Source organism: Accipiter gentilis, chromosome 21, assembly GCF_929443795.1.
Source record: "Accipiter gentilis chromosome 21, bAccGen1.1, whole genome shotgun sequence".
Taxonomy (NCBI): domain Eukaryota; kingdom Metazoa; phylum Chordata; class Aves; order Accipitriformes; family Accipitridae; genus Astur; species Astur gentilis.
In genome coordinates this window covers 11,265,893-11,523,512 of record NC_064900.1, presented here as the reverse complement: position 1 = coordinate 11,523,512, position 257,620 = coordinate 11,265,893, and the positions used below count along the sequence as shown (strand labels likewise).

General features: G+C 41.5%; 6 protein-coding genes across 26 annotated transcripts; 5 read left to right on the top strand and 1 right to left on the bottom strand.

Annotated features, from left to right (window-relative positions):
* The first annotated feature begins 66,527 nt into the window (after positions 1 to 66,527).
* Positions 66,528 to 75,630, top strand: SH2D1B (SH2 domain containing 1B). The gene is made up of 4 exons (XM_049824315.1): positions 66,528 to 66,742; positions 70,273 to 70,336; positions 72,854 to 73,022; positions 75,497 to 75,630. Exons 1-4 carry the CDS (start codon positions 66,609 to 66,611, stop codon positions 75,532 to 75,534), a joined length of 405 nt encoding a protein of 134 aa, XP_049680272.1. The 5' UTR covers positions 66,528 to 66,608; the 3' UTR covers positions 75,535 to 75,630.
* A 3,056-nt stretch (positions 75,631 to 78,686) lies between these two features.
* On the top strand, positions 78,687 to 110,168 carry CIP2A (cellular inhibitor of PP2A). 2 transcript variants are annotated; one of them, XM_049824274.1, is made up of 21 exons: positions 78,687 to 79,481; positions 81,111 to 81,258; positions 82,594 to 82,706; positions 84,260 to 84,354; positions 84,977 to 85,073; positions 85,824 to 85,946; positions 86,103 to 86,248; positions 86,921 to 86,996; positions 88,088 to 88,315; positions 88,818 to 88,977; positions 89,830 to 89,971; positions 90,762 to 90,861; positions 91,733 to 91,851; positions 97,404 to 97,587; positions 100,345 to 100,419; positions 100,503 to 100,613; positions 101,985 to 102,181; positions 103,851 to 103,964; positions 105,825 to 105,907; positions 106,441 to 106,580; positions 107,679 to 110,168. In XM_049824274.1, exons 1-21 carry the CDS (start codon positions 79,380 to 79,382, stop codon positions 107,847 to 107,849), a joined length of 2,724 nt encoding a protein of 907 aa, XP_049680231.1. In that variant the 5' UTR covers positions 78,687 to 79,379; the 3' UTR covers positions 107,850 to 110,168. The 2 variants fall into 2 exon arrangements, with proteins under 2 accessions (XP_049680231.1, XP_049680233.1); XM_049824276.1 differs by lacking the exon at positions 85,824 to 85,946 and having other exon boundaries at positions 78,688 to 79,481.
* Positions 110,169 to 129,637: 19,469 nt separating this feature from the next.
* On the top strand, positions 129,638 to 178,633 carry MYH15 (myosin heavy chain 15). The gene is made up of 43 exons (XM_049824316.1): positions 129,638 to 129,742; positions 132,626 to 132,771; positions 133,862 to 133,965; positions 134,498 to 134,641; positions 136,375 to 136,531; positions 137,962 to 137,989; positions 138,869 to 138,962; positions 140,357 to 140,377; positions 140,969 to 141,061; positions 142,383 to 142,446; positions 142,541 to 142,639; positions 144,571 to 144,674; positions 145,109 to 145,247; positions 145,840 to 145,958; positions 147,030 to 147,179; positions 148,188 to 148,358; positions 149,404 to 149,583; positions 150,870 to 151,002; positions 152,845 to 152,912; positions 154,348 to 154,435; positions 154,666 to 154,783; positions 155,077 to 155,200; positions 155,885 to 156,021; positions 156,398 to 156,653; positions 157,087 to 157,329; positions 157,950 to 158,126; positions 158,653 to 158,798; positions 159,390 to 159,480; positions 160,455 to 160,844; positions 161,836 to 161,962; positions 163,085 to 163,203; positions 163,686 to 163,882; positions 164,899 to 165,248; positions 165,824 to 165,948; positions 168,263 to 168,378; positions 170,388 to 170,580; positions 171,261 to 171,464; positions 172,473 to 172,598; positions 174,002 to 174,172; positions 174,688 to 174,792; positions 175,934 to 176,029; positions 176,514 to 176,651; positions 178,540 to 178,633. Exons 2-43 carry the CDS (start codon positions 132,681 to 132,683, stop codon positions 178,555 to 178,557), a joined length of 5,814 nt encoding a protein of 1,937 aa, XP_049680273.1. The 5' UTR covers positions 129,638 to 129,742; positions 132,626 to 132,680; the 3' UTR covers positions 178,558 to 178,633.
* On the bottom strand, positions 177,839 to 192,031 carry HHLA2 (HERV-H LTR-associating 2). Of its 5 annotated transcripts, none has more exons than XM_049824287.1 (7): positions 191,673 to 192,029; positions 187,517 to 187,613; positions 186,035 to 186,355; positions 185,295 to 185,555; positions 183,557 to 183,847; positions 180,855 to 180,940; positions 177,839 to 179,541 (listed from the first exon to the last, which is right to left on the bottom strand). In XM_049824287.1, exons 2-7 carry the CDS (start codon positions 187,578 to 187,580, stop codon positions 179,512 to 179,514), a joined length of 1,053 nt encoding a protein of 350 aa, XP_049680244.1. In that variant the 5' UTR covers positions 187,581 to 187,613; positions 191,673 to 192,029; the 3' UTR covers positions 177,839 to 179,511. The 5 variants fall into 5 exon arrangements, with proteins under 5 accessions (XP_049680244.1, XP_049680240.1, XP_049680239.1 ...); XM_049824283.1 differs by lacking the exon at positions 177,839 to 179,541 and adding an exon at positions 190,671 to 191,228 and having other exon boundaries at positions 180,477 to 180,940; positions 191,673 to 192,031; XM_049824282.1 differs by lacking the exon at positions 177,839 to 179,541 and having other exon boundaries at positions 180,477 to 180,940; positions 191,673 to 192,031.
* Positions 192,032 to 192,337: 306 nt separating this feature from the next.
* On the top strand, positions 192,338 to 226,217 carry IFT57 (intraflagellar transport 57). 7 transcript variants are annotated; one of them, XR_007509095.1, is made up of 14 exons: positions 192,338 to 192,558; positions 194,829 to 194,991; positions 196,170 to 196,288; positions 197,232 to 197,322; positions 200,596 to 200,664; positions 201,219 to 201,341; positions 205,668 to 205,739; positions 206,337 to 206,468; positions 207,408 to 207,470; positions 209,281 to 209,347; positions 210,596 to 210,759; positions 218,363 to 219,088; positions 220,077 to 220,398; positions 226,136 to 226,217. XR_007509095.1 is itself a non-coding variant. In XM_049824999.1 (12 exons), the coding sequence occupies exons 1-12, from the start codon at positions 192,344 to 192,346 to the stop codon at positions 220,098 to 220,100; spliced, it is 1,302 nt and encodes a 433-aa protein (XP_049680956.1). In that variant the 5' UTR covers positions 192,338 to 192,343; the 3' UTR covers positions 220,101 to 221,152. The 7 variants fall into 7 exon arrangements, 2 of the variants coding, with proteins under 2 accessions (XP_049680956.1, XP_049680955.1); XR_007509096.1 differs by having other exon boundaries at positions 226,139 to 226,214; XR_007509097.1 differs by lacking the exon at positions 226,136 to 226,217 and adding an exon at positions 220,608 to 221,152.
* Positions 226,218 to 228,026: 1,809 nt separating this feature from the next.
* On the top strand, positions 228,027 to 254,329 carry CD47 (CD47 molecule). 10 transcript variants are annotated; one of them, XR_007509100.1, is made up of 13 exons: positions 228,409 to 228,549; positions 232,268 to 232,618; positions 233,982 to 234,029; positions 236,836 to 236,925; positions 240,184 to 240,285; positions 240,671 to 240,763; positions 241,316 to 241,411; positions 243,195 to 243,287; positions 244,731 to 244,762; positions 247,034 to 247,058; positions 247,737 to 247,764; positions 248,889 to 249,053; positions 250,382 to 250,472. XR_007509100.1 is itself a non-coding variant. In XM_049825003.1 (12 exons), exons 1-11 carry the CDS (start codon positions 228,504 to 228,506, stop codon positions 247,760 to 247,762), a joined length of 1,002 nt encoding a protein of 333 aa, XP_049680960.1. In that variant the 5' UTR covers positions 228,409 to 228,503; the 3' UTR covers positions 247,763 to 247,764; positions 250,382 to 252,790. The 10 variants fall into 10 exon arrangements, 8 of the variants coding, with proteins under 8 accessions (XP_049680966.1, XP_049680960.1, XP_049680965.1 ...); XM_049825003.1 differs by lacking the exon at positions 248,889 to 249,053 and having other exon boundaries at positions 250,382 to 252,790; XR_007509099.1 differs by lacking the exons at positions 247,034 to 247,058; positions 247,737 to 247,764; positions 248,889 to 249,053; positions 250,382 to 250,472 and adding exons at positions 252,903 to 253,226; positions 253,984 to 254,329.
* The last annotated feature ends 3,291 nt before the right edge of the window (positions 254,330 to 257,620 follow it).

Here is a 257,620-nt window from a genome sequence, read left to right as displayed (position 1 = left end):
ACTCCATCTGGATGATGTTTTTACTTTTCTGATTTTAGGGATGGGGTTACTTGTCTCCTCTTAGTATATTTTACACTGCTATAAACTAAAGGTACTCTATTCACAAAACAAAATATGCGCAAACAAAAGACTTTCTAAAGACATAGTTAACTGTGCTTTTTCTCCTTTTTAAATCTATTTACAACTTTCTCCACAAACAAAGACAAGACATGGAAATAAATAGACTTTTGGTCACTTGTTCTTGGGTTTTCTCATTTCAGGGTTCATTATACTGTTATTGGAGGGGGGTGAGAGGGAAGAAGCAAAAAAAAAAAAAAGGAAAAACAAACAAACAAAAAAAACCAAACAAAAGTCCCCAAAATATTCCAGTCTTTCCTGGATGAATTTCTGTGATTCAATGTTACTGCACCTCACAGGAGTAGACATAATCATGCACTTACCTTTGGAGAAAAGGGCCAGATTTAACAATTCAGGGCTAGAAATAGATGTTTATCCTCCTAACAGCGTAACAATAGGTAGCAGAAGTACTAAGTTTTGTTCCTTCTTGTTCTAACGTATTTTGTTTAGAGAATCCTTCACAAAGGATAATGGGAAGATATCATACTTCTACCAGTTTTTCCTACTGAAAAGGAACATGAGGTGGGGAATATAGATAGCTGTCTTGCTGGACACGCCATCTATGGTATCAACACATCATTCACAGAAGCAGATTAACTACTTTGGTCGCTACCATATTTATATGATGATCTGGAGCATGAGATGGTTTCTTTCCTGTTGTTTCTGTCCGCAAATTTGTCAAAGATGAGATAAAGTTAGCTTTTTTTACCCCTCCTCTCCAATTAAATGGTGAAATAAATAATATTCTGTACTAATGACCCTTGGAAAAAGAAACCCATTAAGAGACTGATGAATGTTAAATTAGCATTAAAGATGCTTCCACCTGTGTGAGTTTTAAGACAGGCTTAATTCTCCGGGAAGGATTCCTTAAACTGCAATTAATTAGTGCACAACTAATTGCTTTGTAAGATAGCAACTTCATACTTCAGAAGGAAGCAGCACATTGTAAAATAAGAAGCCTTCAGCACAGTAAATATTTTAAGCACAAAACTAATGCCAATGCTTAGTCTTCATTAACAAACCTTCATTAATGAAGGTTTAAGCTGTTGATGATGACTCATCATCATTATTATTAATAATATGACTTCAGAACCCTGAGCAAGCTTCTTGGAAGACTGGTAATCTACCATAGTGTGTTTTTACTGCTCCTTTTTTTTTTTACAAATTTATAATACTGAGAAGATAAGCCTTACCTGGTTTTGTTGTTTCTAGGAATACTCCCCAAGGCTTTATCCAACAAGAAATCAAGTTACGTTGGCAGACCTTGGATGCTCTTTTGTTTTGGACCTGGCAGTATGAGTCTATCTGTAGAGTTGCTGTCAATCTTAAAGGTCTCCAGTCTTTTTTCTTTTTTTATCTGCTTTCTTACAAACAGGAAATGTGGTTCAGGCTTTTACAACCTCACTAGCAAACTGATGGTCTCCTTCAGTGTTTGCCTCCAAGAGAGGAATAAAATATTTATGTGTGCACTCGCATTTATTATCCATCTGCCTTGCCACAGAAAAGCATGTGCAGGACTATTAGTTTCATTTTATGTGATACAAGCCTACTTTTTTAATATTCATATGAGACCTATACTCCGAGTCTTCCTGTTTGTGATGTTATGTTGAATTCAACAAAAGTATTTAGATCCATCTTAAACTAAATTACAGAACTATTTTACCTAGGAGTGCTATTTGACTCTTTATCTCTTGACATTTCTAAACCAAGCCTGAAAGTCCATCGCTGAGAGAGGCTACAGTTTAGCTGAAACAAGATTCAGAGGCACAATGCAGAAATTATACTACTGCCAGCTCTGGAAAGTCAGGCTAGGATATCGTAATATGCTTCCTCCATTCTTTCAAATCTATGAATCTGGGCCCACAATCCAAAACAGTAGTGGAAAGAGAGGCTAAACCAGTATATAGCATACTGTGTGTATTTGTCTTTGAAATTTAATGAAACATGCCTATGTTTGGGTAGAGAAGCCATTTTATTCTCAGAATCAGAGTAGCTTCTTCCAGAGGAAGCTTTCACTCTGAGCACTGTCAAAGAAGCTTTTTGTTAACTTCTGAGGTTTGGGCTTTTTTTTTTTTTTTTTTTTTTTTTTTTTGCAGAGCACATGGTTTTATTTCAAATTATGCATGCTGTAGAAGCAGGAAGGGTTTCTTAAGAGAAAAAGAGAATCACATGACTACGTTTGTCTTTTTGGAATGCATACATTGAAATAGCCCTCATTGTCCATTTATACACATACATGCTAAGGAGCAATATAAAACATTGCTCTTCAAGAAAGGTTCTTATGTGAGAAAATGTCCTTCGCAGTATATGTTTATTTGGGATGTTATTACTTTGGAATATCATTTTTATATTAAATGCCTTAGATCAATATTTAAGAAATAATTTACTGGATTAGCATCTTATTTGAGCATGAAGGAGCAGGTTAGTCTTGATTAATATAACATGCCCTTCCGTTTGAGTCCAAAGGTGATGTAGGCTCTTAACTACTCAGAGCTTTATCATAATGAAATGAGTTGGTGAGGAGAAATGAATATAAAAATACTAAAAATGTGGGAATTCTTACACTTTATACTGTTTTCAAGGTTGTAACTATCGTGATGAAAAATTGCATGAAAAATGACACTATTTTAAAGTGGACGTAACTTTGGCATTTGCCAGCAACTGAATTTAGACACCCCGCTCATAAATATGGGTAGAATCAAAATTTCTTGTGAGACCAAAAAGCATGGGTCCATCACATTTCACTGAGAACCAGGATATAGAACCAGACCTCCTCTCGGTAAGTGATGCATTCTACAATCTGTCGTTTAACCTGTGGCTTTAAGCAGGGAAGTAATCCAGTTTTGTGAAGTGGAGACTGCAATTCATGTTTGAAAGTAAAGGGTTTGTCACGAGCCTAGGGACCAGGCTCGACCAGTTATAATAACCGGATTTAGCGGTTCCATGTTGTAGGATCAAGTGGACAGAAGAGTCCCGGGGCCATCTGATGAGAGTATGCATCTCAAGAGGAGGCCTCTTGTTAAGAAAAAAGATCCTGAGCTGAGAAAGAAGCTGCAGAGAGTGGGAGATATGCGTTGTAAAAATGGAGACAGTTGCTTAGTTTCTCAGCTAAGAGCACGAGGAGTAAATCTGAGATCTGCAGAGGATTCAGAATGAAATGCTTATCAGCCTGAACAAGAAGCTTACAAGGAATAAACTCCTTTGGAGATAATTAGGGGCATAATGGAAAGGTGAACACTGAGAATGCAGCAGGGGATTTCTGGGTTTGTAGTCCTGGTGGTATATTAATAAACCTGCCCTCCAAGAGCAAATCATTGTTGTACAGTGTCAGCTTTGACTGGCTGAAGAAGCAAAGTCTATTAGATTGGACACGAGCTTGGTATGCTATTTTGGGCAGCCTGCAACAGACTGAAAGCTCTGTTAGATAGCAAGAAATTATTTGCTGCAAGTAGTCTGCTTAAAGTGCTGTTATTCGGGATAATAAAGACAAGGACAAATCGTGCCTAGTTTTAAAAAGACAGGACATAAGGTAACGCTACTCCATCCGCATTTATTGTGTACAAAGACATTTCCTCTTCTTTTGAAAGTTCCCAAGCTATAAAGTGCTGGGTGCATATTCTGGGAAAGTATCTCTGACTGCTTAGCCACTTATGTGATCTTTGGTAAACATATGCTGCTGGTGTCCAAGATAAGAATCTATGTCAAGAGGACATCTGACTTGGCTGGGAATAGCTCTTGCTATTTAAGTTCTTGGAGAAGGTAAATGGAGTACTATTAAATACTGATGTGCACAGATGTATATGAAGGACTAAGTCAGTGCTCAAATGGAGTCAAACAGTACTGTTTGGCAGAAGACTTGGATGATCAAGTGAAACTGACTGAGAGATCGCTTGAGAAAGTAAAAAAAGAGCTTCTACAGTAGTATTTTGTTAGTTGTTTTAGGGAAAGACAAGCAGAAGCATCCTAAAGTAGGCAGGAAAGGCAACTCTACATCGGGAAGGGAAGCCATACTTAGAAAGGGAGAGGTCGACCTTGAATTTCTTTCTTTGGGCTTAGCTGACTCTTCATAAGCTTGATATTAGTGTTGGGGAAAAAAAAAGTTTTTGCCTTGAAAATACATGGTGCTCTCTACAGAACGGAATAGTTAGAAAGCCTGGAAGTGCCTGTGTTAAGTACTCATGTTCTAGAAGACAGTAACTCACATTTACCATGAAGTTACTTCAACCTGTATGTTTACGCATCAGTGGTATATGTGAAATTGGAAGGTTTACACTCATTTTTTAAGGAAGCAGATATGTGTTAGCAGCCAAACATGATATTTATATCTAATGTCTGTGATTAGATAGCAGACTGTTGCCACTGAGCATGGAGCTAAGGCAGCGGCTGACCAAGGAAAAGTAGTAATATTGCCGAGACCCCAACAGAGGAGGTCAGCAAGTTTCCAGAAGCAAGACCATTGCTAGAATTTTTATATTTAAAGTGCTTTTCTGGTTCTGGATGAACCATGGCAGGATGGAGCATTTTACTGTTGCTTCTTAAAAAGGTAACAATAACGTAGCAGTTCCCAGCAGTCCCTGCCAAGCCTGGAATTTGCTGTGTATGACTGGAAACCTCAAGGGAAAAGAATTTTCAGCCTTATTGACCTGAAAGTCACTTCAGAGTGTGTACCTTCCCTTTCCTCCACCCTAAGAAATTGAAAAGCCCTCTTGAATCCTTCCTTTTTGTATTCAAAGAAGAAAGTCTTTGCTATGCCGCTAAAAGAAGACGTCTGGGGACTGTGTTAACTGTTTCTTAGAAAATCAGTATTAAAACTAAATATTACATTTTTCCAGACTAGTTGGAGAAAGTGCAAATTTAACAGGCAGCTGGCGCAAGGCTGTAATGCATTTGACTTGATAAATCTGCATCTCTTATTTACTTAAGAAGTCTTTTAGTTCAGTACATTTTGCCACGTATATACGTTACCAGCAAGTTGTACTTTTCTAAGACCGCAGAATGCATGTTTTTCTAGCTTCCTGAACATGAAGTAAATTATAGAGCTGACAACAGAATGAGGCCTCAAATGCCTACTTTCTCTACCACTACTCAAAGTAACCTTCTTTGAAAAATTATGTCATTTTCAGTGCTAAGTGGTGTAGTGGAAACCCCCTTGCAAAGAATGAAAGAGAGATTGTTTGTAGTAAAAGTCTTGAAAAGTGTAGGTATTCCTGCAAGATGTAAGTGATGTTTCTGTTTGAAGTGGGAATATATTTTTAATAATGAATCTTCTAGGATTTGCTGGGGAAAGTAACTTCAGCAGAAATGCTTTGAGGGGAGCTTATGCTGAAGTGGAGTCTGCTCTGCTTCTGATCTCACAAACATATTGGAGAAGTAGAACTGTTCTTTTAAGCTTAGCATATGGCTCTTTGCTTAGATTGCAGGTGCAGACCTGGTGCTCCTTGTGTAGCGAACATAAACGAGCAACAACGCTACAGAAGAGAGGTTGGCCTAAAACAGCTGCCAGAAAGAGTGAGGCCTTTCAAACCAGCCTCAAAAGCTGCGGAGACCTCTTCGGACTCTTACAGTGAATTTTGTACTTAATGGTAAAATTAAAAAACCAATCAGTGTCATTTGTGCGTTGTAGACAAAGTCATGAATTTCATTGTTATACGTAAACCAGTTTAAGCGCAATGCTATCTCATTAACTGCCCCTGAAATTAGGGCTCCTATTACAAGCAGTACCATAGGTTTCCTGTGGGGAAACCACAGGGTTTTTTTCTGAATGCTACAAAACCTTGTTATCAAGGACTGTAAAGAGAAAACTTCTTATCTTGGTAATTCTGCACTGTCAAAATTTCCATTGAAAGCTAACACTGCACACTTGTGCAGCGTTGGGTGGGGTTTTTTGTCTCGGGCGCTGTGAGATAGCTGAGCAGTGTCTGCATGACTAGCAGAGAGAAAACAAACAGATGGCACTTCATCCAAAACCTGCAGAAGTGTGGCCTTTCCATTAACTTCAGTGGATTTTATTTTCTGTTCAGATGCTGTATCCTGAGAGAGATGTAATCTCTAGTGATATTTCTTTCAATAGCCACAAGAAGAATTAATTTCCTCTTAAAGTTGCTGTAATCCATTTAGCCGGTTTTAGGATTTTTGTAATTCCCCCTTGACACAATTATACAAAGAGTGTGGGCAAGTATTTTCCCCTGGGCAGCCAAAGAGCTGATCCTGCAACTGTTCCTCATGTGAGATACCCTGGTGAAGCCAGCGGGCCCCACTCTGTGCTTGGTAGTGAGCTTGTAACTCTACCAACTTTGACCAAAGTGCAAGAAGAATTTGCGAGCAAGATAGTGTCCCTAAAATACTGAGTTTATGCTTTTAAAAGTTACTTGGGGCTGCCCCGAGCATGTCCCTGTGGCTCAGTTGAAGCTAGTGTGGAAAATCCAAACTCATGTGTATGTATGTGGCCTGGAGCCTTGGGGAGCATCTCGCCAAAGTCCCTTCCTACAGTGCTAAGGCTGAGCCAATAAACCTGACTCCTCAACTGTGCTCATCGCTAAAGTCGTTAAGCTGATTACAGTTCTGCAGTGCGTCCTTTAACCGGCTTAGCCTTCATAGTGGACTTTCTCATCCATTGCTTCTGGCTTAAGTGTTTGGCTAAGAGAACGTCAGAAGCTTGTGCTCTGTTGCAATGAGTTTAAACTTGCTCTGCTTTGAGTGAAGTATTCCCAGACACAATTCTGAATGAAAACAACCCTTGCTTTGAGCAAAACAACACCTGCGCTCTATCATTGCAGCTAATGAATTGTCATAACCCAGGCTGAAGAAAATTAACTCTATCCCAGCCATAACGAGCACATGGCCTAAAGTGACTCAGTTGCCAGAGGGCAGCAGGAAAACCACAGCCCTGGGAGTCGAGGAATGTGTTCATGCACGTGTCTGCAAAGTCAGAAACAGTGATGAGGAGATAAAAAAATGCATGAGCCTGCCTCAACTTAGTCTGTGATTGTGTATATTTACCAATAAGCCAAGACATGGCTGCAGTGCAGCTGAATGACCGCTTATATCTAATTAGCGGGCATGTAGGTTAAGATGAAGATTTGAAATAATGACTGTGAAGCTAAACCTTGAAAAGTGGTCAGTGATGCATTGGAGTACTGAATTTGAACTGAATCGCTCAACTCCTGAACCTTTCAGCTTAACAGTGTTGTGGTTGCATCTCTATTTAAAGAAATATCTGGTAAGCAGATAAAAGTGCTTGTCTCGCCACATTCATGGCTGTTAAAACATTGTTTTCTTACTGCTTCCTGTTCAGCAGCACATTTGGGCACAGCAAAGTGTGTGCTAGTTTCCTTGTAGTATAAACTGTTGGTGGCTTGTTAGCATTTGCAGAAAGTAAGAGCACAGGTGCACGGAAAATGGCTGTCTTGTCCCACAAAATGTTGTAAGGCTATAAAGTGATTGTTCTACATTGACATGCGTATTTTGGCATTTCTCAGAGGCCAAAGCAAGTACTATATAAGTTGAAGGTGTTTTCTTTGGACATGAGAGTCTTGGATTAAAGTTTCTGCATGGAGAAGACAGGACGTGGACTTGAACTTCTGTCTCCACGGGATAGCTGAAAAATGCAGCCATGGACCCTGTTAGGTGTTGTGGGTGACCTTACTTCGTCACGCACAAATGCTGCACCCTCAATGGGAGAAAGAAAGTTTCCCCAACAGAAGTGTCATGACACGTTTCACTCAGCTCCCTGGCTAACAAGCCCACGTTCTCTCAGAAATATGGCATTGCTGAAAAACTGATCAGCTCTAAGCAAGCTCTGTTGTTGCTACTTCAAATTGATAAAATAGCAGAATAATCCCATGACTTTGAGTTTTGCTTTGTTTCTAATCTAGGCTATTATGGTCTTCCTATTCATGTCCTGTGCTTAATAACTCTTATTTTGAGTCTGACTACGTAAGAAAGGGTGTTTTTCTCTTTTATGAAAATATGCTACTGAGGAGTATTTTTTGTCTTTTTTTGTGTGTGTACAGCTCCCACTTCCATAGTTGATGCTTAGGAAAGCGTCATTCTATGTGCTATTACTTGTACCAATAAATTCTTGCTATGTTGCTTAGTCAGTACTTCATTTGTAGCACTGTCCAGGGATGCAGAAGTATTTGTATGAGTGGCTTTTCTCCTTTTATAATCTAAAGAAAAAAAATTACATAGTATTTAAAGATGATAGGCAATTGCTTGATTTGGTCGCTATTTAGAAATTTCTGTTCAGATGCTGATTTAACTGATGAATAAAAACACACATCCCTCTACATCACCATGGATGTACGTGTGCGTGTAGGTTCAGCTCTCTGTGTCAGATATGACCGGGGGGAGCAAAGACATTGTGACTGGGGTGGAAGTTGAATGACACCAAAGCAGCCAGCAGTGCTACCCCTCCGTGCAAGCACTGCAAAAATAGATGGCATTTCTGTCTTTAAAACGGTCGTTTTAGCAGAAAGTGTGCTATAACTAAGTAGCTTGTAGAATACTCCTTAGGCCATGCTCTGCAGCTGCTGAAAATAAAAGTTTCTCTAAATGGAGTTCAGAAACTCGATAGCTTTCCTTTCAAGCAGAGGAGGCAGGTAGAGCAAGCTGTTTTCCAACCTTATCTACAGCTCCCTAACAGAGAGGTTGCATATCACGAAGTAGTATAGGGGGGTAGAGAGGTATAGGGAGGTGGATTATATGCTGTACCCACATCTCAGTGGGGGGAAGAAAAAAAAGTACCAGCACCCCTGAAGCTTGAAAAGGAAGTGAGGCAAGCAAGGGAATGGTGTTAGTGTTACTATTTGATTTTTGTGAACTGAGCTTTATTTTCTTCTCAGTACCTAACTAAATGCATGCTTAAAACTGTTCATCTCTGCTGTGAGCCAAGCATCCTGGATAAAGCATCGGCTTTATACCTCACTCTACCCTTTACTTGAAGTGGAACTTTATTTTAGGAGCTAAAGCGCCATGCTAAAACGGAGAGAAGAGTGTAAATTATTTTCTGTTGTTCTTGGAAACAATTCTCCGTTTTAGCTGAACAGTTACAACCTGGGTATTACATCTACTTGGGCAGAAAAAAATTGTGGTAAGGGCTGACCATTCTGGTTTGTGGCTTTCTCCTGCTGAATGCTTTTATTCTGTGTTTGAAATGTACACGTCATAGCTTTACATCGTGGGACAGTTCACAGAGGGTCATTTAACCACACAGAGATGGCAGGTTCTGATGTGCTTTGTACCAGTTTTCCTGGAGTTGTGCTACAATTCAGTAGCAGTGTCAAAACTGTGGAACGCAAAGAAAAGCTGGAATTTTCTTCATATGTACATAAGACTGCTTTTCTTTTAACCATTATTAACTTCCAGTATACATCAAAAGTTTGCACAGGTGACGCTGTCGAACAAACTGCAGTATTGACATGCAAAACTTGGAGTTTCTTTCTCCATAGCTAGAGGCTAAGGAGGTTCTTTTAAAGAAACTGTTGATAGGGGTTTTTTTTAGTTGAGAGAAAAAAGCTCTGACTGAGGCCATTTCTAGCTCACAAAGGTTTCTATTTCACTGGTTAAACATGTGTAACTGGATGCATGATTCATACGCTAATGTTGTGACTTGATGCTAATTTTTTCCCTGCTATCATATAATGGAATTCTGTATTTTAATGTGCCCATCCACTCAGCTTAGGCAATGCTGAAATCCAGACGCAAGCTATAGAGAAATGAATCTGTACTGAAGTGCTTTTTAAGGCTTGATATGAAAGACTTCTTACAGGCCTGTCTATCCTTGAAACATATCAGAACACTTTACAAAGTGAAATCAATAAATGCCGTGCATCACACAGCATGATCATACACCCAAAATTGAATTGCAGTCAGTTCTGATACAGAATGCACCTCTTACCCAGCAGCAGCTCTGTGAGATTGTTTAAAGCCATGATGGAAGCATGCCATCAAATGAGAAATGCAGGCTGGCTTCTCCTGAGGTAGTAACACACGATTTCCTCCATACACTGGAGTAATTTTTTCTCTTTGTGCAAATAGATCTATGGTACATATGCAGAGTCTTGGCTCTGAATTTCCCCTGAGCATTACTATATTTGCATGTTCAGACCGCCAATGACTTGCTGAAAGCACTAATTCACCTCTAATTTAACACAGGAGAAATCTGGAGATTGAATTTAAAGCTAAATGTGTCCAGGTTTTCAGGAAGGGCATTATACTACTATTTCTAAAATTCCCGGAGCGAGGGACTTTCTACCTTACCTGGCAGGCTTGTGTTTTATAACATGACTTACGTACCAACTCAGTAATATTTCCCTGTGGTTGTAAAGAACCTGACAAAGTAACTACAAAATACTGCTTGGACTTCTCACTTTGATGCCAGTGTTTTTAAAGATGTCGTATTGAAGATTTAGATGGTTAAATTTTAAGTCTGGAGAAGAAAAGGAGGGGAGCAGAGCGCTATTATAAGGAAAGTCACTAACGTGTGGCTAGCAGCACTTTTACAGTACTATTCTTTTATGTCTCCGCTTTCCCAAGATGACGACTGCTGCTTTGACCACCCTGGGCCTGAGGTGGGTGAGGGACTCCTGCCCTGGACTGCACGGTGAGTAGTTTGCTATGGGCAAGCTCCATTTTGAGGAATGTCTTTCCTGACACGTCCTGCCTCCCTAGCTGCGGCGCGGGGCCGGAGTGCCTCTCCTGCACTGATTCACGAGATAAAGCTCTAATGACATTGAAGCGTGGGATGGGAGGCAATTGGGCAAGGTTGTCTTACCCCGTGTGAGAGACCTGACAGCACGAACAGGAGAAAGAGCAGAGGCTTGTCTGCATGCGGGAGCCTTTAGCCGCATGTCACCGATGTCTCCTAGTCGGAGGCGGAGGGGAGGGCGTGCAAATCTTTAAAACTTGGAAAAAGCTGGCCGAGTAGTGAGATGTCACCTATGCAATTAGCACTTCTTATAACGAACTAGTTTCTTCCACCGTCAGAGAGTTCCTATATTACCGTACTGCAGGGTTATTTTGTACAGATCAGCCGTATCCCTCCCTCCCCTCGCCAGCACGCTGAGGCTGCCAGTTAATTGGCAGCTGCCTCGCTGTAGCTCAGAGATGAAGATGTTTGTTATCCTGGAGTGGGATCGATAACTGTGCTGCTTTACATCCGATGTCTGTAATTTCTGGCAAGCATTAGGACTTTTCTGCTGTCTTAACCCAAACTACAATTTGATTAGAGGATTTTAAAGTGGTCAATATATCCTGTGTGAAGACTTTCTTATGATGATAAGCTGAGCAGCCAGAACTTCAGATCCCTCCAGCAGACATCTGTGTTAATTTGGAAAGCTTTTGGAGCTCCTTCCTTTCAGGCCAGGTCTGTTCGCTTTTGTTACCATCTTTCTGCCTTTAAGCACAGAACAAGTCCCGTGCCCTCAGCAGGAGCCAGAGTCTTTTTCCCAGCGCCAGTGAATTGTCGCATCCTCCTTTGTTTCCATTTCCTCCTCCCACCTCTGTTCAAAGGGTGGCTTGTCTTCAGAGAGCAGAGCACGGAGTGAAAACGGACCAATATATATGTACGGTAAACGTCAGGTCAAGATACATAATTCAGTGTACCGCAGCAGGGCGGCGTTTCTGAGACAGGTTGTTAAGGTATAGAAAGGGATTTTCTGGGCTATCAGACACATGGCTTCTGTTGGGAGAAAAGTACTGGGGTTCGTGTTGCTTCATTAGGATGACAAACAAAAAAGCAGAGTGCACTGAGTGCCAAAGCCATATTTATCTTCGTACCATATTCAGCACCTTCTTAAGGTGAATGTTCTAGCTCAGAAAGAAACTGTGAAAATGCGGACCGAGGCAGTGAGTTCCTAGGTCTCTGTACATGCTTTTCAGCAGCACCTTCTGAAGTTGTATTCCTTTACTCTCAGGAAATTCCTCAGGTTATGGATGCTTGAGTTTAACAATGAACCTGTTACACCAAAGGTTGAATGGGACCATGGGTCTTGGAGGAAAGGGCAACTGGGTAACACCGCAGGGAAAAGAGAGGCAAGATTTAAGTTGAGGAAGAGGTAAGGAATAAAGACAGAGATGTGTGAGAAAGACATAGAGCAGAAGTGAAATCATTTCAGTAAAGGACAGATAACAAAGGTTCCCATGATGTGGGCCATGCTTCTTTAAAGTAGCCAGAGGCACCGAGCCTTGGATGGTGGTGCTAACCGTCCTTGAAATCTTTGGGAGGCCTGCTGCAAGAGCAAAACCCAGTCCTTGCTTATGGACTCTGCAGGTTGGTAGTAGGTAATGGACGTATAAACCTTACCCTTTTATGTGGGGAAAAAACATTGAATCTTGTCGCTTGAGAAAGAGACTCCTGTTCCAGCTACCCGCTTCTCCCCTTCACCTGCTCTGGGGAAATACTCCACCTCCTGCCCAGGGCACAGAGCCGGCTCTGTGCACAAGGGCAAAAGACTAGCAGCCGACAAAAACCAGAAGCTCTTCTAGGTTTACAAAGGGAGCAGCTGTGGAGGAGCTAATTCTTGAGGAAGTCTTAGTTCCCTCCACGTGATTCATTGTGGGTAACTATCACTGCCAGAGATGAACGGACTCAATCTCAGGCCTCTGAAGAATAACACCCTGACCAGGTTTGTTATGGAATTAAGGCAGCAGTAAATGTAACAGGTACCTCCTTAGGTATTGGGGATGATTCTAGGGGTGGTTGTTTGTTTGTTTGTTTGTTTGTTTTCCCTCTGGTGGGAAAGCTGATTGACAAGCACTGCAGTGTATTGCTACCTCAGCGGTGTCGGTGCCACTGTTTGTGGTTTGTGGTCTTACCATTATTGTCATGGGCTGGATGCATTTTGTGGTATAGGTTAATTCCTTTTTAATAAATCCAGGTCACTTCATACGACACATTGTCTTTACAGCAACTGCTAGTGCCAGACTCAGTAGGAAGCCATGAAAAAAATGAATGCCAGTCGTGGAAGGCCATAGACTTAAAAGGCAACTAGGAAAGGACAAAGAGTCCTGCACGGTACTGCATCATTTATAGCACTTTTATGTAAGCATGCCAACTTCCTTGATTTATGTGTGTGTATATTTGGACTTATTTTCCTCCTATTATCCCAGAAGTTGATTCTGTTTCATCATGCCTCTGAGGCTATTTAAAGACTGCGTGATAGTCCATCACCTGCCTGAGTTACGGGGAGTACACTGGAACAAATGCCCAGATGCTCCATTTCCAGAGGACAAGGGCATCTGTGCCTGCCTCTGGAGATGAGGACAGCTGGTTTTGTCCATCTACTGGCTGGACCATGGATGCCTCTGTTCAGGAGAGCAGAAAAGGGGCTGGTGTTCATGAGGGTTTCCCTGGATGTGCCCTCCTTCATTCTGCACTTGAAAATTTTATCTGAATGTGACGGTTTGGTGTATTTGAGATTCTGGTAGCCTAACAGGAGTGAGTGGTGCTACAGAAGCATGAGGAGTGGGTTTGATGTGTCTCCGATGTGTCAAATTTATATGGTGGCTCTAAACACTGTGCACCCACAAGCACCGTGTTTGGGTTTTGTCAGACGTGGTGTCACTCTGCCACTCAGCGCACTCCTGCCAGGACAACCGTGGACAGAAGGATGGTAAGATGACTTCAGCAGTGCTTACAAAGGAAGGATCACATTAGTATTTACTGAGTGGTAGCCTTCCAGAGAGGCATAGAACTCCTACATGTTCTCTGACTCCTTTGGCTATTTACCATGACAGATTAATCTAAAGTTCCTGGTTGAACCCATTGAGTGCTAATATGATTATTGTCCAGCCACTTTAGAGGGAAGAAGGTCTGGCAATTTAAGGAGATGGAGAGGCATGTGGAAAAAGCACTTAGAGATTTCACCCCCTGGGCATGAAAGCACTGTTTCTCCGAAGTAACCTGCAATAGAATATAAAGAGCACCATCTACTGATGCAGAAGAAAATGAACCATTTGTATAGAAAGGCTTTTTTTAAAAATTTTCCTTCTTAGTCAAGATGTTGGCGGCTTTCTGAATACAGGCCTTAATCTGGATTTTGGTTGTCAGTAGCAAGATGTTTTAACTACTGACTCCCCTTTGCTAATGCTGCTGATAGGGAAGACGGTGTGTTTTATCCACACGTGGTCTGTTCTGTCCCTCAGCAATCCCAGCAAAGAAGGGGCCTCGCTAGCACCCTCGATACGCATAGATATGCCCGCTGAATATATCAGCTGCCTGCCCAATCCTTACTGTCATGGCAGTTTCTTTCAGTATCAGCGTAGAAAAGCACGTCAAGATTCCACAGACTGTCATGGTCTCTTTCCAACGCCAGCTCCCCTCAGCCTCCCGGCTGAAAGCTGAGTGATTTGTGACAACCTCACCCGACAGCTTTATGTGCTCCATGCTGGGAACGTTCCACAAACTTCAGGGACTTCATACTGACGTAGTTTGTTGTACGTGGGAGTGTGCCATGAGGGTCCTCTTGCTGTCAGCTCCTAGGCAGCTCGCGCTGTGTTCACCTTAGAAATCTGGCATCGTCTTAAAATGAGGAAAGTCTTTCTAGAGTATTCATCGCCTCTCTGGATCTCCGTCAGCCTGACCTGCCCCCCCTCTCCTACAGAGGACTATCTGTATTTTCAATCTGATGTCCTCATCACTGACTGGTTTTCTACCATCAGGGCCTCTTGTTCAGTGCCGGAATGGGCATGAAGTTGAATCATTCAGAATCCCTAAATTAGTGAATTTAAGTTTGCCTTAAGTGAGCTCTGACAGGAAGATGAGACCTTCACAGATACCTGGCTCTCTCACGTTGTAATCACCCTATCCTGTTCCTGCCTGATGATATATGAAGAAGGAGCATGGCCTTTCTTCTTGTTTTACAGAAAGAAGCACAAGGCTGCTTCTTTTGTAGTACACCAGCACCACTTAGTGCTGAGATGTTCCAGCGGTCACTAACAGAAAAATAAGTTTATACATGATGGCACTGAATTCCTAAGAGGAGTCCAAGTTCATGAGGCTTTATGTTATAGGTAAGTTTGTGGGAGCACCTATTTTTGGTTCTGTCTTTGCTCTCTCTTCCCTCCCCGGACTCACTTTATAGAGCTTGCAGCATCTTTTCCTACTGTAGCAGTACCTCTGTCAGGTTTGCATCTTATGCACTGGAATCTAGGGTACAACTTATTTCTTGGGCCACCCCTTGCCAGTCAATTCCAAAACTACAGATCCAGCAACTGTTGCTGTTATAAATTTTAAGATCCTGGGTGTTCTCCATCTCTAAGTTTCTGTGACCTCTAATGGATACAGACAGATTGAATAAAGTCAGAACATAAACAAGGGAGACAGAATCTTAGACTGGTTATTCTGGTTGGTGCAAAAACCCAAAAGGGAAATTCTGGATAGTGAAGCGCTACCAGCTTGTGGGGTTTTTCGGCTCCATTTCTCAGCTAGTTTAGTAAGAGGGATTTTCTTCTTACAAACCTTGTTTTACAGAAACAGAACAATCTGCTGGGTTCAGTTTGGTGCAGATTATTAGAGAGAGGAACTAGGATTTGTTTGTTTGTTTTCCTGCTTATATCTATTATGTCTAAACTGGAGAAAAAAAAACCCAGATCTAGAACCACAGTAACATCAAGCATCTCCTTTCCTAGGAGGAAAAGGGACAAGCAAAGCTATTCTGAACCATTCAGCTATTCCGAACATGTTCTTCCCGATGTCAGGGGAATGTAAGACTTGAATGAAACTACTGCTGCCTTACCTTGCTCTGCCTCATAAACAAACACGAGCAAAAGGAAATGTGTGAGATTTTATGCATCATAAGCTTATACCAGCTGATATTTCTGGCACCTTACGTATTTAAATATGACCATTTGAATACAAGCTCAAGATGTTTCGTAGCTAATTATTTCCTTCATTGTCGCAGATAGCATTTAGTGGTTACTTTTTGATGAAGTGCAGACCAGATAACGCCTGCTTGCAAACAGTAGTCCTTAAAGCAAGACTGGAAGAGTGCACGCAGGCCATCCGAGCAGAGCTCTCCTACTTAATAATAGGGAGTGGAAACGGTTGTTTGTGGTTCTAAACGTTCGGGCGATGTCCAGATATTTTTGACTGCAATTTTCTGAGTGCAAATAATCTTCATCGTCCTCTCCAAAACGCTCCTTGCCCTGGTACCTGTACGTAGTAGAAAACAGCAGAATACAGAGGTGGCAGCTGCAGAAAGATAGCAAGATCTCTGGGGTCAGGGCATAGGGGAAGTGGAGACACCTCTCATTTAACGTGCAGAGCAGTCATGCATCAGCGAGGGACTAGGGCCTAAATACTTTCAGCTAGTATGAAGATCTATCAAGCTGATGAAAGCACTGCCTCTCTTTATTTCAGTGTGAAAGGAAGGATGTTCAAAAAAATACTTAATATCTTATTATGGAACAGCCTTTATGCTTATATAATTCTATCTTTAGATCTGTTTTTGACTATCATCATACCCTTTGTTTTTCATCCAAGAGTGGGGAAGTGTGGAGATACAACTGCGTAAAGTTTCTAAGTTTGTCACAGTTATCTGACAAATATCTGCGAAAGCCCGCCAGACAAAGGCATCATTTGTTTGCTCTATGCTCTATTTAGGCCATTATCTTATTTCATTGTAAGACTGCTGCAACTTCCTTTTCACATAGCAAGTGAATTGAAACAAGACTTTGTTGCTTCTTTTTTCTATGCTGAATAATTTCGTTGGTGTAACAGTTTTGTCCGGTAAAGAAAATCAACTGGAGAATTGGTGAGAGATCCCATAGCTAGAAAAGTTCAACATTTCACAACAAAATGTATTTAGGACTAAAACTGCTCTCTAGATTGGATAGAAGAGCTTGTGGTCTCTATTGGTTTTTGCAATGAGTAATGCAGCTTTTTTTACAGTTGCATGCTGAGTGGCAGGAAATAATGTTATCATTTAATTTTAAAAACTGTTTCATTATCCTAAAATGTGAGTAGGTTAAAAAAAAAAAAAAAAGTGTTTGGGGACTTTTGCTTTGTGTTTGAACTTTGTATCTCTTCCTTCAGGTCTGTAGCTCAGGCAGGTCTTGCAGCAGAGATTACGCTTTAGGCACAGCAGTGTGAAATAGTCTATTTCGTGACACTTTTCTTTTGGTAGAATTCGGGGGTTTGTTCTTGAACTTCAAAGAAAGATTTAACCTGGAAGATAGAACTCTCTAACACAGTAAAGCCAATCAGAAATACGAAAGCGTTCTAGCTGTGTATTTGTCTTTTGCTCCATGCCAATGAGTCCACAAGACTTGAAATTTTGTCTTGAAACTTGACTTTTCTCTAGAAAATACTTTTCTTGTGTTAAAATTCTAGTCCTGGGAAGTTTGGGGAACAAGTAGGATAGTGAGACTTGATGAGTTGTCTTGGTTTTGATGTTGGTTGTTTGCTTAGTAGTAATTCTAATACTTTTATGGAAATTTTCAACTGTATCTGAGGCGAAAAAAGCCATCTAGATAAAATGAGCCCTGTCTCAACGAATTCCTGGTTGCTGCCACACACGAAGTTTGTGGAAGACTGATTCTTTGGTCGGATCCCTGCGCTGCCTGTGCAGGCACAAAGGTGGGAGGGGGAACGGCGGGGGCCCTGGCAGGCGAAGCAGAGATGCAATCTCTGCATCCGAAGTCAGCAGCTGAACACCAGCAGCATGGGGAGGGGGGCAGGTCCCCGGTGCCTGTCCATGTTTTGCATGAACACTGGTACCTTAGTTAGCCTGTGTAACGCACGGGGCATTCAACAGCTGCCAGCTGTGGGGACACAGCCTCGACCTCTGCCTCGTGTGTCCCCCGTGGGGACGGTTTGACCTTCCCGCGGGGGCCTGAACTCCTCTGACAGCCCCAGGCAGAGCCCTGTGGCCGTGTCCAGGGCAGGCTGGCCAGCACGGGTGCTGCAGGGGACACAAGGGTGCTCTGCCTGGGACCGGTCACGGGTGCCCTGCAGCCGGTTCTCGCTCTCGCAGGTCCACCACAACGTTTGGTGGAGCGCAGAGGCAGCAACAGCTCATCTCCTGGCTGGCAGAGCCAGAGCAGAGCCATTTGCATCTCATGTCTAGCACTAATGACCTTTATAGGTGTGTGTACCCATGATGATGCCATTCTTTTGTAATGTCACATTTCGTGCTTGCCAATTTTATATTTATCCAGTGACTATCTGAAAGGCAATCTGCACCTTTTTCTGTTTGATTAACTTGTGAGCCTAGGAGGCTCACAATTGGAGTTGGTAACAACATTTACTGTAAGAGTTTTCCACTAAAAGGTGTCTTCAAATAAGATCTAAAATTTTCATTAAAGATTATTTTGATGTTTCATTTTGGAAAAGCTTGAGCAAGTACTTCTTGAAAGCTCCCCTGTTTCAGCATATTTCACCGTATATTTCTTCCCTTAACAACTGTGGATAAATACTACTTACTTTTCAGAATCTCATTTCAAATGGTTGACTTTTTGTCCCCTTCGGGGTCAATGCTTTTTGAAACCTTGAACTTCTTCAAAGAACAAAGTGTATTGTAACTACAACTAGTCAGACTAATGTGCCTTGACAGTGCTTAGGGCAATGGAAACCCTCATTTCAGTGGCACCCTCTAGCTGCTACTGCAACAATTGCATAATCCATTTTTCGCAAAAGGAGTTGGGAAGAAAGGAAGCCAAATGCTCTTTGTATTTATTACTTGGAGTGGGTCTGCAGGGGAAAATGAGAACACTAAATGCAACAAGGACTGAAGAGACAGGAGGCTGTGAAATGAAAATAATACATAAATGTAAGGGAAGTGGAAAAATATGTGGCAAGGAGAAGTAATTAGGGCAACAAAAGCTATACAGACAAACAGTGAATAGCACTGAAGTTATCTGGATGAAAGGGGACACTTCTATAAAAAAAGGCAGCCCAAAAGTAAAGGGAAAGAGGGATTTTTATCACTATTGAAATGAGGTGTGAAGAGATGTAGGGAAAGAGAAGTGTGGCGAATTGATTAGGAAAAGAAGGTGGGTGGAGGAAGAAAAAGAAAATCTTCTGTTGGTGCTTTAAGCAGGTTTGGGCAAGCTTTCCAGGGGCTGGAATATTTCTGTCCCTTACCTGTAGCAAGCAACTAGCACGTACTGTAGCTGGTTAGCACCTGCTGAGACGTTAAGTGACTTGCTGAAGACTTCAGTGAACTGCTGTCTGCTGCCTCCTCGCTGGCCAAAATGCTTCCTGCCTCTGCTTGGTAATATTTCTCAACAAGCCTGAGAGCACCCTAGTGGAAAATGCTTTTATTAGGGCATTAAGTAACGTGCCTAGCGGTCAGCTTCCAGAAAACGGCTCTGGGACTCTCAGTGGGCAAGAACGGTGTCTCAGAAATCGCAAAGGGATTTGTGAGGCCGGATGCTCTGCAACATGCTGAACGCAGCTAGGCAATTTAGAGGACTTAGATAATGGTGAAGAAGATAAATGCCAAAGGTATGAGAAAAGGTCATTGACCTTTCATGATACGCAACCCTTGGTAGCAGCGCTGCTGCTTAGCGAATAATCTAGTTTCTTCATCTCAGTTGTCTGACTGGCTGATAAGCCCATTTAAACCTTCGCAATTCAAGCTGATACAATTCACCATACCCTCGTCAAATCTTAATTCAGTCCTCTACTCCTGTCCTCTATTTCAGCTCCGTTAGAAACAGGTGAGGCTAAAGCCTATATTTAAGTTTCCTGCACAAATTAAAGGCTAGCTAACCATACTGTGCAGACTCCTTCTAGCAGGAGCTAAGCAGCCCGTTTGATAGCAAAAGCAGTGTGTGGCTGGCAATGTCGTGCCCTGGAAAATTAATTTCCTCCTGAGGGTCTTGGCAGCATGGTTCCGATGGCGACAGGCCCCACAGTAACACCTCTCAGCCAGTATCTTGCACCTTAGCCTTTCTCCTTTTAATTCCTGAGAGTAATTTACGTCAGGGAAGAGAGTGAGAAATCAGCTCCCTTTTGAGGGTCAGGAAGAAAACAACTGTAAGAGCTCCGAGTAAAGCAAGCTCAAACTCATTAACCAGGAGCTGCACAAAAGATTTAAGGAGTTGCTCGGTGGGCGCATAAACCAGCTGCTGGAGGAGATATCGGCAACATCCATACAGAGAAGGGTTACCATGGCAATTCTGGGCTAAAAAAAGGGACCCAATTCAAAAGTCCTTCACTACTGGAGGTTGTGAGAACAATCTGTGAATCCTGCTTCCTCCTTTCACCCACGCTGTCATTTTGAATGACAAGTTGTAATGAAGAAGTAAACTGGCTTGTGGTGAACAGAGCAGGCTCCAGGAGGACTGGTGACATGATGCTCTTTGCCTGGATGGCTTGAGCAGGGCATAGCAGGGCAAACGAATGTCCCTTCAGTGAGCTGTTTTGAACCCAGAAAAGGTGGGCTGTGGTCCGTGGAAATACCACATATTAGGGCGGGTATTATAATTTCAGCTGAACTCTGCCATTATAAGCTCTTGTCATTTGGTCAGTGCTGGCAACCCAGGGCCTAACTATTCCTAAAATAGTTCTGTGTATTCTTGTAGCTACGGTTCTGGCTCTGCTTTGCTTGGCTCTAGCATTTTCTTCATTACTGTGCTACTGTAAGAGGGAGCATGAAGAGCAAACTTGCTTTTACCATCAAGTGATCTGGAAACGGAGTTGCATTTGGAGAATGCTTGGGTTTACTTCTAGAGTTTGCTTGAAGCCTACACGTGCATGGAAAAGGAGAGGGGTGTGGGGATTTGTGCATAAAAATCACACGAATACTAAAATCTAGTGTTAAAAATGACAGTACTAGGTAAATTCTGGGTATCGTGCAAATCTGTTACGCAAGCAGTGACAGAGCTTGGAAATTCTCTGGCTGAAGGAAACGGCTGGTTTACCTAATCTTCTTCCTTTCTGCTTTGTAAGAAATATTTCCCTTATAACTGGAAACTTAAGTAGGTTACACAACCTGTTTCTTCCTGTGTCTTCTTTTATTCCTCCTCATGCAAGGCTGTCCAAAGAAGAACTGAAAACCTGGATGGCTTCTCGGTATGTGCATATCCATATATGTTTTGAATATCTAGCTTTTGTAAGCTTCTTCAACACAGGACTAATTTAAAAACTAGCTTACAAACTAACTTACAGACAGAAATTATCTTACAAGCCAGCCAAGTAGGTATGTGGTTTGGGGTTTCTTTTTTTTCTCACTTCAGGCAAAACCACTGCAAATTGGAGAATGCCAGTGTGCTGAGAACAACTGTGAGAGAGACTTGGGTTTTATGATCATCTGGCTTCAAAATGTTTTAAGAAAAAAATCCTATTTTAATACTCTTGCCTACATTCTAAGCTTTGGTGCAAAACAGCTTTATTTCAAAGTTTTACTTACCTTGGGCTAAAAGTTATTAAGGTTTTCAGGAAGCTTCCTTAGACTGAAAAACAACACAAAGATTTTCCTCTTACTTACCTAAATTTTTTTGTTTACCTAAAACCTTGAGTTTTCTGAAAGTCTCCCTATCTTAAATCATAGACTTATAGAATTGTTTGGGTTGGAAGGGACCCTTAAAGGTCATCTAGTCCAAGCCTCCTTGAATGAGCAGGGACATAGTCAACCAGACCAGGTTGCTCAGAGCCCCACACAACCTGGCCTTGAGTGTTTCCAGGGATGGGGCATCCACCACCACCTTTCTGGGCAACCTGTTCCAGTGTTTCACTATGACAGAGTGTAGTAAAATGCAGTTCCATGCAGAGCTATCTTTTCAGTAGGTTGCTCATGCTAGCAACACAAGGTTGTTTTACCTGTTAACTTCAAATCTTTACGCATACAAGGGAGACATAACTTCTGTTTCATTGTAGGGATAGAAATTAAACAGATCTGTAAAAATTGTCTTGTCTCTGTCTATTAGCTGTGTTAATGCTAGATGTCGTGCAGTGCGTTCTAGGCTGTCATGACTCCTGGTCAAGTGACTGAGAAACAAGCATTGCTCTGTGACATCCAAGAGCAAACCCATGTGGAAGATGATAGTATGGAGTACAGTCCATGGCATGGAATACGCAAGGTAGTTCCCTTGAGCCCAGGTAAGTATACGCTTTCCTGACTACTTTTACAAATGCTGGCTAATATGAAACTAACAGGAATTTCAGGAGCTGGTAGTTATTTCTGGGGCTAGTGAATAACAACACATTATTTTAACAGAAGGGGAAAGAAAAAGCAGTGATTTATGGTGTTCAGTGACTATTGCATACTAATGGATTGTCCTGCAAGGAGCTATGAGGCTGGTCCATAACCACTGAATTTTCCTCTTGCGTTTTTAGCTATCTCTAAGAGTAGTAATACCTTCATAGTGGTACTATGTATTGTTTAAGTCAAACAGAAAAGAACATAGCATCTAATCAAAAGCATTAATGAGTGGAGGCATACTGAAAGCAAACATCCAGCTAGTATTTGACTTGAATGGTAGGTCTAAAAAAATATGCTGCTGTGAGAAGCACCCACTGGACCAACTGGGTGGTCGATGCAGCATGCAAACAGTATTTGCACCCTTACTGCTTGAGGAGTTCAGCTTGGGATTTCATTATTTTGATAGAAAAAAAAAAGAACTGTTGATGGCTTGTTAAGATAATTATCTTAGAGCACTTAAAAGGAAAGGCAACTTTTTTTTGTTGAGGCCAAAGTACAAAAACCACCTTGAAATCTACAAAATACTTCTAAGGAGGTCAACATTTGGAATAAAATAACTAGTCCCTTTACATCCATAAGACTTGGGGATTGCCTTAATTCCAGGAAACTGAAGTACCATGTTGGCTCTGAGTCTGGCTTGCAAGTTGCTATACCAAAGTGAATTCTAAGGCTCTCAAGAAAAAACGAGTGAGGCTTATGTTACTTGTATGCAGTGCTAAATCAGTAGGTTTTTTGATATAAAATGCACTATGTCTGCAATTTTCCTGGCAAGGTACAGGAAGAATAGGAGGAGAACGTAATTATTTTTTTAGTTCAAGGTCATTCGTCTTTCACTCTTGGTACTCAGACTTCTAATATTCATGTCCATGTATATCAAGAAATCTCTTGATGGTTGTGAATGTGATCTAGCAGATGGAGATTTTCTTTGAAGCTGGAAAGAACATAAAGGAATCATTAAGTTATTTAATGCATTATTTTGTACTTGCAGTGATAAAGGTACATCTTAAAAGACTTGGAGTTAGATTTTCTTGTAACTAAGTTATTACATCTAAAGTTTAGGCAAGGATGTTAAGGTTTGTGGGATGCCAGAAGGAGGAGTGCTGTTTCTAAAGCTAGATGCTGTACATAAGCAACCACCAGTATGACATTGCTTGCCAAACATTACTGCAAAAACATGAAAATAGGAATAAAGGACAACATTTTTATATATTCTAAATATTGCACAGTCTACCCATGTGACTATTTTGCACTTAAAGTCTTCTGGACTAATATATATTTGCATATATACATATGTATAGATGTATATATACATACGCAAGTATACACACGTGCATTTCTTTACATTCCAGTTCTCAGTGTCAGGCTCCCAGAGTAATTCAGCTGTTTACATGCACAGCTACTATAATATTTATGTAAAATCTTGTCACTATTACAATTTATTGCTTTTTCTGGCCAGTAGACTCCTTTCTCTGAGGGCAGAAAGCATCCTGGAGGAGGAACTCTGTTTATCTGTGATTGCAAAGTCTCAGACACACAGTAGGCAGAGCTGAATATGAACTGATAATAGATAAGTCTTTTGTGTGTTCTGTCCCTCTACTAAATAAAGGGTTTGGACTCATGGAGATCATAGACAATATCTATTAAGCTATTTTCAAGTGATCGTCTTTTGGGAAAGCATTAAGCCGAAGTATCTTTTAGTTACCTTTGTCTTCTTCAGCAGCACAGCTACCTAGCCTGTAAGTGGTACCTTTCTTTCCCCCTCATGTTTAAACATTTCCTAAAGTTTGAATATACTAATGTCTAAACCTGTTCATCTAAGTTGCTGTTCCCTCTCCAGCACTTAGAATGCAAATGCTGTGAAATAGTGTTGCGTTAGAAAGTGCTAATTAGCTCAACATGAAACCCTAAAATTAAGACAGTGTACATAGGTTATCTCCATCAGCCTACTAGATTTTTCCTAATAATTTTCTCATTCATTTAGAAATACATTTTCTAGTGTCTCATGGCTATTGAATGAGTCCTACAATAGTTAAATAATATGAAAAGACTGAATGCTTTGCAGAGCTCTAAGTGGCCACTTTAAGTTATTTAAATGTTATAGCTGCTTAGATAATATCTTCTGATAATGAAACAACTTTAAGCACTTTGAAAGCTCATCTTTCTTCCTTTTGAATATAAAAGGAGATCAAAACACAGTATTTATTGGGAACACAGTAAAAGCTTAAATTATGGAAAGTTCCTGCCTTCCATTAATATACCAGAGAGTGCAACAGACTCAGAGGGGAGCATGCTGAGCTTTGTAGTTGCCAGTGAGACCCTCCCTGGAAGTGATAGGAAGGAAAGGGTGATTCAGAACCGTTCTGAGTAGTCTTACGTCAAAAGGGAATTTGTTCCCTGATTTTCACCATCAGCGGTCAATAGGAAACATTCCCGTTTGGGTATTTTAGGATTTGAGATGGACTCGGAACTTTTCAACCATTTTCCTAAAGCTGTCTTAAAACACTATTTCATGTTTTGGTGGAACATTAGAATAACAGGGTTAACAAGAGAAAGTTAAGTCAGAGAGAAACTTGAGGCAACGTATCTTTCGGCAGCTTAGGGTTAAGTGTTTATAATGATAAACTGCCTGAACTTTCTTCCAGTTTCCCTGTTTCCAGATGAGAATAACACTGCAAAACAGTTTTGTCACACTGAAGTTTTAAGACACAACTGGTAGCATACTGCCTTTGCATTTAGGTAACAAGGACAGCAAGAGAGAACGCAGCACGATGTCCGGCATGAACATTTCTGGGGTGTCTCTTTGTTCAGATTATCAGGATTTTGGCAAAGCAACAGGACAGGAAATGTGACAAATTCAGAAGAAAAGAAGGGACCTGTAGCAAGAACTGGAGCAATACAGAGTTTGAGTTAATTCATCATATCTGGCATTGCTTGCAGCTGGTCACCTCCGTGCATTCAATCAAATTTTCCTTAATTTACACCTGGGAGATGCATGTAAGAGATACTTAAAAACACTTCAGAACAAAAAAAAGCAGCTGCTGCTTAGTAATATTTGACTTGTTTTCTTTAGATCAGCAAAGTCTTGTTGAGTTCTACCAAGAGGGTTCAGAAATACTTTGTTGAAGACTCTTTGCTTTGTCTCAACCTTTATTTTTCAGACTGTTTTGGGACAAAGTAGGGAACGTGCATTTTGTCGTGGCTCAGAACAGCTGTTGCAGGTGCCGTGCCTCTGAATTTGTGGGGTCTTACGTTGGCTATGTGTACTGGTTTTGGCTGGGAGAGAGTTAATTTTTTTTCATAGTAGCTAGCATGGGGCTATGTTTTGGATTTGTGTTGAAAACAGTGTTGATAGCACAGGGATGTTTTAGTTCTCGCTGAACAGCGCTTACACAGCCCCAAGGCCTTTTCTGCTTCTCACCCCACCCCACCGGCGAGGAGGCTGGGGGGGCACAAGATGTTGGGAGGGGACACAGCCGGGACAGCTGACCCCGACTGACCAAAGGGATATTCCAGACCATAGGACGTCATGCTCAAGCGTATAAAGCTGGGGGAAGGAGAAGGAAAGGGGGGACATTCAGAGCTAACGGCATTTGTCTTCCCAAGTCACCGTTAGGCGTGCTGAAGCCCTGCTTTCCTGGAGATGGCTGAACACCTGCCTGCCCATGGGAAGCGGTGAATGAATTCCTTGTTTTGCTTGCTTGCGTGCATGGCTTTTGCTTTACCTATTAAACTGTCTTTATCTCAGCCCACAAGTTTTCTCGCTTTTACTCTTCTGATTCTCTCCTCCGTCCCACTGCGGGGGGGAATGAGTGAGCGGCTGCGTGGTGCTTAGTTCCCAACTGGGGTTAAAGCACAACGTTATGGCATGCAAAAGGAATTGCTCAGGAAATTAAGCTACATGTGTCCATATGCAAAAAGCCATTGCTCAAATTTAATTGGGTAGGATTACAAGCCAAAAATGGCCTTCATTAGCATAATGCTATTTTCAGGATACTGTTAGGGATTAGGAGTTTCTCTAGAGAACATGAAGACCACATTTATCAACAGAAAGCAACAGCAATTCTCACTTCAAGAAAAACTTCTGATTTACATAACTAGCCTTGACTCATGATGCAGGTTTTATAAATGACTTTGTCAATCTAAAAGATGCTTGCTATTCAAATTATGAAGCCCCTGTGAGTACAGGCCCATTACTCTGAATAGAGAGGCCATAAAAACATCAGTAGCTCTGACATAAAACTGATGTATTATGTAATAATATTTCACGTAGAACCTGGAGCATCATTTATCAGCTATGTCTGTAGCTGGGTTTTGTACAGGTTACGAATGAAACCCTGAATGCTTCAGTCACATCACAGATGTTAATAAAATGGCATAATAGAGAGGCTGAGCAAGATGGATTCAGGATGTAATGACTCTTTCAAGCCAGATGCTCCCAAAGATTAGTGGAGGAGGATGGATGGGAACCTCTACCTTAGAATGGCACTGAGCATCTTCCTGCCAACAGCAAATCGAGCTATCTGCTGTGGGAGCTGCTGAAATACATAGGTAAAAGGGAGGTTTCTTATCTAACTGCCAGCTTGCATAATTCAGATCATTCTAGCAGCTTTGACGTTACACTAGTTGCTGTTCTTGACCATTAAATTTCCCTACGTGTACATCATAATTAAACTGGGAAAGCGAGAAGTTAAAATCCAGCAGAATGCACATTTGGAAGGAAAGGTGAAACAGGGCAGAGAACAGGGTAGGAAGGAAAGGGTGAAAGAGACAGGACTCAGAAAAGCCCAAGGAGGATAAATGTAAAGCTAAAAAGCAAACCAATCCATATAACTGAAAGATGCTCTTTTTCTGTTACAATAATCCATGTATGTATCAACAGATTCAGTGACTTAGTAAAGAGTTAAGCCTTCTCGACCACAACCTGGAGCTGGAGCTCCTCCGATCAAGCACTTGAGATTTAGTTTCATTTTTTTAAGAGCTCTTGGCACGTGTGCAGCGTGGGAGCAACGCTTCTTCCTGATAGCACTGACTTGTGTCGTGTGTATGTAGTTAAGTACGACAGTAACAGACTCCTGCTCACAGCAGGTCAAGCCTATTTATTTGCTAGCCAGTGTGAAGGCCAACTGAAGCCTGGCTACTCTGCTTTGTATCTGAAAGCAGCTGAGACAAAATCAAAGTAAGAAATGCCTCCTGTGAAGCGCACCTGCCCTTGTCTTTATGTCTCTTTAAATATTCCACTCCCTGCTCCTTCTTCTTCTCCAAATGCTTTGCTCGGGGAAGGGGTGAAGGCTTTCACAGGTATCCGTTACGGCAGTACGTCCTTACCTAGAACAATATCTTAAATCTGTTGTCGTTTAGATCGCATTCAGACATAGGAACATCAGCCAGGCTGTAACAGGATTGTTAGATAATATATCTTAAATTTCTTGAGGCGGTTGTGCAGATGGATCTATGGGTTCCTGTGCTGGTATGCTTCTAATTAACTAGAATGCAGTGGGGTTTCTTAATATTTCACTATTCAACTTGTTAGAAACTATTTATTCTTAGAATAAAGGGAAGTAGCTACATAAACCGCACAATTCTTGCAAATGTATCGGGTTCATTTTGAATTGCTGCTGAGATACAATGATAAATCTTACCTGATGTTTTTGCCACTATCTTTCTAAGGAGAAAACCAGTTTTACCAGGAACGTAAAAGAGCATATGGTTTCATTACTTCTCACGTTGAAATCTGAGATTATAGTTAATCCTGTGCTTTTCAGATTTATGCTTTTGATTCCCACAGGACACAAATCTGCTCCTGAAAGCTTTTCTCTCCTGCCTCTCTCATCTAGATTCCCACATGCTGTTTTTCAAGGTGACATGCTGCTCTTCAAACATAGGAGGAGGTGGGGAAGGAAGAGAGGGGACAAATTATTCCATTATAAATCGGTACCAAATGAAATAAGACTCTAAAACGTTACAAAGAAAACATTTAATCCCCCAAAGTATTACAGGAGCAGTGCATCCCCACCTTCTGCATCCCCCTAATCCTATTAGATAACGCTAGGAATAAGCAGCTGGCACAATAACAAATGCCAAAGAAATGCTTTTGAACTGCTTGAAAGTATGAGCAAAAAAACTTGAGATGGATGGAAAGCACTGGGAGCGTGACAAGAAGCTGGGAGTATACAGTCTCTAGTCTTCTTCGTAATGGCCACCACTGAAATGTGTCCAATTTAGACCTGGGAAGATTCTCCCAATGGTATTAAATCCAGTGGAGACTTTATGATCTGTGTATTGTCTTGCATGAAAGTTTTTATGAATTTCTGCTTTCTTTCAGTATTTCGATGATGTTTCTTTCTCAGCTAAATGAAGAAAAGTATTTATTGGGGCTCGGCAATTTGAATACGTTTTCAAGTAATACGATTATCTCTTTTAGTGTCTGCTGTAATGCACTAGGCAAGAACAAGGAGGTGATGAGGTGCTGCTGTTACCTGGTGCCCCTGTTCCTTGGAACGCCCTTTGCAGCAGAATGCTCTGGTGAGTGTCCTGGTAATTGCTGGGTGTTTGTTGTTTTTCTTCTTTTACTCTGATGCTTCTCCATTCATGAAGTTCAAAGTATTTGCATAGCTGTCATTTCTGCCTCTGATTCCACACAGGAGACTGAGGCAGAGAAGAGAGGAATGAATTGCACTCAGGGAGACAATGTTAATGCAGAAATACAGTTTGCTTTCATCCCATCTTTTTTTCTGCCTAGTGAATAGTTTCTGTCCTCCCCTCCTCCAGTGGAACAGGGTTAGTCACTCTCTAACAAAGGGAAGCGTGTTGAGGCTGTAAAATATTCCTTTCAGATGCAAACTATAAAAAGCTGCCTAGGTATCTACCCACAAACCAGTGAACCTATACTTTTAAATCACACCTGTATTAACACAGATTTTTCAAAATAAAGTTAGTTTGTAACGTAACTGAACTTTTGAAAAGTCAGATGTGACTGAAGATCTCCTACTTCCTTATTCCACCCTAGCGATATGGATAAAAACAGGTGCTTCAAAAATTTCTTAATAGGGTCCTTTTTTTTAAAGGTGAGTTAAGACCTTGGATGAGGTGTTTTGGTTTTTTTCACCCCCTCATCCTCTTCACGTAAGGAGAAAATTCAACTCGAACAGAATCTTGTTGCTCATAAAATGTCACTCTGTTACTTAGGACATACAAGACTTTAAAGCAAAACAAATACCTGTGCACTAACTAACATTGCTGTTACTATGACAGATGTACAGGTTGCTACAATTGTAATGCAGATGACAAACTTATCATCTGATGTCTTAGAAGAGGCTTGTGATATGTCTTCTACTCCTAAATAGAAAGTAGCATGACTTTAAAACTGGGTTCCAGTGCAGGTAACTTTCGGCACACTTCCCTAAAATTAGGTCAAGGTATGCCTCCACCTACAAGCAGAGCCCAAATTCAGGAGCTAGGGAGGAATGAGGAGGAAGGGTGAAGAGGTTTCATTGTGAAAAATCAGACCCACAGATTGCAAAGGAGGTGAAAATGCACACTTGTGACAAGAATGTTATAAAAAAAATCAATGTCTTTAAATAGCAAGTCCTTTTTGTTTCAGAGCACCTTGTTAAAGTTGGATAGTACTAAACAGGAAAGACGTTTTTCAGGACACCTCTGCAAACTTTAAGCCAAAAGCTGTATGTATGCAATCATTGTTTGCTGATTGCATGGCATAAGTGTGGCAAGGAATATAGGATTTCATTTCCAACATGTAAACTCTTGCTACTTTGATAAATGAGAAGTCACTTTCAGTGAACCGATATGTGAAATACATGATTTGTCCGCCACTTTGCTGCCGCCAAGATTTCTAGCAGCTGCAGGACTTTCACCTGCTATAAACCCATGACTAGAGGACACCTTTGTGCCAAAACGAGAGCTATGTATAGGACTGTAAGGAAACTTGTGAATTATTCATGGTCACACTGGGTCTCAGCCTGTGGATAAGCACAGGATTTCAGTATCCGTGGCTACTGTTGCAGGTTTGAAGATTTAAGATTATGGTGAATTTAACTTTTACTCATCGGCTGCCAAATTATTGCATTTTTTTTTTCTTTTGTGCAAGAACCCCACGTTTTAGCTATATATTGGGGAAAAGGGCTTGTAAATGGAAGTTAGCAAAATCCTACTGTATACGTACGTATGTTCCATTGCTGCTTGCTTCCAGGTATGGAGGTGGTATTAAGAATGCTGCCTGGCATGCGCAGAGTCCCCTATCCCTTGGCTGGAGATTCTTTACTTCCAACAAGGCTACGCCATTCGGAAGATTGCCTTCAAACTTGTATTTCCCGTCATATTCAGAGCTGATGCCTTTCGTTCCAGCCTGTGTGTGCTCAGATGACAAGGTTAGTTTCTTCCGGGTGGTGTTTAGGAGCTGCGTGTTCCAGTAGACTTCAAATTCAGCCTCAGACAGAGACTTGAAATCAAATGTACGAGCAAGTAGTGCTGAGGTACTATATTTAACACAGGCTGTGCTGGGAAATTGCTTTGTTGTCATACAGTTGGTAGAAATAGAAAGCACACAGATCACTTAAAACATTTGTGTTTGTTGTTCTGCTCCTTTTCTAGCTCTCCAGTTAACGTTTCAAAATTAGTCCTAGGTTTTCGTGGTAGGTTAAATAATCGTTCACATCCTGGTGTAATCCCTTACTAGTGTTACTGTACAATGGCTTAAAAATAGCCTCCATTATAAGCCTAGAGCATCTGTTAGGATTGTGAAAGCAGCGCTGTTAATACTGTATAGCACTTGTCTGCCATACAACCTTGGAGTGGGGAGGGGCTCAAGAGTTGCCCAACTGTTGTCCTGCAACACCTAGTCTAACATCACTGGTTCTTGGGGAGGTGGGCGGGAGAATCCTGTTCAGTTTGTAATTCGCACAACTTATTCATTTTGTAAAAACAGAGGTTTTGAGGGGAGCCCACATAAACTAAGGCTCTCACAACTAAAAATGGTCTTAAATTAGCATTTATTAAGCACAAGAGCTGGATACCCAAAGTCCCTTCCTATGCTTCATCCACTAAAGAAAGATTGTGCAATTTCTCTTTTTATAGAGCCAAGTGCGGTAGTACTCATTGTCGTTTGTGCTACGTGAAGTCGGAAGTACTTCACAGCAGCCAAAATACCCCCAAAAGTCAGCACACCTTTGTGCTCCTAAGGCTCTGGTGCATTTCTCAAAAATGTTAAATTCAGATTCAGCTGCTCACATGTTATAGCCAGAAACTGTCCTATCCACATTGGTTTCTTGATTCAAGAAAACTGTGCCTTTTCTGCACTTTTTTAGTGAAAAATAGCTAAAGATTTCTTCACCAGAAGTTGAGAGCCTACAGAACTGTCTGAGATGTGACTAATTCAGGTATCTCGAGAAAACACGCAACCATGGAAAGGGATGAAAATAACTCTTTTTGTAAGTTTCTCTGTAATAATCACTGCAATGAGCAAAAGGGGATTTTTAGGTTAGGACCGTGGTAAGCAGCTGGTTGTGTGTGGAACAGACCTAAGAGCATATTAATATTTCTGCAGAACAGGTATAATTCAGATTACTCTTTTAATGTTCATAGCCAGAACAATCACCACATTCTTGTGCAAGAGCCATTGAAGAGGTAGGTGGAGAAAAGATGGAGCATTTTGGCTAACTCATGAGAACTGAGGTTTAAAAGTAAACTCCTGCTTTTGTAATCAAGATGGGTATATTTCCTAAGAGGAAAACAAGATTTCTTTCTTCTTCCCTTTTTTAATCAGTACACGTCTCAAAAAAATGGGCATAATAATTAACCCGAAAGCTTTATGGAATAACAAATGTAAACTTTTATCATATAATATTTAATTACAAGTGTCATGCTTCCATTTTTTTTAATTGCCTTTTATTTATAAGGTTTTGCAGATCACTTTAACGGCTTTTCAATTATTTTTGAATTAATTGGTTTTGGTTTCCATGCTCCCTTATTATGGATGTCTGCAAATTACTTAGTGGATGAGTGAGGAGGAGTGTTGCAGAAGGTTCTGCTTCCATTTCTTTTTCTGAAAAACAAACTGGTGAAATGGAGTCAAGCGTTCAGCATAAATTAAAAGCTCATACACATGGAATTTGAAAAGTAGTTTGTAACTATAATTTTAGCTGTTATGATAGAACTGAATTGATGCCCTAGAAACAATATACTTGGTGAGTACTTGAAGTTTATAGAAATTGCCTTGCTGCCAGGGAATGGCTTGAAGTATAGGGGCTTCAGATCTAGCCCAAGAATCCCACCTAGCTCCTGGACTCTCATGGTTAAATCGGAATGTGTTTTATTCTCAGTATTAGGAAGAAACCAACCAACCAACCAAAAACCAACACAAAGTGTACTAAGTGTAAATGGAATTTTAAAAAGATTTGAGACAAAAAGTCAGATAGAGGTAAACTGCCATCATTTGCCCCAACTCTAAAAGGGCTTCCCAGAAAAGGGATGGCCTGTCATAGCAGCAAGAATACAGTATGCAGTTACACAGTAGAAGTTGCTTGTGATGCCACATTGCCTTTTGAACTGCTAAATGAAGTTTTAGACTACTGAAGTGCTGTGTCTGAAGACAGACAATATTTGATGTTCCAAGAGCTGATAAACATTTCCTGTGACCCATAAAACTGTGGGTTTTCTCTGATGTTGCAAACAGCCTGTAAAAAAAAAAAAAAAGCCATCATTTATTTTTCTAGATGGTGAGAAGGAATCAGCATCCCACCGGTAATCTGTGAACCATTTACTTCGATTATTTCTGGTGTTTGGCTTCCTCCATTGCACTGCACTAGTCCTACATGGAATAACAATGCTCTCCTGAACTAGGGAACAGTAAATGGCAGGTGGGAAGGGGTAGCTGTTCAACACTGCAAAATGTGTATGAAAATGATCAAAATTTTTGGAAGTCATTAAGGTTTTCTGAAATAGCTGAAGGTTCACTAAGCAGAATCACAAGCCACAACCAGTGACCTGAAGGAGGCACTCTTACGTACAAATAGATTTTAATAACTATCTGTTCTACTTCAGAGGCAGATGGACCAAAAGCCAAGCTGATTATAATTAGTCTCCCAAGGCAACAAGAAGTCTTATTTTGGCATGTGAAACTATGGAAGGGTTAACAAACTTCAGATTTCTCTTACAAAACTGAATGTTTGGTCATGAACATGAGCTTTTTGCATAAAACTGGGACAATTGCAGGTGCCCATGAAGAATTCTGGAAGTTCAAATGTGCCTCATCCTCAGAACGTAAAATGTATCAATATTGCAGTTGTTTTCATAAAGAAATGCCAGTCTTTCCTATTATAAACAAATTTTTTTTATTTTTTTTTTATTTTTTTTTATCTCAGGTCTGGAAATGGAGAAAGCACAGACTCCTAGCAGTATAACAAGAAAAATGTGAAGATTCCCTGAAGACTGAAATACAGAGTCTCAGAATAAGTTTGCGGTCATAAAAAGTGTTGTTGAAAACTAAGGTTTTTAAGAGAGCAAGGCTAATGCAGAGATTCTTTCAAATTCAGATGAGATCAATTTGCTGTAATTTTGTATGCATATTAAGTAGTAAGACAATTTGAGCAGGGGGAGGAGGAGGTAGGAGCAAGTGAAACATTCGGTTGAAGACTAATGCAGCCCACGTTTCACTAAATCAAGGAGAAAAAGGAGTGAGCTGGTATGGACTTTGAGCATTGCCTGCCTACAACAGATAGGCCAGCTGCTCAGGAGAAGCCTTTTGTGTTTCGTGCTTTGCCTATGGTACTTTAATATAAATTGCCATGAAAGTATGACTTAATGACTAGAAATGGGGTCTGTCCCTGAAATCTGAAAGTGATGGAGATGGTTCAGAGCCACGGCAGGAGCTGCTGTTCAGACTAAGACAGACAGATTGCAGACCATGCATGAAGCAGGTTACCTCCTGTCCTGGTTTCGGCTGGGATAGAGTTAACTGTCTTCCTAGTAGCTGGTACAGTGCTATGTTTTGGGTTCAGTATGCGAAGAATGTTGATAACACACTGATGTTTTCAGTTGTTGCTCAGTATTTTTTAGACTATAGTCAAGGATTTTTCAGCTTCTCATGCCCAGCCAGGGCACAAGAAGTTGGCACAGGACACAACCAGGGCAGCTGACCCAAACTGGCCAACGGTGTATTCCATACCATGGGACGTCACATCTAGTTTAGGAACTGGGAAGTGGGGGGGGGGGAATCGCGGCTCGGGGATTGGCGGGGTGTCGGTCTGTGGGTGGTGAGCAATTGCCCTGCGCATCATTTGTACATTCCAATCCTTTTATTACTACTGTTGTCATTTTATTAGTGTTATCATTATCATTATTAGTTTCTTCTTTTCTGTTCTGTTAAACCGTTCTTAACCCAGGAGTTTTACTTCTTTTTTCCCGATTTTCTCCCCCATCCCACTAGATGGGGGCGGGGGGAGTGAGTGAGTGGCTGCGTGGTGCTTAGTTGCTGGCTGGGGTTAAACCATGACACCTCCCAAGTCCTACAGTTTTATACACAAGGACTCTGTTTGGTCTGTTTTCACTGCAGTATCCAGGTCTTTAAAGTACATGTATAGATGTGATGTTCTTACGATGCAGAGAATAGCCAGCATCTCTGTTTTACAGATAAAAACGAAAATGCAGAATAGTTCTCTGCTTACTCTGACACTAATGAATACCTTCAGAGCCTAAGTTCAACCCTGCTATGCCTCCTACCTCAAACAGCAGCACCTCTGAGTGTGTGAGAAGGTGTGGGGGGGGTTGATTTTAGATTTTTCGGGAAATATGGCAGAAATTTCAGACCTTAATAGGGTCGGTGAGATACGACGGTATGTTTTGAGGACTGCGGTCTTGAATTAGAGTATTACCTGAATGTATATCCTGTGTGCAAAGACACACATGATACCTAGCGTGTGTCCTCTAGTGCAGTCCCCTGGGGATTTGATGTAATAGGTGTGTCCTGGCAGCAGTGACTCCCTTGGAGCATGATAACTTCTATTAAATTTAACTAAAGCCTGGTTAATTAAAAATGACAGAGAGAGGCTCGTAAACATCTCCTGTGTGACAGCATAGCAGCTAGTTCACAGAAGTGGGAGATTTGCAGCTGGAGGGACAGAAGTTGTCTTGCACTTTTACAGGTCGTTGCACTACAGCCTCGGTGGTCTGCGTGATGCACGCTTCACCTGGCATGCTGCATCTCGCCTGCCACGTCATGCTGGCCTGCTGCTGGGCCAGAGAAATGCAGCGTGGCCACCTAAACCAGTGATCGAGAAACTTCAATGAAAAGGCCAAACCGCTGTAAAGCCTGGAAGACCCTGCTCCACTGGGAAACGAGAGTTGCTCCTGCAGGACTGTGGTACTGTCCGTCATCTGTAAGGGACCTTTGGGAGCCACAACCCTCAAAACGGACTGTAAGGTAGAGCTGTCATATGAACTGCAGAGATTTGGGACAGACCTCTCTGGCTTCCTAAAGAACAAAGATTTCTTTCAGTTGGGGAGCCCTCAGGTTTGGTAAATTATACCCTGCATGTCTTGGCTCTTCTTTAGCTTATCTCCCTCCCTCTTTATAGAGTTGTTAAGGTTATGGTGTGCGGAAGAAAGGGCCTGGCTGTATGTGATTTAGATCCCATTAGCAAGCTATTTGCTTAGTGTCATCTGATCTGTCACTCCTAATCTGACATTCACCCCTACCGGGCAAAGCAAAGCAAATGGCTAGTAGCTCTTGTATTGGTACTGCTATCAGCTCCTGAGACTAAACGCAGGATTATTCTAGCCTCTTTGTGTTTTGTTGACTGTTGCTTGGGCTAATGTTAGCATAGGACACCAGAAGGAAACACTACTGACTCCGTTTGAGCCCTGCTAAATAAGCATGGTTATTCCAATCTTGGTAAGTATATCGGACACAAACTTCAGTGGTCAGTGCTGAAGGCCTTTTATGTGTTATGGCCTGTGCTGGGCCGTTCCATCAATGTAGATGTCGTGGTTTAACCCCAGCTGCTCACTCACTTCCTCTGGCACCCAGTGGGATGGGGGAGAAAATCAGAAAAAGAAGTAAAACTCGTGGGTTGAGATAAGAACCGTTTAATAGAACAGAAAAGAAGAAACTAATAATGATAATGATAACACTAATAAAATGACAATAAGAGGATTGGAATATACAAGTGATGCACAATGCAATTGCTTACCACCTGCTGACCGATGCCCAGTTAGTCCTGGAGCAGCGATCCCCCTGCCCCCACTCCTCCCAGTTTATATACTGGGCATGATGTCCCATGGTATGGAATACCCCTTTGGCCATTTTGGGTCAGCTGCCCTGGTTGTGTCCCATCCCAACTCCTTGTGCCCCTCCAGCTTTCTCACTGACTGGGCATCAGAAGCTGAAAAATCCTTGACTTTAGACTAAACATTACTTAGCAACAACTGCAAACATCAGTGTGTTATCAACATTCTTCTCATACCTAACTCAAAAACATAGCACTGTACCAGCTACTAGGAAGACAACTCTATCCCAGCTGAAACCAGGACAGCAGACTAGTGAAGGAAAATAAATACCTACTGTTTAGTTCTCTCCATCCTCAGAGAGGAAAACTCTGCCTAAACTAGGTGGTATGAAATCCTCTTCCACAGAGTAAGATTTTTTTAGTTAGGAAGTTAACTACTATGAAGGCTTCGAGGTAGCATCTTGTTGATTATCTCTTAGAAGCAGCAGGATTTTAAAAAGTTCATTTTCTGGCTAGCATGCACTTCTTGGCTAAAAGAAAGCATGCCTGGAACCAAGCAGTGTGCACCCTGTTACATCTCACTGCTTCATTACATCTTAATTCCTGTCTTTCCCCACCAACTCCAAGATATTTCGGACTGCTTCACCAAACAGCTTTAGCTTTTTTTCTCACTAGCAAACCGTTCTCATGCCTAGGAAAACATGAAAGAGAAAATTGGCAGCTGAGGTGACAAGTCATTGCAAAAGCAAGATAAATGAATTCACTGAAACCCTAATCATGTTTCAGTAAATGAGCAGGAGAAAGGTTTAAGCGTGCCCATGGTAAGTTAACCCCATTTATCCATTGTTATCTCTTGCCAAAATGCCTAGATCCCCCTTAACTGAGGGAAGGGGGGCAAAGGGAAGAACAGGAGATGTAAGGTTCTGGTGGATGGAAATGTTAAGTGTTCCCTTTGCTAAGGCCATCCTTTCCCAACTTGTCTTGCTGAGAGACTGGAAGACCTTCAGAGCCTTTTCTCCAACATATGTGCTTTTCCACTTGGGACTCATGATGGCCGCCTCACTCAGTACAGGAACCTGTCTCTGTGGCAGCCAATTTAAGAGGAGCCAGACATCCTTGTTAATGACACAATTCAGTCAAGCTACCTCTGGCTGGAAGGAAATTCTAGACAGGGTAGGCTGGGCTGTGCAGGGGTTTTGGGGTATCTCTGCAAAAACTGCAGGGACTAAGAGTCCAATTTATACCTGCTCTAATTACACCTCTACTCTTTCCTGCCTAAAATCTTGCTTGATCTCTTCCCACCTGTCCTAATTGATTAATTTCTCTTTTGCACTCCTGCAAAAGCCCAGAAGAGAAAAGGAAAAGGTAGTGTGTAAGCAGTAGAGACCCTCAGAGGATGTAAGTGATGGCAAAGTTATTGGAAAATTGAAGGACAGCCTGGACCAGACAGATCTCTCCTATTTAGTAGCCTAACTGCAGAATCTCTGAATAATGCTGTTATACTACAGCTGAATACAAAAGTATATCCTAGCTCCCACTGAGACACAGAAGACCACAGACAGTGTTTGTTCTGATAGAAATGGCTCTGCAAATAGTTGCACATGTGAAAACACACCACTGAGGTAGCTGTAAATATGCTTTTTGCCTTCCAAGTTGAGCCATGAAAAGCACTTAAGATTAAGGCCCTTCCTAGACTGTAGCCATGGGGATTGATTTGCTATTTATTGAATCTCATGGATCTAGAGATAGGCTGTTTGTGGGGAATGCACTTGCTCTGGCTGCAGAGAAGGTGATGCACGAGCCTGGCCACATCAAGGTCTTGCTTTTAGCCCCATGTCTTTCATGTGACAGAAACCTAAAATCCTTTTCTCTTTGGGTCACTGACCATTTCTGTCACTACCATACTAGAAAAGTCTAAAGCAGGATGGACAGGTTCCTACCCGCTATGGCACTCTTTGCAGTTTTAAAGCTGTGAGTACCAGAAGAAGAAAGTATATATATTTTTGAATCAATAGTGAAATGAATTCTGTCATAGTTCTATAACCATATCAAACCTGTAACAGATGCTCTTATCAAACAAATGGCTATATCTTGTTTTGTCGAGTAAAAGAAGATCTCTGACGATGCTAGCTCTGTAGAGATCACTGAAAATGAAATAAAAGTTCAAGCTGGAAAGAACAGTATCCAGCTGCATGTAAAAGCAATTTTCTCTCTGGGGTTCTTGTTCTAAAACGTAAAATCCCACTTTCTCTATGTATGTTCCCTAGTGGCGAAACATGCAATATACAGTCTGAAATTCTAAACTGCTTACTTTCTTAGACTAAATTGTTACACTTTTCAGCCTGTAACGGCCTTAACAGTGATATTGCCATAAATATCAGTACAAATATTAAGGACAATGGAAATAAGCCCTGTGTGATGTAATCCTGCAGGTTTTTTGCATTTTGGTCATCATTCAGCAAAGTGCTTAGTATCATATATTTAGTCTTACATGCATGTATTGAACTCAGCAGGGGTATTTGCATAGTTAAAGGTAAGGATGCATTTAGGCACTCTACTGAGTTAGATTTACAGCAGTTCTCACCTGTCAAGATCCTGTGCACTGTCAATAATGTAGCAGGTTTTGCAAGACAGAAACACTGACATAGCACTGGAAAGCACTGCTTTACTCTTCAGAAACCACCAAAGTAACTACCTACATATAACCACAGTTCAGTTAGCAGCATTCCTCCCAGGCTATAAATATGTACTTAACAGACAGAGGACTGTTTATGTACAGAACCGTGCAATGCAACTAACTACTTAAATTCTCAGTCTTGAATGTTGTTCCAATAGAGATTCATTTCAAAAGAAAGACTACTACCTACTGAAATCCACCTAGTGGAGAGAACAGAGAGAATTATTCTAAATAAATGCAGAAGTATGATCAGATTTGGACCAGTTTATTGAGAGCTGGATTAACAGATCACTGTTACCTAAATGAGGATGTCCCCACCACCAGCCTGCCCCACCTAAATCTTGATAGATTTTCTTCTGTTAGCATGTCACTACTAATCACTGCATTTCTCTTAAAGAATTCGTTCTGTCCTTTGTGAATCAGTAAAGTTTGTTTCTAGATCTTTTATTCTTGACTTGCACACAATTCACAGCAAAATATTTTCTTTGTTCTAAAGTTGTTCTCTTTTTCAAAAAAGTGAAAGGGAAAACTGTTTTCAGACAAAACATCAGGCAAGTCTTTAATCAACTACTATATCAGGTTTGGGGGGGGGGCGTTAAATGTTGTTTAGCTTTGATATTTTTTTATATGATAGATCCAACGAAAAATCAAGTCTTTTCAGTCAGTCTATTATTCTCAAAGTTTAAATATACCACATTGAACAGGAGCATTCAACTAGCCTAATGACTCCTGCTAATAAAAAAATGCACTTGTGATATAAGAATCCTGAAAATCTTCCCTTTCACTGAAAAAAATGCCCAAATATTCTTAAAGAAGAAAAGCATGCAAGTTTGCTCCTGACCATTAGTAATATATAAAAAAAGCACTAATAATACTTTGTTCTTGATTAGAATCAACATAACAATGATCAAGTAAAAGTTCAGGCAGTGCCAACAGCTAAAAAAAAATATTTGTAACAAATATATCAGGACCATATCTTCACACTGTACATGCAAGCTCTTCCAACAAGTTTTAATTACAAAAATGTAAAACAATGCAAAGACAGCATGAGAATACATTGCTTTGCTGTGGCTGCCAAGTTAGACAAGTGGTACCTCTCATACAAATACGAAATGGAACTTAACTTTTTTCCTCAACTCTGTTGGTAATGCAGAAAGTATACAATTCAGTCACTTATGCAGGGCTTCTCAGTGGAAAGAAAAAAAGGTGTTAACCATAGAGGAAATGTAAAGCTAGACCATTCTTACAGATGCTGGTAGGGGAGGGCAGAGATGGGAGGACTGTAATGAACAACAGCAGAGCAATGAAATAAGCCCATGGACATCATCAGTCTGTAAGTAAATAGTTTTAAAATAACCTTTAGCCTTAGGGAGATCATGTTTCATTTAGACATTGAATGAGCCAGCTGAATCAGCGAGTCCTTCTCTCAGGGGTTGCCATTTATTCCTGCCTGATGTTGAACTCTTGTTACGGGCTGCAAGCAATGAAAATTACTCATCAAAATTTGTGGGTTTTAAAATGCTTGCACTGGGGTGATAAACTTCAGTGAGCTATATTTGATGCTTCTTGGAATAAGGAAATAATGAATGATACAGTGGTAATGGTATTGGTATTTTATGAACCTCTCTGACTTGATCACAACTCGCCTAGCAATTCTGTCCTTCCCGTTGAAATAAGATTGCATGGTCTAGTATGTAACCAAATGCTGTTCTCTGACTGTTTGCTTGTGGGGGTTTTTTTGGTGGGGGTTTTTTTTGAAGAGCTCAGCTAACAGGTCATCAGCCATTTGTTTCCAGGTTTCAGCAATCCAGAAGGGTCACCTGTAAGCAGCATCCTTGCAATGGAACTGTTGGCATGGCTGCAGTAAGAATATTGCCTGGTCCAAAGGATAATGCTGATGGAGGAGGACACCCTGTACTAGTGTTAAACACATGGAAAACTCCCTAGTTCAGTGGATCACACACAACCTTTTGCAATCAATACAAGTTAAGAAGACAAGAACTCTAAGTGCTAATCATCTAACCCTCACTGCTCTAACCCCAGTCACTGCTTATTTGTGGGAACCAGTTCCCTCTGAAAATTGAAATGCTTGGAATTACAGTGGATTCGTAACAAAAAAAATGACACGCTTACCAAAGGTAAGGGATTCCAATCTCCAATTTCATCAATGCTGTACGATGTCTCTTTTGGACCTCTTGTTCCTCCTTGGAAAATAAGTTTTTAAATCTGAGTTGTAAAAAGTTTTCCTCATAAGGAGTATTGAGGGACATTTTACTTCTGTAGCCCAGCTCTGAGTTGACTTAGCATTTATGGCAGATTCTTTGAGGGTTTAATCCTCTGTGTTTTGGCAATAATTGTAAAGGTTGTCACAGAGAGTCTCAAACCAGGGAATAGAGTCCAGATGGTTCCGCTTTATTGAGGATATTTTAATGTTGGGCTTGTCTATGCTGAATTGAGGTCACGCAATTAGTTGTGTATATAAACTGCTTCAGTGGCATCTGCGTGCCTAAGGACAAAGACGTAGTACAATGAAGTGTTAAATTGTTAGGGAACTCTTTGTAATGTAAGGGGCTACTTAATACCTTCTGTGTCATCAAGCTCTTCCTTCAACCGATGCATATGTATGAAGCATAAGCAAAGGTTTAGGTTTACTCCTGAGCGGTCCCAGGAATCCGATGGTTTAGGACTTCCATTCCAAAAGCAAAAATATGGGATGATTCCAAGCTATGCATGGACATGTACCTGCCTGTCCTTTTTAGCCCATCCCCCAATGTCGGCCTGCGTTATTTTTTGTAATATAATTGAACATGCTTTATTAAAAAGCAAGGATAAGGTGTGTAAAGATTTTTAGAACCCTTAACTATTGTGTGATTTGTACAAATGATTTTCTGCCGTTTTGCTCTATCCGAACTGGAATTTCTTTCTGGGGTCAAGGCTTGTCTGTAATAGGCAGCTTGGCAGGCTACATGATGAGTAAATTATGCATATCAGACCAGAAAGCACCAGTTCTTCCTTACTGATCTGGAGCACATAATCATAGTCAACCTATGAAGTCATTCTGGGCAACTGTGGAAAGTTTAGGACACCAATGGGGAATATATTTCTGAAGTTGGCAGAAAAGGATTCTTGGGAAAGCGTCATGCTAAAACACTGATACAAAGAAGAAATCTTTTGAAAAGCACTGGCTTTGTGCCCCAAGCATGTCAGAGAAATTTCCATGAAGTAGCTGTGCCTGCTTTTCCAATCGTTGTTTTGCATGGCAAGATGGCCTTTGTGTAACACCTGTAAGGGCTGAATTTATTAACCAGCAAGGCTGGCTGAAGGCTTTTGTTTTGTCTCAAAGCACCTAGTGGTGGTACAATTATAGTATTCAAGACTGACACCTGGAGTTATTTTGACCTTGGTGTCATAAGTCAGTTATGTGTGGTAATGCAACTGTAAGTACAAAGAACATATCTGAAAGGCTGGGTAGGGGTACAGAGGTCAAAGGCATTATGAATGGACCCATTGACCATATCACAAAGTCACCTTAAAATGTGTAATAATGCTTAGCTTGAGAAATTGGGGAACAGCCCCAATTTCAGCTCCTTATTTTCAATCACGTGCTGTTGAATCCTGTGCCTGCAAAACAATGAGTGCTAAATATTTTGCTCAAAGTGGTTTAAGAATAACTCTCCAGTTACTTTAGCCAGTATCCTCAGTTCTATGCATAAGTTTGCACTTCTCTAAGGAAATACTGTCATTGCTTGAAAGAGATCCTTCTATTTCTTACAAAACAGAGCTCGATTTGACACTTGAGACTGAAGTTCTCTCTGCACACAAAAAAGTTGTGGTTTTGTCCCCTGAATACCCTATATAACGCACCCAGATATGCTGCAAACTGAACATCCCCTTTAAAGGGAGCCGTTGATTTTTGTCCCTACTGCAATTAGAAACAATACTGTTCTCCAGTTTCTATAATTTGGCTCCACAGTAAATATTCTCCAGAAATAATGATTTATAATTAAGGACTACAAAATGTATGGGATTGATTACCCTATAGGTGGCACTCAATTGTAGTTGTCTATATCAGGCTTAAAAGTATGAAAGATTAAATGTAAAGTAATAATTACCTTGTTACTGCAGAAAACTACTGAGATGAAGTGCTTTGGAGGCTGAGTCCCTTCATTTATGCCAGTTTTGCACCATTATTTTAATCCCACAGATCACATCCTGACTTGCAATGGAATAAAAGAAAAATTGAATCCCCCTCTCCATTTAGCAGCGACTAACATTATGACTGGGTGTCTGTATTGGCAAAGATCTAATGCCTAAATTAGATTGCCAAATTTAGCAACCACAAGACCTTTCCTCTCTTTACTGACACAACTGAAGGTGGCATTTCCTTTGCAAGCGATTGAAGTAACAGGCCAGAAAGCAAGCAGTATCTGCCTGCTACTTTAGCTGTGTTCCACATGGCAGCACGCAATCAGAAGAAACCTTTTCTGACTGTTCCCTCTTTAAGAGCAGCATATAATGTTTGATCAGATACGATCCCCCTGTGTTTCTGCAAATCTCAGAAGTCTTGAAGTAAAGGCCAGGAACTGATACAAGCCCTTTCAAGAGGAAAACAATCAGGTATTGGGAAGCGGGTGTTACCTGTGTCTCATTATACCTTTATACTTCTATACCGGGGTGCAAAATAGTTGCTCTGAGCTAAGCTTTGAAAACAGAAAGAAAAATCTTCCATGCAAATGACAGGTCACCCATAACAGAAGGTTAAAATAAAAATTTACACTTGTCCATAGGCTGGGACCATCCCATCCTTACAGTACAGAAGCCTTAAATATCCAGCTCAAGGATGGTAAGGTCTCAGTGAAGAAAGCGATGGCCAGGTGTGGCACCAGCTTCAGAAGTACACGGGAAAGCAAGTTTGGCAGTTGCCTGCTTTCAGGCTCCAATTTGGCGATGCAGCATTGCCCCGCAGAACATCAGGCTTACTTCAGGGTCCCTGCAATGGAGTTGCCAACAACCAAACTACCATGCAAACACTTCCTAGGACAGGACTTTGCAGGGGCTGTGGCCCTTCTGCTTCCTCAGAAACTGGCTGGATCTGGGGAGAGAGGAGGAGAGAAGGAAAAGCGAGCAGGTGGGAAGCACTGTATGCAGAGCTCTGTTCCCTGCAGGTAGGAGACTGGGTGACAGCTGTTAGTCCCCCTCGCTTTTCCAGTCCTGCCTTCCTCATCCCAGAGCAGTGCCTCAGACGCTAACCTGCCTTCGGGGAGGAGAAAACATGGCTTTTCTTTTGGGACCCTCGCTGGCTGCCCCTACTGCCCCAGCCCATCGGCGCATCGTGCCTCCTCCCAGCCTCTCCCTTCTGCAGGAGCAGGTACTGCAACCCCTGCCTTGTTTGTCCCCTTCCTGCCTTCCAGCAGGCCACCAGAGCGTTGTTTCCCCATCACTTACACCCTCTTACACCTTCCCAAGTCAAGCTGGGGATGGCTTCTCTCATTGCTCCCTCAGTTGGAGCATATTTTCCTTCCTTGACGCTGACTGCAGGCTCCCGGTGATCTGGGGCCGCGTGCTTGGCTGCGCTCCCAGTCGCACGGAGCTGCCTGAGCTGCTCACCCCATCCCTGTCACCCTGCTCCTCGGCTCACCCCATCCCTCTCACCCTGCTCCTCAGGCCCTCTGCATCACCAGTCCGGCACAGCGTGTGCAGGGGATGGAGGTCCGAGGTTGGTGCTTGGTCTGGACTGGGAGCCCAGTCCTCCCCCCACGCCTGCCCTGGGGAGGCCCCGGCCGAGGCCTCACTGCCGTAGGTGACCACTGAACCGCCAAGGATGAAACACCCTGCGGAGAAATTGAGCGTATACAGGCGGGGAAGTGATGTAGGCCTTGCTGTTGTCCGTCGGTCTGGAATGGAACAGTGTTTCTCGTTTGGGGGCTTGGGGGTTTACTGGCTGGATGCTACAGTGTGTGCCTTACGGTTAGTTTTGCTGAATGTGCAAATGAGTGACAAGCTAGCTGACTGGAATTTGTGCACACAGCCAACTGTTTAATGAAGGTTATAATATTTTTTTTCTTTACTTTTTAGAAAGGCAAGGTAAGATCTCTGGATTTTCCCAAGCCACAGTAAGACAGAACTGCAAGAAAGGCTTCTCACAAGCTCTGATCACTCAGTCTCATCTAACTTAAGAGACTGCTGGTGGCTTGGGAAATTGATTACTGAGATCCCAAGTAAGCACAGTTAATTAAACCTCTGCCCTGACAAAATGAACCGTGGTCTAGTTCCTTTCAAAAGTGAAAGGATTATTCCTATATCCTACCCAGGGGTTACACTTGGGTTGTGGCTACCGCATCTGATAGCGTTAGGCTGCATCAAGGAGCAGGCAGGACTCTTGTAACCAGTTGGGAGCATGCACATTCAGCGCAGGACACATCGAGTTTTGGTAAGCCACGTGTGATCTGGATGTGGGCTTCGGCAGACTGAGGTTCACACTTGTCAACTCCTTTGCACTCTAGTATTACATCAAATGCAACCATGCTTGCTCTATGGCGAGACTAAAAAGTACATTTAAGGAACAAAATGTCAGACAGCACTAAGCCAGCTAACAGCAGTGAGCTAATAGAAAAGTCATTATCACAACAATTTCAAGTGGTACTAGAGAGCAGAGCTCCAATTTCAAAAAGCTGGACTTGCACAAGCACGTTCTGATCCCCTTTTATGCTGTGATGTGAGAAACATCACTATGCTAACAGCTTGGGTGTTTTGTTTTGGTTTTTTCAAATGAACAAATCTAAAATCTATATGAAAGTAAACAAGCAAAGGCAAGCCTTGTTTCTTCTGTGAACACCTGCAAAAGAGACAAAAAAACGATTGCTGTAAAATGAAGCACAAGACACAAAATGCATCAGAAGCACATGAATAACATCAAGGAAGCTGAAGCAGCTGCTGGAGGTGCAGTAAAAGACATTAGTGATTCAATAACAATCATCAAAATAAACAGTCCGTAAATTTGTACTAGCACAGAACCTCTTGCAGATAAACTAGGAGACGCATGGACAGAAAAAGAACCTAGAACTATAGCTAAGACTCTCAGGGCATGGTAAATAGGCTGGACTCCAAGAGAAGCTGTTGCCTTTCAGTAACTACTTGCACTCAACTAACCCCATCACATTATAAGCAAAGAAAGGAAAAATGAAATTCAAGTAAAAGCCGGGGAAAGTTCCAAGTTAAAATGCTGAAATCTTGTAACGAGTTCTTTGATTTTTGAAGTTTTACATGGCTCCAGCAAAGCCTGGGCCTGTGAAGAGTGTTCTGACAAAATACAATAAAATGCGGGGGTTTCCCTTTGGAAAAAAATTAATAAGTTGAATTAATTTATAGCAAATGTTCAGTTGTAACAAATCTCAATAACTTGAATTATCAGAAAAGAGAGGAAAATATTCAGGGCCCGTGTTCAGAAGTGTGGGAGTGCTTAATTAGATGGCTGCGACAAACATTACCAGTTCTCCACTGCCAGCTAGGAGGGATTACCGTACCGCTATCTAAATGATCACAACTGGTACACAAGGGCTGCTCTCTGTGTAAACTCCCACAGTCCCGTTTTGCATCTAGGAAGCTAACATGACTTTTCCAGGACAAAGTGCAAAGAGACATGATTCATAACATCAGGTAGATATCAGAGAAGCTTCCCAAAGAAGGTATTCAACGGTTTCCTCATCTCCATGCCTGGGCTGTATGATGGGGCAGGTGTTCTGGGAGCAGAGTGCCAAGATAACTCAACCCTGTGATGTCTGCCAAAAAACATACGTCGACAGCGTAAGAACAAAGCTGCCACTCGCCGCTTCTCCAGGCTCCAGGTCCTCAGCATACAGGCAAGGCACACTGTTTGTTATGCCACATTGAAGATGGCAGCATACCAGGTGGTACAGCTGATACAACCCAAAACAGCTCTGCTTAGCAGCGTGCTTACCAAAAATTGACTGCTAGCAAGGACCCTAGTTAAACCAGCTGATCCAGAATTAATCCTGAAAAAAAGCTGACTGTAACCAGTGCAAGCTCAAAAACATGGCATAACTTTTCTGTGATGCAAGTTCCCATTAAACTCCTCCCCAGATTTTCTAATTATTCCTTCATTTATTTCCCCAGGAAAGTTACAGCGTAACCATAACTAAGGTCTCTGTTTATGCTGGAGTTTTTATTCTATCATTACTTAACTGAAGAATACTTACATCAGTTTTCCTTTATTTAACTGGAGAATATTTTTCAATAATTGCTTAACAACAAGTTCAAGCAAAGTTTCTTTAACCAAACAGAAGAAAATCACGGTGCAAATCTGGACATTTGCAAAATGGAATCTCCAGCAGGAAAAGGCTAAAAGCTGATATAATTTACTGTGAAGCAGGGCAACGGTTAAAACATTGCTTCTCAGAGCAAAGTTCTGAAATATTCAAATCATAAATCTTGAAACAAAATAATATTTTGAAATCTTTGAACTGAAACAAAATGGTTTATGTTGATTTATTTTTTTTTTCCAGTCAGAATCATTGAAGTGAAACAAAATCTGAAGACTTTTAAATAAGTGGTATGGGATCAAAATCCGGACCCCTTTAAATAGGTGGGTTTGGATCAAAATCTGAACTTCATGGCACAGATATATTAGAAATAAGGCTTTTTTTCCCCCAAATCTTTCTCAATACAACTTTTATCTTTCATGATGACCTTTTACATTTTCCACTGAGTTGGAAGCCGGGTTCGTGAATTGTCTTTGAATGTTGCTTCTGTTCCCTAGATAAAATATACTTCCTATCTTAGCAGAGAACAAGCTTGGGTTTTATTTTCTGTAATGTAGCAACAAGCCAAATGTGAATTTGTGTTCTGGAATCAGGAGTGTTAAATTTCAGCCCTAATGCTGACATTAAATCTGTAAGTAAATGGCATTTAAGAACAAGAAGCAGGTAGACCTTACTGGCAATTCATTTGTCGTAGCTTTCTGGTATGATATAGCTTATTAAAACCAATGAATCTTAAGATTTCCGAGGAGCACAGTGTAAGCTGATAAATGAGAGGCAGAATTATTGAAGTGCCATTTTTTTTACCATAATGTGCATCATCAGTTTCTTTATTCTTGTCTTTGAACGAAGAGGTGGGAAAGGGAGCTGGGACCAAAAGCTGCAACTGCTGTTCCATTAATAAAAAGTGCTTTCACTTTTGTTTTTCTCTGGACATGGACAGTAGGAAGGTGGTATTCATTTTGCAAAATATTAACTATATTACTTCAGATTATCTTCTCATTTAATTTAAATTTGTAGCTAGGCGTAGGTTAGAACACGGTCTCATTGACACTGAGGCAAGAAGCAGGTATAAACTGATTTATTGCTGTAATTCTATGCCTGCCTTGGTCTGTTTCCATAAGTCATATGGCAGCTGAATTGCACATAATGCCTAGGTGTTGGAGAGGATTTTTGATCTTCAAAACTCAATTGGTTATAATCAGTAAGTCCACCATCCTGCTGCTTGTATAGCAGCAGATTTACACAAAAAAATCACTTGTTGATCTAAAACATTCCTCCCTAGGCTGTTCGGTGCCATTTCTCAAGCCAGCCAGCAGTGCACACTGTACCAGCATCAACTGGAGCCTGATCGTTTTCAGCTGGCAGCACAGGACAGCAAATAGCCATCACCCCTCTCCTGCCTTGCACTGGCACCAGGTATCCGTAACACAAGTTTGCATCAAGGAACGTTCAAGCCCACTTCTGAGGACAGGGCACTGATTGGGTCTTCTCTTTGTGGAGACATCTGCTAAGGCTCCTTGTTGCTGTGAAAATTGTCATTGTAGCAGTCCAAAATAGGTGATTAATCTTGGCGGAAGATTAGAGATCTTAGAAGAATTCAATGTAGGACTTGAAAAGCAGCTTTGCTGGGCTGTTCCATCACTGTTGGGACTCTGTGTGCATGCGTATGCACACAGCCCAAAGCCGGTGAAACTTCGCTTTCTGCACAAAAGGAGTGAGAATGGGAACCCCGCTGGGTGATATTCTCCTGCTTCTACGATGTGTGTGTGCACATATGCAGATATCACCACATCATCTGACAGTCAGCTAAAGTCAAGGGGCTTGCTTTTAAAAAATATTGTTTCTGCTTATGTGGTTTAAAGCTTTTTATGTTTCCTCTCTTAATCTATCAGGACTTTACTAATTATATCTTACAGTTGGTGTGTCTCATTTTCCCACTGAAATCTGAAACACAAAATTATGAGTTGGCGGTGTTTATTTACAATATTTGTATGGATTATCTTTACACTCTAAGGGTCTCTGGTGCCTTTTGGGTATTGTAAAGAAATTAGCTACATGGAGAGGTTTGTCTAGGATGTAATGGAATTCAGCTGTGATCATTATTTCTCCTAGTCCTCTTACCGTTTTTGTTGATGAGTGTGCTAAGAAATCATTATCACAAAGGCTGAACACAATCTGCATCTAATCTTTGGATGACAGAAACTGAACAAACTGACTGCCTCAGGTGTAGCACTATGGGCTTAGGCTTCTCCTTGCTTTCATAGCAGTGAAATCATCTTTGTGCAAATTGGAAACCTTTGACTTGAAGTTAGGAAAGATGCACAGCTTTGCAGCCCAGCAGTGAGTGGCAGAACAACTAAGGACTCTTTGGTATGTGACCACAAAGAATTTTGTCATTTTTACTTGATAACTTTATTCCTACTGTTGTGTTTTCTTTATAATATTTGTCTGTGTCTCCTGTTGAAGCATAGCGTGCTCGCTGAATAATAACACATACCACTATTTTAAAGTATTTATTACAAATGAGAGAGGATTATATAATGCACTGGTCTTCTCAGTGGGTTGGAACAGATTAAGCTTCTTTGTAGAAAATTGTGTTCTTCTTTCATCCTAATTCTGTAACATTCTTAGAGCTGATATCCAACTGCAGCCCAAACACACAGAAAAATTATCAAAAACGCTAAGTCTGATCTTTCATCATGACAGCTATCACACTGCTTTCCATAAAGAAAATAACATTAGAGGCTTTTATCAACATAAATCAGGAGATGACTAAATACCGGTCTCTCTGATAATATAGAAGATCCCCGTGATCTTGAATCTGCTTTTGGTTTGTGCATCACCCACCACCTACACTAGTGTTTCTGCAAGTAGCAATTCCGAATAGTAATGTAGATTGGAAAGTTGATTCATATTTTAACACTTTTAAGAGATGTTCATTTCCATTCTGGAAGCAGAAACAATATTATCTCTACTGATTTAAGAGCTTGGTTAATATATGTCTCCATGCCTTTAGCAAGATGATGGGTAGCAGTGAATTCACTAACACTGATTGATCACACAGATACCCAGCAGTTGTGAACAGCCTTCAGTTAAGTGTTTCTAATCATACATAACAAACTGGCTATAGATACTACATCCTAAGAGTACAGGACTGAACGGTAGTCAAATGAGTCCCTAACTAGCTAATTCACTTTACTTAGGAAAGAACATGTAACAGTACCCAGCTGGTTGTATTTGCAGTATTAATTGTGAACTAACCGAAGAGGATATCTTGTGAAGCACAAGCTCATGTTGTGACCCAAGAAGTAAATAAGCACTATAAATACAGCTATTATTACAGGTCTGATATATAAAGAACTGGAAGCTACTCACTTGCCAGCTGTGAATTCTTACCCAACTGGCAATGCAAACACTTTTTTAATAGGGTTGTTCATTTTAGAGTAATCATTTATAGAGAGAGTCACAGTGCCATCTAGGGAGCACATACAGATTTTGAGCGGCTTGCAGATCTGATTTTAGAGGAACAGAGAAGTCTTTGTTGTCATACTTATGTTTAATACATTACTCCTTGAGAACACGCCTTTTCACTGAAACAATGGCTTGCTTTGTGGTTATTATTATTCATTTTTGAACATGGGCCTATCACTTGCCTTTGTGGTTTTGGGTTTTTTTGAAACCTGATCTTAAATATGAAAATGCAAAGATGACTAGGGACTAGTGGAAGCAGGCTTAAACAAAACTAACCTGACATCAAGCCTAACCTCTGAAGTATTCGCAACCTCAACTGCAGCTGTGGTGTTATACGCCAGAAGGCACTATGCACTTGCAAGATAATCCTTGTGAACTTCCAAGCTAATGCAGGTGGCATATGCTTTCCCTTGCTGTATTTATCGGGATGGGGGATAAGGCTCAGGTAGGAAGTACATTGCATTTCCAGTCTTCCTGGTAAGAGTTGTGTTGGGAAGCCTGTCTCTTTGGTGCTGGCTAACACGCTGTTTTCAAGCACGCGGCTTCACAGCTATCACAAGGAAGGGAATGCTGCAGGCACAGCAGGGCAAGTAGCTGGGGAGCGCTACTTCTGCTCCGCTCCGTAGTCTGGGGGGAACAAAATCTTGGCAAAAGCCACTTACCAGAAGGACCATGGTAAACAATCTGGGGTGAGCAATGGAGAGAAGTAACACATTTTAGTTTTTTTCATTAAACCCAGAAGATTTAATTTATGTCCTGTCATGACAGGGAGCCAGTCTGAATTCTCCTGAAACCTGAAGCGTGAGCGGAGATCTGCCCCTGTAACCAATCACGGGCAGCTGTGTCTGACAGTTTGGGATTCAGGTGGCCCCAGGGTGAAGATCCAGCATCAGGAGCTGGGTGGCAGGGCTCTGTAGATCTTCTATGGCCATAGTTTGTGTAATTCAGTCAGGCATCCAAAATCGGTTGGGTTATGTCTCTTGTCTCAGTAGAGAAGATACAAACATTTCATTTAGTCCCCAAAAGGGCGCTCAGGACCCACAGAGGTGTTGTTATTTGTGCTTACACTTTATATTCTTGGTGCTTGGAAGGAGAAGGGAGAAGAAGGTTTGGTGGTCTGGGAGGCTTTATAGATTATTTAGGGAAGCCCAGCATTTCCACTGTACTGGCAATCCCACACTCAGCCCTTCTCAGTGTCTGTAAAACTATTTCAAAACCGAGGTGACAGCTACCCCCGACCCTGCCAATTTGTTACTTTACACTAGATGCTTGAATACACGTGTCTTCTTTGCATACCATGCAAGCTTAAAATCTTCTTTTTTTTCCCCTTTTAAAGTGTTGCAGATGGAGTCATGCACTTCACTCGCAAGAGAGAAGCAGCCATATATTTTATTGATATAAGACAGTGAGTTAACAAAGTTCGCTGGTAAATGTGACAGTGATTTAACAAGAATTGATGGCAATGTACACTTGAGTATTGACTGCATAGAGGACAGTGTCAGACAAAACTGTCAGGGAGACCCTCCTGTTGGGTTGCGGGGTTCAGAAAGGACCCCCTTGCATTCTAAACCCCTTCTCAGAGGGGAGTTTTGGTGCAGCTGGATCCAGACTTAGTCCCAGACTTGGCCAACTGTTTATGGCTAAAGGATCATATATGCGCAATCAATCCTTTATATCACTTAGCTAAGATTTCAAAGTTTCAGCACTCTCATTCCCAATTTGCTTACCGAGTATCTGACACCATAAGGATTTTTTCAACCTCGAGGAGTAACCTTGAGAGGCATCCCTGCTCAAGGGCAGATCCTGGCGTGCAGCGCACTGCCATGCAGGAGAGCTCAACGTGCCCTGGGCTGTCCACTATTTATGGAGTAAGATGATTGATGGACTTATAGTCATATTTGCATACCAGCCATATTTCTGTTAGTGCATGCTCAACTAGCCCTCAGCTGTTGTATTATCTGTCTCCCCAGAGTCCAAGGTAAGCCACATGCAGCCATTACGGCCGCCACTGGTGGCTATTGCTTAAGCAGACAGGGACAGGGCAGGGGAGAACACCATCACATAAACAGAGTGTAAATGGAGATTGGGTGTCTGAACGATAACAATAAAATACTGTGTAGGTTGAAGTAAAATCACTGGTGGGCCTATCTGGACTCTCCTGCCTCCCAAAAGTATCTCCCTACCTCTTCTTGAAGAAATTGCTCTTCATCCGGCAGAAGGAGACCCTGCTTTTTGTTGCTCTGGGGATGAGCATGTGTTTAGCTACCATATCCTGATCTCACTATGTTGTTTTTGTCTCACGAAAGGGTTTTTTCTGTTCTGGAAGTGAAGGCAGAACAGTGTGAGGAGCTTGATGGCTACTACCACAGCCAACCCAGGATTACCCTACTGGAAGAAGAGCAATTGTGCATATCTGCATCCAGGGTCTTCCAGGTGATCACTACACAGAGTAAGTCTCAACCCTTCCTGAGACAGCTGATAGAGTCTCTACTGGAGGCAGCTACGAATTTGGAGCCAAAGGACGCCCTTGATAAAGGGCACACCACTGCTTTTTGCTCACACAGTTGCTGTGCAGCCCATGGGGCAGCCCTCCTCCTCCTGCACCACCACAATGATGTCTTTGAAGAAACCAGGACAACCCCATGCTGAGGTGGGTGTGCAAACACTGCCTTGCTGCCTTCTGTCCCTGTTCTTTGACACGTAAGAATTTTCTTTTTTTTCTTCACCTTGTACAACAGTGGAATCGATCCATGAAAATGGGACATATTAAAATCTGGGGGCTGGCCTCAGCATCCTGTTGCAGTCCTCAATCCAGAAAGTAAAGTCAAAGCAAAAGGGATGCAGTGTATTTGGGGTTATCAGTCACCACTGGACACAGGGTGCCATGTACCTGTCAGCCTGACTCTTTCCCATGCTGACAAAGAAGAGCCTTCCTTGGGTTTGGGGTTTTTTTAACTCAGCTGAGCGAAATGTAAAAAGAGGAAAGAAAATGACAGCATGTCCCAGTCAAAAATATTAATGCAAGGGAGACCTGAGGAAGTCTCTTGAGCTCAGTCTCGATGACAGATCCCATTCCTTCATACCCCTTCATAGGGCTAGTCTTAGAATGGCAGAAAAAAACCCTCTCTGCCTTTCTTTAGATAGATTTATAGACAGATGTGTATTGCTTAATTATAATAAACTAATACAGGCAGGAGATCTCTTTGTTTTGTTGTTTTATACCAGTTACCTTGTTGGTTCCTTCTTAGTTTCTATACATAATTTAGTCATGGTTTAAAACAAATAATTGGACAAATTCTGTAACATTATCCAGAAATCCATTTTCTTTCCCACTATGAAAGGAATGTCTCGCTTGTTTTGGGGGGTCTAAATTTTAACGGTTGAGTACCTGTCTACTGCCAAAGTCTACCTGCTGTTTGCCCAATATTAAATGTAACCATTACATATTTGTCTGTAACAAGCAAAGTGATATGTTATTTTATGAAAGTTTTTGAGGAAACGTACAGAGCGCCTTTCATTTGACAGGGCAATTTGTTCAATCACTTCAGTGTGACAAATCAGCATGACAGACCTTCTGTATTTTTCAGCAGTCGAGAAATAACTCCAAGGTAAAACAAAATGCCCAGCGTGTAGTCAAGAGCAAAGGCTGCGGAGCAGAGGGGTCTAATTGGCGTCTCTCAGAGGGTGCACAAGAAACTGGATCTACCTGATAGTTTGCTGATAGCTCTGTTAAAAATGGCCTTTTAGTTTGAGTGTAATAATCTCCAAATTTGCAAGGAAGCCTGTGGGTAAAACCTGGTTTTGCTGTAAATCCAGATGTTCCACTTGTACGGTTTTACAGTCATGTTCAGGGCTTTCTTGGTGAGCTCGGGGACAGGTTGGCACCCATGGCTGGGACTAGGCAGGTCCCGTTGGGACCAGGCTTTCCTGCTGGGCCTCAACTGAAAGTAGATCCCAGGTCCAGGTTGCTCTCCCCTGGGGGCACCCCGGGCCCCACAAAGCCACGCCAGCTACTCCATGGGGGGCTGCGCTTGGGGCCCTTGCAGTTTGTAACTGAAGAGTTTCTGCATTGCATTTTCTTTCTTGTGATCCTAATTACAGTTACAGAGCATCTGGGGGTTTATGCATTTATGTTAAGTGGTGTCTTATAGCAAGTTTTTTCTTCACAGGTGAGAAATAAAGTCTTTTTGAATTCATATCCAAACAGATGTCTTCTCTAGATCACAGAAGGAAGGCAGTGAGCTGCAAGTAGGAAGGACTCAACAAAACAGTGAGGGCTTGCCACGCTTATACTACCAAGTATGTCAGGTTGACAAGCTAAGAGCCGAGACACTCGGAAAATTGCTTAGTGAGGTTTACTTTGCTACTTTTTAATGGAGCACATCTGTGTACATAGATTTATAACAGTCTTTATGTGATCGCATATTCTTATCCTTCTCTCCTCTACAGGAGTTAAGTGAGCTTTGTTGATAAACGCCCAGATTTCCAAAGAAAAATTGAAGTGTTCATGCCACTAATTTTCATTCCTGCTTCCTTCTTCATGATTAATTTAACCAGCGCAGTGGAGTTATTTTCAGAGGCACCACAAGTCAGAGAATCATTTCACACAGCTTTCATGCTGTGAGATGGAGCATTTGGGTTTGAATATGAATTTGATAGTAGCAACAGTACCAGTGGGAAGCTTTATCTGCCAAAGGGAGTCAAAATGAAACAGAACTGAGAACTCCATCAGCAAGTTAGTCAGTTATAGCTGTGCTCCCATAGTTCAAGTCTTATCTTTGTCGCCTCTTAATCAAGCGACAGAAAAAGTGTTTCTGCCTGGCTCAGCACTTCAAATCCAAGCATGCTGTAAAAACATAAAGCCCTTGATAATCACTGGCCTCTACTAATTTGTGTCAAAAATAACAGAGGCTCGCTAACTAGTCTGGGGATCTAGAAGAGCTAATTTTGGCTGAAGAGCTAAACGGTAATCTAGTTTCCTAAATCTTAATCTAATTCTTTGCAAAGTAATGAGAACTAGTAGAAGACCAGGAGAATGTTTCTTACTGAGACAGGGAGGTGCCCCGCAGGTAAATAGTAAGCTGCCAACATGATGCTCTTAGGCTCTGAAATCCACAGAACAGGTGGGAATTCTCACATGGCCTCCACTCAGGTCACTTTTAGAAACTGTCCTGGAAAAAGAGAAGTTTCTCTGCTCAAATACAGCTGTGCTGGAGAAAATCAAAACTAGCCATGTGGATTTGATCAGAGAAGCTGAAACAGTGCAGGGAAACCATATTGCAGAACAGTTCATGGGTTATGGTTACATGAAAGTCATAGTTCTAGCACTTCTTACTGCTCTAATAAATCACTCGTATGATCAATGTTTGCTCACATGTCTTTAAACAAAATAAGGTTAAATAGTCTTTAGATATTTTCCCCTTTATGTTATTCTCTTCAGCCTTTGATTGTTTTTAAGGGAAATCGGATTTTGTCTCTCTCACTCACCTCTTTTTGTGTCTATGTTCCCTTCCTTTCCCTTTTCTGGTGGCTTGCCTCCATCTTTCCCTTACCTGTGGCTTACCTCATCCACTGACCTGTTGCATGATTGTAAATGTCTTTGAGGCATCTGTCACTCTTCCCATGGTCTTAATGTCCCCCACTTTAAGGACTCCTCCCAGGATCTCACTTATGCTTCCTATTGCATCCTGCTCATTCTGTGCCACTTTTGTCTATCTCTGTCCCTTCTATCCTGTGATTTGCTCTGTTGTGATTTGCGCTCTCCTCAAGGGATTCCCTTTGCCTCTTTCTGGCTTTTCTTTGAGGAATCCCAGCAGATTCTGACTGAGATCTTTCTCCTGCTTCTTTTTGCTGCAGTCACAAATGTGTCCACGAGTTGTTAACAACTCGCTGGCAGACCCTCATATGTTAAACACCTCTGTCTAAGTTAACTGATGCATTCTCTGGAACCTCTGACTCCCAAGCCAGCCCTCCTCACAACCGTTCCTCCCCTTATTTTCTCCACCACAGAGCACAACAAAATGGACACAAAGCTGAATGTCAACTTCAGTGGGGCATCTCTGGGCTCCTACATTCAGTCTTCATCTGAACTTTACCGATTCTGTCTAGCAACCCCAGGACATGTCCTTTCCTACTCATCTTCATAGATGAGGTTCTTGTCCTAGCTGTTCTTCCACAGTTTTTATGCTTTCTTGTACAAAAACGGTATCCACTTTTGTACAAAGAAGTGTATTTCCTAGACTTTCTTTTTCTACATATCTGCTTAGTGACCTTTGTTGGATGTGGGATATAGAAATGGGTTTTGGTTCAAACCAGGTGGGCAGTCTTAATGCTGTCTTTGCTTTTGATATGCTCCACAAATTCTGCTTTAAACAGTTCTCCTAGCCTATTCTTTTGACCCCATTATTTCTATGCCTATGACTTAAACTCCCATTTGAGTTTTAGCCTAGTTGATACTCTCAAGTATAAGCCCCTGTATGGGGATTCATGTCTGTCTGCCTTGCTTGAAGACATGGATTCAAGTCCAGGCTCTATATGAACTTGTCTTGTAAACTCTTGAGAGTTTGGACCATCATTTTGTCCTGTGCATGCACTGCATCATGTACTTGGAGAGCCTAGTTCTCTGATCACCACTCTATAGTGTTGCCTCAACAATCAGTAAAGGAATAGCAATATGTGAAGGAAGTTTGGTAGTTGAAAGATAATAATTAAATGGTAGCATCAAAGTGGTTCAGAAAATTATGCAAGAGTCCTCTGAAGTTTGCATGTTGTCATCCTGTTTGTTTTTCCTGAGAATATGCAGTGCCTAATTACTACAGGAAAAAGTGTTGTTTTCAAGATTACACAAAGATGAGAAACCAGCAGCACTAGGACAAGTCACTCTTCCAAAGTGGCAAGATGTACTTGTCAGGTACACAGCGCTCCAGACAGGACAGTGGCAACTGAGTGACCAGGAAAATATTAGTCAGGGTAAAAAGATCTATTAGTAAGAGTAAATGGAGAAGGTAAAAAAGATGTCACTGTTGATACGACTCTAGATGTGAAGGACAGAACACCCTTGTCAGAGTCTTGCTGTCAAATAGTAAGAAAAAAGCTACAAAAGAAAGTTTTATAGTGAAGTTATATTTGATGTAGTATGCAGCAGAAGTATAGAAGTGTGATTAAGTGTAAGTGGGTTTTGTCATCTCCCACAGCTTTATTTGCACATTTCTTAACAGGAAGGCAGTACTTTGGGGACATTGTGATGTGAACTGACTTCTTACTGCATTTAACGAACTGTTTTATGTGATATGCGAGACCAATGACGTTTTAGGAGCTGAATCTTCAGGGTGTATAACAGTTAACATGAATCAGGACTGTCAAACTCAGGGAGGGAGCTGCTTTTGTGAAAATGAAACCAAAGAATGTGCTTTCTAGGTCTTGAAGACCATGTTATCATAGTAGTGTAGACTTGTTACAAGAAAGTCTAAGTGTACTTCTTACAAAGATCTGTGCCGTTTAGGATGGATTGAATGAACTTCGAGTAAATAATTTCCTTGGTGGAACTGGTGTTTCACTGAAGTCTGTAGAAGAATTTTGGTGGCATCTAGCACCTGGAATGTGTTTCCAGTCAGGCTGAATTGTTCTTCTGCATTTGCATAGCAGCTGAAGAGCTCCAGTGCCAGTGGGATTCCACATCGCTCAAGCATCTGTTCCCCCCTGGCTGGCCAAAGCCTTTCAGGAGGCACCAAGGTCTCTTTGAGGGGCTGATTTATGCCACCAGCTTCTTCAGTTTAAAGACACTGAAAACTCTTATGTCAATGAAAACCTTTTTTTCTTCCCCATCTCTCGTTTTTTTTCTGATTTTTTTTTTTTTTTTTTTTTTCAAAAAAGTACATTAACTTAAATACAAAAATCAGAAATATAAGCTCAGGGAGTGACTGAATATGGATCACTGAGAACCCTGACAACAGGGTTGCCAGTGAGAAGGAAAATGTTATTTTGTGACTCTATCTTGCAAGTAAATTTTTAAGCAAAATTCTAGATAATTTCAAGAACAAAACCCACTACTTACACATACTCATGTATTTTATAGATATATAACCTTTTAAATTGTTTTGTTCTATGACTTTTTAATTCTAATTTTAGCACAGAGAAGTTTTCATTTTGAAGGACCATTTTTCAATTTACCTGTATTTTAAAAAACAGACAATATGTTAAGGGATTTATATATCAGGCTTTTCCTCCTAGGTTTACATTTGAATAGAAAGCTAATGGCAGAGTTCTGGAGCCTTTGGGAATTATTCTGGCACTGCACAGACAAGTCTAGCAGCAATCCATAAGTAATAGACACACTAGTTAAATTTTCTTCATGTATTTACATCGTAAAGATTTTTCTTTTGGTCTAAAGTAGATCTTGCCATCAACAAATATCACAAACAAACTTTGTACCCAGGTACAATACATTGCAAAAGTACAGACTGGTGTAGATATCATGCTACGGTTGTGAATTTTGCAAAATTAAATGTAATTTTTTACTGTAACAGTACTTCTTGCAAAAACCTTCATTGGTTCAGTTTGTACAGTAAACCACGGTATTATGTCTGCCTAGCGTCATAGCCCAATGAGAACTCAAATTTTCAGGAGACTTAGCTAGAGCTCAGCTTGCTTTCTGTTTTCTTGTCTTTTTTGCTATCTGGTCAAACAACAATTGACACTTCAGTTTCCTGCTTTATTCACAACAGCTGTCAACCACACTGGTTTTGCTTCTAGCTGCTTTTGACTACAGCTATCAATCTAACCCTGGTCTCCCACATCCCCCCAGATTATTCACTGAACATTTAACTCTCAATGTTGTCAAGCAACCTGGCTCTTCCTCAGGTTTCCTATCCTTACAAGAGGCACTATCAAGAGCTTTGCTGTGTTAAAGCTGCAGCCAGGAGAGGTTGTAGAACCAGAGCTCCAAATGTGATTGGCAATGAGGCTATGAATCACTATGAAAAGGCCCCTCTAAGTTTTACGCCAACAGAAGGAAAAACTGGAAACGGATAAAGGCGGCGGTATGGCAGAAAACAAATTAGATATATGGTCAACCAGGAGCTCGCACTGCTGTCAAATCGTTGCAGGTCTTGTTTCTGTAACAGCTGTTCTGCATAAGGAAGAGTACCTAACTATCCTGGTCTTCGAACCAAAACATTTTGTTCAATTATAGGCAACAAATTTATAGAAGTAGTAGCCAAAGTGGTGTGAGAGAAAAACAGAGAGAACAATTGCAAGAAAATGTAGCTTGTGGGAAAAGACTGAAGGAAGTGGTTGCGTTTAGTTCAGTAAACACAAGACTGACTAAAGGATATAAGTTTTCTGAGGTATCAAGACTTTCAGAAAGTGATAATCTAGCTTTTTGTTTTTCCATGTAGGGGTGGAAGCAGGCCAAGAGGCAGTGTCTCAGGAAAAAGAACTTTGCGTATTCCCCTTTCTCTGACATCTGAAAGGTTAGTTAGTCACTGCAGGAGGCTATCCTAGGAACTGTGAAATCTCCTCCAGTGGATGAGGAGAAAAGTAAAATGATCTTGAGAGCAGATTTACAACAGCCACAGCTTGGTTTGGTGTAGCTAAGTTTTGAGTGATAATGCGCAGAGGCTTACCCTGGCATGGCCGCCTCAACCGCTTGAGCCGCGCTACCTTGGGGCATCACTGCCGTTCTACCTTCCCAGGCTGCTCATCACAAACTGCACATAACTTGGAGCAGTTCTCGGTCTTTTTTTCCTCTGAAATGAAAAGCCCTTCTTGTCACAAACTGTCCACAACATGAATTAGAGTGGCTTCAAACTCTGTCACCACTATGAGCACAGCCAAAGTGAGAAATAAGACCAGGCTCACCCACTGTGGTTTTTACGAGATGGGGTTACAGCAGCTTACAGGAAAGAGAACGTCTTCCAGTTCTCTTCTGTACAAATGAGAGCCTCTCAGACATCAGGCAGTCTAGAAATTTCTGTCGGTGAACTGTGGCGAAGAAACCCAGATGGTGTTCTCTCTCTGCATCCCCCTGGCCCATAAACTGAAATATACACAGATTTCATCACAGTTAATACCATCAGCTCATATTTCTGACAGCTCCTCAGACTCAGCTGAGACAGCAGCCTGGGTATGCAGGTTTGTGTAAAACCAAAAATACTTGCTAAATTCATTAAGCCAGAAATGCTTGTTAAGAAATGCTTGCCCAGAGTTTACATCTAAATTTGGCCCATAGAGATATATTGTTATGTGACCCCAACAGACACGGTAAAGATTCAATGCTGTGTGATGCAAGTCGTGGTGAGACTCATGGCACAGCTCTGTGGTGGCTGACAAGGACATCTCCCATGGCCTTCCAGGTATTACACAGCACCCATCAGCAGGTATCCCAGGCTGTGATCTGTGAGTCCTATTCTTTCCCAGAGCCTTGCGGTTTTGCCCTGGACTAGCCCACCAGTGCCAGAGCAAAGCATATATATGTATTTGTATGCATACAAGACACAACGTGGAGTTCCTGTGTCTGGTCATTGAATCGTGTTTGTGGTTTAGTGACAGACCAGACTGTATTTGCAGCCTCTCTCATCTTTCTTCCTCCCAGACCTCTTTCTCTGGTGTATTTGTATGATTTCTGCTTTTAAACCAAGCTCCTATTCTCAGCTCCGCTTAAATACAACGGATAGATAAGTAAGGTAAGGTAAAAAGATCACATTAATTCCTGGGTGCCCTCTTCTACCAAACACTGTTAGGGAGCTGTGGAAAATGTATTGCCTTGATGTATCCTTTAAATTCTTAACTCTGCCAAAACCATGCTTGCATCGTGCACAGTGAACCCAGGAAGGTTTTCTGTGTCTGAAGTTTCTGTTTTACGGGTAGAACTTCCGCCTGGGAATATCACTTCTTTGTTTGAATAAAGGATTGGAAACCTTAAAAGGAAGCAAAAATCCACCTCTGCACAACTCCTCCCTCTTCATCTCATGATGCTTTCCAAGGGGAGAGATTTTTAAAACAATGATCTTAGATTAACTAGAGCAAAGCTCTAATCTTGCCATGTCAAACACATCATTGCCCCTGCCTCCAGCTGACAGAAGTACATCAGGTATGGGACCGCGGTTGTGAACAAATGGAGCGCGTTGCACAAAGTAGACCGCCTGACTAGTGGCACAAGACATTTCTTACCTTTCTAACAGGAATTTACCATGATGGTTAGAAAATTTGAGTTGTTGCTGAAGTTTTAACAAAGCTAGTTATGCAGTTGCACACCACTAAGAATGTCCGTGGTCCCAGGTTCTGACTCAGGGCTGTGGTTGATGGGACAGAAGCAGAAGGAGCTGGAGTTTCTTTTTCTCCTGGAAAGCACCACAGAATTGTTTCTAAAGAGGAATGGAGACAATACTTGTTTTTGTAGTAAGGAATTGCTGGATAGGTGCATAAATATAGTGAGGAAAGCAAACCTTCCTCAGCAGAGAAAACTGTTGAGCCCGTTGCACTTTCTCTTGAAATGAACCTGTTCATTTCACCTTCATTTTTCTGCATCCAGAGCAGAAACTAATTCTTTAAGAAGCAGGTAAAGGGGTTTGCTTCCTTATACACAAAAGTAGCCATTCATCACCCTCTAGTATTGCTTGAGATGCTGCAGTTATTCTGACTGACCTTTATCTGCCACTCCAAAAGGTCATGGGTCTGCCCATGCCAGTCCAGTGTCACACCTTCCAGCCCTGCGCAGCTATCAGATGTCTTAGGATATCTGCTATGGCACTAGGCACCCTTTTAGGCACCCAAATCCACACTCTCAGAGAATTTTAGAGGTGATTCAGTTCAGTGGTTTTCAGACTCAGAAACTAGGAAAACTGAGCAGAACATCATCCATAGTAGTATCCAGAGTGGAGTATCAAGCTCAAAAATTGTCATTTTCACCAGTGTAAGTACCATTGCTCTGATACTACGTGAGCTCAGTAACTGCCCAGACCTTGAAATAAGTGAGGAGGTTACCTGTATCAGTGATCATGGCTGATAGTATCTTTCACTACATTCAGTTATTTATTACCAAATTTACTAGTCTTTGGTGTCTATTCCAGCCCCTTTTACTTATGCTAAGGCCTTCTCCCAATTCTAACCCTTCCACTGTCCTTGTTTCATTTTCTTTAAAAGCTTTTTCTATTTGGCGTACTGAATTATTTTATCACAGGCTAACTCCTTCCTCCCCTTAACGTGAGTTTTTCCTTTTGAAATCCTCTTTCTCAGTATTCTCAAGCTCCTGTCCATTTGCCCCTTCGGTTTTTTAGTCCTGCAAATATTACACAAATGAATATTTTTCCATTAATTTTCTAATAATCTTTAGCCGTTATACCACAACAGTATTAGCCCTTCCCTCAACTGTAGCTCCTGATTACTATTCCAAAATTTCTCATCCCACTGAGCCTCTTGAAATTGTTGCAAGGTCTCTGATAAAGTCACTATCATTCGAGTCCCTTGATTTAAATTCTGCATAATGCCCCAAATCCACTTAAGCATTTTTTCACTTTTTTTGAGGTCCATTGCTTCTTCCCTTTCAATGTTTTATCAGTATCCTTCTCCCCTTGCTTGACGCCCTTTGCCTGGGTCTCAGTGTCGTCTCAAACCTCACCACATCTTTCCCAGAGCTCATTCAAGGCTTCTGAAGAACATTGGTGAAACAGAAGTGTGCTGACTTAAGGAACGGCGCCAATGCTGCATCTGCCATTGGCAGGAAAAGGAAAAGGCTGGGCAAGAACAAACTTGCTGCTCCTGGTGTTGCCTGAGGAGGAAGAAGGTGGTCAAGGCTGTGGATGGTGACTGCTGCTGAAAGGAGCTCCCAGCCCCCATTTCTCCTCAAGCACTTTCTCCTTCTCAAGGCTTTTTGTCATCAGAGAAGCACTTTACTAAGCGGTCAGTGGGCAACGTGTGGCTGCCATTTCCCTTTAAGTAACTTCTAGATTCAGATCTGCAAGATCTACTGAAATGACTGTCTTCTGCTTCTGCACCTAGCTAACGGGGTCTGTAGGGAAAATTGTGAAGAACGTGTAGTCATTACCTTCCTGAAAGAGGAATTTGCAGTCGTTTCCTACCTGCTTTCCTTTCAGCGCAGAGGAGAGAGAACCTGCCTGAAGCAGGGCAGCGCTGAGCAGCTGCTGCTCTTCCTTTGCAGAGCTGAGCTTCGGGAAGAGCCATTCACCTCGATACCTCACAGAAAGCTTTTGTTTACAAGATGTGTAGAAAAAAGCACCAAAGAGTTTGAACCCGTAGGAAAATACAGGTGTATTTGACAACAAGAACCTTTGCCACATGCTCTTAAGGATACTTGCAAGGCAAGGGAGGGTATTTCAAGGGATGGTATTTTCCCCCCACTCTTACTATCCCCTTGGGGATGGGGACTTGTTTTATTGGCAATCTGTGGTCACTGCAGTACAGACCTCAGCTTTAATTTCACCTTGGACTTGCCATTTCTAGGTTTCTCTCTTAAGGGAATCTCTTTTTCTAATGCCTTAATTTTCTTTGACACAAAGCCGTACCTTTTTGCTTTACTCCTGAACTCACTAATATGCCATCTGGAAATGCTCTTAGTGTCATGCATGATTAACTTGCACACTAATGTTAATATAAGATTTTTGTGTGTATAAAGTTGTCAGAGTAAGAAACATGAAAGTAAAAGCTGCACATACAACATTGCTGTCCTTGCTTAGCTTACCAGCATTCGGTTAGTATTTACCTTGTTTTTTCTACAGGATGTTTTTCCCACTCTGTGGTCAAGATGCCAGCAGTCACTGTATCTCACACTTTGTTAAAACTCTTGTGTAGTTCTACAGCTTATTTTGATGAGCTCTGTTTAAATCTCTGCCAATTCTTTTCTGGAGCTTTCCATGGCTTCATGACTGAGGCTGATCAGGACATCACAAACAATCTTTTTTTTCCTCAAATTCACCTATTAATTTTGAACAAAAAAGACAAGAGTTCCTATAGATAATTTCCTCCTCCTCTACGCAGTCCTGACTTACTCCTGTAGCACAGCCCAATCTATGGCTTTAGTGAGGCAGGTGACACACAGAAAAATAATAGTCATATAATTGACCATCCCCACCATCACACCTGATCCTTTATCATACTCCATTTGCACAAAGAGGGGAGAACTGAGGTTTCGCCAGTGTAACTCTGGCATATCCCAACTGTCGAGTACTTGCCATCACAAGTCTCTTGGAGTTTGGTGAAATGGGAGAGGATTTGTGAAAAAGAAGGGGGAAATATCAGAATGTCATCTTTTGGCATTCCCTTGTCTTCTGTGTGGATCATCAGCAAGGTGGATCCTGGAATTGAGCCACACAGGTCCAATGTCACCAGTACTAATGGGGTAAGCGGCAGTAGTGGTGGCAGGTGTTACCACCTTGAACTGAAATTGGAGGGGTCACTGCCTCGGGGCAAGGGGATCACTGGCATGGCTTAGCAACAGGGAAATCATGACACATCACGAGGACTTCATAGTTCAGAAAGAGTTGGCCCCAGGTGTCAGAGCTGGGAGGTAAATGTGGAAACAGCACGTTTTGAAATCAGGAAGACCCTTGCCAGTGCCAACACCCGTGTATCTGGACTCCGTTTTGATCTCAAGACCGGGCTGTATTACAGGGGTCCCAGATCCTTCTCCCCTCCTTTGAGGACATTGTCTCTCCTGCCATTCTTGTCATCTGAATCACTGCTTCCCCCACATCTTTATGTCCTCCCTCAATCTGCTCTTCCTCACAAACACTGCCCAGCCTAGTTCTTGTCTCCTGCTTCTCCAGGTCTCTGTGCTCCTCCCCTAGTCCTTGGCTTCCAGCAGGGAAAGTACAAAAAGCCTGGGAGAGCATCTCCAGTGGAGCTGGACAGCATTTCCTTCCATCAGGGAGCAGCAGTTCTACATGTGGTTGTACCCTTTCCTTCTTGCACTGACAGCAGCTTCCCAGGGGTGGCAAAAGGCACTGTCTGAATCCCTTCTCCTTCCTGCAATATTTCCTAAATCATGGCACAGACACAGCAGAACTTCTCGATAAAATAGCTATACTTTAAAAATAAGAAAGAAAGAAAGAATGATCTGTTTTGAAAAATCTCATTCTCAAATATTACTAACTTTCACCAAAACTTGAAAAGTCAATTAAAAAAAAGGGGGGGTGGGGGGGGGAGAAGGAAAAAAAACCCCACCACAACAAAAACCAAACAACTGTCTTAGAAGGGAAGTGTGGCAAGGAAAGGAATCAAACCAAGCAGCATTTTTCAAAATGATGAGCAAGAACTCTATTTGCAGGGGTTTGAGCCACTTTAAACACAGAAGTTAACTTGAAATTATAACTAAACTTAGGTGTCAGCTTAGCTATTGCATAGGTTGGAAGGTGTGATACACAACTCAAAGGTCTGCTGATATAATGTGACAAAGACTCTTCCCTTCTGATGTGGACTGTGACCAGTGTAGACAAACAATTTTCCATTTCCTGCCTTCACTGCATTCATGAGCACAGGCTGGTCACCACCTTCACTACGGACAGGTCAGCAATAACAACACAGTTGAACTCGTGTATGGACTTAGCACCTCCAATTTCAGTTGTCTGCAGACAGCTGCATTTGGAATAAGTCTTCTTTTAACGCCAGGCTTCTGACTTTCTCTGGAATTGCTTCGAAAGGTGAGAGACCTTGCTTTCTTTTGTCCATGGAGTTCCCATTTTTTCATGGAAAGATAACAAGAAGAACCTGTGAAGAACTGCTGAGCAAGAATGGAAAGAACGGTAGCTATTTAATACGAGAGAGTGAAAGCGTGGAAGGAGCCTTGTGTCTCTGTGTTTTGTAAGTACTCTAATACTATTTTTTTAACAAGTTTTCAGATAGATCCAAAGACAAGCGTTCATCTTGTCTAACATTAATAGTTGTTCCCTAGTATTAACAGGCTCCAAGAGTGTGTGTCTATGTATTCAAGTAATGCTGGTTGCCTTAGGCTTCCTTTATAGTGAGCGGTGAGAGGGTGGCATTTGCAAAAGGCATTATATACAATAGAGAATAGATGAACTGTAATCTGCCAATGCTGGTCTCTCTCTGCAGACAATAAAGGGAGTCCAGAGAAAATAGTTTAGCCTGCCAAAAACATGGTAAGTACCTTACTCAAAGTTACTGCCTCTATAATGATGAGTAAATAGCATTTTAGCACTGCTGAGACACTGAAAAGTCTCATGGTAGGTTGCAAAACAAGTCCTTCTTCATAGACTTTCTATCTGATGAAAGCTTAGCCTTGTGCTTCAAAGGAATGTTCTCTGATGTAGGAACATAGGCTGAGACAGAAAGCTATAATGCCCTCTTTGAATTCATATGACAAGTCCATGAACAAGACGGGCATAGAAAATTGCTACTTCTAGTCCTTAACTTGAATTTCTACAATTAAAATTTTACTATTTTCTTTTCCTGTAGGGAATAGCACTTTTATTTCTTTTTCAAGAAGCCTGTTTTACACTTTTCATATATAATTGATCTGTTCCTAATGCATTCAAAGTTTATAAATTAGTAACTCTGAGTTTTTCTTTGTTTGACCCTATGAGGCTTTCCACTCTGCTTGAGGATGTGTTTGAGTGTGACATGAAAACATTTTAACTCCACATCTAATTAATTCAAAAATATCAGAAAATGTTTTTATCGATAATCAAAATGCATTTCTTTTGAAACAAATCAAAGGAGAAGGGAGAAAAAGGGAGAGGGAAATGGAGTACTATGGGGTTGGTAGGTAGAAGAAAGGAGGTCTGTGAAATGACAGAGTAAGGAGAAGACAAATGGCAAGCGCTGCACAAACTGCCTTCAGGGAGAGAGCTGCAGGAACCTGCTTTTGGTATGCTGTGGAGGTGCGGGCAGGGCAGGGAGCATGGGAGGGAAAGGGTGTCCATACCCTGTCAGAAGGGACAAATGGGGATCCTGGCACAGAGGAAGAATGACAATATTAGTCCCTTACATGGGAAGATGGCCATTGAGATCTCATGTGGTGGAAGTAGATGAGAAAATAAAGGTCTACTTAGGTGTGCGCAATGAGTTTGAACTACTTCTGTAACAGAGGGCGCTTCTACAGGGTACATTGTGGGCAGATGCAAGCTCATGTAAAGTTTAAGCTCAGTGCCACACTAACACAGTTGCTTTCCCTTTTTCTTTTTCTTTTTTAATTTTAAGGGCAAAGCAGATCTACCTTGTGATAGCTTGCAGACATGCTTTTGTCTGTCGACAGTGTTCTGGGCAGGCATATGAAAAAGCATGTGACTTCCAGCTAGCCTCTGTGGGTTTTTGGTGTTAAAAACTGTTAAAACCTTCAGTGTTTAGTGTGCTTGACTTTAACTCATGCATTAACAAGTGTAATAGTTAAACTGTAGGGGTGGCAGCAATGATATAAGAGACACTGGCTTGTAGAGGTGAAAGCAAGGGTTGTCTTCCAATAACAAATGGGACAGTAATAGTGTATTGGCTCAGAATTGCCTCAGAGAGTGGACTGTCTGTCAGGGGTTGACTAGGCAGAGGAAAGCTGTCCTAAAACTGGAAGCAATCAACACTGAAACTCTCAGCACTATTTCAAGACAAGTTTTGGATTAGAATTGCAGCTTAAAACATTGCTTAGCACCTAACATGGTTGATGCACAAACTGATGCACACCTCTCAAATTAGCTAATCCATGGGCAGATACTGTAGACTGGTACATGATCACATCTGGAATACGTGAAGGTACAGACAGCTCAAGGGGTCATTGTGTGGGGCAGCGTGGGGGAATAACAGTATGAATTTGTGGTGCTGCAATTACTTGAAGGCTCCCACAAGGAAGGCAGATTACATGAAAATCATTCTGCAAATTCACGCTCCTGTGTATGCCGTGGCAACCTCCTCGCCTGTTCTCTTCTTCAGGGAAATGCCAGCAGATCTCACGCAAAAGGTGACTGCAAGTTTTCTGCAAATCATTCTTTACCACTACTTAGCTTAATATGGTTTTCTTTCTCTCCCTCTCTCCCTTCACATCCTTCCCAACTTCCATCAATATGACGGAAGACATTGGCAAAGACAGTCTTTCAGAGCATCACTCCAAGCCAGTGTGCTTGTTTTCATACAGCACTGCAGTCTTGTGCCATAACCCAGGCGAATCTCTCCTCCTTGTTCTCAGCTGTAGATCAGCCTTTTGAAAGGTCACTTCTTCTCTTGTGGATGTGATAATTACTTGGAGGCCAGCCCATTTTCTCCTAGAGTATGACTTCAGGGAAAGAAGGGCACCTCGCTTTTGCCTTTGTAGCTATTTAGGTCTTCCTTATAGCTCCATTTTTGAAGGACAGGTGGATATTAGCACTGTATTTCCATTGTGAAAAGGTGGTCTAATCAGTGGTCCAACACGGTGTAAAGTCTGAGAGTTGACCAGGCCATGGCTCCCCTTCCCCTCACTGCTGACGGAGATACTGCAGTTCTTGATGGCATGTGTGCCAGCCCTTTTCTTGCGGTTTATTCTCATGTTGACATATGCATAAAGGGGTTTCTAGTGCCACAAAGCAATTCTCCTGGTGGTGAGCAAGGAGTTAGGCACCCCACGGAAGAGAGGACTCATCTCTTACATGGCACCTGCAGTGGAATTCTAGGGTCTATTTTGTGTTTTACTGCCTCAGAACAAGTCATACAAATTCTTAGTGACATCCAGCCCTTTCTGGATGTATTGAAGCATTTTCACTGCTTTGGCTTACCAGAACTATTTTATTGTAGCTGTAGTAGGAAATGCACCTAAGAAGCTGGAGGAAAGCTCGGGCAGTTAGTTGATGTGGAGATGGGCTAGCTGGACATGCTTTAACAAGATCTATGCTAAGCAAAGTGCAGTGACTACAGACTGAACACAGCACTCAGCTACATTTACTGTATGTGGCCTAACTCTGCAGGGCAGAAAAAAGTGTCATAAATTTGGTGCAAAATCAAACTGATCTGCACAGCGATGTACAGGGGGGCAGATCTGAATTGACAGGGCATGATAAAGTAATATTTTGATTTCTGAGGCTTAATAAAACAACATGCATGACTAATTTTGGCTAACAGACAGTTAAACATATGACTTAGAGAACTACCAGTATTTTGAAAGCTCTGATATATGAATCAAATGGAAAAGTAAGTGCGCATATCTATATATGATGCTATTTAACATCAGGCATTCCTTTAGATTTGTTTCTTTGTTTTTCATCTTTCATTGTATTGCAGTTTACTTTAAGATACAAGCAAACAAACAAAACCAGAAGCTGGCTGGCAAGATCAGCTGTAGCAGTCTAAGCAAGTTGCAGTGGTCTGACAGTTGATAAAAAGCATAATGTGTACAACAATGTTTTTCACAGCTTTGAAAACCTCATCTACACTTACCGTATCTTCAGGGAACACCAAGGATATTTCAGAATACAGGTGAGTAATTCTCATTTCATCTGTAAAGATTGCACTAAAGAACATTGTCCTGATTAAAAAAAATTAATATACATGAACACATTACCTTAGAAAATATTTCCAAGTTTGCTTTCTTCTCTACTCAATTCTTGACCTTTTAATGTTATGCTTATTATTACATATGTGTGGGGAGAGATTTGATGTCTCTCAATCGCGGCACATATGAGCTCAGTAGCTATTATCTTTGTAGAATTCCCTTATAACCTAAGTGGATCTGTTATTTGTTGACCAGCTGCTTTCCAATTTGACCATTTCTTTTTGATAGCATTAAAGAAAAATCTATCACTTTTGTTACTTGTTCTTGTTCCTAATTAGCTTTTTCTATTTGAAAGCTCTGCCATTGCACCCAGCATCTTGTAGGGATTTGGAATAGTGCAATGATCTTTTTGATTTAAAGAGACCTATCTATAATTCTGTGTGATTCTGAGGTACCTGAAGTGATGACCCCAGATAATGCTGCTCATTGCTTGAACAAGCGTAAGAACAGACTGCATGAATCAAATCCCTAGGCAAGATGAGAGGACACATAGAAAGCTGGCTCACTCTGCTTGTAGTAGGGCAACCAACAGGACTGCCAGCAATTAAGTAGTATTTAAGTGGAATGAGGAACTCACTCCATGAAGGACACACCACGCTCTCATATGCTGGTAATTTCTTGCTTATTAGTGGTTTGGACTGAGTATGAAAGGCACAATTTCCCATGAAGAAGAATGGTTTGTTGACAAAAAATAATCTATTTTGGACTATAGCCACTCTACTGGCATTTGCTGTCATGCCTATCAGCAGATAATAACTCAAACACTTTTAGGTTTTTCAAACCCAATTTTCCTTACAAGGTTTTGCCAAGAATGTGAAAGAAGAGTTCTGTACTTCAGATTTTTAAGTCAGATTGTTTTGGCTTACTAAATTAATAGACTGAAATAATATATTGATGGTGGAGGGGAGATTGTTTGGGTTTTTATAAGGGCCAGATTCAGCCATGAACTTTCTAGAGTGCGGTAGGTTGACCCCGACCAGCAGCTAAGCACCCACACAGCTGCTCACTCCCTCCCCGGCTTAACAGGACAGGGTAGGGGGAAAAGAACATAAAGAGCAAAAATGAGGAAACTCCTGGATCAAGATAAAAGACAGTTAAATAGGTGAAGCAAAGTTGTGCATGCAAGCAAAGCAAAGAAGGAGTCTAGTCACCACTTTCCATCGGGAGGCAGATGTTTAGCCACCTCCTGGAAAGCAGGGCCTCAGCACACGTAACGGTTATACATGAGAAGACAAATGCCATAACCATGAACACCCCTACTTTCCCCGAGCTTTTATTGCGGAGCACAGCGTCACACGGGATGGGATAGCCCTTCGGTCAATTCAGGTCCACCGTCCTGCTGTGTGCCCTCCCAGCCTCTTGTGCACCCCCAGCCTATGCGCTGGGGGAGCAGAGTGCGAAAAAGGAACAACCTCGAGGCTGTGCGAGCACCGTTCAGCAACAGCCAAAACGCGGGTGTGTTATCAACACTGGTTTAGTCACAAATTCGAAACGCAGCACTACACGGGCTACTATGAAGAATGTTAATTCCATCCCAGCCAGACCCAGTACACAGAGGCAGTGGCATGCAGTTCATACAGAGCTGAAAGGAAGATAAAGGATGTGGATAAACAAAGAAAATAAAGACATGTTTCTTTGGTAGATAGCAAATTAAGTGACACCAAAGATCCATTCATTTTTAATGACTAGTAGTAGGACCCTCACTGTGATTCGAGCTGATTAATGTGCTTACTGTCTGTCACTGTCCTGAAGTCACCAGCACTGCAAAGTTTCTGTACAGATCACGGCGGGGCTGTGCCGCGGAAGCAGTTCAGTCCAGCTGTATGAACCCACACGTTAAAAAGCAGTTTGTGAGAATGCTGTTCCCCTGCTTAGGAGTGCCCTCCTCTGTGTTTGGCCTCAGGGGTCTCCAAAGCAAGTCACAAAGCTGGACAAATAATAAATTCCTGCCTAAAAGTGTAAGCTGGTGCTGGGGACTTTCATATGGATCGTCAGACATGTCCGCTGCCTCTGCACATGTCCTTTGCTTGACAATGCTGATATTTTGTAAAACGGCTGCTTGTCACATAGTTGTTTAAATACAACATTTTAAATGAGAACTAAATAGGTTGCCCCTAAACTTGTGCTCTAAGACCAGAGGGAAGTCTGTAATGCTGTCACTCTTTGACACTCTGTTGTAGTGGTTTTCTGCAGTAAACATCTGAGCCAATATTCTGATGTTCTTTTTTCAGAAAAAGATGGTGAGGGAGGTTACAGTTAATGCCATAACCACACCACCAAACAAGTGCTCCTAGTGTCTTAAGGATAGTACAATATCCTGTCACCAATTCTGTTTACAAAACAGCTCTTTGGTAAACAAGACACACCCTATTGTTCCTTTCATTTAGGGGACTCTATGTGAAAGGCAGTTGCAAATAAATTTTATTTTCCTTTCCTTGCAGACTTCTGAAGGTGTTCCAGCCAAGATCTTCAGAACATTAAAGGACCTAATATACAATTATCACAAGCCAGACCAAGGACTAATAACCAAACTCCGCTACCCAGTAAAGAAACAAAAGGCCTCACAAAGAAGCCAGAGTTTCAAGTCAGGAAAGAACGAAATTTATGATGGTGAGAAACTTAGCTCTGTCTTTGTGGGGTTTTCTTAAGATGACTGTATTGACAGGTTTGTGGTGAAGTTGCTATGTGTCCTGTGAGACCAACTCACACAAACAGAAGTTCAACATCTTTCCTTCTCTTATGTTCACTGGAAAACAGTTATTCCCAGCTCACAGGTTACACACCCGCATCCACTACAAATTAACAAGTTAAAGTTGCAAGAGATACAGAAGGCAAAGCATGATGTTGCCCACAGCTCGCTCCTGCATGGGTGTTGATGCTTCTGGGCAAGGGAAGGCTGAGGACTAGTTTTACCCAATGTGGTTCTACGAAGCTGCCAGGCCCCTGCACTTCACTGGGAGTTGAGGCTGTCCTTTACCTTCATTGTCCAAGTTGAAAGCTATTTTTATATCAAAATCTAACTCAGTTGGTTTTGAGATGCTGGGGAAGCCAGCCAGCTTCTGGTTTGTTGTCATTTGTATTAAAACATGACTAATTTTTTAAGTTAGTAAGTTGAAAATAAGAAGCATATAGCCTTGCGCTCAGGATCACAGCTTTGGGACCAGAGAGTTCAGTCTCTGGTCGTTCTTCTGCTAATTTATGCTCACAAGTCCCAGGAATAAAATAAGGATAAGAGGTTTCTACCTGATAAATATTATGCAAAAGGATACAATAAAGATGGAGGTTTTCACAAAGTGGTAGACCATGTTTTATAGTCCCATGTCATCTTTACCTCCTTGTTTTGGGGAGGATGAACAGAGGTACTACTGGCGACTTGCCAGCATCCCTCACACATTTTTGAAAGCTATTCTTCATGTTACTGCTGTGCAATGCTCAGCTGCAGTACCTATCAGGTCACAGGCTGCAAAATAACCTTGAAACTCTTCTAGGTCCTCTGACTAAGCACAAGGAGAGCCACAGTGAGAGCACATGTGAGCAAGGGAAATCCTTTAATTAAGTACAGTTATCATAAAGGAAGAAAATCTTGGAGTATCCAATCTTATGTGTGATTTATATCTCATGACTAACGCTAGCTCAAATGCAGCCGCGTGGGCCACCTCTCTGTGCTGCAGTCATACCTCCTGTCAGTACGACAGATCCTGGTTTTTTGCACACAACAACAGTGCAACAGCTCTGGCGCTCCCTGTGTCAAGCAAACAGGATAGGAAACGGTGAGCTCTCCCCACCACTGCATGCACTAAGCTGCATTTTTAGGGGCCAGCGCAGCAACAACCTCGCTGCAAGAAATAGTAGCAAAGAGACATTTCCAGTGTCTCCAACATTACGTTATCACTAAGGCAGATATGCCACATTTGCTCTAAAAATGTTTTTGTGGTATCTTGTCATTGCTGCTCCAGGGAGATGGAAAATACTGCAGTAGCATAGATATATTTTTAGGAAGAATCAAGTCTAATACATATTTTATTGCCTGGTCCTGCAACATGAACTTTTCTAGAAGATGCACAATGTCCTGGTTTGGACTCACAGGGAGGAAAACAAACCCTTTCATTTCACTATCAAAATGTTTGTGGTTGTCCATAAAACTGGAGGCTTTTAGAAATAATCAAATTACTTTGGAATTGTTGCTGTTCAATTTTAATTTAAATTTCACTTATACAGCATTCAAAACTTCCACCTCAGGCTTGCTTTATTACATGCTCATAGGGGGAGCTTAGGTTAATGTCATGATGCATATATCTCCAAAATGAAGGCACCACGTAAAACACCACAGTGCTTCCTAAAGCAAGCACCATACTTTTCTGGCCCAGTCCCTTGTGTTGCACTGGCAGCTGGCTTTGCAGCACATATAGGACTGAGCGCTCCAGTGTGACCAGTGGAACACCTCAAGGGACTGGGGTCACAATACTGGCTGTTGGACATTTCTGGACATTGTTTTCTAGCCTAGGAAGAGCTTGTCTGAGGGTGACTGCTTGACGACACCAGTAGGTTTCCATAGTGGAGACCGAGTTCCAAGCATTCAATATCAGCCTTTCCCCAGCTTCTCAAAAAACATCGTAATTCTGACAAGGTGTAAGAGAGAAAGGGCTTTTTCAGGCTCTCCTCCCTTAGTTGGGAGGAGAGCTTCTCTGCTGGGTATTTAGAGAAGAAAGGGTGTGTTATGCTATAGTCATAGCTACCTCTGCTATTGATCTGATTTACTAAGTATGGATATTTCTGATGTTTGACTGTTCCTCGGGAAGAAGGGGTCTCACGTGGATACAACTGTTTCATAACAGAGCTTGCTGGCTCAGAAAAGACAATGCAGGCTCTGCCTCCACATGGGCTCTTGGAGGACCCAGTCCATAGGACATGGGGCCTAAACATTGGCCCTGTAATAGGAGAGAGACTATTAAGAAACTAAATTAGTTACTGGTACCTGCCCAGCAACAGAGCCACAGGCCATCCTGCTTACCATGGGCTTTCAGAGGAGCCATTTGCAATGACATCTTTTTTTTCTTTTTTTTTTTTTATTGATTTCTTTACAGAAATTGATGACAGTGATTACGTTGACGTCTTACCTTGAAGGATCTGCAACCTGACAATTTGGGAAGCTGCTGTTTCAGGTTGTGCCACAATGTGCCACAGCACAATGGATCAGCTGGGGAGACCTGCCAGCTGGGCATTCTCTGCTGTGGGTCTGTACCTCTGGAATTAGTCTTCTCCTTTTGCAGAACATCAGAGCAGCTGTATGTTCTCCTAGTAGATCCAGTACAAGCTACTATATATATTTGTTTAGCAATAAAAGAATTATTTTTTTTAACACACACATGCACAAATATACATACCTATGGCAGGGAAGGGTATCTGTATGCATGTATGCATATTTTGTTTTTTTAGTCAGCATACTGTCCAATATGTCTAGTATTAATATGAACAATTTGTTAGAAAGCAGCAATATAAATACAACAAATGAATGTGCATAAAACAGTAGTTTATGGCAGAACTGATATGTGTTGATAAAAACCATACACAACAAAAATTCTATTGGCATCATATGAGGCATAAAACCCTCTAAAATCTGTTAAACCTCTAAACTCTTATTTTGTGCATGATTCATGTTATCTCATTGTTGGATAACTAGGTAGTATTTCAGCTTTAGTAGCAGTATCCTGTAGTTTGGAATAATCTAAATTAAAACAAAAAGGCTGTGTTAAATCCATGCCATAAATAATTAATCAGCAATATGAAAATGGTTTGAAATACTTTTAATATTGATGAGTGGTTCTGGTAGATTACAAGAGGAGTGCAAATTCTACATCCATGTCTGTATGAACACATTTAAGTTTTTTCGTAGGTACTGTACATATAAGAATGCTTACTACATTTCATTTGCTACTGCCATTAGCTCTGTATTACAATATGTATGGCTTTGGGTATTTTTTTTAATATAAGAATTTGCTTTAGTCTTACCCCTAATTTTAAATATTTAATACATACTTTTGTTCTGAAGGTGGCTGCAACTAGCAGCCAAAGCCGGAACTGGAACGTATGTCCTGATTTTCCTAGTCACTAGTACCAACTCCCTCTCCATTTGTGATCTTGAGGACGACATTTACATTGGTTGTGTGTTTGTTTAAGATCTTTCACAAATCATGTACGCATTTTAATGGATAATACTAGTTAGATTTCTTTCCATTATGTTTCCTTCACACCACTATTTATTAAAGGACTTTCAGACCTTTCAGTGCTTTGGACTTATGAATTTTAATAGTGCTAACAGGTTTTGGTGCCAGGCTCAACTGGTACTTTTAGGATGAAGGAGACAAAAAATAAGAATATTAATTAACTCTGGCATTGCCAAAAATATGTGTCCAAAAATCACAAATCGGAAAGAAAGTAGTTGTCCATGAAAGATGGTACTATTGGAGAGGAAAAAAAACAACCCTTGCTCTGTAGAACTGCATGCACTGGTGTGTCTCTTTATTTGCAGAACTCAGCAGCCTGATAGTTGGTTATCATGTATATCAGACTGAGCAGCTGCTGTGCTGAGACATCCCAATGCCAGCAGCCTGCTCTGTAACAGAGCACAACACTTCAGTTTTTCTGAAATGAGAGTCTCAGCAGTCCCCACACACACTCAGGCAGTAGCGCTGATGTTCAACCTCAGGAAAAAGCCAAGTGACAGAGGAATCCCAGGCCGTGCCTCATGACCCTGACTGGGTGACTCCTGATGGCTGAACAGACTATTTCTCACAGCTGATGGGGACAAGGGGCTGGGCTGTGGTGCTTTTTAGCTGGCAGTTGCTCCGGTTAAAGCACTGCAGTGCAGGCAGCCGTGCTTTAGAATCAGATTTACGGCACCGCGGCGGCTGCCACTCTGGATGCTGCATCTAGACCCGAGAGCGCATCCAAGCCCACGTTCCAGTCACTTCTCAGGCGCCACCTCCGAGGCAGTCAGCTGAAGCACAAAGCGCGTTGGAAGCACCAAGCGTTTAAAGGAGGAAGCAAGGACCTAGAGTGAAATGAAATCTACATTTCAATTTCAATTGAATTGAATTCAATATTCAGCTGTGCTTTACAGAAATGTATTCATTAACAGTATAAGAAAATGAGGCTAATATACATGTTCCTACACATCTTCGCAGGCCTAATGCATTAGGAAACAACCGCTGCATGGGTTCCAAAAAAGTATGTTCAAAAGCTTCACACACCAGCATCTACCTTTCAACATCCCAAAGCAGAGTATGTGTGCGCGTGTGGGCTGAGCAGTGAGGGGTCACATCCTGTTATCTGAAGGCTCGGAAGGGATAAGAACCAAATCTAAAACCACATTCGGGGTGCCACAAGCCCTGCCGCAGGCCCGCGAAGAAAGAATTACTCTTGCCACGCTACCCTTTCCATCCCAGCCTCTCTCCTGGGTGGGCGCGGGCCAGTCGTGAAATTTTGGTGACGCTGCGAGGCCCTGAACAGGACCCCAGCAGCAGCAGCAAGGGTCTTCTGCTCTGGGAGCAGAGGGAAATTTGCCGGAGGGGAAGCAGCAGGCAGGCAAGCGGCGAGGAAGGCGAGGGGCCGCGGGGGTCCTGCCCGGCTGTAGCTTGGAGGCGAGGGGGCAGGAGGGGCGGGGGAGGGGGAGGGGGCTGCGCGTCGGTGGGGCGGGCGCGCAGGGCGCGGGTGGGAGCGGTGGGGCGCGGGGCGGTGTGAGGCCTGTAGGGGTCGCTGTGCGCCGCCCGCCGGTGGGGATCTCCGTTGGACGAGCTGCCGGGTCGCGGGACGCTGGTCTAAGGGCCGCCAGTTCGATCCCCACCGCCACCCTCAGCCCGCCAAAGGTGCCCCGCACGCCTCGGTTTGTTGTCTCCCGGCATCGCCGCCGCCCCACCGGGGCTAGCACTGCACGGGCAGCTTTGGCTTTCCTCCTTTACGTGTCACCAGCCTGAGCCGGGAGGCTTTTTTGCCCTCTTTCTCCTTCCTCCCCTTCTCATGGGAGAGAGCATGGAGCCACGGGCAGGATGGGCGCCTGGCTGCTGGCCGGCCTCAGCCCCACACCAAAGGCATGGGAAAGGCTGACGTGGACAAGGAAGGCAGCAGCAAGGAAAAGCAGGGTTGTGGGCGCAGGTGGGAACCTGCGGCAGCTCCCATCCTGAGGCTGCCTTCCAGAGGTGCGGGAGCTGGGAGGCTCAGTACGCCCCAACCCCATACACCTCCTCTTAGGAAAAGTCCCGTTCCCCAACTATTGTACCAATCAGTCATTAACCTATGAAATGTAGGGACTGTTTTGAGAGAGTTTACGTCGTCATGCTACTGTTTTGGCTGGGATAGAGTTAATTTTTTTCATAGTAGCTAGCATGGGGCTATGTTTTGGATCTGTGTTGAAAACAGTGTTGATAGCACAGGGATGTTTTAGTTCTCACTGAGCAGTGCTTACACAGCGCCAAGGCCTTTTCTGCTTCTCACCCCACCCCACCAGTGAGCAGGCTGGGGGGGCACAAGAGGTTGGGAGGGGACACAGCTGGGACAGCTGACCCCAGGGATATAGATATCCAGACCGTATGACATCATGCTCAGCATATAAAGCTGGGGGAAGAAAGTCTCATTCCCTAACTTTCTGCATCACCTTGGCCGCAGGCCAGCCCTGGAGCCGGAGGCGCCCACCCAAGCAGCTGCACGCCCTCGATTTCCCTCACTTCTCCCTCAGGGAGCAAAACAGGAGCAGTCCCTGACCCCCCAGCCCCGACCCGCCAAGGCTCCGCCGGAGCTCCTCCCCACTCCCTCCCGCCTTCAAGCAAGATGGCGGCGGCTGCGTCTCCCGTCGTGCCCCGCGAGGTCGGCGGCCGCTCCCCTTCAGTGGATGCTGCCATCAAAATGGCGGCGGCGGCGGGAAATACGAGTGGGGTTTGTGGCTCGCGCGTCTGAGAGGGTGGCTGAGGCGCCATGGACGCCTTGGGCTGCATGAAGTCCCTGCTCCTGGCAGCCACGCAGTACCGGGCTGCCAAGACACCGTCCAATGCGGCGCTCCTGCAGCGCAGCCTGGAGGTGAGAGCAGCGCCGGTCCTGGCCCCCCCCCCCCCCCCGGGCCGCGGTGGGTGCGGGCGGCGCGGCCGGGAACTTGGGGATGGCTGCGGTGTCCCCTCGGGCTTCGGGGCACGGGTGGCTCTTCTCGGTCCCCGGCCTCGGCTGGCTCCTCTCCCCCATCATCGCTCTGGGCGGCCGCAGCGCCGGCTCTGGAGCCGCCGGGGCCTCTGCCGGCTCCCCCCGCCGTTTTCTGCAGGCGCCCCATGGCGCCGGCCGAGCCGGGCCCGCGGCCTGCCCGTGGCTCAGTGGCCGGAGACGGTGAAACTCGCCCGGTGACCGATTGCCGGGGGAGGTGGTGGTCCGGGGGGGCCGCCGGACAGAAGAAACGTTTCAGTTTTTAGCAATATCCCCGGACTATGGCTATGTCCTTTATTATAATGCCTTATGGCGGTTGTGTGTATTTACATATGTGTAGAGTATGTTCCTATGCACGTAGGTTAAACATATAGTGTGCCTTATGAGGGACTTCTGTTTTTTTCATATCCTCTAAATTCTGATCCCGAAAGATCATTTATTATCACAACTTAAAAATAGAGTTTGAATGATGAACTGGTCTTGTATCTGGAATTTGCTAATTTCATACAATATGTAATCAAAGGTGTTTGCTGCTAAGGGGTAGGCCTGTCCATTTCCCTGATCTCCACGTAGAGCCTTGTGTACAACGCTTGTGGTGGGCACGCTTGGTATGGTGAGCGATTGACACAATGACTGAATTGCGTAATCTGCAAGGTACCTTTTCAAATACAGATATTTTTTTTAATTGCTAAAATATTGATATAAGAGTTAGTATTCAGCTTAGCTTTCTTTTCTGTATCCATTGTAAAGAGGTATACAGGGAATATGCAAAAGCAACGTTATGTTGCTCTATTGTGCAAGTATAGCTTGTGTCTACCCGTATTGATGTGCAAGTGTATAATTTTCAGCACCTTATATAGGCTTCCTTAAACTTCCATTTTTTCACCTCAAGCACACAGTGCTCCCAAACCAGCACTACCTGTACTAGACTGCACTTCTTAAGCTTCCTGCAGAGTGGCACCTTTGGGTTCCTGTCCATGTCTTTTAGAAAGCTGGCTGTTGGGCTGAGCTGAAGGCTGATTGCTAAATGTCTGTGTGGAGCAATCTGATTGGTTGTTCTTTCAAAATAAATAAACCCTATCTTTTGTCTATGTTAAAACATAGGTAGGAAGAGTAACCTGTTGTTAATTCTGTTCTATGTGTGAAGAAACACTAAGTGTTGCTCTGCTACAGCTATGAGATTAAAAAGAACGCTGTTACTACGAATGCTGTCAGCAAGCAAACAAAAGAAGCCTCAATATGTTATAAATTAACACAACGTAAACTTGGTACTTTCCAAGAGTGAAGGGAGCACATCCACAGGAATGATAACCAGATTTTTTTCAAAAATTCTTTTTTTTTTTTTTTTTTTTTTTACAGCAAATGTGAATACAAATATCCTGTTAAGCGGCACTTACATTTTCGGTTTGTCAAATAGGCCAAAATCTATTTAATGCAACTCCGTGCTTTGACTTCTGTGTTAAATACTTTGTTGCAGTTGAGTAATTAAGGTTGGTTTTGTCCCTTTATCTCCAGGTTTTCTCTGGACTGAAGCTTACACAATTATTTGCTTCAAACCAGATTCTACCAAGTGAATGTCTCAGTTGCCTAATAGAACTCCTTGAGGATGCTGATATAAACCCATCTCTAACCTTGTCTGTGGTTACTTTGCTATCACAGCTAGGTAAGGTTTGCATCTGAAGTTTTTATCTTTGGTCTGGGAAAGGGAAGACAAGACAGGTGCTGATTCTGTGGCATTGGTGATGAACTTCTTGGAAAAAGCATAAGGTGTGAAAGATGAAGTGTTTTTCATTGTAGTGGAATGATTGGCTGAGCCACCTGACTGTATGTACAAGGCTAGATAAGATGTTAAATCACCATGAGAAGCAGATTTGAAGTCATCACTGTGAAAAGACAATGATCATGCTTGTCAGAATTTGTTTCCTCACTGGGTAGGGTGAGGAATTATTTTCTTGACCTTGATTTTTGGAGCTTGAAAAGACTACCTTTTTTAATGAAGTGAAGAAACCTGCCTAGGGGATGCAAAGATAGGGAGAAGCCATGTTGCATCAACAACTGTCACCACCTCAGCTTACCTTTCCCATGGCAGCATTCGCTGGGTGGCTGTTTGGGCTCTCCAATGGCCTGGGCCTGTGTGCATCAACTTTCCCATTTATAGAATAGGTTCTACTGCCTCTTACTTCTTTCTTGAGACGTGTTTGGTTTGGGGGTTGGATTTTTTGGGTGTTTGTGGTTTTTTCCATTTCACAGAAGTGGGATTTCATTGTCTAGGATGCTTAGTGCTCACCATAACCTACATATATAGGGAAGAATTATTACTTCGCTGCTTAGTTTCTCATCATGTATGAATAGTTTTTCAAGATTTGAGTCTTTTATGATGACCTTTTGTTTCTCCTCTCCAATGCTTGGAGTTTTTAGCCTCTTTGAGCTTCCTTTTAGGTTTTCGAAACAGTTACTGTAAAATTATGTTTATTGCTGGGGTTCTTGACTATCTTTTCCAGCCTGTTGGGTCTGGAAAATTTTACAAATTAGTCCTTCTCTAACTGATCTTTTACTTTACCTGTCATCGTTCTTTGCTACATCTTTTCCAAGACTGCCTAAGCGGAACTGGCTTTTTTAACATAACTATTGCTAGATAACCCTATCAAGTTACCAGTTTTAGTCTACTTGCCCACCTTAGCACAAAGCAAGAAACTGTGATAATTGATTTTTAACTTTAAAGCCTTTTAAGTGCAAGTTTCAAGATCTCAAACAGAAGGTAGGCCATTCCTTCAGTGTCTAAGCATCTTAAGGAAAAATATTAATGTTTCAATTACCTGTAAGTTCAGAAGTAAGATAGAGATGCAAGTGCATAGGAGCTGTGATTTATTTGTAGCTATTTGTGAAATATACGTGAAAAACTGGTCAAAAACTTTGGCTTCTGCTTAGATTGGTAGCTAATACAACAGTTGCTTTTGCTATTAGATAGGCTGTTTTGTTAATAATTCTTAAATTCTAGCTTTAGACAATGAGACTAGAGAAGCTCTTCAGAATACCTACAATCTGACCAGCGTGCTGGCAGGAGTGGTTCATCGAAGTTCTACGAATCTTAGCGACCCAGTCTTATTACAGGTAACAGGAACTAGTGCTTAATAATGTTTGGCTACTCTTACATAGTATACATTATACTGTAAGCATATAATAACTCTTTAAAAGCTCTATCTAAAATAACGTGTTGATGGAAAGTTGGTCTTAGCTGTATATTTTATTTGCTGTATGAGGCTAGTATGACAGGATTTTAACACTGCATGGAGTTCTCTGTATCCTCTCTTTAATCTTGCTTGTCCCTCTCACGTGCTCGAATTAAAAAAAACAAAAAAAACCCAAAACGAAAAACCCAAAACCTGTTTCTGAAATTATTTCAAGAAATCACTGCTTGAGAGCTTGGAAGGTTATTTTACAGTTGAGGTGTTTAATTGTTTCTCCTAATGTTCATAACAAAACCCTGGAGATTTTTGTCTCATCAATACTTTGACAGGTAATTGCGAAGGAGTGAAAGGAAAGCTGTGGCTGCCAGTTCTCATGGAAGGTTTGCAGGGCATGTATGCCTCCTTCCCTCTGGTCAGTGCTATCTGCCAGTGAATGCAAGGGGGCTGTGCTAAGAGAAGCTTACTTTTAGGAGCCAAGTGCAGACATTACTGTTTTTATGGGGTTTTTCAATTATTTTTTTTAAGTGAACATGTGACATCTCCCAGTCTGACTTCACCAATTTTAACCTGTCCTTTCTGTGCATTTAACAGTAAAGTTTTCTTTACATTTTAAAAATATGCACTGGTTTTCTTATATGTGGTTCTAAGCTTCCAGCAAATACTTGCTGGCTACCTGTGGTCACATCTCCTTCTGGAGAGAGAAAGCAGAAAATGAATTTGCTAGTAGTTCTGTTGCCCTTGAACTGTGGAAAAGCAGTCAAGCATCCAGTAAAGAAGACTTTTCTTATGGTTTGCATATTTCTCAAAGCGCTAGGAGTACCAGAAGACTTGGAGATCCAAGTGACTTGCCAGTCAGTGGGAGAGATTTTTGTGGTCACCAAATAGATCCAATTATATATGCCTTTAAGCTCTTACATCAGATATTTACATGGTGAGATTTTGTTTCAGCTGCTATCATATGCTGTGATTTTTGTCATGTTTGAGTATATTAACTTCACGTTAACTCGGTTATGTGCTGAAAGAATGCTGTATGAGGGACTTTACTACCACTAGATCTGTTGGCAGTCTTTACAGCAAACCTGTTTTCCTATAAACATACTTTCTGCAAGAGGTTGCAAAGTGCTTTTTTGGATTTTGAGACTTCTAGATCTTTCAATAGGACAAAGTCCCTATCTCACTGACAGAATGGAGAACTTGCTGATGAGGCAAAGGGGAGAACTGGATGGGCTAAAAAGGTAACTCCTCTGTCAAAACCTTATTAATCTGTTTGGGCTTTTAAGAAGTACATCAGTGTGGTAGGACATTACTCAATGTGCTTACAGCAGCTCGTGTAATTGTTGTGTTAACATTAGAGTCTGAAAATTAAGTTGTGGTGTCTTGTTATTTGTCCTTTCGGTTTCAGCTTTTGTAACTTGTAACGTTCTTCAGTCAGATGCTATAGGAAAGAGATAAGTGAATAGCTTTTTATTTCCTCAGAGTATTCAGTTGCTGCAGAGGCTAACCTACAATGTTCCAGTCTTTTGCGCTGGTGCCAACATCGATGAATTAGTTTCGTTTCTACTGCATCATGTGTAAGTGTGTACTTGGTTGTCTTTTCTTGTGGGAAATATCTAGTGAAGTTTTTAAACTTTCTGAAGGCCATTAGCATATTGCGCTAACCTAGTCTCCAGAGCGAGCTGTGCCATTTTTGCTCTGAAGTCAACAGGCGTTTTTCTTTGAAAACCGTGTTGTTACAGATTGTCAAATGTAGTGATTGTAGGACTTTGGGCGATTTAATAGTAATTGGCCTCTTAGCCCACCCCACTGGGAGCAGGGAGCTAACAAAGAGAAAAGCCAGGAGAAAATTCATGCTTGTCATTAGGAGCAGACTTGTTAGATTAATACAGATTTTGTGCAAGTGTCCTTGTAAGAGGTTTAATGACTATTAAAAGCACCTGCAATAAATGACCTTTGATGGCACTTGTCTCTGATACTGGGAGTTCTTTTCAGATGTACTCCATTAAAAACTGCCCATGCTGTGGGGATTGCAACCTGAATTTTGCTGTGCTTGGTGGAATGGTGTCTAATTAAAAAACAAGACCCCCGAAACAAAATAAGAAGTCACCCACCCCCTGCCCTACAATTTCTTGTAATTAAATTATGGATGCTTTAATAAAAACATCTTTATTTAAACTTTTGAACTTTTCTTTTAAGTCAATCCACTGAAGATGAGCTAACGATACCATGTTTAGGACTCCTGGCAAATCTCTGTCGTCACAACTTACCTATTCAAACTCAGATAAAATCTTTGGTAAGAACAGGAAGCTGGTTATTCTCTTTCCTTCTCTACATTTCTGTGTTGTTGCACTAGCTTGTGTTATACATTCAGTTTCTGCAACTGTTCTCTGCAAATGAAAGGTGAATTTAAAATTTGAGTGTTCTTCCTTACAAAAAACTAAATGTTGCTAACATATAAAGCCTTTAGTTGGATTTTTTGTAAGCTGATCTTGATGTCAGGTCGGGGCCCTTAAATCCTCAAATATGCATCCATATCTGAGCTACTCAGTTCCTGTCTCTTCATAAATCAGTGCAAACATAACTTATTTTTTAATGCAGAAATACAAATTCATCTACATGGCAGTGAATGGTGTACTGTTTACCTTGGAAGAGAGGTGGGGAGGAAAGGAGGAACTATTGTAAAATCCAATCTCTGAGCAGAGAACAGATGGGGGTCAGTTTTCAGTGGTTATTTTCTATTGGAGGCTTCAGCAAAATTACTTTCTCATCTTTCTTTAAAATTATGACGGAATTTCTTCCTCTTTTTTTTTCTTCATTTTTCCTTATACACGTTCAACAGAGAACTTAGTCATTGACATCAACACAGTATTGTGCAGTAAAACACTAAAATAGTTTTCCTAGAGAACTGTTATCATTCTAATATATTTTTTGTTTTATTTATTATTTGTATGGCTTACTTATAAATATGTATCACCTGTAAGTCTGGTGTTTTTATAGAACAGAATAAAATTTATAATGCCTATGTTTCTCCTTTTTGCTTTAGAATAATGTGAAGAGTTTCTATCGTACCTTAATAAGTTTCCTGGCCCATAGTAGTTTGACTATGGTTGTGTTTGCCCTTTCAGTATTATCAAGCCTTACTTTAAATGAAGAAGTAGGAGAAAAAGTAAGTGATACTTTTGAAGTCTGTTCTATTCTTAAATTGTGGATAAAACTAATAGTCACACTGGCCAAATGAAATTCTAATTCCAGCTAGTTTTAATAAGCAAGAGACCCAGCAAAGTAAGTATGTGCCCATACATAACTTTCTTCTTCCTTTCAGCTCTTTCATGCTCGAAATATTCATCAGACATTTCAGTTAATATTCAATATTGTTGTAAATGGAGATGGTACTCTAACAAGAAAATACTCTGTTGATCTACTCATGGATCTTCTGAAGAACCCCAAAGTTGCAGATTATCTTACCAGGTATGACTTCTCTTAAAAGTATAGGATATTTTTCTGAAGCTCTTATTCAGTTTCTTTGCTGTATGCTATTTGCATTCTGAACCAAGCATTGGAAGAAAATTCCCTAGATGCTTTTTGAATGTTACTACTTGATTATAACTGCTGCACCTGAAACTAAAGGATTTTTGTGTTACTAATTTCACACAGAAGCGTGAATCAAAATCTGTTTCTTCATTGTCATTTAGGAATATTTAATAGTGTGTTCAGTAAGTCTTTGTCTGGACAGTATCAGTAGTCAGACAACGTGATGAGTAGCCTGTATTATCTGGAAGTGGAATAGTATGGTTGAAGTTGTAATAATTTTACTGGAGGGCATTACAGAGTAGTTCTGTGGAGAGCTTGACTAGTGGTTCTGCAAATTCAGTTAGCAGAATTTATTTGCTGAATTTCAGTCTAAATCTAGCAGTAAAAATAGCTGGAGAATCTTGGCTTATTTTAAGCAATTTGCTTTCATTCTTAGAATATTTTTAAAGCTTAGTCTATTTTAAATAGAAATTACATTATCAAAACTATCCCTGTACTCAAAGTGTTTGGGGGTAAGAGGGAGAATAGAGCACTTGCATTCATCAGTGGGTATAAATGTCTGAGTGTGAAATTCCAATATTGTTTTTTTCTTCTCTATGTATGCTGTAGATATGAGCACTTTACCTCATGCCTTGGTCAAGTATTAGATCTTCTTCATGGAAGGGATCCTGATTCATCATTTAAGGTATTTATACTTTTTCAGCTTAAGAATAAGAGGGTAAAACTCCTAATCTAGTTCCACTTCTGTAGTCATATGTAGGTTCCTTGTGTACAAGGGCTCATAATGAAATACATTGTCTTCAGGACTCTTAAGTGACCTATGGTAATTCACCAAGTTTATGTTTTCTAGTTGTTCAAAAGGCTGTCAGGTTGAATTTGTAATGGTTGGGTTTTTCGCCAGAATACGTGCGTCTGCTTTCAGGCAACAGACATAAAGGCAAAAAGCCAGCATAAACGCCTCTTGTGCTTTGGCTAATAAGAAATTTGGGGGATGTACCAGAAATGCAGTGTGTACCCCACTTCACTGGCTAAAACTTGAATTAATACTACTCAGACATTGAACTGATGATCAGGCAACCATGATGCGAATTTCAAAGACTTAGGACTAAGTTCTGCCATGTTGGTTGAGCAAATTGATGCCACATTTGGTTAAAGAGTTAACCGTTACATTCAACTTTATCTCACTACAACCTTATGTAAATGAAGCATTGGCTATCTGTTGCTAAAGGCTAAAATATGAAATGTTGTGAAAATATTTGGGCTAAATACATCTGTGAAACAAATCTTAAGCTTTTTTTAATGAATGTGTTTCACATCATAGTAAATAATAAATGCTAGTGTTTCTGTGTATGTGATTTCTTGTTGTTTGTTGGTTTTATTTAGAAAGACATATTGACAAGGAGCTTTCCAGGGTGCTTTCCTCTGTGTGTGCATCCATTTGTGTCGCAGCATATTTTTCCTTCCATAGCTTTCTTCATTCTGACTTTATATGCATTTCTACTGCTTATTAGATCACTAGCCAACAGTCATGCTTTTTTTAAAAAAAAGGAGAAAGCAATACACTGAATACTGTCAGAAGCCTTCACCGGTCTAACGAACTGTGTTTCTGCTGCTGACTTGGCTTTAAGGAAAGAAAACTATTCTTTCGAAAACTTTAAGGTGCTAAAAGGAGTTGCATAGAACTTACATATCTCTTCAGACTTGTGCTATGGGCGTTGCAATTTCTGTACAAGTACTTGATTTAAAAGCATTTGAACTCTCATTCACTTCACGCAGATCTTGGAGTTGCTGCTTGCCTTCTGTTCTGTGATAGAACTGCGTCATACCCTGCGGCAGGCAATATTGGAACCATCTGGCCTGCCAGTGTCTGGAAATACCAGATTTGTGACTTGCTCAAAGACTTTTGAACCATCTGTTGCACTGGTGCACTTGTCAAACCAGCCATTGGAAGGCTCTGAAGACTGTTCAGTTCTAGCATTGCAACTATTCAAAGAGATTTTTGAGGTACCAAGACTGATAATTGAGTTTAAGAGCTTCTTAGCAGCTATATTTTTAATTTATTTTTTAAACAATTATTAGCATTTTACTTGAAAAATAGCATGCAAAAATATACCTGAAATAAAATATTGTTACTGTTCTAGAATTCCATGCTTTCTAACAAAACTTTTCTTTAAAAAACATGCTATATTTTAGAAATATCTCTGTGTTGAAAGTTAAGTGGAAGATGTGGTAGCTCATAAAGTCATGAGGTAGATACAAAGCTATCAAAGAATGGCTTTCTAGGACTTGTAGAAGTGAGGAAGTTTCTGCTGTTTCTGTGCTCTTTGTTAAACTTTGTTCTCTGTAATGATACTGATCAGCAGTCTTAAGACTCAGGTTTAAACCCGAAATAGCAAGAGGGTTGGAAATCTAGAAGACAGACTGGTGGAGGAAGGGGTAGAGTAGGCATAGCTTCCTTGTTCCGTAGTTTTATACATTGACATAAAATACAATGTTCCTATTACAGGATGTTATTAATAGTGGGAACAGTGCCTCAGCCGAACACTTTGTGGATCTTTTGCTGCCTGTTCTTCTTGATCATCTTCAGATGCCAGAACAGATTGTGGATGAGCTATTAGTGAAGAAAAAGTGTCAAAGAATAATCAAGGCTATTGATGTCCTGACAAATATCCTTTTTATGTGCCTATTGGCAGTTAATTTATTATTGCTCCACCGTGATGTGCTCTAAGATGTTAGAAGAAATGTCCATCTTGGATCACTTTAATAGCTTTTAGACAATAACTGCCCTAATTTTATTTAGGACTGTCCATCTTGAAAGACCTTAAGTAGCTTTCTAATTGCTGTGAAATTATTTTGTAATACAGTGGTGCAGGATAAAATGTGGTGGCTATTGAACAGTATAGAAGCACTTTGCAGATCAAAAATGAAGATGAGTGGTTTCTGTTGAAATTGTAAGGGGAGTTTGGCCATTTTCTTGATCAGTATAGTATTTTTCCCTAGCTAAGTCAAGTGCAGGTCCCAGTTAAATATGATAGAAATTTAGATCAGTGGAATGATACAGTTTTACACTCCTCTTGGATTCCTTAGTGTCCACAGTGTCATGTAGCAAGGAGGACATGACTGCAGGATGTAGTCCTTCTTATCTAAGCTGAATTCTGTGAAGTCTCACTTTGCTCCTCGATAACTTGTCCTTGTATTAGGGACTGATTGTTCACTGCCTTTTGTTCATAATTCTTCTTTATGCCACTTATTTTATAGTGGTTTCCCTTAGTTTCCAAGTTATTTAATTGGTCAAGTATTTTAATGTTTTAATGTTTTAATTGAAAAGTGAAGCTTTCTTGGTTTGTGAGTTAACCATGACTTAAGTAGTTTATGTAGTTGGGTTTTAAAAGCATTTTTGGAGGCACTTGTGCTTTGATACACTAACTTTTGTGTCCTTTATTATTGGAAAAAGTTGCCTTTTGGTGCCAGTAGCACCAAAGTGTAGGTATACTGAGTTTATTCTTAACTCAGTCTACTGCTCTGTAGAGATGAAATACTGAAAATGCATGCCTCAAAGGTACTGACTGCCAGCCAATGTACTTCTCTAATAGAACACCAATTTACCTATAGTGGGATTGATACTGGTTTTGGGACAAAAGCTGTGGACTCTAAAATGTGGTGAGCATATAAATTTTATCTAAAATCTAATTTAGCAAGACTTGTATGAGAGTTGTGATGTTTTTCCAATGGAAAGTATATTGTAGTTGAAAGTACCATTTAAATGCATGTAAATCAATACTGGTTTTAAATCAAACTTAGCATTTTTGTGGCAATAGAAAGTAATGTTGCTGGTCAGTTCAATAAGTAAAACCTAGCTTAAACATTCAGATATTGTTTTCAGCATAACCTGGAGATCCACTTATGTAGAACAGTGACCTTAAACCTCATGCAGTAGTTCAAACTTACCCAAGTTGAAGCTTACCAGAACTGCTTATGGCACCTCATTTTTCATTTTGATTTTATGAAAGAAGAGTTCAAAAATCACACATCAGTCTGGGAGGGAATTATTGCACTGAAAATGGAATATACATTCTTTCAGCTCAGTGTCATTAACCTGAATGTTGATATAACTAATAGTTATATAGCCAAAAACCAGTGAAATATAATGGAACCTACAATTAAACCCTCCTCACTTTCAACTTGAAAGTGATTTATTTATTTATTTTTTTGGTCTTCACTGTTGCCATCCTTGGCATGCTGGAGAAGCTCAGCAGCATGTCCAAGGAATTCAGTGATTTCTCTTGGTATTGGCATTGTTGCCTTACTAGACACATTTAATTTCTTTGTGGAGGTATTTATTAATTTTTTTAAAATTTACTGATTTTGTTTATCAGTGCTGATTTGACAAGCCTTTTTCTGCCAGGTTTTTTTCTCGCCCACTTTGCTTTTCTATTTTTATGTTTAAAAGCAAACTTGCTGCTGATACTATTTTGAAAACGCTTGATCTCATGAGCAGACTGAAGCAGGATGTACCTGGTATGGAGGTCAGCTTCTACAAAATCTTACAGGTATGACTTTAAAATGTCTTAAGAAACATATCTGTGAAGGATGGTGTCACTGCACTACCATAGCTTAGTTCTGAATGTTTTGGATGCTTGTCTCTGACGTGGTAAAACTTCTAGGGAAAATATAGCCCCCTGGACACAATTCTTAAAGGTTGTTTCATTGTTAGTTTTTCTAAAAGAGCAGTTTGCTCCAATCATTTATTTCAGTAATGCCTGTGAAATCGTACTTTGGCTGCCTAGTAAGTATTATCCTTTTAAGACTGCATTAGGACTGCAGTTTAAAGATGGCAAACTAGAAAAAAGTTATCACAACCATGTAATTATTTGTGAGGTTGGTTATTATTAGATATAGATGTCTAATTTGTGACTTTGCGTAGTCAAAACAGTTTCTGGTAACTATTAGTCATACCTTAACAATTTATTTTGTTGATTGAAAAGTAATCCAGACAGTCAAATACTTCATGCTGTTTTGGAGGGGTTTCTTTCAATAATGAGAATTATGTAATTTAATGGGTAGCAATCAAGAGTTTCACAGTCCTCAGGAAATCCTTATAAAACTTAAGCTTGTGACCCTTTATCATGGAAACCAAGCACTTGAAAACTTGAAGCAATTAAGCAGCTTCTTTACCTGTTGCATTGGCTTTAATGGGAAAACATGTTTCTAAATACTCCGAAGCATAAACTGTTTTTAAAATTTCTTCCATTGACTTCAGGCTCAGAAACTTAGAAGGGCAAACTTTAAGAAGGTAGCTTAAGTTTTGAATAAAACACTTCTGTGCTCACGTGCTTTGATAGTGTGATGGCTGGGTGGTTTGGGGTTTTTTTTGTTGTTGACTGTTATATCTTGTTTTGACAGAAGTAGTTTCTCTTTTAGGATCAACGCTTGATTATGCCTTTGACGTTTGCTTTAACATCAGACCACAGAGAGCAAGTCCAAGTGGGACTTAGAATACTGTTTGAGGCTGCACCCTTACCAGATTTTCCTGCCATAGTGTAAGTTTATTTTTGTGATTAGTCTAGTAGGATTTGACATTTTTATGGGCTTAGTGATATTCATGTTTCTTGGCATATTACTTTTGGTTCATCAGAGACAGAAACTTTAGGAAAAATTGGCTTCTTTCTTCTTTATCTGCACTTAAGAGACAGTAGTGATCTTGGAGGCCAGAGGAAGTAGTTCAAATGCTGATGATATTCAATTAATATCAGATCCTAGAAAGCATAGTAGTAACTGACTTCTGTCCTTCAGGGTTCTTTTTGTCTGAAGTCTGTGCTTGCAACTTACTAATTGGAGTGCATCTAATATTCTGACTGTCAGATTTCTCTCTCTACTGAACTTTGTCAGACACATCACTCTTCAGTTCCTAAAGCTTTGCTTACCCTTTTGCAGTAACTTCCAAGAAAGAACAGAATAGGATAAGACGTGGGCAGATGGTAGTTCAGGTAGTATCTAAGGTGGCCTAAATAGGGGAAAAAGTATTGAGAAACTATTTGATGGAGTCCTTATTTCTGCAGACATAATAAAATAGGAAAAACCATCACAGTCTTTGCAACCTAGAAAACCAATGTGACACTTCTTCCCTTTTTTGTTTTTAAAAAGCTCTGCTAACAAAATGGGAATTGTTTGAAAGGACTTCCAAATCAGATGCCTTTTTGGCATTTGAGCTGCTTTTCTCGCATGAAAGATTTGTAACATAACTAGTTTATATTGGAACAGTGACTGAACTACTACTTATACAGAGGGGGAAAAAAAGTAAAGGAAGATGACCTAACCAAATCATGGTTATCCCCACACCATAGGGAATCGTACTGTTTTTCTATCATAACCCCAAAACAGGCCAGTGATAAGAATACAGTAATAACAGTCTAAAACTGTGTTCATCCTGAAAACATCAGTGCTGTTTTTATAATTACCAAGTAGTACTACATATCAATAATATCAATATATCTAGTTAGCTTTAGACTTCAGGAGAGAAATGCAGGGGGGGTGCTGGGGGTAGGGTATGTTAAGTAGAGGAATGTCTGTAAAATCATCACAAACAGGTACAAAATAAATTTTGAAAGCTGAAGCACCAACCCAAATAGGGTTTCAGAAGAGGTATGCGGCTCTGGAGCTCTGAGGATACAGGGAGTGCTTGGGATCTCTTACTAAGACTGGGCCAGTAGGAGGTGGACTTCTAGCTGACAGCAGGTGTGCAGTTGCTGAGGATCTGTGGTGCCAAGTAAAGGAGCTGCAGGAGGTCAGCAGCTTGTGAGTATCAGAAATGATGAAAAGGAGATTGACCAGATCCTTCTTCAAGACCTTCAGGTTCAAGTGTCTGAGACTCCAGATGTACCAAAGGAGGGGCAGACAGAATCTATGCCTATTGGGTTGGGAAATGGAGACTTCTATGATGGCAATGGCTGGAAGCCATGGGGGCACAGGTGATACTCCCCTTGATTCCACCAGGGAGAGGGGAAGGGCTTGAGGAGAGAGAAGTGGACAATTGGTTGTGCAACCAGTGTCGGAAACAGTTTTGGTTTGGTTTCCATGACCATGAGACTCAGGATCAAGGTCTGGCTAACATGATGAGGAGACCTTTAAACTAAAAGTGACAAGGGAGGGGAAAAGATGACCAACAATCAAGTGAGGAAGTGGTAGACTGGGTTGGTGTCGTGGCTTAACCGCAGCCAGCAGCTAAACACCATGCAGCCATTCACTCACTTCCCCCACCAAGTGGGATGGGGGAGAGAATCGGGAGGGAAAAAAAAAAAAAGTAAAACTCATGGGTTGACATAAGAATGGTTTAATAGAACAGAAAAGAAGAAACTAAATACTGATAATAACACTAATAAAATGACAAGAATAATAATAATAATAATAATAAAAGGATTGGAATATACAAGTGATGCACAATGCGCTTGCTCACCACCTGCCAACTGATGCCTGGTTAGCCCACAAGCAGTGATTCCCCAACACACACCTCCCCCCAGTTTATACACTAGATGTGATGTCACATGGTATGGAATACCCCATTGGCCACTTTGGGTGAGGTATCCTGGCTGTGTCCCCTCCCAACTGCTTGGGCCCCTCCAGCCTTCTTGTTGGCTGGGCATCAGAAGCTGAAAAATCCTTGACTTTAGTCTAAACATTACTTAGCAACACCTGAAAACATCAGTGTTATTAACATTCTTCTCATACCTAACTCAAACATAGTACTATACTACCTACTAGGAAGACAATTAACTCTATCCCAGCTGAAACCAGGACAGTTGGAAAACAAAGGTTTTGGGTTTATGTGAACAGGAAGAACTGTACAATTACACACTAGAACTAAAGCTGGGTCACCCCAATGTGCACATAAATAAGAGATAGCCTACAGGATAGTATTGGGGGGGAAAAACCCTCATGCTCTTCCTGGGAGATCAGTGAGGTGGGGTGCCTCTCTGAAATGCCTGCAAAATAATGCACGCAGCATTTGAGAAGAAACAGGAGAAACTGGAAGTCTGCGTGCAGTTACAGGGCTATGGAATCACAGAGCTGTAGTGGGATGACTCACATGACTGGAGTGCTGCAATGGATGCATACAGAATCTTCAGGAATGATGAGCCAGAAGGGTGAGGAAGGAGAGTTGCCCTTTTTATGAGAGAGTAGAGGGAAGGCATGGAACTCTGCCTTGGGACAGATAAACCAGCTGAGAGTTTGAGTTCTGATTAGGAGGCAGACCAAAGTGGGCAACGTTTTAGTGGGTGTCTGCTGCAGACTGCCGGATCGGAAAAAAGTAGTAGATGAAGCCTTTAGACAACTGTAATAAGCCTCATGTTCACAGACTGTGGTCCTTGTAGGAGACTTTAGGCACCTTGGTTATCTGCTGAAGAGGTAACACAGTAGGGCACCAGCAATCCAGGAGGTTTCTGAAGCACTTTGATGAACATTTCCTAACACAGAGTATTGAAGAGCAGATGATAGAAGACATCCTGATGGACCTGATTGCTTACAAACAAGGAAGAACTGTTTGGGGATGTGAAGGTCAGTGACATCCTTGGTTGCAGTGACCATGAGATGGTGATGCTCAAGTTCCTGAGAGGAGGGAGCAGGGCAAAAAGTTGGAACACAACCCTGGACTTCAGGAGAGCAGATCTTGGTCTCTTTCACGATCTGCTTGGAAGAATCCCATGAGATATAGCCCCAGGGAGAAGAGGGGTCAAGAACAGCCGGTTGATTTTTGTTGTTGTTGTTGTTGATTATTTTTTTTCTCACCTTCTGCCCCATCCCCTTCACCCCTCCTCCCCAAAGGATCATTTTCTTCAAGGCCTTAATGGTCCATCCCATCCCAACAAGCAGAAAAATCAAACAAACACGGCAGGAGGCCTGCAAGGAGTGCTTGACAAAATTCAAATATAAAAAGGAAGCATGCAAGAGGTGGAAGCAGAAACAGATGACCTGGGAGGAAGATAGACAAAGTGTCCCAGTATACAGGGATGGGGTTAGAAAAGCCAGAGCTCACCTGGAGTTGAACCTGGTGACAGATGTGAAGGGCAACAGGAAAGCCTTCTACCAGTATGCCAGCAGCAAAAGACAGTGTGCCTTTCTGCTGAATGGGGCAGGGGAACTGGTGACAAAGGACATGGAAAAGTTTGATATACTCAATGTCATGTTCACCTTGGTCTTCACTGATATGATTTGCCTTTCGGAATCCTAGGTCTCTGAGAGCAATGGGAAAGTCTGGAGGAAGGAAGACTTGGCCTGCGTGGCAGAGGATCAGGTTATGGACCATTTAAACAAACTGAACATACAGAAGTCCATGACACCCGACAGGATGTACCCACGAGTGCTTAGTGAGTTGGCTGATGTCATTGCAAGGCCACCCCAGATTATCTTTGAAAAATCATGGTGACTGGGAGAGGTTCCTGAGGACTAGAAGAAAGCAAATATAACTTCTGTCTTCAAGAGTGGAAAAGATGGTCAATAGCACCCTAGACTGCATTAGGAAGAGTACTGCTGGGGCGTTGAAGGAGGTGGTCATTCCCCTCTGCTCAGCTGTGGCAAGACCACATCTGGAGTGGCGTGTCCAGGTCTGGGCTCCCCAGTACAAGAGATACAAACATACTAGAGTGAGTCTAGTGAAGGGCCATTAAGATATTTGAGGGATGAGTGTGTCTCATACAAGGTGAGACTGAGGGAACTGGGATTGTTTAGTTTTGAGAAGACTTGGCAGGGGATCTTATCAATGTGTATAAAAGTCTGATGGAAATGAACAAAGAAGATGGAGCCAGAGTCTTCTCAGTGGTATCCATTGACAGGACAAGAAGTAGGTACAAACTGAAATATAAGAAGAAAAAAAAAAAAAAAACTTTTTAATTTCTTTAAATGTATTAAAAAAAAAAAACCAGACAAACCCACTTTTACTATAAGGGGAATAAAACACTGGAAAAGGTTGCCAAGAGAAGTTGTGGAGTCTTCATCCTTTGAGACAGACAAAACTACTGGATGTAGTGCTGGGCAACCTGCTTAGAGCAGGGGAGTTGAACTAGATGATCTCTAGAGGTCCCTTTCAACCTCAACTATTCTATGATCACGTGATTTTGTGGATATAGGAAACATTTTTATAATGGCCAGTAAGAAATAGTGTAGCTGGAAGAATGATGGATCTGTACAATCCAATATGCCCAGAGTTGTACAATGGAATAACCAAACAACATGTGTATAAATGCAAGTTAAAAATAGGCTCTGTTCACTTAGGAATCAATTGAGACAGCACTTCAGTGAAGTGTTTGGTATAACTTAGTAGCTAAGGAATTTATCTAGAAGAAAAGATTTTTTGACTGGTGCCTCAGAAATCTGCTCTTTTCACTTACCATTCTCTCTGATTTGGAACATGTCATTAGTAGCTGCCTCAAAAATACCAACCTCAAGTAACATAGAGACACTGGAATATAGGTATTGTAATTACTTCTGTCTAAGCTTTTGTGTTCTCTTCCCTGTACAAATTTTATTAACCAATTGTACTTTTATCTACATACTTAAATTTTGGTGAAAACTTACAAAATGAAGTGTGTGGTACTCAATATAATATGTAAAATAGTATCACAGACAAGGAAAAGCTAAGGTTTATTGGTAGCACTCTGCCTTTTCATGATTCAATCTTCTTATTTTTACACTTAATACCTTCTCAATCTTCCTACTTACAGACAGTGGCCTAGTTAAGTTGAATGATGACATGTGAAATAACCTGTTTCTCAGGCTAATAAGGGACAGATGATCTGTTCTGCCCTTTTTGGTGTGATACTGCATTTCTTTCTAAAGGTTAGTCATGACAGGCTTTTCTTTTTTTCTTTTTTTCTTTTTTTCTTTTTTTTTTTTTTTTTCTTGCTTTCTGTATCTCCGGACAGTTTGGGCACATGTCTGATACTTCATCTTAATGTTGTGTGATAATACAAATGTGACTGTTCTGTAATCTGTTTCCAATGAGAGTGAAGTTGATCATGTTATGAAATTGTTCTTATCTTCAGTTCTTGCAATGGTATTTGTAGCAGGTTATTTCATTATAACCTTTATGTTTATATAGGCTTGGTGAAAGCATTGCGGCAAATAATGCTTACAGACAACAAGAAACAGAGCATGCATCAAAAAGAATCCAAATGCAGTCACCCATGACCAACATTACTTCAGTGAGGTCCTGTCCTTCAAGTGATGGATCCACAACTTCAAATATTCAGGAATTAATAAAAAAACTTCATTCTGGACTACAGGTTAGTAGAATTTATATACACTTGTTAAATATTTGACACTGTTTTCCGGGGGAGCGTGAGGGGGGCGGAAATTAAAATCCAAGTGTTAGGCTATAGCACACGTATCAGCTGAGTTCGGTTTAGATTCCTACCTATTTAGAATGTGTTCCTTTTATTGAGCTCCTGAGCAGAATTCAATAATAATTCTTTGTGCTACATCAGAAGCTGGGGTCCTTATTGAGATCCCTTTCTCCAGTGGGGTTGCCCACACTCTTCTGGTTGTCAGATGTGGAGACAGGTGTCAGATATAGTCACAACTGCTTAGACTTGCTGGGACGTTTACAAGGAGCCTCCACCCCCTGCTTCCTAAGATATAGCCTGTGATAAAATAGAGATCATATACTGCTTTAGAAGAGTATGGTGCATTTCTTATATGCCTAAACACGCATACGAACATTTTCCTTTTCTTGCCTGTAGCTGAATCTAGTATTTGTGGCCTTCTTGGAAAGGCACTGTTATTACTTCAGAAGAAAGTTTTTGCTTCCCTCTGCAGCAATATGCATTATGAATGAGACACTCAAACAGGCACCACATATAGCATGCTTCTTTGTGGGCCATGCTGTCAGATACTGGCTATATTTCCTCTTTCTTTTTTCTGTTCAAAGCAAGTTAGTTGCTTTGTAGCTGCTTTAGACTGAGTGATGGATCTGAGTGGTTGCTTCTATTTTCTTCTGGCTTAAAAGAACAGTATGCAGATTGGGAAAACAAACAGAATGTGCCTGATAACGGCTTGGTATCTGTATTAGTGGCATTGCCTCCAGCCTTAGCTTTGCAACGGTCCTCTCTTGGAACAGATAAGAATGGAACTCGGCAAGCTACCAGTTCCAGGCAGCTGCTAGCATAATAGTGAAAAAGGTCAAGTGAGTCTTCATTGGCTTACTTCGTACTCTGCCATGGGATGCTCCCATTGATCATACTTTTGAGGCTGCACGCAACAGTCTGTAGGTACATTGCTGTGTACATATCAATGTAAGTCAAAGCAGCCACAGGTGCCTAACAGCACTTGTGCAGCACCTTCCAGTAATGTGACAGATTGTAAAACTGCTTCAATTTTTGAGGGGAGAAATTGAGTGAATCTTTTCTTAGACCTTCTAATTAGTAGAAATTTCCTTTAAAAATGAATATACGCACTCACTTTAAAATATGCAGTACTTCATCTCTGTGTGTGTTCTGTATGTTATATGAAGCTCAAATGTGTGTTAAAACATAATTGAGTAAACACTTTTAATAGTATTACTGTACAGAGAGAGAGAAGGGAATTTACAGAAACTTTTCTTATAGTAGTAATATCTAAAAGGACATAGAGATTACAGGTTTGCAAGCAGGAAAAGAAACTACTTGTTTCCAACTTTAGGGACAGGAAAATGAGCTGAGAAATGGAGCCATGCAGGGGCAACTGTTAATATGCAAAGAAATTCTTACATAATGCTTCAAAATGGTGCAGAGATGGTAGCTTTTCTGTAGGTGTTCATTGTATGAACAGCTGGGATAGCTTGTACTTGGTAATGTATCAGCATTTATGAACAGCTGCTGAAAACTGCTGTTATAGTAGCACTGCCTAAGAAAAAATATCCTGAAATCCCCAAGTAGCATTCTCACTTGACTCAGGCATATATTTTAATAAACACTTAGGACTTGTACCATATATGGTAAATTTCCTCTACTAAGTCAGTGGATTAACATAGTAAGTTCTGTTCTGGATAGTATCCTTTCAGAACAACTTACCTGGGCCTTTTCTGATAATCTGTATGTTGAGAAGGCCATGGAGTATGAACAGAGATTTTTAGCCATATGTATTTTGTGCTGTTAATACTAGGGCAAATTACTTTAGGTGTCCTATGAGAGGACTGCTAATTCTCCAGCAAAGATTAGACCAAGGGGAACCATTTTAGAGTGGTGATGTTACCTTTTCATAGTGCTGGACTGATAGTCTTCTGCAGATGAATCCTATTCAGCCTAAGTAGTTCAATTATTCACAAGCTTTCCACAAAGAGTCAGGTGGATGCATTTGAGCAGTCTCAGACATAAGAACTCAAAAAGCTAGTGGACAAGTGGATTTCACAAAACTACTGCGCTCTTTAGGCCCACGTTACCTATCTAGGTGTCGTGGTTTAACCCCAGCCAGCAACTAAGCACCACGCAGCCGCTCACTCACTCCCCCCCATCCAGTGGGGTGGGGGAGAAAATCGGGAAAAAAAGAAGTAAAACTCCTGAGTTGAGATAAAAACCGTTTAATAGAACAGAAAAGAAGAAACTAATAATGATAACACTAATAAAATTACAACAGTAGTAATAAAAGGATTGGAATGTACAAATGATGCGCAGGGCAATTGCTCACCACCCGCCGACCGACACCCAGCTAGTCCTCGAGCAGCGATTTCCCCCCCACACTTCCCAGTTCCTAAACTAGATGGGACGTCCCATGGTATGGAATACACCATTGGCCAGTTTGGGTCAGCTGCCTTGGTTGTGTCCTGTGCCAACTTTCTGCAGCTTTCTCACTGGCTGGGCATGAGAAGCTGAAAAATCCTTGACTTTAGTCTAAACACTACTGAGCAACAACTGAAAACATCAGTGTTATCAACATTCCTTGCATACTGAACTCAAAACATAGCACTGTACCAGCTACTAGGAAGACAGTTAATTCTATCCCAGCTGAAACCAGGACATAAGTAAATACCAATTTACAGTAGCAGTAATTGGAAAACATTTCCACAGATGAAGGAGCCATTCACTGATATGAGGATATCTGACATAATGGATGTCTATGAGCAGAAGCTGTCAGCGTTAGCAGTGAGTACAACCTAATGTGTATGGGTACATTGCTGTATGTACATTCAGAAAATATTAATGAAAAATGTTCTTCCTATGTACAGTCTAAAGAAACTAGGCTGCAAGACCTTTTGGAAGCAAAGACATTAGCTCTGGCTCAGGCAGATAGGCTGATGGCTCAGTACCGATGTCAGAGAGCCCAGGCTGAGTCCGAGGTAAGTAGCAGGAGCTTCCTTCTGGGACTCTGAGGTGAGGCTGAGTAATAATTGTCTGGGTAGCTTTAACTGTGATTGCATGTGTAGAAACTATGCAGCTTAACTGTAAGGTATGCTTGCAAGTTAGGGCAGTCTTAATTTTTATCATAAACACCCTGTTTTCCTCTGGATTGTTCTTTAGAACAGTTTTCTTTTAATATCCTTTCCCCTATAGGAAGTCAACAGAACAAACCTACTGTACTGATTATCATTTGTTAATCATTAGTGTTAATTTAATGGTAGTAATCTTGAAAATTAATAAAGCCGCTTACTAGAATCCTATATAGAATTTGCTGGTATATGAAGAACTGTTTCCTGTTTGTGCCTTTTAATCACTTGTCAGAGATGAACTTTCAAATAAAGCTTGCTTCCATGGGGTATATATTTGAGGTGTTGTGTTTTAACCCCAGCCGGCAACTAAGCACCACACAGCCGCTCACTCACTTCCTCACAGTGGGATGGGGGAGAGAATCAGAAAGGTAAAAGCAAGAAAACTCATGGGCTGAAATAAAGACAGTTTAATAGGTAAAGCGAAAGCCACACCCACAAGCAAAGCAAAACAAGGAATTCATTCACTACTTCCCATCGGCAGCCAGGTGTTCAGCCATCTCCAGGGAAGCAGGTCTCCATCACGTGTAGTGGTGACTTGGGAAGACAAATGCCATCAGTCCAAACATCCCCCCCCGTTCATCCTTTCTTCCCCCAGCTTTATATGCTGGGCGTGACATCATATGGTCTGGAATACCCCTTTGGCCAGTTTGGGTCAGCTGTCCTGGCTGTATCCCCTCCCAACTGCTTGTGCCCCTCCAGCCTTCTTGCTGGCTGGGCATGAGAAGCTGAAAAATCCTTGACTTGGTCTAAACACTACTTGGCAACAACTGAAAACATCAGTGTGTTACCAACATTCTTCTCATACTGAACCCAAAACATAACACGATACCAGCTACTAGAAAGAAAAAAAACTCTACTCCAACCAAAACCATGGCAGGTGTGCATTGAAAACTCAGAATCATTTCAATTTTTAAAGGTTATAATAAAGATTGGGCTACAGATTACTAAATCCATAGCTAAAATGTATCACCTTTTACTTTATTCTTTCCTCTCCCCTCCCACTGTCTATAAAGGGATCTAAAGGAATTTAGTGAACAAATTAATTTGTAGTTAATACTAGGTGAGAGAAATCCTTTTCTTAATGTAGCTGCTGGCATTTTAGTGTTAGATTTATGGTCTCAAATATGCCTATTACAAAGTGACTTGTGAAACAGAATTGCTTGTAATTGTGGGTTGGTTGTTGTTTTTTTTTGTTGGTGGGGGGTGTCTTTCCACTCAAAGGCAAGAACTCTTGCTGCAGTGTTGAAGGATGCAGAACGAAAAAATGAAGAACTTAATGATTTGCTGAAAGCTCAGCAGGTAGAATCTGAAAGAGCACAGACTGATATTGAACAGCTCTTTCAACACAACAGAAAATTACAAACAGTTGCTGAAGAACATGAAATACTGAAAATATCCTCGGTCGATCTTCTTCAGAGGTAAGGCACGTAAGAGCTGTAAGCGAATACTTCGTATCCAAAGAGTGATGAAGCCCTTTACTGGGCTAAGCGCATTAGAAGGTCAACATTACATGCTACTTCATGTTTTTAAGTGAAAAATTCATTGTTTTTTTTCTTTCTTCTGTAAGCTTGTCAATGAGGTTAACTTAAGTCATTCAAGAAGTTAATATGTTAAATGGAGTGAGAACTAAAGTTGTAGATGTTGAAGGTCCAGTTCAGGAAATAGCATGAACTTTGTATTAAAGAGAGCATTGTTCTCTAACAAACAAAATTAATAATGCTTAGTTTCTATTAGTATTATAACATACTCTCAGCTTCTTTCTTTGATCTTATATGCTGTCTTGATGACATGCTATAAATAGTTTGGTGAAGCAGCTAATAACAGTATGTCTGCATCTTCTATCACTTCTGTAGCAAATTTGACTGAAATTAGGTTAAAGTGAGGTAGGGAGGAAGGAGGCACATTGTGTGTCCCAAATTATTTATAAGCATTATTTCTTTAGGATCTTAAGCTAAAAAAGGACATGAGGCACAAAAAGTATATAAAGTTAGAAACTCTTTATGAAAATATAATGTGCTTTGGAAGAAAAAGCTTTAAGAAGCTTTGGCTTTTCAACTCACATGAGCTGGTCTCGTCACTAGGTGTCAGCAAGGCAAAGAAGCTGATAAAATTGAGAGTGAGTTTCTTGCTTAATAATGGGAGCAGGCATTGTATTAGACAATTTTGAAGGCATATTGCTCCCAATAAGGGAGTCATTGAGGGAGGAAAAATGTATAAGACTTTTGTCCATTATGGGGTTTCTTGAGCAAGTAGCTAGTATAGTCGCTGTCGCAGTGCCTGCTTTTGTGCTTGAATTGTATGTAGCCGTACACTGTGAACATGTATTTGACTAATTTACATGAAAGAAAACAGCCTCAATCTAGTATTGAACAGTTGTAAACTCTCCAAAGAAGGAATAAAATAGATTTCTGATCCTTACAATGTGTTTATAAAGCAAAAACTTGCTTTCTAAGTGATCTGTGCACTTTAAATATACTGTTCCTTAAAGACAATCAGATAACTGACATCAGGGGAGAGAGTTTTCCTTTTGGTAGGAAAGTAGAAAAACATTTGCTTAGAGCATGAGATCTGCCTCAAACTTGTATTAAATGCACATTGCATTGTCTTCAATACATTCAGTCTTTAGTATCACGAGACAGCTGGAGATCATAGACTGACTCAAAGGGTCCCTTAAAAGGTGACTGCAAATAGCTAATTTATAACAGTTTGTGTATGATAAATTTATAAAGGCATCTGTATGTTCTGTCAGTTCCTAAGAGTTTTCTGCTGGAGAAAGGTTGTTTCCTGATCTTTAATAATTAAGGATATGTAAGGGATTCACTGAAGCTTGGCTTGGTTTCTTTGTTTGGGGGTTTTTTTCCTTTTTCTAAGTATGCTTATTTAAAAAACAAAACAACACCCAAACAAACAACAAACTACCACTCAACTGAACCGCCCTTCCCCACCCTGCCTGAAACACCTTGCTTTTAGCTTGAATGGGATGATTGCACAGATGATGTCAAGTATTTTTATTTGACAAACTATTAAAGTAAAAGCTCTTCAAAAGCACTTACACTCTTCAACCGTAACCCCCTAATTCATTTGTAGGTATGAAACAACTGAAAGACAATGTAAAGATCTACAGATTACATGCAATTCACTAAATAAACAAATGGAAGCAATGAAGAAACTAAATGAATCACTCAAGCAGCAGCATGACAGGTAAGTTCAATTTGGTCTTTTTAAAGCAAATAAAAGGTAAACACTAAAACTAAATAGCACTGTAGTCTCAATTTTTCAATTCTGCTTTAAGTAATGACTGAGAAGTAGAGTTAGAGGAAACAAAAGATCCTTCAGTGTTGCTTTATATGTGTATGTTAGATGAAAATCCATAGTTTGGTTTATTTTGCTCCTGTATTGGTTGGGGGCAGGGAGGAGTACCCACAGATTTCAGTGACAGGAGGAATTAAAAGGAGCAATGAAGACAACCCAATTCTTGGGTGCATTTAGTGGGGTGAGGAGGTATCTTTTTGGTTGTTGTTGAACTCTTAAATGCTGTTATTACCCAAAGTTTTTCACATATTCCCTTTTAGCCTGCAAGGTTTCTCTGTAATGTTATCAGATCAGAAAAAAAACCAAAACCACCCTACTAAACTAATAGATTTAAAGATTATATTAGAAATAGTGGTGGTTGCTCTTCTGTCTGTGGTATAAAACATCATTCCTCAACCAAAAAACTAGCATTACTTATGTCTTCTTGAGGACTAATTATTTTTTCCCTTTTGATGGCTTAAAATAGAGGTCTGATGTACCTTTCACCAACGTAACTAAGGGAATAGGGTTCCTCTTTGAGAAATTTTATTTAATGCTTAATTTTGCAGAAGATATCTTTAAAATATGCTCATAGGCAGGCCTTGTATTCAGTTTAGAAATAAAGTGCTATTCTTGGTTTGACTTGCAAAGTTCACTTCGTCCTTCCAGGCTCTTGCCTTGTGAGTAATCAGAGCAGTCCAAATCACTGCCTTGAGTTCTGATTCAAATGGAAACATTTTCATACTGATGCATTAGTTTGCTACCAAATAAATTTGGACACTTACTTTCACTGCTGCAAGATGCAGCTCAGTGTAGTTGGGGAGATATTCTGACAAAAGATGCCCCTTTTTAAAGGCAGGTCAGGGGAGCATTTATTATACAGATATTCTCGAACTGCCACGAATAAAATGGAGACCATGGAAATACACTACACCCCACCCCCCCCACCCCCCCTTGCTAGAGGCTGCAGCTTAGAAACTGGTAGATAGGAAGTGGGTAAACAAGTAAACAAGAGTGACAGCAGACGTCATCTAGGCAAGGCAAGTGGCAGATAGAATATGCCTTAGAAATTAGGCTAGCTACTAATGGAAAAAGTACATTACCTTCATAAAGTTCCCAGGTTACAGCTATAATGCTAGTAGATGACAATACCTATATATTAAATGATTGTGGAAACTAAATATTATCCTAACTAGTGAAGACTGATGCAGACCTGTATATGGGCTATGGTGATACCTTATGAAATGGTTGTTTTTGCTGAGTGACATCAGGAAGATGTTTAGAATGGTATTGGAAAATCTTTATGCATAAATGTGCTTGCATGGATAATAGCTGAAATAGGTTTTACAAATGGTATTGTCGATTCAGGAGCATACTAAGAGCTAAATCCCAGCATCCTTAATCACTAATGGCAGTGAATTTTGACTCGGGCTGAATGACAATTTCAGTTCTGTCATGGTATTTTGAATGCTTTGTGGCTGTAATCAAAAGCAATAGTTTCTGGTGTTTAAGCTCCAGTTATGAACCTTTTTAGTAGTTTCTACTGTGTCTCCATGATCAGAGAAGGGAAATTACTGTTTCATTGGGGGGGGGGGGGGGATAAAATCTGTCTATGCTCCCACCCTGCAAATTCATAAATTCATACATTTGATCATTTGAAGCTCCTGACAGCAATTGGAAATGATACAAAAATCATTCTAGCTTCTTAGGACAGAGAAATGGTGGCATATCTCACTTTGATCATCAAAATTTATTTCTCTGCAATTTTAGGACTGCTGCACAGTTGATAGAAACTGAGGATCACAGAAAAGAATTACAGCAACAGCTACAGGAGAGAGATGGCAAAATAGCAAGTAAGTCACTTACCTAAAGGTCACTGAACCTAAAGAACTAACTAGATTAACTAGGTGGTGGTGTTATGGGCTCTAGATAAGCAGATATATCTTATTAAGTAACTTATAAACCTTAAAGTTAGCCAGGGATATGCAATTTAACAGTTGAATGAAACAAATGCAGTTTTTTATTTTTTAGAAGGATACATAAACTTTATTTCCCAGACTACATGGACTTCACTGAATCTCTGTACAGCATCATATGTCCCTTTAGGATCTTCTTACAGCATGTCCATTAGAACTAGTTTCTGTAGGAATTGCAAATTACAAGAGCTTAATTTAACTCTTCCGCAAATGACTGGCAGCAACTACTAAAACTTAGCAGTAGGTGGCACTACGCAGTAATTCAATTATTAGCAGCCATGTTGAGTCAAAAAAAAAAAAACAAACCCAAAAACCACCACCACCACCAAACCCAAACTTGTTTCCCAGGCAATGCAGTATCTCTTTTCTAAGTTTGGCAACCCATCTTTTAATGTGTTCGTTTTCTTAAGCCTTGCAACAAAAAATAAAAGTTCTGGAAGAAAAACTGAAAGCTCAGCAGAAAGAAAAAACAGATATGGAACAAACTATAGATACTCTTAGAAAGGAATTAAGTAAAACGGAACAAACAAGGAAGGAACTGAGTATCAAGGTAAGGAATTATTTGCACCTGCATTCTAGAGACTGGAATTTCAGATACGTATTTAACTGATGGAGTTGGTAAATCAATATTTCAGTGGTAAAGTAGCTAAAGAAACTAGAACAATCTATGTAGTGGACAAGAACAAATTCTCTCAAATTTAATTGTATACCTTTTGAGTTTTGAGTGGGTGAGCTTGAATTTAAGAGAAAAGAAGTCAGGGTCAGATTCTAATGAGGCATGTTGTGTGAGTACATAATGTTTGGAAAAAAAAAAAAAAAAAAACAAAACAAACCTGTAGTACAATATTAAATAAGAGAATGTAGCCCATTCCTCTTCAGTAGTTTTAACTACTGTAAAATGTGGATTGGCTTGCTTTCTCCCCTTTCTTATGTGCTGAATTAAGGTATATATGCTACATGTGTGCTCCAAAATGCATCTGATTTTCTTCTTGATCTTTGAAATTCTAATAAAATATCTATTTTTATCGCTAAGAAAAATAGTATCTTTTTTCAAAAGAGATACCAGTTTGTCTATACCAGGTTAACAGCTCAATATTTAAAAAACCAAAATGAAATCCCCAAAACTTCAGTGCAGCCTATCTGTCCTTGCCTGTAGGTTAGGCTACCTGTAAACTCACAAGGCAGAGATTCATTTTACATGCAAACCGATCAGCAAACACAAAGTGTGCAGTCTGGCAAATGCATTCACTTTATTTACATTCCCTGGAAGCAAAGTCTAATCTCTCCAGGAAATATTATCCAGTATATAGTAAATATTTCCCTTGTTCATGGTAAATATTTACTGGTATAGGACTTGAAATGAAATGTAGATGGCTTAACTGTGAACAATTCTGCTGCTTAAATAGGACAATAACATGGGGGTTGGTGCTTTCCCATGATATCTAACATTTTGAAGTGTGGCAGTAGCTGTAATCATTCATGTGCACCAAATGTATAGCTGAGAAAGATATCTGAAACAAGCTTGTAATTTTAAAACTGCTTTTTAATTACTTGCTTAAATTCACCATCAGGCCACTCAGCTTTCACTGTTGTGTATGTTTTTCAGTTGACAATGGAGGAAACTGTAGTGTTTTGTTTGTTTGTGCAGGCATCTTCTCTGGAAGTTCAAAAATCCCAGTTGGAAGGACGCTTGGAAGAAAAAGAAGCGCTTGTAAAACTACAGAAGGAAGAATTGAACAAACACTCCAATATGATTGCAATGATTCACAGCCTAAGTGGTGGCAAGTTAAGTGCAGAAGCAGTGAACCTCAGTTTATAGGGCTCTGTTAAGATTTTAGTATTTTATACATATGTATGAATATATGTAAAGATTTTTAAACCTGAAGTTAGCATATGATCTGCCTCAAAAAAAACTATAATTTAAGTAGCCTAACTATCAATTGAGAAGAAAAAGTAGAAATTGTGGAAGCTTTGATCTGAAAAAAACTGAGCTGCTATATAGCAAATAGGTCTTCTGATGGTCTTGGTAGAAATATTATCATCTGTATTGGGAGCTGAATGCAACTTTTGCTGGTGACTAACCTTCCTAAATATATATAGGGAAATGTAAAGCAAAATAGGAGTCGCTGTCAACTTTTTTGTCTGTAAATTCTTCTACTGGCCATCTGGCAAGCAGCGTGCTTCATAGGTTAAGCACTTTTATGATGTAATCTTGTTAATTTTGACTCTTCTGAATACCATTATTATTTGTACAGTGTTGCTTCCTGATGTCTAAGGTATAAACATAAAAATAAAATGGATTATATCAATTAGAACATGTTACATTGAAAGCTGTATTTATCAGCGTATTGGTGCAAGTGCTTTGTGTAGTAAATATGTGGAGGCATTTCTAATTATGAGGAGATATGAATTTGAGCAAGTAGAATACCACATTTGAATGACTCTTCAGCAAGTAGCATCTGTTAGGGAAGGCATGCTAAAATAAAATATATGAATGTACAAATATTTCTTAAATACTAGATAATACTTTCCTAATCCTACAATGCTTCTCTTCATTCTTTGAAAAGATCTGCACGTTTTTGACAATCCTATCTGATGCATGCTAGCTGTTGTCAGCATTATCATTTTCTGCTGTACACCAACAGGGTTTCATATATTGCTCATACTATAACTGTTTAGATAATTTTGGTCTTTAAAAAAATGTACTTTCATATGAAAGACTAGTACAAGAATTTGATACACATTTTTGAGTGGCAGAACGCTTTCCTGTCCTTAGTTTACGTGACATGAATAACATGTCTTTTAGCAGTTGGCAGAACTATTTCATTAGTATCTGTATTTTGGCAGAACTGCCAGAATTTTGGGTGATCTAATATATATCTTTTTCTGTAGCATTACTGCCTTTATCTCATTTGTAATGGCTAGATTTTAAAATACCTGAGATTCTTTGTTTTTCAGTTGTGTAATAGATGTGTCTTACTGAATCTGTTGAACTTGCGTCTAAGGACAGCCTTGCACGTTCAGTTGCAATTTTCCAATTCATCTGATGTTGTATCTATTTTAACCTGTTGCTGAAATATAGTTTTCATGACCTAATCACAGGTAAGATTTATAGACGTTGTTCTGGTCTCTGTGAAGACCAGGGGAATAAAAAATAAATTGCTCTGTTTTCTGTGTTTTATGTATTCTGCTAAGTGAGGTAAATTACAGGGATGACTGCCAACTTTGTGCACAAAGCATGCAGTTTGGTTGCCTTTTTGCATAAAATGCAGTTATTAGTTAGGAAGGCCAAAAAAAAAAGAAAAAAAAAAAAAAGAATGTTATCAGAATTGCTGACGTGAGGGGTCTCATTAGAGTTTTGCAAACTCAATGGGGAAAGAAGGCTTCGTTAACCATCAGTTTTTACTTCAGTCTAATGGGTTAAGAAATTTGAGTGTCAAAGTAAGTTTGCAAACATGGTTTCATTTCTGTTTAAGTCTCTTGGTCATGGGGAAAGTGTAAGGAAATGGGTTTTTTGCTCCTTTTCTGGCAGAAACTGCTCATGTAAAGAAATTCAAGTAGGAAACGTCAAGTGTGTTACTAATTAAACTGATAAATGCTGGTCTGACTTTGTTTTAAAATGGTGGAATGGGAGGGCAAAAATGTCAAGCTGCTCACCAGAGTAAGGTCATGCAGCAATAAGGTTCATGTCCCCAGAAAATGGTAACCAAGTCTTTGGAGTTTACATGATAGAATCCACAGTAATAAGCACGGTGTATAAATATTGATTGGTTTTTTCCCCTGGAAAAACGTGCTGCTTCGGTGTGCTGTTCTAAGCCAAATGTTGCTGAGCTCTGTTGGGCTGCATAGCAAATGAATGTATGGACACATCAAGCTACTTTGTCAGTGTTTTTGTGTTCTTTCCTGGCAGTGCTTTTCCAATTGGTAATGAATAGTGGCTAATGGAACTAGGAAATAAATTGATGTCTGTTTAAAATTTTGTTCAAAATATATAGCTCTTTTCACTGTAGAAAAACCTGTGAATCTTTACACTTAATTCGTGCAGAGAAATAGCTGTGTTCTGGGGTTTTGCTTTTAGGCATCTTGATATTATCAGTGTTCAAAATAGTTCTGTAATAAAGTCCCTGTGCTGTTTTAATATTCTTGTTACGTGCTGTATCCAATATGCTGTTGGACTTTTTTTTCTTTCCCCACAGGCTCCCTCATTTAGTGCAGAGAGTAGCTGGCACCAGCACAACGAATAGCTCTTCAACAGAGTCGATTTTTAATTATCTGTGTTATGTCAGGTTGTCAATTGTCTGTTTTACAAGTGCAGAGACTCATGAGCTGTCTTAGTTCAGAGCAACCTCATGTCTCAATATTGGGCACTCCAGTACTTATCTGAAAGTAGCTGCCTTTTATTTATATAATCTGGAGAAAGTTTTCGATTCAGCGTGTGGTTCTGAATAGCGTTGTACATTATTACAATCCTGCTGTAAAAACAGTATTACTTTTTCCATAGTGTATATTTTCTGTGTTCTCTAGTTCATTGCTGGTGTACTTTCTGGGGACAATGAGATAGTAAGCAGTTTGGAGTTGATGCTTTTCAGTTCATAGTCTATTATGTGTTGTCTTCATCTTACCACTCCCCTTCTCTTTTGGTCTTAATTCTGCATTTTTTTGATCTTTTTCTATTTCCCTGCTAGTGGTTTATTTTAGGCTTTCACTTTCCCCCACTTCTCCATCTCTCCACCTCTCTTTCACCACTGACTCCAAGTGACAGTGCCTATCACTTGCTTTTCTCTGGTGAAGTCTGTCTTCTGTTGAAACTGGGAAGCTTTTCTCGTGTGCTGTTTGGATCTAGTAGTGGAGTCTTTCCCACCTCTGGGATAAAACAGGCTGTGGAATTGAACTCTGACTTTTGAATTAAGTGCAATTGATCATCCTTGCTTACACAGAAGATGGAACGTGAAGCTTTTCCTGAACCAATTCTCATGCTGTCATTGTCCTCCCCTATGCTTATCTCTGTTATAAACAAGGCAGAGCATTTTTTTATTTTTTTTTTTAATTAGTGTGGTCAAAATATCTATGCTGTGGTATTTGTGCTAGCATGTGCAACTTAATGTAGGCAAAAAACCCTTTCCTCCCAGGCTTTTGAAACTTTGGCTGGAATTTTCTTAACTTCAGGATGAAGTTAATATCCTGCACAAACGGTAGGACTTCTGAGCTTTACAAACTGAAAGCATGGCCTTGCTGTAGGAAGTGATCCTAAATGTAAGTGCTGGTAAGTAAGCCTGTTTAAAACAAGCAATATAATGAACAGCTGATACCATCTTTGACAGATTTTTCAGGAAGTATTTAGTACTGATTGTGAGTAGTAGGATTTATTTAGTGATGGTGTAAACAAAATATAAAATTCTGAGTAAAGAAGTCTAAAAACTACTTATGCTACAGATTCATCAGTGCCAAAAGTGTTAACTGCTGGTCAAGATTTACATCCTGTTTATGCTTACAAATTTCTTGATTCAGAGGTGTGTGTCGTTCTCCAGGAATTCTCTAGCAGTGCACTTTTCTCGAATAAATGCAGGCCAAAAATGAGACAAACTCCACTGAAACTGTGCCACGTAGCTTTTTAGGTTTGATTTAAGTGTTCTTAAGAAGATGTAAGGAGAGGTTCTCTGCTTCTTTTTCTTAGAGTTTATTGTTAGCAGCCAAAGATCAAGCATTTTTAGGCAAGTACTTCACAAAAAATGCTTTCAACCTTGCAAAGTTGGTTTATATATAAACTCCATGCATTCCCATCTGGTTACTTTTTGAAACCTTCAGATTTGTTCACTGAAGCAGACTTCCTTTCCAACTCTTTCTCACCAATTTCCCTTCTGCAGCGTGATGAAGTTGGGAACAGTCTGTTAGCTTTACATCCCCAGTGACACATTCGTATCTCTCTACCCCAGTCCAATCTAAATTGGCTACTTTCCTAGGAGTACATAGAAATGAGAAACAACTAGTTAGGCTGAATTATGCCACACTGAAAACTGTGTAGCTGTTGATGTAAACAATCTGGTAGTCCCAGACCATGCCTGGCAACCAGGGCAAGGTGCTTTCCAACCTCCTGAGTAGCAGTCTGGATTGTTCTGGTCACTGCTGGAAAAATTAGGCACCTTTATCAAAGAGGCCATCCATTTTAGAACAGAAGTAACAAGGTAGTATGGTCCTCATTTTTACGTCCAGTTTCTTTTTGAATCTGCTATGCCTGAGTTTCTCATAGTTGCAATATGTTGAACTCTTCCTAAGGAGCAACGTCATGTCCCTTCTGACATGTTGCCCTTTGACCTGGGATTAACTGATGGTCTTGGCTGAAAAGCTGGTGGTCAGCTGGAATATCTTGTCTTATTATGAATGATTCTTGTCAAGGGAGATCAGTAAGAAGAGCCAGCTAGATCCATCCATGTGTTTCATGCTCAGCATTAGTGTTGTGTATGTGATTAGAAACTCCATGTCTCCTCTTATGCCTGCATGGCTTTCGAACTGACCTATAAATGCAAGTTTGAGTCTAGGAGGTGGGGGTTGGGTTGGGTTATTCTTTGGTTGGTTGGTGGGGTTTTTATGGCTATTTGCTTTTGTCTGAAAACAGAAGCTTGGGAATTATGGGAGCCCTTACATACATTTATACCATTGATGTGTTTACAGTTTGTCTCCCTGACCCATTATTGTTGGGCTGTGTTGGGTTTTGAGCAAACATTGCAGCCACTTTACTCATAACAATAGATTTTTAAAAAAATATTTTTTTTGAGGATGTCTTTGGAAATGGAAATATACAAGTCTACTGGTATATCTCTATTAAAACTTTTGTGGTGTTTGCCCTGCTACCCCATCTTTTCAGGAGAATGTGTAAGAGCATCGCCGCATACTGCATTCTTCCTTCTGCCAGTATCTTCCCTTCTAAACAGAAAGTGTGTGGAGAAACCACTAAAAAGGGAAAACAATGTAACAAAACTAGTGGGGCAGCAGCTTTCTCCTTTAGCCTTATGTATTCTCAATGTTGACTGGGGAAGAAAACAAACAAAAAAGATAGTGTTGGGGGTAAGGCACCTGGCTGGGAGGAAAGAAATCTGGGTTCACCTACCACAGAACTTTAGCCTTGCAGTGCAGGCTCTGGCCTAGCTTGAAAAATGGACTGCATGGATAAAATTGGCCACAGTCTAGGCAAGAAGTCCTAATGGCAACAGGAAGTGTTCAACCTGGTTGTATCAAACATGCATAGTATTACACTTGTAAAACTGAATCCGAAGCTGTTAGGCTAATAGCTGAGCCTTTGCACAACCTTGAGGAAAGCAAATCATGAAAAAACTTTATTTAGTGTATGGGGCAGGAAGGAAGACGGTACAAAGCACCTTGAAGCATATCTGGGAATAATCTGAAGTATCTTTTCAGTCAGTACACAATCCCAGTCCTGAACACAGCATACTACGTGGGTGTGGGTGTGATACAAGCATCTGGGGCCCTTAAAGAAAGGAGAGACAAAACCAAGGACAACGTAATGTTACTCAGCAGCAGGCGTTGTAGCTCTTGTTGCTTAGATGGACTTTGAAAGCCCTGCTTGCTTTCAGGGCTTTAAAACATCTTTTCCTTCTAAAGCTCTGCATCAGAAATGAACTCTTCAGCGTTTGAGAAATGTGATGAAGGTGGCTTACGCATCCCTTATTGCAAAGTGGGAAGCCTAGGGAGACAGCCAGTGCAATTGGGTTTTTTTCTGTGAGACGTTCCCAGCACTGCTTATGCTCTGGGATAAGGAAAGGAGAGAGTGCAGGAAAAAGGGGAGATTGTGTCACCAGATCTTAAACAAATTGATAGGAGTGGAAAAATCCCAGATTTCCTTGGCTAAGCTACCGTAGTATAATAGTTGACTGCAGTTTTCTTTTAATGTGGTTGGCCTGTGATACAGAGTCTCTGTTCTAAGTCCAGACTGTGGGTTTGTCACTTAATACGTGCTGATTAAATTCTGTAGGATCCTGTTCCTTTGGGCCAAAGTATGTCTTTGAAAAGGTTATCTCTGCATGAGAACAAGCACCTCATACTGCTGGGATTTCCCACATAGCAGGGATGGCTAGCTCTTGATTTACCCATACATAGCTAAGCCTTCACATGAGAGAGCAAATACTGTATTAGTTAAATTTTTCTCAGAGTAACTGAGCTAACAATCTGGTTTAGGGTTTTGTGGTGTATTAAGTTATTAAAAACTAATTTTGTAAGTAAGCAGCTGTTGTTTTGGCTCAGTTTTACTTCAGAATAATCTATCTGGGTGTATTATTTGCTTATATTGATACTCAAGTGTTGCATTTCAGTTGTGTTTTACAGTACAGCCAGAATGTCCTATAACCTTTGAAGGAAATAGAAGGCTATTGTAATTTAAAAATCCAGAGGCTTCTGATAAGCCCCAGGCGAAAAAAAAATCCAGTGCTGCTCAGTTACAATATATTTTGTTTAATCTTGGTTGGAGGGTGGGGGCCATGGTCACAACCCATTTCTGCTTGCTTATGTCTTGTATCAAGTGCCTTAATTGTTTCCCTTTTTATCTTTTAAGGATAAAGCTTAGGAAAACATATTTGGGTTATTTTTATCATGTATCTAGCAATTGGAAGTGAGTCTAGTTTTAAAAGAAACCTTTAATTTTCTTACTTATATTCAGGATGAGGTGAACCAATACAACTTCTTTGTTGTGGCTTTTTAAGGCAGTGGGAAATCTCAGAGAGCTATTGTGTTCATTTCAGTATCATTTTAATGGTTTGCTTTAACACTGAAAAGCTCCTCGAATATGCTTCAAGGTATTGTGCTGTTGCCTTGCTTGTGTTCTGCAAAGACCAAGCAAATGCCTTTATGCCTTTCACTGGCAAGAGCAGAAGTCATTTTTATTGGAGGGGGGGGGGGGGGGGGGTTAATACGCAGGGGAACGGCATCTTCTCTGCGCGTGAGGCTGCTGTCACTCCTTCACCTGTTTAATGTCTGTGGCTGAAGTGCTGTATATTTTTAGGCATGGTGTGCTTAGAGAGCACAATCTTTGGGCTTGCTGATGCATGCTATCCTCCAAGGTGACTGTTCTCCCTCAGAGAGAGTTCCAGGCTACTCGCCTCTGTGGAGTGCCAGAATAGAGGTTGCTCCTGCCTCTCCCCGCATGAGCAAAACACGGCTGCGGCTTGTAACTGCTCAAACACGTGCTGCTGCTTAGACTGTGCTCGAACGCTTGTCTATGTCTGAAGAACCTTTGCCCGTATGTAGTTATTGAACAGATGAAGGTAAAATATCTAACGTATAGCCCTTCTCACTTATTCATTTCCATACCGTACTTATCATTACAGTATCTACATACAGTTACCTTCATGTTACCAACAGAGAATCAAGATGCAAATCGGGGTAAACTGCTAATTTGGGGCTCCTTGTGTGAGAAGTTGAAACCCTCTATTTGTTAGTACATAACACTTCATACATGCATGCACAGATGTGCTTTCTACAGCTCCCGAAAATGATTCTTGGCGGTTTTGGCTGCAGCCTTGGCATGCGGTACTTGCATGCGCTTCCACTCAGCATTTCCGTGCAAATCAGGGGGTTTCAACCTAGTTACACAGAAAATAAAACCAGTTATGGTGGTTGCCTATCTAAAAGTTGGTGTAAATGGCTTGCTTGCCATCACACAGGTACTTTGTGGTGAAGCCTTCTGGCATACTACTGCAGCAAGCAATTACCTGAGTCTTAAAATCTTCTTTCTTTTCCCACTTCTGACTCATACAGAAGGCAGCTTCTGCAACAGAGTGAAAAGGGACATGCAGACAGCAGTGTCTCCTTCACCACCTGACTTTGCCTTCCTCCCCACGCAGGCCTATCTCATGCAGAATGAGGCAGAGCCCCCAGGGGAAAAATAGCATCTAATCACATCACTGGAAGCAGAGCACTTACGCACGCAGGTGCTGGAGCGAGGTCGCACAGCCTCCAATTTTAGTTCTATTTCTGAAGCCTGGAGTACTCAAATGACATTTTTCCTTCCCCCCTTTCCCTCCTGCTCCCAAGCCTTGTTTATTATAAATCTAACTACTCAAGGCCTGATGATACTGTCATGTTTATTCATAAGCTGGTGAGAAGAAAGGATAGAAGCTAGACCTAAATTGCAGATACAATTTTATTAGCTTACCAAGTCTGCACACAAGGAGGATTGCTAGAGGGTGAAAAGCCTTTTGGCAAGTTCTGAGGTACAGTTCTCCAGGAGATAACTTCACTGTTTGGGGGGGGGGGGGTGATACTTGTTAAGCCTCCTCTATCTTAAAATCCTCTGGAGGTAAAAGTGATGTTTTATGTCAATAAGTCTCAGGTTAGAGGGAAAGTGTTTAAAATGTCAGTGTTTGAATTCTGTAAGAATTCTTCCGTTTCTCAGAACTTAAGGTAGAAAGTGATTACAGGAGAGATAGGATGAGTGGCACTAATCCTTGGGAAGTATTTTCCATTCATTGCAGTGTCAAAGTGTGATAAAAATTTTAGATCAGGTAGCTGAAGGTCTGGCATTAGTCTCTGTCTGTTGTTGAGTGATAACATTTTCCTGGATTTCTCCCAGACTCGTTAATCATCATCAGTCCCAGGCAAATCTAGCAAGGACGTGTGTTTGGGTGAGAACTCTGCTGGACTGAAGTATTAAACAATGACCATTCGTACCACTGATACAAACTGGTAATTTTTAGTTGGATAGTTACAATGATGCCTCACAACTTAGGGATAAGCTAAGGGATCCAGTGGGCTACTGATGCCAGCTGGGCTCTGGTAATTTCTGCACTTGTGCATAGCCGAAGGTAAAGTTAAGCTCAACAATTTACATCAAACCTGTTTTACTGCTGTCTAAAATAAGTTGCTTTCCACAGTTCATGCATACAGCCAGCTTTCCTTTCATTCAGTAAGGTACTGTGTAACAATTAAAAATATCAGAATAGCTTCGAACTTTTTCTTAGTCTCTACATATTATTCCTCTATGCAAAGGTCTGTGTAATCTCTTTAGTGCTTTCTGGGGAAGGAGGTGGGATTTTTCCCTTCTCCCAGAACAGGTCTGTAGTCTAAGCCACCATCTGAATCATTAATTTTATATATAAACACCATTACTTACTATAAAGAGCTCAACAACTAAAGTAGTACTTGCTGCATGTCCTTTGGGGGTAATCTTTGCTGCTTGGCTCAGGTCTTCACAGTACACATGTACTTCCTTCTTTGCAATGTTTTCATCTCCATAAAGGCGAAGAAAGGATGTGTTTATTTTTACCCATTTAGAAAGGGCTAAAGCTTAGATCAGATCTGGGACTTGAGTTTGGCACTCAGGTAGCAACACTTAACAAAGGCTGATGTAGGCAAGTGAAATTGGATTTTGTTATCTTGTGTTAAAGGCTCTGGCATGCTTGTATCTTTAAAACGTTAAAAGCTAAATGTCATCAGATTGAAGATTCTTTAGCAGGCACAATGCTAATGTGAATGCTAGCTACAAACCTATTTTGCTGTAAAACTCCATGAACTCAGTGAAAATGGTTTTCCAACACCTTAAAACTATTAATACCTTGACTGGGAAATTTGTTTGGAGGTATTACTGCACATCGATGTTGCATTTTTAATAACCCTGTTTCGCAAAGAGAATATTGGCTGGTTTATATAGACTCAAGTGAGTCGATAAGTGGGTAACAGATGCATGTGACGTGCTGGAAAACCACTTACAGAACAATAGCCAAGGTCACTCCGTGTCATTTCTGCAGCGTGTGGCAGAACTGCGGAGCCAGGTCTCCCTCACCTACTCTTCCAACCAGGAGAAATGTAAACTCCTCTTCAGACCCATGCATAAATAGATTGACTTCAGAAGAGAAGGAAGACTCAGTGGCAGGAGCTGGTTACTATGGCTATATGCATTACTCGCTCTAAATGGAGAAATCAAGCCAACAATCGCTGTATACATTAACTATATTTGTATATGAAGGAAGCTCATTGCCAGCAGCTGCGTGAAGGTGTCGTGCTGAAAATCCAACTTTGTTCGTGCCAGTCAAGGACTTAGTGACTTTCATGCATTGAAAGCAGTGCATACTGAAAGCAGTAAAACTTCTGCACTGTGGGATCGGGTCCTTTGTCCTCCTTAAGCCCTTGTTTTGCTCTATGCAAAAATGACCTCAGATTCCTCACCGCCGTGCCCCCAGAGATCATAGAACAGCCCAAGCTGGAAGGGACCTCAGAAGATCATCTGGTCCAACCTTTCGTGGGAAAGGGAGCCTAGATGAGATGATCTAGCACCTTGTCCAATTGCATCCTAAAGCCCTCCAGTGATGGGGGCTCTGCCATGTCCCTGGGGAGGTTGTTCCACTAAGGTGGAAACAGTATGTCATGATGCTGGCTTGGAAATTATGGAAGTGCGAGGTGGCCCAGGCTCTGGTGCACAGAACGTGACAAAAACAACTTCCACCCATGTTGGCTTCAGAGTCCAGCTTCTAGCCAGCTGCTAGCTTGTAGGACTGTCACCAGAGCCACTTTGTCAAATGGCATTGGAATTGATCGGTGAGGACAAAAGTAACTGTAGGCGGGGAGAGATCTACAGCGTCACCGCAGCCTTATTTTTGTTGGTTACAGATTTAAAAAAAAAAATGTTTTTCTTTCCTTTTTCAAGTTATCCACTGAAGCTAGTGTTTCTGTAGGGTACCTAGCAAATACAGTTCCCTTAATTTTTTGCAGGGGGCTGTCAGTGGCTGTCAGGGCTGGGTGTTGGTTTCCCCCTTCCTACAGTGCTGCACAAACAGGTAAGTGTTTGGTAGGTGAGGGGGATGAAGCTAAGGCTATTACCACCAAAGGCTCTGGCTTAAAGCTCTTGTTCCTGTCGCCAGTGCCCAGGTTTTCATACAAGTGCGAGCAGTGGACTTGGGTATTCTCGAGAGACAGTTTGTAGCTTGGAGCCCAAACTGATGGAGCACTTCTATTACCTGCTATCAGTTGTAGTTCCACTGTTAGGGCTGGGGGAGGTTTTTGCACGTAAAGTAGGGCCTGAATCTTTAATCTGAATGGAAAATAGAGCATATTTGCTGTAGATGTAAAGGCTTGCCTTTTGAAAATGGACTAGATTGTTGCAATCTGCAAATCTTTTAATTAGCCTGAGTTCAAATTAATTAAAAACTGTCATTTAAAGTATTAAGCGTTTGTGGGTTTTGCCGAGTTCTGAATGACCTTAATGGAATAAAACAGACACTTGGAACTTTCCAGATAATTAAAAATAATTGAAATAATCTGCCCACATGTATATGAAGAAATCAGCTAATAATTAAGCCAAGTTATTAGCTATGGCTGTATTTAATGTTACATATAGAGTACAGCCAGGCTAAAAAAATTCTTAAATAAGTCCACTGTGATCTCAGAGATAACACAACTTATTATCAGTCTTCTGCAGTGGCTGAAATGCCACTCTAATGGGGGAGAGGGCATGCATAAACTTTCACTGGTGGATTAACTGTTACTTAGCTTTAGTCTTTAAAGGTTAAATGGCTTAATGGTTGAGTGGCTTGTGTGTTTCCACTTGAAATGTCCCCCATACCACTGAAACCTTGCCTGCTGGTGGGAATGAGGGAGAACCACAGAGAACACCAGAAGTTTGGTGCTGGCAGGACTCAGAAAGTAGGTTCTTCACACCATTTCTTTGTATATGTTCTCCCTTTTTTTTTTTTTAGGAAAAAAAAAAAAAAAAAAAAAGCCCTAAGCCAGTTTTTTTAGTGCAAATTAAAAGCCAAACCTCTGAGTGGAATGGGCTGCTTTGTGAGGCTCCAGTCATGGAAAATAGGTGCAAGCCTCTTTAGAAGACTGACAACCACTGGTTGTCTTATGCTTCTCCAGTAGCTCTGCCCTTAAAATAGTGCTCTGCTCCTCCAGAAGGCCAGAAATCTGGTGCAGGAGCCCCAGCTGGTGCTCCTCGTTCAGTCTCCATGCAGTCATTTGAAACGGGAACTTCCTGAAGGGAGGAAAAGAAAAAAAGCCTGATAAAATGAATGAATGCTAGTGATTACTCATTCAATGAATTCAGAAAGGTGGAATCGGCTTTAAAAAAGCTTGCAGGAATACAAACACTCAGATGCCTTAGTCACAGTCTGCCCTCACTATACAGCAGCATTAAGACTTTTTGAACTCCCTAACTATATGTTTCTTATTTCAATTTAGTTGGATTTCTTTTTAGCTAATCTCGTAATTTCCTGGATCACTGATGCTTGGTTGGAGGTTAATGGCAGCATCGTTGTCTTGTTCCTAAGTGTAATTCTGTCCTTAATATGTATTTTTCTTCACGTTGAATACATAAATACTGGGCTGGATTTACTGAGCCTGGCTGATTGGAAATACTGTCGGTGCAGGAGGATGGTATATCCTCTGTGTATTTGCATTTTTAATACTAATGATCTGTTCTTATCATCAGTTTACGCAGAATTTTCAGCTTTTTCAGCTTTTCTTTTATTTAAGGGCCCTAATCCTTTATGGCTAGGAAGATACTCTCTTAGTAAGTGCTGGATTCCTTTTTTGGTATTTCCGATCTCTAAGGAAATTCTGATAGACATGGCAACTGCTGAACCTTGACAATGATGAATTATATGTCAGTTCTTAATACGTTTTGTCAGGTTGTAAAAACATCCAAGGTGATGTGTCCACCCTGCTGTTTCAACGAGGGGTTTGTTGTGGGGGAGGAAGGGGGCAACGTTGAAGACAGTAACGAAGGAAGGAAGAGCAAGTTTGAAACAATTTCTGCTAATTATTCTTTCTTGCCCATACGTGGTTGTCTTGGTTTGTAGATGCAGAGCCCCAAGCGATGAGCTCTCCTGGTGCTCTTCTGCCGTGCGCTTCCCCCAAGTCCAAAAAGAGAACGGTGTGGAGCGAGATTACGGGCTGGCTCCTAGATCACCTTGTCCTTAGGTGAGGGCAGGGAGAGAAAGGAGGTGATGCTAAGGAAAATTAAATTATATGAATAAGGTAAGGTGCGGCTGAACGGTTGTCTTTCGGCTTGCTCTTTGAACGCACGCCGCCGCGAGCAGCCGTGATGGGTGGCTGCGGTCCCGACGCCTGCCCTGGCGCACACGCGCTCTCCGCCATCAGCCCGTTGCTGCTCAGCTGGACAGTGGAAGTCGGACAGGAACCCCATCCAGTGAAAGAGCTCTGTGCAAAAATATCTTTCCTTTGCTAATACCTTTTCGCCTCTGGTTCTGATAACGGCGGTGGGAGACACTTAGTGGAAGTAGCTGGATTAAGGCGGGCATTGCTGACTCCCAGAGCTTGGCTGCTGTGAAGGGATTTGGACAGCCCTTTTTTCCATGTCATGACTTTATCAGTGATTTGGTGTCAGAGGTCTGGAGCTCAGCTCAGCGGAGCCCCGTGTGACAGGTCACACGTTGTTACTGCTAACAAACAGGCTGTGCTATGGGGAATAGGAAGAGAGTGGAAGATTTTGTTTCATTAGTCCTTTTGGAACCTCCTTTCCATAAGCTGTACAAAAGTGCTCATTCATACTTGGGTTTTTTTAATGCTCGTTAAAACACATCTTGAAACTGTAGTCTGAAAGAGCGTGTCCTTTCTGGTTACAAGAGTATTTGGGTGTTTTAGTTCTTTGAACTTTATTTGTACGCTGTGACCAAATCACTAAGACCTGTCTGCATTGCGTGGGCATGGGATAGAATTCTTGCCTAGCGTTGGACTCTGTCTTAATTGGCATCTGGTTTATTATTTCTGGGGAATGGATCTATATGTCTGCTTTCTGATTCTTTCTCTCATTCAGATAAATTCTACTGATTGGTCTCATACTCCAATTTGCATGTTTTTTTTACCCCAGGGCACAGACTCCCTGTGTGGCAATAGAAAACTAAGTAGTTCAGGTGTATTCAGGATAGTTTTCTGATTGCTGCCAGTAGCTAAAATTCAAGTCTGTGTGTCCAATGAAGAGTGAGCCAAATTTCCCTGAGCTGTAACTTGAAACATAATGGGCATTGCTATTATCTTTGAATGTATCTACCTATTCTGTTTTGAACACTAGTGCCACATAGTGCTATTGCTCCTTAAACTTTCAGTATCTAAAATCTGCCCCTCTCGTTCTTGATTCAGAATGAACTGGTTGGGCAAGAATGACTTGCCATTAGTTTTTACACAGGTAAGCTTCCTACTTTTTAAACCAAGTAAACATGAAAGAGACGACCCATCTGGTGAGAAGCCCGTCTTCCCATGGAGAAGAGTGGGACTTGCTCTGAGGGCACTGTCAAATTCTCACAGCCCTTGTGCCCGGTGGTTTTTCCTGGTCCAGCAAGCGTGATCACGAACAGACTGCGTAGTCCCTCTTCTTTGAAGGTAATCAGCTTTGTAACTCCACACAGAGAAAGCAGTGGGACTTAAGTGCCTTATTGTTTATATGGATGTAGCCCCTATTTTTGCCTCGATCAGCTTCCCTTTCCTAGAAAGGTGTTGTAATTTCTGTATCAGGGTGATTTTTTTTTTTTTTTTTTTCCTGAGGATGGATACATTGCAGATCTTGAATTATGAAGGTGTGTCAGTAATGGATGAATGTAAGTATCCAGACCATGCTAGCGATGCAATGGAAATCATCTCCACTTAAGTTCTGCAATCCCTCCTCTGCGGTTCTGGTGCACAACTGGGCGAGGATTGGAGGGGAGATTTTTCTGCTCTGGAAAATCCCTGTTCATCAGCTGCAGTACAACAAGAAGGACCAGAATTTCTGCCAGGACCAGTATATCTTGACCGGCAAGAGGCAGGATAATCAAACTTAAAAAATAAAGCTTCCTTTTATTTTTTTCCATAGCGTATTTTCATACCCCAAAATAGCCTATATTTTTGTCAAAGTTCTGTGTTAAATTTTGCAGCTAAGCCTTCTGCTGTAAATTTTGATTCTCTGAACAACATCGGTGATGATTTAAAAGAAAATTATATACATCTTTCTATAGCTATAGAAATAAAAATATTATTTTATTGCCCTGCAGGAGTTATTGTTAGGATTCCATTCTCTCCTCTAGCAGAGGCAAGGCAAAGGCACTGGACCTGCAGAACAGCATTTGGAAAGGTGAGATGAATAACCGTCTGCATCCACAGGGCAGTACAGCAATAGCTTTTCAATCAAGACTGTTCCAAAATGCTTTTTCGGTGAATAGGCTTGAATACCTGGAGCTGCTGGTGAGAAGTTTCCGTGGGATGGGCTGGATAGATCAAAACCTGAGGTTTTTCTGTCGAGTGAGTTTTGATGAAAATTTAACATATTACTCAACAGCTGGGCTGGTGGTCCTGTCAAATGAGCTGTTTGGCATTTTCATGCTGCTGAGCTACTGGTATTTAAAGTGAAGCTTCAGAGGCCCCCACTGAGGCAGGCACATTTTCCATTCTTGCTCGGTGTTTTTACAGCGATCTAGCTTTGCATCATCATACCAGAGGTGTTATTTCATTTCTTCTTACTCTTTCTTTTTTTTCAGACCATTTTGTGAGATCTAAAAATGTGGATGTGGCAGGTACTTTGGCTTTGCGCAATATGCTTTGTGTAAGCGTATAATTTTACCGTATGTTTTTCCCCATCTCCTTCATTTTTCCCCTATAAAGACAAAATGTTTATTTCAGTTACAAAACCAGACATTTAAAATCGATTCTGTTACAACAGGAATAGCTGCTGCTGGGGAGCCGGTGTGACTCTGAAGAGAGTTAATGCCTGTAACCTCACTGGAAATCTCAGCTGCTGTGGCAAAGGAGGTCCTCCTCCGCAAAGGCACTGCCCGGCCGGTCTCGGCGATGGTCTCTCGGTGGGTTTTGGTCTAGATACGTAGCATAGCCTATCTCCGAAGGGCTCTGTGGGTTTCTCTGGGTGGTCCTTCCTCACCGCGGCCTCCCCGACTTTCTCTCCTGTCTCTGCCCTCCCCAAAACCGTGCTGAAGCGGTGGGAGCGCGCAGCAGCCCAGCGTGCTGCAGCTCACCCCTGAACGATCTCGCCCCGCCGTCCCTTTTCAGAAATTAATCTGGGGTTAGGCACGACGTGCTCGTCCAGCAAAATAAAAACGCCCCGCGCAGAGAAGAGGCTGAGCCTCCACGGCAAAAGTTCGTTTTAGCTAGTATTGCGCTGTAAGCGTGGAGCATCGTAGCCGGCAGGGGAGAGGCTAGAAAATAAACATGTTTGCACATTTGTGAATCTCTATACATGTGTGTATATAGATGTTTAGATATACACACAGACATATAACTATACACATGCGTGTGTTTATATATATTTATATGCACACACCAGCCATTCTCTCCAGAGCGCTGCTGCTGGAGAGAGGGATGTCATGTCCATTTTTGGAGGTGTTTAAATTCGGCTGACAAGAAGCATCAAATCATTAGACCATGTGAGAAGCAGAGACTTGTGCTTTTTCGAGCTCATGGTAGAAAGTAATACCTCTGGAAATAGATTTTCTTTAAAAACTCGCCTTATTTTTTCAAGGAGCTTTGCCGACTGAGTTTCCTGGCGGAGGTGACCAGCTTGGCGTAGCTGTGCATGGAAAGAAACAGCATCTTGTCTTTGCTTTACAGAATGTAAATGCTGCAAAACTCACACAGTCTGCTTCCTGCAGCGCCTTCTTGCTATTTAGTGTCGTGCCAATCACATTGGGTTTATTCTGTCGGCGCTTGCAATGTTAATAAAGTATTCCCCCCGTGGCAATTATTTCACCAATTAAACTGCCACTGCATTTTTTAGTATAGTTTGCAGCTGGCATAAGGTAAACACAACATAGCAAACAATCCTTGACAGAAAGTCTAGTTATGGCTCAGAGTTACAGAAGCAAAAAATTGAAAAATCGTTTGCGTCTAAGAAGGCATGAATATTTTTCCTTTCTTTCCCCCTCATCTCCTCTGAAAAATAAACTTCCACGGCAGCAAAGCCAGGCGATCAGCAAGGTCTGTACCGACCTCTGCCCATACCTGAAAGGCAGGCTCTGAATCCTTGAAGCTGAAATGTAAAAAAGGCAAAGAAAGGCAGGTTGTCTTGCAGGAGCTTGGCACCGGCAGCTAGAATATGTTGTGTCTGAAGGCCTAGGAGTATTTTAGGGTAGTGCTGCCTATTGAAATGGAAATGTGGTTTTCAGGCTGCTTGAGCAGAGAGAGTGTATCCTAGTCACAGGCTGAAGTAGGGGTAATGAAGTACCCCCTGTCTTTGAAGCCAGATTGCGTAATACAAACCCTAGAGAGACATGTATGGATTTTTATCCCCCCCAAGGCTAAAATACTTCTGACTATTAGCTTCAGAAGGGCATAATAGAATTGGTGAATGGGCTATGGTAATTCTAATGACGTGCTGTGCAAAAAAAATGCATAGTTAATGAATACTGAAAAGATTAACCTGAACTACTTACATGCATTATTAGAGCTTTAACTCCCTCCCTTGCCCCAGTGGTTATGGATAATACAGAGCAGTTTAAGGTGGGGGAAAAGAACCTCAAGACTTGCTAATGGCAATTAGGGTATGTGAAAGTTGGGAAAAGGATGCGCAGCAATTCTGAAAACGTGCCATTACATACTCTCTGACCTGATGGGCAGGGTGGGATGCTCAAGATTGTTGGAGACTGAAAACTTTTTGCGGGTGGGTGTAGGAACGTCAGCTTTTAGAGAGGGAAGAGTGAGAAGGCGCATGACAAAAACCTTCTTTGCCTTCCCTGGTGCATCTCCAGAGCCAAAGGCCTGAGACCATTTGTTTAACTAGGCTCACTTTTTACTGTTTTCACCTCGCTATTTTTCTTAGGGCTGTGAGTCAGTTTGAGATTGATTTATCAGTGCTGTTAATCTGCTCTCAAAGCACTGTCAGTCTCGCTCCCAGAAGCTGAGCTCTCCCATTAAAACCCTGACCTATTTAAACGTTCTTAAGATACCATAATGATCAGATGTCAGCAGGGGAGAGGCAGCAATGACAGCTCTGAAATGTTTATTATCCTAGCCCGGGTTAGGAGGGGAGGGTGCTGATGCAGCCCGGAGCTTGGCGCTTGGCACGGGATGAGAGGAGCCAGCGCAGCCGAGGGACGGACGCTGCTCTGCGCTACCACGCTAATAAGATCGGCTACTCTCCTCTTGCGATTTCGTGGGTTAATTCTACGCCGTCACCGGCGATTTCAAGTTGTTCAAAGAGGGAAGAGGTATTCTGTTTCAGGGGTCTGCATACTGATAGCAATAGATCATGGATTTCAGTGGCTTAAAGGGCACTTAAAACATTTTTGGTGGCTTAGAAATTATTTCCCCGGGCATGTTTGCGTGAAAGCAGATGCTTTCCATAGAGAAATAATTTAAATTTCCTTTATGCTATCGCACCACACAGTAGCTATCGGCAAAGAATTAATTGGAGGAAAGTATTTAAAAGAGGCATGAACAGAAGCTCCATGGCGATACCTCTTCAGGTTGCAGACGCTTGCGTCCACTGCCTAGCGTGTGCACTGCGGCAGGGGGAGCACAAAGGCTTGCAGAAACCTGAAGATCTCCAGTTCTAACATTGTGAATCTAGCTGTCATAAACACACTTTAAATGTACTGTGTAGTGCCAGTTTTCTCATCCTTTAAAGACGTAGCAGAGTGCGAGTATTCTTAAAGCTAAGCTTCTCTCCCCCTCCAATTTCTCCTTGGGGCATCAACGGCTTGAAGAATTAAACTGTAATTCTTCACAAGAGAAAATACATCCACTCGTACAGAATAGGCCCGGATTTGCTGCTGGGTATGATGTTCACATTTTTCTTCCGCCAAAACTATTCCCATGTCAATGACCTTTCTCTTTCAAAGAGCATCTGACTAGATCATTCTGGCTCTTTCCCATTTGTCCTTTAAACAGAGACTGCAACAGCAGCAGGGACCAGTGACCAAAAAACCCTCCGAGGTAAATAATAGGTTCTCAATCTCTTTAGATGAGATCCCTCTCGCAGAGAGACAGTCTTTCTGCTTGCTTATGGAGCAGTCCAGAGGATCCTGACTCAGAAGACCCTTTCTCCAAACATCTGTATCTTGAACTACTGTCCTTCTATCTCATTGATCTTGCTTTTTCAGAGTGCCAGGTTATTACCGTGCACGTTTTATTAAGAGTAGTCTGAAGGCCAGCTTTCAACAAAACACAGTGGGCTGGTCGATCTTTTTTCCTAAGAAAATAGAGAGAGTTCATAACTGGGCTTTTACGGATCCCAGGTGCCAACTTTTCTATATAAGACTACAATATTGACACTATCTGTGTCTAGAGCTGATAAACCTTAATGCATTCCTTTCCAATATGTAATGTTATTAAAAATAGGTTAGTCACAAGGGCTTCTTATCAAAGTCCCTTGTTTCCCTAGAAACGGTGACCAGCATTAACCTTTCTAAAAGTAGCCTCTGCGAGAGACAAATGTCTTTGGTTGCCACCATTACAAATTTAATCTCAGGGAAATGTGCTGCAAATTCTGGTTCGTATTAAAAGAAAGCAAATAAACTCCAGAAAGGTGGGAATAACATGTGCAGTATCAATTCACATCAGGCTAGCAAGGAAAATAAACTGATCATGTTTGAACCAGTGCTGGGTGTGTCCCTTTCTAAGTGAGACAAGCATTGAAATTGCATTGGCATCAGCTACAGAAACAGTTGTTTGCAGCCCCAAAAAAGAAAAGGGAGGCGTGGGAGCAAGATTGTAGTGTTCATGCAGGACTGATGAAAGCTGAATATTTGCAGAACAGAAAAAACGTAAGCGATAACAGCATATTTGGAAAAAGATGCCTCCTTCTAAGCAAAGTAGGTGGCAACAGGAATATTGTGTTTAGAAGTAAAGCTACTGGCAATGTGAGAGAGGAGCAGGAGGCAGAGAACATCAGTTCTACCTGATGGTTATACCCTCGTGGCATGAAATAATCGTATTCTCAGTCTTCACAGCAGATTAACAGCATCCATAAACCTTGGTGATGCACGCAATTTACCTTGTCCCAAATTACACGATCAGGATTGGCTGCTTGAGCTTTACACGATCACTCACTGTTCAAAGCAGCTGAGATCACTAGCTCTATTTTCTTTTTCACCAGATATAAAGCAAAAAGGTGATGAGTTCGATCCGACATCAACATACATCCGTGCTGCGGGGCACCGAGCCCCTCTAAAGCAGCAGGCTGGGAGGGGTGGGAAGCGATTCTGGTTTGTGGAAACGAGCGAGAAGAGTGCGACAGCCGGTCGAGTGCTGGAGCGTGACACGCACCGCTTGTTTCCAGCTCAAGCGCGGGCTCCTGTCACGGATGTATCCAGACCAGGGCTGAAAGCTTCACCCCTAGATTTAGCAGAGGCCCCTCTTCTCAACTTCAGTCTGCCTGGAGGTGGGCATGTCTCTAGCAGAGCAGTAGTGATTCTTTGCCTCTTGGTTGCATTCCCCAAATGCTAAAAATACCAGGTTACTAAAGCACTCAGATCCTCAGACCTGCCACACCAATCTCCTGTCTTTGAGTCTATCGCTTCCATAAATTCCTCTGTTTCTTACAAACCAACGTTGCCTGTGCAACCTGTCACTGTCCAGTCATTAGGACAACAGCTTTAAAAATAGCAGGCTCGGTATGCAAACGTTTTTCTTCTTGCCTGGGCACAAACCAAACCACTTGCTCTTGTGGCTATCTAAGAATTCAACAAAGCTGTGGATAAGCTCCCTCCCTGCTCCCTCTTCCTTCCTTGGAATAGAGTTTTCTAAAGCCCTAATACATTGTCTTCCCTTGTGTCCAACAAGCATTATCTGCAATATTTATTTTCCTTTGTGCTTTTATATTCAGTTTATGCTAAAACCAAAGGAAACCTATGTATCTGCCCATGCTGGTAAAAGCAAATCAATCTGGATGTGTCAGTTGCTTTGCTATTTATGGGTTGAAGTGAAATGAGACCTGAGTTACTTATGGTGCTTGTTTTACAGGAAAAATGAGTGTACAATAAGAAGGCCAGACATTGCCTAAACTTGGTCTCATAAATGAGTTTTCCTGAAGCAAAGCATTCACTAAAATTGATGCCTACTTTGTTCATTATCTGTGATTCACTTTTCAGGCAGAATCAATATATTCTTAAATTTCTTCGCTGTCTTGCCTTGTTCATAAACTGGGGAATACTCGTGTATCCCAAACCTTAGCCTATAGGCTTGGATTTTAAACCTCTGGGGTTTAAAATCCCCCTGAGAAGGGGATTTAAAGCTCTTGACTGGAATGTGAGAACTCACATCCTAGCTTTGTTGCTCGATGGCAGTTTGGCTCACGTAACCAAATTCCCTTTATAATCTCCTGTCCCTCGTGCAAGAAGTTTTGATTTTCATATTCTAGGTGAGTTATGCCTGAATAGTCTTAGTTTCCACCTCCCCCACCCCCCCCAAGCCCATGGTCGTTAAGTTCCGAGGCACTTGGAAAAGCAATACTTGCCCCTGTGAAAACACAGAAGCAGGAAAAGCTTCTTCCATGAAGTCATGAAGCAAGAATGGTGTGGCGAGGGGCAGGCGACCAGGAGCGTGCCGCTCCCCACTGACATTCCTGCCCCCCCCCCTCCCCTTCGCCGGGGCACAGCCACACGTGTCCCCTCCTCGGGCATTGTCTCCTCACCCGGGATCCGGCGGACAAATATAGGCATGGAGGAAAACTGCTGATGCCTTTAAACAGTTATCACCAGTGACCTTGGGATAGGGACATATAAAGTCTGGACCAAGTGGAGTCGTGACACTTTCTGTGTGCTCTCCAGGGTGAGTACCAACCTCTCTCACTTTTAAATGCGGGTAGCCAGTCGTGCTCTAACACTGTACCGTGGTTTTGATGGGACTAAGGTTTTCACGTGGCTTAAGATTTTAGCAGTAATATCGCTAAACATATAGCCTGTGTTAGTCATCCTAGGGTGCTGCTCGACTGCTAGCATGGCAAATACATGTTTCTTCTCTAACATCAGCGCACTCATTTAGACGGCTAGAATAACCACTTTGGAAAGTTGTCAGGTCCCTTGTAATTCTGCGTCTGGGTGGACTGATTAGCCACTACTTGCAAGTCATATTTTCTGTATTCTCTATCATCTGCGAGAGGTGGTGGCATATGCAGTTTGCAGTTTTAAGCAGCTCGTTGGTCCAAGGAGTTCTTTAATCCAACCTGAGTTACAACCCTTGGAGAATTTACGGGGTTCCCTTTCAAGGACAGGCGATGCCTGCTCTCGTTACTATTGCAGACCAGCCGTTAACACTACAGCAGCTCTTCCAACAGCCCCAGCAAAGACAGACGAGGTCCCTCCTTTCCACGTCTGAACGCACCACCAAATTGTTGGGGTCCTGGGCATGCCACTTAACTTTGTGTAATAATATTGGCTTTCTACAGGGAGTAGGTGTTTTCAAGGATGTTCCAAAGTTCACGCACAAGGGCTGGCTCTTTTTGTTGTTAGCTAGAACAGACTGAAAGGAAAGCGAACACCTTCAGCTCTGCCTCGTCTTTCCTGACCATACTGCCCTTTAAAAATAATCCTACGACCATAAACTAAACAACATTTCCAATTTCTCGTATCTGGCGTCGAGTTCTCTGCAGCCACAAGGTGTGAGCTGCCTGGGCTGACCTCTGTTGTAACTCCAAGCACAAGAGATTGCTGAAGAAAAAGGGATTCTCTCCCAGCTGCTGTAGTGCTGCTTTATACCATAACGTGCTTGCCCTAGTGGTTTGCCCCGAATATATATGGAAAAAACCCCATAAGGGCTAAGAAGCTGATAGGTGAGTAACTGTCCCTAAGAGGTCTGCAAACGGAGCTCGGTTGCACAGAAGCGGTTTAGAGCACTTTAGTGCGTATTAGGACTTGTGAGAATCTGTCCAGACTCCTACAGATTAACACTGGAGTGGCTGCTCTGGCATTTGCACGTTTGATGTGAAATGACACTTACATGCTCTAACGCTGTTCTGTTTAAACGTATGAACTGATGTAACTTCATCGCTCCACCGGAGCTAAGACGCATTCCCCATGGGAAAGAGAGTTTGCCATGCTAGTTTTCAGTTGTGCCTCCAGTTGGGAGTTTTGCCCAGATGATGTTAAAATAATTGGCGATAGTTGTGCTTATGTAGGCCCTTAATCTTTAAAAAGGAAAAAAGTTAAGGCTAGTTCTGAGGAAGAAAGTTTTTGCTCTACAGCAACAAGACAGAAGGTCTCAAGCTTGTACTGCAGCAGCAGGAGAGGGCTGAATGTAAAACTTTTGGCAGCTCTCCTGTCTTAGGGCTTTACATTCCCCAGGAGGAATGTGTTGGAAAAAAAAACAACTGCCTTAGTTAATTAAGAGTTTTTATCCCTACCACGATTTTGTTAGAAAGAAATTGAATTAAATTTTAAAAGACTACAGTGTCTGTCTTGATAGGGCTCTTGAAAATTTATCCAGCTGCTCTGGATATCGCACAGTAAATAAAATAAGGGAAGCGGTAATATCTGAGGGTCACTTGTACAGCTTTGAATAGGAATCAAATGGTGTCTTGACTTTAAAGAAAAAAAATTTGGAATTCTTAAATCGCATGTGTGTGTCTACGCCTTTTAGCAGTGGAACTTCTTTTAGACATTATCTGGACAGCACCCTGAGTGTTTTACATGTCTGTGTGTGTAAGTATTTATACGTGTGTGTGTGTGTGTGTATAAAAAAACCCAAAAACATATCTGTACAATCACTTTAGAGAGTACATAACAATCAAATTAATTGCTTGGCAGTACAAACCCAGCAAATCAGTCTCACTTACATCCCTGTCTCCTGCCCTCTCTTTCATGATAAAAGGCTCCTAAACACCGTGGCCTTGTCATTTGAGAAAACAAGTGTAGGTATTAAGCTGGATTAATAGGATCCCATCAACCTAAAAACCCATGAAGCCGTTGCACCAATACTGCAGATACACTTGCCCTCTGGCATGCCTTGCTGCAGGGGGATACCCAAGCTGGTGAATTCGGAGGTACCAGCAACTTGAGAAGTTGCACCAGCGCAGGACGTCCCCGAGCGGTGTTAGTCCTGGGTGTTATAACACGCTAATTCCTGTGATCAGAGGAGCGTGCTGCAGGTAGCAGAGCTGTTTCCAGCTCCGGTGCTGGCTTTCTCCAGCACAAACGTACCTACCTGGAGCTGCACCAAGGGTGTAACGCGCTGCCTTGCAGCAGTTCTCGGTGTGCAGCAGTGAAGTTTTGCTCCATGACTCCCAGAAAACACCTGCCTGGGATGATGCTTGAGGAGCACAGCCCCAGGGAGATGTGCTGGAGAGCATATGCCTGCTCCAGGCAAATTTGAAAGGGGCCAGAAGAGGCCCCTGCTAAGTGGTTTTTAAAATCACAGCTTCGAGTGGCCCATTTTATCTCCTGCTCTTAAGCACCATTTGTGCCACAAAGAAGAGATTAAATTCTCCCGTGGAGATGACTGTGATCCATGTCGAGGTTTTGAACCACACAGGATCTGGCTGGCTTTAAATAAGCTGAGCCAGGGAAGGGTTTAACTAAGGGTGCGGCGTAGCCCCAAATCTGTTTTAGGTGTTTGCATTTCAAATTAATCATCCCTGTGATCACCCACCTGCCACATTGTGCCGAGTGTTTTGTATTGCCTCGAAATAGATTATTTCCCCCCCCCTTTCTTCGGTAGGCCAGGTCCCTTTCTTTTTCCTCTTTGAGCTGTGCCACCTTGAACCCTTGCCAAGATGATGGACATGTCGGAATTCGGGGAGGCTGCTCCCTTCCTCCGAAAGAGCGAGAAGGAGCTGATGATGGCCCAGACCGTTGCCTTCGACGGTGAGTCGCAGTACCCTTTATGCTGCCGGTGGCCGGTTAAGAGGGATAAGGGTTACATCCAAGTGCAGTTGCGGGAATGCAGAGCCAAGCAGGATGCAAAGCCTCTGTTGTCGTTGCTGTGCTGCTGCTCCTGTTCGGGGTAGCTGGTTCTACCAAGTTCTAGTTTCTTTCTTCTGCAAAGCCATTAAAACCCCCCAGGCAGTGCTAAATAGAAATAATCTATCAATTCATGGGAAGTAAGTAAGTAACTAGGTTTAGAAGCAAGGCGTATTAGTACTGCTCTCACTTCTTTGTCCGCTTGAAAGAAAAACACCACCCATTGACGTTCCTGTAACACGAGATTCTGCGGCCCGACTAGAAGTCTCGTTATGTTGTACCTGCACATCAGTTTGATTTGCAGGCTGTATGACAACCTGATGTTAGCTTTTAGTTTACCATAATTTATTTTTCATGAAATGGATTTGTATGAGCTCTGAAGTATAGTAGCAAATATAAATACACCAATAACGGCAGCGTTTTGCTATTCAGAATAGTAGCTGTAACTAAAGACCTATAGTCTAGTGCAGCTACTCCAAAATCTAAAAAGCTGCATACATCAGTCAATGTGAGTTATTAACATTGCTGTTTTTCAAGACAAACCTCAGAAGAATGTGCAGGAATAAGCTTAAATCTGATAGCTGGCAGGCAAATAATGTGGGCTGAATTCCATGCTCAGATCGCAATTTTCTCTGTGACTTCTCAGCAAACGCCTTAATTTAGGCTTGGATCTCAGTTCCTCCATCTGCACCCTGGTGATAATGATTATGGATTTCCCGTGGAGGCTGAGGCTTAGCCAGCATTTGTGAAATATTTTGACACCTTGTGTTGGAAGGATCTAGGGGAAGCCAAGGGGTAGTTTCAAAGGGGAGACATTTGGGAACCCTACGCCTTCTGCTTTGGCAGGCAGCTCCCCAGCACTGCCGATCCGCGGTGGTCCCAGAGGTTTTGCGTCGTTTCTGCGGGGAAGAAGTAGCCCGGCAATCTCGCGTGGTCGGGCACGGTGTCACTGTTTGACGAAGGCTGTGAACCCTCGGTCTCCTTAATTTCACAGGGAAGAAGAAATGTTGGGTTCCCGATGAAAAGAAGGCTTACGTGGAAGCTGAAATTACAGAAAGCAGCGGTGGCAAAGTGACTGTGGAGACAACAGATGGAAGGGTACAGCACTGGTTTTGTCTGATCCGTGCCTGACGAGGCCAGAGCAGCGAGCTCCAGAAATTACCTGTCCCGCTTTAAGTTCAGTTGCCTGTTTCACGAAACGGGCTGCGGATGGGAAGCCCCAGTAACTGATGCCATGTCAGAAGGACGCATGAAAAACCACCAAGGGAAAACCAGCAATGCGGTGGTGGGTAAGCGACCGCCAGCCGCCACGCAGCAGCGGGCGCTCTGTGAGCAGAGGTGTGCAACCAGCCGGTTCTGGTTTGGCCCCCCGAGGTAAAAGCCCAGGCTGTAGCTAAATCCCATGGCTCCTCTCGCGGCCATGCCACCACGCTCCTTACTTTTATCATCTCGGCCTTCCTCTCATTCTTCTGAGAGCTGTGAAAACAAATGGTGTTACGTACATAGGCTGGGTTTGAGCTGAAGGGCTTCCCCCTACAGGGGAAAAAAATACGTTCTCCTGTAAGGTGTGTGAAGCAACAGAAAATCCCAGTGGTTTCCAGTGTGTTGCTGTACGTATCTGTCTTTGCAGACCATGACTATAAAAGAAGACGACGTGCAGTCAATGAACCCTCCCAAATTTGACATGATCGAGGACATGGCTATGCTGACCCATCTGAACGAGGCGTCTGTGTTGTACAACCTGAGAAAGCGCTACAGCAACTGGATGATCTATGTAAGGGTCATTACAAGGTTATATTTAGAAATCTGTGTTTCAAGTGCAGATTTAATGTTTGAACATGTTGTGTTCTTCGTATTCAGTTTACAACTTTGATAAGTCACAAAACCGAGCGTCTCGCTTATCTTTTCAGGAAAGAAGTTGCTCAGAGTTGGCTTGTGTGAATACAGACAGACAAAACTGAATGAAAAAGATGGTGCCTACTTCTTTGGTTTTGCTTGCTTGCCTAGGAGATGGGGGTCATGGGACATATTTTCAGCCATCAAGGCATTGGGGGGACCTAGTTTATTTTTCCTCTCCTACTATTAATCCATGTCAATACCATCCATGGGGATTTCCTTGTTAAGAAACAATGCCTCAAGCTTAGAGCACACACGTCACTTCTTTTAAGTATGAGCCTTTCTATCTTTAGTTCAGTAATTTTATTCCCTTCATTTTCAGTGCTGACATCTGTCTTGTTTCACTCTGGCCTTTTCCCTTGCTCTGTGTCTTCCCCATGACATCATTAACATAATTTCTGTCAGCACCAGAACAGGCTTCAGTAGCATCTAATTTTTCGAGGCCAAACTTTTGCTCTCAGTTTGCATTCAACTGTGTCTGAAATCAGTCAGGGGAATTTACAGATTTTCTAGCCAAGCCCTGTTCTGATTTTTGGTGTTCATCAGAGGAGCGAATACAACTTCTTCCCATTTCAATTCTGATTGTTGAACATTTTCTGCATTTCTCTAACAACCGCTGTATGGACATGTATGGCCTAAAGCATAGCTTTGCTTGCAGATCAGTATAGGTAGATAATTAAATTTGTCGTCTTGCCTTAATCCATTTACTGGTTGGGGTTTTTTCTTTTCCTTGTAGAAAATAGGACTGAGGACTCATGCCAAGGCCATTCGGGAGCAGGTCCTAATGCTATTTTTAGGGGAAGACACCTAGACTTCACCTGAAACTTTAAGAATGTAATTGATCTCATTAATCTATGTGCACATAGTGTTTGTGCCCATATAATAACTGGGTTTCTTTGAAGATTTTTGCTTCAACCTGGACTAAGTACCTGAAAAGTTACCAGCTAACACCGATTCCCTGGGGTTACAACCAAAACCTCATTCTTCCTCAGAATGACCAGGCTCTAGCTAACTGATGTAGATAGAGTAAAGAGCCACTATAAAGATAGATTTTTACCAACTGTGTTTCTCCAAAAGCTGAAAAAAGCTCCACAGCTTTGGGGAATAACACTATGAAGTTACTTTCTCTTTGAACACCCACCAGAAATTGCCCCAAGGTGCTCACATCAAATTAATAATGGGAGATTGTTTCTCCTCCGAAGAATGGAGTTTGAACAGGAAAGCTGTAACTTTTATTTCCTTCGTAATGATTGTTTTCAAGAGGAAAAAACTCTCGTGGGGTAGCAATGCAGAAAATCAGACTTAGGTCTGTTTTCTGCTCCTTCATTTTGCTGAAAGGGCTGTTTCTGTTTCTGGTTGTCATCTTGAAAATACTTTTTCCCCTCCGGAAAACTTTTTAATATCTGAAGTTTTGATATCAGTTGTCAATTCGCTTATCAAAGTCACTTAGCAGGCCAGTAGCTTTAGAAATCGAGATCAACAGCTGAAATTCAAGTCAGAATTCAAACTCAGCTCAGAAGCTGGCAACACCAGATCCTGCTTGGTTGACTAAGGCTTTTTTTCTCATTCCTTGAGCAGTTTCTTTCACTCTTGTTTTGTGTTCCTCTCTAGACCTATTCCGGCTTATTCTGTGTGACTATAAATCCCTACAAGTGGTTGCCGGTATACAAGTCAGAGGTCGTTGCTGCATACAAAGGCAAGAGGCGCTCGGAGGCTCCTCCTCACATCTTCTCCATTGCTGATAACGCGTACCACGACATGCTGCGTAGTAAGTGGCACTCTTTGCTTCCAAATTTGGGTTTGCTTTATTTAGCCGACATGATTGGTACTGGATGGAAGTTTGTGAGACCTTTTGCAGTGTGCAACAAGCGTGCAAATACTCTACAAGCAACAGGGACTTGGCAGTCTGTGTCAATTTTTTATTTTTTTTTTTTTAAACTCCCCTGGCTGTCCCTGTGGTACTTCTAGTAACAGTAAGCTCTGTACGCAGATTATCTGTAAGGTGCACAAATTTAGCTGTCTGAATCCATCAGTTTGTAACAGAAATGGGGCCATGCCCCAAAGGCCTGTAAGTATTTTCCCAACCTCAAAAATAACCTAACTCGCAGTTTATGCGCAGTATTCTAACACTTTTAAGATGTCTGCATTCAAAGGTTAGTGAAGGGCAGCTACCTAGGGTGCTGTGCACACATCGCTTGCACTGACTGCCGTGGGTCTGGGCACCAACGCGGCGGCAATGAACTCCAGATTTTCCTGCGCCGTTTTCCCACCCTGACCCTCAAGTTACTGGAAAGAAAGAGTTTATCAGCAGAGGGCAGCAGTGATGTGCTCACACCAGGTCCTGAGAGGCGGCAGTGTAAATCCCAAAGACACTTGGTGCCAGCACGTCCTGATGTCGCCTGGTTTTAATAAAATGGAAAGTGCCCCAGCTGCCAGGGGACAGAAGGCACTGGGCAGAGGGCATGTGTGTGTGGCTGCAAAGAGATGCTCTTTTATCAGAGAAGGGTGTAATATGGCCAGGCTGCCCAATATGTAGCCTGTCATGATGACTGGAATTAAAAAAGAAAAGAGGAATTTAGGCTCAGCGGCTTGGGAAGCTGCTATGATTTAGCATTTGCTGAACTTGGTTAATAATACATTAAGGTTGCAAGGTGTTCTAATAAATGCTTATTTCTGATCAGGCCATTAACAGCAGGGACACTACAAAACTTCATTCCAGCAGCATGGCCAACTGAAGAAGAGTACATATGCATAGCAAGGAACAGCGTGTGAACAAACAGCAAAATTTCTTGGGTTGATCTAGCACTGCAGGAGCAGAAGGGTCAGATGTGAGCAAAGACGTACTTAGGAGTAAGAAAAGAAACATTCTGATGACAGGAAATTACTTTCTTTCATATAGTTTCCCAGACACAGGAGGAACATGCACGACTGACAGGTCTTTAATACCGACTTGAACAAAACACAAGAGAAGGATTCAGGGCAGGGCTAGAACTTGCACAGCTGGAGGTTGGACTAGGTGATACTAGTCTTTATCTTTCCATCTCTTCTTCATGTGATTCTCTCCTGTCCTTGCAGGACTGATTCTGGAATAGTTGGTACTCATTTGCAATTATAATAAGCAATTTGTACAGCCTACTAAGTTTGTCTCTTTTTTTTTTTTTTTTTCTTTTTCTTTTTTTTTCCCTCCCCCCTCCACAGATCGGGAGAATCAGTCTATGCTGATCACGTAAGTGCTTCTTTTTTGACTGATTTAAGACTGTTGCTGCCAAAAACTTTGAAGAAAAAACATCCTACTGAAATACAAGTTGACCCTTGAGAGCTCAGCTAAACTGCCTGGAACTTCCTCCAGGCCAAGTAACTGACAATTTGGCCATCTAATGGCTGCCTTGAGGCCCATGGGAAAAGAGTAGCTAAGGATTTGATGGAGGCTGGCCCATTTCTGATCCCCAGCTGGTATTCATACCAAGTAGGCATGAAAACAACTCAGCAGGCAGTTAAAGAAGCTTCTTCCAGGGTTAGCCTTGCTGTGGCTGCCCTCTTCAGACATGGAAGACTCCTTCTTTTCAGTGTGGTTGCTCTTGCTGCAAATTATATTTAAGAATGTTGTGCAGATGCATCTAAAGGGAGGGAGATGACCAAGGCAGAAAAGCAGAGACACATCATTTACTGGCAAGCACGAAAGATGGAGAGTTGGGTGTCTCTACATGGTTCACATGTGCTCCTGGATAATGCTGGCAAATTACTGCAGTTTTTCTGTATGTTTTCTAACTCATTAGCTGTATATGGGTAAACATCACATCCTCAGTCTGGATGTTTGTAATAAAACTTCATAGCCTTAAAGAAAGCTTAGTGTAGCGTGGGTTTGTACTAGATTTCTGAGCCCAGTCACAAAAAGAATTAGTTGCTGCTATCGTAGGCATTCACCTCTTCATTCAGCCAATTTAATGTTATTTCCACTGAAATGGCCCAACAACAGGCTGCAGAACTCAGAGTCACTGATTCTGAGAACAGCCTGTGTGCAGGGAGGAGCTGGCAGGACAGGAGGGCGAAAGGATGAGTTACAGCTGTTTGAGCGATGCCTGTGTTCTCTTCCTCCATCCTTTAGCGGAGAATCTGGTGCTGGCAAGACTGTCAACACGAAACGTGTCATCCAGTACTTTGCCACAGTGGCAGCCCTGGGTGAACCTGGTAAAAAGAATGTAAGTCTGCTGGTGGCTGTTTCGTTTCACACTCCAAAGGTTTTTCTGTTGTGTACAACTAACCTCACGTGTCTGCATCCCGAACACTAGACCACGTGCTAGACCTCAACCGGCACAGTTAAGAAAAGAAACTGTTGGGAAAAGATACTGATGCTTCTACACGGTGTTGCTTTAGAACAGAGCATGCTGTTCTGAAGGGAGAAAGGCAATGCTCCCCTGAACTTGCCATGCTCCAGATTGGAGCAGCAAAACTGCTCCTGGTTCTGAACAGCTGCTTGTTGCTGCTGCTTTTCTAGGAGTTTTAGTTTTCATGTGTGTTTAAATATGTTTCTGATTGTGTTAAAGTTGGCCAAAAGATGGGGAGACGATGAAGATTAAGAAATTTGATTTTTTTCACATGGAAAATAGTCTTCAAAAGGACTAGGATTATCATTTCTCATCAAAATGTCTGTTTTGTTGAAAGCTTTTTTGTTCACAAAAAAGAAATGTTTTGACAAAAAGTTTTTTTCAATCAGCTTTTCTGTATTTCTCTTCGGATAAGTGCTGTTCCGCTTATAAGTGCTCTCTAAGGTTACAATGAATACTGTATTTGTGCTGGTTTTTATCTTGTGTTGCTATGAGCTTATTCACTACGAACTTCATTGCACATGGAGGCTCAATGCTCATTTGTGGTGAATTAACTGATTCCTATGAACTGTACTTATAAGGCCAAAATTTCAGCAAGGCTCAGATTCTTGCGTCACCAAAATCTAACACACATTCATCTGAGGCCTGCAAGGCTCTCTTAACAAATGGTTGAGTGGCCCAGAGCCAGCTTTCTGCGTGCAATGAGGTTGGTGCTCATAATGGTGTCTGAAACCTGGTGTGCCCATGGAACAATTGTGCAAATAACAGATATTGCAGCTGGAAGATATTCAATGTAATTTATCAGCTCAGGTCACATTTCACTTTCATTATCATCCTTTTTTTTTCTTTTTTTTTTTCTTTTTTCTCCCAAATATTCTAAGAGTGCAGCATGATCTAATTGTCTAAAACTTGTCTGTTTGCATTAACATCCTTTTCATTTTACCACCTGGCACCAGTCTCTTTTCTCTGTCCAGTTAGTTAGCCTTTTGGTTCATTGTGGAACACCCCCAGAGCAAAACCAGGCAGATGTCTGGAGCAGGGGTTAAAACAACAAACTGGGTAGGAACAGCACTTGGCTGGTTTGTGATGTATGATGAAGGTGAACTTTGCAGTAACAGGTCACACATGCTTTTTCGAAGGAAGGCTTCAGAAAGGTCTGCTGGTGTGTTGGTGCCAACTAGACATCTAACCTCGCTAATCTTTACCTTTTGGTTAGTACTCACATTCTCTCTCTTTTTTTCTTCTCCATTGTGTTCCTCTTTTGACAGCAACCAGCTACCAAAACTGGGGTAAGTCATCAGCTTTGCTATATTTTATCTTTTCAATGTGAAAATGGTACTGGGCTCTGTCAGTCCATGTCACAAACCTCAGCATTTCACTTTGCATGGTTCCCCCAGTGACGGATCCCTGGAGCCCAGGCAGTTAAAGTAGTTTACTTCAGCAAACTGAACTTTGTGGGAGTGACAGTGAATGCTTTTCTCATCTCCAAAAATCCACAATATTACAAGCTCTGAGTGCTTTCAAATGTAATGCCACTCTCTTCAATAGCCCCTCTCCTACACACATCCACTTGGATGTCCCCACGTGCTTCACAGTACATAGGAAGATGTGGTGATTTCTTTTGTATGCAGATGGCATAAACTATCAGGTCTACAAAGCAAAACAGTAGAGAGCAGCAGAATGTTCGAGGCCTTTTCAGCACTCATGAGGGGCCGGCGGTCTTGCTGTTATACCATTCACACTGTGCCACCCCTAGGGTGGCGCGAGATCACTTTGCTATGGGGGCTTCTCTCTATAAGTGAATGCATGGCTGAGCTACAGCTGACAGCTGAGTTTGTGTTCTGTAGGTTTCTCCATAGTATTTCAACCTTGATTTCTAGGGAACCTTGGAGGATCAAATCATTCAAGCAAACCCAGCCCTAGAAGCTTTTGGAAATGCCAAAACCCTGAGAAACGACAACTCCTCACGTTTTGTAAGTCTGTAACATAACGTAATGATGTCCTCTTCAACAATGGCCAGTTAATAACATGTCTGTAATAATCCCTCCATAAGTCGCTTCTCATTTTGCCCACTAAGATGACTGGATTTCCACACAGTGGAAGAATAACAAAGTAGGACCTAACCAGGAAAAACTACAGGAAGGATTAAAGATAAAAAGAAACAAAAAGATCTACCCTGAATAATTGTTTAAACTGTACATGATCAGGAGACAAGCAAAGCCTAGCTTTATAAAGCCCTTTGAAGAGCCATGACAGGTCTTCCCCAGGACAGCCGCTGCTCCATACCTTTATTTTCCTAACATGTTTTCCACTAGCCTAAGACATTCCTTCTCCCTACAATAGCTCTACTTTGTAACTAAGTGTCGGAAATACACCACAATCCCTGCTTCCCCCCTCATCTTCCCCCTCTGCAGACCCACACATGCAGCAGTACTCCTACCTTTGATCCATACCGTCTACCTTTTTGGCTAAGCTGGCCCTGCTTGCCCTTCAGCACTGACACGACCTTGGGCCTCTCCTCATTTCCATTAGGCTTGCAGGAGAGCAATCCCCTCGGGAGCTCTGCCTCTGCCACATCTGGTTGACGTTGGCTCAGAGTTCCAAAAGGAATGGCATGAGGATGACAGCCTGGGCTTGTGGTCCATGCTTCCCCAACAAACCCAGTTAAAAATGAAATTGGAAGGGGTGGAGAGGGTGAGACGTTGTAAGCATCTGTGGAAAGCTACGCAATTGTACAAGGAGTTTGTCAGCTGGAATGGAAGTTAATTACTTAAAATAGTTGATGCGTTTTGAATATGAAAAATTAAATGAAAACTACTCAATTTTTATGAAATTGGGGGGGGGGATGAATATGCAAATCGAATGGGTAAAGCAGTGTAAAATCACAGCACCCTTCTGACGTAAGTAGTGGCATATGAGTTAAGACTGCAGATGAGGAGGAGTCAAAAAAGGAGCCTGTGTGTCTCATGCCCGGGCTTATTGCTCCAAGTCCTGCATTATGCTAAACCCGCATCGTGAAACTGGAAGCTACGTGCATTCCCATATCTTAGCCTGGCAGATAAGTGCATTGTTATCCTTCTCCCACGAGCTGTTTACATAGCTGTATATATAGATTTAGGCTTGGAAAGGTGTAATATCATTGTTTGATATTTCTCATTGAAAATCTGCCTGTGCAAGTCAGGGAGTTAGCGTAAGCTGATTCTTTAGGCCAAATGATTGCTTTCAAGCAGCATCCTTTGTTTCCCTCTGCGTATACTACATGCACTAATTAGAATATTCTTCTGTGTGAATTAGGGTAAATTTATCCGAATCCATTTTGGAACCACAGGCAAGCTGTCATCTGCTGATATTGAGATTTGTAAGCAGCAAACTCTCTCCTTTTTAAAAAAATACAATTGCTCATCTGAAAGCTTGGAGAGCCTTTCTCACTGAATTTTTCTTTGTGCAACTAGATTTATTGGAGAAATCCCGAGTGATTTTCCAGCAACCGGGTGAAAGAGACTATCACATCTTCTACCAAATCCTGTCGGGAAAGAAACCAGAATTACTGGGTAAGCATTACCTGGGTCTACAGATTTTAAGAACCAACTTTAGCTGAATGTGGCTGAGGAGAGGGCAGGGGCACACCTGTATTCAGAAAGACCCTTACGCTTCCACTTGAGAAAACTGAACTTCCACTCTCAAATACACCCTTTTAAAGATGCTGTTCCAATGGCAGCAACATACACCATTTTTCTGTGATATACTGATGCAGGTACCCTATAAAGTGAAGTGATTTACAGATTAGACTAAGGGAATGAGACTCACACAGGACTTTTAAAACAGACCATTATAAAGGCAAAAAAAAAAGTCGCACTGAATTTGTGTAATCCAAGGTCTTGAAATATCTGGAAAATGCTATGCCTCCAAAAGCATTTATGGTGATAAAAAATTAATTATCCAGATTTTCACATATGAGTAGATTTGCTTATAGGTCCATGAAGAAAAGCCAGTTCCCTCTTTCTGCCCCAAGTGCCAAAACTGGCATCCTAGCATGTTCTGTAGCAAGGGAGGATATGCAAAAGCCACCTGCCACTGATTGTGTGGCTACTACCCCTTTCAAGTTTTTCCTGGCTGAATGTGGGCCCGTAAACCTGTTGGAGAAAAGCAGAGAGCAGATGAGGTCTTTCTGCTCCCATCTCCTAATGCTTTGAATAAAACCTTCACCAGTTACTTAAGTGATGTGGTTTGCTGACTTTAATCTGTGCTCTGGAGAAACACATTTTATAAAATGCATCGAAGAGCCACTTTATTGCTGCACTAAATTGCTATTAAGTCACAGCAAACGTAATCTGTTTTGAAGTCTTATTATCCTGACAGTGCGTGGTCAAGTCCCTAATCCTCTTAGCTTTTACGTGGCCTAATTAATGACGATTACAGGAAAGATTTCAAGGAAGCATTGCAGTAAGATTCTTGTGTGAATCCCTGTGCTGGGAAAACATGCTCTTTCTCATAAACTGTCTGTATACTCTACAACAGCACGCACCTTTCTGGCCAGCAGAAGCATGACTGCAGGCTTTTGAAGAGGCTGAAACCAACGATGACTTCTGTTTTGTAGATGAGAAATTTATGTGTTTGTATATAAACACATACATATCTAAATATAGATAAGTATAAATACAGCAAAATATAAATGCAGATAAATGAATACGTAACATAGTGACTACACAGCAAAGTAAGACAGACTTACAGAGAATATGATTTTATATACACATATATTGACAGACATATATGTATTTACATACATACATATCTAGACATGTAGGTATGTGTGTGTATGTATATAAAAGATTGAAATCTAGACCAAATCTGGGTCTGCTGAATGTGGGTGAAACTTTCTGTTGATTTAGAGAAGCAGGACTATCCCTATAGTTTTGGAGCCAGCTAACTTTCTAGAAAACAATTCTACATTTTGGGGGTTTCATATGAAGGAAAAGAAAAGAGGAGAGAAAGAGAGAGCCATATTCAGACTTCTGTTCATCAAGAGCCAAGTGTCTAGTGCCAAAGTCGCTATTTTGTGAGTCTGTTATAGAAGAGGGAAACCATGCCCATTGCCCCTGTCTTGGATCATGCCAAAATCTTTTTTTTCCTCTGTACTAAGATGGGATTTTTACACAGGCACACAAGGCAGAAAGTAGGGCTAGAAGGGAAATTACGAACTCAGTATACTGCAAAACAGGCTTAATAGGTGTGTATGCAGTATTTCCATATTCTTTTCATTCACACTTTCTCTAAATCTTGGTCTTCAGACTGGAATAGTAGAATGAGAGTTGGTTGCTGCCCTGCAGTTGTAAAAACAACCAAAAATCCAAAAACAACAACAAAAAATAATTTTATACACAGTTGCACAGAGGCAAATGTATGTCAGAGTTGATCTTTCCATCTCCATTTTTTGGGGGTATCCTGAATGGATGGCAGTTTTGACCTTGCAGTTCTTTTACAGATATGCTGCTGGTATCTACCAATCCATATGACTACCACTTTTGCTCACAAGGAGTAGTTACAGTGGACAACTTGGATGACGGAGAAGAATTGATGGCAACGGATGTAAGCCTGTATTGATTTGACTTTGTGCTTCATAGATTAGGTGCATGTAGAGAGGAAAAGTGCTGGCAGGAGCCTAACTTCTGTCACTGAAACTATTGGACTAAACTGAAAGCAGAAATGGGTCTTAATTGTATTCATACTATGAAGCACGAGGCCTGATAAACTATTATACTTTTGAATCTGGCCATGCTCCATGTAATGCCCGTAGGCACAATGTTCTTATAATTTTGATAGATAAAATGCTAGATAAAGGGAGCTTTCCTCCTGCTCCCCAGCCACCACTGGGTCTTCAGGGTGTTCCAGTGGCTGCTTTGTGAGAAAACACCCCTTGGCAGGTTAGTGATACCTGCCATGCAAAGGGAGATTGCAGGGCTGCAAAAGACCTTTGCTTCTGAATAGGGAAGTGACAAACTATCTGTGTTTCTTTTTCACAGCAAGCCATGGACATCTTGGGCTTTGTGCCAGATGAGAAGTCTGGTGCCTACAAGCTCACAGGTGCCATCATGCACTTCGGGAACATGAAATTCAAACAAAGACCCAGAGAAGAGCAGGCAGAGGCTGATGGCACTGAAAGTAAGAATAAGACCTAAAATTACTTACCTTCAAACATCTGGCATGTATCATGCACTGTGTTGAGGAAGCAGCAGCCTGTTAGCTTTGATCTTGCACAACGTAGCTTCTCATCAGCCAAGAGTGCTGTCCTTGATTTGTAGCAGTGGCTTCTTCAGTGGTGGGGTAACCTTATGTAGTAGAAGGTGAATAGACACAGTCGGAGTAACCCGATGAAATTCCTTTTTTTGTAACCATTTGAACAAAATGGTTGCAAAAAGTTGTTGCCTTAGCTTTCTCTTTTGTGTCTTCATGTCTTGTTTCTTTACTTCCTCTTGCACCTGAAACTGTCTATAACCAGTGTGGAGATATGTTCTTCTCCCTATACCTGAAGAGTTTCTCAAGTGTGATCATTGCAGGAACTGGGGTCTAAGCTAGCTAGATGACCTTCTCTACCACAAGGGACAGTGCAGGCACACCTAACGCAAATTATTAAAAGAGCCACGTCTTTATCCAGTTTCTCGTTGGAAGTGGATGTACTTAATATTTTTTCTTGGCTAGGCATATTTCCATTTAGAAGTTCAAAGCCAGTTGAAACCTTGTTTCTCTTGATCAGGTGCTGACAAAGCTGCCTACCTAATGGGAATAAACTCCTCCGATTTGGTTAAGGGTTTATTGCACCCTAGAGTGAAAGTCGGCAACGAGTATGTGACCAAAGGCCAAAGTGTTGAACAGGTAAGAAGAAGCTTTCAGGGTATTTGGATACCTGTCCTACCAGCCTTGAGGATTCATCTGTAACATCTGAGAGACAGACAGCTGCTAGAAATATTAACATGTACCTCTAGTACCTGTTCTCATTTTATCTCCCCAAACTTGGGGGAAAACGGGTAAAGAGACTGACAGAGGAATAGTGTCCAGCACTGCCTTTGATAGGATTGTTTTTCTGATGCATTAGTAGCAGGCACTCAAGGAAACCAGGTGCAGTAAAACCACATGGGGATTGATATTTAATTCTGGATGAGAGGAGTTACCTAGAAGAGTTGAGCCATGGATTATTTATTCACTCATCACTCATCCATTATTCATGTAATTTTAAGCTCTGCGTGACCTCAATCAGCTAAAGGCAATATCCACTTAAAGGTATCTCTTAATTTAGGAGACAAAAGTCCTTGGGTTAGCACTGCTGCAGCTGTAGCAGTATTGTAGAAGATGCTGCAGAGTTTTGGTTACAATGAAAATTGTTGTTTGAAGACAGGCTGTGGTACAGGCTCAGAAACTAGAAAACTGCTGGAGGGAGGTCTACCCTATCGGTGTAGTTGCGCATCGGCTAAAGAAGAGACTTCTGACAGACTTTTCCTATCACCTGCTTATGCCATAGTATCCTTCAAAAATTAGAAGCAAATGGCAATAAACAATTGAGCACAGACCTTCCCTATTCTGGCAGTAGGTCTGGACATCATGGTTGGCATCCGGCCTGTGAGCTGCCTGGTACCTAACTTCCATGGCAATGTAAGGGATTAAAACATTTGCAACTTGCTGTCCAGCTGTTTCCCAAGATGTACTTTACTAGCAATTTATGTACGTGTTAGTATACATACATATACATAACAACAATTTGGAGAAAAGTCAGCACAGGTAATGGGAAAAGCCACGTGTCGTATTAAGTACGCCTTGGTGATTATAAGAACCATTGTGAAACTTCATTTAAACTGTAAATAGGGATTGAAATAGGCTACTGCACTGAAAGTCTTGTGTTCCACAGTGAATTCTGTTCCACACAGTGGTAGTTTGAAACATGTGTTTTAGGTTTTGTATGCTGTTGGAGCCTTATCTAAGGCAGTGTACGATCGAATGTTCAAATGGCTGGTGGTCCGTATCAACAAGACCTTGGACACTAAGCTGCCAAGACAGTTCTTCATTGGAGTCCTGGATATTGCCGGGTTTGAAATCTTTGATGTGAGTATTAATGTGTGAGGACTTGGTGGAAGAACATAAAAGATGCTAAGCAATAGCTCTTGGATGGGTATTTCTTGTTCTAAATGAACAGAAGGCAAAGTGATGAGAAAGCCGTAAAGCAAATAGGGTATATGGTTTTATAAGGGTTTTCCATGAATAGATGTAGAAAACACTCAGCATTTAGCGCAGCTGGACGTGCTGATAGTTCCTGGGGAGGAAGAGGGTGGCAACCTTTAGAAAAGACAACTTCTCACATGCTTGGGGCTGTGTTTTAAGCGAGTGTATTGTTTCCACTCTTTCTCTTTGAGAGAAAGCTTCTTTTATAGGGTATGATATTTCTTCCTCTTTGTATCTCAATATAAGAGATATGTATTCATCTTGATATAAGAAAGAAATTTTTCGCAGTGAGAACAATCATTCACTGGAACCTCTGCAGGGACTTGGTAGAGTCCCCATCACTGGAGGTTTTCAAGATGCGGTAGTGCAGGGTGCTAGACAATCTCATCTAGGTTCCCTCTCCTACGAAAGGTTGGATCAGATGAACTTTCGAGGTCCCTTCCAACCCGGGCCGTTCTGTGATTCTATCATTGTTGTGAAGAAGTGTTTGCGAGAAAAGCACGCCACAACTCCTGTTTCACAGAATCCATTCCTGAAGATAAGTGCTTAATGCTGTTGCTGCTACGTGTTGCTCTCGATGCACAGCAGAGCAAAGAGCGCGTTGGCTCTGCTTTACAGAGCTGGTGCGGCAAGCTGCTGAAGGAAAAGCACGTGCATTCTGAGAGACCCGAACACATCTGGGCATCCTCACACTCCAGAGGACAGCACATGAGGCAGCCAGCAGCCTGCCTCTCAACTCCCTCCTCCTTTGCCTTCGGTGTTATGCTCAGTAGTTTCTCAACTGGTTACTGTTTAGAAGGTTTTACGTGTAGACTGTTTCCTTCTTGCTGTTCCGCCAAGCCCTTACATAGTTAACTGTGGTGCGAATGCTTCTTTCTTTATCTCCTGCAGTTTAACAGCTTTGAGCAGCTCTGCATCAATTACACTAATGAGAAACTGCAACAGTTTTTCAATCATCACATGTTTGTCCTGGAGCAAGAAGAGTATAAGAAGGAAGGCATTGAATGGGTATTCATTGATTTTGGCATGGACCTGCAGGCCTGCATTGATCTAATTGAGAAGGTATGTACAGGAGTGCTAAGGTGTATTTACTGAATTGGTTTTAGTCATGATACTCCCTTGGAGATGTCCTCAAGGTCCAGTGAACAGAGTAGGATAAAGAGCAGGACAAGCTTATTGCCTTTCTACATGCAATATGGAATCAATGAAAAATCCGTATTTGTGGCATTTTTGGCTACTTGGCCTTACCTCTGTAAGTTTGCCTTACAGATCCAACAGTAACGACAATTTTGTACGGCTGTAGAATCTTCCTTGTTTTTTAGTTTTGTCTTTCTCTGTCCCTACAGTTCTTCCATTTACTTTGTTCCACATGTGCTTAACATCAAACATACTTGTCAGCTTTTCAGGGCAAATGCTCTGTTTCAGTCCCACACCCCGTGCCTCTCCCTGTGAGGCTCCTGTTTCTTACATTACATATGGATGTGCAAAGTCCTTCGTGCTCTTCCTAGCCTGGAACTATTGCTTCCCTCTCACCGCTTCCCCAGCATGGGATATGCCTTTCCTTTTCTCTTCTTTGTGAGTATAATGTGGTCCTGGTGGGGACAGCTGTCCCTTGCTGTATCTCTCTTTCTGCCATCTCTTATGGCATGGCATCTAACCCTGCAGATCTGTGAGGAGAAATGAAATTTTTAGCAGGACATTTGGAACAGCTGGAGTAGAAAGGTTGATTATTAAGTTTTCTTCTACTTGATCACTTTCTTCTCCAGGGGTAGGATATCTGCGCGTGATCCTAGTCCCTCAAACAATCTGTCCAGTGCTAGGAAGTTAGTTCATCTTTTCCTGAGACATGAATAATAAAATTGGTGTTGGTCCAACTGCCTTGAAAGATAAATCAAACCCTTTCTGGAAGTCATCATAAAGCCTGCTAAGGCAGAATTGACATACTGAATAGTCAAAGGGGTGGTTACTATTTTAACAGAATAGTCAAAGACTTCCTCCTCAGGATGAGAAGAAATTTTGCAGGCTTAAAATTCCATCTTAAGGCTGCACAGCTACTGAAAGCAGGCGGCCTAAGCGTTATCCAACGAAGATGTTCTTAAATCCACAGCCATTGGGAATCCTGTCTATCCTTGAAGAGGAATGTATGTTCCCGAAAGCTACAGATATGACTTTCAAAGCGAAACTCTACGACAATCATCTTGGCAAATCACCTAACTTACAGAAGCCCAGGCCTGATAAGAAAAGGAAATACGAAGCTCACTTTGAACTTCTTCATTACGCCGGTGCAGTAAGTTCCTCTGCTGGCAGGTAGACTTTGTATTAGAGGTCTTCCAGGTGGGGTTTGGCCCATAGTGCACAACAAGGGAAGGTGGGAAGGATGAAGAGGGGAAGAAAGGAACAGTGAGGAGTAAAAGCAGGCGTCCACTCTCTCTGCACCAGTATTGCAACACAGTAAGATGCCACCAGACCCCATGACATCTGGATCTTGGATACACAAACAACACAAAACAAACAGAGGAAGGCTAATAGTGCTTTTGCTGAAAATATGCCTTGCCTTGCCTTTATCACTTTCCCTATATCAGATTCAGACTAGTGATTAAATAGCAGCAGCATCTTGGTTCCCTGGACAAATGGACTGAGTAATTTCTGCCTAACTTTGGGGATGTTAAAAAAAAATAATAATTTTGACATACTTTTTATTCACGCTAGGACCAGTGTGTCAAAGTACCCAAGGCAAATGTGGTTAATTCTGCTGTGAAGGTTTAGTTCACATGTCCACCGATGATGGTGTGAATGGGAATACGGTCCAGTACCATGATACCTGAGCCAAAACTTGCCCAGTTTCAAAGCTCTGTTTTCAGACCAGGTGGGCAGAAAGAATTTGAGAGGGACAGAGGAAATTTTTTTATCAAACTAGAGTTGATATGAAGCCTCAGCACAGCAGAGCTGGAACCCACCTGATGCTGTTAATTTCAATTTATAATTGAACATTAAGCTAATTTTGTATTTATTAAGAGAAATAATGCCCATCTTGCTCTTTATCTGTAGTTGTTGACGTATTCAGCCAAGAAAATTAGAATTTCTATCCCCTTGTGGTACTAATAATGGAATATATTTTCCCATTAAACAGAGCTGTGGCAAAGACCAGGAGTTAGACTTTTAGTCATTAAGCTTCAGTCAGAAAATCTTGTTTATTCCAGTGTAGCATGCTGTTGTGAAGTGAAATTATGGCTTGTGCATTTTACAGTTCAGCACTTACTAGTAGGGTTCCTGGAACACTGATTACACGTGGTATCTCTACAGCCAACCACATGGTGTCCATGAGAAGATGTAGGGACCAGAGAGTTTGGAAGGAGTGTGTGGGATTCAGATGGTAATTATTAGGAAGAGAGGTTTGGGAATTAGGAAGCAGAGAAATGGAGGGGAAGTGATGAAAAACTGGGTGGCTGGTACTGGTCTGAGAGCAGCACTTCATAAAAGGTCATTGACTTCAAGCCAAACCATAAAGAACTACTGGCTGCTCTGAAGAGGAACATTTGCAATCTCTGGTTTGTTTTCGATGCCTTGCTGTAGGTTCCCTATAACATCATTGGGTGGCTTGAGAAGAACAAAGACCCGCTTAATGAAACTGTAGTAGGTATTTTCCAAAAATCATCCAACAAACTCCTGGCAAGCTTGTTTGAAAGCTATGTTGGCGCTGACAGCGGTAAGCAGAATCAGCTCACATGGGTTTTCTTTCATCTCTGGGATGTGTGCTTGGGAATGAATTTAAGAAACAAAACAATTCTCTCAACTGCAATTGACTCAATGCTAAATGAGGCAGTGACTAATTATTTAGATGCGCACAACATCTGTAGGAGTTTGCCAGTTATACCAAGGAGGCCATTAACAGAGCTAATTTGAATGCATAATACCTCTGAGCAATTTTGGCAAGGAAATCTGTGTGTTGTGAACACTCCAGTGGGAGTTTGAGCATGCAACTGTTCAGATATGCAGGCAAGTCTTGCACAAAAAATTCTGTACATAAATGCCTATGAACAAGAATAGCTCCTGTTTCCCACACTGTAGTCCTCCTTGCTAGCCACCCTGAATTATATAAGAAAAAACAAAGTTTAAGAGAGTGTTTTGGAATATTTTGTTGGATTAGTGGCAAGTAGACACTGGAGGTACCTCAACATCATTCCACATTGGCCAAAGTAGAAGATTTTGCCAGTACATCTTCCTTTTTGGTTGCTGTTGGGTTTTTTGTTCGACAAGACTACCGTATGTCTGAGAACATATTTAAGCTGTATGCATTACACAGAACTGTTTTATTTGTGAGAAGACAAGTAGCAAGCATCCAGAAAATTGATCTTAAGTAAATAAGACTGGCAATCATTACAAAGATGTAGCTCTTATGTCCTGAAGTTGCAATCACTTACAGCCTATTTATTAGTAACCTCATTTCTGTAGATGTTCTTGTCATGAATCATAAGACACTTTTCTGAAGAAGCAAGCAGGCTGCAGACTTCGTAATGTGAAGAAGAGGTGGAGCTGAATGTAAATAACAAAAATCCTGCCACTAGCAAATTCTTGCAAGTTACTAACTGCCTATTTGCCTGTGGGTGTTCCCGTCTGTCACAATACTACCTTGCTTTTCCTCAGTGTCAGGAGAAAAGAATAGCCTGTGCAGATTAGCCTCTTCCAGTCTCAGCAGTGTCGCTTTCAGAAGGGGTAAAGGCTGTGGGTAATTGCACCAAGCACATCGAACTCTTCACTTCTCCTTTTATGTTGACTATTGTAGACAGGTGACAGAATGCCAGACCTCCTGGGAATGACCTAATGGTCCAGTGTTTAGAAAGCTGCAGCAATTGCTGTACATTTTTGGGTCATGTATGTATGTTTTGGGCTCCTGTGAACAATTTGTAAATGTCGTGTGAGAAACTAGCATTCCTTTGGAGGATCTGAGTGATTTTGACTCTGAACCCTTAAGCAAAATTCAGGGGATGCAAAGCTGCTATATCTAAAATTACAAAGACTCATTTCCCTCTATTCTAGACAAATGTTACTTGCACAAGATCAGTGTCTGCATAGCAGACATGTGAGAATCAGTGTCTATGCAGTACAGTGTACAGTACAAATTTTCCATAAGCTTTCCTTTCCTTTAGCTTTTTCTACGTCATCTCACCCTATAGGCTTTTTAATGAACTACAAACAACTCTATTTTGTTAAAAGTTATTTTTCTGCCTTATTCATATTTATAGACTTTCTGCATAACAAGTGATGCTGTGTAGAGCTGAAATGCAAATGCAATCCGGAAAGCTTACAGTAGTCTTTGACAAAAATCCCAAGTAAGGACAGAGAGCTGCACACTTGTGATACATCACACTTGATGTTCAGAATGTTTTGTGTAATATTTGAGCAATCAGAGCCATGAAGTCATTAGCTATGCCCTTCATTCAGAGGGTGTTGCACTATTAGAACAGTTTGTCTGTCTCCCACGCCCTGCCTGTACCACTTACTGAGATGCAGATTGTATTTTTATTTATTTCTTTTTTTTTTTCCTTAGCTGACCAGGGTGGAGAAAAGAAACGCAAGAAAGGTGCTTCTTTTCAAACAGTGTCCTCATTGCACAAGGTTTGTTTATCTGTCCCCATCTGATGGTTTGAGTTAAGACCACACATTGAAGAGGAACGTTAAGCATTGTAATGGACAAAAAAAAAATTGAAATCGAACATCAGAATTTGATTTGGGGCCTCGGTTATTGACCTTGGCTAAGTGAATACACTGTTATTAAAAACGCATGTGTCGACGGCTGCTCCATTTTAGCTTCTTTGAGCATTCAGGAGATTGTTTTCTATTCTAAAGTATCACAAAATGTTGTGAACAACCTTTATCACTTATTTTGGGGCTTATAGCTTCATGCATGTCTTTGGAACAGGAACCGGTTACAAGTAATTTGCTAGTTCCTATCTGATTACTGTTTGTAATTGGATCCTAGGGTTAGAGCAGTCATGGAAAACAAAAGTTGTTGAATGGAGTGTCATATAGTCTCTTCTTTCCTGAGTAGTTCCCTTCTACTGGGACTGGCATGTGCTCCTGGTGGAACCTGTCACTAGGATCATGCCTGGGGAAAAACAGGGCCTGTAATTTAACATCAGTACCATTTCTTATGGGTAACATTGAGGAAGCTGTAATGAAGGTAAACCTCAGTTAGGGAAAGAAAGTAGTTATCTCCCACTAGTCATGTCATTTTATCTTGTTTGGAGGTACGCCTCATGAAGGGAAATCATGGGAAATCGAGACCTGTATCTTACTAGCTGAAGAAGTGTAAAGGCAGCTGAAGGATCACTCAGACAGTAATTTAATAATCCACAAATAGAAGCCCACTTTCCAGCACTCAAGGAGCTGCTAAGTACCCAGCTCAGGTGGTCTCATTTATCATCCTGACTGGCATATGAGAAATTTTCAGTTTGAACAGTTATGTTGATGACATTATATTCCACCTCTGATGGTCTCTATTTTCTGCTTATTAGACAAAACACTTTCCACAGAGTTTGGTGATCACTGGTAGACACTGAAGAGTTGGCATCTTCTGAGCTAGCTTGCTGCCTGCCTGGGAGATGCCTGATTAAGATCAATAAAGGGAAAATGCTTGGCCAGAAGGACAAAAACCTAGCTTTTCTGAAGAACAGATGGGAAAGGTGAACTATCCTCACTGAGAGGAGAAGTGACTAGGCAAAAATGCAGCTGGCTTTGCAGAAATGCTCCGCAGGATGATACTGCATCTTGCTTGCTGTTCATTCTGTTTCTGACATTTCTGGGTTTGTAAGTAAAACGTGTCTTCCTAAGACTTTGCTAAATGGATGTGGATTCCTGTAATAAAGTTAATTCATACTTTGGTTTATTTGAACACATTTCACTGTAATAATTTTGGTAAGCCTATAATTTTGTGGAGGCTATTTAGAGAGATTACCTTAGTAGACTTAACAACCAACAAACCAACAAAATAAGTGATGGGAATTCCACTAAACCGTTGAAGCTAATTGTGTTCTTCATCTGTCTGTTCTAGGAAAATTTAAATAAGCTGATGACTAACCTAAAATCTACAGCTCCTCACTTTGTACGATGCATTATACCTAATGAATCAAAAACTCCAGGTATGGAAAACACAACAGTCTTAAAATTTTAGTATATTTGAACTATGTCATTCCAATACTTACGTCCAAGTCACCAGATTGTACTTAAATACTGTCTGTCTTGTTCACCTTATCCAATGGTGTTGCTCTTTCAGGACGTGACACCTCACATTTTCCAATTCCCTCGGTGAAATGAAGATTAATCCTTATGGAGAAACTCCATTTAATTTAGCCTTGATTTTCCCCTGTAGGTGAAATGGATGCTTTCCTTGTCTTGCATCAGCTCCGCTGTAATGGTGTCCTGGAAGGCATCCGCATTTGCCGTAAGGGCTTCCCAAACAGGGTGCTTTATGCTGACTTTAAACAAAGGTAATGCAGAGCTGTGTTGTCTCCTGTCCTAACCCATCAGTCAAAATAAGCAAAGCATTTATTCTCATTTTCATTTGAGGTATTTTATTCTATTTAAGTATATTTTCCATTCAGTTTGCCTGAACATGGAAGGCAGAATTCTGCTCTCGATTGTGTCTGTGTAGATGCAAAGCAGGAAATTACCCTAGGTGATTTTTTTAAAAAATTTTTTTTTAATTTTTATGTTTTGGGGGAAGGGGTGGGAGAAGCAGAATCTAGGCCAATTTTACTCATTGCTCATTTGCTATTAACAGGTACCGCATTCTGAATCCAGGCGCGATCCCAGAGGATAAGTTTGTGGATAGCAGAAAAGCTGCTGAAAAACTGCTGGCATCTTTAGATGTTGACCATAACCAATACCGTTTTGGACACACCAAGGTAACCAGAAAAGATCATCACTGCTTATGTAAAGAGGAGAAAAGATCTAATATCTAATTTGCGGAATAGGAGATTGTGCAATTTCTGGTGGTGGCGATTAATGAAGAATTAATAATACAAGAAACCAGCAATATAGCAGCACAGTCATATTAATTTTTAAGCTGTGCTAACGGAGTTTTATTTCTCTGGCTCAAGGTGCCCCAAAGATTTTATTACAGCAATGCTACAAGTGGACACAGCAGCAGCTGATGCTTCATGCCCCCCAGTAAAACAATAGCTTATTTAATATAATATAGGTACACTCAAATATATATGGACCATAAGGTCAACTGCAGCTTTTGAAATGAGGCCATGTGCAATTATGACACGATCCCACTAGCAGAGATCTGGGAGTTGGGAGTTGTGGTTCAGCTGACCTGCTTTGCACCCTGCCACAGCTGAAAAGTACTGTGGCAATAAAAATGTTTGGCCTGTTCAAAACTGGGGAGAGGAGACTCGGTTTTAAAACAACTTTGGAACTGTACAGTGCAGTCCCTGATGCAAGTAGTATTTGGCCCTCTGTACTCTTTTACTTTATAATGTGTCAATAAAAATACCATTCTTCCTAATGATTTCAGTAAGGTCTGCGTAACTCTGGAAGAAAAATTATTTGTTATGGTGAAATAATATCTGTGCATGTACCAGGTGTTCTTCAAGGCTGGTCTCTTGGGCCATCTAGAAGAAATGAGGGATGAGAGACTTGCGAAAATCTTAACGATGATCCAGGCAAGGGCACGTGGCAGACTGATGCGGATTGAGTTTCAGAAGATAGTGGAGCGCAGGTATGAAGGCACTCCCTTAAATCTTACTGGATAATAGTCATTACCATTTAATCATATGTTGAATGGAGCAATTATTACAGTCCCGAAGGCTATAGCTAACCCTAAATTAAAGGTTTAAAGTGGATGTATGATAAAAATAATAGCAACTGTATATTAGTTGCCTGCAGCTCTGGTAAAAATCAGATTTGGAAATTTTTCATGTCCTTGAAAATCAAGAGATATGGAAGAAGTTTCTTTTATAGCTTGGAACCTAGTACAACTTCTTAATATTACAGAGAACAAAGCCATAAAACTGACTGAGAATGAAAATAAAAATCTCACTTTCTCAATTCGGGCTAAGCTTTAGGGAATTTTGTTTGTTTTCTTCTTAAACCAGGGATGCCCTTCTTGTAATTCAGTGGAACATTCGCGCTTTTATGGCTGTGAAGAACTGGCCCTGGATGAAGCTTTTCTTTAAGATCAAACCTCTTCTGAAGTCTGCAGAAACTGAAAAGGAGATGGCCAATATGAAGGAAGAGTTCTTGAAACTGAAGGAGGCCCTGGAAAAATCTGAGGCCAGGAGAAAAGAACTTGAAGAAAAGCAAGTCTCTTTAGTTCAGGAAAAAAATGATTTGCTTCTCCAGCTCCAAGCTGTGAGTAGACATATATATTCCTATATTTACTGATTTTCTTTGAAACCCAGAGACTTACAGACTGGAGTGTTAGTGCAATTCCATTAAAATAAGCTGTTGGTCTTGCCAGCATCTTGCAAAAAATTAGAGCGGATATGTTCTAGCATATAACCAGGTGGGTTAGCAATGCAATCTTAAGAGGTTCTGACCAAGGCAATGTCCGTGGCAGTTAGATGTGGAAGCAGTCTTACATGTGACTAGTTGTGCTCACCACTGTCTCATCCTGCTCCATTAGTTACTTGTTGGTCTTGTCTTCCAAAATTAGGAGTAGGAATTTTTCCTTATGCTGCTCTGTAGCATTGGATCAGGTTCTCTAACCACGTACAGGATAGGGCCAAGTGAGGAAAAAAAAGGCCAGGCAGTCATTGCTGTCCTCTTGCTTGTGCCACACCAGGAGCAAGACACTCTGGCAGATGCCGAGGAACGATGCGACTTGTTGATTAAATCCAAGATTCAGTTGGAGGCCAAAGTCAAAGAACTGACAGAGCGGGTTGAGGATGAGGAAGAGATGAATTCTGAGCTGACTTCTAAGAAAAGAAAATTGGAAGATGAGTGCTCTGAGCTCAAGAAGGATATTGATGATCTTGAAATAACACTTGCAAAAGTAGAGAAAGAGAAGCATGCTACTGAAAACAAGGTACCTTTAGAACTTCACCATGTATTCAAAAGAGGGCATGGATTACCTTTTTGACAAGAGCTACTGGTCTTCTGATGCTTTTACACTGTCTGTTACACAGGCCAAACTGAAGGATCAGTATATACAGAGTTATTTGACCTTATGAGGGAAAAAGTTTTAACTCTAAGCCTAAGTTTCCCTTTTTCTGAAATGAGTTTTGCTGCAATTCTGCTAAAGAATTATGTCTAGTTTGGGCATTTTTAAATAAAGAGTTTTCTGCTGTCAGTTTTCTGTAACCATGAGTCCTTCCAGCTCATCTTCTTAGAGCCTGTAAATGTAAAGCTTATCTCCTACTTCTCCCAGAGAGAATCAGAAGCTGGAGTCCACCACAGAGTGACGCTGGAAAGAATGTAGTACCTTTGAAAGAATATACTAAACCCACAAGAACTGGCACACATTGGCTCCCTTGATGGCAATTTCAGTCAAAAAGCCACAAGGGGCTGGGGGCGGGGGCGGGAGGAGAGATGCCTTTCTTTCCATCGTCTTCCTGCATACAAGTTCAGAACAGGCAGTCATATGAGCCAGGTTATGGTAATCCCTTTCTTCAAAGTCTTACAAATACATCTTCCTTTCTCACACAGGTCAAAAATCTCACAGAAGAAATGGCAACTCTTGATGAGAATATCAGCAAACTTACTAAGGAGAAAAAGTCCTTGCAGGAAGCTCATCAGCAAGTTCTGGATGACCTACAAGCAGAGGAGGACAAAGTCAACACACTGAGCAAAGCTAAAGTGAAACTGGAACAGCAAGTGGATGATGTAAGCTGGCTCTGCCTTCATGTTTCCCCAGGCTTGCTTGTCCACCACTTACAATTTTCATGAGTCTGAAATGTTGCAAAGTTTTGAAATGTATTCCTGTCCTTTTAGAAATGATCGAGGATTTAGAAATGCAGTCCTCGTACTGTCTGTAAAAGGTATAATTACAGGAACGTTATTAAAAACTTATCTGCGTAGTTCAGCCTTTGAAAGGAGTGCGGTAACGAGGGAAAATCCACTCAGTTTGCATTTGCAGTGTAACTGGCATGAAGTCAAACAGAACTTTACTACTAAGAGAACTGTAATGCTTGCACAAATGTAAAACGTGGACTAACCCTTATGTTGTATTTCTTTAGCCCATATGTCCACTGGCTGCTAGAAAACAAAACATGTAAAATAGGATGCTTGTACTTAAGTACTTCTGCTTCGCAACTTGCTAGAGCTCAGCACAAAACTGGGCTCACCATACATCTGACTGTTGTAAACCATCTGTGTTCAATATATTTAATAAGTGACTTTGTTCCTAAAGCTTGAGGGCTCACTTGAACAAGAGAAGAAAGTGAGGATGGATCTAGAAAGGGCAAAACGCAAACTGGAAGGGGATTTGAAGCTGACCCAAGAGAGTGTCATGGACTTGGAGAATGATAAGCTGCAGATGGAAGAAAAGCTAAAAAAGTAAGAGATTGATTCTGTTGTACAAAATAAAGCAGCACAGTTACCACTGTCATTTCAGAGCCTTCAGGTGTGTCATCCTGCTCTGGTGGTGGCTAAAAGGAAATTCCATGATGAGAGAGTGTGTAGCCAAGGAGGGAGGGAAAATCACTCTTACTTGTGCATGGTATACCTGAAACGTTAGAATTCATTACACTTTTCAGCATTTAAGGAAAAAATAAATATTTGTGTTTTTCATTGCTTAGAGGAGAAAGCTGGAGGAAGTCTCTAAAAAGTTGTTCCTCCTAACTAGCTATGACAGTATTGTTGAAAGATCTGATTCTGTTAAATATATTTTTCCATTGAGTCTTAAAATAACGTTACTTTTGTATGACACAAAGAATCAGAAATATAATTGCACAAATGCATGCAGAGTCTTGACTTGGAAACCGCTGCTCAGAGAAAGATGTGTTTTCATGCAAATCGCAATACATGAGGATTGGATTCATTTTTAGATATGTTAGAATTTCTATTGAACAACTCTTTAAAAATTGCAAAAGCCTAACTTGAAGCTACAGGGAAAATTATCACAGTGGGATTTTCCTTTTGTGGCAGGAAAGAATTTGAAATGAGCCAGCTGAATTCCAAGATAGAAGATGAACAAGCTATAGTGATGCAGCTGCAGAAGAAGATCAAGGAGCTTCAGGTTAGCTTGCTTCTTTCTCATTTATCTTAGGATGAGTTCCTCTTTGTGCCTCACTGAAGGGCTTTGCAGAGACTTTTCATGGCTAGCTGCAGCTCGACTTTGAGACCCAAAGTGGTGCAATTCCACAGCTTCTCAGACTGATCCCTTTTCCCCTCAGGAAGCGCTCTACAGTGGTTCTTTCCCAGCAGTAGGACATATGATCACAGAATGCTAGTGGTTTCAGACAAAGCAGAAAGGCTCTGGTGTTTTGTTTTAAGCAAATAATATTGTTCCAAACCATGGAACTGAGGGGAGTTCAGCAGTGATAAGCATGGATTTGAAATTTGGGGAAGGGCTCAAATGTACGGGAAATTTTCAACAGAGATGAAAAGGCCAAAGTCAGCACAGTCCAAACAAAATGTCTTGACCCAAAATATCAGCTCTACTTTTTTGTAAATAAAGAAAATTTGCATAACTTGGACATGAAGCATAGATTGATCAAAATAACTTTTTCATAAAAAAGATTGCTCCCAATGAATATTCATTATTAGTACAATTCTACACACTGTTGTATTTGAAATCCTGTCTTAACACTCCTAGAGAGAAGTTACTCCAGTCACAGAGCTCTTAAAATGGGAACAGAGAGTTCCCTTCAATGACAATTTGTTGTTGCTACTCCTACTATCAAGTAACTTCTCTCATGTACTTCAGCTGAATGTCAAGTACACGACTATAAGGTCAGTGCACTTGACCTAAATGTCTTGAACTAGGGCTTGTAGAGCAATCTACTGTGAGAAGGATGTGACTCATCATCCTTACTCTCGCTCATGATCTGATTTACTGGCACAAATGGGCAAGTCCTTTAACTGCTGTGCTTCCACCTGTGTAGTAAAGTGTGGGCTGGCAGGAAGTTTAACAATTTGTAAGGTGCTTTGTGGTCTTCTGATGGGAATCATCATGAAGGTGACTCAAAGGTGCTCACGTCTCTTTGGTAGGCTCGTATAGAAGAACTAGAAGAGGAGTTGGAAGCAGAAAGAGCTGCTCGAGCCAAGGTGGAAAAGCAGAGGTCAGATTTGGCCCGAGAGCTGGAGGAATTAAGTGAGCGACTTGAGGAGGCTGGGGGAGCCACAGCTGCCCAGCTGGAGATGAACAAGAAACGTGAGGCAGAGTTCCTGAAGCTGCGGCGGGACCTGGAGGAGGCCACGCTGCACTATGAAGCCACGGCCGCCGCCCTGAGGAAGAAGCATGCAGACAGTGCGGCTGAGATGGGGGAGCAACTGGACAACCTGCAGCGGGTCAAGCAGAAACTGGAAAAGGAGAAAAGCGAGCTGAAGATGGAAGTGGATGACCTGTCATCCAACATGGAGCAGATGGTCAAGGGAAAAGTAAGGGTCCTGAGGCTTTCCGAACCCCAAAGGCCATGTGTAGCTAAGGCTGGTCTGAAGGTTTCCCGGGACACCTGGTAGGGCTGGAGTGTTTTAGAAGGTGGTGTCTTGCAATCTGAAGGTGCTTCTGTGCACAGTGTCTCCCTTCCCCAGCTGGTGGTATAACCTATCTTACCTGGAGATGGGATGGCAACTAAGATGGCCTGTCTAAAACACATACTGCATCCCCAGTTCCAGGCATACTGTTTATTCATACATCTCAGAGCACAAAACTGTGTCACTTAAATTATGCTTCCCCAGGCTGGTGACGTCTGGGGTGATGCCATCCAAGGCAGGATATCTCCCATCCTAAGCAGAGTCCTCTCAGGTCCTGCCCCTTGGTTCACAGTTTTGACCCATGTTAGCAATGGGTGCAAAGCAAAGGCTTGCATGACCACTATGTGTATTTTTACTTCCTAATGGCTGAATTGTGGATTTTGTTTCCCAAGTAGATAGTCTTAGTAGCTTTGAGAGCACTCTAAAGAGTTCTTTCAGTGCAAGTGAAGAAAAGAAATTGCAGTATTTTGAGAGTTAGAAAGCTATCATCAAACTCAATTTATGATAAATGGCAATTAAAGCAGAATCAGTAGAGCGATTTTCATTGGAGATGATTTTCCCATCTAGCAATTATGAGGAGGCTATGCCTGAACTTCGTGGGCATGTGATCGCTTTTGAAATTCTTGCAGAGCCTTTTTACACTGGTGCTTCCATTCAGAATGCAGTTCAGGGAAAACAAATGGTGAAGGTGGTCTGATGGGGAGTCCCCTGGCCTGGGGCTGTGGACACAGGGCAACTATTCCCTGCTTTACGGCTGCGGTATTTGTGTCTTTGCTGTCTGCCATTTCTCTGAAAGACAAATTTTAAAAAAAAGGATACATTTGGAAGGCTACAGCTTCCAAATGGTTGCCTGGAAGCTACAGCTTGCTTTGTCTTTTCTCCTGATTCCCTTTAGGCCAATGCAGAGAAACTTTGTCGCACTTACGAAGACCATCTGAATGAGGCAAAAATAAAACTGGAGGAAATGACTCGCCTCACAAATGACCTCACTACTCAGAAGACAAAACTCCAGAGTGAGAACGGTATGTGCACGTTCAGCCCAGATAGACTGTTTCCCAGTAACTTACCAGGCTGTCTCAGCACTGCATTGGTGAGATGTATTATGCAATGGCGTCTGCTCTGAAGGTGGCTGGATTAGGATGGCTGAATGGAGCAGCAGCTTTGTGTCTTTTGAGAGTCCTATCTTCAATATTCTTATAACCTTGGTGGGGGGACCTTGCCTCGGACTGACTTTTAAAAAAACCCAAACTATAAGCATATTTACCAGCATACTGTGATACCATTTCATGAGCTGAAATGGATGTGCTGGCTAGGTACCCAGTTTCAGGAACAAGGACATGTATATCTATCTTGCAATGCTAAAGGGAAGATGAAGGAGTTGGCATACTGCTGCTGTCTGCGTGAATACCATCTTCCTCAGCGTGACCTTGGGCGTTGTGCTCTAGAAGATGCTCATGTCTGACCAAAAATACCTCATATCCTCTAAGTGCTTGCTATCTTATTAGTCAGAGTAGTACTATTTAACCTCGGCATCTTCACCAGGTACTACTGGTCTGTGTATTTTCAAAGACATATTTTTAATTTCCTGTGTGTTTTCTTGTTAGTTCTACGTACTTCTATAAGTCTGCAGTTTCCACCCTGCAGTGACGCCCTTCTTGTGATAAATGAAGTTTTTCTTATGTATCCCTCTGCTCTGTACGCTGGTTGGTGTGAGGTTCTCAGGGTGCTTTGCAGCCCTCTGAAAAGAAGTCTGTGGAAAAGCAATGTGAAGTAGTGAAGAAAAGTATAAACAAAACCAGCTACAACTGCATGGGAAAATAAGCATCAGTCTAGCCTGATCCGTGAGCTGAACTAAAATTAAAAATCAAGGTATTGGCAATACAAAAACAACCAAACCAAAACCAAACCAAACCAAACCACAAAACCCACCAAAAAAAACCCCCACAAACAAACAAACACCTAAGGAAAACTATCCTGCTGAAGTGTCTGATGGTTACAACTTTGGAAGAAGCTTCACAAAAGGTCAGCCACAATCACCAGTAGTTCTTTTCCTCAGCAGAATTGGACAGATGGGACTTTGATTTTGGCTGAGACTTTGTCATTTCATCATCTTACTTTTTTTTTTTTGCTAAATCCTGTGGCAGGTGAATTTATAAGACAACTTGAAGAGAAGGAATCACTGATAAGTCAGCTGTCCCGGGGGAAAACATCATTTACACAACAGATTGAAGAACTCAGGAGACAGCTAGAAGAGGAAACCAAGGTAATGCTTTGACTGTGTTCCATTCATTGAAATGGAATGGGGAAAACTGTTCATGTTCATTTGTAGCCTGGATAAAAGCTGAAATGAGACAAAGGAGTGAGAAGTCTTCCTAGTAATTGTACTGATATAAGTTCCTGCCCCTGACTGAGGCAAGTCACAAGAGAAGAGTTTAGGAAAATAATCAGCGTCCATAATTGTTAAGTAAAACTTACCCAGTAGGTTAGCCAAAATCTCAGATCTTGCATCTTAAAAGTTTGGATGCTTCTCCAAAGGTGTTAAATTATCTTCAGTCTTGATAGCTTTCTCAGCATGTCACCAGTTAGGGAGGACTTCAAACACTTCTTACCTCATTTGACCTGCACTGTCAAGGCCAGGGGTGAAAAGAAAAAAAGGCTTAAGCCTCCATTTGAATTTTTAGGGGCTGTTTGTTGGGGTTTTGCTGTAGGTAACCCTGTAATACTGTGACCTTTCTATCCCTACAGTCCAAAAATGCCCTGGCTCATGCCCTGCAAGCAGCCAGGCACGACTGTGACCTCTTGCGGGAGCAGTATGAGGAGGAGCAAGAAGCCAAGGCAGAGCTGCAGCGGGCTCTCTCCAAGGGAAATGCAGAAGTGGCACAGTGGAGAACAAAGTATGAGACTGATGCCATTCAGAGAACTGAGGAGCTGGAAGATGCCAAGTAAGTGGGTTACATGGGCTTCATCGTGCCCTTGGCTGGCAGGACTGTGCTCCCTGGGACTGGTTGTAGTGCTAAGGAAATAGGGCAACCTGGTTGGAAAAATTCCTCTGGCTCATTGCTGTCATTTGTGGCTGTCCTTCTGTTCTTTTCATGGCTTGAGCAGGTCAATGTTTCTGTCGAGTCCTTGTCCATGGGGTAGTGGATGTGGATACTGGGGTTTATTTAAGAACTAACAAGATTAGATTACCCTACTTGGTTATCCCTCACACTCACTTGCTGTGCCCCGGCCCAGTGCTATGTTCCCTCAGCCTCGACTTCCCTTCCCAGCAGGGAGATGATGGCTGCCCTGGGAAGGTAGGGCAGAAACTCATGTTGGCTCGTGCTGTGCAGCCGCTCCCAGTTACCGGTCTCTGGATTTACCGGGCAAAGTCTCTGAGCATCTCTAGCATCTGACCCCATGCATCTCTGATCGGCAGGATCTTCCCTCACTTCCAGTATATTTTCTCCATCTAGCATCTTCACGTTCTTCTTTCTGGGCCCTCCTTTCTTTCCAGGACCTCTTCTTGCCAGGACTCCCAGTCCCCTGTTTTCCCCATCTAAATATCCTATGAGCAAAAGGCCAAGGTGTGACCAGCCTCCTAACTGGTGGCTCTGTCTCATATCTCTTAATTGGAGAAAAATGAAACCTTCATTTAGACTAGGTCTTATCAAAATTTACAAGCAGCCCATGCTGGTTACAGCTAGCAAGTAGCAAGCTGCTGCTTAAGTGTTCAAAAGTTCAATTTCAAATATTCACACACATGCACAAAACTATCTGCCACATATCAGCATTCATAATTTGTTTGTCTATCATAGTCCCTTCTCTCTAGAGGCTTGATTTCCCCCGCCCTTCCCCTTTGCCCTCCAATTTTCCCTTTCAAAACTGATTTCTTGAGATACCGCTTTGGTCTCAGTTGTTGTGGATAACATGGCAGTGGTGGCACTCGGTCATTTCACTGTCTCTTCCCACCGGGTAGGAAGAAGCTTGCCGCTCGCCTGCAGGAAGCTGAGGAAGCAATCGAGGCAGCCAATGCCAAGTGCTCTTCTCTGGAAAAGACGAAGCACAGGCTGCAGAACGAGCTGGAAGACATGATGATTGACCTGGAGAAGGCCAACTCGGCAGCTGCCTCCCTGGACAAGAAGCAGCGTGGGTTTGACAAGATCATCAGTGACTGGAAGCAGAAGTATGAAGAGTCACAGGCTGAGCTGGAGGCTTCCCAGAAGGAGGCCCGTGGCCTCAGCACCGAGCTCTTCAAGCTGAAGAATGCTTACGAGGAGACGCTGGACCATCTGGAGACGTTGAAAAGGGAAAACAAGAACCTCCAAGGTAGGCTTCATTCAGACCCCGCATCCAGTGCGAAAGCCATACCAGCGGACAGCTGGAGGGATGCAGGTGCCCCACAGCAGCTGTGGGGAAAGGCGTTTGTGTCATCCGTGAGACTAGCTTTCCAATGCGTTTGGAGAACACCGACCGATGCTGGCAGTGAAGGTTTTGAACATGGAAGTTGGTATTGCCAGAGGAGAGCAGACTTGCCTTTGCTCACCTGCCAATGAAGCTCACTGGCAGAAGTGCCAGTCTCGGGGGAGGAACAAGAAAGATGACAGAGGTGCAGCAGATGAAGCCTACGCAGCCCCCAAAGCAGAGCACAGCGTTGCTAGCCTGCAGATGACAGATAAAAACTAAACCCCTATAACCACTTCAAAAAGTGTTTACAAGAAAGTCTCTGCCTTCAGGCTGGTCAGGTAAAAAAAGTTGCTGTAATTGAAAGTAAGGCAGCGCTTGTGTAGAGACAAGCCCTTGAGGTAGCGGTTTGAGGCACGGGTCCTGTATTCACGCTCCATGAATTGCAGGCTGTTCGGGACACTCTGATGGCTAAATCCATCCATCCTTTTTTGTTTCAGAGGAGATTTCTGATCTGACCAATCAGATTAGTGAAGGAAACAAGACCCTCCATGAAGTAGAAAAAATCAAGAAACAGGTTGAACAGGAGAAGTCAGAAGTTCAGCTGGCTCTCGAAGAGGCAGAGGTAAGGAAAGAAAGCTCAGAGGAAGAGGAAAGGGTGTCTTTATCACAATTTTCATTCCTTTTTCCTCCTCTTGGCAACACAGCCAATGTGTTGTTAACAAGTACAACCTCTCTGCACCCAGCTCCTCCAGCCTTGCTAGCCAGTGTTTCCAAGAGTGACTGATGACTTTTGGAGATGTCGGTTTTAAGTCAACAGTGGAGGCTCTTTCAAAGGAGGTGCCTTGTAGGTTTGGGGTTTTTTTTGTTGTTGGGGGTTCCCCCCCCCCTTTCAGGAAGCTCAAAATCTTCTGCCTACCTCCTGAAAATCCAGTCCTTGCTCACTTTGGCACAGAATATTTCAGTCTTTCAGGAAACAGGAACTGCTGAGAATTATGGTCTTATACTATTTTATCAGATATTTCTAGTGTCTGGTTTCCAACAGTAAATTCACCATTTCCTGTTTTTGAGAATAAGAAAACAAACCTCCTGCTGACTTTAAATTTATTAAGGTCTCAGTTATTGTGTTGGGTACTGCAGCCTGCTTTAAAAAAATGGTAGCAGTCTCAGAAACCAAATGAAAACAGGCCATTTAGAAAATCTTGACTCCCGATAGGAGTTTGGTAAAGGCATTTAGCATCACTGCACTCATTTCTACAGTGATAAGTATGCATGTACTCAAGAGGGATGCCTTATCCCAGTTTCCTGAAACAAACCAACAATATGGAACAAGCCAACTGGAAATCCTTGTTACTCACTTAGAGGGCCCGGTTGTCAGGTTTTTTTGAAAGTTTGGTGCATTGCAAAGCTAAAAATGTGTGTAGGTGTTGCTGGCTAGAAGCAATACAGCACATAGCAAGGGATTTTTAGTGAAGGTTACATTTCTTTTGAATTGTGCCTTAAATAATATCTGCTAAAACGAACATCACCCAGTGACAGGGATCCATTAGAACCTTAAATGCTGTGCAACTTCTTTTGTCTGTTACAGGATGCTTTATACTTTGCAGGGATTTTGCAGCCAAACAAACAGGTGTGGTGATCAGAGCAGAGGAAAGAGCATGCCTTTCTTCCACAGCTCTGAGATGTGGAGAGTGATTATATGCTCTGTCAATAAACTTCTCTTGCTAGAAAGAATACATCCGTTCTTGAGGGATCTAAGGGGTACACTTTACTTTCCTGGACTGTGTGGAATGGCTTCCTAAAGCTCAGTGATATTAGGAACTAACAAAAGTAAAGTGGTGATGTATCTTATTCTAATAGTTAAAGAAATGGTTTAATGCAGATTTTCTCCCTTCCTTGTGAGTTTGGGTCTCTGGCAGTCACCACTGGTGACACAGTACTCCTGCGTGCTGTTCCCATTAATATGTTGTGGCTCCTTGGCATGAAGTGTGCGTTCGACTGACCTGTACCTGCTGCATGACGGCCAGAGATTAGCAAGGATTTTGTACAGCTCTGTCTTCAGAACCTCCATTCTGTTTCCATCATCTCCCGTGGGAAGCATAGCTAAGCCTATGCAATTCTGCCTTTCAGAGAGCACTTCCAAAATGTATGATGTTCAGTTCTGTGCTTTCCTTCCCTGTTTGATGCAAGCGGTAAGGAGACAGAATGCCACTGAGCCTGGTTTATGCAAGACCTGGAAGTCAGAGGCTCTGTTATTTCACTATGGGCTGTTGTCAGCTTAGTTCTTGGCTTCGATATATAAGAGAAATGTAAGAATAAAGACATAGGAACAAATTTCCCTTGTTTCATAGACTTGTCTTCATGCTAATTGGAAAGATCAGACAGAGTATTTTTGCATTTTGTCATATAGAGCTGATGTCTGTTATTTCTCTCCTTGAAGTCATATTCCCTAATAAGACTGTATAATTGGGAGGCTTTCAACACTTCATGATTTGGAGAGATCTTTGTGAGCTGGGGGATGTGTGGGTCCCTTCACCCTTCCAACAACAATCTTGCTTTCGCTCTTGCCTGTCCCTTACAAGCCCGTGAATTTCCAGAGGGTGTCTGTACAGGGGTGTGGAGCGGGGAATGTCTATTGATATCAAAACCACACAGGCAGGGCCTAAGGTTTTGGGTTTTTTTTGTGAGCCATGGCCTGTTTGACAATTTGTCCTCTGAGGAGCTTGCTGCTCAGTTTTCCAGCTGCCAAGTTGCATTAGAAGGCAAATAAAGTCATTGTTTTGCCATGTAAGCTGCTCATGTCCTTGCCTAGAGAGAGAGGTAGGGAGGAAACAGTGCTATTGGGAATGGGAAGAAAAGTGTGAAGGGATCATCTTTGTGCAGCAGTTTGTGGTTTTTTAAAAAATAGCAACTCCTGGTCTTGGTGTTTACTATTTCAGGGAGCTTTGGAGCATGAAGAAAGTAAGACCCTTCGTTTTCAGCTTGAACTTTCTCAGCTTAAAGCAGAGCTTGAAAGAAAACTAACAGAAAAAGAGGAAGAAATGGAAAATATAAGGTAATGTACAGGAAGCAGCATGGGTTTTTAAGGGGAAAATCTCAAAAGACCAGAAATAGTCTCAAGACCTAAGCGAGTCAAATGCACCATAGGTAGTTATGCCAGCCCAAGCAGATACAGTTCGTACCAGAACCCAAACCAGCTCAGATTATTTGCCAAAGAGAAGTCCTACCACATTACCATTTCTTAGTTCAGATATTCCTGTCAGTTCAGTCTCTGCCAGCATACACAGAAGCCCATCACACATAGCACGTAGCAGCCGTAACACAATTGACTGGCACAACCAAAGTCACAGCAGACCAAAGGCTGCTAAGTCTGTATGTTTACAGTACGGAGACAAGTAGGTCTAGAGAGTGGTCTTCTAATTCTCTAGGATGGCTACCTCCCAGGGGGAACCACAGGTGAAATCAGGAGTACTACCTCAGTGGTACTCAAACCTATGTTAACTGAAGGCAATCTTTACCTCTGCATTTAGTTGATTTATGCTGTTATAGCTACACTGATTGTAGGAGGATGTGAGGAGCTTGCCATTACGTGTACAGCATTTGGGTAAGCAGTGAGAATTGCAGAGGTAGAGAAAATATGAATATAAAAGGAAAGGAGCTTGCAGGTGAAAGGGATAAACAGAGAAAATGGAAAGCAGTTAGGTGACAGAAGGATGATGTCTTTTGTCTCTCCTCTCCCCCTCAGCACTAACTCTAGTCTGAAGAGTTACACTCTTAAAATGATGCTATGCTGCGGCAGATTTTCAACAATGTGTATGCAATCCTTCAGAAAACTCTGGCCTTGAATTAGTCACTGTTGCAATGCTATTAATCCAAGAACCATGTCATTGTTTGTTGGTAGGCTAAAGGGTAGGGAAGGGGAAGTCCAAGGCCCACCTTGGCCAGTGTAGGTACAAGGATTGGTATGTTAATTGTTTTTAAAAAAAAATAATGTTTCAGCCCTTTCAGGTACAATCTTCTGATCGTCCTGCAGATGTCTGGATTACAGAGACCTCAGGACAAGCTATCCTAATCAATGTTTTATGCCTCAGCTTTGTTATGAGTGTTTTGCTGCTGAGTTCTTCAGCAGACGTGCTGTGTTGTTCCCCAGGAGTCTAGGGCACAGTTCAGTATCTTGCTGAAGCAATAAGGCCCTCAAGGTTTTCCTTGTTGACTCAATGATTTCCCAGAACTCCTACACTTCCAGCAAAACTTGGCCAGCAGCGAGATAAATATTTCCCTGTGTGAGTCATATTCTGTGCTTTGAGTTACCTTCTGGTTGTAAGAGAGTAAAACTTTCAGCATAGGACTTGAGTGTTACAGAGCCAAGAAAATTAAGCACCTGTCTGTATCTGTTTTGCAATCTTTAAAGTGACACTAAGCTGCCTTTCACAGGGGGACCAGGCTGTTAATTAGGGTGGGCTTAATCTTTTCCAACTTTATATGTCCATAACACAGATTTCTATTCCCCTTATAATTGTGCATAAGAAATGTGTTTCAACATCTACTTTAAGACACAATAAATTGTAGCTTACACACGCCATTTACTATGAAGAGCACCTAGAGTAATGAGCTTAAAATGTAGCTGCCTACCTTCAGTTTGATTAATCCCTTCCAGTAATGCCTTCATAAAAAGGCTGAGATGTAAAACATCCCAGTGAATGATTTAGTAAATATCTTGGTAAGTGACTGCTAAGCTTGAAGTGCTTCTTGTTAGGTTCAAACCTGTACTTGCTTGAGTTTACAAGAGATCTGAGAGAACTCCTTGCTCCAATATTGCCAAAGGAAATGTGGGACAAGGATGCTATAGGTGCTTACAGATCAGGGGTCAGCTGAGGGTGTGAAGCACACCAGCCAGTTAGACAGCAGTGAGGCACTAGAAACCTGTGTTATGTATGTCATTCAGAAATATACTTCTATTTCTGGAAATGGGACACTTCCAGAAAGTGGAGCACCATTGCATGTAGTTCGACGTTCCTGTGCAGAGAGGAAAATGACTCCATTCACCTTTCATGTCCTTTTCAGGAGAAATCAGCAACGTGCCATAGATTCACTGCAGTCTACCCTTGATTCTGAAGCCCGGAGCAGAAATGAGGCCATCCGGCTCAAGAAGAAGATGGAAGGGGACCTCAACGAGATGGAAATCCAGCTCAGCCATGCTAACAGGCATGCTGCAGAAGCAACAAAGTCAGCACGTGTCTTGCAGACACAAATAAAGGTACTCCAAGAGCTGCTGGTCCCAAGCACCCAATGGTAGGTGCGGGCTAGGTTTCATTAGCACAGAGCAAAACAGCAATGGTGATGATAACCAAGAGAGAAACTACTCCCAAGGACGTGCAGGGAAAGCCCTTAGTGATCACATCTGGTGTAAGAGAATACTGAAATATGGATTTCTTCCAAGACTTGCACACAAGCTGGATGAGATCCAGTCATAAAACCCTTGCTGGCTACAGCATGAGGAACTGCAAATCTATGATTTTCTTGTGAGCTTGCAAGTCCTTTAAATGTGGAGAGCAAGTCAGTTGGCTGGAGTACAGGGAGCGTGTGTATATTCAGCTTTGTTGTTTGCTTCAACATTTGTAATAGCTTAAAAAAAAAAAAAGTGCTTTGCTAAGACACTTCTTATGTCACCACCTCTCCCATGCCTAAGCAGCTAGTTCTGCCTTGGGCAGAACTGCAAGCTCTTACAGATTTGAACACACAGGTTTTTCCCCTGTTGCACCACATACCACAAAAGCTATTCAGCTTACAGTGTGGAGGAAGCCCTTCTCCAATAAAGCAGCACTGAAATTCCTGGGGTGGGCCCAAAGGCAACTTCTGCAATCTGAGGTCCTGTTATGTAAGTGCAGTGGCTTGAAATGGAGTTGCACTGGTAAAAAAGCATCTGTTTTGTTATAGGAGCTTCAGGTGCAACTGGATGACTCGGGACACGTGAATGAAGATCTGAAGGAGCAGCTGGCAGTCTCTGACAGGAGGAACAATCTTCTCCAGTCAGAGCTGGATGAGCTGAGGGCTTTGCTGGACCAGACAGAACGGGCAAGGAAGCTGGCAGAGCATGAACTGCTGGAAGCCACTGAACGTGTGAACCTGCTTCACACTCAGGTTGGCTTTTTCTGTGCTTTCTCCCTCTCTGGGTTAAACTGAGCCTTGCCTATTAAGCACTAAGAGTGTTTGTCCATGACCATCATAAGTCAGACACACCCTGCCCTCCTTCAAGGGAGAAAATGAGGAGAGGAAGTAAGTCACTCTCTAGATATGCCACCTCACTCCCTTCAAGTTAGCTGGAATTGATGATTCAGCCAACTGCTTTAAACAGTTTCCAGAAAAAGCAATGATGGAAGATAACAAGAGTAAATTTGATTTCTTTCCTTCTTCCGTGCTGTAAAACCGGTTTCCTGCTTTAGTTAAGCCATGGCTGGGATGGCGAGGCGTTTCTTTGGAGAAGCGACGCAGGTGATGTTTTTGCACAGGTCGCTGATGTTACTCAGCAATGACAACTGTAGAGGCTGGGTCTAAAAATAGGTGTATTGTGCAGGGCAGGAAATCACCCCGCAGCAAAGTGCACTCTGCCACATCACAGGTGTTCATTAAGATAGGCCTTTGGACTTTGTCATGATGGACACTGCAGTGTTTACAGGGTCATGGAGGGGCATGTCCTGACGCGCCAGCAGTTTTGCTACAAAACCAGATCTTCTCTTCACCAAATAATGGTCAGAACGAAATGAAAATGTGCTACAGGCTGGCAATGTTTTGCAATGTTTCCTCCAGCACATTGATGACATGAGGCTTCTGTTTTAATCACGTCATTGACTAACTGATTATGGATCTTTAGTTTTCCAGGATGAACTGCCTTATTCATTCTTCTATTTCAGCCTCTGGCTTATTATTTTATCTGGATCAAAAGCTGAATATTTACAGCTTTGAGAGTATTTTTAATATTCCCTCAGTCTGAAGCTAAGCTATGTAGTAAAGGCCAGCCCTTACCACATACCTGGGTTTCCCTTCCCAAATACTGCTGTAATCCAGAAGATGCAAAAATCAGTAAGCCTGATCTCTAATCATCACTTTTCCTCCTTTTCCACTGTTCTTTTGGGGAAAATTTAATAAAAGAACACAAGCCTGATCAATCAAAAGAAGAAGCTGGAGGGTGACATTTCCCAGATGCAGAATGAAGTGGAGGAATCAATCCAGGAGTGCCGGAATGCAGAGGAAAAAGCCAAAAAAGCAATCACAGATGTAAGTAGGCTGGCTCCTGCTCACTTCTTTTCAGTACTTCAATATCTTCGGAGAACCAAGAAAGTATTTCCCAAGTTGCCATTTCTGTGCTTGCTACAAAGCACTCTACAGTTATCTGGAGATAACAGATGAAACTACAAAAAAAAAACAGGCTAGAGGTAAAAAGAGAGGAAGGACTTCTTCCTGATGTTTGGGGTTTGGTTTTGGTTGTTTTGTTGGGCTTCTTTTTGCCCCAGGAATGCAGTTTCCACCGATCCTCAAAGTTTCAGGTCATGTCACCTTTGAATCAGGTAAATCATACACCTGCATAAGCTAACCCAATTCAGACTCAACTAGTGCTAACTGGTCTCCTGGTGTACATAGAATCTGATGCGAGAAACAAAATTACTCAATCCCAAACAGGGTATCCTAGATCTAGGTGCCTATTCGAAAAACAGGAGCACTAAGATCCCAGGAGGAGACACAGAATATATTCTTCCTCTAGGGAAGACATAATTTGGGCAGGTATAGTTTAATTTCCCACAGACCTGGAGAAATCCATGTCTTCAGAGTTCAGCTGATGTATTGCATCGTACCAACAGATAAAATGAAAGCTAGGACTGCAGGTTTCTGTGAGTTATGTGTCTGCAGTGCCTGGACAAAGCTATTCCTGTACCATGGTCTTTACTGCTTCTCAGCTGACAGCACTATTACTGCCTGCCAGAGAGGAGATGCTGATTGTCCTTGATTCAGCTCCAGCCTGGATTGCAATGACTGCCGTCTTCTGATGACTGCTCAGTGATGGGTACAAAATCTGTAAATGGCTCTTGGTGGCAGGCACAAACATCAAAGCAGGAATTTACTAATTGGCACCCTTGTTACCTGTCTTACAGAACGGCCAGAGACTATGTAAGATGTTGAGACTGAGCTTTCCATCCCAGCACAGACTGCAGAAAGTGCTCTGCTGTTACAGCAACTCAGGCAGCTCTTGTCTATGGCTGCACGGGGAAATTTGTCTGCCATTTGTTTCAAGCTACTACCTTTCAAGAGCTTCAAACACCAAGATTAGATTTTTAATAAGTTCTACTTAAAACGTCTGTAGTGAATGGCACAGGCTTACTTGTAGGCTTTATAAGTGAGGACATGATGTAGCACAGGTACTAAAAAAAAAAACAAAGGGGGGGGGGGGGGGGTGTCTAAAATCACAGCATTAGAAGAGGGAGGAAAAAAAGGCCTCCAAAGCTATTCTGTCCTTGCATTTTCTCTGTCCAGGCAAGATACACACACATAAGATATTCTCTGGAGCTTTGGGTACAGTGAAATGATCCAAATAGGGGATAGTCCAAGATCGATCTTCCATGATTTCTTCTGAGACGTAATCCAATAGCATAAGAGAGCTGCTGTAAAATGTGGTTGTTTTTCAGGCAGCAATGATGGCTGAGGAGCTTAAAAAGGAGCAGGATACTAGTGCTCACTTAGAGAGAATGAAGAAGAACATGGAGCAAACCATTAAAGACCTCCAGAAGCGACTGGATGAAGCAGAACAAATAGCCCTGAAAGGTGGCAAGAAGCAGATCCAGAAACTGGAATCCAGGGTAAGTTTGTGATCCAGCTTCAGACCACTGTCTCCTGCTTACAGAACGGGAACCACAGAGGTGCCTTAGGGCTGCCTGATACGTTCACAGAGGCCGATAAGGGATACTACGAACACTTCCCTCTGTTTCACAAAATGCAGGTGAGCAGTTCTGGGAAGCAAGCTTCCCCTTCGTCATCCAGCTACAACGAGCTGTTGTAGCACAGCAGATGACCAAGCCCTTAACTAAAGAAAGAATTAAAAAAACCTCCAACACCTAAAACCAGCAAAAGCCTCTCCAATGCTTGCTTCAGTTAAACTTTTTTGGCCTTTGCATATGTCTGCACCTTTGACCGCTGGTGCAGCTAAAATACATTTATGAAAACGCAGAACAGAAAGGTGACATTTTTATCTGTGTCTGAAATTTGACTCTATGGAGATGCTGAGGAAATTAGTATCTCTTTAACTGAATCAGATTGTCTGCTGCTTTATATAGACGTAGCAGCATAATGGCATGGGGCTTTCCTTTTTTTGCAGGTTCGTGAACTGGAGAATGAACTCGAGACTGAACTCCGTCGCAATTCAGATGCCCAAAAAGGAGCCCGCAAGTTTGAGAGGCGCATAAAAGAGCTGACTTATCAGGTATGCTGAGGACTCCAGTAACCACTAGGTCCCTGGAAAAAAATGTGTTCTCCCAGTGTCATAAGTTGCCTCAGTGTTTCAGTGAGGGATGAAGGATGGCATTACCCGGAGCTTTCTGACTGTAGGAAGCTTTAGGGATAGGAGGAACATCTCCCTAGGGCTACCATCGTCTCGCTTGACTCATTGTGACTAATGGTAGAAAGCCTCTGTTGCTGGGATTTGGACAGTTTTAGCACAGTATAAATACGGAGCAGGCTTAGATGACTATTCACACTGCAAGAGAAGACAAAGGCCAGCTGTCTCTCAGCTGTGCTGATGTTGCAAAAAAGAGCCAGAAGGATTCAGTTGACTCTAATGCATCACTCAGTGTAGTGTTACGCAGTCCCAGGGCTCTGTCACCTATTGCTGAGCAGTGAGGTCTAGTTGTGAGCCTCCCACAGGTTTGCTAACAGCTACCGTTGCTGCTTGCCTTTTGAAAAAGGTCTTCAGCACAGAGCACTGATCCTTTTGCTTTCAACAGCATTCTTAAGAAGATAATCCCACCCATCTGCTTTAGGAGATTATTTAGCCTCCTACCTGTTGTTTTACTCTGACTTTTGTATGCGGAGGCTGAAGGTTGTTTTCTTAGAATACAGTGCTCCAGCACAGGCAGACAGAATTAGCTCGTCCTTCTGCTTATGGACTGTGACAGCTTAAGCCTGGCTCCTTTTACCAGAAATGCCTCCAAACAAGATTTCTAAGTATGGAAACTACATATAGGTCTGTTTCACTCAACAATGACACACTGTGTAATGACAAGCATGCTCCTCATCCCTGAGCAAGGAACTCTGTGTGTGTTTATGTGTATACTTCTGAAAGTGTGTGCACATATAGATGTATGTGTATATGTATATATATTTACATATATCTATAAATGGGGAGGCTACTCTCTTTTAGTCCTCAGCCTCCAGGCTTACATACATCTTCAATCAATCTATAGAAATTTTTCTCATCTATACACAGGGTGATCACAATATTGCTTGTTTGTTTTTTGAACTATATGTTTCTAAAATTATATATATGGCAGCCATACCTATTTCATTGTGGGAGATGCTTTAGGCCTTTTTATGCTGGCAATCCAATTAATGGTGTTTTGATGCAGTCAGAAGAAGATAAGAAGAATCTGGCCAGGATGCAGGACCTGATTGACAAGCTACAATTAAAAGTGAAGAGCTACAAGCACCAAGCAGAGGAAGCTGTAAGTAACTATGTGGGACTTTTTACCTTTGAGAAATTTATTGTCCTAAACCCACAAAGCTTTTAGTACAAATACACATTTTTTTCTGTGTGTTAATATTTGCATTTATGTACATATAAAACCTGTATGTATAAATGTATTTATAATATAGATGAAAATATGTTGACTGTATTTAAGAAAAGGTATTTAATTTTATCTTAAGACTGCAGTATAATTTGCAAGGGAAGGGGGGAAGGGAAGGAACAGGAAAGACTTTCCTCTTTGTCCCTCAGAAGGCATATTGAGAGCCTCCCAGTTCACTTAACATGTAGAGTGCCACTGGAAACATCAACTCTATAAAACAACCACCTCAGTTCTCCAGGAGGCAAGTGGTTCCCATACAGCTGTTACCTAGTCATGCTGAGCACTTTCCATCCTGCTTGAAATGGAAAGCTTTGTTTCACGTGGACAGGAGGAAACCAGCTGCTCTGTTTTCTCTTGCCAGGAAGCCCAAGCCAATCTGTACCTTTCGAAGTACAGAAAACAGCAACATGATCTGGATGATGCTGAAGAGAGGGCTGAAATAGCTGAATCTCAAGTTAATAAGCTGAGGAGCAAGTCAAGAGATATTGGCATGAAAAAGGTACGGTTATACCGCATGGGGTAAAGGTGACTGTTTAATACACAGTAGTGGATGCTGTGTATGCAGGAAGATCTGTTACATCTCTTAAAGTAACATGGACTAGAAAAAAATTCTTGTTTACTAAATTTTTTTAGTTTCAGTCTGCCCTTTACATTAACATTAAGGCAAGCCTTTAGGACAGAAATCTGATACTTAGGCAAAATGAATTCTCTGTCCTCTTGATGTTGTCATTTAACTTCTGTGCTCAGCAGCCAGAAGTTTCCAGACCTGGTGATTTGGGGTTTTTGGTGGTGGTGGTGGTGGTTTTTTTCAAGGGATATTAAAAAGCTCCATCTTTTTCTCCCTCTGATGATGTGGATTTCTATGCATATAATACAGCCCAGGGATTACTGCACTAGCAGTTGCCAGATATTTTAACATTGCTCTTTCAATGAACTTCTATTGATTTGAAAAGCTGGATAAAAAGAAAATATTACTGATTAGCCACTTAGGTGCTGGGAACTCATTAGTAATTAGAAATATATTTGTGGTGTTTTGCACTTGAGCAGAATGGTAGTACAATAATATTGATGAAACTAAAAGGTGCCCAAGAACTTGGTCTGGAACTGAAAGCAAGCTTTTGCTTACCTAACTTGCCCTGGTTTCCACAAGGCAAGCAAAGAGTGGGGTTATTATTTGTGGGAATGATAGTAAGAGCAGCTGGGTCATTGCTTTATCTATTTATTTCATTTGCAAATGAAACATAAAATGCCATCCTTAACATCATATAAATTTTATGGGGGTCACAGCTCCTGAATTAAGAAAGAGTGTGTGGGGGGAAATAATTTTGGTATTTTTATCACACTTGATCCCAACACCCTCCTCCTTTCTTCCGTATCCACCACTCTGTGCAAGGAAACACTCCAGTTTCTGCTTTCATATTGGACTAATAAAGTCACCTTTTACTGCTATAAATGACTGTAGCTCCACTGTCTAGAGCAGAGCTACATTAAAACTGCATGAAGATCTGGTCTCTCACACACCTATGTATGATGGAAGCAGTACTGTAACTGAAGCTTAAAAAAAGTTTTGCAGCTTTTAAAAGTAAAAAATTTCCACATATTTTTCTTTAAATTATTCCAGCCCTACAAAAAAAAATGAAAACCCATGTAAGTTCACAAAGCCATGGCATCGCAGACACTGAAATTGGTAAACCATAAGAGTAATTTATTTTTTTAAATACTGTTAAGAGTGCTGTTTATTCCCTGTATCTTACTAGTACCCTCTTTCTGCCTTAAATATGCAACAGCCATAGAAAAGTGGATGCCTTTTTTTATTAGTCAGATGCTAGTTTGCTAACACCTATTCCAGCTCTGGTTCATAGCAGAGTAGTGTGCTGTCAAAAGATGAGCTCAACGGTACACGCAGAGGTGTCATCTCCACAAAAAGGGACTTGTGGCAGTAATGGCAGTAGCTGCCAGGAAACATGTTCAGGCAGCGAGTGCTGTCCCAAAAGTCATGACCCATCTCCTTTGGGGAGAGAGAGGCACTGGAGAGACTACTTTAATCATGTAGCATTAGAAATACCTTGTCTACTGCTACTAGCACCCATGTTCCTGGAAACTCTGGGAAGTGTGTGTGATTCAGAACACCACCATCTGTTGAAACAGAATTGTATAGAAGTCATCTGCTATCAAAGGGATATATACTCTAGCATGAGGACAAGAAACCTGTATTGTTAAAGTAAGATGGCACAAGTTGGCTAGATCAGTGCTAGTCTATTTCAGATACAAACTGGTAATACCAGGGAGGAGAAGCTTTTCTCATTTGCTTGTGAACTTACTCTAAAACCTCCCCAACACCAATACAACATTTTTAATAGTTGTATACTATCTCAATTGCATTTCAGGTTCATGAAGAGGAATAAGTACAGCTGAAGCTGACAGATATGAGAAGATGCTTGATATAATCAGGCACAACTGAAAGCAGATGTAGAAAAAAATAAGCACTTAGAGAAATAAACATCAAGTGAAAATCCAAAGAGACTGTATAGTGTATTCTATTCATTTCTTTTTTCTTTTTGCCAAGCCTCAGGGATCAATAAAAGATTACATCTTGCCAACAGCCCACTTCATTATATTGGAACAAATCCTAATTGGCAGATCTCTGACAAAATCAAAACCAAGGGCAAATCCAGTCGTGCTTCACAGTCTCATGTATTTCATGTGCAGATTGTTAAAGCAGCACAGATTAAACCTGTGCAGGGGAACAGCCCTTAAAGATGGGATAACCCAGCTTCCATCTGTCCTGCCAGTCAGTCTGTATGAGTTTTGCAGGAAAGCAGAAAGTAAACTTTTTCATATGAACAGTCAGTTCAGAAGCTTCCACTACTACAAGCCAAAAGACTTTTGCTGCAGGAGAGACACAGGAGATGCTGTGGAGGGACATGTCCCATCAGAACTGCCTGTGGCTCAGAAATAGGGTGTTCTCTTAGATATCTTCCACTTTTAAACAGGGAAGTTGTCTTTGCTTGAAATTAAAATACTGAATTAAGTGCAAGACAGTAAGCCTCCTCTTTCCCTCATACTGAAAAAAAAACCCCATCCCTCAAAACTGAATCTTCTGTGGAAACTTTTTCATTGCCCCTTTAGGACATCCAAGTTCCAATTTTTCATGCGGACTCCTCACATACAAGTGTCAATTGACTTTTTTTTTCCTGCCAGTTTAGTTGTTTGTTACTGTTGCTCAGATAATCGTATTTCCATGTGGCTCTTGGTATAACTCAATGGGGAAGGTGAAGGAACTCTTTTTTCTTTTCAGCAGCAATCTCAGTAGCATCTGTGTGTGCAGAGAGGGATTTTCTTCTGGTATGTCAAGGTACTCATATGACTTCTTCTCTTCTTCTGCATTTCTAGTCAAAACAAAAATGTTTGTAAGAACTACTGATTTGTAAAATTAATCCTCTAGTGGGAACAGAACAAGACACACTCACTATAAAGATAAGTCAGTATTTTCCATTTTAACATTAGCTGAGTAAAATAAACATCCACATAACAGCGCAGAAACATTCCTGTTTCTTCCATCTAGTCCTCCATCAACGTAACCGAAGCTGAGTTAACCTGTAAACTGTTCCACTTCCTCTGATTATGATGTGGTAAAGGTCTCGACAGGTCCCAAGATAAATGAATCTTGCTTAAATTCTCTAAATTAAGCAGCTGCATATCAAAAGTATGTTATCATCTCTAAAGCATGTTAGCATTAAAATTGACTAGTAAGAAGCACGCAAGTGAATCTTTAACTGAGAGAAAAATGAAAAAAGTCTGAGACTCAATCATTTTAGAGTTTCTTTCTGGTGTGTTCTTGTCAAACCTCACAGTAACCATTGTAAAATGTCTCCTGAAGCTTACCAAATTCAGGCTGTGACAAAATGTTAAGGCCCAGGGAGTTTGAAGTTATATCTCTCCATGGATATGCCCATGGATATTTCTGTCAGACGCAGAAAGATGTACCCTAAGGACTAAGAGCTGAAGTTCTTTTTTTAAGGATACTCACCACAAATGCAGAGGAAGGAGACAGAATATTCTAAGAGAGCCAGCCTATTACAAATGCACGGGAATAAAATGCATTCACTAGAAGATGCTGTACTCCAGTAAATGGGAGAGATGTGTAGAGAGATGAGATCAGGGATCATGTGGTTAAAACAGTCTCCTAAACAAAGCAATTAGTATAATTTTTCACACTGAAGTTTTGGTGAGCTTTGCCATTGGATATAACTGAAATAGTAATTTGAGCCCTAATGAAGACTAGGTATGTGTATTGCTTGACGGACTTCATGCTTTGGTTTGGGTTTTTTTTGGTCTTAAACACAAACAAGGAAAATTAACCAGTTTGTTTTTAAAGCAAGTTATCAGAAAGTATTTGTGAAGGGTAACCAACTTTTTCATCTTTGTGTAGGGCACAGGAGAGCATCTGGTCAAGAGAAGGGCATGTTAACATTGTTACAACCAAAATACTATTGCATAGATGTACTAAGGAGGGCCTTCTGGACATAGAAAATAGCAAGAACAAGGACAATTTATTTATGCTGAGACTTATCATCCTACATTTTCCTTCATTGTATATTTAACCCATGAAAATCAAATGTATGTTTTGGTTAAACATTCAAGGTCTGGATTTAAGCTTAATAGTGCCTTTAAAAATAAATTTCCTAGTGATTGTACATACCTTGAACCAGAGCAAGAAACAGCCTCCTGCTCCCACCACTGCAGCGATCACTCCTAGCACAATTTTCCCAGTATTACCTGCATTTTCTTTAAAAATACAAATTCCAAAAAGTTTAACAGAAGTGCTTTATATCACAAATTAATGTTCACTACTGTTCAATAAGTATACCAAAGCTATGTTTTTTCTCTTTTTTATAATCTAAAAGCTAGGATTTAGGGAGAATGTCTCAGGTTTTTCTTAATGCTACTAATACATGAATGTTCAAGTTACTTGACCCATACTATAAGACTTTAAAGTGATACTTTAATGACTTAAGTGTCAATAGCTAAAAGCAGATTATTTTACTTAATTGTGCTGATACAAAATTCCATGTGTGCTCATGTAATATTATTTGACAACTTCTTAATACAAGTCCCATTTAAAAACAATCAAGTGCCCAGTATGGTAAACACTGCCCCCAGGTACAGTGCTTGGTGCTATTAACGGTGCTGCTGACTTCCAGTAGAACAACTCCATAAGTGTTATCCGGCCCAGACCATAGATTTCATGATTTCTGTTACAAAAACTTTGCAACTTTCATCTAAAACATTTCCCAACTTCATGATGCAACCATATAATCCAGGTGGGCACAAGAAGCAGCAGATCCTGAGGTGGGTTTTAACAACAGTTTCCACAGGAGATAAGAGCCTGTCTAGCAGAAACCTCTGCATGGCACCAAGCATCTCGTTACTCCAGCCAATTTCAATGTGAGAACACTCAGACCAGGAGGACTCATTCCTTTAAGTACAGTTATTCTACTTCAGGATTCCTTTCCACTGCTGCACCTCGTCAAAAGAATTTCAAAAATTCTACACCCCTCTGGGAACAACCTATGGATGTCTGGCAAACAGTTCAAAAATGAGAACTGCCAAAACAGAGCATTTAATCTAGTCATTGCCTTTAGCTTGGCTCTGTCCCCACACGTAGACCTATGGTTACATCTTGTCAGTTCCTTTGGTAGAGCAGCTTTAAGCTGTGACCTGTCTTTACACTGGAGAAGGCCTCTGAAATGACTGCAAATTCACCTCACTTTTCCCCTTAAAAGTCTCCTTTTCAGTGTCACGTGGAAACCTTTCTGATGGTTGAGCAGCTGCTGTGCTATGACCACTATCCAACATACTGATCTAGCTCGTTCCCTTATGCCCTGCTGTCTCTATCTGCTTATCTGCTTTCAGCCTGTGCTGCCACAAAGATGCAAATGTCTCTGGTGAGTGTCATCTCTGTTCTGTATAATGTATTTCTGGTCTACGAGTAGGAAAATTCTGTGAGCGGCACAGTAATTTAGCCACTAAAGAGACAAGTTGTATCACCTATGGCTACCATAAGATCCATCCGCAGAGAGTAGCTAGAGAAAGGCATTTGTAGAGGCTGATCCAGATCACATTTGGACTGAACAGGTGCTTGTGTCTCCAGTAAATGTACAGGGAGACTGATGGACTTGTGCACATAAATTAGGACCATCAGTTAAGTGTGTAACTCCTTGGAGGTGTTCAATACTCTCCGCTTCAAGAGGCACAATATTAGGTTTACAGGATAAGAAAGATCATGCTGGAATTTGAGCTGCAAGTAAGTGTGTTTATCTGACTTAACTGTTTTCTTTTATCTAAATCTCCTCCTTCAGGTTTGCATATAGCATTTAAAATAACCCTATATCAAGATTTCGGACTGAAATTAAGCTATCATGGGGGAAGGTGGAGAAAGGAAGACAAAAATATGCAGTTGTTATCACTTATTCTAGCCCCATTTCTGCTATGTTGCCCCTGATTTTTACGTCCTACTGGCTGTTTCAAGTTCTCTTCTTCTTAAAAAAAAAAAACCACCAAATGAAGTGTCCTATATTAGTTCTCAGGCTTTTAGGTGATTGTATTTAATTGTATATAATGCCTATGTTATACTGTTTGAATGGGTTTTTTTCTCCTCTCTTTGGACTGAGATTTAAGGAGGCTGCATCCCAAACACCATACTATTTTTGAACAAATCTGTAGTTTGTTTGCACTATAATTGTAGAAAGCTGGTGTAAATTTTTTTAACCTTCAGTAAGAGTTTTCAATAGGTAGAAAAATTAACCAGTAAGCCTCCTTGAAACTGGAGACAATGAAATAAGTGTAACTAAGAGTTCAGAGCTGGAAACTTACTACAGTTCATAAAAACACAGGCATGCATATAAACATACATATCCCCAGGTCTAAAAAAGACCTGCTGTGTAGAATTAAGGCTTTGAAAATAACAACTGTGTGTTCTCATCAACAAGGTTTCTTCTGCAGGCAAATTTATACCACATCTTTGGGCTTCTCTTCATCTCCCTGCTACATTTAAAGACCATATTTGCTGTTAGCGGAGCATTTGGGACATGATTTTGAGAGTTTCCCTGTACCCTTAGCTCTGGGGGCAGTCAGTGGCAACTGAGGGCAGCCACCAATTTTGAGACCTTTACCACAACAAGCTGCAAATTGAAAGAAAAAAAATTCAAGTCTTTAAATAAATACATCTTAGGTAACTTTTTTTTTTCTTGGGACAAAAATAATAAAATATCTCTTCTACCCACCCGTACTAATTATAGAAGGTGATTTTTCTCAATATTTTACAGATTTCTGATTGACCCTTTGGCCCTGCATTCCCCTCACTGGTACCCATCCTCCAAAATGGAAAGAGCAGCAACTTACCAACTTGCAAAGTTCTCACAGTAAGTTTTGTGTAGTGAGGTGTTGAAATGTTACACAGATATTCTCCACTGTCGTTTGCAGTAAGATCACGCAACATCAGTGAAAAGTCATTTTGGTTAATCTGGACTCGAGGCTGGTAAGAGTGAGATGTACCATTGAAGGAGGCCAGGACTGAAATCACTGCATTTCTGTTGAAAGTCCAGACAACACTGAAACCTTCAGTGTTTGCAGTGTTATTGCTGTATTCACAAGGAATTGCAGTGCTACTTCCTTCCATGTTAGACAGTTGGTCTGAAACAGATAATTGAAGAAATACTGTGAAGGTTATTTAGACATTTTCTGATTTTTTTTCTGAAGTCCAATAATACTGTGGACAAATATAAAAACATATTTCACTATTTGGATATATTCAAACATCACAGTATGCTTCTAGAAGCATCTGAAGAATTTAAAAGCAAACCTATCTTACATTAAAAAAATAAAAACATCTAATTGGTATTAGCCATACTTCTGAAAATTTTGTTTTCATTTGCCTATTTCTCCTCTAACTGGGAGGGGCTCATTAATAAAAGTAATTCAGCCTAGTCTAAGTTACTGTGTAAAGTAGCATGAAATTCCACATGTTGGGAGCAGAGAGAAAATGCAACTAATCAGATACCTGCACATTTAAAGCAAAAGGGTAAAACTGTTACAACATAATCTAATTAAAAGAAGAAAAGACTGTATTTAGTTAGAAATAACTTTCAGCTATGGTGGACTTAAGTACTTTACCTGTCTGTGTGGAACACTTACAATTAGTGAATAGCTTTTAAAAAAAAAAAAAAGGAAGGGAAAGGAGAGAGCAGGTAAGTTGAACTAATGTATAAAATACTAATATAAGACAAATTAATATCATAGCACAACTATCAATTTGACAGCAGGGATTTGCTGCAAAGGAAGGAAAATCAGAGGAGCCTGTGGTGGCTGGCAGTCTGCTGGAGGGGAAACTAATACATTATTTTGACATGGTACTACCATGCTTGGTTTTTGTGTGTGGGGCTGAATGAACAGAGGTGTGGGGCTGAAAACCGTGAGGACAAAACAAAACTGTATCCCACACTGCTATTACATAAGGAAAAGAAAATCAGTATATTTTCAAAATGTTGCAGTGAGAGGATAGATGGATGCAGAGAAATTCAAACAAGTGTAATGAAATGTACCTTTTTCTCTTGTGGATTAGAAAGATAGATTAACAAAATAGACACTTATAGTGCACTTGTTACCTACAATGATGCCATACTTGAAACCTTCCACACTGTAAGCTATTGTATGTAAATGAAAAACTGCACTCTACTTCTGAAGCATATGCAGTGGATTAGGAACTGAAAGTGTCTGGCCACATTTCAGCGGGCCATCAGGGCCCACAAGTTCACTAAGGTTTCCATGTATTTTGTCCATTCTTTTCTTGATAGAGTGTAAAGTTTGATTATTAGGCACCTCTTGAAACGTGAAACTGATATGGAAGAAATCTTCAGAGTACAGCTAACTTACAAAGTGTGCGCTATCCCCTCTCATCCCTACTTCTTGGACATAAGCTGCCTTGTAATTGTAACAGACAAGTTTCAAAGAGGAAGGTGCATCCTGTTGCACCATCCCATATCCATGTTGCCCCACTGCAGAAATACTGTATTTAATTCGGCTCTGAAACCATCTGTTACATTCAGTAACGATGCAGGAAGAGAATTCCATTCATTCCTACCTCGCATCTTCCATTCAGCAGCCCACTCTTCATGAGGGAGATGAATATGACAGTAGTAAGTATCAGCTGTGTTTATAATGTTCTGATCACTTCTAAGAGAATAGAGAACTCCATCCCTGGTTTCCTCCTGATATGTTTCTTGGATGGATGTATTGCCTTGTACCCAAGATATACGTGGTGCTGGGTAAGCAAGAAAGGCATAGCACTTCAGCATCCTTTCTGTGTCTGTCTTTTGGTATTCCAGTGCATAATAAGAGGAAACTGTAAATTAAAAAAATATATATGAAAATTAAAAAATCAATCCTAATACTTTCAAAATCCTTTTTAACTTGAAGTGATTGGTCTTTTGAAATAACATTGGGGAGCATAAACATAACTGAGAACAAAATTTAATCTGTGTTTGATGTGAGAAGAAAGCATAGCACTATTTACTGTCAATGCCAGGGTCAGTACTGTTCTGAGAAGCCAAACAATGTTTTAAAACTCAAGTATACTACCTAATTACCCCTTAGAAATCACAGTGCAGTAGGTTATGAGAACAAGTCCTGCACTGTAATTTTTCAACTTATGTTACAACATTTCATCAGAGAGAATGAATTGCTTGACAAAACCATCAGGCTCAAAAGGTGCTCTATGGGGTTAGAGGATTTTGATTCCATGTGAAAAATAACACAAGAAAATCTGTTGGTGTAATCCCATTTCCACTGGCACAACCCAAGCAGTTCTGATGTCTTACCGACCTCTTACATGCAGCATGACTTCCACTTCTGTTTTAGTTTGCCTTGTTCCCACATAGCAATTATAACGGCCCTCATCAGTCAAGGTCAGGTTACTAAGTTTCAAGGAGGCATTTCCACTAGGAATGTTCTCGTGGAAAAGGTGTGTTCTGTGTCTGTAATATGAGTCTTGCCTTTCCAGCTGATCCCTCTGGTAGTAGTAGCTGTGCACGTTTTTTTCCCCTTTCTTCCAATAAATTACTTCATCATCCCCAGCTTGGAAAGGACAAGGGAGGATGCAATCCTTGGAAAACAGCCCCGTTACCGTTTCCTGTTCTGTAAAACCTAAAGCCCGGAAGTACAAACAAATAAGTTAAATTTAGTCTACAAGCGTATATCTGCCCCTCCTTATCCCTGACAAAAAATGCTGTGGCAGGCAGCACATTCCTACCAAGCGTGCCAACGGCTCTTTCACAGCTTTCTGGGGCATGTCTCTGGGACAGCAAGGGTCTTCATTCAGTTTAATCAATACTATAATGCAGAGCTCTAGTCTTTGAACTTACAATCAGTTTAAGCAGATATCCTGAGTAAGCACCTACGTACGCAAATCGGCACACCACCACCTTACCACCCGAGCTTCAAATGCGTTTCCAAAAGTACACCTTCAACCTCAAAACCTTTTGAGCTGCAGCTTGTTACTCACTCAAACATTCATAGTGCCGTGTTGCAATGACCCGCGTTACCAATAACCTCACATAGTGCCAAGCAGTTGTACCGTCACAGAAAAAAAAGGACGTGATGGTGCAACTGACAGGAAGGACAGAACTTCTGGAAATACCTTCACTACTACAGACAGCATCAGGAAACTCTGTCCCAGGCCCCAGAGGTAATTAAGGTGTGGATTCCTCAAAATTAATTCACATAAGTGGTAGCATCTAATTGCTGTTAACATTTAATTTAGGCCTTTCTGGCATAAAAGAACAATTTTAAATTAATTTTTTTAAAAAACTGACTGCAATAATTCAGCATTGTCGTATGGACCTTCTTGGCCAAGGCCAGACAACCTGTTAGGCTGGTAGCGAGCGTCCGGCTGCAGCTGTCATCTGGGAAATTTTTATGCCCTCTCCAGCTCATCTGGCAGGGCAATCCGAATGACTTTTCCTTAGTCTTCTCAGTGCAAAGTCAACCAATGTACTTCAAACCATTTTCAGTACGAACGGACAACTTCTGCCTGCTGAGCAGTCACACAACGCGCTCCAAGCAGCCAAGCTGTGGGCAGAAACGCTGGCAGGTAACCATTTAGGTTCTCAGTGTGCTCAACGGCCATGGCCATCTGTGCAGCCATCTTCCAAACAGACATCTTTTGCTTCAGAAGTGTTTTACATTGCCCCAGATTGATTCTTTACCATTAATAAACAGTGTTTGAATTAATTCATTCCCCCCTATTAAAAAAATGAGTAATAATTGTCTTTATTGTTTTTCATAAAAAATAGAGCTAAAACCTACCCCAAAGTGTAGCACCTATGCAAAATAAATAGATGAGAAGAGATGGTATTTTCTGTCCCTTCATGTCTTCTTTGGTTCATGGTAGACTCATGTCAAACTGACAACATAAAAGGAGGGGAGAAAACCTGTTTAAATGCAGGTAAAATACGGACTCTAATTAAATAATTTCCTTTGTACAATTTATTCAGGACTGTAGGCTTTTGTATGATGTTTTTTGTTCGCACAGCCTTGTCCCAGATTTTTGGCCTGTAATGCTATATATTTCATAACAGTTGAGGTCCTCTCATTACATATAATCCCTTGCAGATTGATACTTGCTGTTAATTTTTAATAAATAGAAAGTGTTTACCCACAGTATTCTTACAGGGCTAGGGAACATTAATCTTAATCATTCATGAACAGGCCACTAAGGAAAAACAGCCAAGCACAATTTCATGTTCTTAGCTTTGGATCTTCCCAGCATAGTGTGCTGAGAAAAATGTTTGTCGGTCTGTAGAAACACCTGAGGAGTGTAGGGTCTGGCCAGTCTTCTTTTCAGAAGTCTGGGGTCTTACAGGCATATGTATGCTGATAGTTAGAGTCACACTGCAAAGTACTGAAGAAACATGCTTTTCCTGTTTGTTACAGGCCTAAATGGCACAAGCAACAAATCAAGCCCTAAGGCTTTGTAGTGAAATATAAATACGAAATTATACAGACAGTGCACAACTAGAATTAAGAGCACTGTAGTCACATCAGTTACTGATGCTCTAGTTTCCAGGAGACCTATTTCCTACTGAACCACCACAGGCTCAGCCAGGGTTTCTGAGAGCAAGGCACAGGACTAAAATGCATCTTCCAAGACATACTGAACAGCTCAGGTAGTGGTAGGGGCAACACTGCACTTGCTTTGGCCACTATAGAAAATGAACATCAAAAGTCACATGCTTTATCTCTCTTCTGTTAGTCAGTAACCAAACCACATGCCCGACCTACATTATCTCTGAACTCTGCATTCAATATGAACCCTGACCAGAGCACTCACCCAGCATACAGGCATCGGGATCAATCTCTGCTGAGTGAACTTTCCTCTATGACCCACTTTGAGAACAGCTATACATATTGCAATATTCTCCTAATCCTGTAAAACAAAAGTTCTTTATTCCTTAGTAAAAAGGATTCTGATTAATTCCTTTTCAAGGTAACTTAACAACAGCACATTGTGGTGGAAAAACACTTAACTGCAAGGTTCAAGCAAACAAGTTGAACTTCACTTGCAGACTTAACTGCAAGGTTCAAGCAAATGATTTAACTGAACTTCACTTACAGACATAACACGCCACTATTTCAGGTTTTACAGATACAATGGAGGAATGCACTATTGCAATTTTAAAAGCAAGACTAGTACACTAGTACGACCACAAGAGATTCACAGACAACCACAAGCACACACACGTTTACAAACTTAAAGCATAAACAACATTCACTTACCCCTCCAGGTAAGGGCTCTCACTCCCAGGGAAGCTGCCTCGACCAGCGTCCCGATCAAGTGAGGGAAGGGTCTCCTTCACAAGCCAACTGTATAGTTGGCTAAGTGACTCCCCAGTTTTCAATCTGAATCTTAGGGTTTTTATCCCCTGACTTGTGGAATGGTGTGTATGACTATGTCTGAGTGGATGTCGTGGTTTAACCCCAGCCAGCAACTAAGCACCACGCAGCCGCTCACTCACTCCCCCCCATCCAGTGGGATGGGGGAGGAAATCGGGGGGGAAAAAAAAAAAGTAAAACTCGTGGGTTGAGATAAGAACTGTTTAATAGAAGAGAAAAGAAGAAACTAATAATGATAATGATAACACTAATAAAATGACAACAGTAGTAATGAAAGGATTGGAATGTACAAATGATGCGCAGGGCAATTGCTCACCACCTGCCGACCGACACCCAGCTAGTCCTCGAGCAGCGATTCCCCCCCACACTTCCCAGTTCCTATACTAGATGGGACGTCCCATGGTATGGAATACACCGTTGGCCAGTTTGGGTCAGGTGCCCTGGTTGTGTCCTGTGCCAACTTCTTGTGCCCTGGCTGGGCGTCAGAAGCTGAAAAATCCTTGACTTTAGTCTAACCACTACTGAGCAACAACTGAAAACATCAGTGTGTTATCAACATTCTTCTCATACTGAACTCAAAACATAGCACTGTACCAGCTACTAGGAAGACAGTTAACTCTATCCCAGCTGAAACCAGGACAGTATATTATGACATATGCCTGAGTGGATTATGTATATCTGAGTGGAGTTTCCTCTTATGTTTCTTTTGCTGGTCTGTGATTGTTTGAATACACAAGGTGGTTGTTTGAAACTTGAAGCTGAAACCCTCCAGTTTTTTTTTTTTTTTTTACCTTGCTACCAGTTACCTCAGGCAACTGAATAGTGGTTGGATTGAGACTCAGGGCATACTATTTGTTACAGGATTTCAAGGCTCAGTTCAGGTTTTGGTTGTTTGAAAGGTGCAGGTGCACCTGCTCTGTTTAGTTTAGGGTTTATCAGCCAACCCAGGGCTAAGCTGCCTACACAGCTCCCCATGAGTTGCCTCTGCAGAGAGACAGGGCCTCAAGGCAATCCAAGGCTGGGTCGCTCTTGTAACCCCCCATGAGTCACCTGTGTGCACTAGACATGGTGAAACTCATTTGTGAACTACAGGCCGGTCAATCCATACACACATTTCAAGCGCATGCACACTTATGAGGACTGAAAATGCTTGAGGTTTTCAAGTTTTACCAACAAGCAAACAAGAAAAACAAATGTGTAAAGTTCTAAAAAGTCCATGTTAACCACATACTGCTAAAATCTTGTACTAGCCACAATGATACTAGCTTTCCAGAATTTCCCTACTGAATCTTCAGGAGGCATTTTCCTCAGTAGAAAAGAGAATTAATTCTCCGCCTCCCCCCAGTGAAACTCTTATGACTTAAATGCTAACTCCATACTTCAGTTGTTGAGAAGTACTCCCAAAGGAAGAAGGTTCCCACATTCTAAACATTAAAAATTGTTGGAGGAAGTAGACCAAAAATACTATGGTTTACCTCAATATAGACATACCACATTCCCCACTTCCCCCACCTCATACGCTTATAACACCATAGAGCTGTTATTAGAATGTTGGGGGTTTTTTTACCTTTTGTGATTTCACAAGTAGCCAAAAAATTCAGACTCGTGTTGTTTCAGGTGTTTCTTGCGGGCACGGTTTGTATATATAAAAAAAATAAAACGAATATACAGCTCTCCTGAAGCCGTGGAACTTTGCCTCTTTCCTGCTCCTTTCACAGCCACACCCACACATATCAGAACTCAAGGATTTAATGTGCAAGTCCATTCATGTCCCATAAATGAAAGCAGTCATTTATGTAGCATGGACCATGTTTCTATATGTGTGAAGCTTCCACACCTTTTGCATTCACTTCTCCCTCTTTGGGTTTAAAAAGCTTTTTCTCTTAACCATTTATTTTGCCTGGCTTTGTTGAACAAACTCTTCAATGATAACTCCTGCAAGCTGTAACTGAGTAACAGAAGAAATCAGTTATCATCAGAAATGCAATTTCTACAGCACTGGTGATGCCGCTTGGGGATTGTGCTCAGGCATTAAGAGAGCACGAGCACCGCAGGTGCAGTAGAGACCGGCAATTCTCTTACTAAGGCAGAGCATAGGAACTTGACACAGGGAGCAAGGTAAATTCTGTACAGGCGCAGGAGAAAAAGAACATAAGATACAAATTATCACGACGCTCTTCTCAGAAAGTTGGTAACCTGAAACAAGAACAGCAGGTGCCTTGGGCTGTCTGCTAGGTTAGGTAATTATTTTCTAACAATATTTCACTAGTACTTCATTTTCACTGGACAATTCAAGCCTCGTGTGTGCTATTTGGTTTCCAGTAGAAGAAACTTAAGGAGCGACTCAAGCATTTTAGGGAAGAGGGCTTACAAAAAGCCAAACAAAATGCAGGAAGAAGCGAAGGGAAGCGGCGTCTGTCCTCAAAGACCCCAGCTGGTGTTAGCAGTACGCAGGTGAGGTGTGCCTCCCACATTCCCGGGAGAAGCGGCTTTCCCACCGGCGCTTCCCCACCACCACTGGCAATTGCAGCTGACCTCCGGCTACAACTCCTCTGCTCGCAGGACTTACTTTTTCACACATCCACCTGTAAAGTACCGCACCTCAGGCCACGAGCTTCGCTATCGGCAGGTACAGTTGCTGCCTCCTCTCAGCCTGCACGGTGTAGCACGTTCACAGCTTAGTGCTAGGTTAATGTTTAACTGAGGAAAGGCGCACGCAACAGCCCAAGGTCGAGCCACCCGCCAGGCAGAGGAGAGCAGCAAAGCTTTAAGAAATACAGCTCGCGCGTGCTGAAGGGTGACTGCGGGCCGCGGCCCACACCGTGAGGCCTTTTCCGCTGCAGAATTGTGGAAAGAGCCGCTGCTGCCCGCCCATGCTTAGCCCAAGGGCACAATCACAGCGACATCTTCTCGCCCGCGCCGCGGCCTCTCGTCTCCATGGTTACTAAGCGGAAGTGAGGAAGCCCGATGCTTTACGAGCCCTCCCCCTCCACCGCGGCGCGTAGTATGGAGAGCCGGAGTGGGGCGGTCCCTGCCGCTGTCACGCCGCTCTGGAGCTGTGATTGGATGTTCAACCCGGCATGCCTCGCCGCCATTGGTGGTTCGCGCCGCGGAGAGGCGCGGCTTCTCGGCTCCCCGGGCTCCTGTGATTGGGTCAGGAGGCGGGCTTCGAGGCCGAGGCAGGCGGGGATTGGTGGGGAGGGTTGCCTCGGTTACGGGCGGCGGCGGCGGGGCTCCAAGATGGCGGAGGAAAGCGCGGGCGGCGGGGGGGTTCGGCGCGGGGCGGCGGCGGACCGGGACCGGGACCGGGACGATGAAGGGGCGATGGCGACGGAGCGGGGCCCGGGCGCGGCGTATCACATGTTCGTGCTGATGGAGGACCTGCTGGACAAGCTGAAGCTGCTGAGCTACGAGGAGGAGGCGCTGCGCCGCCACAACATGCGGCCGCTCTCCAGGTGCCCCTCGCCCGCTCCGGCTGGCGGCGGAGCCCGGGGGCGCGGAAGGCTCCACGCGTGAGGGGCCGCGGGAGGCGTCCGGCGGGTGTGCGCGGCTGGGTGAAAGGCCAGCGTCAGCAGGAGGAAACTTCGGGGGGCGATTAGGCCGCTGTGGTCAGGGGTGAGGGAAGGAAGGCTGGTTCTCAAGTGACAAGATGCCCGCGTCAAGTAGAAAACAGTCAACTTCACCGCTTCCCCTATGCTTCTGAAGCTTTCAAAACGGGAAGTCCCTCTAAAGGCTGATAAGTAAATGGTCACTTGGCCTTCCCTGTCCCCGGTAGATACTGAATATTTGCATGCCAGGGTATCTGTGCGAAAAAGAATTCTACCCCAGCTGAATTTCATGTATTCAGGGTAACTGTTTGTGGGCTGTGTGTATTTGTAAGGGGGCTTGGACCCGCTGTTTTTAAGTCTGGTTTGAGTCTAATACATATTTGTTTCATACTTTTTTTTAATTATGGTGGGGAGCCAGGAAACTTAGGAAACGGGACCAATGTGCTCCCAACATCCACGTGCCCAAACAGCTTTCAAATCCGTCTGTCAGTTTTAAGCAGGCTCCACAGCAGCATGCCACGCTTTCTGTAAGCAACAGTTTGGTAGGGGGGAAGAATGTAGTCCAAATTATTCTCTTGTTGGGAAAGAGGCTCGAGTATGAGCACAGTGGCTATAAGCTGGTTTTAGCCAGCTCTCTGACCATCAATATATTTGGAGCAAGGAAGCAAACCTTTGTCCACCTCAGCAAGCAGCCGTGTCTGTCAGGGGAAGAGTTTGGTTCCGAGTATCCAGTGTGCACACGATTTATGTTTTGGGGGGATTCACTGTGGTCTGATTTTATGGACAGAATTCTCCTTAGGACCACATCTTTCAGTTTAGTGTGATCCAAAATAGATTCAGTTTGCATACCTTGCTCTCTAAAGTAACCCAAAGCAAAGCAGGTGAGGCTGGGTGGAAGGATCACTTAAAAAACACACTCCTGAGCTGAGCTGATGCACTGATTTAGGTACACCAGCCTCTTTCCGCTCTTGAGGAATATGGGAAGGCGAAGAGGTTTGGGGAACTTTGGAGCAAAAGGAACTGCATGTATTGCTGTTGTCAGGAAGAGTATCTGTGGATGTTAAGAAGGGAACAGGAGGTGAGGTTACTGTGGTATAATGGGACGGATGAGGCCAATATGCAGAAAAAGGACACATCTCTTTAAGCAATGAGGCTTCACTAAATCTATTCTCCCCTCCTCAAGGAAGTGCCATTCAAGTTTTCATGCGGTCACTTGGTGCAAAGTTCATTTATTTATTTATTTACTTATTTTTAAAGAGGCATAATCATATACCCAAATACAGATATCTTTCTCTGTGCTATTTGTCTAAACTCCCTTTAAAGGGGAGCAATATGCACTTCTAAAGCATTTTTCAATGTGTTCTAAAGTAGATAAAAGATGAGACAAATCCACCCTGGCTTCTAGCATCATGGGTAACGGTATAAAGCTTTAGCAATGGATCATTTTAATTTTGTTTTTGAAGTAGGCTGTTAGCTGTGTGATGTTGACAGTAGTTATCAATCACTTTTGCTAATCTATTCAGAGGATGATTTTCAAATTTAAATTTTGTCTTGCACTGTAAATCACTTGCCCTGTGAACAATGCCTGAGATGTAGCAAAATCTTAGCTTATTTGTGGCCTACGAGTTGTTGGCAATTGCAGATCTTTGACTATTGATTATTTTGAGCTTTTAAGTATTTTATGTTATGCAAGGGACATTTGAATTAATCCATTGTATAGGCTCTTAATTAGTCAGTGGTGGTATTTTGTGAAGTGATGGGATGGATTCTGCATCCCTAAAATTAAATGGGAACAGAATTGAGCTCATCATGATTTGAGACTGCTCAGGTAAATAAGAGGAGTAACTTAGGTTTATGTGGAAATGTTAATTTGGTGGTGTTTAACTGAAGCTGTATAATCCTGCTGGCAGGGCAGAGGAGTACCCAGTTTCCATTTGATTCCTTGGAAGTCTAATGTTGATTAATAGCTTACTCAAAGCGGGAAACAGATGAGCTGCATGTAGAAAACATAATCTGCTGTGGTTATGTGTGAAACTAGACATCCTGAATTTAGTTCAGATGGATCACTCATTGAGAAAGTCAGTGAAGGAAACTACTTTCTAGCCTGTGCTGGCCTATAATGCTGTAAGAGCTTCAGGAGTTCAAAATATTTACCATTTTTTCTCCGTTTTAAACAGGCACTACTTTGCACTGCCCACTAATCCTGGTGAGCAGTTCTTTATGTTTTGCACACTTGCCGCTTGGCTGATCACTAAAGCGGGACATCCTTTCGAACAGCCACAAGAATATGATGACCCCAATGCAATAATATCAAATGTACTCTCAGAATTGCGATCATTTGTAAGTGTTGAACATGATGTTTTCCTAAGTGTATTTCAAGCGCATGCATCACCTTCAGAAATAACAGTAATGACACACTTCCTCTCCTGTCTGATTATGTTCCCAAGGATTGGACAGACTTTTCCTATGAATAAGTTTGTACTATGTTAATTAGTTAATTGGAAGTTTATACGGTCTATACCTACTTGCTAATTTTTTGGCACTACAAAAATGGTCTTACAGTATTATGATTCCAATTAGTTTTGTTCCACAATCTGTAAAATGGATTAAATTGGGCTTCTTGTAGTGCCACATATGTTGCTCATTTATAGTAGTGTAATTTACAAAGATTTTATCTGGAAAGTTTGCACAGTGCTTACGATCCTGATCCTGCCAAAGTCAATGGTATATAATTCATAGTGAAGGAAATGGTTTAGAATTGTATTTATGTCTTCTTCATTTTTTTTTGTTAAGGAGTAAAAAGCTGTGTAAACTGCCAGGAACTGTAGGGATTTTTTTCAATACACACACACAGACACACACAGAGACACACACACACACACAGAGACACACACACACACAGAGACACACACACACACCCCCCCACACACACACACACACCCACCCACCCCCTCCCCCAAGGGTCAGGAGAATATATTGACTTAGGGGAAGTATGATCTTAGAAAGATTATACTGTGGTGCAGCTGTGAATGATGTTAAGAACACTGTTCTCTGAAGGAGTTAAATCATAACAAACTAAGATGTTTACTCTGCAGGACATCACTAAATAAAATTAGAATATTTTATAAATAAAATCTAGAATAAACAGGCAGTGTCAAAAAGCCGGTGGTTAAGTCTCAGTACCTGAGTTTCTCCACAGCTGTTATTACTTTGCCAGGATGTCACTTGTGTGCTTGGCCATCTAGCTCCCTTAACAGTTTCTGACTCTTCTGCTCCCTATGAGTATCCTCTTACCAGGTGCTTTAAGATTTCTACACTGCATCTCTTTCTTGGGTTGTTCGGTTTTCCCTTCCACTGCCTGACTGGAGCTGCATAGGGGAAGAATATGAATTAACATTAGTAAAATCTTCATACACAATGGACATTTTGGTTTTAGTGTAAAAAATCTTGTTACCTCCCTGAGAGGAAACTCAGATTGATGGGTAGCCATTAGTAAACAGCTTATCTCTTTATTTTAGGGAAGACCTGTGGATTTTCCTCCCTCAAAATTAAAGGCAGGTTGCGGAGAGCAAGTGTGCTATGTTCTTGATTGTTTAGCTGAAGAAGCTTTGAAATACACTGGCTTTAGCTGGAAGAGGTATAGTACACTTTTAAGCATCCTCCCTTATGCATTGTTTTCCAGCAAACTAATGCAAGTTGTAATTGTAAAGACAAAACATGACTAAAAATGTTTTACTTGATGTTTCATGAGATGCAGAATTCAACTAGGCTTGAAGCAGTGGGACCAATTAATTCCTAACGCAATTTCACACAATTTAATCTATTACCGGAAAGGATGAGTTTGGGCCATTAATAGATTTAGCTAATTAATAAAGATTTGACTGATGACCCTTTTTTGGTCATTTTCCTGTGCGTAACTGCTTGTTAATCTGACAGCTGACTTGAAACATTTCATGTCCTTTTAGGTCCTATCAATCAATAGCTAAATTCTTGACCTCTTCAGTTGGAGGTACGCACAGTATGTGATCGTGTTACAAGTAGGCTACAGTAACTTTGAGTATTTAATCCGAAGGAAATCTTAGGAGAAATTAGATGACCAATAACTTCAAGTATATGAAAATTTCTTAAAATTTGTTCTTTATTTCATTCATTCTTTCTGATGGGTTTTGAAATGGAAGTAATTTCTATTTTGGAAATATTTTACTGTTATTTCTGTTTAGTACACAAATTCTGCTGTAGGCTGAAAATAAGTCTGTGGTGACTTGCACTTGAATGTTAAGAGGTTAGACCAAAAGAGAAAACAAATCAAAATTTACTCCCAAGATGTCTTTGTAGTATGAATATAGTGTACGGCTTAGCATAATAACTAACCCTTACTTTTAAGACCATCCAAGATAAACACTTTTAAGACTGAGTGTTAATTTTATTTGTTTAAGTATGTGAGACACTAATCACTGTCTAGTCATGTTCCACATCAACCATACTTCTCATTAAAAGTTTCATTTGCTTAGGAGCAACTTACAGAGGTATTCCTAATTTTCTATGTTTAAAAGCTCTGCTGTTGTTTGAACTAATTTCAGGCCAGCATATCCAACAGAAGAGCTAGAAGAAGAAGAAATAACAGAAGATGATGCCGAATTAACACTTAATAAACTGGAAGAGGATGTTGCGGTAGGTTTACCTGCCTGGTTTTTATTATATTAGTATTGGTCAACTATAAGGAAATTTTTACTCACTGCTCATTTTGTTTGGCTTTGTTTCAGAAGTCTTTTCTATTAGCTGTTCAATCGCCCTTTTTTCCTGCATCTCCATTCCTGCATCGTCAGCTTCTCTGTATAGTTTTTTGTTTCCTTTCAGATAAGGTTGTTAACTCTTCAGGACAGAGCATATATTCTTACATGCATTTATAGTTAATGTAAAGTGAAGTGGAATCTAACCATATATTAAAATTACATAGATTCACAATTGTTTGTTTTCTGCTGATACAAGCTGTTGATGTTAAACAAAACTTCAATCCCTGTTTACAGAATTGGCTAATACTAGGTTAAAATTTGCCCAGCGCTTAATTAATGGAATGCTCACTATTATAACTCAGATTTCACTGCAAATAGGAAACACTAACTTTGGTACTTAGTTGGTCTGAAAATTTGGGAACAAAGTAGATGGAAGAGAACAACTGGAAACAGAGCATTTGTTTAAAAACACCAACAAAGAGCTAAATAAAGGTTGCAGAATTGTTTCTGTAGACAAAGGTCATGGCAGCTCATCACTATATATTCCATGAATGGAATGGTAATATCCCATCATCCATTCTGACTGCAGTATCAGTCTTTCTGTGCATTTTTTAAATCCTTTTACCAACAAGCTGGCAATGTTTGAGGATCAACTGTTTTATTTATTCCTGCTTTTTAACCATAATAATTGCAGTGAAGTTGTCATGTCTATGAAATACACCTGTAGATTCAAATCTGCTTTTGGGACTTGCTGATGGATGGATGTTGAACGAAGTGTTTTCTTGCTGATTGACTTTCTCAGAAGATTTATTTTTATGAGAGATGGAGTCTCACTGTAAACTGGTAGCATAATGTGATCACAAGACATTGTCATTTTCACAGGCCTTTGTCAGTCTGCCTGAAGTGAGGTTTTTTACTGCTGACTTAAACAAGATTTTTCTGGAGAGAGAAGTTAGCTGAGGAAAATTAAAGTGAAAATTACAGAAAGAAGTTAGTTTCACATCCGATTTCTCCAAAAGCTGATGATTCTGTGCAAAATAAATGTAGATCAAAACTAAATTATTGAAAGCTGTGAGCCTGAAAGTGCTCACTTGCTGTGTCAGTAAATTAGTTGAGGAGAAAACATTTTTCTGGAGTGTTAAGGCCCAGCAATACGGGATAGAAAATGCCACAACTATCCCATTTTTGTGTTCACATTTTTCAAAGGTCATAAAAGTTGGAAATAGAATGCCAGTAATGTTATCATACGGTTCTGATTATAGTCCCAATTTATATGCCACAATAGTCCACAAGAATGTAACAGTTGAAGAGTTTGCTTCTCTTCTTCCTCTTCTCAGTTTTCCGAAGTGTTGCATTATTTTTCTCATTTTTATTAGCCAAGAAAAATTCCAAACTTCCTAAATTTCATCCAATATGCAGATATTGTGATGTGGATGTCTGGTCACATTTTTATCATCTTTGAAGTCTCCACAGAAAAAGTCTTGAATAATTCTGAGAAGAATAAGAGACATTCTGTATTGCATGTTTGACCAGCCTCAGAAATGCAAGCTGTTGGTAAAAAAGCTTTGAATATGAGAACAGTCAGCTGTCTGCTCTTTTCTGTGTCTTGTTAAGGTCTAAGCTGTTTAAATTGGGAAGTGGGGACGAAACAGTTAACTAAAGCACAGTTGAAACCCTTCAAAGAACCTCTGGATTTGCTCTCAGGTAGTATCTTGGGCCATGATTTTCACAACTAACATGTTCTATTAGCTGTTCCAAGTTTGTGTGTTAATAAAACCATTGAGCTAGGTTTATACCAAGTGGATAATCACTTTTTAGAGCCCCTAATGGTTCTACAGGGATTAATTATATGCGATGTAATTTTTTTGTCTCCGGTCCATTGTTGCTGCCAATATATTGATATGTCCTGGATGTATTAGCTGTATCCATATTTGAATTTAGCAGTATTTCTAGTAGTTAAATGCTAATGATGACGTTCATTGATTGTTCTTTGGTATTGATTCTTCTGAATAAGGTTGATGAGGCTGACGGAGACAAGCCTACTTCTGTAGATCTTGGGGAACTGTGTAGTCCATATTAGGTAGCCAACAGTAGCTAGTGAGGCTGGGTGTGCAAGGAAATCTGCACAGTTTGGTTTCTCAGTTCCGATAACTAGTATTGTTGCTGTTGTTATGGTAGTGTTGTAGTATGTTCTTATAAGTGCTTCACAAATATATATTGTCCATTTAGCAAAAGGTGGTCCCAATCTAGTCACCATTAATTTCTTGCAAGTATTCAGGGGACTAGGGGCCAAACATGCCAGAAGAAAATAAAGTGCTTCCTGTTAGTTAAAAACTAGGTAAGGTAGAGGAATAAGCTCCCAGGTTTTCATTAACTGAGTCTTGAAAGGTTTTACACTAAGACCTGTGTTATTGCAGCTTTCATGATTTGTCTAGACAGGAGGTGGATGATGAAATTTGACTTTGGTGGAGAAGATGGCTAACAGAAGAGCTACAGAAGGACAAGGTGTATAAGGGTGAAGTGTATGGGTGATAAAATGGCAGGTGAAATTCAGTATAGATAAATGGAGGGTAATGCACAGAAAAAGCAGCTTTACTTATGTAGTGATGGGCTCTGAGCTGATCATGGTCGCTGACGATTGCAATTCTGAGACTATAATAGAGAACTAAAACCATTAGCCCAGTATGTAGTGTCATGAGCAAGAAAACAAATCAATTGCCTCAATTTGAATTGTATCATTCTGCACACTTAAAATGTGGCATCATTCTGCATGTAGTGCAAACATCATCTTGAAAACTATGTTCAAGTCTGGTTGTAGTTTGGCTTTTGTTTTGTTTTGGTTTTATTTTTAATGCAAAGCTTTAGGAAACACATAAGAAATTACAGTTACCATACAACTACTGATAATTGCCCACTTGATGTGAGAGGGCTTAGGTTGTGGGGATTTTTTTGGTTGGTTGGTTTAGTTTTTAAATACTGTGGCACCCTGAGGGAAATGTGGGGTAGCTTTCATCTTTCAGCTTGTCCCAGATATTGTATCTCCTCATAAAATTTTAAGTAAATACAAGCTCCATTATCATAAACTCTCCATGTCTTGTTTTGTTCAGAAATACGGAATTTAATATTCGTTGTCCTGTGCTCCTGCAAAATAAAATTATGGAGAAAGATTGTGCAGTACTTACTGAAGTCTTACTTTTCAACTTCCCTTAAGGAAGAAGAGTCAGACAGTGAAGAAGATTTTATTGACCTGAATGTTCTAAAGGCACAAACGTACAGATCGGTAAGTTGTTACCCATCAGTCCTCTTTTGAGAGACTTTTACATCTGCAGCAGCAATTTATTTCTGTTGGATTTAAGTCTGAAAATCCTTGTATAGTCTAAACTTGAAAAAAAACATTCCAACTGAAATGAATCAGCTTATTTTAAAAGAAAAATATGCAGCCAGTTTCTAAACTGGTATCGCTGGAAGGTTGCTGGACACATTTGCAAGAAATTTTTGCAGAGGCTTTTAGGGAAACATGGTATTAGTTTCTTATATTTTGATAACCATCAACACCCCCCCCCCCCCCCCATTTCTGGAAGGTATTATAATTTCTTATTATATAAATGTAATTATTTTCAATTTTAAATATGATGAGAAGATATTTATTTTAATTCCTAATATTTATGAACTCAAAGAAAGCCATTAATCTGTTACATCTGTAGTCTAGATCATTCTTAGCTATAAGTATTGTTCTGAATATGAACACTGTAAGCCATTGTAACATGATTTCTAACAGTTCTCACTGTGTGTAACAACGATATTTTGTATATAAACTTTGTGATTTTTACACAGGACATGAATGACACTGCAAAGCAAGAAGAGATCTTACAGTCCACAACAGATGCAGCAGAGTGGAATCTGGAAGTGGAACGTGTGCTTCCACAGCTGAAAGTTACAGTCAGGACTGACAATAAGGTATGCAAGAATAGATTTGCATATGTACACATAGTGATTAAAGTGTTGTTTACTTTCCATTTACAATTTTTTTCTTTTGTCATGCCAAGAATTGTGAATAATGAGCTCTCCAGTGCTATCTTGTCTGAACCTTTGTCACTTACTTTGACCCTAGAAGCAATAATTTTCAGGTTTTTTTCCCAACATCATATAAGAATAATTTTTTCTGCTACTTACAGGGCACCTTATTTTTATAGATTTATTGCCATGTATTTATTCAGTGGAAACTTCTTAAATAGTTAAACATTTCCAATGTATTCACGCTTCTGAAAAATTATACCCTCAGTTTAGCAGGTATTAAAATATCTTCCTGGAAGAGAGCTGATAAAGTTCTTATCTTTCAACTGTTCCATTTGTCAACCACACGAAAGGTTGATTGTATGGAATTCATCTTGCTGAACTTTGCATGATAATAAAGTAGGTCTGTACCTCTGATCTAGTCATCATGGGCTCTCCTTATATTTAGCAAAAAGGAGTAATCTTTCAACCGATTTTACTTACCTATCCAGGTAATTACCTCAAGGTGAAATTCGTAATTTCTTAGAAATGTGTATTTCTCTCCATAATCTATTTCAAAGCGTCTAGAACGAGCAGCTTAGAAGTAGACTTCTATCTTTGACAAGTCCAAACCTAAGACCTATTCCTGGCATTGCCATAAGCATTCTTTCTAGGAGCTTGTAGAGCATACACAGATCAGTGCAGTATTGAAATTGCTCATTTGTAGTGACCTGGCTAGTTGGGGTGTTGGAGCAATCTGCAGCAGTGATACGGAATTCAATGAAAGATAATTATCTTGCCAAAAATAGGCTAAGCTCTCAACTGTCTGCTAAATTGCTTGCCTGTCTTACACTATACTGCATTCTTCTATGTGAAGAATTGCCTGGTTTGAGCCACCTTTCTGTGATCCTCAGCAAGTTCATTTGTTACAGAGAACAGGATGCTTGATTCTCACAGTAAGAAATTAAAGCTTAATAAAGACATACATGGAAAATTAAAGCCACTGTAGGAACTGACGTTTATTAGCTTACAGTTTAATGCACCATCTCTTGGCTTTAAGGAATATGTCAAAATGAACGTAAAAGAGGATTCTTCTTTTTCCAGCTTCTGTGCTTTCATACTTTCAGAAGTAACTGGAGAGAAGTGTTTGGTCTTCTTTCATTCTACAAGAAAAGCATCATATTCTGTTTCCCAAGCTGTACATGCAAACATAGTACTAGGAGCAGGTTAATAGTTTAATCAATGGCATTAGAAACTAGAACTTATTTGTAAAGTCCTGGGCAGGGGTGGGAGGTGGGGGCGAGGGTGGGGTGGGAGGGGTGGTGGTGGTGTTTTTATTTAAACTCCAAAGTTTGGCAAATTGTGAACAACTGTCACCAGACCAACAAAAGATCTTGAGTCTGCTGCAAACTTAAAACCCAACATAAGCACATTTTCTCTACTAGTCTTCATTTCGTTCTAGAAGAGAATAGTGGGCGGCAGCACAGTTGTAGACAGTGGGTGAACTTCATGGGTTGAACGGCTGTTGGAGATGCTCCACTGTGCTCTTCTGACATAGTACGACAGAAGCACCGGTCCTGTGGTAGTTATGTGCATGTCCTAAGCAGGGGGATGGCCTCACTTCAAATCAGTGGAACTGCCTGTGATTGAAGGATGGTACATGTTTAAGTGTGCAGCTGTTTTAAGCCAGGATTTGTTTTGTACCTGTACAGTATAAGTGGCTGTGTCCTGGGAATCGGGAATTCTTCCTCTTGCTCAGGTGCTGCACCCCAGCCCCGTGTGCCTGGGGACCCGTGGGTCCCCATCCCAGCCTGATGGATGCAGCTGCTGCTTCTTTACTGTTTGCACATTCAACCAGTAGCAAAGTTAAGCATGTATCACACAGACACACAAAGGACCCTGACGTGGCCAGCTACACAAACTGCCATAAGCAAGGCCCTGTCTTCAACAGCACTTGTAGGACTCCCATAAAATATAAGTCTAGACAGCCAGGCCCCCTTCCTCCTCTTTGGCTAATTAAGATTGAAGTTCAGTAGTGAAAGCGCACACCCCCTTCTCTAGATTCACAAGCATATGCACTTCATAGATCCCTCAACTATTGCCATGGTCCTTCTGTCTGTCTGATCCCCCTGCCTGGATCCTAGGCGCTCTTAACTGTTTCAGTGCTTTTCTACTGGCTGGTTAGTCCAGCTTGATGCTTGCCAGCAAACAGATGCACACACTCGTGCGCTTGTCTTAAGGGCAATCTATACTTGTGGGTCCTCCTGAATACTAGCATATACCCAGGCCTGGGTCTATGGCCTACTACTCGACAGCTAGTTCAGTTTTAAGTCTGCCATTGAATTTTACACGTGCACAGCGGGTTTAGGGAAGATGCAAACACTTGCCTGTCCCCACCGCAGCAGCTAGCAACAGCAACATGGGCTTGTGACCTGCAGTCCTGCTCCAGCTGCTGACACTGAGCCCCTCACTTGCTTTACTCATACCGGTCCTTCCCAGTAGCTGGATTTTGAGACACATACCAGTCCTGCCGTGGTGGCTGAGACCCTCACCTGCTCCTGTGGCTGGCACTGAGACCCCCACTCTCTCTGGCTGCAGACACCACAGGCCTGGGACATGTGCAGCCGTGGTTTGATTCCAGTTGCTGGCCCCATATCCCCTCTCACTAGCAGCAGGCACTTAGTCCTTGCAGCACTCATACACACGTGGGACAGAGAGTGAGATTGCACAGGAAGATAATTAAAAAAGAATTTAATAAGAAGGTAGGACAGACTGCAGTGATCAGGCCCAGGGCTCAGTCAGACAAGTGGACTGACTGGCAAGAGTTTACACATGACCAGCAGCCCCTCTTATACCCTCTCTGCTCCCCACTTTTCTCCTCCCCAGTCCTCCCCCTGCACGTTCCTTCATCAGTTTGCATAGTTGCACCAATCCTCCTCCCGAATATCCAGAACCCCCAAGCTTGCATTCTTACCAGTTGCAAGGGCCAGGTTCACCTTCTTTGAAGTGATGCTTGCAGTTTCTTGATAGCCCATCAGTTAGTGTGACTGATGAGCTTTGTTTCTTGTCTCCCTTTGTGTTTGTCTGACAGGTCTGTGTCTCCATAGGTTTTGGTTTTTCCCCTCCCCTTTTTCCTTCCCATCCCATTTTGACAAGGTCCTCAATCAGTTAATTGTACTGATAGAAACATTCTCACACTCCACATGCCCTTATCCATTAGTGTAACTGGCCAGGTTTGTTTCTTGTTACTGCTTCCATTGTTGTTTGTCAGTCAGTTTTGTGCCTCTCTATGTTTTGCTTAGCATCCTTTTTGACAAGGTCCCTGATCAGATAATCTTACTGAAGCAAACACTGTCACCTTCCATGTATCCTTACAGTGCCTATTTTACAAGGAAGTCTCCTAAGGTTTGATTTCAAGTAATACAGATTTATTAACATCACTCTTTTTTTAACACCTAGACCAGTACAGTGCCAAAAGCTCAAAAATCTTAAAAATATTTTTTAGCATGTTCAGAAACACAATACTGAAATAGCAGTAATTCTGCAGTGCTGCTACTCTGCTTCGTTTTGAACTCGGTCTGGCTGTAGCTGTGCTTTGGTCCAGGAGATGGAAAATGTTTGCATTGATAAGGAAAAATTTGTGATAAAGCTTGGGAACTGGAACTGATTTCTAAGTAAAAGAAGCCTCCTATCAAGTTAAAACAGCACCTTTTCTCATCCCTAAGTCCATGTATATTTCCTATGACCTAGAAGCTGCAAATAATTTTCCCCCTTCTAATTTTCTCCCACTATCAAAAATAAGCTTAAGTATTTCTGCCTCTTTCATTTCTTTCCATTCTTCTCCTGATAATAGTAAAGGACTGAGTAGAAAGAGAAGATCTGATAGTCTGGAACTGGTAGGTGTTGGGCATTTGAAGCACTCATTTTGTCTAACAATAAGCTGAGCTAGTGCAGCTATAATCAATATTTTCAGTATTTGTGCCCAGAGTGGTTTCTAGCAGAAATAGTTCCATGAAGATCAAACAGACTAAAAAGCATAGCTACTATGGCATCAGTGAGGATGTCAGTGTGTGTTTATGGATCCAAGTGTCACATGTGACATATAGGAGATTTATAAATTGTGTCACATTAAGCAAGTGCCTCTGGATATGAACATGTCAGTGGCAGAATGATACACGGTAATAGTATAAAAGAGAACTGACCCTGCCTTGAATACCAGCCTTTGTTTAGTAACCGGAGAAAGTTAAAAGTTTTACTTACTTCTGTTTTACTTTGTGGCATCTTTTTTAGGATTGGAGGATTCATGTAGATCAAATGCATCAGCATAAGGAAGGAATTGAATCTTCTTTGAAAGAAACTAGGGTATGTCTTGTATGCACAGAATATTTCACTGATCTGTCAGCATTTTTATTTTTTATTTGATATACGTTAAGAACTAAATTGATATTTTTTTCATTTTATTTTGTGCTAATGCTGTAAAACTAAAAAGGGAAACATATGATAATGATGATTAGGGGCAGTGGGACTGGCAAAATATCTTGTGGTAAAGAGTTGTATATGTGAGGTTTAACAGGGATATTAGGGTTCATTAACATATGCATTACCCTAAGTACATCCTGACTACAGAGGGCAAAATAGAATAATACAATAATACAATTTGAAAATAAGTGCTGATAAAAAACCCAAAATACTGTCAAATCCTGTTGTTAGAGTAATTTACTGACATTGACATTTGTAATTAATTGAAGGGGGAGAGTGATGGAAGCAGTAAAGCTTGAAATGAGTGTTTTGGAGGTGGGCAAACCAGAAAACATTAGCAGTAATTTTTTCTTACAGCATTTCTGTACTATTTTTCTCTCTTACTTGTAGGTTTCAATATCCTTTCTTAATTACAGCACCATTTTAATACTCTTTGCATACTATCTGTATGCTGTCAACTCACAGAATATGATTTTCTAGGGTTACCTTGACAAACTCCATAATGAAATCAGCAGAACATTGGAAAAGATCAATAGCAGGGAAAAGTACATCAACAATCAGTTGGAGCACTTGGTTCAAGAGTACCGTTCAGCACAAGCCTTGCTGAGTGAGGTAAGCACTGATCTTTTGTTGTTGCCTTCTCTAGTATTAACTTGCTATTAAGTGAGGACGACGGCAAAGAAGATACGGAGGAGTTATCCGTGAATTCTGCTGTTGGATATAAAGCAGGGGAAATGCTGATTGGCTGTCAAATTATATAGTTTTTAAGCTAAACTAGCAGTTTTTATTCAACTCATCTACAAGGGAAAGTAAATGGATTTTGCCTGAATATTATGTAAATCTGTTGCCAATCTTGAGCAGCTAGTAAATTGCTAGTTCTGCTTTCCACGTGAAGTTCACACATCTGTGATGACTGGAAAAAACTACAGTCTCAGTCCAGCACTCATCTCCTATATTGATTACTCATGCTAATGTGCACAAAGCCCTCCAATTACTTCTTTGCTTCATTTAGTTTTATGCCAGTAGAGTGCTGTTTGAGAAGCTTTTTGATCCCCTAGTTAGGAGGCCTGTATAAGCTGCCATTTGGCTAGCCCTCCTATTTGTGGACATAACATTAAAATAAGGCTAACAGGATTTGATGTCTGTGCTTTCTGTTTTCCTTACTGTTAAACTTTTAAGAAACTTCAAGATAGTAATTTACTGTTGATGAAGAAGTATTCTGGGTTTCAGGATTCAATTTTGTCTGCATTCTGGCAAATCTTCTTTATGTTTATTTCCTCATGTAAATGGTTAGAAAACATACTTCTTATTGTGTATGTATTAGGGCTATTACATTTTTTTAAACCACTTTAAATTTTTGAATGATAGTTATTAGAGGGGCTGAGGTTTCAAGCCTGTCCTCATATGTGTAGCACTGTAAACATCATTGGGACTTTGTAGGAGAGTTTCTGGAATTGGGACTTGTGAGAGCAAGTTTTGGTGTTCTCTCTGAGCTATCTGCATATATCTCTTCAGCTTTGTCTTTACAGCAGAAAACATGTTTCTTTCCAGGCTAAAGAGAAGTACCAAGAGGGAAGTGGAGGAGTAACTGAAAGGATTAGAGTGCTTTCTGAGGTACAACACATCTTCACGTAAAACAATCTTCAGAGAGTTGTCATTTAGTGTTTGCAGTTTTATAAGGCCCGTTCTTTTTGATTCGTTCTTGTCTTAATCTGTTTGTTTAGTGGAGGTGATCTAGTCCAGTCCCTAAATTTTAAACCCAGGCTGCCATTGATTTTTAACTTGTGAATTTGGGCAAACTATTGAGCTCTTAATTTCCCCAGTTTGTAAAAGACGGTAAATGTTCTGTATTTTATAACCTGTGTCCTAGAATTATTGAGGATTAATCAAATCATGTCCATAAATTCTTTGGAAGAAGAAGAGCTTAACTCTTATTTTTAGTTAAAATTAACAATTTGAAATTTTCATCTTCCAAGCACTTAAAAGCAGTATTTGACTAAATATCAACTTTTCCATACCAGTCAAATTATCTTAATACCTAAAACTGGTTTTCTTCTGTTTTTTTTTTTTTTTTCTTTAAATCTGTGCTCTGACAAATTTAAAGAAAAATACCCAGACTCCTAACTGCCTCAAGCATGTTGACTGTTTCACGGCATTTCGTTTAGAATTACTGCCTGATTTCCAAATATTTCAACCCTTTGTCAATTCAGAAATTATTTTTTTAATGTCTCTGTTGTTTCGGTTTGAAAAACCCACTTTACTTAATAGACAATAAAGTGTCTGAAATAGTTACATAAAATAGATCACACCATAAGAACATGCTGGAAATTGTAAAACAATTTTGAGATGTTTTAGAATAGAATAGTTCAGTTGGAAGGGACCTACAATGATCATCTAGTCCAACTGCAATATGTAATACAGCAGTTTAATGAGAGTTTTCTAGCGAAGATTTCTGGGTGAATGGATTCTGCCGAATTAGAGCTTCCTTCTACTTCACTCTCAAGTAAGTAAGTTTGAAAAAGAGAGTACTTTACGATGACTTCAGATTTATAATGTGTTTGTGCTTTGGAAGTTATTGATTAATTAGTAACGATGAACATCTTACTAGCTGACAGCCTTCAAGCTAATGTAGATGCAGTGGTGCATATCTGAGATAAACTAGACACATCAGATATTACTACTGATCTGCTTTCAAGCATGCAATCAAATCTCAGCCCACTTGGCGATACTAGTACCATTGTAGGTACGTAATAACAATGCAGGAATTTTTCTTCTTTGTTACTGAAAAGGCTTATTGAAGCCTTAATGAAGAGCCATTTTTATATTATAGACAAAAATACCGAATTATTACCTAGGCTGTACCTTAGAATCATATATTTGCTTTCTATTCATTGTCTACAAAGGGAAACTGGTTGATAGATAGTGCTGAAATGCGCTTTTATTCTTCATACACACATTTTACATACCCACCAGTGCCAGCAGGCTTGACTGCTGCACCTTCTTTTGCTGGAGTGCTGTTTCTCAGGTTTCCACCATCACCTGCTGAAGTCCTAACTTCCAAAAGGGCAGCTGGCATGGTCATTTGGTGAATCTTGGTCTGCGGGGACATTGGTTCCTATCTTCCATCCAGCATCACACTGCAACACTTACACTGTTGTTTTTATTGTTTTGGGATGCACAGATTCTCAGTAACACCATGCTGTCTGGCCAACTTGTTGTTCTTTTTCCTGTAATTTTTACATTAATTTATTTACAGTTAAATTTTTCTTAATGTTTGAAAAAAATTGTTCCTCTGTATGCAACAACTAAGATTAGTTCTTTTTTTTTAACTAATGCAGTTATTCAGCAGAGAGGGGTTTTTTTGTTTTCTTTTTTTAACTTGACATTCATCTTGTTTAATTAAGAAAAAATTATCTATTTTAAGATTACAGAAGTATTAGAGAGAGTAAAGCAGGAAACGGAAGAGAAAGGAAGCAGTATGACCGATGGTGGTAAGTATGGTTTTGCCTCAAACCAAACACCTGTTTTCTCAGTTACAGGTACATAACTTGTCCTTTATTAAAGAAAAATAAAACAAGACCAGAATGAGTGACTAGTCTAAAATATCAGTATTAAAATCTTAAAAGGTGTCTTAAGAAAATCAGGAGTCTAAACCTCTTTGAAAAGGTTATGCAAGTCTGCAGAAGGTAGAGATTCCAGAATTTCCCCCTATTTCCCCCTTTGGTAAATTATTTATAAAAATCTAAAAGAAGGGGGGGTGGGGGGGCGTGTCTCTGCTTTAAAGTTATCAACTCACTGGAAGAAATTCACACATTACAAGTTCAAGCCCTTTTACTCTGAAACAGTTACTGGCAGTAGCTGTTAGATTCCCTGACTAAGGCTGCCTGGAGTCAGTAAGAAAATTGATTTTGGTGTTTTGATGTTTGCGCTTTTTTAATATTTAAAACTGCATACCTATTTGAATTAGTTTGTCTCGGACTTGGGATTTGGTGGTTTGAGATTTTTCCTGATAAATGCATTCTGTTGCAAATGCATAAGGAGTATGAATGCAGAAATAAATTGATGCATGTTACAGGAGGGCTAAATATGCAAGCTGTATCCATATTTAACTGTATCCATTACAGCTAATTGACCTAACTAGTTGTAAGCGTTACTGTTTAAGGAAATTTTGTGCACCCTTGCTTCACTGTGAAGGAGCTACTCACCTTCCTCGCAACACCTTTTCTGTATTATGGCATGGCCAAGGGTCAGGATAGCATCTAGACCCCAGAATTGTAAGGGGCAATATGATGCAGCAGCAGCATCCCTAGGGTGATATTAGTGGGAAGCGAGGGATTAGAAACAAAGTATGAAGCACAAAACATTTTAATAGCTGTTCACGGGTAAGATGACATCCTGCTGAAGGTGTCTTGTGTTCTCTACCAAACCCCAAGTCAGCTATCGGGATGAGGCTTTCAACTGAGCAAAGGCATCATTGACAAACCTATCTTAATGTTGATGCACATCTTTATGCAGATCTTAGATGTCAAGAAGACAGCAAAATTGTCATTGCCTATTTCTATCTTTAAAGTGTCTTGCTTATTAAAAATGATGTATCGGTACAATCAAGTCTTTAGAGTAGAACGCCCTTTTGTTCATTCAACTCTTCAATTTTAAGGAGTGAATTATAGGAAATAATGCTTTTGTGTTAAGTAGCTGACAGTTGTACTGTTACCTTTTTTTTTTTTTTTTTTGAACAGCTCCTCTAGTGAAGATTAAACAAGCCTTAACAAAACTGAAGCAAGAAACTGTTCAGATGGACATACAAATTGGTGTAATGGAACACACATTACTCCAGTCAAAGCTGAAAGAGAAATCCAATATGACTAGAGATATGCATGCAACAATGATTCCAGAAGCCACAGTAGGTACCTATTAAAATTGTTTGGAGCTGACTTAGTTTGCCCAAAATACAGTTTTCTACAGTTTGCTTTTTTGTTCATTTTGAGGTTTCCTTTTTGTTGGGAGAGCGTGGAGTTCTGTTTTTCTTTTTTGTTTTTTTTTCACAAGATGCTTGTCATGCGTTTCTCAAAAGTAACATGCACAGTTTGGACTCAACATGGAGCCATGTTTAGTTTTGTGCTGTAAAGATTTACTGCAGATCCCTTCCAAATATACTAATAAATTCTTATTAATGAACATGTCTCTACTTCATTGGAGAATGTTATGTAGTGTGAAAGTCTACAGAATGATACTGACAGTGTGTAATCTTGATATTCTACAGTGCTGAAAGAAAAAATTGCTTGTAAAGGACTTGAAAGGAATTTAAAATGTCTATTCTTGCCATTTACATAGATTTAGTATAAAGTATTTAATTGATGATAGTGAAATAATAAAGCATTACCCTTTCTAAAAGGCTGGGTCAAAATTGGTATCAGCTGCAAGTAAAAGTGAACTGTTGCTTTGAATTGAAGTTTATGAACTAAGCAACAAACTAATGTTTCAATAATATTGGCATGCTCCTAGAGCAGCCATACACAAATTTGTGAAAGGACAATCACCTTATTCCTCACATTGTTTTTTTGTTTTGTTTTGTTTTGAGTAGTCCTCTAGATAGACTGTTATGGATGGTTTTTGTAATTATTTTTTCATTGCCTCTAACAGAAGCAATGATAACAAAATCTATATAAGACCGAAGAATGTAGAAAGTACAGTTTGGAAATTACTGTTGGCTTTCTAATTTTTTTCCATGTGTCATCACTGTTTCAGACTCACTTTATATTAGGATTGGGCCAAACGCTGCTTTCATTTATAGTATGTCATAGAGCTCTGTGGACATAATTTGGATTATTCTTGGTTTCCGTTCTTGTGTCAGAACACCTAATTTTGATCTCTGTTAAGGAAAAATGTTGCCAAATCTAGTTGTGTAATACAGAATGAGAAGAAAAATGTAGGAGGAAAGGGTTGGAAATGTAACGGCAATGGGGAGCTCCCTTTGTCTTGGTAAATGTGTAGGTAGGGAGTGATTCTAGAAGTTATTGGTAATGAAGGAGCGTGGAACAAAGAAATAACCTTATTAAAGTATTAGTACATCCTTTTGGTTACCATTGTTCATAAGCTATGGGCAATATTGGTACAATTCCAGTGATATTAAAATCCTCCCCTAACTTCTGTATGCAATTCCATTCATCTTACAATTAATTTCTCTCACTCAAAGGTGGGCAGTATTTTGCAAATTCAGTGGATCACTTCTGTGTCTGAAAGTCAAGACACTTGACACAGTAGTACCATGAGCCAGTTTCTTAACTTTGTTTTGCTTCGGTATTTCATTTGCCAAAAAGAAAAAGCCCTAAACCCATCAGATTTTAATAAGTGAAAAGCTATATGTAAATGTCAACTGTAATAATTTACCTGTGCAAGCAACTGCTGAAAATCTCTGTGAATCACACTGGAAATCGGTTTCCAACTTCTTTTGCTGCCTACCTATATCCTCCCACACTCAGCTTAAATTAGAAAAGTTATTATTCATGTTCCCTTTGTTAGGTGGTGTTGCTACTGCATATTTACTTTAACAGTGAGTTTACTTCAACTTAAGATAAAGCAATCCCCTTCTGCATTGCCTGCAAAGCAGCTCACTGACGCTTTTGGATTGCAAACGTTGTGCTGTATAAATGCTGTTTATGTAAATACTTTCCCCTCAAAACTCCTCCTTCATGCTAATATAACAAACACAATTAATCAAAAACCTTCCCTTATGAATTGAGCCTCTTATTCTATTAGAAGTGAATCTGTTGAGACAAGCATGGACAAAAACCCTCTAATGTGGTAGAAAAATCTCCGGAAGAAAAGCTAGCCTCCTTTATGCGAAAGTAATTCTAAAACAGTGTGCTAATTATACGCAATTAATCTACATTATTTTTCACGGTGCTGTCTGAAACTGCATTAATCTAAGCAGGACGCTTCTGTTGTTGTCTGAAGAGTGATACGTGGCCCTTAATTGTCATCTGGCAAAGAATGGCATTTGCCCATTTAGACAAGTAAAACCACTTGACCCTGCTTTGAAAGCAGTCTTACTGATCCAGCAAGTGGCCACACCACCTTCCTTAAAAGCATGTGGAGAGCAATGAGGTCTGTCACAAGCAGCCTGAAAGACTGTTCTAAAAAAGCAATTATCTGTGTAATTATTCCACTGCTGGATCAATGCAGGAAGCAGAAGCCACATTAAAATTAAATCACTTGATTCACATTATTTCATACATTGCTCATTATCTAGCAATGTCAGAACTGACAACCAACAAAACGAAGGTGTCCCTAAGTTAGTAGGATGCGTGTGAAGCTGTGCTGTGCTATAAAACAGTCTCTCTTCTGAAGAATATTCGGGGCAGAAGGACTTATTCCTAAGGGTTAACTTTTATATACAGCTATCCTCTTCCAAGGTCTCTTACCATTTTCAGTCCTCTGAAATACATCAGCGTGGAGGCACGGTGTCACGGCTATATGTCATGTAGAAGCCAAATAGAAGCTAGCTGTAGACAGATCCAGAAGTAGCGCAGAAGGACAAACAAGGAGTTTCATTTGCTGAATCTGGTTAGAGAAGCCATGGGTTTTGTCCTTGCCATGAGGACTGCAATAGTTCTCACATATGGCCCCAGGGAAAGCTGGGATTTGGCTCTTGGAAACGTGTGGCTGAGGAAGGCTCATCAGTAGCCAGCTCACTCTCCTGCATGTACTCCCCAAAGCTCCAGAAAAGGAACACTAGCAACTTATTACTTCTTAGGGTTTCTGTAGCTCTGAAATCCCTCTGAACTTCGTCATATGACTCAACGTGTTATTTCCCTGGGCTATCTTATCTCTAGGCTAGGATGTAAAGGATGCAAGTGCCCTGGTAGGAACTGGAAGTTGCCTTAGTGCTTGGTACCTTGGTACCCTATTAGAGTGCTGTTTACAGGCCATTTAGGATGTTTGAGAGTGATGTTACATGCATTACCGTCTTTAATAAATACAATATGACAATCCCCATTCTCTTCTAATGTCAGCAGACACCATGATTTGCTGAATATTATGTGCTGTGCTGGTAAAAAGTGCAAAGTAAGGGCTGGATTTTTACCTCTTAATCCAATTCTTGCATAGAGACCCTTCTGTGGAGCTAGTGACTTAATATTGAAATTGCAAGAGTTCAAAAGTGACTTTCAATCATACTCCAAAAAGTCAGTATTTCGGTAATGATGCAAGTTAATTGTTTGAACTTGTATCGGTGAGTCCTGTACAGGAAGGTGAACCAGAAGTTCACATGAGTTTGAGAAACCACCAAATGTTACAAACAACTCCCAGATCTGGTCAAAATATTCTCACCCTTTTCTGCTGACAGCATTAAGGGCCTTCCCCTCATCCCCTACCCAAAAAAAGAGGAACTTCAGGGAAAATTCTTTCTTGAAAAGGAAAACAAATGCCCACCTACTATTATGGAACTATGACATACAAAAAAAACCCCACTGTATTGCTAATTGTAAGTTACAGTAAGACCAATTAAGTCATCTCTGCATGACCTATAAAAAAGACTAGGCATAAATGAAGAGCCTGTATGTGAACATTTCCAGCTTCTGAGCTCTTTGAATTTTGCATCCAAATTTTGCAGCTTGGGCTTCTCTCCAAGTTTGACAAATGTTAATTAAAAAAAAGAGAAGAAATTAGTGTGATGCTGTTTCTTTTCACGCTGGCTCTCAGCCAGCTCCCCAAACGTCAGTGCTGCAGTGTGCCTCCACAAGGCAGCTGCACGTGCATGCACACACGCAGTGTGCGTACTCCTGCCTGTCATTTGGCCGAAACTAGCAGGAGCCTTCGGCAGCATAACAACACGTCTGTGAATAACCCGTCCCAGTTTCAGCAGCAGCGTCACCTGCCGCTTTCTCGTTGATGTATTAATGTTTTAGGAAATGGTTGGATGTTCTGACAAAGGCTTGAAATAAAACCTGGGAAAAGCCTGGCCTGTGACATCAGTGCCTCTGAGCTTAAGTAAACAAAGGATATGAGCGCCAGCTTTTCTACATAGGTAGGGAGTTTCCACAGGAGGTTCCGAGATTGCAAAAGTTATTTTCATCTCCCATTTCCTCCTCTCAATGTATTTCTCCCTTCAGCAAAGACCATTGCCAGGGCTTTCTCAGGTCTTAGCTAATACTTAACCTATTGCTCCAGGGCTTGGTGTTGCTGGAAATGTCTGTCTTTCAGCCTCCTAGTAACAGCCCTACCATTTTGCAATTATTCCCAGGCAACACTGGTATGAACAGGGTTGAGAGCTTTTTACTAAGAGTAAATAACAATTTGAATAATGCTAGTCTTTCACTTACTGGCTAGTTTCACTCTGTTCTTTTTCATTCCTGGTCTTAAGTAATTAAGAGTAGTTGTATCTCAGCTCTCCATCCCAGAAGTGGCTGAGACATGCTAGCCACTCATACGTCTTAGCTACCTGTGGTAAAAATCAACAAAGATGAATATTTTAATGTCAGAAGTACAGAATAATTCTTTCTAATAATATTCCTCTTGATGACTCACTAATTGCAATTGTTCATTCAAAACACTTTCCTGTTTCTGTGGCTTTCAAAGGATGCCAGTACTTTAAATGACATCTTAGTGTTATTCAGTAGTAACATGAAGAATTAAACTGTGGATTGTAGGCAACCCCTGGACCAAAAGTTTCCCATCCCTCCTCTAGTTTTAGGGCTGAAGTTTCTCACTGTATCTTGGGAGGGGGGCTCTTGTAAGGTTTTCAAGAGTTCTCTCTATCCTTCTCTCAGCATGCCTGGTCCATGAGCATGTTACCTCCTTTCAAAGAATCCATTTGGGAAAGAATACAAGCCAGTAGTCAGACCAAGGGAGACAGACTGTTGCTGAAATTTTGCTGGAACACAATGCCAAAAAATGGTGCAGAAGGTTTCAAGAGGTTTGACAGCATCTGTTGATCATTGTTTCCTTTGTTATAGGAAGTGCTCAAATTCCCAGTATGGTGGCAGGAGGGATTTCTGCCGAGTTTGACAAATGCTATCAAACAACAGTAAAAACAACGAAAACTCTGTGATCTTAAGGATGTCATTCACGAATTTGGTACTAATCTGTCTAGCAGCCATTTCATTACAGCCTTCTGTAGCGTTCCCATATTATGAGCTCAAGTAAAACATACTTGGAGTTTTTCACCATCTTCAGCTGTATCACACTAGCAATAAAGAATAAAAAAATATTGTTCTGAGAAGACTTTGCTCCTGAGGCAGAAAGGTATGCTCTAGATGTGGCAAGTTTGGAGAGGTTTTTTGCTATAAGTACTCCAGTACTCTGACATTTCTGTTAGACTAAGAATGTACTTAATACTATGTTTAGGTTTGTGAGATCTCTATTGAAAAACAGAACTGCAGGTACCTGAGTTAGAGAAGATAAACAGTTGAAAGTCAGATTTTCTCTCAGCTGTGAACAGGATTGATATACAGATAACATTCAAACGGATAGAATAAAAAGCTTCCTTTAAAAAGCTCTTCCATGTTATCTTTGCTTAAATACAGAAAATGTGCCTTCACTTAGTTATATTCCCTTCATTGCTTCTAGTTAATCCTCATCCCTCTCAAGCGCACAGCATACTCTTCTGTGATAATGTTTCCCTCCAAATACTTGAAAGTTTGACAGCATGATCTGAAAATAACTGATGCGGTCAGTCTGAGCTTCTGCTCACCTGGGTGGAAACTACCTAGTGTGTCTCTGTAGAGTACCACATGTAAGCAGCCACTGCCGGGAGGCCTGCTGACAAAGATTCAGTGTGGGCGTCAAGAGGAGATCAGAAGCAGGAAGCTGGCCTCACCTATCCTGTCATAGAAACCATAGCTCCTCTACAGAGTATTTAAGAAAACCCTGTAGGAGACCGTAGAAGGCCGGGCAGACTGAATTTGCTATTATTACAGCTACATACAGAAGGAAGGTGAACACCATGGTGCTTGTCACCCGACTGCTAAAAGCAGCTAATCAAAACTCAGTGTCTCACTGATTGCTCTAATCAGGGGGAGGAGAAAGTGGTGATGAAGCCAGGTGGTAACTCCTGTGCCCAGAATGAATCAAACAAAAAGCAGAAAATAAAACACACAAGCTGCTCACAAATTCAAGTCTTCTTCTGGTAGACTTGATCTCTTGGCTTGTTCTTGGGGTCGGGCTAAATGTTCTTCTGAGTCAGGATTAGCTTTCTTGCCTCACCTGTTTTTTTTCAGATATTCACCACTTCTCTCTTCATACCCTGTAACTGGTATGCCTAAATCCTCAGAATGGATCTGCTTATCTCTTTGTCTGGGGGAGAGACATCTTTGTGTTGCAGTTTTCAAAACCCCTTATATTTCAACCACCTGCTTCTGTAAAGAAGCTTCCTTCTTACCTGCACCTTGAAAAGCTGTATTGATACTCAGCGTTTCAAAGCAGCTTACCTTGACCTTTATCAGTGTAAGGTTTGGCTAGGAGGAGGGAACCTTTCATATGTGGGGAAAAAAAAAAAAAAAAAAAAAAAAGTTCTGTCCAGGGGTGGAAGAAAAGGAGAAATGTGAGAAGATAGGGCCACAGGATGTAGCCTTTATAATACTCCCTGCAGGATGCCGATTTTTATCTTGTGGCCACATGTTGTGGGGTATCTGAACACCCCAGTTTGCCATTCCTGATTTTAGCAGAGTGACCCCAACATAAAGCTTCGAGAATATAGCAATGAACAGGACCCATAGCATACAGAAAGATCTTTCACTGCACAACAGTAAACTAAGCCTGTATCTGAGAAGAAACATGGCATTTATTTTTTAGTTACTGGGAATACAAAATACCAGTTTATCAGTGAGGGACCTTCTGACAAGCAGAAGATAGAGCTTTGCTGTGATGCAGAAAATGCAACAGCAGTGAAGGGCTATGAAGTCTTTTGATGACACTCCGTTTCATATTTCATCCCAGAGAATGGTGATACCTCCTTTTCACTGTCTTAAGTGTGCTAGCTCCATTATACAGATCCTGATCTTTAAACCATGCCTTGGCAAATGTATCCTTTGTGGCACTTCTGTGATCGATTATGCTTTACTCAGGGCCATGATTGTTTACAACACGCCACAGTCTTCCACTGAGTGAAAACACATTTATTACAGACAATGGTGCCAGTGCTGATCTGTTCTTATTGGCCATTTGAAAACAAAAGCCAGACAAAAAGGCATCTGTTCTCAGCGGCTGGTCAGGTTAGTACTGGAAGTCACTTCTTGGTGCTTTTCACCCTGTGTTGGAATACAGCTGCCAGCGCTTAGGGTCCATTCAGGACCACCTCGCTAGAAGTGCCATGGTGAACTCTTGTTTGGGGCTAATTCTAGCACTGACCTCACCTTTCACAAGCTGCGCAGGCAAGTTTTCACACTGAGTCATTAGAGCCCTACAAATGTTTTATACAGTTAAAACAGCCAAGACTGTCAAAATGAGTCATATTTTTCAAGTGACAATTGCTATTTTGAGTGACTGTTTTGCATTATGCTTACCAGGACACCCAGGAACCAATGCTGTTTAAGCTTTCCTGATGATCTCCATTGCCACCACATGACCAGCTAGGGCAGTTATATCACTCATATTGCTGAGCCAGACCTTGCTCTTCCCCAGAAATCATATTCTTGGGTGTACATGTCACCCTGTCAGGAGGAAGCGACCATGGGATTCTATGAAAAGTTGCTTCAGGCAAAGAAGGGCACTGCTCTCAGTGGCCAGCCCGAATCACAGACCGCGTACTCAGTGCCTCTGCCTTGGAGAGAGCTGAAAATGGAACCGAGACCCTGTGGGCATCTGCAACTACCTGCATGCAGAGTGAAGAAAGGCAGTGTTAAGGAGATGGTAGTTGTGATCGCTCCCATGGAGGACGGACTTGGGAGGACAAAAGCTGGTGGACGTGAGGAAACAATTGGACATGCCTATGTAAAGAAACAATCCTGGAAAGGAAATAGGAAGGCTGCAGCATGGGAAAAGTCATCAGTAGCTGGATGAGGCTGTTTCTGTGATGTAAAGGGGCAGAAGGCAGCTGCAATTGCAGAGGAAGGCAGCAAGGAAGCAAAAGCACCGGAGCAAGTATATTTGCTATGAGAGCAAACAGCAAGAGGAGAGCGCAGTTGACAGGAAAAAGGAGCAGCTCGCTTAAAGGAAGGAGGAAGAGGCATGGAGGGTGGGGAGAATAGACTGGTATGAAATTGGAGTCCACTACAGCCTTAACAGAAGCTAACGTAAGTCACAGTACATTCTGCCCAGCATACACTCACACACAAACACCTCAAACAAACAAACAAATCTTATGTTTACCAGGACTACCTTTGTGTCCAAAAGCCACAAGGAGAAATCAAAGGAATTAAGGAGAGGTGAAAAAAACAGGGGGAAGTCAAAAGGTTAGGTGAGGACAGAGGCTAAGTGACTTCAGAAACAGATACATGAGCAAAGGAAATTGTAAACGGAAGGAGAAGAGGAGGAGGAGGAAGGCAGAGCCCAGTATGCTGAATATGCTGGAATAATGCTGGTTTTCACATAGACCTCCTTTGTTAGCAGCTCTTCCAGTTCTGGACTCTGAATAGCTGGAGCTGTTCCAGCTGTTACGCAGGGAGCCACAGAGAAACAGTTAAGCACAGCGTAAACTGCTGCAAGAGCATAGCAAGACCCTGCTTGTAACAGCTACAACTCAATAAAATTGTCATTGTTTTACTACTACCTTGAGGGGAAAGGGTAAAAAAATTCTTCCAGTAACCCCTTCCAGGGCACTATGTTTTCCCTCTTGCTTCCCCCACCCCCCCTCCCTCTTTAAAGATGAACTGCATTTATCTGCTGTTATTTGGTAGATAAACAGGATTTCATTCTTGAATGTTGTACATCCAGTATAATTTTTTCAAGCAATAGGGAAATTTCAAACAAAACTAAAGCTGTTTTACAGTTTTTTCAGTTCACTGGTGGTAATTTCGTTGGAGTTCCTGTTGAACACTTCCTTCCTTTTCCTGTTTGCAAGTTCAAATTTTGTGTCAAAGGGCAGAACCCACAATTTCACCTCATGCAGGTTTAAAGACAGTTATATTTAAATAAAATGTAGTTGGAAAAACATCCACTGGAGACATGCTCCTTGAGGACAGCCATAAGCTGAATTTAAACTTGCCGCATATAACTCAGCAAATAACTTCTTCCTTGTTTCTTCTTTGTCCCTGCTCCAAACCAAACACTTGTTACGACAAGCTGGTTGAAAATACTCCGGTGTAACCAAATTCAGGTGGAAGAATGCCCACATGACGAGACCAAAATGCTTTTCTTGAAACAAGCCAGTTTGCAGAGTTCAAGCTAGGGTTCAGCTGGAGTGCTGCCTGCATCCCTGGCATCCTGCCCCAGAGCCACAGACCAACCATATGTCTCCGTGCCCTGGGCCTGGGCCAGTCTGCCTGAGAAGACTCCTGGCTCCACAGAGATCCACCAAGCTGGAGAAGGCAATGCCTCGTGGACTGCCTACGCTGGCTCTGAAAGCCTCGGAAGCCCCAGCTTGAACAGCCGCTCAGCTGTACAGGTAAGTGTTGGCATGAAGCCTGTCTCGAGATGTAGCACTCTGCCAGCAGTCCCAATAGGAAAAACCAAACGTGCAGCCCTGGGACTTCAGCTTTACTGCTAGCTTAAACCGATCTAACAAGAAGCTGCTGTGGGTAGGTTCAGTTGCCCGTTTCATTTCCTGATCTGCACCTTTCTGCCACTTCTCCTGCACGAGTTGCCAATGTACAGCAGCGTGATGAGTTGGAACAGCTCACGGATTAGCCTGAAAACTAACCCTGTAGGAGCCCCCTCTGCCTGCCCATCCCACGCAGTCGGCTCAGCAGCCCCCTGGAAAGACACAGAGTAGGAAACAGAGGAAAGGAAGGCACGGGTGAGTTTTTTGTTGGCAATCCCCAGTTAAACCAGCTTCTGGTGGTCCAGCTGCAGCCTACAAGGCCAGAGTCTGTGATTCCCCATTAGCTATTAATGGCTCCTACCAGGACTGAAGAGTTTCACCAAACAGGCAGGCCAACAGTACATAATAACTAAAACCAAAATACTCTGATAATTATTCCAGTACTTAGTGTTTCTTACATTTGAATTTGATCTTGAGAAGTCATGTCAGACAAAGAATTAAATGATCCCACCTCTAACTCACAAAAGCTTTTAGTTTCAAGAGAGAATAGATTCCTTGCCCCCTGCCCCCCTCCAGACTCTCCTGAATATAATTTTGAAAAAGACCTTCATGGCTAAGTTAAACATCGGGCAAGAGAATGGCAGAATGCCGGCCACTTTATCTCATAATATTACAATAATAAAGATGTTGTATAATATTATTACCCTTTTATACTCATTTTGGCCTTTTCCCTGTTGTCTTGGAACATCTCCTTTGTCATTCATTGATTTTATTCTTGATAATAGCATTACCCTGAAACACAGGCTAGACTGAGGCTCATGCACATAACCATACAAGAAGATAGAGCAATCACATTCACCCACGGTGCTTTTCGGTGTAATATCTGTTGTCTTCAGTGGAAGTTTCACCTCCTCTCTCTCTCTCTCTCTCTCTCCATTGTGGGCTCTAAAATACGCAGAAACCAGGAGCTCAGGGAGTCTGAGCTAAAAAAGACTGGAGGCTGAGGAAGCAAGAAAGTAAGAACTGCATCTGCCCTTTTCCCCAGGCGTTCACACCTGGGCACTGTCATTACACGACATGGGGCTAAATTGCTCTTAGGGCAGATCCAGCACAGCCAGTTTCATATATTATACAGCACCTGAATTTGGCTCTAGAAAGTGGTAAGAATTAACACCTGCATCTCATGGACTTTTTGCCATCAACCGAAGCTTTGTGATTAGCAAATTACACACCATCACAAATCATATCGAGCATTCACTGGGGAAACATTCCTCAATCTGTTCCGTTTCCCTGTTCAAGCAGCTTTATGCACTATTCATAATGCTGTATAGAAATGGCATACATGACATTACATGCACATAAAAATTCTCTAAAAAAATGAAACACTTGCTAATCTTGTGGGGACATTGTGCTAAAAGTGGTGTATCCATGAAAAGAAAACCAAATTCCACCTCATGCAAGCTTATCAAGAAAACATACACAATATGCAACCATTTCACAGCTGCCAAGAGAGATCAGTCTAATTTCTTTTTTTAGCTAGAAGGGGAAATCTAACCAGGCAAAGCTGTTGGGAGCCAAGAAGACTATTTAAAAAAAAAAGTAGAAACCATCCACAATTTCATCCAAAGGCAGAAGAGTTTGTCAGTGAAATGCATGCACTGGACCAAGTGAAAGAGTGGCGACATTAATGTGGCTGCACATGAGGCATGTCAATTAATGAATTTGTTTGTGGCTTATTTGTAATTCTGGGAACTAGAGCTACAGAAAACATTTTGTGCAGTTCTCTTTCTGGTATTCCTCTGTCCTTTTCTCTCCCATCCTTCCCCCTCTCTGTCCCCTTCTCGGCCCTCACCCATACAACAACTGGTTGCATGTTAACAGTATTTCTCTTTGTGCCTATACAAATACCATTAGATCCAAGCATATCCCATGGAATTTGAGGCTATCTGTTCGCACGTACTGGGTAGTCAACAACTTCCACAGGACAACCATTCTCCTCACCCAGCTTTCGTTTTCTTAAAAATATCTCAGGAACGGTATGAATTGCTTAAACGTTTTAAATTAGTACCAAGAGAAGCCCTCCCACTCACCTCCCCAACTGCCTCTAACCCCCGTGCCATTAGAAACCCATTCAGCCCAAAGGGAGGCCAGATGTTAAAATCATTTGGAAAAAAATGAGTATTTGGACGGTGGCAGGGTGGCTGGATTATCCGGCCCCGCTGGAGAATGAGAGCCGTCGGTTCCCTGTCTGTATGTAGCAGCTAAACCAAGACGGAGGGAGGACAAGGCTGCCCAGTCCTTGTCCGGGCTCCGCTGGGACGCGGAGTGGAGAGGGCACAGGGCCCTCCCGGGGATGGCATGGGAGCTGTCACACAAAAGATGGCCCTAGGAGACTTCGTGCCTCAGAGATACACCTAGGAATCAGAACTTTTCTGCTCTCTGGGAGAGGGCAATTAATGACTCGCTCCATATTCCTGGAGTGATTCATGTCCAGCTTCGGATCCCAGTGCAAGTTGCCCTTACAGACACCATGGGGATACGGGTACAGTTTTCTGTGTCTGTGGTGCAGTCACTCTTCGGGCCTGCGTGGCTTCCAGCCACTTAATTAACCTCTTGGGAGCTCAGTCACCGCCTCTGAGTGGGGTGATATATCCCTAGCTAGGTACTCCTCAGATGAAAGAAGTGATATTATCCTAATTACCACAGTACCATCCTGCTGCAAATGGACTGCTCGTGCTTGGTTACCTACCACAGATTTAATCCGTGAGCGTAACACTCTTCTCTCTGTTTTCACAGCCCGGCTTTTCAGAGCAAGGCCCTTTGTTCCCAACTAGGCTGATAAATGGGTTTAGCTTTATTTTCTCAGAGGAAAGCTTAAGTGATTGTGCTGTCTGTCATCTGTCTACGCCGATAAGTTTTTAACTGCCACAGCAAATTATAATTATTTCCAAAGAAAAAAACCGCTAGAGGCAGACAGCTCCATGATAACGATATTTCTGTGGATTTTGTGAAAGACAGCAGCAGACTGGGTTGGGGCTAGGGAGGAGGAGGAGGGAGAGGACAGAGCGCAAAGACCACACCAAGAGCGTGCCATGTCAAAGAAATCTGGGGGCCCTCAGCTGATCCTCGGCCTGTCCGGGCGGAAGGCAGCCAGCCACTCAGTCCGCAGGCACCGGAGAGTCAGCCGGCACGGGCGTCTCCGAACGGCTCACGAGACCTACCGCCTCCGGCCCTGGGTATTATTTCACAGGGGACGTCGCTGCGGCTGCAGCTGCCGCGGTGCAGAGGGGGAGCAGGCACGGACCTTCTGCGGGCCGGCTGCGATGGAGGGAAAAGATCTTGTTTTGATGCAGGCACCGGCGCTATTTTGCCCTGGGCCTGTACTTGCAGGTTGCAAAACCTGGGTGGTGGATGGTCTGGGCTGGTAGGTGCCTCCAGGGAGGACGGATTGGCTAAGTGCAAGGCACGGGTAGAATATGCTCCGTGCTGTAACTAACTGAACGTACTAGTGCACTGCTAACAAATACTTGTAACGTGGGGGACAACGTGTTCTCTGTGCTCGGAGACCTGCCAATGCACTAAGGAAAGCTGCTAAGGCCAGGTTTGTAAATGCATTTAGGTGACTGAGCCAAGATAGCTGAAGATAGGTAGAACCTAATTCTCTCTGACACCAAAAGGGGTTCTGACTTACACTGCACGGGAAGTCATGTCTTTAAACAGCTTTAAAGCTACGAACTGTTCCTCTTAAATATTTTAGAAGAATTGACCCTCTCTCTGAGCACATCTTGACTGAAATGAGAGGTTTCTGGAACTGCCCTTGAGAACCGAGTACAAAATTACAGGTTTTGCTTAACTGAACTATTCCCTGGAATGATACATACTGTTTCACCATTAGAGAACTTTCCTGGAAGGGGCAAAATGCCTAGGGTGAAAGCTGATCACCATCTTCACCACCTAAATACCGTAACATACAATTTCTTTAAGCTTGTTGATAATGTGCTCTAGTTCTCCAGGAGTCTCATTTAAGCGGAGGGCAGTTGCAGATACCACCCAAGAAAGCTGCTCTATCTAGCTGTCTCAGGCAGTGGCCCATAGCGGGTCTTTGGTAACATCAAGTGCAAATCTTCTCTCGCTGAGGTCAGGAGCCCTTGTGGCAGGAAAGTGTTTCACAGGCTGGGTTTTCAGTGGCTGCTAAGTCACTGAAGGGATAAGTTGCGTGATGAATCCCAGCAGCTACAGCGGCAGGTGAATAGAGAATGCAAAATAAAAATGAAAATGCAAAAAAATCCATTCAGATACACAACAAGAGTAGAAAGAGAGGAAGGGGAGGGAGGAGCGTGAAAGAAGCGGTATATTTCCCTAAAATAGTTAGTTTTGAAATGGAGGAAAAATGACTGCATTTTAACCCTTATCAAACAACTGTGAAAGGTTAGCACTTTCTCACAGCATTGCTTTATTTTTGACTAGGTCTCCAGGAGCTATTACTCAAAGTTAATTCAGCTTTTGGTCTTTGGGAACGTTTTTAATATGCTAGTGCTTAGAAGTCCATTAATATTTACAGATGTCACTTGAATCCCATTTTTACCCTCTTGCCCAGGCAGGAACTCTCTTAAGAAGAAAATATTGTTGCTATAGTAAGTTCAGGGTTGAGCCTGTTCTAAAAATGTAATATTCTCTAGAACTGTGATGTATAGTTTTGGTAGCCTGCCTATGCCCCCGAGACGGGTCTGAGAGTTAGATCTTAGGCCTGGAGAAATGGATATGGAGTCTATTCTCAGCTCTGCCACTGGTTAATTATGCAACCTTAGTCAGTTCATTTAACCTCAGCATGCCTTGGTTTCCAGATCAAAAAAGAAAGGAGTAACAGGCTCCTTTGTGAATGCTTTGCGGTGTTTGAGGGAGAACAAGGTATTACCCATCATGTTGCTGCTGCACTGTGACATCGGGTACGGATCGTTTCTCCGAGTGTTGTGTTATGTACATCGAGTGAGTCCAGGAACACAGATGGAGGTCTGGCCACAGCATTTCTTGCTGCGGGAGACAGCTCTCACAGTCAGTTTGACAAACCACAGCTACAGACACCCTTTGCTTTAGGGACACAGGCTTTTATGTCACTCTTAAGCATTTTTCTGCCAGCCACAGCAGTCGCTGCCTCCTGTACGTTGGCTCGTGTATATGATTCATGCCTGTCACAGCTTCACTTGCTGACCCCAGATAGTGATCAATGGCACCCCAAAGAGCAGTAAACCAGTATAAAATGGCAGATCAGTGCCTAGTAGTCGTTATAAAACAGTTGCCTAATTTAAAGACTGAAAGTGTGCCTTGGAAGTCATAAATGAGGGACTCGTGCACAGTTTTCAAAATACATGACCTATTGCTTTTGGAGCACTTGGACCCAACGTGCAAGTCAGAGATGGGTCTGTCCTTTTCACAGCTTCTGAGATGTGTTTCTGGGCAAGCTTCTAGAGCATGCATGCACTGGGTGGAAGGGCACGCAGTACCGCAGGGCAAAAAGAAAGGAAAACTGTCACAGCGATGTTAGGAAACATGGTTAAAAGCACACAGCTCTTCTATTACAGCAGGGTTTGCTTTGTGTACCTGGCTCAGAAAGGAAAGTGGAACTGCCTAACCTTTCTCTCAGTAGGTATCAGAAGCATCAGAACTGCCTTGTGCTGCACAATCCTGCTTCCTGACACTGTTAGCAAGCCGAGGCATTGCAGACCTTTCTCAGCGGCAGAAGGCAGGGCATTACAAGACGAAGTATTGCAGATGCACACCTAGGTGGATGGCACAGTTACCTCCAAAAAAATCAGGGAAACAGCATGCACAGAGTTATCTTCCGGCGATTTGTGAAAGCTGTTTCAGTAGTATAGGAGGCAGCACCTGACACGAAGCAACGCTCTCTCTCACGCAAGACTCCTGGCTGTGTGAAATTCCCCATGTGCGCTGTTTTGCTTTTAGGCTAGCGTGGGTGTGTTACATGCTACCTTGGCAACAGTGACAAATGCCTGCTGCAGCTGTAGCCTTCTCCTCTTTGCAGCAGGAGAGCATCCCTAGTTTTCTGACAGACAACACGCTGTGCAGCTCCCCACAGAGCTGACCCCTGTCCGCCAACGCCTGCCTGTGGCTCTCAATGCGCTGGCACTCAGTCTGAGCACAGATGCATGAGCTACAACTGAAGCAGACATGTCTTCCCCACTACCCTCCGCTCCAGCCCATTTCTTCTGGCCTCCAGAGAACATCATCTGAGTCAGTCTGGCAGGAGCAGGATCAGCTGCTTCGTGCCAGCCCCATCCATCGTTTCTGGAGTCAGATGGCTCCCACTGCTCAAGGCTTTTTACTAAACTTGAATGCCGGAGGGTGTCTGAGTGCTTTAGAGTATCTGGAAAAAACAAACGCAGTAGTCAAGGCATTGGTATCCATTAATCACTTAAGGAGGGCTGGGGAAGAATTTAAGAGAAGAGAGTCTCATGAGGGGGGAACCACCCAAGCCAGCATTAACGTGGCAGCAAAACCAAAATAAATGTAATAAAACCACATGAGACATTAAAAATGCAGAAATTCAGTTTCTTGCATAATTTTGTTTCTGCCCTGGCTTTTGTCCTCTATTGAACTTTGGGACTTTTTTTTTTTTTTTTGGAGGGGGAGCTTTTTAAAAACATTTATATGCGTGTGTGCACGTTCCCCAAATATATTCAAGTCCTTTTTTTAATGCTTCACCAACACATACGCCTGAGAACAAAGTATGCATTTATTCCGCTAGTATTTATAGATCCAAATTTTTGAGACAATTCTACCATTAAATAAAGTCCTAAGAGGGCTACCTCTAGAGAAAAACCCCATTTGTTGAAACATGGCTGAGATAGATAGTCAAATGTGTATTACTGCAGAGGTAGGAAGGAGGTAGAGAGAGCATTTACCCTGGCTTTTAAGTGAAGGGCAACAACAGATCCCTGAAAAATTCTTCCGCGTTTTGCGCTATCTTGAAGACCGTCGCACGGGGAGCGTTATCACTCCCGCAGCTTAGCGAACGGCCCGGCGCTGCGGGGCTGGCTGAGGGGCCGGCGCGGGGCTCAACTTCGGCCAGAAGCGAACGTGCCCCCGGCAGGGGCAGGTTTTCCAGAGGGGTTTTAAGGAGGAGGACGGAGGAAGCCCTCCGTTCTCCTCCCCCGGATTATTTACATTACTTACTGCGGTGTCAGGCGATTAACGGGAAACGGGGACGGAAAGCGAAACCGCCCGTCGCCTCATCCTGCCGCCTCTCCCCTTCCCGTCCCCCCCACCCCCGGTCGGGCAGCCGCCGCACAACGCGGAGCGAAGGGCGGGTTTCGGTTGCTGGCGGGAGGGGACAGCCTCCCCCGCCCCGAAGCGGGTTTTGTCCGCGCTCGAGATCACTGAAGCGATCGGGGAACCGCTTCGTGAGGGGAAGCGGGAGCCGCCCGGTCAACGCTTCCCCTTTTATCGGGCTCGGCACCTTCCTCCTGGCAGCCCCGGCCATGTTAGTCAGCCATTTTACTCAGCTTTGACTCAAAAACACGACCTTCGACTCTGTGCGTGCGGAGGGAAGCGGAACACCGCGACCCCGGGGCTCAAGCGGCCAAGGAACGCGTGCCCTCAGAACCACTGAAAAACCCCAAACCCGAGCTCTGTGGAAGCCGTTCCCGCCGGCCGCTCTGATCTCCCCGGGAGGAGGAAGGAAGCGGGGCCAGCTCCCCGCCCCTGGCGCCGAGCCCGTCCCCTGCGCTCCGGCCCGCGGCGACACCCCGCGCTGCCGGGAACGGCCGGGCGCGGGGAGAGGGAGGCGGGCGGTTAACGGCCACCCGCAGACGAGCCTCCCCGTCACGGCGCGGCGGGGGCGGGGAGCAGGGCCAGCAGCCAATCAGCGGCGGCGGGACGCCCCCTCCGCCCCCGGGCGCCCCGCCCTGCCCCTCCGCCGAGCCGCCCGTTGCGGCGACCAGCTCCGGAGGCCGTCGGGCTGCCTTGGCCGCGCTCCCCGCCGCCGCTCCGCCATGTGGCCGCTGGCCGCTTGGGTGCTGCTCAGCGCCGTGGGTGCCGGTGAGTTCTCGCCGCCCTCTTTCTCTCTCCGCTCCCCGCGCCGCCCGGCCCCCGCGGCTGGGCCCGCGGCAGCTGGGCCCGAGACACCGTCCGTGTCCGTCCGTTCCCCCCTCCCGCCTGCCAAGGGGCTCTGGTGGAGGCGAGGCCACGGGGGGCGAGGGGGGGTGTGAGGGAAAGAGGCTGGAGCCGCCGCCTTTCCTGGCCCGCGCAGCCGTTGGGCACGCGGGGAAGGGAGGGGCGGCTGTCGCCCTGGCGGCGGCGGCGGCGGCGGGGGGCGGGGGGGGGCGACGACACGGGGCGGGGCGGGCCGGGGCGCGAGGCGGCCGGTCCCGCGGGGCGAGCACCAGCCCGCCCTGCCGCGGTTGCTGTTGCGGGGGGGGGGGGGCAGCTCCCTCCGCTCGGCGTTGGAGGCTCGCACCGCCCCTGCCCGCAGCTCCCGGCTGTGGCTGGTGACCGCCGAGCGGCCACGGTGGCAGCAGGGGCGTGGGGGACTGCGGTCCGCTTAGCTGTAGCTCGCCAGCCGCTGGGGCGGGCGGGGGGGGGGGGGGGGGGGGATGTCTTTCAGCCCTCCGCCTTGCCGCTTTCCTCGTCCTCCCCGGGTTTGGGGGTGGGTTGCTTCTTGCAGAAGTTGCGGGGGAGAGGAGGGACGCCGTGAGCAGCGCAAAGCTCCTCGTCTTTTTGTACCTCGTAGCGTTAGAGCGGCTTAGCTTAATGTGCTGTCTCGGAGAAACAGCGGTGGTCAAAAGGATGGTTTGGTGTTCAGTTTCTAGGGTTGACGGCATTTCTTGATGCTAGAAAAAGTTTGGGTGTTGCTGATGTGTAAGTGACATCTCGTAACCTAACTTCTTATTTTCTGTGCCTCGAGAAGAAACTTGGTGGGGGGAGGGAGCGTTAAAAAAAAATACAGCGCTTTCATTGAGGTGCAAATGATAGATTGTTCTGCCAGTAAGTAGCACATCTAAACCTGCGTATTCAAAGCTGGTACCTAACTTCGTGTCTGACCTGAGTTAGCAGTAGACTGCCTTAAATGCCGAGTGCCCTAGCATGTTTTGTAGTCAGTGAGAAATGCAGGTGTCCATCAGGTGCAACTACCAAGTTTAGCCAATTTTACCATAATGTGCTCTATTCCCAAATCTGCAATGCATGTATCATTTGAAACAACCTTTCTGTGGTAGCTTCACAACTGCATATTCTTCAGAAGGAGGCCCCCCAAAATGCTTAGTATAAGGCTCTAAAATTGTCACCTTAATGTGACGCCTCTGAGCTGATAATCCATGAAAAAGTGTGAGGCTAGGAGCCCACCTAGTAGTCTACTGCCTGCAGAAGCTGGGAACTATTGCCAAAGGCTTCTGATGACTTCCTCGTACCACAAGAAGAACGTCGGAAGTTGATAGTGGAAATACCTGTAGTAAGCAGTCAGGTTCCCTTTAGCGAGATAGCAGCTACGCCGCCTCCTCTACTTAAGCAGTCAGATTTGCAGAGGACAAAACGCAAGTACTTGTCTGTGTGCTTCTGGTGCCTGTCTGCAGCCTGCTTGTTATTTCCCCAGCACTCTGCTGGTGGAGCAGTTCACATGAGTACTTGTTAATTGGCTTCAGGCAAAATATGCCAGCTCTCATAGACTACACAGCAGCAAACCGCTGGAATCGGTAATTTACAGCTCCCTACCAGTCTATGCTAATACTAGGGAGAAAATTGTGATCAATTTATTTTAATTCCTTCAAGACGGTGGTTTTATTTGCTTTGGTAAATATTTGGAAGTATAGTTGCTTCCTTTAGTTGAAAATTACCTTTCTCAGTGAAATGGAGACAGTGGTGAATAATTCTTTCTACGAAATGTAAATGTGCTAGCTCTAAAGGAGGAAAAAACCCAAACCCCAACAACCACGCGCTCAGAAACCTTTTATTGTGAGGTAGGGTTAAAATAAAACATGTGAAATTTATTTCATGAAGAACTACTGAAGCACTACAGCTTTAATTGTGTGCATTTATTTTTTATTAGGGCATAGTTTCAGGTTTGGGTACAGTTTCCTTTTGTTCTTCTTTTGTTACTTTTATTTTTTGAGGTACAGTTTAAAAATGGAACACAATGAGTAAACCAGACTATAATTCTTCCTTCGTCGTAAAGTGCTGTCATGCATAATACATATAGAGTCAGCTTATTATGAGCTTTTGATATTCAGTAGTAATCCAGTGACTTGTGTGAGAATATTAAAGCAATGTTTCAAAGATCAGTGCTTTTTAAATTTGATCCGAGACTCTTGGTTTGAAAAAAATGGGCTACTGCAAAAAGTGACACAACTTTTATTGACACCCCCCCTCCCCCCTCCATTTCCCCTAACTGAATTTAGTAATCAAATACGTGTCACAATTCCGAACTGGTTTATACATGTGAATACCAGTGGTTCCTGTGAAGTCACTGGAGCTACTCCAGTTTGTAAGTCTGTATGCTTACAGTATTATGGGTTGTGGTCTTCTTTTACAGTACATATCTTTTCCCATATTTGGTTTCCTCAGGTGAGGTAGTCAAGCATTTTGAATGATTAATTCCCCTGGGACTTCGGAGAGCAATGACTATTGTGACAGCTATTAAACTAATTTACAATTTCACACCAACAAGGAAAGATAAAGAAAATAAAAGATTCAAAGCCTTTGTATTTTGCAGTCAAGCTAGTTTAATTAACCTCCTCTGGTTTCTGGTGTAATTTAAACACTGATATTATAATTTTAGGTGTTCTCAGGAACTGATGAATAGATCTTCATTTCCAATAAAATCTCAGCATAGGATTTAGGTCTTTCTTGAAACAGTGGTCAGTCAGTACTACTGTCTGTTTTAAAACTGTGGTGCAATGTGGGAGGGAAATGGTAAAACCCAGCAGTGATAAGATAGTCCTGCGTTATGGTGATTTTTTTCATTACCTGCATTGAATGATAATTGTTATTAGCATTAATCACAATGATTTACAACACAGGTTGTTTATTGTTACAAATTATCCATTTTCAATTCTCTAGTGTATACACTCAAATACAAAGTAAGTAATAATCTTATTTAATATATAGTATTGTGTGTGCACCTCCTTTGTCGGAAAGGAAAAGAGAATTTGTAAGAAAGTATCTAAACCTATGGGCATTTGGCTCCACCTTCAGAGATAAGAAGGAACACTTAACAAACCTTTGACTAAGCTGCCCTGCCTGCCTTCTCTCAAAAGTATAAAAGTAGAATTTTTCCCTGTGTCCTTAACGAACTGTAAAGGATACTTTTGTGGAGCTGATGCCTGGACCTCTGGTTTGTAGATACCTGTGTGATCAGCAGCAAAAATTTGAACATCAGTGGGACAGCCTGTGATTAATGTTAGTGTACGCTTTGCAGGAACCAAGCCTTAATGCAGTATTTCTGCATATGGCATTTTAGGGGAAGTGTCGCAAGGAAGTGGCAGCCCAAAGTTTTATTACTTTCCTTTTAATTTATGACAGGGTATGGTATCCCTACATTAAATGGATGTGAGAATGGCTAAGTCTGTGTAGAGGGGCTCTGATAGAATAATAATGATGCCTTTTTTCCTTCTTTTGTTACTCCCTTAAAGCATGGTTCTATTTTGTGTTTTCGTGGGAGAGTTTGTTTTGTTTTCCCAAGTCACATGTTGTAATTCTTTTTTCTTTCTTCTCTCGTATATTAAGAAATAATTCTGAATGTGTTAATTTTCATTTTTCTTTATAGGTTCTGCCCAGTTGATATTTAGTGTGACAGATGTTGTTGAAAAAACTGACTGTAATAAAACTGTCGTGTTACCTTGCTATGTGACTAATCTAAAGGAGAACAATGCAAATGTCATGTTTGTTACATGGAAAAAACAAGGAAAAGTAATTTTTTCTTTTGATGGAGCAAGACAGGAATTTTTCAGAGATCCAGCAGTTCCGTCAGCTAACTTGGTATCTCGGGCGGATTTACCCAAGGGTATTGCCTCTCTAACGCTTAACAGCGCAGAAGCAGATGTTGGAAATTACAGTTGTGAAGTAACAGAATCAAACAGAGAAGGAGAAACAAGAGTTGAACTTAGAAAGCACTCAGGTGAGTTGTCTGCCATTGTTTTAGAACCTGTTGGGAGAGAAAACAAGCAAAATCTTATGGGAAGGAGAAAAATAATGAGTATGACAATGTATTACTTTACATTGAAAATACAAAAAATGTAGCACCCATGCCTTCTAACTTGAATGCTAATATGAGTTATTTTGGATTAAGTTATAGGGGAGTGCTTCTGTGGGAAAGATCTGAACACGTTTTTTCATTCTGTAATAATGTCTGAAGATCACTTGTCTAATATATTAAAATCTGTGCTTTCCCACATCTTTTAGATTATACAGTTGGTGATATTTTCAGCATCCTCATGTTATTGCATTACACACTGAAACATATTCCTAATATCTTTGTAATACTGAGATGTATACATCCATCACAGTGACTGCAGAGATCTTTCCTGTGAAGAATTGCATCTTGCAGTCTTTAGCTATGCTGGAAAAATTACAGCTAGAACTAATGGAAGTTCTGTATAAGAGCTCTAAAACTTGATCTGAAGGCATGCAGTTTTCCAGTGAGGTTGAAAATGCTACTACTAGATGGTAACTTGTTACAGTTATGTAGCATTAAATGTTGTCCTCAGAAGACAGTGTTTAAAATAATGGTGACCAAGTGATGAATTTCTCATTTAGTGAGCCATTTTACCTTATTTTGTCAGACGCAGCCCATGTGCTCTAGCGCCTCAGCTATTGAATAATGGGATCTGCTGTACGTGTGTAGTCTGTCTAGTATTCTGCAGAAGGGACAGTTTCACTGAACGTATGTGTGTACTGTTTATCTGTTCTGCACAGGAGACTTGCTTCTTGCTTCTGGAAAGCTTCTCAGAAGCACTGAATATGTTACATATGCGTAGCACGTGGAGTCTTACCTGTGCACTGTAGAATTGTCCTAGAATGTTTTCCCTATTAGTTTTTGAATTTGTCATTAACATTATGAAGCTCAAACAGATGTTACTTGTGTCCTGCTGCAAACATCTGTGTAATTCACAGTTGGGTCTAATTATTAAGTTAACTATATAGACTGCAAAACAATGTGATCTTGAAATGGATTCAGAGGGGCACAGCCGCTGAAAGACTGAGCGTGCTACAAAATCATTCGGTTCTTAGAACACTGCAAAAACAGGGGAAGAGGTATAGGCGGTTTTCTTCATTCTCTCATAGCATCTTCCTTACTCAACATTTTTGGACTGTGTTTGCCATTCAGTCTTAAGGTCTAGAAGAGGAGGATGTAATAGAATCAAGTACCATTTGCAAGTTGTACTGTTTTATTTTTACTTTCTATGTGTTTAGAATTTTGAAAGTGGTATAAAGACTACAAAGCAGGAAACTGATGTAATTTTTCTAATTTCATTTTCTAGTTGTCAGTTGCGGCGAGGAAAATACCCCAACACCAAAGGAAAAATGTGGTTGGTGAAGAACTTATAGTTGAGAGGTCACATTAGGTTTGAGGGTATATGCTAGAAAATGTAAAACTTAGTCATAATGTTTGAGGGTTTAGCTGAAGGTAAAACAGTCACTTGTTCTCTCTTTAAATTTTTCTGCATATTTTTTTGTGTTTGTTCCTCAGTGTTCTAAAGAGACTCTTGAGATAATAAGCTAATAGAAGAAAGTGTGGCAAGTTGGTTTTGAAAAGGGCTGGTGAATAATGGAAATCCTGTACCAGTCTTCACTCTGTCATTTCTGAGCAATGAATTCATGCTGTCACTTCCAATATGTTCCAGTTGATGCTTTTGCAAAGATAGTCTTATAAGAGCCAACTATTCTCCATCTCAGTTTACAGAATTCCTGGATTCACCTAGGAAGTGGGTAGCAGAGTGAGCAAGATTTCTGTGCCAGTGCCCTCATCTTGGGGCACACTCTTTCCTGATCAGTTATCTTCACAGGAGAGTGACTGTAAAGTTTCCCCTTTTTCTTTTCTTTTCCTCTTTTTCCCTCTCCCTCTCCCTCCCCTCTTTCCTCTTTTTCCCTTTCCCTCTCCCTCGTCTGGAAGTCTCTCCTGTTAGTTTGGAACTGACTTCCTTACACTGGCTCTCAAAATAGTACTTTTCACCAGTAGTTTACTTTATTGCTATAAAGCACCAGGGTAAGGGAAATGTGTTACCAGGAAAACGTGTTCAGCAGTTTCCCTTATTTGCACGTTGCATGTACCAGCAGCATTGCAAGCATTTCCATACAGGAAGTGTTTTCAGACTCTTGAGACTGGACCGTATGTGGTTCCATGTTGCATGCTGAAGTCCTAGCAGATACCAGGCTTTATGGCTGCTTTTTTTCTATTTGTTATACCTGGTAGTGTCATCTGGAAATGCTACAGAGGAAGTGAAGCTGCTTTAGAGTCTCTGCTTGCAGATACTTTCAGTTCATTAATAATTCTCAGGGACATTGAACAGCTGTGATTTGCCTGTAGGATTTGGCTTATCTGGAGAATGGCAACTGTACATTGAAGTTACTGTTCAATATTAGTTGCTTTTTTGAAAATGCAAATGAGGCAAAAAGCCTTCCTTTAAACAATTAATTAATTTAGGCTCATTTTGGCGATAAGGAAGCCGGCAGATACTCCTCCATTTCTCTGCCTTTAGTATTGTCGTTGTTTAACCCCAGCCAGCAACTAAGCACCATGCAACTGCTCACTCACTCCTCCCCCTTCCTAGTGGGATGGGGAGGAGAATTGGAGAAAGAAAAAAAAAAAAAAAAAAAAGGTAAAACTTGTGGGTTGAGATAATAACAATTTAATAACTACAGTAAAATAAAATAAAACACCACCACCAATAATAATAATAATTAAAAAAGGAATATTAAAAAAAAAAAACAACCACAAAAAACCCCAAGTGATCCACAATGCAGTTGCTTGTCATCTGCCCCTCCCAGCCAACTCCACCCAGTTCTATACTGAGCACGGCGTTCTGTGGTATGGAATATCCCTTTGGCTAGTTTGGGTCAGCTGTCCTGGCCATGCTCACTCCCAGCTTCCTGTGCACCTGCTTGCTGGTAGAGCATGGGAAACTGAAAAATCCTCACCTTAGGATAAGTGCTACTTAGCAACAACTAAAACATCAGTGTGTTACCAACATTATTCTCACACTAAACCCAAAACACACTGTACCAGCTACTAAGAAGAAAATTATTATTAGTAGTAATTTAGTCTTAGAGAAAAAGAACTCTATCCTAGCCGAAACCAGGACAAGTGTATGTTGTGATTTCCTCTGTATTTATGTTATAACCACAGTAGCTTCTTCTGTCACCCCTTGCCCAGGGAGGGGGAAGAGGGGAATTTGTGAATTTAAAACTGTCCTCAAGGTTATTACTTGACTTTGAAAGTTGTGAGGTATTGCTACTTAATTCCATGTTTCTGGAGCTGCAGATGCAGCTTTTAAATATGGAGAGTAAGTGCAAGGAGTATGCATCTAAATGAAGATTAGAAATTTCTTTGGAAGCAAGTGTGCAAGCAGAGGGATGGTGGCAAGTATAATGTAAGAAATGGAGACCTTGGATTCCACTGAGCGAGTATAAATGAAGTTACAAGCAGAGATGCAAGAATCAACTGCATTTTCTAGTTCAGTGGAGATATTTTCAGAATTTTATGTTGGAAGGTGGCTTACATGGTCTTACAGCACGAGTGACTGAACAGCCTAAGGCATCCAAGATGCAGGCGGGGAAAAAAGGCTAAATGGATGATGGTGGGAAGACCTAAAGGAAAATGTGTGATTTCTGAAATTAACAAAGTAGTGTTTCCTTCTCGTTTAAGTTAGTTCCTGTATTCCTTATCACACATCTGGATTTCTTCAGGGATCACAGCAGTTGGAGGTAGAATAGGCTAGCTGGGGAAGCACTAAATTGAACTTTTCCTATCTTTCCTGCTTAGCCTAAATACACTGTTTTTTGATCTACCGTGCTGTTTGTAGTGCCACAAGCTAACTAGCTTGTACTATCAGACAATAGCGTAAACATATCCTCTGCTCCAGTGGAGGTTAAGACCTCCAGTTTGGAAAATGTTAGGGTAACTAGAAATACTGAAAAAAGATTGTCACGTGTAAGGTCAGAGTGAAAAATACATAGGTATAAATCATAGCTTTCTTAACCTATTATACTCTTAATGTTAACTATTACATACACTATTGAGTAATCTAGAGCATAGCCTAAAAGGAGCAATAAATGTAAAGCTAATAACCTCAGTTTTTGTTTTCTTTCTGCCATTTTTCTTTGTTTATTCTCTAGGATCATGGTTTCTTCTAGTGGAAAGGGCTATCATCATAGCGTTGCTGTTCTTAGTTATTATTTTGTGTTCGGCTCAGTTAAGTGTTATTGGTAAGTATTGACTCTTTAATTCTTTGTAATTATTGATTTTTCTAAAAATCACTTGTGTGTGCAAAGGCATCCATGTAAGATGAAAGATGGTCTTTATATCTAAAAGATGTGTGGTAGAATTGATCCAGATAATACACAGAGAGGTGGTACATCTACTTTGTCAAATAACTTGGTGTTTGGTTTGCTCTGGAATCCTCTCCTGATCATCCACGCTGTTTACATACTTTTGTTTCTGGGCTTGCTTTTGGCATGAAACAGTTACGACCAGGAGAGAGTTAACTCCTATATAGTTCTCAAGATAGTTCTTAATAAGCACTGTTATTTACAGGCTTGGTCAATAAGAGCACAGCAAGCTACGCTCTTCTGTGCTGCGTCGTCTTCCATTTCCTTTTCACTGAGCCCTGCACTCTTTCAGGACATAGACGTTTTTGGCATCCAGCTACGCAAACACTAGTCTGCCATAGCATTTGCAGAGTTTGGGACCTTTGAACTGAAAACATGACCTCATCAAAAAGATGTGTGTTTGGGGGCTTCAGTGTGCCATATAATGCCACAGTCATGCAGTGTGAATGCAGGCACGCTGTCATACGGGGTTTAGCCCTAAGCAGTAGGATCTGGGCCAGTCTGCTCCATTTGCTTGGAGGCCAGGGGTTGCTTTCTGGGGTTAAGATTTTTAGCAGCTGTATTTCTTCATAGACAAAGGTATGAAGTGCAGCCTAAAGGGTCTGTGTTTACAGCTAGTCTACCATGTGGTGATGTTTCTGCTGCCAGTACTGTTGCAAATGATGAGCTTTTTTGCATGTGTGTAATTTTTGTGGGGTATAATTGATAATGTCTGCTGTCATTGGTTAGAACAAGGAAGCTTTTCTTCACTGTTGGCTCACCATGACATTATTGAATCATTAGAAAGAGAAAGATGTTTCATTTTATGGTCATAAAATCAATATTAGAGAAGGATGGTGCTCTCTTAATATAAAATTGTTCATTGGTCTTTTAGCACTGGCTGAGTTAGAATTTAACACTGACGTCAATTATTCTGTTAAATGTTTTTAGAGGCAATACGTTTACCGGTGTCAGACACCCTTAGATGTTCTTTATACACTGGTGTCTAACACCTATGCAACGTAGAGTGTGTTTTATGTCCTAGTCTTTCAGAAGGTTCCCTGTGGTGGAATTTGTTACATCAGTCTTTGAGGTTTTTTCAGCCTTTTTCAATTTGTAGACTTCTAAAAAATGAAAATAAAAAAAAAAATTCTGCTTAAGAGTTGAGTCCGTAAGAAATGGAAAGAAATCGCACTCAGAGTGATTTATAATAATCACATACATATTCAACCATCTCTATATATTTTTCTTATTACTTTTTCATGAACCTCGGAAAATGGTACATGACTCTTCAAAGGTCCAGCTGAGGTCAGAGGTTGAAAACTAATACATATTTTTTTAAATTATTTTATTTCCATACTGTTAGATTCCTGATTTTCATTATTGTTTATAATGGTTTAGGAGTCTGATGTTGTCCAGGAATTGTCATTGCTTTGCATTTGTAGCAGAACTTTTAGCATTTTTAGCATTTTGTTAGGAAAGTAATAATTGTCCTGAAATATGCATGGATACATCCATGGAGAAGCACTGTCATTTTACAGGAGTAAGTTGAGCCTGCTTGGATTTTTTTGCATCTCCGCACTTTATTGTGAAGTCTGTGACCTCTGTGGAGAAAAGTAATTGTGCTACCTCTAACTTAATAAATGTGGGTGTACTTGCTGGTTTTATTGGTTGGGGTTTTTTTCCTTTAATTTGCACTGGTTTAGTTAACCTGTGAATCCCACAATGCTACAGTATACCTTCAAATAGTTTGTTAAACTGGGCTTGATTTTTCTGTGTAACACTTGGCACTATGTTTTCTTGGTTTTGTGTTTTATGGGAGGGTGGTGGTTTTGGTTTTTTTTGGGGGGGAGGGTTGTTTGTATATTTTTTTGTTGGCTTTTTTTTCTGTTGGTTTGAGGTAGGGTTTTTTTTTTCTTACAGGATTGGCTTTTAGGATTTAAGTATAGTGTATCAGTTGCTTATTTTTGCGTTTGTGTCTTGCTTTCCTTATTTAGCATACTTACAATGTGAAAAATATGTGAATTTCCAGTACAGATATGCAGGAAGTTTTTACTATGATTACTATTCCAAATAAGTTTTTGGTTTAAATGGCAGTAGTACTTGAGAGTATGACTGAGGTCCTGTTGTGTTAGGCAATGTGAATATAATGAAAGATAGAGTTTTAATTATGAGAGAAAGTATTCTGTAACCCTTCCATAGATAAGATACTATTAAAGATTTTGTCATACATACCTTGTAGAATATTTATTGTATTCTCATGATTTTTTTTGTGTGCTAATGCAGCGCATGTAAGCGGGATGTTAATTCTGTACGTGCTCCTTGTTCTTCTTTTTGAAGTTACTTACAGTATTTGATTGTTCTCTGTGATTACCAGTTTCAACATATACCAAGGTTGTTGGTATATGAATTTTCAAGCTTGGAGCAAGAGCTGCCTTTTTTTTGTGTCTTAGTTTTAGCAGTGTATAAGGCGGTAACAAACACAGCTTATTATGATGCTGTATTTGTATTGTTCCTTCTTTTCCAAAGACTACTAAAGTGCTGTTGCTTTGAAACCCTCCACTGGAATCAACTGTTTCTGAGATGGCAACTATTTAGCAGTGCAGTTTTACTGAAAATTAGTCTTGTCTGTGGCATCTGAACATGCAGGTCGTCCCTTATCTACTCATCCTCAAAGCATTCTGGTGAGATGGGAGCATCACCCTGTTCCCTTGGGGACGGAGTGATACATCTGAGCTCACACAGTGTCACGGAGAAGAGAATTAAACCTGGGATTTCTAATTCCCTGTCTGACACTCACCTGGGTAACAAATTCACTGTAACATTATTTAAATGTCAGTAGTGCATCCAGTTGAATTAACATGTACTGTGTCCCAGAGTAATTTTGATAACGTATCACCTGAAATGTGTAGAAGGTGGAATTAAGAATTTTGACTAGAACACCAATGCCAGGTTTCATTTTTTTGAGTAAGCTATATTAACCATGTCAAACAATGAAAACAACTGAAATCTTCGTAGTATACATAGTTCTAATTTTTTAGTAGTTTGTTCCTTTGTTTAGGACAACAGTCCTAATCATAAAATCTGTGTATTTTAGTGAAAGAATCTGTATGTCTGATTGTTTTCCTCTCTGTCTCTCTTTGTTTTGTATTTAAGCATTAAAATATGAAATTGTACCTCAGAAGAAAACAGGCATTCTTGTAGCAAGTTTCATCTTCACAGTTGCTGCTGTTGTAGGCACTGTTCTTTTTGTCCAAGGTAAGTGTATTAAAATTGCCTTCCTAGTTTAAGGGAATAAGAGCACAAATGAATCTCTTCCATGCAGTAGTATCAAAGTTAGTACCACCTATTCATTGCCAGCTGCTAATTTTAAAATGGAAAAAAGAAATTACAGAATACAACAGAAACAGCATTGTGGTTGTCAGGCCTACAGATGATCATAGGGAGATACAGACTCCAAATTTATTTTTATTTTCTGTCCTGCTATCTTGGATGAATATTACGGGCTAGGGAGTGACTTCTGGTGCTTCAGTGGGATTTTTTTCTGTACCCTAAAAGCTTGGTGATAATTAATAATTTACTTTTGTTGCTTTGTTCCAATCAAGGATTTCTGTTTTACTCATTCCCATACAAATGTTTGCAGGTGGCTATACTGCACAGAATCAAGCTGGTCTTGGCCTAATTGTAGTCCCTGCTGTGATTTTGGTACCACTTCAATACTTAATGTTTGGAATTGGTGAGTATTTATTTTTTCACTAGCTTGAGAACACACTGATAGAAAAACTGAGCTCCACCCCCCCCATAATCTATATACTGTTTTCATTTTTATAAATAGGTGCTATGATAGGGCCCTGGCTTCCTGACCTTCTTAGTATCTCAAAACAAAATGTTTAACCTGTGTGTGGTTGGCTAAGTTGCTTCAGAGAAGAAGTATAAGTTACCTGCTTGAAAAAAAAGATATAGGGTAGGATGTCCAAGTGATTCCTGCTCTTTCTTCTTGGGTCTTGGAACTGGGATGAATAAATAACTCTCATAATGTGTTTCATTTTTTTCTACTCGTTGTTTATTTATAATTTTATTTATGTACATAAATTTTTTTGTGTGTGCATATATGTACAAGAGCCCTGAATGACTTGCAGTCACTTGTGAGTTTTGATATCACACTGGCTGGCTGAGCTTGGAATTCAGGAGACTCTGATTTCCAGCTTTATGTGAATGATCTAGCTTTTGTGTCTCTGTAGGTAAACTTTAAAAACTACAATTTTATTTCTCTTTCTGTCTTTCCCAGTTTTCGAGAGTCTACAGCAAGCAACATTTGCTCTGATAGGTTTGCAAATTCTTGGTTATGTAATTGCTGTGGTTGGTTTTGCACTGTGTGTCTCAGGTAAGCAATATATCTTCTGTACAAGTGTCTTTACTTTTGTCAGTACCTGATGTTTGTTTGTTTGTAACACTAAAATGCTGTGAAAGTGGCTTCACTACGTTGAGTGTTAGCAAGTAACTTCTGTAAATGTACTTTAGGACTACTGTGTTAATGCTCTTTTATCTGGTGAAAGAAGAATAGCCCAAAGGCAGTATTACATATCATTTTCATTAGTATAACTATATCCAGCATGTGTTCTATGAACAGTTGCTTAAAAAAAAAAAAAAATTAATTGTTTTAATTTTGCAACAGTTAGTGCCCTAAAGAATCACCTAAAACTGACCTTTATTACTGTTGTTCTTACTGAGGCCTAGGGTATTTAGAAACTAAGAGTCATAATAATTTTTTCATGTTGAATGAATAAATCAGAAATTCCTTGTGAATCTCCACTTGGATGCAACTGATAACCAAGTTGCTGAGAAATGAATACCATTGAAACAGCCTAAGAAGGCAAACATGGAGACAGTAAACTTGACATGTTCTTGGACTGTTTTAAGTCTGGTTGTGGCTGGCATTCTGTTTCAGCACTGAGAAACAGTCAGTGTTGTCAGGGAACACCAACTAAACACTACACACAGTCATATCCCTTATCCCTGCCTCTAACCCTCCCTTTGTCCTCTGCTTGCCTTCCCCTCCACCCACTAGAAAACCCCACAGCAGAGAAAAGGGTGAATTTAGGACTAGGCATCCTTGGCAGTATATTTAGTAGTAGAATATGTACTCGTGTTCATTAGAAGCACTTTATACCCCTGACTTACTGTTTCATAGAGACCGTCTTAATTTTAATCATTTATTTGGTTGGGGATTTCAGAAAAACTCTTTCTTCTTGAAGTGGTTTCTAAAGGTTTGTCTAATCTGAGTGAAATGACAGACCTTCAGTGATTTGAGTTTTATGCTTATTGTTTAGTATTTACAGAAGTATTTCTAAGGGGCACGTAAGTGTTGTCAAATGTAATAGTAAAATAAACTGGTGGGAGACTTCTGGTAAAGCGTTAATCCTCTAGAATAATGCAAAATGGAGCATGTTTTTATAATGTTCTCAAATGAAAGACTCCCTAGTTTTTCAGGGTGACCTTTGCGCAGGTCACATAAGGTAGATGTTATCTGTATCTCTGGAAGTTTAGCTCAGTGACCCTTAGGTGTCAGTAGAAATAGCTCATCCTAGGTTGAGCTCACAGACAGTTGCAATGACTTCAAATCCGTGGAAACAAGAATCAGACAACACGGAGTTTCTGTAGTGAACTGTGGTTAGGTTGTAATAGCCTGTCCCCACTCTGTGATATCCCTGTAAACATGGAGCATTCCTGTTATCTCTGGTGGATTTGCCTCAGAACTACCCTCATATTCTGCTCTCTTCATCCCTTTTTTTACTCTGTTTTATCAGTAACAGTATTGTATTCTGTGGTCTAATGCAATTATAGTTCAAAACAATTGGGATTGAAGATACAAGTTTAAATTTAAAATACAATTAATGAAAGAATGTTGTCGGTTGCAGTGAATGCCAATAGACTAGCTAAACTGTACTACAATAGTACAGTTAAGCAGGATAAAATCAGTAAATGCCTCTGTATCATTAAAGAATCTATACAGAAAAAGATGCAGAAGTAGTTCTGGGATAGCTTTGAAAGATTAATCATGTGTGTTTTTATCAGGCTTATTTATTTTAATATTCAGTTACATCCAAAAATGTTTGTGCTTTTACTTGTGTTGGGTGATGCAGTTTCTTTTATTGTGTTTTTAACAGCCTGTCCTCCATTACATGGGTCTGTTGTGATTGCTGGCTTAGCTATTATGGCTATTGCACATTTGCTCAGTCTGGCTTACGTATTTATTATGGGTAAGTAGCACCTAATATTCTGCTTTGGTTATTTTTTTAGCACTTAAATATTCAGAAGAGCAATTTTCTCTATTGTACTTTTCAGAGGTAGACACAGCTTATTTGAACATAAGGTGTGATTTCACAATTACAGAGTTTAAAAATCACTGAAATGTTGTCTGTATATACTGGCTTTGTTTCATAGAGCCTGTGGGGCGTCTTGAGTAAAGAAATTTACAGTTTATCATAATAAACTGTCTTGAGATTGACACAACCAGGTTTCTTAAGTAAGAGTGTTTCAGCTGTAGGACAGATGTTGCTGTTTAGGCTCTGCATTTACACAGTTGACTAGCTGAAGCTTAGAACGAAGAGAGCAAAAGGATTTCAGAGATTCTATAGAGTGGCTTATGGGATGGTGCAGACAAAATATGAATTTAAAAAAGCAAAATACGCCTAGTGATTTCCACTGGTTGGAGGTGCATTAAAATAGGAACGATTTGAATGCACACCTTTCATTTTAGTGAATCCTGCTTGTGCTTTATTTTAAAAGCTAGGAGCAAAGAATAGCAATACTGTTTCAGAAACTGGTCTGTTCCCCAGATCTCAAAAAGATAGATTTAAAGGTGTAAAAGCCAGTCAGGCCTGCTAAATAAGCAAAAAACATAGCAATGCTGTGTGATTGGAATGGTGGCACACCACAGCATAACATCATGTGGACTTTACAGCCTGGGTCTGAGAGCAGAGTGACTTATTTGTTTAAAGCTGTGCATCAAGGCTCTTCAAACAGCTTGTTAGTTTGGACACAGAACCATGCAATTGAGGTTATACTGCTTCCAGACTCAAGCTTATGTGTACATAAGCTTATGTGACTGCACTGAACTGTGCAGTCTTCCAGGTTTAGTATATGCACACTGAGTGTGGGCACGGTCAGAAATAATAGACCCTGAAACAGGGAGGATTTCTATTAAAGAAATAATTAAGGCAGAATGCCTAATATTTGATACCTGAGATAGGTGAAGATGAGTCAAAAATGTAAGGTGAAGCAAGCCTTTCAACAATAACAAAAGTAATTTTTATTGACTTCAATGCTGTGTGCTAATGGTCTGCATAAATATTGCATTTGTAGTTTGATTTTGCTGGCTGAAGAAGTCAAATGTGACTGTTGGGCTAGAATCCAGCACACCAAAATAAGCACAAAGAATAGTGTGTAGTGTAATTCATTTTTAGAACTGAACGTGTAAGTGAGACAATTCACACACTGTACATGATAAGATTATTCAGTTCCTAAACAGAGGAGTGCTTAGAGGCTTTAAGAATTTGCAGATCATCATATTAAGTAGTTTTGGTTAGGGGAAGCTTCAATTTTGTGTGTTGATACTCTGTTCCAAGTTTTATCAATAGATATTTTTATTCAGTTGATGACATTTATTCATCTGCCTGGTCACTTCTTTGTAATTATTTTAGGTTCCAGAATGAAAGATCATCCTCGTCCAGGGGTAAGCTTAAAATTAATAAATTTGGGGTGACTAGATGGCTCAGGGGATTGTAGTGAGATACTGAACCTTTCTTCACTAGTTCGAATTCAGACCAGGTTGGTAGCAAGCAAAAGTTCTGGCTGTGTAACAGATGTCTAATGTTGAGTGAGTTGGTGGTCTTCATTGTCCCTATTGAGTGTGTCTACAGTACTGTAAGTGGCAGCCTTACCTAGCGGCTGCTCTGACTGTTGTGCCCAAATGGGAATTTCAAGGGCTGTCACAAAAAGGTGGTGGATGTGAAGGGAACTTTGGTGTACTTTTACAATGCACTCTTTCACAGGAATTTATAAAGACCTTTTGCTCACCTTAATAAAAATACTTTTTCATTAAGGTCAGTGCAAAATACTGTTGAATTTTTTCATCTAGGTGGCTTATAACAAAGGCTTTGTTTTTTCTTCTCCTATGGTCTTTTACACCAAACCTCTTTAATAGTCTCTTGAATTCCCAGCTATACGGATGCTATAGCCTTGAATATTTTTTTCTTTTCTTACTTTCCTATAATGCCCCTTAATTTCATGAGACCATCTGGAAGCAGAGTGTCTGTCTTTAGGTAACACAGAACAAATGGAAAAGCACTTTGTTATTTTAAGGAAGGTTTTTCAGTCAGTTTTTTTGAATTCAAGAGTAATCATTCCTAAAACAGTAATTTTTATAGACTTATGCTGTGCTTTCTGGTGATCCATGACTACAGACTGACTGATTTCTGGAGTTCTGCAGAAGCAAGTAAAGAGGCACAACTGTATAATACCAGTAAAATTTCCTTGTAACAGGGGAGCATGGCAAATACCCTCCTTTTCAGTCTACAGCCTGAGACCCAGCTGTTGAAGAAAGATGGTTTCTAACAGTGGGGTGTGAGAGCTGACTGAATATAGGACAACAGAGATTATTTTTTTTCTTTGCTTTTTCTTATCTGTTTTTCATTTTTAGGAATAGTATTTCAGAGCATTGGTCTTGCTTAGGGAAGGAATATAAGTGCGTGGAGTTTTTTTGTTGTTTTTTTTTTAAAAAGTATTACAGATACACTTCTTTCAAAATGCAATCTTGCCTTTATCTGATATGCTTATGTTTACTTGTAGAACAGAAGCAAACAGGGCAAGAGGAGATTTTTTTTTTTAAACTTAGGTTTTGGTTGTAAATAAGCTTTGAAATAGAAAACAATGTGCTAAATAACATCCTTTGTGGAACTCCGTTCTCCTTATGAGCTGTTTTCTTCACAAGGTGGTTTTACACTTCAGCAAGGATTTGACAAATAAAGAAATAGCCAGAGTTATGCAGTAGTGAACACCATGTTACTCTCTGAATTGGAGACAGGAATGAAATCTAAAGAAATTTTTAAAACTTTGCGGTCATTGGAAATCTTGGCCACTACAAATAACGGTTTTTGCGGCTGCAGTTAGTGGAGGGTTAGATATAGAGGAATTCAGGTGACAATAATTTGTGCTCATGAACTTACGGAAGTTACAGAAAGACCTAGTGAAAAACTAAGTGTGTTTATAGTATGTTGCTTGTTTCCATCAAAGAAAGCATATGTTGCTGTACTTTAAAGCAATATATAGGTGTGAAGTGATTTTTGAAAATACACTTTGATTCTGTGTCATCTAAAGACTATGGAAAACTCAGTATCAGTCAAGTGCTTCATTTTGACATTGGAGCACGCTTACAAAATGATACTTGATATTTTCGAGTGTGAGAGGGAAAAGGTTCATATCTTGAATTCTGCCATCTTAACCAATTACTGATTATTTTTTTTTAAAACATTTCTGTAGATTGCGTGTGTTGTTTCTGCTGATTGTCTACCAGACTAAATGCACAATTGTGGTGTATTTCCTTTTGAGGAGATTACACTTGATTGCTTGGCTACTTGGCTACTATTTTTTTATTATTTTTTTTTTTTGGTCATGCTGTTTTATTACTAACCATTGATCAAATCACAGAAATGATCAGTTAGGTTTTAGAGCTTAAAAGTAGTATCTGCATGCCTTTTGCTGCCACCTAGAGGTATTTCATCTGAGGAAAAAATTACAGTGGGGAAAACATAATCTGGAGAATGCAGTTATTGATTATTTAATTTTTTTCAGAACTCCAGTCATTAATTTTATTAACATTCAGCTTTCTTCATTTTTGTAGAATCACTACTTACTGTATATGTCAATTAGAGTAATTTAACTGTGGCGAGCCAAAAGTAAACATGAAGGCTTTTTATACATATATATATTTTTAAATGTTTTGCAGAAAGCTGTAGAAGAACCACTAAATGGTAGGTGATATTCAAGGCTTATCTTCTAATTAAGGGATTAATTATGGAAAAATGTCAAAAAATAATTCTAGTTCTCAATACAACAGCACTGAGATGGCAGATCGGTATGTCAACTTACATGGCTCTGTGAGTCAGTAAGAGTTTGATCTCTTGATGAAATTATGCCTGCAGCTCCAGATTCCCTGTTCTACGCTACTGTGCTTGCTAGCCAGTGGCATCATTTGACTGTTTTAGGACAAATCTAGTATCTCAGGATATTATATTCACCCTCTTCGCTTTGCAAAATGTCCAACTTTTAAGAGGAAAAGAGGGACAGGTCTTGTTGTTAATTCTTCTTCATAAGCATTTATCTTGATGGAATACTTAGGATTATAGCAAAATCAATCCTTGGCACTCTATTCTTTTCATATTTCTTTGGGTTGGGGAAACTCTTCCATGGTGTTGGGAAATTCTGGTAGCGCTTAAGATGGGAGAAATCTATGGTAAGAAAGGGATGACTCTGATTTTTTCTTTTCCTTTTTTTTTTTTTTTTTTTTTTTTTTTTGCTGTTCTGTTCACTAATTGGCATGCTAGCTAGTAGCAGGTTCTAACTGGAATATTAGAATTAATCTGAATATTATTTCTGAAGCATTTCTTGCTGCTTTGCTCATTACTAATCTATTTGTTTGGCTTTTAAAGATGCAAAAGGAGTGATGTTAGAATGATGGTAAGTCCAAATGTATGTCTAGTTATTTATTTTAATTAACATGTAGCTGGGGATTTTGATGTTTAGAGGTACCTAGTGCTAATATGATGAAACTTGGAGGACAGGTTTCAGTGCAGATGCTGTTCTTATTCAAATTATATTTCACTGAAAAGAAAGAATACATAATTTCTGTATCATACATAGGGGAAGAATGTGTATTTCTAAACAGTGAAGAGGATGAGTCAGTGACAGGGAACTATTAAATAGTATGTTTCTGATCAAACGTGAAAAGTCAAATAGTTTGTATGCTTGCTTTATGTTTACATAGTATTTAAGATGCATGGACTGTTTCCTTGGTGGTGAGTTGTTGTATTTGGTTGGTGGGGAGGGGAGGTTGTTGTTAATACAACTAAGCCTTCTCTATGTATTTAATTGGTGATCTCCCATGGAAGTTCACAGGAAAGTGGTTTAAAAGTAGACTTTCTCTCCCCTTCTTCCCCTTTAGATGTTATTTAAATTCTCTGGGTTTTGTTAGATTGTTTGTATTCCAATCAGATTTCATCCATTTATTATTTTTCAGGGTCAGATAGTAGTGTTTAAAAATGAACAGAACTGAAACATAACTTAATAAATTTAAGAACTGCTTAAATAACTTCAACATCTTTTTGACAAACCTGAATTTTGAACTTTTAAGATCTAAAGTGCACTGTGGCTTCTTCTGCCCATTAGTTATGCTTGATGTTTAAAGATCTACCAAATACTGTAAACAAAGATTTATGTTGCAGTGTCCTGGCCTAACTTAAGATCTCTTCCGATTTGAAATGTCCTCAATGCTGGGATTAGTCATTTTTTATTTTATAACGGCCTGTAAGATTGCAACACCTACTACATGTAAATAGACTCCTCCTGATTTATAATAAGCCATGAAATGAGAAAGACTGTATTAACTTGGCCCAAAATTCCCAAACTGGTACCTAAAGCAGGTAGCGAAGTTTGTGAAGATTCTTGGTTCCTGCAGCTCATATCAGTCAGAAGAGTAACAGAGTTTGCTTGGCCAGATTGCTCTCAGTGAAGAGCTTATATTTTAGATTAGATGCTCAGGTTTGAAAATGAAAAAAGTTTTTTATTGATTGTTTTCTGTTCAGAAGCTGTACTTCCTTTTCATGGGAGTAGGATAAAAGAGCACTTGTTGATGCTATTGGTACTTAGTTTCTTCCTGGAAGCTGAGCAAGCTTGTCATGAGGTGTCACTAGACCCTTAGCCCAGTACTCCTGCATCAAATGACAACATTTTCCTAGTCTGGATAAAGAGTAAGGTCATTCTAAATCTGTTAATTTACTTGAAATATGTTTATATCATGCCTCTTCTAGAAGGCATGAATTGACAATGTGACAATAAATGAGGTACTAGTTAGGCCTGATTAGAAGAAGGTGTATCAGCTGATTTTAAAAACAGGCTTCCTTACAAATACCATGTACTGCTAGGTTTATGTTACTTAAGACTACTGCATGATTCATCCAAATATGCCAAAGGATTATTTTCTAAACCAATAGGAACGCAAGCACTTTGGCAGTACAAAGGACAACTGCATTGGTGTCTCCTAAATGCATTGATAAAATGTACACCAGTTAGTATAATCTGAAGTAGAAGGAGTGGAAGTTAGGTCCTGCGCTTCAGAAGTGGCTGTTGCTTGTTCTTCAAAGACAGTGGTCTGAGATCAGGAAACAGATATTTGCCAGTCTGTTGCATTCAGAACTGACCAGAAGGGAGATAAGGATGGGATCAATACAGTTACCACATACTGCTGAAGAACCAGCAAGAGTTTTGCTTCGAGATCCAATTTTAAATAAGTTGACTGTTTCCTTGGGTCTCAATTAGGCTTATAAAAACCTACCTCTTCTAGGTAGAGCTTCCAAAAGCACAGAAACTGCTAATTACCCATTTCATTTTGACTTTTAGGGTAGGGTTAGAAGTCTGTCTGCTTTTTCTGCCCTGAAAGATGGCTCCTAAAAATAACAGAAGGTTTTACAGATCGAAAGCAAAGGCTCTGACTCGCAAGTTGGAGGCAGGAACCATTTGAGCTCTACCTGCTTTCTACCTTATCTTAAATATGTCATCGCAGAGGCACAACCACCATGGCCGATGGGGATCGGCCTTGGCTAGAGGCAGGTCCAAATTGGAGCTGGGGAAGCTTCTAGCAGCTTCTCACAGGAGCCACCCCTACAGCCCATCCCCTGCTACCAAAACCCCACCACACAAACCCAAAGCACCTTGAAAGTTCATGCACACATACTGAAGGGGGGATGAGTCAGGCTGAAGCACACCAGCTTACAACGTAGCATGTGAAAGTAAACCAGCATTAAAACTAAAGGCAGGATGGGTCAGACAGCTGAGTCTGGGAGCTGCTACAGCTTATTCCAATTCATGAGCTGGAGCTCCAAGACAGCGTCCACTTTTCTGTTGTGGAGAGGCTGAAACATCGCTTGCTGCTAGTACTGCTCTTTTCTATTACCTCAGCTCTAAGCATGCTTTCGAAGTTTGAAATTTAAAAAATTTTTTTTAAGCTTTAACTTAGGTAGGCTGCTCTTCCCAAACGATCTTTTCTTCTTTTTCTTTTTTTTTTTTTTTTAATTCCCAGACCTGCAGAGCTATGTGATGTGTGAAAAGTACACCGTTGTTGATACACCGTGGCCTTGAAGATGCACTACTCAACGAGAAGAAATTCAGGAAACTAGTTGTTTTGCATGTGTGGCAAAAGTGCTTTTGATATAAATGATGTAATTTTATAGTCACAGCAGCTGTAGCGAGGAGCATGTGTGTTTGCCCACATGTGATCTTTATTTTCTTCTGTTATGGTATATATGGGATGGTTGAGGGTGAGAATATAAAAAGCACTGTTTGCCCACTACAGGGTCTCCCTGCAGTAATCCTTAGTGGTATTATTTTCAAAAACTATCATTAGTCACTGCTTCGATAATGGGCCTGCTCAGCCCAAAGATTGCAATACCATTCAGACTTGTTTTCTTTATTTGTGTGCATGGGCAAGGTATGGTCATATGTCTATGATACAAGCAGGAAGTAGAGATTGTACAAATACATCTTTTCTGACATTCAGCAAAACTTTTATAAAAAAATAAATGCTTATACACAAAGTTGCATAAGTACAAAGTTTACTCCCAGCTCTCCTTGAGTTTTTAATCGAGTTCTCCTAATTTCACGAAACAGTAGTATTCCTCTTCATGGGCAGGAGCCATGTATGCTCTGGTGGCTGATATTTTAGTCCAGTGAGCAAGCTCTCCATGCCTCTTCCGTATTCTTTGATGAGAAACTGCTCAGCTGTTGGAGCCTAATTCAGCACTGGAATTCTGGAGCACAGCAGCTAGTAATTTTCATGCTGAATGTGGTTCTTTTGTATGTTCATGTTGTACAGTGTGTGGTACTGGAAGCAATTTCAGGTTTTCTTAACTCAGTGAATTTGTAAAACTCATGGATGCTTCATAAAAATAGGAGCTGTCCTATTTAGTGTATTTTTGACAGAGTTTTAAAATCTGTTTTCTTGAATGGAAGAAGGAGCTATTTAATTTCTGACCCGAGTTTGTGATGCTGCCATTACATCACAAATACATAAAATAGAAAGTAAGTAGGAGGAGCTGATGAGAAGTGAGGAGGCTCTGTTTCTGTGTATATATATAGTGGTACAGTTAAAAATCAATTTTCTAGGACTTGCACATTCCATGAGATTTTACCATGTTTTACAACTGTTTTGAGAGTTGTTCCAATATAGTTGGCTTCTCTTGGACTTTTATGTATACTTTGTAGAAATCTTGACACTGTCTCCTATTCATACTAAGGTAATGTATTTCAAAGGCACACATGGTTTTCTCCTTGTAACAATTTAAAAACTTTGTTTGGAAAGCTGTTGCCAAACAGTAATGTAATAAAATCCGTGTTTTTAAAGATTCTGAGTCATTTGGCAAGTCTCAGAGTTGGATGTTGTAAACTAGAGTTCATATCCATGTTGTGGGTGCATGTTGCAGAGATTCAGGTCTCTGCTTGTTGAGCTCCAAGCCTTGATGCAGACACCTTGCATCAAGAATTCAACAAAATATAATTGAGGTATCTGATTTCACAATATTTACTCTCATAAACAGTCCTCTTGCTAGAGCTGCAGGATTGAACCACTTAAAGCAACCCATGGTCCAGCCCTCACTAAAATCAGTGGAACTGGCCACAATGAAGAGGGTTATTCATGTGATAAAGCATTTAAGAAACACGTATGGTTTACATTTACTTTCATACCTTAAAGTTTGTCAGTGGCAGTATTCATATAATATTTGAGGTCCTATATATGAATCTTTTGATACAGGTTTTTCCGTAATCACAGCAATCTCTACCTAAAGATAGGAGATTACTCTCCATTAACAATTCAGTGTAAGAATTTACCTGATTTAAGTACCATGCAGAACTCACTATTTATAACTAGTGATTCCCTCTGGCAGGTTTAAAGTGGAGCAGTTGAGGAATAAAAAACAAACCAATGGGAATTCTCTTGAGGTATTCTGCCTTATAAAAACTATTATGTATGATAGCTTTATGTTAATTTCTGTAAAGCAAACTGCAGTAGAACCCGTTTGTGTCACTGTGGGATGAGGCTGAGCTGTTGCTAGGCATTGCTGAAACCTGAGGAGCTCGGTGGCCGTCTACAGGCTTCCGAAGCAATTCCCCAGAAATGGGAGAAACCCACCACCCTGTTGTTGTGTTACGGGCTCTGCTCTGGATTTCTTGTGGGTACAGATTTAAAAGTGAGACTTTAAAAAGTCATTGATACACACAGCCCTTTCCCACCAGTAATTTAAAACCAAAGTTGTTCATAACTGTATGCTTCCATTTGTGTGTTTACGTGTGTGTGTGTATATAAATATATAGACATTTTAAATATCTGTAGATCTATAGTCTTTACCCGAGAAAATGTTTTTATTTATGAAACATGAAACAATTTTGTAAATATTGTGCTAATATACTTAAAAAATAAAGTAATTTTAAGTTGTTTTTGTGAGAGGTTTTTCTTGTCGCTATCACATTGAACTTCTGTAACTGCTTCCATAAATTCATAGTCATAAGCTCTTCTCCCTGCTTTTACACCCTCTGTCTCCCCCCAGATTACTTACTGGATATACAGGAACGGGCTCTCTTGCTTAGGCTGCTGCAGATGGTTTTGGTTGGGAGATCTTGGTGTTTCTCCTTTAAAAAGTCATCCAGTTGGGGAAGAAAGTACGTGGATTGCCCTCTAACAACTTGAATTGGGCTGACCGACTTCAGCCATCGAATGTTGTCACCCAAGTATGCTGTGGGAGGCAATACGATTTGAGGAATAACAAGCTCCTAATGTAACTGTAAAAGCACAGCAGAGCCGTGCGTACTTCCAGTCAGTCTTCGCAGCGCTGAAATGACATTTCTGTGTGTTACTGCTGAAGCACTACTGCGTAAGTTCCAGATTTTCTGAAGTTGTGTTTGACATTTATTTGAGAGTGGAGAAACGGGAGAAGGTTGTAAGTCCTGTCCGGAACTGTTTGCGCTCGCACATCCCCTTCAGTGGAGCTGAGCTGATGGGAACAGTTACGGTTATTAGCAGTTCTCTGCTTGTTCAGGGTGATTTTGAACCATGGCTGTTCCTTCAAGATCTCTTCTGAAATCTTTTGTGATTTCCCTACACACACGCTTTCCTCTCTAAAGAGCCATGAACCACAGTTTGAGCTATGAAACGTGAAAGTTTTAGATTTTGCTGTGCAGGGACCTAACTGCAGGGTGAACTGTAAACTCACAGTGATCGTGGTCCTAAAGCTCAGGAAAACTGCGTGCTTGAACTTTGGGGGGAGAAAAATGGTGCTAATCTAAATGTAAGCGGTTGGAGAATATCAATGCAATCGCATCTAATACCTGTAGTTCAGACTGTTCCAATCAGGTAAGTCGGGAAAACCAACCCAAACCTGATCTGTCCAGTCCAGAAGCCTTCTGGAAGAGCTTCAGTGCTTTATCAGAGCTCCATAGTTGCACATTTACTACTGTAGTTACCTGCCTAGTAGCAGAGTGGACATCCTCTAGTTTCTTCTGCTTCACAGAAGAATTTAATTTTTTTTCTCCAGTAAGTAATTCTTTTGTGCTTAGTGTTCTGTGCCTTTGTCATAGATACAGCCAGTACTATCCTGGAGTTAAGTACGTCTTCCTTCCCGTGTTCTCAAGGACTCCCGCAAAACTTCCATGATGAAAGAAGCATGTGAGCCGGGCTGTCTCTCCTGTTGTCTTGTTGGTTGCCTGCCGTTGCATGCTCCTGCAACCCGGCGAGGGTACGGCGTGGCCGGGGGGGGGTGCGCCAAACCCTGCACAAGGCGCTGTGGTGCCTGCACCCGTGAGTCAGCACTGAGGATCAGCTCTCGCAGGGCCCCTCGTCTGCCGCAGCTGGGATATATACCATAAGGGCAGCTGGGATATACCATAAGGGAAGGCATAGTCGTGAAGTATGAGAAAAGGGCAGAACCAGGCAGTACTTCAGTGGATCCATGAATTGGCAAGAAACTTTAATACACAAACGTAAGTAGCATGGAGATGGGGATCATCTGCTTTGGGGGAGGAGAACTGCAGTGTTGAAACAAGTGTTGGTTTCCTTCTGTTCTTGTGCTTGCTTGTTTTTGAAGACTACAGAAAGGCTTTTGAAATTACTGGGCTGGAGAGTGGGTGCAACGAAGGGAAAAGAGATTCTGTCATGAATACACGTTTGGTGGTAGAAGTTTTTTAAAGAGCTTAGGAACTGCAGATTTGCTGGAAGAGTGTGAACACTTTCTCCAGCTTGACTCTAACAGTGGTACGTTTGGGACCCTTCAGGAGCTGTAAGAGGATTTATATAGTGCTAGCTTCTGCGTGTTACCAACCCGCTGACCAAGCGGAGGTACGTGGGGACATACAGTTGTTACATGAACTGGGCATGCTGCCTCCGTGATGTCCCTTGGGCATAGTAACTAACTGGTGCAGAGTGAGGCCTGGCGCACCTTCAACTTGAATTAGAAACTGTTTAAAGTACTGAATTTTACCTGTCATTCACAATTTATGTACTTGCAGATAATGAAAGATTTTGAAACTGATTGCTCTAGCTAGTTAGTATTCCCCCCCTGCCCCCCCTTTCTTTTAAGACTGCACAAATAGGTACAGGTTAAACTCAGAATGATTACCAGACCTGTAGAAAAAATGAAGGATGGCAACATTTTTCAGAACTTCTACCTTAGGGTCAGCTTAATGGTAGTTTTATTTGGTTACATTCCTTTAACTTTCCTCTTTTTCTTTCATAAATGCAGCAGAAATTGCTTTCAGAGCAAGAACAGTTGGTTGTATTGTGGGGGTTTGGGGTTTGGGGGGGGGTCTCTGTAAGAAAGCAGTATTCTTTGATAAATTAGGTATATGCAGAAGAACCAGCAGAAATTCACCCTGCTGTTGACCAGAATGTTCATCCAAGCACAAACAATGAAAAGTTCAAAAGACGACAGTAAGGAGAATAGGGATCTTTAGGGTCTATCTGTTACAATTAATTTCATTTAAGTTCAAGCGTAACCAGTCAATACAGAGTTTCACTGAAGCAAAAGGTGGTTTTAGGATTCTCTGACATCTCTTACGCGTTGAGCTCTGTGGAAAAGAGAAAATTCACCTTATTAAACATGAAGTGGAAGTAAAGGTGCTGTGTGGTGTACAGACCTCTGCAGGTACTGGGAGTCAGCCTAGGTAGAACTTGGAAGCTTTGATTTGTCCCGCATCAAAAAACACTGAGAATTTAAGGGTTATAATGAAATGATACAAATTAAAGGAGCACAGCATGGAAGCAGATGCCTCTGTACCCTGCACTGCACAGCGAGGTTTTCGGAAACAATCCCTGTATAGTTGGAGTTACATTTAAGAATGCAAATGGTGCATCAAGTACATCAGGCTTTGACAGAGCGAGGCAGTTTCTATTCTAGGACGTCTGTGAGGTTTCAGCTGGCATAGAAACAGATAAGCAGGTACAACTGTAGGAACCTAAAATGTCCTTCCTGCTTCCTCCTCCCTCACCTGGTATGTAGGTAGGAAAAACCAAGTTGTTTTTTTGATAGACTGAGAAAGCTGAACAGTACTGTGATACTGCTATTTAATGAAACGGTGTGGAGAAATTTGGATAAAATCAGTTGAGAGGAGGAGGGCAATTGTTTTTCCTCTTCAGTACCCCTTCTCTGCCCTTTCGTCTGATACTGCAGTCGCTGGAGAACTTCATCCCAGCAGAACAAGATTGGGCAGGGGGTGCTGGGCCCCTGCTGCCTTCCCCCTCCTGGTCTGACCCCCCGGTGCCGCCTCCACCACTTCCAGGGCAGCAGCATGGCTGGTCCTCTCTCAGGCTGGGGGGGAGAGGTGGAAATACAGCTCGTCATCTCCTGCCTGCAAGAGGTGGGGAAGGGAGCTCCTAGGGATGGATGTGCAGCTTGTTTGTTTGGAGCAGGGTGCGAGGTTTGCCTCGTAGATGTGCCGCCCTGTCACCTTTACAGCTGTGTTTAATAAAGGTGATGCCTTGATACTACCATAGCCTTAGTAGGCTGCCCTTTACGCTACCCTTTTTTCCTCATACCAGCTCTCCAGCGAATGATATAAACCAAATAGTAATGGGCAATTGGGGAATAAAAAAAAAAAATTGCCAAATAATTCTGGACCACAAGGCTGCTTTTGGTATTTGCAATGACAGTACACCAGAGCACAAAAACATCAACAGCTCTAAATGTCATACTGAGCGTGAAATGAAGCTCATTATAGCATCGGTAAGGAAGTATGATTAATGTATGATAAAATACGTCATGACTGTGCCAGTCACAGGGAAGGTGATGGAGGAGAAGGTTCTCGTCCCCCAGGGCCGGCTAAATGAGCTACATACACTTCAGTGGAGACAGTGTGAGCTCTTGACAGGCTCTGCAGGTGAATTAATAGCATGATGCATGTCAAAAAAGTCAGGAGGGAAAAGGCAATAAAACCAAGCAGCACAAGAGAAAAGCCCTGCACCAAAAGGTAGAGGACACCACTTGTTTATTTACCAACAGTACGAAAACCACCTCTTCATCACACGCACTTGGTGAGGGACTGCTCTGCGCCTGAATCTGCTGTTAATCCAGATTGCAGCCTCAGGCTGGGAAAGCTGAACAAAATAACCTTCTCGGTACGTAGCAGGGTCTGTCGGTCCAGAATCTGTCCCCATGTGAGCAGCAAAGAGAAAGCGCTGGGAGCTCACAAGGCTTGAGGAACAGAACAGACGCCGGCAAAAGGGAGGAGGTGGGGGAGGCTTTAGCTGCATCTTTTCCATGTCAAGCTGGTTGGGGGTTTGAAATGGGGTTAACATCAGCATGAAGCAGCTGTAATTAGCAGTACGGTTTACCAAAGTACGGGCAGCCTGGAAACCCAGACTCGCTCCAAGAGCTGTGCTGTGCGAAACGCTCCATTACTGCAGAGTTACTCCTCAGTAGATTTCCCCGTATTCTAGCCTAAAATAGCTCGGGTGGGGGTGTGTGTGTGTGCTTTCCCACTTCCCCTGGGGGCCCGTGTACGTGCTCGTAAGCCTCCGAAGGGTGGCTGGGGGATCAGGTTCCTGGTTTAGATTTTGTCCCCTCACTTTTAATCCTCCCACAGAGCAGCTGCTGCTGGAGCCCTCAGGTCCCCGTAGGCTCCTCATGGGGCAAACGCTGCCAGCACGGAGCCGCTTCCCCGTTTTTGGCCAAGGTGGCCGGATTCTGTGACGTACAGCCTCTGAAGTGCCGGTTAAACCAGCCCCAACTCCTAGAACAGGGCACCAGTACCAGGTTTCGATTTAATAGCAGGCCTG

Excerpts from the sequence above, each read along its gene's own strand:
- SH2D1B (XM_049824315.1), top strand. The coding sequence starts at position 66,609 with ATGGAGTTCCCATTTTTTCATGGAAAGATAACAAGAAGAACCTGTGAA. Across the intron at positions 66,743-70,272 it reads GCCTTGTGTCTCTGTGTTTT|CTTTGAAAACCTCATCTACA; the intron begins GTAAGTACTCTA and ends TGTTTTTCACAG. Across the intron at positions 73,023-75,496 it reads AAAGAACGAAATTTATGATG|AAATTGATGACAGTGATTAC; the intron begins GTGAGAAACTTA and ends ATTTCTTTACAG.
- CIP2A (XM_049824274.1), top strand. The coding sequence starts at position 79,380 with ATGGACGCCTTGGGCTGCATGAAGTCCCTGCTCCTGGCAGCCACGCAG. Across the intron at positions 86,249-86,920 it reads GTTGCAGATTATCTTACCAG|ATATGAGCACTTTACCTCAT; the intron begins GTATGACTTCTC and ends TGTATGCTGTAG. Across the intron at positions 106,581-107,678 it reads GGAAGGAACTGAGTATCAAG|GCATCTTCTCTGGAAGTTCA; the intron begins GTAAGGAATTAT and ends TTGTTTGTGCAG.
- MYH15 (XM_049824316.1), top strand. The coding sequence starts at position 132,681 with ATGATGGACATGTCGGAATTCGGGGAGGCTGCTCCCTTCCTCCGAAAG. Across the intron at positions 142,447-142,540 it reads ATCTGCTGATATTGAGATTT|ATTTATTGGAGAAATCCCGA; the intron begins GTAAGCAGCAAA and ends TTGTGCAACTAG. Across the intron at positions 157,330-157,949 it reads AGCATGCTACTGAAAACAAG|GTCAAAAATCTCACAGAAGA; the intron begins GTACCTTTAGAA and ends TTTCTCACACAG.
- HHLA2 (XM_049824283.1), bottom strand. The coding sequence starts at position 187,580 with ATGAAGGGACAGAAAATACCATCTCTTCTCATCTATTTATTTTGCATA. Across the intron at positions 186,356-187,516 it reads CATAGGTGCTACACTTTGGG|GTTTTACAGAACAGGAAACG; the intron begins GTAGGTTTTAGC and ends TCCGGGCTTTAG. Across the intron at positions 183,848-185,294 it reads TGCTGAATGGAAGATGCGAG|ACCAACTGTCTAACATGGAA; the intron begins GTAGGAATGAAT and ends TATCTGTTTCAG.
- IFT57 (XM_049824998.1), top strand. The coding sequence starts at position 192,344 with ATGGCGGAGGAAAGCGCGGGCGGCGGGGGGGTTCGGCGCGGGGCGGCG. Across the intron at positions 194,992-196,169 it reads TCTCAGAATTGCGATCATTT|GGAAGACCTGTGGATTTTCC; the intron begins GTAAGTGTTGAA and ends TCTTTATTTTAG. Across the intron at positions 197,323-200,595 it reads AACTGGAAGAGGATGTTGCG|GAAGAAGAGTCAGACAGTGA; the intron begins GTAGGTTTACCT and ends ACTTCCCTTAAG.
- CD47 (XM_049825009.1), top strand. The coding sequence starts at position 228,504 with ATGTGGCCGCTGGCCGCTTGGGTGCTGCTCAGCGCCGTGGGTGCCG. Across the intron at positions 240,764-241,315 it reads ATACTTAATGTTTGGAATTG|TTTTCGAGAGTCTACAGCAA; the intron begins GTGAGTATTTAT and ends TGTCTTTCCCAG. Across the intron at positions 241,412-243,194 it reads TTTTGCACTGTGTGTCTCAG|CCTGTCCTCCATTACATGGG; the intron begins GTAAGCAATATA and ends TGTTTTTAACAG.